The sequence below is a fragment of the Neodiprion pinetum genome, chromosome 6 (genome assembly GCF_021155775.2).
Source record: "Neodiprion pinetum isolate iyNeoPine1 chromosome 6, iyNeoPine1.2, whole genome shotgun sequence".
Taxonomy (NCBI): domain Eukaryota; kingdom Metazoa; phylum Arthropoda; class Insecta; order Hymenoptera; family Diprionidae; genus Neodiprion; species Neodiprion pinetum.
Window position 1 is genome coordinate 20,748,902 of NC_060237.1, and position 241,615 is coordinate 20,990,516.

The following is a 241,615-nucleotide window of genomic DNA, read 5'->3' on the forward strand; positions in this document are numbered from 1 at the left end:
GAAGTATTTTCTTTTTTCATCGTACGCTGTATACTTCAGAGGATTCAGGAACGCTGTTTGCTCCTTCTCGTGTAGATATGAAGAATACTTGGATCTGAAATACCTTTTCCCACGTGTCTATGATGTATTTCTATCTTATTCGCATCGGTATTTCCAATTTACGCAATTGGTTGTACAGACACGATATTCTACGAGTCAGTATCGACTCATATATATTATTCTTCAAGGCAACTTAACGCATGACGAGAACTTCAATTAGAAACTTTATCGAAATCATTCCTTTAAAAAGAGATTAGGGACGCTTGTATGAACGCGAATGTATGTACACTATAAGCGGATCGCTTACACGCAAACGAATCACGAAGCTCACATGGGTATGAGCATTGAGCATGCGATGTCACGCGATAGTTGAGCTGCGCTGCGAACCGTGAGCTATAACGCCGAAACGCTCGGAGACCAGTCCGCTGATTGTAATGGGGATGGATCTAATTCCCCGGCGCAAGACGCTACTCAACCGTCAATATTACGTCATCAGATTAATAACGGCTTGTTAGGAGAATGAATTTACAACGAGGAGAGGAAAAACCGTTTCTGCTGAACAAATTCGGTCATTCGGAGATAGCTTCGGATGCACCAGCTCATTTATTGTAACTTCGTTGCGGAGGGTGTTGAAAAATTGGAAGTAAGATAGATTCGTTTTTTGCTAGACAAATAAGAATAGTGTAACGATTAAAAAAGGATTGTAAGATTTTTGTAACATAATGTTTTCGTCGTCAATAGATTTTTATGTTGACAATTTCTCGGCAAATGATCAGAAGGTATTTCAATTTCTTGAGCGTTACAACCAATAATTACACAGTTTCAGAATACTACGAGCACCTTGATATTTCTATTCTTTCGCAGTCATTGAATATCTTTGCCTAAAGTTCGGCCTGGAGTGAGCTCAAGTTTAAAAATCTTCAACACCCGCGAAGCTGTACGTGATATGCAAGGCAACTGTAGACTCGCTCTTGCGGCATTTATCCGAACCTCATAGGAGGCGGTATGAACAAAATTGTCAACAACTGGTAAGTAGCTGATATTCTTCTTCAATTTGAACAATTTATGACTAGTGATGACGTTGCTCGAAATTTCCAAATGAAAATGATTTCAAAAACGCAGTACAACGACCTAAGATGTGCACATAATTCGCATGTTACTGCAGGTCTTTTTTCAGGCGAGGAAATGAATTTTAATATAGCTGTTTCATTTGTGTGCAGGAGCGCGCTCTGTCGCTCATCTGAAATCTGCAATGCTGACTCAAAAATTCCAGAATAATCTTACGTTAATTTATCCAATAATAGCGCGATTGGAAAAATTGTCGAATGACGATATTTCACCGATATCGAATTAGTGATTGGTATTATTGATCTATTCAAACGATAATAATTTCACACTCTCGTTTCATAGTTGAACTTCCACACGATTGTAGCTCTTCAGTCAACTCAAGTCATTGAAACACTCAGCGACGTAATTTCGCAACTCTGAAGGTGGGTAAATTTGAACGAAAAGAGAATATTCGGAAAGTTGAATCTAGCTATCACTCAGTCGCAAATTGCTTACAGCCAGTGAAACGGTGGTTAGAAAATACTTCGACGATTGATAATTCTTGAAGGTTATCTACTGAGAGATAATTATCAAGTTTAATCGTCGAGAACGCGCCATTTTAGCAATCGTCTACACGATAAGGCCTGAGGGCAGAGGGTATTCTAACCGGAGAAGTGCGTTGCAGTACATTCTGAACCGGCGTTGGTAATTGTACGTGGCACGTGATGTCAAAAGTGTTACTTAGCGCAAGTAAATATAAAATAACAAATTTCTGAACAAATGGAGCAAGCTTAATGAACAGTGTATTCAGATTATGTCTGGGTGATCTGATCGGTAGCTCTGCGTGTGTACTGGGAAAGTGATGTAGGGTTATCACAGCTTTGCTAGCGCGCCATTCATTTTATCAGCACTACAAAATCTTGTCCATTTCTCTTATATCTATGATTATACACGTTATCTGTAAGCTGTATCAGTATCAACGTAATGACTTGAATCATTTCAGCTTCACTGCTAGCCCAGAGAACCTTCAGCTACACGCCTAGAGTTCTATCTTCAACAATGACCGAAGCACTGAAACAGCACGGCGTTGTGCCGGACGTAATCGACAAGGTACCAGCCTCGATTGCCAAGGTATCATACCCTGGAAATTTGTCCGTTGACATTGGGAAAGTTCTTACGCCAACGCTGGTGAAAGACCAACCAACCGTCACCTGGGATGCAGATCCTTCGACATTCTACACAGTTTGCATGACGGGTAATGTGTCCTTCGTACTAGCAGACTCGTTTTGAACCAGAATTTTCTGAAATGATAATCATTTATTTAATTCTTGTCGCTTCATCAGCCCTGTCACACGATTTATGAGAAATAACATAAAGCCTGTGATGTAATTTTAAGGTATAAATTTCACTGAACTGTAATCGCACACACAATATGTTTTATCATTGAATTAATCTACCAGATTGCTTCCATGTTATACAAATCTGTACCTTGAACCTTGAATCTTGTTGCAACGCTGAGTTACTAATTAGCATGCATAAATCGTTATGCGCAGATCCTGACGCACCTAGTCGTAAGACACCAACATACAGAGAATGGCACCACTGGCTTGTGGGAAACGTTCCAGGAGACGATATTTCCAAGGGTGACGTTCTCTCCGAATACGTTGGCTCTGGCCCCCCCAAAGATACAGGTCTTCACCGCTACGTTTTCTTGGTATACAAACAGCCTGGTAAGATTAACTTTGACGAACCGCGGTTGACCAATAAAAGTGGAAACAATCGCGGCAAATTTTCTATCAAGAAGTTCGCTGCTAAATACAACCTTGGAGATCCTATTGCCGGGAACATGTACCAGGCTGAATACGATGACTACGTTCCCATATTGTACAAGCAGCTCGGTGAATAATTTCACTTGTTATGTTTATTGATTTACATATGACGTTAATTTTATGCAATACACCGTACTACTGGTTACACGAGCGAGTCGTGAGCTAGCTGATAATCACGTATTTTCTTACAAATAAACTGTTTCACGTAGATCACTGATTCATTCACATCTGTTCTTATTTGATTTACCTTTCATTAGCAATTTATTCCTTGGAGTATTCTATGAGCATTTTTGTAATTTGCGTATTTCAAACTACTTATGAGAGAATTTCGACAAAATGACTATCATACTTTGAAAGCTGATATACTAGAAGCAATGTTCCATTATAATACTGCTGTTTTACCCAAGGTTTCGTTTCATATCTAACTCTGAATAATGTAGTTGTCAATAATCGATTGTAGCAATATTAAAGGCAGAAAGCTCGCTTAGGCTTAATACTCAATATAATTATACATCGCTATTATTTTCGATTCGCAAATTATCGAGTGATAAGTACAATCGTTATGCAAACCGGGTAATAAAGTCTACATAATTTTGACAAACGATGAGATCATCACGGTAATTGGTTTAATAACGTCGTCGGAAGAAATAGACCCGTAATGAGTATACACGGATTACATACCTTACAAAACTGTGTTAGCTGATGGATCGATTCATCACAAACGAAGCATATACGGTGTTCAGAGTTTTAATCACTTCCGCTATTCCTGAAACAAATGAAATTCGAGATCGAAAGACAAATTCAAAGATATCTAATAAATCTGTTTAATAATGACTTGTCAGTTATTCGCTCCTTGCCGTAACATTAGTTCTTTGAGTATAGAAAGACCTCGGGCAATTCAATTTTCTAAATGCTTGTTAACATTTTCCCGAGGGAACAATATTTCCGAAATATTTGATGTTTTGCCTCAACTTTTCTCAGAAATTTTATATTATATCGGTAGTTGATAGAGTTTGATTCTGAGTAGCTAATTGCTTTTTTAACCCCAATAGTAAAGCTTTATACTCAAGGTAAGTGCACGTTACATTTGTATCTAACAATAAATGTATATTATTTTGAAGTATGCCATTTCATTATACTATACTGTATGAACTATATAACTTTACCGGTAAACGTACAGACCGTGACTATGAATTAAATCAAAATCAGGACATTTTGTGTTTGTGCAGTGTAATGAAACTCTAAAAAAAACCTGGGCGCGGGATCATCATCTAGAAAATTTCGTAACAGCCGTCAATAATCATTCGAATAAATACACCTATGACGAAGCAGTTGCTCCAACCGTATTATTTTCAATAGGTTTCAATTTTCGCTGGGGTTCAACTAGTCGTGCTAGCTTTGCATGCGTGTCAGTGTTTGATTGTAATAGAGAGAAAAAACATGACATTTTGAATACGGCAGACACCTTCAATACATTTGATAACTGGTTTTAAGAATACAAATCGCCTCTGCGTGTCATCCTTGCGCTATTATTAAGTAACATTTGCCGAAAATGAAAATTCGTCGACTGGATTCACACTCGCTTGAATACAGACGTGTGGAAAATTAATCAAAATGCTCGGCCTACTGTATGAATCTAGCGCAATCAATTACGGAATTTTTTCAAGGCAGGACTCGATTTTGAGAAATACCTTCTTCAAATAACTTGGTCAATTAGTAATATGAAATCAAAGAGTTGATGAGAGTGCAAATCGATGCGAACAATTATCGACGAAAATTTCAGGAAACTAGTTACATATTAGAATATTCCTAGATCTTCTCGAAAAATTTATGAATTGAAAAATATTTTTTAGATTTGCAGAATTTTCAGGAACCTGATAATTTCTGGTTGGTATCAATTCGGTTTCGTCGCCATTAAATATTGTACTTTTCGTACACGGTCTGAAGTCGCCCAAGGTATAAGTCTTGACTGAGGCCATGGGATATATGGACAGCCTAGGCTTCCGGATACGCGTTGACGCTGAATTAAAAATACATGGAAGTTTTTGCCCGCTCTCGAAATAAGAAACCTGTATAATTACATAAGATGAATGTTACGGGCAGAGATATTTTGAATAGTCGTGCGGTGATTGTAAAAAAGAATATATGGTACAGGTACTCGTATGATAAACATATTAATGATCATACAGTTTTAAAAAGTATACTTCTAATTTTGCCAAGGTTGCCAATGAAGTGGACCATTTAGCAAGTCACGGTACCAATTTTTGTGCAAAAGAATACACTTTTACTATAATTGATAATTGCTGCTTTGGCTTATGGGTTCCGGGCTAGATGAAAGAGTGCTGAAATCCATGGATCGCCGCCTTCGACGTCTCTTTTTACACTACACTGTAACAACTGTAACATACAGAAAGCATAATATCAGGCGTTACCATGGCACGGGACACCGATTTTCGATTCTATGTATGTATGTAAAAGGATTTTGCTTCGCAGCAAGTGTCTAGGGGGGGAGCATAGCGCTATAAATACGAGATACCTTCACCGACGTTGTCGCAGTTTCTCGGAATCGGTTGAATTGTTTATACGATTGCAAACCAGCGACAATGAAGACTTTGCTAACAGGTAACAAAAAGATAGTTGAATCTCAATTTCATACGATAGAATTAATTAATGATGTCATTGTCAGATAGAAAGAGTGATAAGAAAAAAAGTTCCAAAAATTATCGGTAATAATAAATTTGCCAAGTGCAATAATTCGTCTGTTGTATCTTATAATACGATCGAGAATTCATTATTTTGCAGTGACTTTATTCTGCACAATCGGATTTGCGCTTGCCGACGTCGCGAGCGAGTTTCAATCGGCAAACATTACATCGGACATTTTGAAAGGTCACGGTCCCACAGATTTGATCGAGGTAATTTTAAGCTTTCTGCTCAACTTCCGGTGATACGAAATTAGCTATTTTACCATCGATAATCGTTTGACCATCTGTAAAATAGGTGAAGTACGGAAACAACGTGGTAAATCTGGGCAACGAACTGACGCCGACACAGGTGAAGCAGATTCCAGAGATCCACTACAAGCATGAAGGCGGTGTTCTTTACACACTGGTCATGACAGGTACAATAATTATTCAAGCGAGACTTCTGAGAAGATGTAAATTAATTCTTCATACAGAGCGTATTCGTTACGATAATCAATTATTGCGATTTAAAATTACATTTTTCGGCTCTGTTGAACAAGAGCACTGGAAAACTTTGTCTTGGTAGTGTCAATGCACGAGCCACCTTAAAATGACCTTAGAAATCAATTACCTTGACGTAACGGCATACATGAGCAAGCCACTTTCACCATACGGTAGAAAACCTGTTTTCGATATTGCCAGTTTAAGCGCGTAAATACTCATCGTCAAAAATGTACGTGAGCCGCCGCTTATGGCTGTTCTTTGTGATTTCATTATCGTCAGTTTGACGTTCAACTTTGAAAGTTTCTTTTCTTATGACTCGTTGTTTAAAAAATGTGTAAGATGTTCTTACATTACTTTTATCCGACATTATACGGTGCTATAAGGAAATGTACAATCACGAGTATAAGCCGCGTTATCTTATACAATTCTCTATAAAATATCATTAGATATTTGAGGCATTAAATTAATTGCAAAATTTCTTTTGTAAGTCAAATCCCCGTAACTGTTGTAAAATGCCAAACTATCCGCAATTTTTCGATCATTCCCGCACTCGAGAATGCTAGAAGTTTGAACATCTGCCAATACAAGATTTGATCAGCATACGATTTGAGCTCACAAGATGAAACCGCAATGTTGGCCGTTGAAAAAACTATGTCAGAATAGAATCTCGTTGTTATGACATTTACACGTTCGCTTCCCAAAAAAGAATTTAATTTCAAACGTGTTCATTGCTGTACTTTGCCTTTCTCCAGTTTTACTAGTTGTGAGAAAATTTCTCAATTTATGACGACACAATTCAACGTTCATAGGCACCGAATATCCGCGAGCAATTAACTTTCAATTATTCGTAGTCTGCACAGTTTTACCAGGAAAATAAACAATGTTAATAATACTTTCTTCGTGCTCTTTGATTTTCAGATCCAGACGTACCTACACGAGGCTACAATCGTGAATTTAACCATTGGCTTGTTGGTAACATCCCTGAGGAGAGTGTCGAAAAGGGAGAAGTCTTGGCAGAATATGTTGGTTCCGGACCACCGCAAGGCTCTGGATTGCATCGTTATGTTTTCCTTGTTTATCGGCAAGATCAGGGCGCCATAACTTTCGACGAGAGACGTTTGAGCACATGGTAATAATGGAATTCATCCAATTCTATCTAAAAAAAAAGTTCTAATGAAATTAAACAAATTACATAAAATGTATGCAAAAACTATGGTAGATAGGTTATCTAATACATGTTGCGTGTATATTTACAGGGACGGTAAACAAAGGAGGCGATTTTCTATTCAGAAATTTGCCGAAAAGTATAGTTTGGTCGGTCCTCTTGCAGGAAACTATTTCACTGCAAAGTGGGACGAATCTGTCCCTGATCTTCACAAACACCTTGGTTTCTGATCTCGAGATTCAGCAAAATCTACTTTGTTTAATACGATAACGAGTGAACTACATAAGCACATTAGGAGAAACTAGATTATATGTCTATACCTATATTGGAATACGGAGACGTAGGAAAATGACAAATGTTAATAGCAAAAATTTGTGGAATAAACTTATTGCAAATTGTTCTTTATGGAACATTCATTTTATTTCAATATAAAACACTCATTATCCCGATTTGCAACTCCAACCAGCACAAACACTAGGATGATGATAATGAAATAACGATTTATGAATTATAGATATAATAATCCTCATAGGATTAAGAAATGTACATTATGCCACATAAATTCAACTGGATGCACTTATACACCAATTCAGGTAGCCGTCATTACATAACAATGCAATGCATGTATCGAGGATATATGCATAATATATCTTTGGTGACAAAAAATTATTTAGGCTTATAGCTATGTAGGTATTTAAATTTATCTCAAACAATTTTCTAACTCAGTTGGAAACTTCAAATGCGGACAAAGTCGGCAGCAGCTATTCTTCGTCACACAGATATTCAAGTCAATTGGATCTACCTCGTCAAAAGTTCACTTTGATTAATAGATAAAAATCAAATGACGTTCTTAAAAATATTAACATTGTAACAACCGTTACAAGAATGTTATAGAGACATAGCCTGGTAATGATGATATGATTTCCCTTTGAAAAAAAATTTATAATCTTGGTGTTATAAGCTATTGTTCGATACGATTTCAATATCTTTGATAAAATTGTTTATTTACATTACAGAACTCAAAATTCTCAACAGTATAGCAGCAGTGCTATTTTTTCTCTCTTTTTTACACCCTCGCACTCCAAAGTATATGTCCCACAGGTCTAATTGTTTGTAGGTTTCATGCAGATTATTAACTGTCGATAACAGCAAGTATGTACGCATATTTACCTATTCGAATCTCATATAATATATTTTTCTCAACTGAATTGAACGGTTTCAAATTGGTTAGCTGTATAAAGTAAGCTGTATGTTAAAAGCTAATTTATTTCAATTCAATATATTAATATATGTATATTTGAACACACAGTAAGGTAAAGAGTTTCGTCGTTATTCATTCAAATGTCTCAGAATTTGTCTTGTATTATGATCAAGTTGCATTCGAAACATAGTTCCTGACTTGCTTATAGCTTCGTTGAACTTAATTTCGTTGAAACCGAAATATTTATTGAATGTTAATTTTTTTATTTTTGACGCTATATAATATCTGATTATACAACTGTAAATTAATGTGTGTAGTTAGAAGTACCTGTTACAAGCTTAGCAAGTTATTATATTTCAATATCAAATATCATTACATTACATTTCATATAGTGACTAGAGTACAGTGTGCGTTTTCGAGTAATCAGCATAGTTTACAATATTGTCATGAGTATAAAATAAAAAGAAAAAAAAAAACAACCGAATAAGAAATGAAAAAACTTTTCATCAAATAAGAGATTTCATTAGGCATTATTTTCGTAGAAGGATAAGGGCTGTACGTATATCCTAACTCGAAAAATTCAAACGTGTAATTAATAAGTCTGTATTATTAATATATCAGATCAGTTAATATCTCAGATCAGTTAATATCTCAGATCGGTAGAAAAAAATACAAATAATTAGAACACTATGTAATGCGAACTGAAAAGTACCGTCTTCATTGACGTAGCAACCACGTATTAAGAGTAGTGTCCCATTTTTTGATTTCTGACTGACATTGATAGATGTGTAACATAAAAAAGAATACTAATATTCTCGTTTTTATGATTTTTCAACGATCACGAGTAAAGTTGAAAGCTTTTTAAATACATATCAATCCGGTTTAACAAGCTTTATGATTTACAATTTTCCGATGCATCATGAGAATTAGTAATGTTAACACGATGAAAAGCCAGTTTTTTACGTCTAATGACTAGCGTTTGCCAGTTTTCTTCTTTTACTACATTTTCTCCTTTGTATAAAGTAGTATACTCGCTGAAACGAATTATATTCAACATTGGGGAACAGGTATAGGTATCCATCGATAAAAGCTTAATGTATCGAATTTCAGCTTTTTCATGGATGACGAATCTACACACTTTAGAAAAATGTTAACATAATAAGATCTTCTGTTTCATCGTCTTAGATATAATCACTAACTGAATTAGAGCCTGATTCCGTTTCTGGGATAGTGTGTAACTGTCAGAAATCTGAAACCGTCTGCATATATTTCGCTATGTGTTTACAAGTAGTAGCAATTGTTGAAAAAATACACCACTACATTTGCTTAATAAGTACATGCAAGTATAAACTCAATTTGTACCGACATCTACGAATGCTGTTAAGTAATTAACGTAATAATACAAGCATATCGAAGTCCTTGGAAGTAACTGATATCCGTAAGCTTTTACAACTCGGCAGATCTGAATAATTCAATTATTTATTGTTATCTAGAAAGAAGATTAATCTTACTGCATAATGAAAAAGTAACAAAATGATGAAGATGATGACGATGACGATATAAATATAATAGTAACGATAATTATAACACTATCTTGAGCATGTAATTGATTATATTACATATTTGTAACGTATATTAATTGGTTTTCTCTAGGTAATCTTAAGTGGCAAATATGTCTTTCCTTTGGCTCTTAGCATTCCCTTTGTAATCGCCCAGCGATTACTTCTAGAGATTAATTCGTCGTAACTACATTAGGCTCAGCACGCAACTACTTGCAAATCTCTTTTGTATTATTATATCAAATGTCCAAACGTATACCTAGCGTTCAATTTCATTACAGTCGAAATGACTACTATACAAATTTTCTTTTTTTTGTCTCTTTTGTAATCGCCTTGTTTCAGATGTTATTTAAAGCTGTTTTAACATCTATGGTAGAATAAGTCCAAAGCAAAACTACATTCTCGATAATACGATAGTATTTTCACAACAGGGTGTCATTTGTATGTTTTTTACACGTAGTTAAATTCAACGCACTTCTCATACGTAGTACTTAGTTCGTTGATTTGCTGTATCTAAGCAATTTTATACACAATATGCTTCTGTACATGAATGAGTTGCAGTTGAGCAGCCGATGATTTATGAAATCTTGACGCATTCAACTATAAAAATTTCTCACTGACAGGGTCGGTTCTCATACTTCATCAACAATCAAGGTAATCTCAATTCAGGATTCAGTGTGATGTTCAAACATAGTTGATGGTCCCTTATGTCCCCCCAGCCACCGTTCCCTTTTCTCAACTTTGTCTTTTTAGCCACAGCCGCATTTGTCAGTGTCAGTTGAGACGGAAACAAATGTTTTTTAGCAGTCTTTAGTACATTTTGTACCTTTTCAATAACCGCTGTGGGTTCACAATTATTTTTCTTGTGATGAACCCCACTGAAAAGGAACCAAATCCTTTAATTCTCAATGCTTGAGTCTGCGGTGCGCGGTAAAAATTTTTCAGATAATTTCTTTGTACTTCTGTTGACAGCGCTGCATGAGATTCTCAAAACGTTTCGATAATACTCGATGAATTTTATGCCTGTCTTTTACTGATATAAGTTTCAAAAACTGTTAATAAATGCAAATGAATCTAATTGAAAATTAATTGCAGGATACAGATCAGTGCGTAATCTTTTGCACATGTTCTTTTAAATCATATTTAAAAACAATGAATCAATTATTACCATTCTCCGATGTGAAAAATTCTAGGTGCTTTCATCACCATGGCGATTAGGCCAGATTGGATGTGAGATAAGCCACCGGAGCCTTGACTTGATGGGATGCATCCTTGAGCGATATGCTGAAGGCTCCAGTCCCAGTTATAGTCGTCGTAAGAGCAGAATTTGGAAGCACAGTCTGTCAGTTTGTTCCAAGTAATACGATTGAACGCCATACCCATATTATGTTTACTAGAAATCCACGGTGTTACCTCTGCCTGTAATTATTTCAACGATTGTTTGTGACTTGTAACATTATCATTATCGCATAACTGAATGCACATTTTTTAACAGAGGCCTTTCACCAATTTCAAAATAATGCCATTGTTATTTTAGCCTGGTTTCCCTGGTCAAAATTTTTAAAAGCATAATTACTATTAACAGTAATCTATAACTTTTCTTTCGTATGTATTATTGGTAGAAGACCCCTTGTTTATAAATTTATACATTTGATACTTGTATTCAGACTACAAAGTTTTCAACGAAGGAATTCTACATTGAACTCTAACCTAAGCGAGTTCGGAAACGAATCGAAAAATATCTAATTATATCATGAGTTAATTTATACGTTCTATAAAGGATATTGTCGTGCCATATCAAAAGTTGGGTCAGTTATAACAAGGCCCATAAAGCTGCATGTCTTTTTAAATATACCTACTCATACTGCAGTCATCATACTTAAGCTCTACATGCAGGATAATAATAATAATGATGATGATGATGATGATGATGATAATCACTGACAACACCTACCCTATTATACTTTTCCATCATTCATAGTTCGACACATTTATTACCAACGTACGTTACACGTTACATAATCATCGTGCTTAAAACTTATGCAAAAATAACGCAAGTCTGCGACAGACTTGTCGGTAGTATCTCAAATTATTTCATAAAGTGTTTCAAATTCGAAGGACTGTAAATGATTTCGAGAGATCGTAAAGTATATTCACTGGATAATTATTATTATGTTTTTTTTTTTTTTCTTACCAAACATTACATTCATTCGTCACCTGCGAAATCAAATTGTGATTTAAATGAAAATTTACTTTTCATGATTTACTGTACGTACGTAGGTAGTTGTAAATTTGTACCCACAGATACAAAAGACAAATAAAACTAGTCATAAAAATGTTTAGTAATAAGCAGCTTTAAATTAATTGCAACTAATAATTCAGAAAATGCGATTAAACAAAAAAATAAGAAATCACCATGGAATCGGATACGTGAGAAGCAAAATGGTAAGTGGTAATAATAAATTATTGAAACGGCATTGAAGAAAAAAAAATAAAAATTACATCAATTGAATCTGTAAATATCGGAGGTAGGTGGTAGTGTGGAGAAAATTAAGAGAACGAAATTCTGTGGAAATTCATCAGTGGGCGAGGACTCAAAGAATCGGTGTCAAAAGGTTTGAGGGAGAAGAAATGCGTACGTCGCAATAGAAATAAAACGATAGTATTAATAATCGTAATTTCAGCAAATAACGCAGAACATGGCAGGTCATTCTAAAATGCTACGATTCAAAATCAATCAACTGGACATACAGTGAATACAGCATGCTGCAGCGAGATGAAAGGATATTTTTTATTAAACATTTATTAACAATATTTCGTTTAAGAAATACGAATTTGGGGTAACAAATTATGATATATACTTTTGCATATACTGAGAAATTGGCGTATCACTGTTTGTTTCTCTTTCTCTTTGCCGTGCAATGTACGAAAACGAATGCATATCTAAATGCCTGTGTATAAATATGAGATGAAAATTTATTAGGATGCTGTGCTAGATTATTTTAACCTTCTGATAATGGTTGTAGAGGTTGGGCAAAAGCTGGAATGCCCAAGCAGGGGCAGCAGCTTGTACCAATTGAGCACCTTGATAGGTGGAAAAGCCACCCTGAATGATTCCATTGTGTCTCTTTAATCCGCGAAGCATTTCCTTTTGCAGTACACCATTGACACCGAGAAACTGGGCGTGAAAGTATCGTTATTACATATACATAATAAGTCGTACGCGTTGTCTCATTGAAAGTTTACCACATTTCTTTATCACGAACTTTAAACAGCTGAATTGATCCGAGGCAAGAGTACTCGAATATTGACAGGAAATTAAAACAGACATCGGACGTTATGATCCCTTATCCCCGGTGATATGTGATTTGTGTTTTTTTTTTTTTTTAATTATTTTCTTTCTTTCGGGTGAATGAACGTGGTGGAATTATCTTAGGATACCTGATTAATGTTGTAAAATATTTATCATTAAATAAAGTTATAATAACATCAATTATCACACATCAATTTTCAGCATAATATACATATAATATGTGAAAGGTCTCGCGAGACTCACGAGCAGAGTTAATAATATATAAACTAAAAAATTATTTTATATTATGTGGCTTAATTGTGTGACTTGCAAAAAGCTGTGTGATCATATTATAATGATATGTCCGTGTGAATAAACGTCGTATATAATAATAATAATAATCGTTATACGTACGAATTACTTAGCGTCGAAAAGTAAGGGCTTACCTTTTTGTTGTCCGCGTAATAGTTGTAAGTTTTAAGGTACGTTCCCAGCGACAAAATGTTGCAACGTTCACAGCTGTGCTTACATGTACGTTCCATCAGTCTAAGTACGTGCAAAAAGTCTTCGGCGACGTAGTGATCCTCCTCAAGGAACAAAACCATCCCAACGTGGTTTTTCGTTACGGTTAACTGGTCGAATACTCGATTCGCCTTCCACCACCAGTGGTGTTTAGTTTGGGTAAATTTCGCCTCCCTGTAATGTCCGTAGAGGTCGGGATGCTCCGCGTTTATGCATTTCTTCACCAGAGCGCTGTAAGGAGAAGAGAAAAAAAAAGAAGGAAAGAAAAAAATAAGAAGGAACCGATCCAGCCGAGGAATGTAACTTTGAAATTTCAATTTTCAGATACCACAATTTTCTTTTCCTAATCGTTGAAGAAGGGTCGTCATTGATTTTCTATATCCAGAATTTGACCAAATTCTGCAGTAGCCGTGAAATAACTAACCCGTTTTAAATTTTTCACTAAAAATTGCCCCAACTACACTTGTAGGAAGTTTAATTCTTTGTAACTTTGGTCGTAACAATTTTTAGCCGATGGTCGATATTTTCCGACTTCAGCCATAAACTCAAGATGGCGACTGAAATTATTGCAGAGTCTAGTCGAAATTCTGGATTTAGACTACACCCCTATCTAAAACTTGCAATTTCAGTTGTTTTTTTTTCATCATATTCCAACTGAGATCAACAAGGGATTGATGACTCGACCAAAGCACAGTAAAAATCACCGATCACATCAGACATCGAGTTACAAGCAGTCTGAAAAGTTACTAATTGCAGTCGAATTTGAAGTCAATTAGCGACCGATGAAGCGTCCAATAATAAAAACGAATTCCTAAACGAGGAAAGCGAGGTTTTGTTCAAGGTTTCGTTTCGTGGATGTACAACTCACCTTTCCCTCTTAATGTTACGTGGACAATCGTTGGGATCCTCGCCAGGAAATGTGTGGGGATGAGTCTGTATGCTGTAGGGATAAAAGATCTGCATAACTCTGCAGAAATCGACGCTCTGCACGAGAAAATTGATGTCCGGATCCCATACGTCGTGACTGAAAATGAGGAGCGTTTGTTCGATCCCCTTAGCTTGTGCCAGGGAGACGATCAAGTGCCTCAAGTAAGTGAGTCTGGCGTGAACCTGAATGACAATTACTGGGGCGTCGGAAGCCAGGGGACCAAAAGCCTCCTCGTTGAAAACGCGTTGTTCCAGATTAGCCTTTTCTACCTGTCGACGTAGCTCGGATATCGTAAGATTCCCAGATATTCCGGCCGTCGAATTGGATCCGGCGGTCGAGTTTCGCCTGTCCTTCAGAAACCTGGTGGGCAAAAGTTATTTGGGAATTGAGATAAATTTAAAAGTAGAAAAACTCTCGAACAACAGCTGCGAATCAACGATTTGTTGTACCTGTGCAGTTCCTGAGGCACAAGCATTAGGAGACTCTCGTTTCCTGACGGCGGCGAACTGGAACGACTTGTCAAACTGGCCACGTGAAATTGCAGCCAGAGAAGAGTTGCCAGGAAGACGAGGGCCAGGGTTCTCACCAAGGTTCCACGACCATTTCGACCGCCACCCATGACAGCCACCCCCGAAACTGATAAAATGGAATTAAGTCAGTCGTGGGGTCAAACAAGCAACCAGCAAATTTTTTATTTTTTCCCTATCGATCTTCCGCTCATTGCGCGTTTTTGCGTTAAAAAAATATTGCGTAAATTTTCCATTATTGCATAATTTTCAATTTCCAAACTGGCAGAATGAAGTGGTTTTTACCGCGTTTTACCGTTGGAACAATCGCCACGTTATAGTATCTAGAGAATTTCCGTGTTTTCTAATTTTCCACATTAAAAACTTGTGCAATAAATATTAAAAAATACAAGTATTTTACTATGCGATCAATTCTAGCAATGTTGTAATCAAACATGCAATCCGTTTGACGACTCGGTTGAAATTGAATATACTTTCACATTTCACGGACAGTTTTAATTATCGGCAACGAAAATATTGACCAATCAATTAATTCTACTTTATACTATGTATATATTACGTATCGATCGACACTGATAAAATTTAAATTACCGCATTATACAGCTTCCTACGCCCCTGTACCATCGATTAAAAAAATATATTTGACATGTGTTTGCGAGTCAATTAACGGCCCCGTTGTAATCAGATCCATGGTTAATTATACGTGCACGGTAATCGTGTGCGATACTTGAAACCCGAAATTCTTCCCTCCGGTTCGTTGATTAACTGCATGAAACTTTCACAGAATGAATGCGATCTCTGTTTATGGTTTGTGAAGTCGATCCGAGAAGTGATTAATTGTAAAACCGAGAAGCAATAATTAGCCAAACGTATTGCTGCAGGTCTCGTGCAAGTAATATAAGGCTGACAGTTGTTTTTTTTTTTTTTTTTTCTTCTTTTTCTTTATATGCCGTCGCAAAAAATTATTCATAATCTTTTTCTTTTCGCGGAAGAAGATATATAAAATCGCAAAGTATGCATGATAGATGAGTAAAAATGACGCAAGCAGAAAAAAAATAAGCAAATGCATTTTAAGTTTTTTTATTCTTTCATTTATTCCTTGTTTTATTATCTTCACGCAGTCAATTATCACGTGATAAAAGTGTACACTCAGTGTCATTGTGAACAGATTATAAATCGTAAAAGACGAATCACGGTTGACGAAAAAAAAGATGAAAAAAAATTAATGACACTGACTTATAAAGACTGGAAATATAAGGAACCGAGTGAGGGACCCGGCGATAAGTTTTGCTGATAACTGGAGTATCGTCGAGTGACAGATTTACTTAAACCGTGTTTGATGAGCATTTCAAGTATGGATTAGAGATAGATAATAACGACACACGATCGCTTCGACGGTACAGACGAACAACGTGATTTTTTTCTTCGTACATTCATTTTATTTTCATTCAAGGCAGAAACATCGACATCATACCTAAATTGCAACTAATACGAGAAAAAAGTATGCGATATACGTGCATGTTTCCGCTAAATACCGATCAATTGGTCGAAAAAAAAACAAGCTGCAATACAATAATTGAACTTTTCACGCTGGGGATAAAAACCTGCATAATTGAAATCGAAAATAAAAATAAACGCGTCATGTGAAATAAAACAAGCCGGAAATTTGGTATTTAAATATTAACGCAAAGTCGGGTTTAAATCAAGAAACGAAACAGGAGATGAAGGAGAAGACAAAAACGCTGGTCTTATGTCAAGTGAAATTACGATTTAATTACATTTTCCATTCCGAAAAATAAAAATGTACAAAATTATTCGTATATGTGGCTATTATACCTTCGCAATACGTTCTATAACACTTTAGCATCAAGTGAAACGTGATAAACGATCTTTCGTACATTCTGTATACTTTATTCGAATATCCATTCCACAAGTTGGGTGAATTTTATCTCTCAACACAATTTTTCAGAATTTTCTCAGATTTTTGAATTGTGTCGATCAATAAAATCGTTTTAAAAAATTGTATGAAATTCAAATCAAGTGCAGAAAATTTAAACGAAAAACAGCGTGCTCTTCGAAGTGGGAACAATCATATAAAGAATCAGACCCAGGTCGAAATGGTAAAAACTGCCCCGTATATAACGTATAACGTAAGTATATCCAGATGATTCTTCGTCGCAGATTAATTCACGAGGCAACGGTTGAACCTACATTACAGAACCTACACCGTACACATATAATAAGATGTACGAGTAACTGAGCTATAATCTATCATCTAGTCTTAGACGAAGATATTTGTTTTTATTATATAATATCATAGGTAATTTAGTTCGGTACTAATTTTAATGACGTAGCAGCGCGGTCGATAAACTGTGGCAATGATCGTATGCACAGACATCATGTATATACCATATAAATATCAACGACCTCGGTATTACGTATATACTATGAGAAATAATAACTAAACAAGTCGGTAAATGAGGGAATAAAAAAGTTCAAGTTCACAGGCCGAATTTTATAACTGTATGTAATGACATTTAACAACGGTAGGTAAATATTTTCGCGAGTATGCAATTTCTATCTTTATTTATTATTTATTCGTTTTCGTAGACCAATGTTAATTGATTTTCTGAACGGAAACGTTTCTACGGTTATTCGTGATCTCTGCCATTTTCAGGCAGTATACCTACTTCGATGTTTATAACATAACGCTGGATGATTTTCTAAGAAAATAATGAAAAGAAGGACAAGAAGAGGAAGATGAAAAACAAACTCGAGTAAAATATCGGTCAGATGGTTTATATTTACACGGCTCTAGTGGTGTGACGGTTATCCAAAAATGGGCGTTTCCACGCCGCAACAACTCTCGGAAAAAAAAGAACACTGAGTCAACTATTGATAACAATAACAACAACTATTGATCATCACAATCCACATATGTTTACACTAGGACGGTCCTTAATAGCGTTGTTTTTTCAATTTTTATGCTTCCAAGGGCTTAAACGTTTTCAAATTTATAAGAAATAACAGTTTCGTGAAAATTTCTGCTCTTTACATCAACTCTAAGATGGTCCGCTTTGCGATCGAAGTATCTTACGGAAATAACATGAGAAAAAGTTTTCTTGCTCATTGAAATCTTACAAGTCGTTGACTAATATACCGAAAATAATAATGGAAAATACATATTTTTGTAGAGAATTGAAAGCTCTACGATAAAGCTCTGATACATAATATTCGTAAATGAAAGCGTTCATATTTTAATTTACGAATCTATTATACAATTTTATACCAATTATAAAATTTTCTTTGAGCATTTATTAAGAGTCGATTAATTGAACTGTTATTATACGTGTAGAAATCAATCAGGTTCATACACACACATACACACACATATACATATATATATATATATATATATATAATATATATATTGTCATGGCGAATTGAATCATCAAGCGTCATTTATTAGGACCTTACTGATTTTCGGAACCTTCTTCAATCGAAATCATCCAACGAATTATCATTTTAAATACAGAGAAGTGAATAAAGTTTTTCTACTAAAAACTTTGAAAAATAATAAAACAAGGAAACTCACCTCTCATGGTGGGGCGACCCCTAAGTGACGTTTCTGTAACAAAATTTTACGGTATACGATAAGAAATTAGATGATGGTATTTGATGTACAAGTGAAACAGAATCTCAACAGATTTGACATCAAGTATTATTTACCTTTGCGTAGTTTCAATTGCCTTCATTCAATATTGTTCAAATATTACTCATTCATCCTCAGCTTATTAATAAATATGTTATTTCTGCAGATGCAATGAACGAAATGTCATCAAACACAACAAGAAATTGATCAGAGCGGTAATTATGGCTTACATAAATCTACCGGTTCCATGAATACAAAAATCTGATTTTAATTTCCATGTCGCGTATTACAACCAGAAATCGAAACTGACAATCAAGTACGGGAAAATAGAATGGTTAATAAATTATCAATACTTTTCATAATTATTCAACTATTTTTACGATTCAAAGTTTCGTTTCTACTTTCTGACGAATCGGCATATCGTCTAAATTGATCAAAACACAAGAAAATAATTTTTTTAATTGAACAACAAGAAGAATAAGAAATAAAAGAAAAAACCTTCAACGAACTTTGTGATCCAAACGTTAACAACATCAAACACAAAAGCTGGAAACATTAACAATGAAAGTCGAGGGTGCAGCACGTGTAGAGGAAACAAAGCTAGTAATGAATTACATCTCTATAACCGTGGAAGGCGACAACACTGTTGCAAAATGTCTTATAACATTTCTGAGGTTTCGCGCCTGCTCCGCGTTGTTTCTCTTCAAAGAGTATAAACGGCACGCAAATCCGTCACGCAAGCCTCGCATGATTCAACCGCGATAACGAGACTGAGGAGAATTATTTATCAGCCTACGTAAAAAAAAAAAAAAAAAAAACAATCCGCGTTTCTTGAAATTACTTATCTGATCTATAGTCACGAATTTGTATCACACCCGTTGTCTTTACTTGTTTTCTTTCTTTTTTTCTTTACAGGTATATCGGAGGCAGTTTTTATTTTAAATACACAGCTCCTTGTAACAGATAACAAAATTTTCTCACATTAAAAACATCTTTGCGGGTTCGAGGTTGCAGCCCAAATATTGAAATTTTTTTTTGTTTTTAAACATATACGATTATGGAAAAGAAGTTTCATTTTGCAACCAAAGAATTGTTGAAATCATTTTTGTAAAAAAAATTTAGGGATCAACATTCGAAATTCTAGCCGCAAGCACGAATCGATGAAAAAATTTTTAAGATTGTGTCAAAATTTCAAGTCGATTTGGTAAAAAATTGCACCGAGGAATCTGCGCTACCGGATTAAAAACATGGTCGTTCGTTTCTTATATGCCCAATGCCGCAATTGTATTATTAATTAAAAAAAAAAATTCTCAAATGTTCTTGAAACTGTAAAAAATAAATCCCTCATACTCAAAGTGTTCCAAGTGCTTTCATTTTCTTTAAAAAAAAAAAACAAGTTTTAGACTGTCCAAGCCGCAAACCCACCCCCCTTGAAGAAGAACATTGTGTTACATGGAAAACGTTCTCCAGACTTTAGATTCTTTTCCCAGAGTCTTTATAGAGCTACCTTATACCCTGCATCCTCTTCTTATCATCATTTCACTGCCTCGGTTTCCATACCGTATCAGCAGAATGCCCCCACTACTAATAAACTGCAACTGGTCAGTCCATCGCATCCTTCCTCTCCCACGTACTCACTATCAAGTCATCTTTCATTCGGTCAAAATCAAAATTCACCTCACCCCTTATTCCTCCTCCACATCTTCTCACTGTACTTTCCATATCTTTGCCAATGAATCAATTACATACTCAAACATTCAACTCCTCGATGGAAGTTCTTCTAATTTTCTCTTTTCCTTCGTACGTGCGCGTAGTCGACGGGTTACTAACCGGAAATAGGCCGTAATAAGATAACGGCTGGGTTGTGGATGCGGTCATCGATAGCCGCTCTTTGGGATCTCAATCATCCATCCCGTAAAAAATTGGTAAGCAGTGGATTCACTTATCGAACTACCCTTGCTAAGTGACGAGGAAAACTTCTCTGAGAAACCAGTTCGGATGGATTGGTTGCAGCAAATTAAAAAAAAATATACGTATTTTCTATATAATTTTTTTTTTTTTTGTTACGAAAGTACGAACTGTCACCCGGGTCACACTGTCCCGTCTAGCCGATACACGCAATCGTTTGTAAGGTAATATTTAGGAATATTCAAAGTTTGAAGAGAACTTTCTAGCGATGGTAAAAAAAATTGTGTCCGATCTGATTTATCTAAGGCTTAAAAAAATTGACGGAAGTATTTGTATAGGAAAAAATTTAGCAAACGATTCTCTGACTTTCTGAAAAAACCCCAGACATTTCCCTGACTATTCCAGAATTTCAGAATTCCATGATATTTCCAGGTTTTCCAGAATTCCCTGACCACTTGCGTCATCAACGATCAACGACTTACCCCAAACAAGTTTTTACACCTGGAATTTTAGGTGCTACTTTTTCTCTCTTTCGATTATTCTACTATATTTCCTACCTCCACCTATCGACATTGTCGTCATGTACGTTTTGCTGCTCGTATATTCACCCCTTATTCATCTAACAAAAAATCTAAGCCAAAATGGTTACCTCTTTCAACGTATATCTCATTATTCAGCCTCGCCTATTAATTAAGGCGGCCCTAAACTCAGTCTCAATCACTATCGGACACGCTATATAAATCAGAAAGAAAAAAAATTCTCCAATCTATCTTACGTATCGCAGGACTACGCTTTCAGGCCTTTTAACAAAACTACCTACCTTCCAGCAGTTAATTCAGTTCAGATTACATCAAACGCCTGAACACGCATCTGTTTCGAGGAACAACATACTCGTACGTTTCTACGATTATCGATATTATAAAATTTCCAGCAAGACGTACCGACACTGCACAAGTTCGAAAACAAAATAATAATATGCAACTATATTAGCCTCATATTTCCCTAGCCGAAATTACGATATATCAGAAAATTGTGTCAATCTCAAAATATCACTGACCCAATTTAAACAAGATAGGAAAGTTCCTTCACCCATGCGGACGTGTCGTCTTACAAGTCAGCTGTCATAGACACCATAACGAATGCTACAAAAGGTCAGCGTACTCTGGAACGCGGTAGCAGTTGAGTTAATGACCACCATAGCTATGTTTCACGTGATAAAAACATTCTCTAAACTCGATACTTTTAACGGCCATACATTCGCCTTTCTTTCCAAATTTTTTCATTTTTGCCTTATTAATAATACCGTCGCGACTCCCTCCCCCTTTCATTACCTAGAACTTCTTTAACCACCATAATATTACATTCAATATGTACAACGTAAATTTTACATACATAAATACATAATATGCAAAACGAATTGGAAAATTTGTCAGTTAAAACGGTTCCACGATGATTAATGAACCGCCATAACATGCAACTATAATGCAGCTCAAGTTGAACAAATTTATTATCAATTATACAAAGTTACGTAATGCTATGTGTTATACATATCGTTAAAGTTGATGCCGTGTATACGATATACATAATGCAGCAAGATTCTTCCACCGGAAACGAAAAGAACGAAAGGTAATGAGCGAACGTTAAAAGAGATTTGCAATTTTTTGCATTAAAATTGCGCGTAAAGGTTAAGGACGTTATATATTTTTCGATAAGAAGAAAGATAAAAAAGTTAAGTAAATGGAAAAAAAAGGCATAAAAACATCAAAACACGACGAAGAGTAAAAACGAAATGAATTAAAAAAAATGGTAAAAGAAAAAAAAACATATAACACATTCCTGATTAAAAAACATCATTCGTTCCTTGGAGTTTCGTTCAAATATAACAAATATTCAACAATTTTTAATCAATATAAAAAGAAAATTATGAATAACGTTTGAACGAATGAAGCAAAAGGTTCGGATTTTTTTTTCCCAACGAAATTGTAATACGAGGTCAAGTTTTTTATATCACTCACAAAACCAATCGCGTATAAATACAGCGGTTTTAAAAGAAAAGAAAGAAGAAGATTGGAATGTATTTTGTAGTGGAGACAATTGCGTAAAGTGAATATAAAACTTGTAAGAGAAAGAAATAAAAAAAAGAAAATCATTTGAAACAAATCCAAGATGGTCAGGGTTAAATGCTGATGAAATTTTCGCAGAATACACACATTTACTGTGTTTTGTTTGCGATTTCTCTTGTCAACGAGGTATTATTTATAACGATATACGACAAGTTGGCATGTGAAATGACGCGGTTAATTTTTCACCCAATAACAATATAGGCCAGGGCTTTGTTCTAGCCTTTAAACATATAATAAGCCAGTTTTCTACCGAATAGGCAAATGTCAAAATTATTATACAGATGTATAAACACGTTACGGTAATCAGCCAAGCAATGCAACCACTTCCTTTACGTTCTTGGTTTTTGCTTCCTGTTTCCGGCCAACTAGTGTCGGAATCAATGCGCGTTACGAATTATTTGATACATATAAATATAAATGTATATATATATTTTATAGATATATGAAGACAAGAGTGTAAAGAGTGTAAGGTTGAAAGAAACCGTGTGATCAATACTTTATCGATGTTAGTACAATTATGCAGCATTTTATGTGTTTCAAAGTTTGGAATTTCATCGGCATTCGTTATAGATATCCAATACCCAAGGGAAAAGACAAGGTTTGACCATGTGCCAGGAAAATCAACGGAAATATAGAATAAATAATCGCTGTTGGAACGTATATTTCTTGCCTGCGATCTATAATTAACATGTATATCATACCTTAAATACATTATACATATAGTATATATGCATTAGATAGGTATAATTTATAAACTCGAGATTAATTTGTATAAACGCAAAATATATCGACAGTCGTATGTGTAATAATCTATAATTACTTCGTCGAGACTTATTTGCATCGTAGATTTATTTTCCTCCGCCTCAATTTAATACTGCATCAGTTAACAGATTGCATTCGATATGTTTTTCACGTACGATTAAAGTATCAACGCGGTGCTGTGTAATACGGTAATATTTTTTGACCTCAGGAAAAAAAGAAAATCGCAATAGATCGCACGCTAGTATCATTTTCTTCTTTTTTTTAAATTCTATTTTCGTACAAGAATGTTAAAATATACGTGAAAATTACGTTCACTTTACTCTCGAAAGACAGATTGAATTAAAGAAAACTAAACAGAGAATTTGAGAAGAAAAACACTGTCTGCTGTATCAGACTTCAAAAGTCGATTGACCACGTGTATGAAATAGAAAGGTCAGAATGTAGAATTCCAGAGTGAAGAATCGTTAGAATTCGTCTCGATAATATAGAACCGTATGCATATTATTCTAGATTATACGATTTTATGTTTCGACCCTTGTATATTTTGTCTTTCGATATTTCGATTTTCCGTTTTTTTTCAATTTTCTATATACCTGGATTTTATTCATTTTGAGAACTCTACGGATTAGATTTTCGTATCTTTAAAAAATCGATACGTTAGTTTTTCTATCGATCGTTTATTATATTTTTTTTCTTTTTTTTTTCTTACCTTGACCCGATTAACAATCCATCATCGGAAACAATTCTAAAAAGCTTTATTACAATATAAAACCACATGGAAATATGATAGATTCCTTTTATAAATTTCGACGATCGCCGTAATATTGTATAAAGGTTTAATTTGTCCGTAAATTTTTTTTTATCGTTCGAAATTCTGTGTAAAACGTATTATAATGTATTATAATCAAAGACGATCGAAATTTATTTTCTCGTACTCAAATAATCAAAGTGCTAACTGCAGATAATATTTGTTCTACACAGATAATAAACTGCACGAGTTAAACAAAGCGAATAAGACGTAAGAATAAAACCCCGATCGCACTTGACTGACGGGAATCGTGAATTGGGCAAATAATGAGCTTAAAAGTAAACGTAAGCTTCGTACATTGGCACAGCAGTGGTAAGCTTATACCTCCTCAACCCGAGGTCGTAGAATAAGGAGAAGCAGGAGGAAGAGGAAGAAGAGGAGGAGAAGGAAGGAGCAGGTGTATATATATATATGTATACATTTTTTTATTTTATTTATGATTTTATTTATTTTTAAATATGGTGTAGAGTGTACGCAAAAATCATCTTTCATTAAGTTTAAGGTTTTTTGAAAAATACAAAACATCTAAAACTCGGCGAAAGATGATTTTTGTGTACACTCTACGCCATGCTTAATAATAAGTAAAATCGTCGATGGTGAAGATCAAACATAGATCGGTTTGGGGTGGAATGCCTCATATGTATATATACAATATACGTATACACGATACACATATAGGTATAATAACGCGTTATCGATTTTCAATTTAACCCCGAACTAGCACAGCTGCCAGCTGAATGCCTCTCTTCCTCCTGTTCAATTAATATTATATATATCTTACACCTCACGAAAAAAGTCAAACGTACTTTTTCTTCGTAATAATTCTTACGAAATCAAACGGCATTGGTCAATGCAACGATGTATGCAAAGATAAACTAGGATCTAAGGATTCGAACGGAGAAATATAAACCTCTTAAAAATCTTTAGCAATATTATTTACGCAAATTAAATAGCCTACGTGAGTTTAAGAGCTTTCCTATACCGTGTGATTAGAATAAATTCGTAAAAATTCGAATAATATAAGCTGACTGTAAGATATCAACAATCTGAGAAGCGGTATTATAATTAAAACGTTCGAAGCGCTTAAATTCTGGTATTTTTGATAGGACTCTAAAGCTTTCAGGCTTGTTTTGATCACCATAAATATTTCGAGAGACATACATATGTTGAAAAGTATTTTATACAAATAATTAGCTCTTGTAGAGCGGATATGACAGACGATTTTTCTCAAGTATATTATATACGATAGGACAGATTTTTCCGTCATCAATTTAAACTCACCTTGACGAGAATAACGAAAATGGATGACCCTCCTCCATTCTTAAGGAATCTGTAACATAAAAAAAGGAGAAAAAAATCATTTTTTGCCTTAGATCGATCCCTTGCAACGATCAGTAAGCACGCGGATTCATTCTCATACACAGTGATTTATCTTACCGCAAGATAAATTCCTGAATAATAGATTACGAATTTTTTCATAGATTAATTATCCTCGGTATTACAAAATCATCAACGCTATTCGACATAAAATCTGTCATTTATCCACTCAGCTGTGAATTCTCCGATTAAATAAACATCAAGGTGAAAACCAGTTTCATATGTACTTTAGAGCCTGCATTAACTTTTGAACTTTATCGACTTTGAAATAAAAAAGTTTCCTGTTCATTTTTTTTAAATTAATCTCTTCTACTTCTTATTTATTTTTCATTACGCACCACCCATTTTAAACCGCACTTGGAAAATCGTTATATAATAATTTACGTAAAAAAAAAAGGAAGAAGAAAAAATGATCATCGCGGACTTGTTCCTTATTTCATTCCTGATAAACACTGCAATCTGACTCATTCCGACACTTCTGGTTCTATAAACTGAGCATTTTTCCATCCATTATACAAATGCCCTCCCTCCCGTTTTTCACCTCGAGAATAATTACGAAGTAAGATCAAGTGTCAGAGACGACTTGTTACATCGGAATGTTATACCTATTTGAAGCGAAATACCGATTTGTCTTAGAGTTCGTCAATTACCGAACAAATTAATTAGACTTGCCTTCCCTCATAATGACTCTCAGAATTACTATATTTGTTTCCATTGATTACACAAATTCTCTACAAACGGCTACCGTGCATCAATAAATACCGTGACTAATTCAAATTAAACATTTATCATTTGTCGAGTATTTCGTCAGGCTGTGTATATATTATACCAATTTCAGCATTGTGTACAAAATGTTTACTCAAACTACAGCGACGATAACAAACAGATGTAATAATTTACCAGGCTGCACGATTGCGGGAAAAAATTAAAAATTGACAACCGTGCAAACACGAGTTATTACCGATAGCTAGTTGTTGCCTTTATCTATTTATTTTTTCTTCTTTTCTTTTCTTGACCCTTGTTTTACTTTTTTCCCCGACATGTGAAACGTTTTTACCCGATTGTTACGATTTTATTTTTCGACTTATTCGCACGTCGTGCTCTTTGTAAAACAGGTTTGACATTTCTTTGCACGGTCATTTGTAATGAATGTCTTATTCAATCGTATCAGCGTGAATGAAACACGTATAATATAAACTCGAACAAAAACTGATACGAAACTGAAATATAATACATCATAGGTGCACGTATTGCAAGAAAGAAAAAAGAAAAAATATTGTTTAATTACCGAAGCAAATTTGTAAATATTTCCGGCGAACATTTTATTATTACCATTTTTCTTTACTTTTCGTTGAATTGTCAAACTTTGCCAGTATATTATGTACATATGTATACGTAGCTCTTTCTACCAAAGAATAATTCAGCAATCCAGAAGTACAAGCGCAGAAAAAAAACCATGTATGTGTCTTTTGGAATAGTCCAAAGATGAACCCAACTCATGATTTATATTTCTGAATACAGAATCAAGGTGAAGTTTATTACTGTCCCTATCAGTACTGTTGAAATCTGCAGCGCGTATAAACGTATAATAATATAGCAAAAAACTGTTATCAACGTATCTTTCAACTATTGATTTAAATTGTAAGACGTTTTTTTTATCGCCGACATCTAGACGACGAGAATTTATTAGGTATACCTTAACGTGCCAAAGTCGTAGAATGTATCACAGTTCTTTCATCCATTGCAAGTATTATAAAACTAAGTATAATAATAAAAAAAAAAAAAAAAAAATGGAACGCGATAAACCAGCATCGTACGCGACAATAGCTCTTCGAAATTCTTTTCACTCCTCCGATAATTAATCGTTGAATACATATTTACCAATTTAAAGAAAACTGTAAAACGAGCGACAGTTTTGCTTCAATTTACGAAAAGTTTGCAGAAGAAAAATCTTTGTTACATACAAAGTTTGAAAATATACAGGTGAGATACAACAAAGAACTGCTGGCCACACTAAATACATAGGTATATACCTAAGTCAAAATTTATTGTATATACAAAGACATTTTTTCATCGTATGTGATCGTATCTGGAACGTTGAAAAAAAAAAACAATTTATATGGTGTAGATATTTTTTCAAAATTTCATCGCCTACCGAACGTTTTACAATTTGTGTAAGCAGCAATAAAAAAAAATACAAGTCAACGATGGAATTTGTATGAGAAATTTGTACGTTGACGTAATGAGAAAAATAAATGCAATTGAAAGTTAACAATATATTACAATTAGGTGTCAGAAATCAGAGTCTGTAAATTGTATAATAACCGTCTTGTGTTTCGAATACCTGTTACGATCTCCGATTAACCGTTAAGTAAATTAGCCGATCGCACGCGATGTAAAAGTAAACAAAAAGAAGAAGCAAATCAGCCCTAATAATCTATACACACACTGTAACATTGATTCAAGAATGTATAAGATAAAGGAAAAAAAAAAATGTATTTTACCGTTGCACCGTACCTATGATACAATATTTATACATATAGGTGTATAATAAATTTGTATTACATGTAACTTCTCAGCTTTAGACCTTGAACGTTACAAACGTTGAATAAATTTGGATAAAAAGAAGCAAATAAAAAAAAATAAAAATAAAAATAATATAAAAAATTGGCAATATTAATAACATCTTCAACTTTTAATCAGCAGAGATGGGATAAATAAAAAAAAAACGAAAATATTTCAGATAGGCATCCTCACCTCTGCCACAAGTGTTCCGTCAAATCACTCGTTTTCAAATAATTATTGCAACATCCATTTAATCCATGATGTGCAGCAGCATAAATAATATCGATTTAAAAATATCACCTCCATACACGTATATAAAGAATAATTAATCAATGTAATAATCAAACGTGTTAAGGAAAAAATAATGACGGAAAGATGAGTTTAAATTTAAATTGAAAAAGTAAGCTCAAAGTAAGCTCTGATAGACGATCGCCTCGCGGCTGCGTCCGTCCGATTGCCTCGGCAGACAGAAATGAACTGAATGGCTGACACTGACACTGACACTGACAGACTCAGAGCTTACGACTACAAATGCCATCTCTCCACCTTCTACATTTTACACCTACTATCGGACCTCCTTACTCGGGTTCTACGGCTGTTCCGTGGATCAGTTGCTCAGCAGTTGATAAAGTTGAACAGTACGGAATAGTAAATAATTGGGAGTATTTTTCAATATTAATCGAATCACTTGTTTACTGTGCAGTGATGTGACCGTAGTAAAATTGGATTACTTACGAAAAAGGTGTTGTTTCAGCCGTCGTATCTTATCATTAATCAAAGAACAAGAATTCAACCGATGCGCAAAATAAAAATAAACAGTTATTTAAAAGCGATATTTTCACGCGATTAAACTAATAATTCATATTTCCCGCGCGTGTTGCTAACTAAAGATTATGAAAAATAATATTGTTCTTGAAACGTCACCTTTTTCAAATCGAAGTTTTTAACGAAGTACGTAAATAACGTACAATAAACGATGCGACAGTTGAAAAACAGTTTTCTTTTTTTTACCAAAAAACCCTTCGATGTACGAATATACGGAATTGAAGAAGAAGCTAACGAATGAAACGGAATTGAGAATTATTACACAATTTACAAGTTTGAATGATGAAAGAATAAAAATTAAAATCAATGATACATTTTCCTATTTTTTTTTTTTCCTTCATACCAATCTTTTCAATCAGATAAAGCATTTCTTCCTTGTCTGGGTAATTTATTTTCCTTTACTCTAATTTCCACCTCAGATAATAATATATATAATATACCCGGCGGTATTTCTCTACTAATCAGCAGTTGCGATGTAAATACATAAGTAATGTATAATACCTCAGTAGCCTTATTCACATGAACTGAGAAAGGAAAAGGATTTCCGTTGCCGCAAAATGATTCACCGCCGTTACATGTACATTGTACATTCGGCTTTGCACCTCAAATCAGCAGACCATGTTTCTCACCTCCCTCGAATTTGATCATTTTTTAGTACGATGTTGTTACCGACCAAAAACGGTTTCGGATTTCTTCTCAGGTTTTTTTTTAACCACGACTGAATAATTAAAAGAAACGAAAAACTAATTCTGAACCTGCCGTATTCAAAAATCTGAAAAAAATTCACACTACTTCTATGATTCGAAATATGATTTTTAAACACCACGTGATGACGAGTTCTCAATATATAATATTACTTTCGTGACTTTCTAATTTTTCTACGTGAGAATTGGAGTTTTTATTTGTTTGATCGGTCATAACTTTCTCAAATATTGATGTCAATTTATTTGAAATTTAGGAAAAGGCCAGAACGCCCGAGTACAGTTAATGCCAGTTAAATTTTTTTCTAGAAAAGTTGCAGAAGAATATAGTAAATATTGTGATTCCATAATCTTGTGGTGCTTGAAAATTATGTTTTAAATCGTAGAATCGGTGCGAGTTTCTTTAGATTTTTAAAAATGTCGTTTTCGGAATTGGTTTTTCTCACATTTCACTGGTGATTGAAAAAATCTGAAGAAAAAATTCCGAGATCTTTTTGTGTCGGTAAAAACATCATAATAAAAAATGATCAAAATCGAAGGAGGTGAGGGACATGGGCTGTTGATTTGACGTGGAATGCCCCACATTATATATGCAGCACATATATATTACACATGTATATACATTTTTGGGCGATACATATTCAAATACATACAGGATATTACCTATATATTTACATACGTATACATATTTTCCACGATTAGTTATATCTAACTTGCTTATTTTTGCTACTGATTTTCTCCCCTCATTCTAAATCGGACGTTTTTTTGCATATTCAAAAAAAAAAAAAAACTCATCACAGATGGACACCATTTCTCTCTTTCTCTCTTTATCTCTCCTTCTCCCTTTCGTTATCTGCAAAGACAAGAAATTTACGATTGATTCTGAGTCCCGACGGGTATGAAGCGCACCATTAATATCACGCGGCAAAAAAGTCACGGAGCTTATTACATGATCTGCAAAGATCTCGTAGAGATTATGCGGTATATATATGTCCGTTGATTTTAAAGGAATTTTCGCGATCTCGATAAAGGTTCTCTTCGTCTTCTGCCCGATAAATTCCGGCGAAGATGAAGACGAAATTAAGTAACTATAAGAGAAAGACAGAAAAAACAAAAGGAAGGAAATTTCACCAAGATGAAATCGCGAGTGCGTGTCAAATGCAAAAATTAAAAATTCAAATTAGAAAAGTACATCAGCTAGTTGAATTCTGTACGGTGATTCGACTGCCTTAATTCAAGGTTTCATTAGGAGGAACGATATTTTTTTTCATCAGTTTTGCTACGATTAAAAATGAAGGAAATCGAACCCGAAATTATTAAAAATAGATGGGATTGAAGTTGGTAACGTTACTTTATCGATACAAGATTAAGAAAATCGTTAAAACATGTTCATATTTTGAAAAGCCAACTCCTCGAAAGTCGTTCCGAAATTGTACGATTTATTCCATGATGTTTCGTTAGGTTAACGTTACTGTGCACAACTTAAACATGATCGATATAGATGGGTGAGATAACCGTTGCGCGGTTTTGAACCGAAAAGAACAAATCTAATTCCAAAGTTATGATTGACGGGGTCGAATTCCCCGGGTGTTACACACTTCGATCTCTTTGAAACTTTTACGGTGATATTATTATTTAGGCCTACTCAAAGGCGCGCTTGTATGTTGGAACGTTGAAGAAACTTTCAAGCTGCCTGTGGGTATGTATATACCTATGTATAGGCAAGAATTTATATCAACGGCGGGAAAAAAAGCTGTGGTTGAAGAAAAAAAGTTGAGTACTTGCAGCTCGGGAAAATTGGTCGAGTAAATTACAGTCGACGTCGTGGTTTCTTTATCAGTTCTACGTAATTTCACCGAAATTTTATCCTGTTTATACAAGAAATTCTCTAACGAATGCAACGCATTGTAAAGCAGAAAACCCAGGGAATTTGAAGAATAATTTGAAACCCGCTAAGAATAATAACGAATTTTATTTTATATTTTCAGAATGTTACGTATTTTGTTAAACTTCCTAGGATCCTTTAGAAAATGACTTGTCGGAAAAACAAACGAATGTTGAAGTTAGTAATGTTGACGCAACGAAACATAAAAAAAAAGATGACAAATCCACAAATTTAGTAGCGTTTTATTAATCAATATTATAATTAATAATTCACCCGAATTAATGACAATTGACTGAATTATTAAAAATAAATTGAGAAATAATGAGAATCAACTAAGAAATAAGTAAAATATGGCAAATTAAGTCAAGTTGATTTGAATTAGTTTACATTAGATTCTTGCTGGAATTATCTACTTAAAGAGAAAAAAAAAACGTTGAATCGAAGTGAAATAAAATTAAATTGAATTAAAAACAAAAAATCAGAATTAACAGAAAATAGAGAAGAATGAATTGGAATTTGTTTTTTTTTTCGCAACTCACTCGGATTAAAGTGAATCGTCGAGAAAAAAAAAATTGCAATTCATGAAATAACACGAATTAATTCAACTTAATTCAAGTCAAAAAATTATTACATCGCTAAAATCTCAAGTTATTTCCCCCTCGTCGGTAATTCACACTGTATACCGGGACAATATCTTGAAACTTGAAAATGAATTGCGCACGCGTGAGTTTTATCGGCTGTTCGGGCAGGCTGGCCATCCCGAGTTTTCAGCTGTTAAACCGTTTCTAGCGGCGATGCAGTTGATACGAATTTTCTAGGTTAGAATCTCAAATAATTGAGCTAGTGACTCGATAAGGTTTGGGAAGCATTTGTCATCGGGTCGGAAAGTCGATTCTTCGAAGAACGGTCGGAATTTAATGCTTATGCTCTTTGAAAATTCAAACGTAGACATTTTGCGTAGGTTGGCCCGCCTGCGTCGCAGTCAAGAATATCGCTGCGTGAAGATTTCGCCGACCAATGAAATTGAATTGTTTTGCACATGCGCGGTTCATTTTCAAGTTTCAAGAGATTGTCCCGGTATACGTATAACGTATTTCTCCGCATGTAGGCGGCGAGGGTCAAGACTACCGTTGGAGCGCGAAAACGTGATCACTCACTCAACTCATCGTGGCTAGGCACGTACGTAAAGTACATACTTTTGTATGTACGATCTTTTATCTCTTGAGCGTACTTAACTATGCCCACCGGGCGTAACGAATCGCTGCTTTTCAAACGTTGCGCCGCTCTGAATGCCAACTTCAGGCAACACTTAGCACTTGGAGAATATTGGAATGAGATACGCGCGCAACGAAAGCTTATTTACATCGAGCTTGCAAGCCGGGTGTTCGCGCCAACTCGGTAAAGCATTGCGCGTAGTCTCAAATATTCCAATATATGTCATCGTCTGACGAAGAACAACAGAGTTCAAGCATTTTGAACGTTCTAACGATTATAAGAACCGTTTCTCAGCTTGCATGTAACTGTTCCAATTTGGCGCAAATTAAATTTAAAGTCGGTAGCTTCTAAAACCGTTTCTTCTCTTTTTCTAAATTCTCATCCAGACGTTGTTTGGCGTTCTGCATTCTTCCTTACAAATCAACTCTTGCGAGTATTCGACAGTGCAGATGGTTACGTAAGCTGAGGTCACGTTATTTTCACCTTCACCTTGGAGTCCATCGTGATTCACTGTTTCATTCAACGTCTCGTTAAACGAACCGGTTGAAATCCTCGATTCAGTTTTGACGATCGACGAAATACAGGTTTGAAAATTGATCAATTCTACCAACAATATAGCATTATTTGAAAAAGAGCTTATAAAATTTTCATTTATACCGTACGTATGATGCCTAAATCTTACGAAAGTACGAATTCATGCCTTTTCCGAATAGTCAATTTCTCTCTTTTTAACTCGAGGATCTTTCACTCGATGATACAATCGAATGATCTATGGTCAATAGCCTCACACCTCATGATATAACCGACAACGCGAAGTGAATATCACGTTGAAAATGAAAAGGGCATATTATTTTCGTAATAAATTCCCAGAAAAAATCCCCATTGAATGACTAATTAGTCCACGCAACTCGGAGTACATGCTAATGAATACAATCGATTCGTACATGACATACGAATCGGCCACGAATCCCGAACCATAAACGTATGTCATTGTTTGTCCGAAGCCCGCATAAATGAATTTTGTTTTTTGCTTCTCGATTCCACCTCAGTCATGTATTTTATTATACACATACACACGCACACGTATATTTCTTTCTTCTTATTACTCAACTCGACAAAATTTCCGAATCGCGTGTTCCAGGTAAAAAAAATGTTCACTTTGACATCGAATTTGATGAAATGACGTTGTATTTATGCAAGAAATATGAATAAACAAGTAAATGAATAAACAATGCGGAAGTGTGAGAAATGGCGCGGGTTCAGAAATCTGTAATTGACCATCGATGCTGATTGGTGGATAGTTTTTCCGCGTTTCTCATCGTCGCGTGCGTTCCGTACGATGATTTCCTCGATCTTGATATACGAGAGTGGTCGACAAATGTTCTTCTTTATGTAAATATTCGCAGCGATCTAGTTGCGTAGGTACATGATAAAAAGGCATTGTCGTTACACGTGCAAAGAAAATACTCTTGTCAAATAATAAATGAATTACACGTTAATTGGGGTAACAAACAACTAGAAACAATCGTTCACTTTCCCCTACATACATGACAGTGTAATTGATTAATACATTATACGGTGAAAAAACGGAAAGTTCGTCATTATCCATGCTATGCGGAAAAATCGTATGCAATCGTATTACGTCACTCGTGGCGTGTAAAGGAGAATTTATCGAGCTACTTCTTTGATTTTCAATTAAATTTCGATTCGGACAAAAATAACTTGACGAAATTTTTCCGACGTTATGTAAAAGTGTGGCGGCCTCGTGAAGCAAGGAAATATCCTTGACATGAATTGGAATAGAAACTTTTTCGTGTAAAAAATAATATTTTATTTTGATAAATACTATTTTTACAACGAACATTTCCATGCGTCAGATTTTGATCCTTAAAAAATAGTATTTACCCATTGTGGAAGCTGGGAGTTTATCCTATGTACCCATTTATCGAAAAGGTGAAAAACCACGTTTTGCGATGTTGAATACCTCGAAGATAGCGCGATTAAAAATTTTCTACGACACACCTCCACACAGAGTTCCGTCCGTTGTACAGAACAATTATTATCTTCCTCCGATCGTCAGAATTGAATTGCTTACTTTTAAGTGGCGAATGCAAAATCTCGGTGCGGCACCGCTCAAAAAAATCCCACGGCGATTCCCTTTCACGAAGTTTAATATTATGTTAACAACTGTGATTTCATGAAGTGAGAGATCGAAAAAAAAACGTTTTTTACGTATATTTATATACGAGAATAGTTTCGCATCTCTTTTTCGGTGCCTGCCCCAGTTCGCCGCTCGACAGTCTCTGCAAAGTCGTTGAACTCGTTAATCAGCGAATGATTAAAGATTCTCCGTTATACTCGCACGCCTATACGGTACATTATTTTTACCACGTGTTAAAAAATCACTGACGATGTTAAAATTATTACAATTATTTGCACCGTTATAGTTTGAATACAGTCATTTTGTAGACATATCTGCGTGTATATACTGTATGTGTGTAAATCGAAAAATCGGAAGAATTCAGTGTGATAAAAAAATAAAAACCAGACCAAAGTTCTTGAGGTTAGGGTAACGATGAATTTTCAATGAAAAATCGTTATTTCGAAACTCGGAGTATGATTGTCTGAAATTCAGTAAAAACTGTAATAAATTAAACACCCGTACTTCAATATTTTGACGAACTCGACTTTTTCAACGTATTTCTCGAGTTGGAAAATAAGCGATAATTTTGCTCGTATTACGAATTGAATGTGGTGAAAAATTGTGGAAACTGCAGAATTTTTCAAGAGACAGAAAGAGAGAGAAAAACAACGATTATATACATTTAGACGTTCTTAAATTAAAACTTCGTCGTTCCAGGGTTTAGAGAAACGACGTCGATAACGCGCGTCAAGTAAACAGATACTTATTTGCGAATTCGCGGACGATTAGATTTGAATTTGCACGTCGCTTCGAGGCCCCTTGTGGCAGACATGGCTCCGATATGTCATATACATCACAGCCATTAGTCGAATAATCGATAGAGCGAGGCGCGTGATGTAAATGCCGCCAGGAACGGAAATCAGTACAATTTACTTACGTATTGTACACAAACGTTACGACGTTATTATACAGTAGTAAAATTATTTGAATATGAAAAGATGAAAACCAAACGATTTTTCAGTCAATTTTCTTCCTATTTTTTTTTTATTATTATAATTTTTATTGTTTGAGCTTTTAGTTTGAAAAACTTACGAAGGTACGAATTGCCGTACAACGATCTTTTTCTTTATTTTCAAATGTTTAAACACCGACGAATATGGATGTTTAAAAAGTTCAAGATTAAGAAAAATATAACTTTTCGTAAAACCACATCTTTGGCTGTTTTACGAATCGAGAATTAAGATTCACAGGACTATCTCCTTTTCGTTGAAACTACGACATGCTATTTTTTAAATATTAAAAAAAAAACCCAAAAACAAACTACGGAATATTTTCCGTTGGCTAATTGTAATGAGCTGAAACGCCGCATATGTAAAAACATAGATAAAACCCATCATTCTTTTCGAGCAATATTTCACTCATCATTTATCAGCCAATGCATGTATTTATGTAATCTGCCTATAAAAATGCCACGCTGCAGAGTGACTTGAACATTTGGAACCGAAGCACCGAGGAGAAGCAAAGCTTGTACAACGACACGCGTGTAAGCATGATTGATTCGACAAGCGTTATACGTCATGAAATACAAAAATGGCACGATGAAAAGAGGCGATAAATTGGGACATCAACGCGTTTCGGCAATAAATTAACGACGCACGGAATATTTCACCGTTCACGACTTTCGCCCGCAACGAATGTAACACAACTATAAGTGAACAAATTCGATCATCACGCTGACAATATTTTTTTTAACATTATAATTGATCCGCACTAAATGGTAAGAAAATTTATCAAAATTTTAATTGCCTATCTTTTGTTTCCCCTAAAAAAAAAAAAAAAAACAGTAACTGGATGTATATTCAAGATTTTTAACGGAACCGCGGATTATTTGAATCAAAGAGATTAATGAAGGAGAATGACATTTTCCAAAGATGATTTGTAATTTTTTTCGAAAATAGTTACTTTCAGAATGGACAAGAAAATAGATTTTTGTCGGTTAAAATATGCCATATCTCAATCATTTTCAAACCTTTTCTCAGATCGTCGATCATGCTCGTATTCATTTGCATTACGTCCATTGTACACGGTAGGTTGTGTTGTTTCAATTCTTATACCGCACAATCATTGTCGCCGTTAACATTGCTCGAGATATTTTCAAAAGGTTTATTCTGCTTCCCTAACTTTCGATTCATTCTCAGAGCCATTCACCGTTAAACCGGCTTATCGACGATTCGGCATGAATTGGCCCTACCCGCGATACAAAGTCGCGGGAAAGCAATTGACGCTGAAGCAGTCTCGGAATGAAGTTGTGTACCTACTATAGCCGAGTCCTCGAGGCGATCAATGAAGCGGATGGTGGCGAATAGGCTTCACGGACGAGAAAGAGGAGCGAGGAAAAAGACGGGGAAAAGGCAGTCAAGGTGAGGAGCCGGGCACGAGATGCCTGGTACAAGTGGTTTTTCCTATAGGCGGACATCGAGTACATATATATAACGAATATTAGCCCAGTGGTCGTTTTATTCAGGTCAGCTGAGTTGGCTAGGGGATGAAACAATGCAGATTGCACAATGACACGTCGTGTTTTCCCCCCGCCCTCCTTCACTCTCCCCCTTATCGCCCTTTCCTCGCTTCCCATCGCCGTGCTTCTTCACTTCCTATATTCTCAACTTTCCGACGTTGTTAAACAGGGTGTCTAGCGTCAATCGCGCATCGAATTCCCTGAAATTTCCCGGTTTTACAGACGAGAATTAGACATTTTTCCAGGATTCATTTCAACCTAACTTTACTAACAAACCCTCTTTTTTCACGCATCGGATGTCTCCATCGTGAGTTGCGACAGTCTAATTTTTATTTCAGTTCAATTTTGCTTAAACTCAATTACCGATTATATCGATAAACAAAAAAGGTTTTAAGAAACTAACGAAAGATTACAATCAACCATTCTTCCGAAACATAAAGGTAGAAACATTAATCTGAGGGTATTAACTATTTCTAGTACTTTTTTTTAAATATTTTTCATAAATTTTGCAAAGTCGTCAGCATTAATTTATCAATTCTTAAAATTTCTCCACAATCCATATTTTTTTCATCATTTGTACCCTTTTCGCACTAACCCCAACAATTGTCTCACGGAGATTAATTTTCTACGTTTTAACAAATCGTCCAGTAACGAGGAAGAAAATACAAAAATTCCAGGACAAATTCTCGAATCCCCCGTCATTTCCTGGTTTTTCTAGTCGCATGCAAATTCCCTGACAATTCTCGGTTTTCCAGATTTTCTTCACAGCTATGGTAACAGTATAATCTGCATACGGATTATCGTATAACCCAGGCGAATGGAGGCGGGAGTAAAAAATTTGTTACACCGATAATTTGTAGACTTCAAGTCACAATTCCTTCTTGGATAAATAAAAATTCCCGTAGTGTTTCTTGATTGACTCGAGCTTTCTCCAATATCATTCGCATAGTAACCACACGATGACACAAACTTGCTAGAACATCGCGTTCCGAATGGAGAAGATAAACGTACATACGCAAATTTACCAAAGAAACTTGATACCCACGAACAATAGCGCGAATCTTATTGTTTGAATTTCGTGACTCGTCGAATTTTTACGGATAATGTACAAAAGAGCATATTTGTATATTACACGAACAGTAAAAAGGCACTAACAATGAGAGGAACGTCAAAGGATCATGAAAAGTACAAAAGGTTGAGGATAAAAAAAATTTACAATAGCTAGGTGTGAAATTTTGTAAAGTATCGACAATATCGTCGCTCGTTTCCCAGCTTGATTGCAAAAAAAAAAAAAAAAATTAATGAAAGAAGAAAATGAATCGATACCACTAAATCCTCGGCACGTTGTCATGTCTTCATCCCCTTGCAGCGTTGTTAAAATTTGTGTGATTATAATCCAACCTGACATAATATATTAACTGATGGTTATAAGAAACCGCTTTGGCACTATACGCATACCTTATATGTACACGCATGCAAACGTACACGGCAACATTTGCATTATAGGCGAATGCTTGTTTTCACTCCTCTCGCATGCGATATCGCGTGCATGACGGAATTACCTCAGCTCGGAGAAGGCGTTCGTATATTTTTTTTTTTCGCCGCGATTACAAGTATGTACTATAATAATATCACAAAGATTGCCGAAAAATGTGTCCTTTGTCGTGTAAAATTTTATAGATCGGCAAAACGATTCTCGACAACGTTTCACGGGAGTGCCGACGATATTGTTAGAAAAGAAATAAAGAATAAAAATTACACGAAATTATTATCCGATTGTGAGCACTGCGGGTACTTAAAAACTGACCTTCAAATAGCACCCGAAGCTTTATGAAACAACTGCAGAAATAAAGCTCTATTGAAATATCCAAGGTAACGATTATGAAGTATAAATTGTTTTTGGAATATATAAAATTGTGACTGAACCATAAATTAGCAGAATACCAACGTCCAGGATCCACAAAAAGCATATGAAATGAAAAGCTCGTGGATGGTTTTCTGACGTCGGTACAAAGTCCGTTATAAATTATTCCCATCGATCAATAAGACGGTCGAATAATAACTGGACTTTTCCTTCCATGGTAAAATAACCAAGGGTATCTATGAGATGTATCGAACGTCGCAAACACGCGTAGATACACGCATTCGTCATCCACGTACCCGCAGGATATACTTTTCACCGTTTGACGGACCGAGGCCGTTGCATCAGCATCGCCACAACGGAACGTAACGAAATGGATGCGGCAGTAAAAATGATCCCGTTTCTTCAGCGCGTTTCTCCAGACCGTTCCAGCACCTGCAGCAACACGATTCCGCAGTTGGTAACCGGCAGTGTTAAAACGCTGTTCTGTATTCGACTTCCGTTCCGACAACCCGCAGCTGCACAACTACTCGACGTTTCAGATGGGATAAACAATGTCCAGTGATCGATACGCCGCGAAACGTCGCAATCAAAACGGTATTCCTTCTCCGCGTACACCGTTACAAAAGGTGCGATAAGGTGCTTTTATTGAGTTGCGGTCCGGAGTCGTGATACTCTGCGAGTTACAACCGAGCGGTCAAGCCGACACCGGAAATGCGCAGTTTCCTTGGTATGGTGTACAAATTGCGCTTGTGCATTGTGGCGTCTCGGTTAGTTATATTATCCGGAACAAAACGAACGTGCCATTGTAGCTTCTCAAGTTTTCACGCAAATTCAGAGTTTTCGATTTGGGCGTTCTTCGCGATCGTCATTACGTTTGAAGATTCCTTCACGCGTTATCTCCGATGCACGAAGTAATTATAATCGTTGACGAAACTCTCCCCTCGTTCGCTCTTCTCTTCAACCCTCCGAAAGTTTACACAGTAAGGGTCCTCCATCTGTTTGGAGTAGCTGTTGAGTTCTCGACTCGCGAATGTTGTGCCTCTATATCTTCCGTCACTCGAGTCCCCGGGTTTAAGCAAATCTTGTTGTTCCTTCTCGAAGCCTGAGCCTGCACCCGGAATATCCAATGACGTGATTGCGAACCCTGAATTAAGAAGCAAGCGGCCCCTTTGAAAATATTCTCCCTCTCTCTCTCTCTCTCTCTCCTTTTTTTTTTTTTTAAAGCATCAACTCTCATCGCAAAGAAATTATCCCGCAGTTAATCTCCGTTATTCTTTTTGCACACTTTCACAATCGCCTGTTTATATACGTAGATATACATTATATAGATATATAGTATAAATGCACTGCTCGTTCTGCACACAATGTAAACCGAAACGCGTTATCTTTTTTCAGAAATAATGAAATTTATACCGGAAATCTAATTTCCCAACGATTTTCAAGATAGCTAATAAAAACGTACGAAAACTAGATCGTCATTTTTTCGGAGAGCTTCCTTCCTGTAAGAATTATACGTAAAATGGCTGAAGTATATTGAGACTCTGACGTTAATTTTTTATATACACAGAGAAATTTCTGCAGGTATAGAAAAAACCGAAGAGGGAGAGAAAATGCTGTCGGGGTTCTAGAAGGACGAGCTTGATCTTCACGGCGCTATAATTTTGGGAAAATAATTAACGCTCCTAGCTTCTCGGCCTGACGCGATTTCATCGGAACTTTAGGTGCTCAGTCACTCTCTTGGAAACGTGGCAAATAAAAAAAAAAAAAAGGAAGAGGAAGAAGAAAAAGAGGAGAAGAAGATCCGAAGCTGCACGAGGGTCCCATTATAGGTATATAAGGCGGGTATATACGTTACATAGGTATGTACGTACATATGCATATATACATATCCACCCATTCCCTTGATCCCGACAGTCAGCTTTTGTTTTCTGCATCCATAAGGCATTTTCCGTTCACCCCTGCAGCACATCGCTTACTTCGTGATCATCGTATCGAAGAAAAAACCCTTCCTCACTCCAACTTGGGACCACGACCTCTTTTCGCCGTTTTTAAATTTTCTACAGATGAAGTTCTTTTTCGAGGTGCATGGATTATCAACCGACCACGAACACGCGACGTTTTTAAGAAAAATATTGTTATATTAAAATTCATTAATTCGCTTATCCTATGTACGTATAATATTCCAGTTATTTGCTTTCGCGACGAAATATTAAAAACCGCCTGCGTTTTCCGATAAGATGATAATAGGAACGATAACGACGATAATCCAGGTCCAGCAGCAAATTTTATATCGAAAACTTTCACCGATTACCAAAGGGATGCAAGAGAAATATATATAGATATATATATATATATGTATAATTTTCCCCCTCGTGGATATAAAGAGGTTTTTTTTTTAATTTTCTTACCTTATTCCGATAATCTCGAAACGGTCCGTTGATTTATAATATAATCTCAAGTCTTCCGCCTTTGCGCCAAAGTTTAAATAATAAACCCCGTTCAACATAGATGTTTGAACGGTATGTGTATCAGGGTGATCGTTAATTTCCAACATACATTTCTCAGCCCTGGAATCGGCACCCTTTCCAATCAAGCTAAAAATCTGAAACAATTCACGCATTGTTTTTTCGTAATTATTCAAAGCTTCCAGGGGTGAAAAACCTATGACGGGAATTAACAACCATCCCAATGCGAGTTTTAACGAATACAAGTAAATTACGCAGTGTGATTCAATTGATTCTACGATTAAGAGAGAGTGAAAAATCGCGGAAACAATACGAAGGTAGTACGCGTAAATATGAAAAAATATGTACATATATGTGGCATAAAATATGCACACGGAAAATAAGAGGATGCAGAAATTAATAGCGAATAAGCGAGGAAGAAAAAACTGCACAGAGAACAAATAAAAAAAAAAAAGAAAAGAAAAAAAAAGATACAGGAGAGATTATAAAAAGACAACGAGATCGCGCGTGAGTTTCGCTGCAGTGCTAGGGCAGAGAGAACGAGGCTGAAGTTAGTAACGTTAACGAAACTTCATCAGGGAAAAAATCATTGTTGCACAATTTTCGAATGACTTTCGAGAATTTATCTTTCACAAAATAAAAGTACGTTTCATCGATAATTATTTACTAAATTTCATACGTACCGAAACATTCTAAGCAACGATTTTTCCCAAACATACATCATCGTAGTAACGTTAATTAATATTTCATTTAATTAATAACTAACTTCATCCTCATCAGATTTGACTCAAGTTTAACTTTAGTATGTGATATGTGTCGGTAGACAGGTTGTATAACACATAAATAAGACACATGCGGATATTAGCATATGCCGGTATTGTGCATGCGTTTGAATAAAGAGGAGGAAGCTCAAGTGTGGGAAGATGGCGGGATTTTACGACCTTACTTTATTCGCACACACATCTGCGAAGCATGGAATCTCCTTATACGCGGGCTGCCGCAATCGGCAAATGTGGTTGTACATAGACGTATGTGCGTACGTTGTACATACAGCGATATCATGGGAGTGCACGGCAGATTGCGCAATCGCAAAGTGATTCATGTGCCTTGCGTGTCGGCGGCCACGGCGGCAAAGGATCGGAAAGGAAATTCAGTCCGAATTGCCATTGGGGGAGGGGGGGGGGGGGGGGGATTCGAGACTGCGCGAAAGTGACGAAGGTGAGTTTTTGAAAGACGCAACGCGCAGATTCTTCTGCTTGCGAATCATCTCCGTGTGAAAAAATGTATTTCCCCCATCGATTGGGAATTTCGAATGATTTTAATTTTTCGATGAATAATTAATAATAAATTGCAGTCGTGTCACAGTGGATTGCGAAAATCGAACCGGTAAGGAATTGACGACGCGACATTAACGTGTGAATCATAAAACGGTATCGTGTACACCGGACGAAATATAAACTCGTAAAACTTTGACGCTCGTTCAATTGACTGTAGAATATTCGTCTCAAATTGATATGGAAAAAGTGTAAATTGAACGTAGTTTTATATTGACCCACTTAACCGTAACGAATAGAAGTTATATTGTGAATGTATCAATGGTACTGAAACAAAAAAGTTGTGACCTATTCCTAGTCCAGTTACAGTAGTTTAAAACTGTTAAATTATATTCGAATTAATATTAAAACTCAACTGTAACGATTCAAAGCACGGCTGTATGGTTCGAGAATAATTTCGCAACTGCTGTACAACGAAAATACATTGTAAATCGACGAAACTCGACTTTTTGTCTCGGAAAAGAGAACACCAAATAAAAAAGAACAAAAAAAACTATAGCAACGTTAGTTTGATATTTGTTATACGATGGAATATCAAACAAACGTGGGGTAAAAATGACGATCGTTATGACATGGATATATGTATATATGTCATCAAAGTCTCATATTGCGATACGAGCAAAAACACTTGACCCATATTCCCCGCATTAATGCGCATACGAAGAAAGAACGGTCGAGTTAAACAGTGTAAGGAGAGAGCATGAAACGATAAAAGATTACACGCACTCGCATTTGTGTAATTATAAACTACGAAAGATAGTCGACGCTTTATGCGAGGACGCGATCAGGAGCATCGCCGTCTCAAGTGCCAGGCTTTTATTACATGTCTGATAACTATAATGAGAGAAGGAGAAAAAGCGGATCAGAGAAATGGAAGGATGAACGCGAATGTTTGGTAATAACCGAGGTAAGCTGGATCAAAGTGAACGGATTATAGCTACATTCGAAACCGAAGAGCGTACCGAGAAAAAACTCGAAACACGATGATGTTAGCATTGCATTTGGAACAAGTTTCATTTTATATATTTGATAACTGTTCAGCCCGTCTTTGACAGGCGAGGAGATAATAATTCATCAGCACTTTGTACACGAAGCAGACGTTTTATGACATAGTGTAACAGATAAGTGATCTCTGCTGTCGGTGAAGTGGTTTCAGAGTATTCCTTGAACCGTCATGGTAACGCGATAGATTCTTTCACTTCATTCCAAGTATTATTACATTGATCTCAAGTTGCGCCTCGTCAACCGACTAAGAAATGGAATTGAAATGTTGCGTTACTTTTTTTGTTACCATTTTCTATCAAACCGTCCAACTGTTCATCGACGGTTTCGATTGATCGATTAATCGAAGTTGCCTCGTGATAATTCCGCAGGTCAAACAGCGTGTGACTTATGTATGATCACTGTGAGGCAACTTCGATTAACCGAAAAAAAACAAACAAATCGGCGATCAGCCGCACAGCACTGCTATTGATTGAAAATAAATAGCTAATTCAGTTTTAGCTACGGATCGATTACACGATGGTGAATACTCCCCCAATTTAAAAAACGATCCGTGTCACTCCGCACCTACGTATCAGGAAGCCCTTCAGGCTTGTACAAGGGCTGATATAGGATTCTCTTGTAAACTACCCACGCATCCCGCATGTGTGTGTGTGTGTGTGTGTATACTTATACAAATATACATGTGTACCAGGATGAAGAATGGCTTTCGAACGACATCCGTCAAGTTGACGTACCCATCGTGCCTCAATCACTCCACGGAAGGACTTGAATCAATGAAGCTTTTAGGTACTTTATATTTTCTTGGGTCTTATCGGATATTGGGTGATCAAGGGTAAAAGTCGAGAGCGGTAAAATTCAGTAAAACCGAATTTTTCTTACACGTTGCGAATATATTTTGCGAGCATTATGAGAAATTTCCTTGCAGGACTTGGCGTGTAAAAAAAGTTAGCGCGATTAATTCGTGCCAAGATTGGACAAGTTCTCTGAAAAAAATTACTTTTCTTTCTTCGTTGTGGGAAAAAAAAAACCGACTGGGTTAAACACGCGAGAATTTCTTTTTCCGGTGCAGAATAAAGGCAAAAATTATTACCTCGATGCGTCTGACGTACGACAAAAGGCAGGACGGACATAAGGTGAATGTGTCGGCGGAACGCAATGCAGTCAGAGATCCACGTTCCATGACGATGTGTCAGAAAAATATGGGAAAATAGAGAATAATCCTCGCCGAAACACCGGTAAAGTTAACCTCGCAGCCATACCGATGTAGCATTTAGAGCAAAAACTGCGTAACCAAAAATAACGCCATCTATTTCGAAAGATATTTTTCACGGTGAATAACGAGACGAAATACTTTGGTTAGGTACTGTGTATGTTCACGTGTACAGACACGATATTCCGTCGATCAATTTTAGACCGACGTTAACAGGGACTAAAATAGAAGAGTTCAAGCAGCGCTTCCTGTACATCTTGCGTGAAACAGTAAAAGCATAGAGCGTTCAATTTCCTGAACGCCTCAGAGACATGACAACCGTGTCTTTGACGGCAAAACACGCCCTTCGAGTCACGCTCTCGGCTCACTTCACAAGTAAATTATCAACGCTTTTTTACTTAGCTCGCACACTTTGCAGTGTACGTGAATTCGTGTACCGCGACACTCGGTATAAAAACTATTTGAATCTAACGACGAAAGAAAAAAATACCAATAACATCAACACAAATCAACGATGTTGATTGTAAAGTAAACTCCAAGACCTCATAGATGATAGTGTATCAGGTGTTTGGTATTTTTGTTGTTCTTTGATATTTTTTTCACGTACATTATACGTCATCTCGAAATAAATAAACTCGAAAATTATATGCAACGACTATCGTGAAATTTACACAGACGCGGATTGTTTCACTCACGTAGGTAAGTGAGAAAGATTTCATTCTCAATTTTTCCAACATCCGTTTACCATTATTATCGAATTAGATCACCTTGAAATCTCATTCATAATATGAAAGATCTAAAGGAAATTATAATTTGAACTGTTAACGTTAAAGAAAAAAAAATAAATAAATAAAACAATAGAAAAGTTGGAGAGATCATGCATACTACTTGTAAAAATCCGGTCTTCGTTTCACATTTACTGATAATTTTTCCCCGCCCTTTACACAACCGGTTTCACGGTCAGTGATGAAAGAAAACAAAGTCGACTTATCCTCAGGCATGAAAATATCTACGCAGATGAAATCGCTCGTTCAAACCTGATGAAATTAATACAATTTAGACTTTATTACCTAAAAGACTAGTCAAAATACGATTGGTGATCGGCACTAGAGACGTTAGGAGATGATGCGAGTCTGTTATAACAACGGTGTTAAATTGAATGGCAGACAAATGCGCTGGTGGATATGAATAGAAGACAGGTAACGATGACCACACTCTGATTACTCCGTGAGGATAGTCGGTGAAGGAAACCGGAATACAAGACCCGGCGTGTCAACTAAAGCGCTAGCGCTTCTTTAAGCTTGAATTGCTTGCCGAGTGTATTTGTGTCACGTTCCATTCGCCCGGTCTTCTATCACACCGGCTGTCTACGTACCGTAACTCTTCGCTCACGATTATACCATCAGTCACGCTCTTTGCCTCCCTATAGTCTGGCAAAGATACGATGAAAACGAGGTAAAAGAAGCACATCTGGTTCCGCAGTTATAGATTACAGGTAGGTAGGTTACAGGAGTGGCAGCGAGCTTCCTTGCGATTCGTTAAAACCGTTTGCTGATAAGTTTTTGCCACAGTACGAAGGTCCGCGAATGGGGGTTCCGATTAGATTACCGCGTTTTCACGATGAAAATAATTTCTCCATTGCGTACTGTTCGACATCAACCGGAATACAGAAGGTACCGTAAAATGGTGTGAGAATAAAAATTCCTGTACCGCGAGAAGGGATAAAAAGTACTTACTTACACGGACTGGATGATGAGAATCGAAAAGTGAAACCAGTGCAGCGAAGAGGATACGGAGGCTGTGAAAACAGGAGATGAATCAGGATCGGTGATACGGAGCAGAGGATTTGGGATACAGGGAATAGCGTGGGCGTGATGAGGGTTGAGATGTGCGGGGACGTGAGCAGACCAGGAAAGTGGTGAAAAAACGAGGATCCGCGGGAGACAAGCCGCGGGAAGTGCGCAAGAAATTAGAGAGAAATCTTGAGAGCGAGGTGAACGAGTGCGAATCCATATATCTATACGACTGATTCGTCTAATGATGAGAAGCTTAGAAAAGAGTGCCGTGTGGGTGGTGGGTACAACAAGAATTGATGTGGATGAGATGAGATGAGATGAGATGAGGGTAAGATGGAAAAAAAAACCGGCGAAAGCAGCGTCGGGAATACGAAGCACACGCAAGGTTCTGTTTCCGAGGGAGCAATTAAGGGCGAAGAAGCTTGTAAACGATGAATTCACTTCTGGAACTATCAAGTGAATTTATGTTCCGTCTTCTATGCAGCAACAAATCAAACTGACGCATTTCGCAACTCTGCAGTGAAGCTTCGCGAGTAGCGTTTCTCCCTCAAAGAGACGGAAAATGTTTGTACGTAGTACGTAGCTGAATACAAAGTAGGCATGATTCCGTACTGGTATTTACTCATAGATCTGGTGACAAGCGATTGCAATGATTTTACGCGATTTCAAAGTGACCGCTTTTTAAAAAGCTTTGCAATTTCAAAGGATTTCATACGATTCTATGCGATTTCATGTGATTTCAAGGGATTTTAAAGTGACTGCTTTCCAACATGGTTTGCGATTTCAACGAACAAATACCCCCTCGGTCTATATCCATTAAGGATATTGCAGAGCGGATTGAACCCCAAAGATATATCTGCGTACCGGATGAGGAACATGGGAAGCAAATGTTACTGCATCCGGTAAGAAGATGGGTCATATATTTTCGCTTAGGTCCGTCAAGATATTTCAGAGTGAGGGACTCCATTCAACCCGAACCTAAGTAGACGAGGAGTTTGGGTATACAACCCATTCCAGGCCAACCTTTCTGGGATAGTAAGGGTCCATTCTCTGAAAATGGAAGGCTTCTGCACACGGCGCACTTAGAGATAAGTGTGATAAAGAACTACCTACGTCTGCAAGAAATTTCATCGAAATAACTTTACAGCGAAACGAGGTGTGGCTGGGTTTTAGGATAATGCAGCGCTTTTTCTAAACTGCAGAAAAAGCTTGCAGTACCGATAATTTTGTGTTTGATGGTTCAACCGATTTATTAAACTCGGTTTTAAATCACCATTTAGATTGAAAATACATACCCAATGTATCCAATAGGCAAACTGCAGCACGAAACGTATTTTCATTTGATTTTATAACAGATATTAAATCTGACGGTAAAGACAATTATTACGGTAGACAATTATCAAAGACTGTTCAAACTTTTTGAAACCCGTTATTCATTTCTATTACTCGATCCATGTTTTCAAATATTTAACAACATTTGTCATAAATCGCAGTTTGGGCATTCAATTTTCTGCGGGTAATCCGGTCTGACGTTTATAATCACACGATACTTGCCACTTACAATTAACGAAAACTCCTTATAGAATTAATCGACATTTCCGTTTAGACAATCTGATGAAGATCGATCCGCTAAAAGTTGAAGCGCAGAATTATTATGAGAATAAGTGACAGAAAAGAAAAAACAATTCTATATTAGAGAACCGATTAAACCGAATTTCCGTGAAAACTGAACACTCCTTCTGCAATTTGTATAATTGAACGATAAAAAATACCTGTATTGAAAAATAATGATAAAAAAATTAAATACTCTTAAAAGTATAATTTATCATATACTATAGTCCGTATTCTTGTTCATCACACGTGCGAAGATATATTCTGAAACTCACTATTTATATGCCTCGAGGAACGCGGCCTTCTCGTTATACGCGGCTTGCAAAATCGGAATCTGAAGTGTGCAGCGTTACGAATAAATACGGAATTCATTCAACCGCGAGACGTGATAATAATATGTATTACATATACTTTATCTATTATATAGCAAGCGTTGCAAACGCGACTGATTGTGAACAAAAGCATGAGGTGGGGTTCAATTTCAAAGAGCTACGTATAATATTATTAGGTAGAGTATATACGTTGGTAAGCATATACGTATAGTTGCAACTTTATTTAATACACGGTACACACAATATGAGCAATACCAAATACACGCACCAAGTAATATAGTGTCGGACAGTTTCTCCGTGCGGTATATTCTAGACGATATTCAAGGTAAACCGGAAAACTTTGACTGATCATCGTACCTCTGTATGTATAATGCAAATTATTCTTTCTCCGTTAACCGGGCGTAAATTCGTTAGTAAGTTTCACAAATTATATCCGCAAACACGGAATTTCGGGAAAATCATGTGTGCATACGTATAATAATACAAGCAAAGTGTCGCTGTCGAATTTATGTCGTAATAACAGAGACTGGCTTATTTTTTTCATCGCTTGCAGAAGAAAGCGAAACAACATGTTGAAATTATTACAACGATCCGGACCCAGAATATTTTAATTAACGTTATTGAACTCAAGGGGAATTTTTTATTATGAACGGTTTTGTCTTTACGGTGAACAAACATTACGTTCCAAAATTTGAATGATGAAAATTAGAACAAATAATAATATTATACGAGGAATCGACGATAATTTTTAACGATAAAATTAAAACTTTTAGCAAACATTGAACCCAACCTGTCGACGAGTCAACACGATAACCATTTTGCAGACCGTAATTGAGTCAGCTTACACCGGATAAATAAATTGATAAATGTGAACGAAAAGGATATTAAAGCTGATGATTATACGTATATGTATATGTATATATATATATATATTACGCGAAATGAATGAAGAAGCGTATGCAATTATTACACAGTACAAAAAAATAAATAAAAAACAAAATACATTATATATTATACCTATGTATATTTTTCAACATACGAGAATTCAACTCGTGTGATATTTCAGTCGCGTTTTGCTCGCACGGAAGTTCCGAGACCTTCTTCTCTCTAATACCAGCATCATTCTTCAAGCATCATTGTTTTATTATTCGTTTACATAAAAATTTCACACTCGCACGTTGACTGAAATTTAAATATGACGCAGGTTTTATTTCATTATGTATTATAGCTTGGCAAAGCAGGATAACGATTACCAAAACACCGCGTGAATATTACGATAGGACATTTTAAAATTCGCGCCTAGTCAACAGCGAATATAAAAACTAAGGAACGTGATTATATTACAGACTCTTTTATCATATTACAATCTTATGGACGGCTGCTTGACCTTTTTACCGCTGGAATTTTCGCGTCGTTAAATCCACGGATAATATAACGAGAGTCCAAACTTCAAAGAGTACGTCGAACCTTGTTCGTGTATCCACCGTTGGCTGTGTGTGTTACATAAGTACATAAGTACATAAGTATGTGCATAATTCCGATGAGAGGGTAAGTAATCTCTTTATTATTATTGTTATTACTGTCATTATTATTTTTTTGTTTTTAGATAGCAAGAAAATAAGAAAAAACAATCGAAATTTCATTATTTTCAGAAATGCAAGCACGTATGTACTTGCTCATCTTATGAAATGTTATGTACTTGCTGTATCTTATGAAAGAATTACCAAAACAATCGATTCTCAATTAAACGATTATTTTTTCCCGATTAATCGAGTATAATCGATTATTTTTCAAACTCGATTAATCGACCGACTCAATTATTTTTCTTCGCAACCGGCTTTTGATTTTTACTCCCATGAACGACGCAATACAATATCAATTTATATGATTCAAGTATCAATTATTATCACCGTCTTACTTGCCAAGTACCTATTTGGTATAATAAGTGAAAGATAAATGAATATTTTCATCTAATGTTAAAAAATATTTTGACTGAACCTGTAAATTATCATAAACTTTTTCGCTGTTAAGACTGCATATTGAAATTTACGCTGTGTCTATTTGTGAGACAATGTACATATTTATCAAGTTTCAACATCGTTCACCGGATGCCATAGATGAAAGTTTTTACGCTCAAGTTTTTTTATATAGTGAAAAGAAAATGAACATAACATATTTTTACGTAGTTTCTATACACGTGTCAAGTTAAATTGAAGAACGATAAGTATCTCTAAATCTATAATCATCGTCTGATTTGCGGTGATGCAGAGATCAATGTTTTTGTTAAAACTTTTCTACTTCCATACAAATTCCGAACAATTGCAATCAATTTTCTCATTCATTATATATCATTCCCTGAATTTTCTTGTCTCATCCCATGAAAAGATCCGATATTTCAGTGTCGTTTTTTCGCTGTTCCAGCCTATTTTTCATCTATAATGTACAATAATATGTATTCCATTTCTTTCGCCAGCAAAGAAAATAAAAGACTTTAAGAACATCTGTCAACGTTAACCCGTATATATATATAGATATATACATAAAGAATTCCGTCGTAGACAAAGTTTCAAACAGAATCTAGCACCTAACTCGAGATAAGCAGCAGCGTTTACTTTGGTCTTTGAGCGTCTTCGCTCAACTTTCGAAACACTCGTTCGACGCAAGTAGTCAAATAAATCTTTCAGTCGTTGCACAGAGAAATAAACCAAGCAGCTATAATAAGTACAGAAACGAGTTAGCGTTGAATTAAACTTAATATTACAGCGTAAAATATTATGAATTTAAATTTTTAATAAAAAACATGTATGTAAAATTATTGTAAAATTTCATTTAAATTTCTTCACATTGCCTTATTTTGTTATACAATTTCTTTTTTTTTTCTCTCTGTTTATTACCTGATGGAGTCAATCTTTTGACGTGGATAAATTCAAACAAACCAAATCATACCACACGACAAAGGATGAAAAAAGATTCATATCAACACCGAGAGGTAAACATAAACCGAGCCAAAGTTGCTCAATAACGCTCTTTATAATATACACGATGAATAATTTATATGGGCCAAGTTAAAAATTCACGATCATATACCTATACACATATATATATGTATATTACAATAAAATGTCGCTCAAGTCGTAGAGACGAACAAAAAAAAAAAACTCTGCTCGTTTGAGCGATAGAAAATTATTACGCGAGAATCTCGTTGAATTTGTGTCAGGTATTATAATTTTTATTTCACTTATATATCAGGGAAACTAAAAAAAATTATAGTGGCAAGTTTTTTGTGTGTGTTTTTCTTTTTTTTCAACGACCTAATTATTTAAATAAATTATATGCGGTAAGAAAAGACGATTTCACGACGAACGACTGTGCGTTCGAAAAAATAAAAATAAATAACATTTAATAGCAGTGTCAAATAATTTGACACTGATTAATTTCTATTAATACACACGTCAAACTCTTTGCCTGACTTAAATATTAATATATACTCGACGATTTTCCTAGTTCGCGTGCACCGAAGACCCACCTAATAATAAACACTGCACCACTGCACGGTTGTAAGGCGTCCTCCTTATACCGAACATCTGCATACACTGCAACTTTTAAATATTCGCGAATATGCGCAGGTTGCGTTCTTCGCGACGGTATGTATTCATTCGTTTACTATGTATGAAATTGGAATTATAGGGGACACGAGAAAACAGACCGAACAACAGAGGTGGAGGTGAAAAAACAATTTGCAAAAACAAAAGGAAAAATCAAAATTCTGTTCTAGAGAGAGACGAAAAGAGGAAACGGATGATTTCTAAACGCGATATTGAAAGATTCAATTGAAAATTGTAATCAAAGCTTTACGATTATTTATACGATACGAATCGAAGATAAGAATTTGTATGTAAAAAAAAACAATCACACTTTTAATGCAATTTCATTGTTTTTTCATCCTGTCAAGTGAACGCATGAAAGATGCAATTTTCATTGCCAATGAAATATTCGTTACCGCGTATCTGCTTGCTACAGATTTTCATCAATCTTGAAAATGTTTGGTATAGAAACGGTTGAAACAAGGTGTATTTTCATGAATTAACCGACCATTACGATACTTGACTTTGACGAATGGGCAAAAAATATACCGTGCGTATAAAATACACCGATAAACATTTTCTGTTAAGAAACGAAGAAAAGGAATGAAACACGAACAAAAGGTTTATATGTCCAACCGTCAAACTCGTACTAATTTATGAAGATCCTGCCATGATTGATCGATGGCATCGACGTTGGATAAAGGAGAAAAAAAAAGGTGAACAATTATTATTATTACTATTATCCCGATAAATCACACGATTGTCGCTATAAGGCTTAAAATTTACGATAGCAATTGGTGAGAGAAGCAATTGACAATTACAGTTTCATCATATTGAAAAGCATATCAATGCGGAAGATTGTGGAGAGTGGAAAGTAAGGGGTTCAAAACTGGTTATTACATACATGCATATTGTTATTACAATTGGAGGCAATTATATCTGTCGCATTGTATTGAACCACGTACATAAAAGAATTTCAATTATTCTTTTATGCCCGCAAATGCAACGCCACCTTCCAATTATATTTACAAGGAAAAGCGGGGTGATGACAAATGTTGATTCTATCGGACATAATAATGGATTGGAAAGATTGGAAGTGAGGGGAACGAAATAAGGCACGAAAAAAGACTCGTACGGGTGAATTTTGCGAGGAGAGAGATCGATTGAGGATAAAGAATACCGTGGACGTTATATAAATACACGCTGTGTATTTCGGTGTACGGGGCATTCCATGCCAATTCTATAATATCGGATGTACGCGTGTAAATTCTCGTTCACTGACACCGTTTTCCCAACCTTACCGACGGTCTGAAGTCGGAAGAATAATTTGATTTATAAAAAAGCGGATTTGATCCGAGACGTCGAATTTTCAGCATGGAATGCCCTATGTATATCAACTGCTGCCGCCTTCTTTTCATATTGCTCTGGGCAATAAAGCGAGAATTTAATTTCGAAATTTCAGAACTGGAGGGAAACAGCGAGAGAAATATATTGATAAACACGGAGGAACAGCGAGTTTATTTGACGACAAATCCGCTTTATGAGCTATGCTAAAGAGAAAAATAAAATGGAAAAACGTGTCCATGACGGACGGTTTCAATTTTTTAATAACCTGACGTACATGAGAATCTGAAAAACGCGAGGTGAAAAATTATCGTCCAAAAACGTGAAAATTATCCAATAAATTCAATACTATTCAGTTTAATTTGTGCTGGAAAATTTTTCTCAACAATTGAACCTATATGAAACAGGTATAAACTTTCGATCGTACATATTATAACACGTGTAAAAGGTAATAATTTGAAAAATCTAGTATAGATTCAAAAAAAAAAAACACGAATAAATTCGAATTCTGACCTAGTTCAACAAGTAGTACGACATGAATAAGAATAAGAATTCATACAAAATTGGGCTCAAATTATGCCACGAAGATAGAGAGACAAAAAATGTAACATAATACGACCTATCTAATGTTGTTCATCTATGCGTGGGTTTATTTGTTGAAATTTATTCACGCGGTTCTCAAATGTTTACTGTGGTAAGAGGATAAGGTCAGTCACCATGTTTCAATGGCATAAATTTAAGTGGATCAACCGTGCGAATTAGGTAAACTTTTTAAACCGTCGCTTCGTAATGTTTCTGCATCGGCGCGTTTTAAACAAATAAATTTGACCCGTGGAAATGTTATGAAAATCAAGTACAGGCGTGTAAAAAAAATTTCTCCGTATAATTAACCAATTTTTGAAAATTGACATTGAACTTCGTATACATACGTAATATTTCCGAGAATTATCTCAGAAATTTTCATTTTAATCTTATTTTTATCGTCGACGTTTAACATCAAGTTATTTCAAGTGGATGTAAGAAATATTCAACGGAACTTCCAAAGGGTAATTCCTAAAAAGTCTCAAATTTTCGTTAAACATTTCATTCTGTAGCTATAAGTTCAATTTACATGAAAATAATGGAAATGCCTACAGAAAAAAATCGTCGAGGCCAGACGATTGAATCGGACGATTAATTGCTCAGAAAGAAATCAGGTAAATGAAATAAGGCGATTACAGAAAAGCGGTACACTTATGATGGTTAACCGGTGAATATTTGACGACATAGATATAAAGAACGAATTCGAGTGTTCAACCGGAGAAACGAAAAGGTCGGTCACGCAACACATCGATCAAGGAGTATCAGGTTACAGGGTTTTCAAGTATGAATAAACGCGAATGATGTACTGCCGTGGAGGAACCGACGTCTCTTGTGATATGTAGTTGGATATACGGCAATGCAGCCAATTGAAAATAGCGCGATCGATTTTTATCACTTGCCAAACCCGCCTGACACATGCATTTCGCATGCCAAATACGCCTGCGGCAACGAGCATTAGGGGTCTTATCTTCCTCGTTCGCCTTCGGATTTATTAAATTTATGCACAATCACGTGCCACGTACAATTCAAATATACCAAAACTAATAAAGGACAACGCGTGAAGTTTGACGGTAACAATTACAGAGCGTTCTTTCTACCTTTACAAATACGTTAATGTATTTTGCACGTACATATGTTACCTAATTCCATCAACACGAGATGCCGTTTATAATTCAGTCGTCACCTGCACCGCGACTGCCTGATGTATATAACCGACAAAAACCACGAGGTCACTTTAATCAGGCTCACAATCAGCTTCTTAAATTTTGACCTACAGAATGGGAATTTTCCGCTAAAAAGAAAAGAGGGGAAATTTCGAAAAGTAATTTAATTTGTGACCAAATGTTTCATACAATTGATTGTGAAACGTTTATTTGTCTAGTAAAAATCTTTTCTCCTATAAAACAAAAAAACACTGTTAATATACGGGCTGGTGAAAAAATGTTGTGTGAGATCAAAATAGAATTAACGTGGACAGAATTCCACTTTTTTTTTTTTTTGGTTCAACTACCGCACCTTTGTCAAATAATTGGCTGCATCAATTTGTTGATTTTATATTGTGCAGCGAGATATTACACTCACAATCGTAGTATCAAGCGAAGATTAAATCGTTTGACGAATCGAGCACGATAGTTTCGAAATTGCGAATAATTATTAGTCAAAATATAAAATTCTGTTGTAAAGTTTCACATTTTCCATGCGAAGACGGTAAGATCCGGAGAAGATTAAGATGAGAACAAGCCGGTGTCGGTTCGAAACGTAACTTGTGAGTATGCAAATTTTATCAACGTGAAATGACTTCATCACGTCGAATGTAATGGCAGAATTTATTAGCGGTTGATTAGCGAAGCTGGATTCTGTAATTAGTTTTTGAATAAATCTGAGTCGTACTTGACAACAGTTAGAATTCTCTTCAATCCCGCACGAATTTGTATATACCTGTAACCAATACATATGTATATTCGCTTTGAAATCAAATTTTCATTTACACCTTCGTTCACCTGCGGCCTTGAATTGTCTTGAGGAATTCGAAAATTCAACGATAATTTAACTTGCACGTGGTTTTTCAATCACACGGAACACGGAAGCAATGTCGTATATATATATACTATAAATAGTGGTAAAATGTATTTTCGTACATCGATACAACACTGACGTGAAAAACAAGTAACGAATAAAGTGCCGTACCATAAGAACTAGTTGAATTTCCATATCACCAATTCGTATACTGTATCATAGTGATCTCTGTACATAATCTACCATGAAAACCCTTTTCTTCGAATGAAATTTAAAATATGACCAAGGAGGTGCTAATAGTCAGTCCTTACCGACTGACAATGAGTAAAATTTCACTTCTTTTTACTGTTATCACAGCCTCTGCAGCACTGCTGTCAAAATACCGCAGTCATCGTAATTCCACATTGAATCCCGAACGAAACTGTCGGATAACTTTTTCACTTCGTGCGAATATAACACAAGGAAAAGTATTCCTGCATTAAGTGGTAATTCGATTTCAGAAATACATTTCTTGTAATTATTATCGCGTGAAACTGACATTCCTTTTTGACATTTGTATTCGGTATTGCAAGTACAATAGCGCTGACTGCGGTATTCTGACATCAGTAATGCGCATACTTCGAATATAGAATAGTAAAACTAAACGACGTTACATTTAACATGGTCCGTGAAGACTGACCATAACATCCTCTCGATCATAGCAATCGCGATTTCCTGCTTCAACGTGTTCAATGTTTTTTTCATCTCACAGAAAAGTAGTAAGCAAGATCGGCAAACAAGCAAGGGTTGCAACCCCACCCCGAGTTGATTCTACCGCGATAATATCCCGCGCCGAGAAGATGCGGATCACCGAGTGAAAATATCATCAGTTTTACGGCTTCGCCACCGATAATCTAGGAGAGGGGGGGGAGGGGGGTGAGGACACATGTCCACCCCCACAAACTCCCATATGCAACTATGTTCAGCATGCACACACCGAAAGGCGTCGCTGGATGCATTATGCATGCGGTGGGACCGCCTCACGTTCGATCTGAACTAGGCAGCAGCAGCAGCAGCAACAGCAGGCGGTGGGCGCCTCAATCGTGTGTATTCGTCGCTGCCGGGAGAATTTCGCGGTCTCCTAGTTCGTTCGGTACTTGCTCGTGAATAAAAGTAACGATAGCGGAGACTTGGAGGGCGACTTACCCATGACTGCTACCTAAGCTTGTAGTCTGGTTCGTCGATGACAATCATGTCGATTCCTCTCAAACTGTCACTTAACCGTTCACTTTGAAATTGTTGGGGAACACAGCGCCCGACGTACGGAGAGAGCAGCTCCACTCTCTCGACGCCGCCCTCGCCGCATTCTGACGACCCGCTGTTCCAAACAGGGTTGCCAGATAGATAGTACCGCAAACCGCCGCAAAGAGGCGCATGGTCGACCACAGTCACTCAACAAATGTAGCCAACCTTCCAACTAACAATAGACCCTGTGTGTAGTAGAAGAAAATGTTACTACTATGCGTCTTAAATCAAACTGTTGGCGAATATATGACGAAGTATTGTGCGTATTATGCAAAACGCAAAATACGCGCGTTGATTTTTGGAGCTATACTCTGAATTATAACTTTACCAATTTTTCAGACACGTCAAAGAATCAGGTTTTCTATAAGTGCCCATTTAATTTTTAAATTGAATGCAGAACTTATCACAAAACGATTCCCGGTAGTCTCTATACTTTAGAATGTATGAAGGACTCCAGAGAACGTCGGTAAAAATAAAACTTGACTAATTATTACGTATCATTTGTTACATTTTAGTTTTAAATCGTTTGTATTGTACTGCAGTTTTTCTTTTCGATTAACGCTTATAATGTAATGTTAGCAACAAGTTGTATTATTGTAATATTAAGAAGATTTATGTTTTAGCATAAATAAACTTGGAGCTACCAAGTCCTTTTTTTCTCGTGTATATGGTCTTATATTATATTTAATTTCTGGTATTAAGAAATCTCGTTCTTTTTTTATCATCTCAAGTTATTGCTACGATCCATTTGAGGGAAACCAGTAGTAAATTTCAACAGTTATTACTAGAAACTGTTATGCATTAGTTGGCGGTCAGATACGTATAAGATATAAAAAATGAACAATACTGCTGTATGTCTGAGTAACAAAAAAATACTTCTAGCGATAAAGATATAAAAAATCAACTTGCTTATGTCAATTTACAACAAGTTGTATTCAATTCTGTTGATTTATCTTTGGAATAAGCCATACTATCGCTCCATCAGGGATAAAAAGTGATCTATAAAAATTTACTGATTTAATTCAACTAGATCGCAGAGTCACCTTCAACCAATTCAAAAATTATATCGAACATTTCCTACATCACTTCGGTGTAGTTCTGTTCCTAGGTCCTATTTGCCAAGCGTTCCGTTACAGGCCGATACATGTAGCTCGATTTGAATTTACCGAGCACGTGAATCGAAGGTTCGAATGTTTTGCAACACTTCCCTTAAAGCCTTAAAATATAACCGCTTCCGTAACAGTGCTTCTGGCATCGGAGTTTAGAGTTTGTTACGAATTCGGCCTTTTATGAGCGTCAGAGTTGAGAAGGCTCTTTCGAATACCGCGTTGCTCGTAGGGGTGACCAGCATCTTCAACTTCTATCTCTTATAAATTGAGATGTCATATTCCGAGCTTCGCGAGGCTTAAGCACTTTGTTTTGTGGAACCGTGTGTGCTTTGATACGCTTCCCTTTACGAGGTTTGATAAGAACCCGCCCAAGTGAACCACGGAATGCATGGCAGAATGCATGACAACATGTAGTGCCAACTTCATGTCCGATGTAATGATGAAATATTTTACTGAAAGCGTCGCAAAACTCAAAAAAATTAGGGAAACGAACGTGTTTTACACCCAACATAACGAAGATGAGGGTATCAAGGGGTATTTCACGGAAGCGATTGAGGTGTTAATATTATTAGAAATAATTTCGTAATCCTCGAAATCACTTTGTCATCTCCACAATCACACTGAAATCAGTAATGATCAAATATAATTCTGATTTAGTCATTATTGGTAATCGAGAGAAATCGTTTAGGATTACAGGAATCTCTTTGTAATCTCCAGAAATCATATGAAATCTTAGAAATCGTGAGAAAATACGTAATCAATATAAAATTTATTTGTCAAGTAATCTCTCCTAATCACTCAAAATGTAAGTAATCATGAAATACGTATAATCATGGTGCCAATTTTTGCTCTTGAGAAACACTCCCTGGAGGATATTTTTCAAACTCAAGGCAACGTAACGTTTCGATCAAAAGACGGGAACCGTGAACTGTGAAAGTGTTAACCGAGGTCCGCTATTGTCGTCTTTGTCGGAAATATTAATTGTCTCAGAGGAATTTTCATAAGTTTGTGTAATCATCTGAATTCATTCGACATCAAACACTCGTTTACACCATCTTACAATTAGGTACAAGAATCCCTACTGAAGATGTTCAAGTGATAAATCATAAAGTGTTAGAGACGAATTCAGTATGTAATTTATTACATTACTTTTCTTCTAAATTCGATACAATATATAAAAAATGATTAGGATATATTTGATGTCTGCGGATTCGTGCTTATGTACTGTCCTATGTGATTTTTTATATATTTTATCGTAATTTATTAATCAGGTAATAAATTGCACGCTGAATTCTTCCATAACATTTTACGATTTATCACATGAACATTTTGTGTCGCACGCTCTCACTGCGCAATTATCATAGCGCTAGCTAGACCGATCAGAAGGCAGCTTTAAACGGAAAATCTGTTTTTCACCGGTGGAACGAAAACAGTTCGAAACAAAGTTTGCAGTGTACTTCATTGGAATCGTTTTTATATATGCTGCACCCATCCTATATAATAACATTATAGTTTCACCAAGGAACAAATAGACTAATAATAGGTGATTAACTTTTAATGATTATATTAATTTCAATGTAAGTTTACCTTTCCCACTGAACTCTATAATATAGTACATTGACCTTTCCTCCACGATTCGCAGATAATCAACAGGTCGTAGGTATCATGAGGACTGACAACGAATACGAACAATCGAGGAAGAAGAAAAATAGCGTTATTCATAATCTGTAATTTCGAGGTTGTTTATCCGTTGCCATGGCCGATTTCAACACACGTGTTACAGCACGATATTGAATTTTGCAGCTACGTAGCCGCAGAAATAATTGCGGCTCGGTCGGAAACAGCCAATATGGATAGCTAGATTTTTGTGGATTCGTGGTAGATTTCAACATACGGTTCACAGATAGCTGTGACGCGCCTTTGTTTATAAAGTTACTTTAACCCCTTTAACCGCGATTATTTCGCCGTCATGAATTCTCGCAGATTGAATTCGGCACACCCGCCCGTCTAGCGCTTGTTCGACTGACTTCAATCTGGCCATGCCTTAAGTGCTGCCATCTATTGCTCGGTTGGGCAATGTTGAAGCGCGTGACGCCAGGAATTCGGTGTTGACAAGCACTGTTGCAGTTGGTTCGCCATGATCGAGTACAACTAAGGGTGCGTACTGAAATTAGCTCGCAGCGCTAAAAAGTGCCTGTGACAGAGGCAGAGCCAATCACGAACTCGGTAGCGCAAGAGAGATGAAAGATTGTTGATAACACTGGGAGCTAATATCGAAACGCACCCTAAATACTCTATCGTTATCGCAGAAACGTTTTGCGTCATATTTACGCATACTTATTACCGTATACTAACGCCGAGGAATGTTCAGCCTTATTTCACTCAGTGCTAACATTATCTTAGATGAGTGAAAGAAACATGATCACTTTTTAGAAAAGAATATCAGAGTCTTCTTCGGTTGACAACTAAGCGATTAGTAGGAAATTTTACTCAGGAGTGTTTTTCTTCAAAATGGTCATCCAATGGTTAATGCCTGATGGACCTATTACACCGGCCTTAAACATGGAAACAAGCCACCTCGGCGCCTACAGACAGGCAACCGGGCGTTACAATTCGTTCATGAGATGGCAAATTATAACTCCGGTTGTCTATCTGTAGGCACCGAGGTGGCTTGTTTTCACGTTTGGCCCCGGTATGGACTGAACGTATTCACCAGGTAATTTCGAAGTCAAATAGAAAAAATGTTGTATTACGGAACACAAAATGATCAAAACACCTTCGAATTAAAGTGAAGGACATTCTGAATAGATTCGAATTCGCAATACGCATGAACTCTTTTCTAAGTTGATTGAATGAAAATTGGAAATTTAGAGCACATACGCTCTAAGGCTGGGATTTCATGGGCAGTAAAAAGTAACAGCAACAGCAGGAATTCACTGAAAGTTACTAACACTTCCGGCAAAAGTTGTTGCTGCTTGAAATTCATTCGTCCGAATAGCAGAGCAGCAAATGCAAGACATTTTATGAACAGCGTTGCGACTGCGTCAAACCACTTAAACTGCTGCTGTTTTTTGCTGCCCATGAAGTTCAGGTTGGAAATGCATTTACACAGGTTAAGTAAATTACCGCCAGAGGTAGTAACCTTACTATAATGTTGGATTGTTGTTATTGTCTGGTTAATTTACGTTGTCATTATTATGACTGTCGGTAGTATCAGTAGTATGTAAATCAGTCGCTCATCGTGGTTACGGCCTCCGGGAAGTTTATTTATTCACTGCGGAGCACGCTGCGGAGTAAGGATAAGAGTGCGATGTGTCATGCTACCGACAACAAAAATTAACCACTGACAGATATCGCTAAAGTTGCATTGCAGTCTTTAGCTAGTTCAGATTTGTAGTTTGATGTACAACGACATGCCCAAGGTAGATTTAAAAGTCGTTTTACTCGGGAGTTCAAACGTTGGTAAAACGAGTCTCCTTGAACGATTTATAGACGATAGATTCAATGAAAATTTACCCAATCAAAGTGTAAGTACGCCTCTATTGTACATCACACATACCTATATACTAACCATGCAATCTCGCTTGTCACGAGATAATGAATCTGAGTGATGTCAAAATTACCAGCCCATGTAAGGACTTGCCAAACTGTATCATCCTTCGTATTTGCACCCTAACCAATGACTAGACTTTTCCAGGGTGTCCAGCAACCGGGAATTCCTGAAAAACCGGGAATTGTATGAAATTTCCAAAGTGCCCTTGAAAATACGGGAATTCGCGCTGTTTGCTGTACATTGCTGTTTCTACATTCACTCGCTGAAAAACGAATTTTTGTAAATAAATATTTCTTCGAAATATCGCTGCAATTTTAGAATATTTAGAACACATACAAAGTCAAAATGTAGAAAGGTTAGAGTATAGAGAGCTGTAATGTAAAATTGTCACAACAAATAAGAATACATCAGCATTGTGACGCTTCTATATTCTGATTTTCTATACTTTACCTTTTGTTTTGACATTTTCTGTACTTCGGCTTTCTACATTTCGAAATTCTATGAAATACATTTTCGTGTATTTGAAAACTCGATATCGTGACCCTTTTGTTTTCTGATTTTTCCACATTTGTGACTTCACCCGAATTCATCAGTTCTACACGCCGTCGAATATACCACTATTCAATGTTGTTTATGTCATGATAACGCACAAATATCATAGAAATCATTACGTACGAATATACGAGTTTTGAAAAAAAGTAACTGGCAATATACAGGAACTTTTAATTCTAATATCGCTGGACACCGTGATTTCGTTAACTCAGAAATAGTCTCAATAGTAAATAAAATGCCAATTTAAGTTTTTAGAAAAATATATATATATATCACGGTTTTCCCATAGCGAGACCCGCTACTTTCTATTTTACACATACCTTGACACGAAAATAATTATTTCATTTATTTTTAATATGACCCACAGACAATAGGCGCAGCATTTGCATCAAAAGAAGTCTGCGTTAATAACATTAAATTTACTCTTGGAATATGGGATACTGCTGGCAGTGAAAGGTAAGCGAATGAAATTGATATTTGCCCATTTTGGAACAGATAAAATTACACAGTGTAATTACAGATTGATGTTACACATCGAGAAGCTAAAAGTCGAAGCTAATAATGATGCCAACTAGAAGTAATTTGTTTTTCTATTTAATGCAGGTACCAATCTATGACAAAATTATATTATCGCGGAGCTAAGGCTGCAATTGTCTGTTACGATGTGACAAATTTAGAGTCTTGGGAGAGGGCAAAATACTGGGTTAGAGAACTCAGGAGCGTAGAAGAGACGTGCGTTGTATACCTTTGCGGAACAAAAAAGGATATTCTAGACGAGGGCAAGACAGCAACCCCTGATCTGGACATTGTGGAAAGATACGCAGCTGGAATTCAATGCAAATTCTATTTAGTATCCAACAAAACTGGAGAGAAAACGTGTAAGTTCCAAAGCATACCACAGGGAATGGCTAGATAGGAAATCTTAGACTGTTTAAATAGAAACATTTCAAGTTTTCGCATTTAAGACACATAAATTTTGTTACTAATTACGTAGCATGACATTTTAAATTTTCAAACTAGCACTTTTTTTATCACTCAGACATCATGTTAATCACTTTCTTTATAATCCAACAGCCGAATTATTTGATGAAATATCCAAAGACTACATCTCAGATCCGGACAATCTACATTCAGTTATGGAGGCAATTACTTTGACTGCAAATTCAAAGACAGATTCTCGTTGCTGTCCAATAGGTTGACTGGATGAAATAAAACATGACATTAAAGGTTTTTAGATGATTTGATGATGTGAACAACTTACGCGTTACTCCAAGTTAATATTGAAAGCACTGATTTTTGCCCAAGCTTAAATTTATAATGTTTTTTTTTATGTACAGATACGTGTATTGTATGTACATACATGAGATGAAGAATTATTTTCGTAAAATAAGTATGTATACCCAGCGTTATTCTGTAAGTACATATAGTCGGTAATTGACCTTACATCGATTTATGCACTTGAACAAAAGTTGCTTGTGATATTTTCAACTATACCAAATTGCAGTGCCAGCGGCAGTGTAATCGAATAGATTTACAATGTATATCATTCAACGTCATTTGATTATTTACTTTTTTATGTACAGATTTCAGTATCTAATACTGACTGCTTTGTAAGGATTTCAGTAAAGGCATATACTAGGTTCGGTAAAATTGCGACAAATATTATTTGAGAAAATGATTTGAAGTAAGAAGAATGTTCAAAGCAGTGTGCTCGATGAATTTTGTGCAAAAATATCTAGCAGCTTCATTTGCTTTGAAAAGAATTACATCAACCATTTTAGTGAGTACGTGCCGAGTAAAATAAAGATTCCCTAAATACTCTGTGTTATATTCCTAATGTGGTAATTGTTACCGTCTTGATACAAACTATATAGTTACTTTGATAGTTACCCGACACTTTCTAGACCACGGAACAAGTTTGGTTCTCATTCCTATTTATGTCGATGCCAGATGAACAAATTCATTCGCTATATTTTGAAATCAACAGCGTTGCAAAATATTAGACCATCTTTTACCATTAATCAATTAGAATCTGTATCTTGAGTAATATCAATTTGTGAATTGTGTTCCACATTGACCAATAATTATTGGATTCTTTTGTAGGGAAAAGAAATGTTCAATGCTATTTGAATCAAATCTTTCATCGAATATTGCATTATCTTATAATAAAACTTGCGTTACTCTGTTTTTGTGAGCTAAAACTCTGTTCGCAAATTTAAGAAGCTTTAACGCTTGCTTTTGAAATTTACACAAAGTTCGTGTGAATACTCAATATTACAATTACATTATATTTTTATCTACTTCAGTTAAAATTACGATTGCTGGATTTTACAAATTAAACGTACGATTTTGCTAACATTTTATTATAAGTCAGTTATTACTTATCAAAATTAAACTCAATAACTGTTGATTTCATATGTGTAGTCTCCTATGGAACGTTGAACTAACCAGTAGTGTTTTGTAATAAGAATATCTGTACATAACAGATTTATACGCATCTGGAACCTGATTTTGTTATTTTGCAATTCGAAAGAGAAAATAAGAAATTTGTATCCGCTCAATCCTTATAATTTTACTTCTTTACCTCTGCAATGAATTTAAACTTTTAAATTTATACTGGTGACTACTGCTTCAAAATAATTAGAATATAAAACCTACCTCACCATTATTCATGTTGACTTTTACATTAGAGTACACTGAACTTATAAAGAAATTTGATAATAAAATCTTTCCAATAAAATTTTTCTTATTCATTACCTACGTTTTCATATTCAGAATTAAAATATTCACTCATTCATCTCTGTGAAATAGTAATATTGGATAATTAACGTTTTAATTTAATTTTTCCAGTTCGAAAATCATATCTATATTTTAAAATACCTCGTTTGTACGTCGACATGGTAAAACATGTTGATCCCTGCCTGAGGTAATATTCTACTGAAATGACCCATAATATTCGAATCACAGTTGTATAAAAATCATGTTACGCAATTTGCTTATAACTTAAAATTCATTTTATTAGTAACATTCATTCATAGATACGTTCAGACTAGTACAATAGACAGTTATTGAATAATTTATACAACGTACCGTTTATGCTGGTTCATAAATAGCCACATGGGGGAAATATTCTAATGATAATAATACCCGGATCTCACGCTGAAGCAATATCATACTCCACAGATTACTTAGCCTTGCCTTGGGCAGCGACCGCAGCTATTGCTGCTTTAACAGTCTCCTCATCGCCAAGGAATTTCATCGATACAATAGGTTTGAAATTCTCATCCAGTTCGTAGACAAATGGAATTCCCGTCGGTAGATTGAGACCCATAATTTGTTCATTGCTAAGTTCTAAGAGAAAAAAAATCCCACAACTATTATCATTTTGTTCCACCACTGAGCTTGATCATTCTTCTGATGGCATACAAATTCAACAAAGAGATATTTACCATCAAGATGCTTCACAATACCACGCAGACTATTCCCATGTGCAGCTATGATGATCTTCTTTCCTTCCTTAAGCTGAGGAATGATGGTGTTGTTCCAATAGGGAAGAGTTCTTTCAATTGTTAGTTTCAAAGACTCAAATTTAGGGAATTCCTCGGACTTGGGTTCCGCAGCATACCTCGGGTCTTTGACAATAGTTTCGTAGTATTTGTGATCGGGTTCCATGGGAGGTGGCGGAGTATCAAACGACCTTCTCCAAATCTGAACCTGCGCCTCGCCGTACTTGGCTGCTGTTTCAGCTTTGTTCATTCCGGTAAGTCCTCCGTAGTGGCGCTCGTTGAGACGCCATGTTTTTTCAGTTGGCAAATTCTCCTGGCCAATTTCTTTTAGTATAGCTTGAAGCGTCGTCTGGGCCCGAGTGAGCATCGACGTGTGAGCTACGTCAAAGGTGTAACCCTCCGCCTTGAGAGCTTTTCCAGCAGCAACCGCTTCGCTCTTTCCTTAAATTTGGTTTAAACATCTTATATTGCGATAAATTTTGTTTCACCGAGCGATTCAATTGATCAGGAATCAGTTCTACGTGAAATGTATATGCGATATCGGCAATAAGTAAGGTACAGGTAAATCGATAATCGGTTCGAAAAACAGGCCAGTATCGAGATGGCGTAATCTAATAAAAATAAATAGGAAGCAAGTTTTCAGTCGTGTTGCCGCGTTATTGCAGAAGACGCTTATGTGTTTGACAAATCAGAGTGATCGACCTTTTGCCCTTGAGGAACCGACATGCCCGTACCAAACCGCCATTGAAAAAGTTAAAGCCGGAGTCTTACAATCCGCTTCTCCTTTAATAGTGAAAATGCAATTAGTTCCTTACCCTTCTCTGATAAACCAGCGTCGAACCATCCGCAGAAAAGATTGAGCTGATTCCATTCGCTCTCGCCGTGGCGAACCATTACAATTCTGTACTTGGACATTGTGGCGGCGCAAGAACAATTCAAATCGCGTGTGTACCGCACGAATTTACTCGGTGAACTGATGGTAGCGATGGTACTGCGGCCACTACGCGGAGCAGCCGGAGAAGGGGAGAAGGTTTCATCCTCAGGGGGGATAATAGGCGCCTTCCCACCTTCGCGGCTTTCGATCGGAGTCGTAGGTGCGGACATGTCAGCGCGGCCCTGTGCCAATATTCTAATTCCGATTCCCAAGATTTGCGGATGGTAAAATGTACGTACGTTTTTCCGTTAACTGCTTTTACAAAATCAGAGATTCGGTGTTACGCGATGTGCGCTTACTTGCGTTAAAACAATTTGACTGAGAGCTGTTGACATAATGTATTTAACAAGTTGTCGCAGTTTCATATTTGAGCTACGAACACCTTGAAATTGAGTTAAAATCTTGTGCAAGAAATTTGAGATCTCTAGCTTTGTTCATATATTTACATTCCCAAATAATCTTGATAATTTAATTCTCATCAATTTTTCGTCTAGTCAATGTATCTCTGGATAACTTTGTTAAGATAAAGTTTAGTTCGTGACGATATATCAATCCCGTCATGGAATTAGTGTAGGTAATTTCCAAGCTATGATTTTATCAATGTGAGGATTATGGTATAAAAACGGTGTGTAAATTGTCTTGACTTTTAATATCATAAGCACATCGGTGTATTGTGGGTTGCCGATCCACAAAACCACAGGCGTTGTTTACAGCGAATTTTGGAAAATTACCAATCACTCAGACGACATACAGCCAAAAATGATACAAAATGCGATGCCAAGTTAAGTTTCAAGTTAAGGATTCCTCCTAGACATTGAATATTGGAATGTCTATTCATCGTCTTTTGTATGACTTTTGAGAGATTTTCGTTACTGCTATGTTTTGATACGGTTTCCATACATCCACAAGAAAGCACAGAATTTGATTTATCAACCCTGCCAGGAACTGCATGTATTTTGTCAAATTGCAGTCTTTGAGCATTAATAGGGCATAAATATCCATTCTTAATAAAAATGCATTACCTAATTTCGAAATTGATACCAAACGTTAAGTATAATTTACCTCATTCGTATTGAATCGCCATGGAAGATGACACACGTCATATATAACGTTAATTACGACCTAGCGCCTCTGTTGGACTTTTCCAAAGCTTGATGTAAATATGGATGCAAGTGAATTTTTTTATGGACCTAGTGATATAGTTGTCATAGCTTTGTAGCCGGGGGTATTTAATACGTTGACTCTTAATGGTGTCTCGACAAGCCGGACCCATCTTTATTGAACCCCACGTGGTGCTTTCGGAAATGAATCAGTTGAAAGCTTATGGATCATAAATAAGTAAAACTAAAACTGATAGAAGTGATTGAAGCCAAATAAAAATGAATTGTCGAATAAAGTATAGAATATTGAAAAATAAATAAACACATAGTACATTGGTATTTACCTTAACGGGACATAATCAAGAAGAAATAAGACTTTGTAACCATCGTGCTCAAAGTAAAAAAAAAGGAAAAAGAAGAACCATCGTGCTATCCTCCGTGATATGGGGTGACAAGCTGGTAGGTTAAGTCTCTTTATCACTCAACGGTACACGATTTAAGAAATTATCGTCTAACGTTAAGTTGTCCGTGCAGATATTATCTACAAATTGCAAAGTAAATTCGCAATAAATTTGTACTGTACATGTAGCACACGATTTATAATCACAGTTCCAATTTGCAACTATCCTATTTTACAAGCTATTAAGTACGCACCGTTTTTCATCATCATCGTGATTATTCTTTTCGATTCGCAGAGAACTACTTCAATTTAAACTAAACCGCTAATCAATAATTGATCAATACCAGCACTAGCGAATTGAAAACGGGGTTGTTTACCGGCGTCTAATTCAACGTCATTTCATCGTCGAGAGAAGCGGTCAATCAATTACATACGTATACGGCGTATGCAGAGAAAGCTCGAAATAAGATTTGTCAAGTCATGTCAAATATCCTTTAGTCATCTTACGTCACCGATACGTCTAGCGGCCGAATAAGATATAAATACCGACGTCTTAAGATACGCGTCAATTTCGCACACAGTTTTTGCATTGAGCGTTAGGACGTCATTGATCATTAATCTATTTTACCGTGACGTAAGAAGTTTACGCGAAATTTACATTTTAAGGTGATTAATACAAATTCCCCCCAAAAAAATATAACTGAACAGAACCGTGTTTTAGATCCCGATATCAATATATGTACAAGAATTAACTGTTTATTTAACCTGTCTCTCAATGCAATTGCTTGATGACTGACTTCGGTTATGTCAACAGTTTGTTTACAAGTTACATAGTAAATGCAATGGAAGTTAGCGGTGCTGAAAAGAAATCACCGCCAGGTAGCATTCCAAAAAAGTGTTGCCAGCTGGAAGCTGGAGACCTAAATATTACTTCAACCTGGAAAATAGTCAACGATAAATTACTCCACAATACAATTTCTACTACCAGCTTCAAAGAATCGTCTGGAAGGTAAAATAAATTTTGTAGTAAATTAGCAAACAAAATGCGTAAATGGATACGCATTACACAATACACATTTGACAGTGCATTTGAAAAGTTGAAAACAACTTATAAATGAGTACAAGAGTATTGTGAAACGAGGACTATGATTTAAAAAGGGGAATTGAAAAATACAACGAACTTGTCGCCAATGATTAAATCTATTTTCATTTTCATTTGCACAGAGCAGAACTAGAAGATGTAGTTTCACTGGAAACATGTATAAGACTGGAAGGAAACGTGCATGATAAAAGGGAGCCATGCAACATTGATATTAAGTTAAATAATGGTAAAAAAATAGCGAGGATTGCCATAGTCTCGGAGGCATTTCTAATTGAATTATACAAGCAATTTGGAGAATACGTCAGTACCGCGCATGCGGAATTCATTGATGAATTTGAACAAAGTGCTGTGTATTTTGCAGACATATGCCTGAGTCCACCCACACCTGAAGTTAGCATCAAGGTAACTTTAAATTCATTCTGTAATTATTCAAACAAATTTTAAACATAATGGTGAAAAGTGTGTGCACTGGTATAAATTGTGTCTATTTTTGTAGTTTGCCAGACTGAAGAATCCTAGCACAGCTATGTGGTTGTATGGAATACGACTTTCCCTTACAGATTCTGAGCCTAGTACAAAGTCTCAAGAATTTGATTACAACGTTATAGGTGAATTGTTGCAAAGTAAAGCCGGATCGTCATCAAAGTCTAATAATTGGGCAAAGAAGATTTTGGAAAAATCAGAGGCTCCCGTAGAGAATTTAAATCCTGAGCTTGATTCCTTTTATCAAAACTTTATGGGCGTCAATTTAGACTCATCGACGCACATACATTTCCCTCATAGGCAAGACTCTCGAACGACTGCACCTAGGAAACAAAATGTGGAATGTATTGGTGATTCTGCAGATATTCTTGATTCCAACTTCAAAACGTACGTTGACAATAGGCTGAGAGAGATGGAGGAGAGACTCGCACAAAGAATAGACACAATAAATTATAAAACAAACGAAAAACTGGATGATATCCTCAAATTACTTAGTAATAGGCAAAATTGAATATTCGCAATGAATTTAAAAAGTACGGCAAATCTAACTGGTTCTATTTACCAGAAAAAGGGTAAAAATGTATCAATAGTGAAATGAGTAATTTGTAACTGATTCATCATAGATATATCATTTATCCGATGACTCTAGCTGTGTGTATAGTTATTTATCTAATTAAGTAGGTACTGTAACATATACTATACAAAGTCTGTACAGTTACTTGATGCAAAGCGTAGTACCATTCACACTTATTTTCAAATCCTTTTTCTACCTGATGTACTTATAAACAGGAGCGAACGGATCAAAGTTAGATGTGAAGATGAGGGTTCGTTTGAAATATGATTTTAATAGAACCAATTGTAGTAGGATTAGAAAAACCCGTAGTTCCCACCCTTAAAATTTCATGTTTCTAGTCTAAGATTGGCCTGCTTCAGATTTAGGCTTCGTTAATATGAGCCACGAGATACATTAGTAATTTGATCATTTTTCTATTCAAATAAAACACAAAACACAGCTGCTTTTCTTCTACCTTGCAACATTGCTGATCAAATTGTCAAACACGTAAGAAAGTGTTCGCAGATTCAGATTTTTGTGTTGAATATTTTTTCCTAAATTGCTTCATAGTATTCATTAAAATATATGACACTGTTGAACTACAATATGACAGAATAAGATAGAAATTACATTTCTAAAACACCTGGTATTGAGACTATCTCTATCCAAACTCGAGCAAAGAATTTTTCAAACAGCCATTCAAATAATGCATAATTTCTCATTCATATTTCAGGACAATATTAAGAGTAAGAATATGGAATAGAATATATCGAGCTTTATCAATTTCTTTCTAATTTTAAAAATGCCTTTTTGAAACTTTTCGAGATAATTTAAATAGAAAATGTAGAATGTTATTTTCAATTCCATGTAAATCACGATAATGTTATAATTAGATTCAGATATCTTTCAGAAAAATGACCTGGAACCATCAAGTTTAGGCTATCAATTTCATACTGGAATAAAGGATAAAACATAAATTTACCGTATCGTGCTGAATACAAGTAAACTTCTGATTCTGACTTTATTTCATGAATTATTTTCTGAATATGATAGGAGGATACCTCCATGTATTAGTCAAGTACAAATTTGAACTAAAATTCAGAATGATACGGTTTTTGTAATAAAAAAAAAATATTCACCAGTATTCAAAGAGAATACTCAAACTTGAAATCTATCTGCAGCCCTTCGGATATAACTATCCAAATTATTATAAACTTCATAATTACACTGAAACGCTGTAGTGAAATATTTACCATAATTCTATAATTTATGTGACAATTGTATAAAATTTCTGTGATCGATGAAGAAATACTGTAGTATGTCTGAAATAAAACAAGGTGAGTGCTAATCAAGTTATCTCTATACAAGTGCTTGCTTCTGCTACAAGTCTTGGTCTGATTAGCATTCTACAGTTGGCCAACCTCTTAAAACTTCTAAAGATTCGAGTGCAGTCACACATACTATACCTGTATACGACTTGACTTTGAATAATTGTTTTTGCAAATAATCTGATTGGTAATTTCCAATGCAACAAGTATTTATATAACTAAAGTGTTGTCCACATGCTCAGGTTGAATTAAAAATAAGAAGAATCATATGTTTAGCGAACGATGTTGTTTTTTAGAAAGTATAAGGTTCAAATAAATACGTTTTTAAGAACATTTATTATTTATGTTTATTCTGTTATTTTTTTTTTGAGAACACATTTCCCAGTATCAAGGTCAGAAATAACGGTCAAAGTTTTTCGCTGTGAACATTCTACAGAATGAAACGAATTCCCTATAAATTCATCATACCTATACTCATTGTTCGCTGCATTCTGTTTGTTTCGTATCAGAACAAACTTTGTAGTTAGAATTGTTGACGTTATGCAAAATATAAAAAAATTATTGAAACATGCACACAAAATTAACGATTTACTTGCACAGACCAGGTTCATTGTGGATATCTCAATAACAATAAACACTGGCGTTCATCATAAGATTTTTAATAAGTACATGAGTTGAATTAAATGAAATACTGCCCGCAAAAATACTAAGTGAATTTGGTATTGTGCTGATAAAGTTCACTGGTCGTTTACAGATTTTTCAGATTGATTTAAATAAACTTGACTGTTTCTTATAGAATAATATGCAACTAAGTAATGTTTATACAAACTAACAAATTTACTTTTATAACATTTACAATATTGCAGTGCAGCATAGAAAAGTCTTATTACTTACTAAACAACTAGCTCGTAACACAAATGAATTCTTATAAAAAATACAGATAGTCGGATCTATAAATGGCAAAATGTTTTTGCACAATTTATGTAATTGAGAAAATGAAACAAGAAAAGAGCTACAATACATAGATGGTACAAAACGGTTTTGTACATAATCACAGTTTGTGTATCATGTACCATTCACGGCTCATTCCAAATTGATGATGGCAATGAGAAAAAATGGAGAGCTTTAGCAAAAAAATAAACTAATCATTGAGTAGACCCATCTTTTTCTTGAGCCACTTTGGAATCATTTGTATCAGGCGGATCAAAAACGTGTAATTGCTGCCGCCATAGTTTTACCATCCCATCCCATCCTCTTCGGCTACATTTAATGTTTTTTGGAGGTGTTTTCGGATGTTCTTTAGCACGGTTTTTTCTGAAATATCAACATACGATGTGAAAAAGGAAAGAAAATATTGATAGTACTTTAACCATTAAATATGCTGAAACGCTTTAGTCAGTCCATAGAATATTTATCATGCAATTAAGTTATTCAAATCACTCATAAAATTTGGGAAACTATATATTGTACAAACACACTCCTTACTTTGGTATAGATTGGATATATCTGTCATATCCGATTGTATTTTTGCCATAATCAATGTCCTTTTGCCTTCGTGCCAATGTCGAGGGATCAGTTTCATATTCAATTTTCCTTTTGCTGGTATTTGACGAATTTGTACTTGAGCTCGAACTGCTGTTATGTCTATTTCGGGATATTTTTGCTGGTAAAGAATTGTGGCTATCTTCTCTTGGCCTCTTGCCTAAGGTCGGCGAGTTATCTTCTTCTACTTTGTTTAATGCTTGGTCTGCGTTACCTTTGGCATCAATATCTATCATTTTATTTCTACAAAGTAACACATCAGCAAAACTACTTTTTGGCTCATCATTTATCCTCAAACAGTTCACATCCGGTTTAGCAGTCTCATTATCGTTGCAAGTATTGTTGGTTGGCTTTTCAGCAACACACGGTTTTGTACTGTTTGATCGAATCTCGGCACTCAATTGTCTGATTGTGTGACTAACAGCTTCATTCAGAAGAGCATCCTCCTCTTCATTAAGAAGATCTAACCAAGATTCAGACATATTGTCCTCAACTTCAGTAGGAGCTGTAATATCCATTGTGCTGTTGTATAATACAACTGTAACCGAAAACAATATAAATTATGACTATGAGAAACTTGAATGCCAAATGTTTACTATATTTGATACGCTAGTGCCTGATCATCGTTGCAGTACAAGATTGCAAATAAATAACCTAAAACTCTTTGGGAATATTGAATAGTAAGTACCGTCAAACTGCCAAACTGTTCTTTAGAAAAACTGTAAAGATATAGGCAAATCGATGTCTTGCACTTCAAAAATAATTTCGTACGGCTAATGAAAGGGCAAAACTATCTCGTAATAGCGAGAACATATTAAAACGATAATGTATACCTACAATGATTGTGTTGAACTCTCGAATATTGTGTCCACGGTTTGATTCGCCAGGTGTGATGAATACTATTTTCATAACAGTACAAAGTGAAGTATGTTAACAATTATTGTAAAACATAATAACTGCACTCACGGTAAAGTTATCACGGTACGCATCAAATAACGTAAACATCGACGTGTTTCAAAATTAAAATCAAGTAATTGTAAGTAGGTATAAGTATAATAAATGCCCAGATATAAATGCTATCGAGCGTATTTGGCGGCAAACTTTAACCGTGAAAAATTAGCTATCGCGATCATGAATCACATTCATAATATACGAAGTTAGACGTTATTTCGGAAGCTTCGGTTGTGACGGAAAAATTTAAAGACGCTTATCATTGGGTAAATTTTTGTTACCAGCAGGTAAGTGGGCCTTGGTAGTCCTGAAGGACCCAGGGATCCAATCTGTAATTTCACTTTTCACATTTCCCGCCATCCAAGCATTTTGATTGGTCGATTAAGCTTTGCAAACTAATCAGAATGCTTTGATGGTGGGAAATACGAAGAGTGAAATTACACAATTGATCTCCTCGAGCCATGAGAAACTGTTATTAAATGGTCATTGGGTAACAAATCAAAATGCATGAATATATTGTTCACTCGAAAGAGTGAGGAGCTGCGGCCAGGCGTGGAAAGCAATAATATAAACGAGGCTTTGACTGAAGATACATAAAGACTGCTAGCTTTATGGGGCTTTTCGTGATCGAAAATGGTAGACTTAAATTCATCGTCGAGAAGCGCCTTCTGCATCCTTCCTTACACACGTACTCAATCCGGTAAGATGTCGGCAAGTAGAAGCGACACGAACTGATATTACTATCGCTCACCGCCCGTACCCAGATAATACAGGGTCGAAAATTATTATGCCTATGGAATGACGAATGGGGACAGACTGAAATTTTAATACAACTCCGTATAGACACCGTATACTTTTAAAGTACGCAAATTCATTTGGGCCTCATTTGGCAATGTCAATCTATCTCCATCGAATCAACAAAAATAATGTCATCTAAATAGATGCACAATAAACATGCACCTGCTGTTAACAGAGTTAAAAACCTTTTCTTGATGCAAAGGATGCGAGACATAGTCGAAGAAGTTAATCCAAGAATCGAAATATACAGTTTTTCCTATGCATACCTTATGTATATTTCTCTACATATTTTTAATACTTAACTTGTATCATTAACTGAAGATAATAATATGTATCTTCAATCAATGTACATATCTTGCAGTATAGTCAATAAAATTCGGTTACCTGGAACAGATGAAAATATAATTAGTGACATATGTCGATACAGAGAGAAATATACCAAGCTTAGATGAGAAAAAATATATAATTAACGAGAAAGAGACAAATTAATTTACTGAAACAAGCAAGGGGTTTGATTAGCTGAAACAGACAAAAGGTTTGATTAGCTGAAAGAGACAAAAAGTTTGATTAGCTGAAACAGACAAAAGGTTTGATTAGCTGAAACAGACGAAGGTATGGTTAGCACAATCACATGAGTTCAAACACTGGCAAAAAATGGGTCGAGTCCAACATGATATTAACTTTAATATTCGTCGCTTTCGATTATTAATTGTATTGATGAATGAAAAACATTCTAAATGATTTAAATCGACGTCTCTTTCTGCTTTGAGTTATTACAGTGAATATCTTTTCCAACTGAACATTGCATAGTTATCAGTGCATTTGTTAAAAAATTGATTTTGTTGACCTGAAACAGAAAATAATACGATCAGTGAACGAATATTTCTGTAAATTTCAGATATATTTCATAAATACTTACGTCAAGATTCTCCACTATCAGTATACACTACAAAGATTTTTGTTCCTGCGCGTTGAGCGCCGGTTTTCAAATTCCGGTGCTTACTCTCATAACTGAAAGGTATCAAGTCCACGCGAAAAAGGCGCCGTGGAACTTGAAAACTTTATTATTCGTCAAAAAATTGACCGAAGAGCTGAAAAATCAGCACATTGAGAGTGCGTAACTCTTTTATGTACTGTATGCAAAATCGATGCGCAAAAAAACGTGTCCGATTCCCGTTATTAATTTACGCGCATGAAGCTGCGTCCAATTCTCGTCATTAATCTATGCGCAACAAGGCGCGACAGATTGAACTCTCAAAAAATTCTTAGTATGTGGGACTTGTCCTAAAAATTCTGTAGAAACCCAATCCACATCTACATCTTTTAGATATCAGATACACTGTTATGCGGATTGTTGTTCTCAGATTACAAATCGAATTGAAATGAGGAGGGAGGTTGAAGGGCATGCATTATTGTGTGGCGTGACCGTCGGCGGTCCTCTTCGACGCGAAGTCTTCGAGCTCAGCATCTCTCCTCATCTAGCGTACCACGGAACGCGATAGATGGTCCAGAGATGCGTTTTGCCCATTCAGACGTTCACAGAGATCAATTGAATGGAATAACGATCGGTAATCACTAAATAATTGAATTGCATAACGACTGAAAAATGGTTGCAGAGTCACAAGAAGTGGAAAATTCAATCTCGTTAATATTCAATGCTGACTAATGGTTGCGAAACTCGAATACGGAGTCTTTTGGGAAAAAAATTTCTGTGATCGTTTGACGCTGTGGATTACAAAAGTTAGTAACATCACGGTACATCGCGACCTTCCAACCCTCGCCTGTTTCCCAACGATGCCACCCAACGGAAAAGAGAGACTCACACACACATGCATAAACCCCGCGACGGATCCCAAAACGTCCACCTACCTACCCGGTTACCTATATTCGATCTAAACGATTCTCCATTTTTTCCAACACACATCATTCTTCATCATTTGCGCCGTGGTCACTGACTCACATTTTCGATGGTTACCTGTTTTGAGCAAAATATTTTTGTACCACAGTCTGCCTACTCAGAATACAGTATCGCGGTTGTTCCCGCCAACCCTAATATGGTATGTATTATTTTAGGAAATGTTGGCAAACTACCGGTACATTAACCTTTTGTAAAATTGATTAAAAACATCCTGTATGACAATTAGCAATTTTCTAAGCGAGCTATGCTTGCAGTTGATCAATACTTGTTGGCTGTTAAGATTGAACACGATATATAACATAAGATGCATTTTGATTACGTTACGTTATGCCAGACTTCGGAATTTTATCGATTTAACAATAATTTTAATAATTGAATACGTTCAAACCTCAGGTGAAATCACCACTTTAACGACACCATCGGTAAATTCAAAAGTGGATTATTACATCACAATTCGATCTCGCGAGTGCCGAGTGAGCGATGGTTACCTGTCGCGGTGCTCATTCCACTTTTAGCAACGTGCAAATTTACTGAAAGTCAAGCACGTTGTGATCGTGAATGAGCCTATCCATACAGCTAAGAAATCGAAGATTTTCGTAACAATCGTTACCGCCACGCTACGTGACAGAGGAATCCCGGGGAAATACCCATAACCTAACACGTGCAAACTCACCAACGTTGCAGAGATATGGAAAAGTTACTTGGAAGTCTTTGGTTAAATCTGTGAAAAACAAAACAGAACACTTGGATTAATTTAGCAAATTGGCTTTTCAGTTTTCAAATTAATTATTACTGTTGTCTAGTTACATATTTATGCATTGCATGTTATGCAAGAACAAAAGTTCAGCTTTAAATGCACCACCTTGAATTATCAATTAATAATTAAAATAAGTATTGTTACCTCGACTCTACGCTGCTCCACACTTTTACATGTAGTAATTCTTGTAGCATCTCAGGTTTATTGGTGAAGCGACGCACTTTTCATCTAATGCAAATCTTCATTAATCCCTTATACTCCAAAATTCCGCACCGCAATAACACCGATCCAACACTCACATTTTGTGCTGCAGCTGTCCGTTTGAACCGACTGAATAAACTTTTTAACAATGCAACTGCGCATATACCGAAAATCAGCTAAAAAAATAATAAAATTGATACACAACGCACAGAGACCAAAATAGAGATCACTGAAATCTGAAGTTACTCAAAACAATGGAAACTGGAGACACGAAATTCACCTTCAACATTCCTAGGATGTTTTTATTTCAGTAACTCGGTTTTTCTTCAGGCTACACGCTGCTCTTGGTGTGTTATTCACAGATGAGTATGGTGTAAGTACACTGAACGAACAACGCGGTCTGAATGTTGAACTGATACTAACGATAAGAACATGTCAGTCCACGCCGACCGCTCGGAAATGACTGATGCCTCACGACGCTGAGAAGAAAATTAAATCAGTTCTGTGAAGGATAGAAGATATTAATTCTCCCGCACTCTCTGTTGCTCTTCCCATGAAGTGGCGGTAGCTGCATGTGCCTGCCTAGCTATTCTTCCCCCCTCTCCCTCACTCTCGCTCTCTCTTTCATAAACGAACTCACTGTTCGTTGTTGTCGCCCACCGATTCATCCAGTTTATCCACATTTCGTCCGCGTCTACAAACTTCCTAGTTGATGGGTGCCATGCGATAACAAAATGGCCGTCGGGAAACGTCAATACATTTTATATATATAAAAATATCAATATTCCTTCAATAACAGTGTAAAATTCTCGCATAATTGTATGTAGTTTTCGGTAGTGACATCAATTGTATTCAATTACCATTGTAGTAACTTTATATGTGAGTTAGGAATGGCGGAATTTGTGCGAGGTGGCCCAAGCGTATCCAACAGTGCAAAGGTAAAAAGCCGATTATTATTGTAGACACATGTCAGATTATTTGATTGTCACAAACAATAAGTAATACTATTACTTTGCTGAAATGTTGTGACTCTTATCCTTAAACACGTCATGTTTTGATTATATGAAGGTTTTCCGGCTCGAACTTATCTGCCGTCTTCATCTTTTACACAGAACGACTTCCCTATTACTTTCAGCACAATTACCCGTTCTCTCCGAAATTTATCCGTTAATTATTTACAATGTACACACTATAAATGAACTAATGTCACATGTCATAGCTTCATTCTGACAGTATGCAAGTCATACACTGATTTCCTTTGTCGTATTACTATCATAATTGTTACTAAATATTCATGGAGTTGCAATAGTGATACTCTCAAAATTAATTCGGAACTGGCTTGTTTAGGTTGAACACAATAGCAAAGGGGGATCACCTAGTACAGGAAGCGAAGATGGAGGTCCGATTGAGTCATTAAATGTGGAAAACGAATTTGATCCTTTCTTGGAAAACATACCAGACGATCTCCAGGATACAGAAGAACCTGATAGTGCCAATACAACACTGTTGACTGCTCCCCCAGAAAACCAGTAAGCTTATAAATTATTATCAGAAGCTCGGAATTTTCCTATCAATCAGTTATTTTACCCATATTGATAGCCAACAGAAGGTATGTTTTTTCTTAACTCAAAAGTTACTTTGAGAGGAATTTTCGCAAATTATCAGCAAATAGTAATCGAATTAAAATTTTTTTTTGCTTTGCCTGATGTGATATAGCCTGATGACTAATAATTATAACGTATATGATATATTTTTCGTAAATTCATATGCAAATTCAATCACATGGTATTAGGTGGTACCACGGACAATTAGATAGGTTTACTGCAGAAGAGAGACTACGAGGTGCCGCAAAAATGGGAAGCTATTTGGTGCGAGAAAGCGAAAGAAAACCCGGAAGTTATGTATTGTCCTATTTGGGGCGTACTGGCATAAACCATTTCCGAATTACAGCAGTATGTGGAGACTACTACATCGGTGCGTTGTGCAATTCAATGTCATTTTATTGGAAGCTTGTCGACCCGATTACTTTTTTCTTATTCTCGCATTTCATATGAAAAGGACCTCAATGTGTATTTATACCTAATACTAAAAGTATTTTGCTATATATTGCATCACGTAAATTCAAGTATCGGTCGGTTTCCAACTAATTCCGTTTAATAATCTGTCCGCCTAACAATTATTTCAGGTGGTCGCCAGTTCAACAGCTTGTCCGATTTAGTTGCATACTATACACATTGCTCGGATCTACTAAAGCGAGAGCGTTTAATACATCCAACGCCTCCACCTGAGCCCGTTAATGACAAAAAAAGAATAGTTGCAATACTGCCATATACAAAAATGCCAGACACAGATGAACTGAGTTTCCAGAAGGGTGACATATTCTTTGTACACAATGATATGGGTGATGGATGGCTGTGGGTTACTGCTCATCGGACCGGTGAACAAGGATTGATATTCCGAGAATTGGTCGAGGATTTAGATGATTCGATTGATCCAAATACCGTATTTTCCTGGTTCCATCCAAACGTTACTAAGAGTGAAGCCGTTGATATGTTGGTGAAAGCAGGGCCGGGAAGTTTTCTAGTAAGTTATTATGTTCAAACTTGTAGTAAACATTTGTGATAGATGCTCGATGATCTAATGTAAATTTTTCATCATGGACAGCTGTTGGTTTCTTTTTTTTTCTACAATTTCCAATATCATTGTAATTATCAATAATCGACTAGAAAATTTTTATTACACAGGTCAGACCCTCGGATAACAGTCCTGGAGATTACTCTTTGTTTTTCCATATAAATAACCAGATACAAAGGTTTAGGATTGAAAAGAAAGGGGTCAGATATTTAATGGGTGGCAGAACCTTTGAATGTCTCGATGCTGTAATAAATAGGTGGATGTCCTTACTTTCAAAAAATAGTTGAAGTGAGCATGCAAGTTTTTGAGTAATAAACTTTAATATTTATTTTTCAGGTACCGAAAAGAACAAATCGTTGAAGGTCACACTTTGGTGCAAGCTATGGTCACAGAACCAGATGGCAGTGTCCGAGTCAATACAGAAGTGCAACATGCGGAAAAAATTTATGCAACTCTTCGTGAATGCCGCGAGCAATCTGGAGTTAAGAAAAACAAGGGAATTAAAATGCATGGTTATTTGGAGAAGAAGTCGGAAAAAAATAAAAAATGGAAGGCACTGTATTTTGTACTGCAAGTAGATGCGACAGACACACATCTATATTTATATGACAACCCTAAAAGAACAAAACCAAAAGGTCTAATTGATTTAAGCTGTGCTTATTTGTACCAGGTAAATATTACACATCAAACTTGAGTATAATTGTAAGAACATGACAAACCACTGATGACATGATAATTTCCAGGTTCACGAAAGTGTATTTGATCGACCACATTGCTTTCAATTAGTGGAAAGAGCTTTGCCTTGTTTATCGACTATAACATATTTGGCAGCACAGAATTCCGAAAATTCCCTTGATTGGGTAAACGCATTGAAGCCGTTGTGTGTTTCTCAACTAACGCGAGCACCGAAAGTAGCCCGCTTACGAGAATTGCGTTCCTTGCATTTACATATTTTAGATGCACACAGGCTACCTTACAAATTGGTGCCAAATCCATTCATTATAGTCGCTCTCAACAACGTAAAAGTTGCACGAACAAAAGTAAAGACTGGCGCAAGTCCGTTGTGGGATGAAGAGTTCATCCTTGAGTGAGTGCACCAATTGTCTTTACGTGTTTAACTTCCAACGTTGAATAAGAAACATACTTGGATCGGTTTGCGACATCACATTAGTAAGTGAGAGGCGTAAATTAAAAAACAATATTTTACAGGGATGTGCCACCTGATGTCGTATCTTTTACGTTGACGTTGTACAACAAAGGAAAGAGGAGTAAGGATACGGAAGTAGCAGAATTGACAGTAGAATTGACTAGCCTCGCTAATGGAGAAGAAATGGAAGAATGGTATACCTTGTCGGGAGTTACCCCAATCGGCGAATGGGGTGCTCTACGTTTACGCTTGAGGTAAGTTTGAACTCAGAAATTGAAACATTTACTTAAACCCGTGACCATAGACTCAAGATGAACTAATTTCACAGATACAGACATGACTTGGCAATGCCACCAGAAGAATACAGTCCTCTACAGCAGTTGCTACTGGATCCGGAATTACATGTTGTGCGAGCTTTAGCTGATGTGTGTCACTTGGATCGAATACCTTTGGCCAATAGTCTACTTAGAATATTCAGGTGCAGTAAAAGATCGTTAAATTTAATTTTTATCATGAAATTACACTAATGATAAAACCGGGATGTTTGCACAGGAAATAGGAGTGTGCGAATAATTCAAAATCACGAATAATTTGAAACTTCAAGTAACTCAAATGTTTCTAATAATTTAATTTTCAGTTCGACTGTACTGATCTTATTCGAACCATTTAAATTATTTGATCTATTGGAACTATTCGCATATTCGATTCAATTCGAACACTATTGACCCACCCCTGATTGGAAATAAATCAAGACTTGTAATTGTTTTAAAAAAGAAATGAGTTTGCTTGTAAGATTGCAGGACTGCTGAAATAAAAATTGTATGCACCTACAAAAAAACTTCCCATTTTTACAGACATGAACGAAAAGAGGCCGACCTTCTTCGGTCCCTGAACCAGGCAGAAGTGAGTAATAGGTTTGAATAGTATTTCAGTGGATATTAAAAAAATTGAAGAATCACTCAATGAAACAATTAAGGAAAAATGAGAGTCCTTGCATGCGGAGTATAATGCATACCGTTTCACTCATATTTCGTATTGAAAGCACGTTCTAATAAGTCTGGTGCCATTTTTCACAGGTAGACAAAGAAGATGAAACCCCAACGTTGTTCAGAGCAGCAAGCCTCACAACAACTCTTATGGACTTGTACATGAAGTCAGTTTGTACTTCATTTCTAAAAGCTGCCCTGCGAGATACTATCGTAAAATTGATTGAAAGTAAGCAGAGCTGTGAACTGAATCCCACTAAAATGGATTCCCCTGAAGACGCATGCAGCAATGCAGAGTTTTTGTTACAAGTGTGTACATATGGTTAATTCATTACATGAAGTGAATTGTTGTATATTAGATCACTGATGTGATCATTGTGGTATGTCATTCTTTGTGGAACAGAATCAAAAAAAAAATTATATGTGCAGATTTTGGATGAAGTTACACTGAGTATATTCATGAGTCCAGACGACTGTCCAAAGACATTAAGATACATATGTGGTTGCTTACAACGAGCTGTGGTTTCTAAATGGCCTCACGAAAGATTAGTACGAACAAGAGTTGTTAGTGGCTTTATATTCTTACGTCTCCTGTGCCCAGCAATTTTGAATCCTAGATCATTCAACTTGATAGCAGAGCCGCCACCACCTGCAGCAGCTCGGTATTAGAAGAACCTTACCTAAGCACTTTAATGAGACAGTGTGTATTTAGACTGTTTTTCACTCCCTCTTAAACTGTGATTAAATATTTTTTATCTAGCTCCTTGGTAATGGTCGCGAAATGTTTACAAAACTTGGCCAATCTTGTCGAATTCGGTGGAAAGGAACCTTATATGGAAGTAGTGAACCCGTTTATTCTCAAGAATAAAGAGAGGATGGTTGTTTTCCTTGATCAAGTATCGGTAAGAACGGACATTATTTGAAGTATATTTTTTACTACAGTGTCAATGATACGAGCTCTGGTAACTGATTTTTCTCAACATTTATATTTAGAATGTAATTGAAAAGCCAGACTCTGAAGGTGCTGATCTCAGAGGGAAGACCACGTGTGCGTCGGATACTGCCAGAGATCTTGCTACATTGCACCATATTTGTGTTTCCCATCTGAAGGAGTTGCAAGGTCTTGCTAAATCACAGGTGATTATACATTAAGGAACCATCTTATATCTATCGGACGTCTCTGATTTGTAGCATTATACTTATCGCTTAATATTTGTCATTTCAGCCAACTATAAAACAGTTGGTAACTGTAACGGACATGCTGAGTAAACATAAGCAAAAGTACATGGAAATGATAAGGTAGTGTTAAAATCCTCGATGCCAAACACAAAACAAAAATAATAATAATTAATAACTAACGACGATAAGTAATCTACGATAGTATTTAATATTTAGACGTAAGTAATTAAAAGTAACAGACTGACGTGCCATATATTATTATATACACAAGCCTACATCTAATATTTCATATATTTAGAATATAGTTTATACATATAGTGATAATCATGCGATAAAATTAAAATAAAAAAATCATGTAGGCATACAACAATTTTATATTCAATTAGGTGCTCTAAAATAAAAGCATGAGAAATAAATGAATGAAAAGTGTATAAATTCCTTTTAGTCCTTATTATACAACATCTCATACATTTAACATTTTGCAGTTTGCAAATAGCAATTGAGAAAAAAACCATTTTTTTTTTTTCTATCCGTGAACGCCCATTGTAACAAGTATCTATTTTATAAAAATAAATAAATACGTTACGTCTCGTATTTCTGGTTCTCTGTTCAAAAAAATATCACAAATGATACCTATGACACAACGGCTGTGTCAATGTCGTTTATTTGGAAAATTATAGTAACTCAGCAAAGGATAATTACGCTACTCGGTAAAGTAATGTCAATAAGTTCAGAATTTCCAAGCGTCTCGCTTGTCATGTGCCTCACTCTATTAATTTGCAATTAGTTCCTTCATAGTATATTTTCATAATACACAGATTTAGAGGCAGTAGGTTATAATTACATATGAATCTAGTAATATACATTATATCAATTAAAAAATTTATTTTTCTCGATACAATACAAATCCTAAACAGTTCTTTGTTTGACAAACTCCAAGAGAAATCTTATACCTCAATTCGTGCATGTTCTACATAAGTTTTTGATTACAAACTGAGAAAGTAGAATACAGTTATTTGCCTTCCAACCCATCCACAATTAGTATTTTAATCTAATTCTACCAAAACTCTGATGGCAAACAATTGTACATTTGAAATTATTATATATCAAATTGAATTTTATGAAAACGACGAAAGACCCGATTATCCTCCTATATTTCACATACATAGTTTAACAGAATTATCCTAGAGCTCTACTAGATATTTTTCCGCAAATAATTTCAATGTATTGCAACGTTTTTCATTTCGATTTCGCAATCTTAAAATTTTTTTTATCACTTTTGTAGATTGAAATTGAGCATCCCTTACACGTTTGACCAAGATGGCAGTATCTTATTTTGTTAAATAATTTTACAACCAAAGATATTTTTTCTTCTTCTTCTTTTCAATTATGATTAAGCTTTCGTAAGCGATGGATGATCACACTATCTATGCTAGGATGAACCCAATATTTGTGTGGGTCAAAGCCTTAGAAATCATAAATCGAAGTAGAAAAAACATGTGTGATAATATTCAAAACCATATGGATAATTGCAACCATTTTCCAATGTATACATCACTATTTAATATTCACTCACATAAAAATTAGTTAAAAAATTCTACCATATATGAGTAGCACTTCGTATATAAATGAATTATACTAACAATTTATTTCAACATTGCTATAGTGCGTAAAACATTACTGCGAAAATTGTGTGATTTTATGCGTATGAATATAATTTTAAATTGTACGATTACATTATTTAACAAGTTCTTAAGAGATAATTTTTCATACTTAGCTTAAGAATGGTCAAAACCCAAATAAAGTTTCGAAATATAGATAGTTAATCCAGTAAAATGTTATCATTATTTGTAAGATAAGATTTGATACTACGAGTAAAAATGTATTGTGTAATATTGTACAATCATACATCAATCGTTTTAAAAAATGTTGTGGTGGCAGCTTTACTTCGCGTTTCAAAGTGAGCTGCACTAATGTGCGACACAGTTAATTAACCCAACGGTTTTTTTTTCTTTTTACATTATACTCGCGCTTGTATAGTATATAAAGGTAACAGAAATTAGTTAACCATTTACAGAAGACAGCAGCGATGCCTTCGGCGTCCAGAACTTCTTGCTCTCATACGCTTTCGTTTTTCTTTGCCTCTTTGTTCTTTATCACTTCGGATTTCTCTAACCTGAAAGATATAAGTGATAACCAGTAAGATTTTTTACCACTTGCACACTTTTTCACCTTTTACTATGAATCACTTTGCTTACTAGAGTATAGAAAGCGTCGTCTACTCCCATTCTAGTTTTTGCGGAAGTTTCAACGAATGGTACACCATACTGACGAGCTACTTCTCTCGCTTGCGTCATATTTACAGCCCATGACTGAAGGTCACATTTATTCCCAACTAACACCATTGGCACCTCTTCGGCATCTTTGACACGTTTTATCTGTTCTCTGTATGTTCCAATGTCCTGTGTAATGCGAAGAAAGCAACCAAAGTTAGGTCAGTGTAATTATAGTGAAGAAAATAAAAGAATGGAAAAAATTGCTTAAATATAACAAACTTTACTATACCCTGTAATTAATTACAATAAAACCTCTTGATTCATACTCTCAAGTTATAAATACTTGTCACATTGATAAGCTGAGAAGATATCATTGCAAGTGTGAAAAGCTTTGCTACAGACTCAAGGGATATCAGATGATCAGGTTAATTGAGACAAGACAACTGTGTGATTTTTTTTGGTTACTGTGATTTTTACTAACTACATTATTTTATAAGTAAACATCGCGAAGATTAATAATTTTCTAGCTTACTAAACAATAAATGTATCGAAATGCAGTATTGTACTTACTTCAAAACTTTTTGCCGAATTAACAGCAAAGACTAGTAGAAATCCTTCACCAGTTCGCATGTATTGGTCCCGCATTGCGCTATACTCTTCTTGGCCAGCGGTATCTAAAATATCCAGTAAACAAGTTTCCCCATCTATAACAACCTGAAAAATATGAAAATAATTAAGCTAAAAATAAAGAGTATTTGTCTATTTCTAGTGCATTGAAGACAACTTTGATTGAAAAAAAAATTAATTGTATAACTTATGCGACAAAATTTTTGAATCCAAATGTTAGTTACCTGTTTTCTATAAGAGTCTTCTATTGTTGGATCATATTCATCTACAAAGTGGTTCTGAATTAGTTGTATGGTGAGCGCAGACTTGCCAACACCTCCAGCCCCTACAACAACTAGCTTGTATTCCGTCATGACAGTCTTTTTAGTAAATCTCAACTTGAACCAAAGTACCGGACCTGAATGATGCTGGGTCGTACACTGGTTGAAAAAAGATACCTGCAAAGTAAAAAAAGAATCTTGAACAAAGATGATGGAGAGCAATTGATCTTCACTAATTGTAAGAGATTCTATCTACCTATTTATGTCTCAAGGATGGATATTATGAAGTATCCCATAGAAAGTTCGCGAAAGCAAAGGAAAAATGCTGAAATTAATCTTGCAAATGTTTCGAGAAATAAGAAAGTGGTATTTAAATTTGTGTTATATTGATTGGGTATTTTGAGCTAATGAAAAACTTATTAAAGGTTATTCGCACAATCGTGTTGTAAAATACGGTAGTTGATTAGAGTTACGATGATGATAAACGATATTTTGTTATTATCTGTCGTTTGGTTACATCAGATTTGCATTTTCTAATCTGTCAACGATCTGTAAGTGAGAAATAGGATATGAGTTGTGAAGAAAGAAAAAAAAAGTAACACTAAACAGGGCAAAGTAAACTTGAAGTTGAGGATAAAAATGTTTCATATACTTACTAAAGCTTGCAGGGCATTTCACTACAGAGTTTATTTTCAAATTCTTTTGTCACGACAATTGTTTAGTCACTCGCTCGAGCTTAAAAGTATAAATTAATTTAATAAAATTAATTGTTTTGATGAGTGTCGCCTGCCACAGCCTTAGAGCATATAGACATTGAGGAAGCATCGACGCTGGAAAACTGTCTCCGAGTCAGTGACAGAGAGAGACATCGTAATATTACATGCGCGCTCTGTCTGCGGCAAGAGCGTACCTGTCGTAATTGAGTGCCCCGCGCATTGCGTTGATATAATCCGGATATGTATACACATACACTGATTCCTAGTAGATAAGGTTATTGAAACAAACAGTTAATAATATCAGTATTTAACATATTTTTAAATGAAAAATTTTAATTTATGAATGTGGAACGGGCATTTTCTCCATAAAGTGTGATGGAAACGCGACGTTTCAATGGCATGATTTTAGTAAATAAATTAAACTTAATAGCAGCACTCGAACTTCTGATGCTCCTGGTATGCACTACGAGCAAAACAAACTATTAAAGCCTTTACAGCCAGGAACCGGGATCCTGTGATACAAGCGTGAGTGCTCGGAGCACTAGCGTAAGTCGGCCAATCGGAGCCTGCGAGACAGAGAAGGGATGTAGTATTACTATTTCCTTCTCTGTACCGTTTTCCACTTATGCGAAAGGGTATACCAGGACTATATGCTCTAAGGCCACAGCCCACTTCGCTACTGCCATTAGTGAGTGGTAGTCACAAAAAACTCACCCAGTTCGAATCACTACCGGTAAAATAGATAACAAGATATGTTGCCATCTACATGTTGGTCAACAAAGTAGGAATCGGCCACTCTTCACGTATTATTAGAGGATACCATCATTTTTCGTAAAACAATAACGGAATGAAATAATTTTGACCCCTAGGCACCCTAATCTGATTCATAAAAAAACACGTATTCGACGATAGTGACATATAGTGTTAATTGTAGGCTTGACTTGCTTTGAATTCGATTGCGAATCAGACGTATTTACAGCCTAAGATCACAGCATGTCTTGGAAACGCGGATCATGGAACGGAAAAAGAATACGGGTCCAATGAAATTCGATTTAAAAAAGTAACCGAAGGTTTTGCAGCTTCATCATTGTACCAAAAGTAGAGTTTTCCATTTTTCATTTTAGATGACTCTAATTGCCGTAATCATGTCCGTAAACGAGTCGTGCGGCATCTACAGCGCATTGTTTATATAACAATAAATATGTTCTTTATGAACTTTTTGCAATAGGAAAAAAAAAACAAAAACGAGACATTTCAATACTACGTATTAACTGTGTGCAAAAGTTCAATCTTGGCACCCGAATACCTGAGTGAAAAAGAAATATGGAAAATAGACTCGTTTTTCGAAGGTTATGCTTACCCCTTAAAATTCTGTTACAGGCCTTAGGGAAGAAAGTAAAAATAAAATAAATTTACATTTCATATAACTTACTTCAAAAGTTTATACATAAAAAATATGTTAGCCTAAGATATGAATATAATATAAAATAAAAACTATTAATAAGAATATTAAATATAACGTAATAAATATGCAATCGTAGATGTATATACAGTTCAATTTTAATCAAATTCGTCGATCATTTTGGGTTATGATGATAATGTGAATAATAATTTAAATACAATATAGTCAATAATGTACCTATCTTCGATATAATATTATATTATACAATAGTCTTCTCTAACACCGGGGTTATGAAAAATATAATTATTAATTTGTGCAACAAGCTTCATTCATTCTTTTTCTCTCACACGTATTCGATAATTTGTACAAGTAATTAACTATGTTCTTAACAATATCGAATTGTATAATAATAAAAATAATTTATAAACAATTCTGTACAATATTGATAATTAATAAATTAAGAAGAAACATCTTAACAGCCAAACCTGCAATTTAATTCAACATTAATCAATAAATAGCATTTCATTGATCTCTGACTTCGAAATCAAGTTCTTTTCAAAAGTTTCTTCTTCCAAAGTATTTAAATAATCATTCATTTCTATAACTAGCAAAAGCTGGATTTTTCTTTTACTCTCGTTTTTCCTTCCTGAAATCTTACAACAGCACGTGGACAAATTTTGTGAAATGTTGTCAATCTTAAAAAATGTATTCTAGATAATAATATACGAAATCGGCAAATATGTACGCCCATTAAACGCGGGGTTGGCTGTAATGCAAAAACGATACTCTACCAACTACCTGTAATAATGTGACATTATCATTGGGTTATCAACCAATGTCACGGGTTAAGTCCACCTGGTCGTTTACGATTTCGTCTATTTCGTTCCAATAGGAACGACAAATCTAGGGGATCCTTTTTATTTGGCATTCTTTGCAGCAGGCCAACCAAAATACCGTTCAACCGTTTTCTTTGTTCGCCACGCTATTATTATAAATACAAATACTGATTAGGTACGAAAATTCTTTCATTTTCGAACAAACTGATGATTTCGTGCAACATACAGATACTATACTAATTCATAGACCTTTTTGCTGACAAGAAATACTTTAACTTTAGAACAAAACCACGTCTTACCTGTCGGCAGTTGATAGACGGCATAGCAATTTGTGTCATATCGTTCGAATGTTGCCTTATTCTCCTATTAGATGCCTTGTGTTGATCCTTATTACTCGATTTCATTATCTCGACATTTAAATCTGTTTTGACGTGTGTTTCAGTATCGTGATGATTTTTCTTTTTATCCTTGTGCGTTTTGTGACCTGAATTTGCCGAGACGCCTTCCAGGCTGTGTGGCTAAGTAGTAAATTTTTTTGCATCAGTAATATACGAGATATGTATTGACGAACATGATTTAATTGTAAAAGTTATATTTCACAGTAAAATTAAACACAAATGTATGCATACCAAATACGTTCGATAGTATTTCATCCGCTGACTAAAGGTTTCAAAGGCATATGGTTTTGTGCACACTTGATGCCTGGCACGTGCGACCTTTGTGAATAATCTAGCAGCTCGATCTACCCGGTATTCACATACATAAGTATGTTCTGCTGTAGAACCAACCGGGCGGCCTGTATCAACACAGAAACATTTCATACGGAAAAGAAACGAAGACTTTTTGCAATCCTCAAACTGTATAAGAATTGTCCAACAAACTTGAGCAATCTTACGACTGTTACATAAACTATTAGTGCATAAATATTTACACGCCAGTCACATAAGGAATGAAATAGCACAGTGCATTATGCAATTACCTTTGCAATAAGTGTGAGGATCAAGAACCCAGCAACGTCCAGCAACTAATTCGCAAGGTACTGCTTCATAAAGAGGTGCACATACCACTTCATTTTCATAAAATTTACGTGTTGGCTCGTGATATGTCTCATGAGGTCTTAGATAGTGATGACCAAAGACGTATCGCTCACCCCTGTGCATTCGAAATGTTAAAGTGAGTTAAAAACAGTCAGAATATTACTGTGAGTGATTTTTTTGTATTAAAAATGTACTGACTGGCTATTCTTCCACAGCCTCTCAATTCTGAAAATATCCATCTGTTCGTAGTCCGGCTTTTGTATCGTTTTGTATGTGTGTTTCTCAGGAGTATCTCTCAGTACATATACAGTGTCACCCTGACGCAGCTGTAAGTCACCCCTCAAGAGTGTTACGTAATGCCTCTTGCCCTCTTCTTCTTCTTCAGCTTCTAAAGGAATTTCTAAATCAACAGGCCGAGGCTGACATCTCTCACATAAATAAGATTCAATACTGGTATCTGCCTTAACGCAATCACAGTGCTGCCACACTAGACAACGTTCACACTGAATCATCACTCCTTCGTCCCTACGAGTATATTTATAATCGTTATTAGAACCAGTGCACGAATAAACATTCAAACAAAAGACATGTTTCTAAACTAATATCTTCAATTTCAATTTTAACACAGCATTAACAAACATACCTGTGCAATCCGCAAATGCAACGTATCACATCTTCTTCCCCAGCAGTCGAGCCTCTAGGTGGCAAAAAACCTTGAGATGGTGGTACGCCCATTGCATCAGTTATAGCATCAACAAATTCTAACTTACTACCCAGGTATAACTTTCTTAATCTAGCTGCAGCTATGCCAACTTCGGAGGTTCGTCCAAAGAATTTGACGTTATTGTCAAAGAGCCTGATCATATCCTGATCAAACTGTTCTGCTGTCTTATAGTGACCAGTGCCTATGCATTGATCTATCGTACTAAGGTCTATTGGATCTGATATCTTCTCATAATACTCCGGTAATTTCCGTTTTGGTGGTGAATTAATGAATGGGGCACATAGTAGTTGGTCTGTTTCATCTTTAGCAGTTGCCACCAACGTGTACAAGTCTTTAAGAACCTAAAATAACACAGAAAAGATACATTTATAGGTAATAGGGATACTTTTCAAATTTATTGTCTCGAAAAGTGTGAAAATTAGGTAAATTAAAGTATAATAAAATAGCACAGCATCATGAAAGGCAACACTAATATGCATTCTGAATAAACTTGAAGAAATTCTTGCTTGCCGAAATATTATAAGTACCTTGGCCAGTTTAGCAGTCTTATTTACTTCTGGATCATCCTGTGCTTGAGCGAGACGTCGAGTTCTTACTGTTCTAGGATTTGTATTAGTCAACGCAGTAAGTTGCGAAAAAAATGCATCGGATTGTGTCTTTGCATCTCCGTTACCTTTTTCTTTAACATTCTGAGCTACGTTTACTTTGACTTTTCCTGTTTGAGCTTGAGGGTGATTCAAAACAGATTTTAATCTTCTAACCTTCTCCAAGTTTCTAAGCAGAAAGCAATGATGCTGTTGAGCGAAACATCTTTGTTGATGCGACATGGGTTTTACTAGCGGGGTAGGTATGACACTTGGATCACCCAATTTCCGGGATTTACAAATTCCTTTTGAATTTGACGAATGAACGATGTTCGATTTTCTAACATTCTTTCGAGGTCGTCCTACAGACCGTCTCTCGCTGTTCTCTGATTGAGATTGGGAAGTAGACAAGATCACTGGCCTGACAACTCTTTGACTTTTTCCTCCTAGAGTAAAATTAAATTTGAATTCAAGAGTATGAAAAGTATAGAAGTTTGATATCAGAACCTCTCATCTGTAAGCGATTTTACTTACCAATCACGCCTCTACAAGCGTTGCTTCCGCATCTGCATTGTTGACCTTCAGATGGGTTAAATAGTGCAAAATTATAATCGTAGGTCAGTTCCTCTCCTGATTTTATATCCCTTGATGCAAATAGTGCCATTCTTGGTAATCCATGTACGCTCCACTTTTGCATTTCACAGTTTGGTTCGCAAGAGTGATTAACAAAGCGACCATCCCCTCCCATTCGATGCCCATCAATAACTAGCCCTCCGTCAAGATGCAGGCAATAATGATGTGTGTCATTAGCATATCTGCGGAATAAGTGTGTTGAAACATAAACTCTACTGATTGATTGTAACAATGAGTTTTAAGACTGCTAAAGAAGATAATTCTCAACAATACAACTATTCAGCAGTAGACTGAAATAAAAGCAGGTATTTCATTAGGATTGCATACAAATTATACTTATTTACAAATAGCACTATAACAATGTACCTTGTTGCCATTCTGGATTTGAATTCTCTTTCAGAAACAACTTCGCCGACGTACTCAAGAATGAATTCACCAGATCTAATATGCTCTTGGGTTTTGACTCCCCATCCTTTATCTTCGGTCATAAACCTTTGTAAACCTGGCGCCCATTCATGTCTTTGAATTTTTTGATTCCTGCATTTTTCGGCGCAAGGACAGAGCTGTGGTGAACATTCGCTGAAGACCATGCGGTTTATACAATCTTCTCCACAACCAGTTTCAGCTTTACACTCGCAAGCCTGAGCTTCATATAACGTTGTTGGCTTAACATCGTAGTAAATATTTGTTCTGATTTTTCTGTATAAAATAATATCATCTAATTAACATTTTAACAGATAAAAGCAAACTCTCTAAGTTTCAATGTTGGCGAGCAAGCTATGTAACTTTTTTTACTACTTCGGGATTTATTAGGTACAATTTTATTTGACTTGATCTTCAAAATTTTTCTCAACCTCACCTGTAATTCCATGATGGTACTAAATCTCTACCAGGCAATCTTGAATGTGTGTGAAGCCACCACAAGTCGTAAGGCAATTGAAATGGTATTTTTCTCTGACGTAAGAATTTTCCACAATGATATGGCGGTGGTAACAATCCATGGGGATGTTCTGCAGGGTCATAAACCATTTTGTTCTTGCCAGAATTGTTGTCAGAACTGAGAACTTTTCTGGGTTCATCTTCTTTGAAATAATCTGAGAAAAGCCCAGCTTGAAGATATCTTTTCTTCCACCTGGGCTGTTTCTTTCGGCTGTGTGACGATCCTAGATGCTTTCCAAGTTCATGATCGTCACTGGCTACATCACTGCTTGGCATTGCGTCACTTTCAGTATCATACCCAGCATTCCGTAGTCTTTTCAAATTTCTTATTGTCAAGTTACAAGGGCTTACAGAACCTCTTCTCCTTTTGTGACTGTGATTATTGTTGAGATTACCTGAGATTTCCAGTTTTACTGTGTCTTGCGAATTAGCACGTTCCAATTTTCTCAAATTTTCTTCACTCAATTCTGCCACTCTTTGACTTTGATTATACCTCTCAAGAGATTCTTCTAAAGTTGCATTCTCATCATAAATTCTAGAATCTTGTACTTTCTCATACTTAATCGGGCACAATTTATCACAAGGCTTACTACCATCACATTCAACTAAATCCTTCCGCACTCGGAGTTGTCCAGTTAAACCTTTGTACACTTTTTCAGAACAATTTTTACTCAAGGGGTGGTCTTGCAGAGAGGCAGAATCTTCGGAATCGATAATATCGATTTCAGTGTCATCAGGTTTCTCACTGTCTACATCTTGCATCTTTAGGTGATCAAGAATTGGAAGTACATCTTGGGCTTCTGCCTGCTTCAAGATTGAGTCGCCATCTTCCATTTTGGAAGATTTGAAATCTTCCCTTGCAATTTTAAATTTCGATGCTTGAGTAATGGAAGATGTATTCTGTAATATAATACCGTTAGCTGACAGTGGTAGTTTTTTCTTCTTTTTCTTCAAAGTTGGAAACCCAGTTCTATTTATAGCCTTTCTTCGACGAATTTTTCTTTTTGTTAAAATTAAGGCAGCCAATGGATTGACTGGGTTTGGAACGTTCAAACTGAATTCCTTTCTAGTTGTGATTTTGTTATCCAAGCTCAAATTATCATTGTCCAATGTTTCTGACGTGTTTTTTGATACAAACCCACTTCCATTAGAAATACTTTTCAATTGAAATCTTTCGTTCTTGTTATCCAACTGATTCTTTTCGGTTTTTTCAGACTGAGGTTTATCAACTTTTCCTAATTTGTCTGACTGCAGTTTTTCATTTTTATTTAGTTTATCAGATTGTTGTTTTACAGTTTTTTCACCCGAGTTTTTTTCCATTTTCTCCTGTTTTTCATTGGGTGTATAATTATCTGTTGTATCCAATTTGGTAACAGTGACGCGAAGATCTCTTAGAATTTTTTTTTTTCGTCTAGGTTGAATTTCTGGTAAATTTAAGGGTTTGTCATCTGCCGGGCCAAACGATTCATTTTCTAGCTTTTCCAGTGGTACGTTTTCGACATCTCTGTGCCTCTTTTTAGGAGTTACCGGAATAGAGGCTTTATTCAATGAAGGACTGCTGCTGTATCTTGTTATAGTAGCTTCTATGGCTTCTTCGATATGACTTTCGGTTGAATTTGTTTCAACGTTACTAATTTCGGTGCAACTGGCATTAGAACTTTGAGAACTGTGTGGGCTTGATACATGGTAGTGTCGTTTTTTTAATGGCAACCTTTGTTCGTTCGAATTTGAATTTGAATTGGTGCTTGTGCTATTTTTTGATTCAGCACCTGATGAGACCTTCTCTTTCTTCAGACGTCTTTTCAACTTTTGTTCATCATTTAAACTAACATCACCACCTTTTCTTTTTTTAGTAATTTTCTTCACACGAAAAATCTGTGGTAACTCAGAATGCATGGAATTTGTGGTTGTTCGTCCCAAGCTGCAACATTTCGAAAACTCCTCAATTAATTTCTCCAATTCTTGAATAACGCACGGATCAATACGCACTGGGGTTTTTGGTGGCACCAAATATCGTCTTTTATGTTTGTGATGATGTTTACGGCGGTGATTCTGAAGCGGGTTTTTAAACGTCTGTTTTGAATCGTTTTCTGGATTTTCACATTTCATTTTGGCATCCATGAGCAAGCCCATCTCTACAGAATGACCTACTCCAGATGAAGTTGAATTAACAGCAGACTTTTTACTGTTTTTGTTTTCTTTCAAAACTCTTCTTGGAGCTGACGTCATTAGTTTTTTACCAGTGCCTTGCTTTCTTGATGCAGGTGATGCATCAGCCCTGTTCTCCTTTGAAACTTTTTGACTATGATTCAATTTATCTTCAGTCTGATTCTGCCTTGATGAACACTTCTGTCGTGATGGTGACGTGGTTTTTGATGAGCCAGTAGATCTTTCCTGCCTGACATTCTTGCAGGTATTCCCATCGCACTGTGGAAGATTTTTAGCTTGTTTGTTGGGTTTATTTAGGCACTTATCCTGGGGAGAATGTAATTTTTCAGACTTTGAAGAAATTCTATCTTGTGTGGTCTTGAGAGACGTGCATTTTTTATCTTGACAATGCCTTTTATTTTTGGATTTTTTCATTTTACCAACAGATTCATCTTTATTTTCTTCAGACATCTTACTATTACCCTGAGTGCTGCTGCCTTTCATTCGCTTTTCATTTGTAACAATTTCCTTCGCTTTTTTTATTCCGGGACTTTCATTTCGTTCAATTTTTTCAATTTTTTCAATAATTTCAGGCTTTAATTTTGGCCTACCCGGTCCTCTAGGTTGGGTAGAAATGCTTTTCGCGGGTCTTCCAGGTTTCCTTTTAGGTGGATACAAAATTCTATCAACATTGACAGCTGGTTTTGATTGAGCTACTTGAACCGGTGATTGAGATGGTAGTGGTGGACTAATAGGACTCACACCTAAGTGCAAGGGACTGTTATTAACCGACTGAATCCCTGAGTCAGGGGAAACATTAGATACGGATGCGTACTCAGGTTCATTTGATTTCTTCAAAGGCTTGCTTCGCCTTTTCCTAGGCTCTGAAAGCATGGCCGTTTTTTCAACGAACTGTTGCAGCAACGTAGAACTGTAAACAGGAACGGGATTCTGGTCAGTATTTTCACTGGTATCAGAATCTGCTCCAAGAGACATTCTTTCAATTGCCTTAGAAACCAAACGTCCACTCTCGGAATCTTCGAAGCCATCAAATGGAGCATCTTCATGTTCTTGGTCAGGTAAAATGGCAGCCAAATCTTCCTGATTTATTTCTTGGAGCGGCTGCTGCTGCTGGGGTACTGGACGTGCATTAGCTGTCTCGGATTCATCACTGCTGCACTCTGATACCTATTTATGGTGATTAATAGTATAATCACCTTAGTCACTTTAAGTAAGATGCATTTTGGTTCTATGTTCCGGAAATAACATGCAAGTTCAAACGTTTTATTTGCAAAACTTAAAAAATTCGCACATTTAGTTGATTCCGAAATTTATTCTAACTTCCAATGCACGTATATAAGCATCCTATTTCTCAGGGTTATCGCTATGTTGAATTTCCATGAAGCTGAAGCTGGCAGACAGAGTTAGCAGTAAAACGTGTTAAACTTTTTGGAAATAGAATCGTAATGTCATTTTGATAACGCATTTTTATGAAAAACCGGTATTTCGATAATTTAGGATTGTCTGAATGTAAGTAAACTGTAGTATAGCATTAGCATACTCGTATTTTACAAACTCTACTTCTTCAAACTTATTCTGAAGTTGGAAAATAGTAACTTTTCATTGAAAGGTTCCTTACTTTAACATTAATAATTTCAACCTCATTTTGGTAAGACAACAGATTCTGTATCAATTACTGACATTAGTAAAATAAAGCATACAATATTAAACACAAAAAAACTTTATATAACAGCTGGCTCTGTCTTTTCGAAAAATTCTGTACCGTTTTTATTGTCATTTGCACATATCACAGCTAAAAATCTTCAAAAATTTTAAATCTCAACATATTTCAGAATTATTTGCATCAGAAAGACAATAATAATGTATGTATGAATTCTCGATGAAAATGATAGAGTATGGTATAATAATACAGCAATGATTGTTATTTTTTCTTCATGGAAATTTCTTGCTCACACCTTATGCTTCTGATGAAAAATCAAGTTAGTATGAATCATGAACCCTATTGATTTTTTTACAGTGGAGCATGTGGTTAGTTTAAGCAGGTGTACACCTCATTCAATGAGTAATTTATGCGCAGCTAAGTGAGTGGTCTCAGGAATACATTTTTCATGTATGATAATGGTTAAAATAAAAAATAAAAAGAAACCAAGGAATAAATTTTTACACATGCATAAAAGTATTTAGTTTACACAACAGACTGCACACTGCGCACTTAATTATCAGTATCGTATTCAAGAGAATCACCATATATGATGGTAATACTGAAGATTAAGTATGAATGAGTCATTCTTCACTACAGCAACTTACTTTAGTACTGCGACTAGAAACCTTGGGTCGTCTGGAGGCAGGTCGTCGAGGTTTTTCACATTTTGGTTTATCCACATCTTCTTTTTTAGAAGCCTTCAATGCAATTTTCAGCTTTAATGCTCCCTGAAGAAAGATGTAACTCAACTAATTTAATTCTTCTGACAAAGCATGGATGAGTTTCAGTTGGAAAAGTGATGAGAAGAAAAAAAATCAAAATACAGGTTGTTTCTACAACAAATGATGATTACTAAGTGGCAGCTAAAAGAAACCTATATGTATCGAAATGATTCTTGATAACTGACATGTATTTTGCTTTGACAAATTGTAATGCAATATATCATAATTGGATGACAATTTTCGAGATATATACAGATGCATATACGTAATATACATGGACACAAATAGAAGCTGATGATTGATGAATAATATTAATTTACAAAATTCACTATACATAGATAATAAAGGCTTGAACAAGAGTTTGAATCTGAAGATTTATACTTCCGATTAATATCCCAATTCCAAGAATGAGGTAGAAGTTCACAACATCAACACAACATAGTATGAAGATAACATCGAACTACATCAATTATTGAAATTAAAATAAAAAAAGATGTGAAAAACGTGAATCACCACTCAAATAATAAACTTTACAGTCATTTTCGTAGTCATATGGTCAACTTCCAATATTTGCAATGGCTACATTTCCTCGGTATATATTTATTACATCAACATTACAAACTTGAACCTCGTAAATCTAAAACATATCATGCAGAATTACCGGCCCATTGTTTTCAGTCCCAATGATGGGTAAGTAATAATCAGCAATGACAGTAAAACCTTAATCTTTAAATTAAATAGACAATAGTCCTCATTTAGATGAAATCAAGTACAGCAGGGTAATTATCGGATTATGGCAATGATTTCTTATTTTGGGCAAGAAATTTTTTAATAAGCAGAGTATTATCGAAATGGTAAATATTTAACATCATTTAATCTTGTTGGTTATAAGTAAAAAAAAGTTTTATCTTAACAATTTCGAAAAAACAATTTACCAGAATAGTCAATGAGTCCTCCCGGTGGTCATCACGTTTGATAGTAGTAAGCTGTACGTGCAAACGGTAACAGCAAAGATTAATTAAAAATAATGATAAATTTGATATTAGGATCGCTTCAACTAGACCATACGCTTAACTCACTACAATTGTTACAAGTATTTATCAATCTATAAACTCGCGTATTTTAGAACATCCAATATTTTTTTTAACATTGTTACTTTTCATAGTTAATACATCAATTGTTTCAGCTTTGTCAAAGTTACGTTGGATCAAGAAACATCGATTAAGGTGGACATTGACGTGTACCCCAAGAAGTTCATTTGTAAAAGGAAAGTTCAACGAGGAATAGTCTTTAACTTAGATTTTTTTTCTCAAGTCTACAGAAAGTTTCAGCAATTGAGTGCTTAAAAATAAGATTCTTACAAGTTTCAAATTTAAGAAAACAATATATCTTTGAAACGTGCTATATGTATCTTCATTTATAACTGCACTTGTCATTTCAGTACTGGCCAATAAGAGTGTTTGTATTTCCAAACCACTAATCTATACGTTTAAAATAACTATATGATCATAATGCACAGTTGCACGTTTCAAATATAAATTCAGAAAAGTATAGATAAAACTTTTTCAATTGCAAAAATTGTATTATAATTATCCAAGCCTTGTTGGTCATTGGAAGAAATCATAAATAAGTGATATAATCTAAAGGAAACAAATTTTTGCTGTTTAATTGTATGATTACAGTCCAAAAACAATGTAAGTAGCATCAATGATTTACAATTGTGCATCGAAAAGTTTTACATATATTTCAATTTTGTCAATAAAAAGATTCACCCCAGTACTTTCACAGGCCAGTCATACCTGCTCAAAGTTTGTCTCCCGAATGGAAAACGTCTGCTCACTCCTTTCTGAAGTGCAGTCAGAATCGGATCCACTATCTTCACCTTCGTCTTCTTCTTCTTCGGCCGTGCTCTCTTCCTCTGAATCGGAATTTGAATCCGAGAAAGAACAGCTGCCATCTGAACCAGCGGAACTCTCCTCTTCTGATTCCGAATCATCTTCAGAATCGACGGAATCTGTGCCTGTGTAAACGAAGCAAACCAGGATGAAATATTTGCAACTCGTATAACTTGGTAAAGGGTAAATGAACCGTTGTATCGTTCCATTTGCGGTTCGAATGTGTGTCCAATATTATTTCCAGTTTAATTACCATTAGTACCATTGGGAGGATCCCAGCTCCCCCCACCTTTGATGGCATCCATATCTACAGTAGATGGGAGTTCTCGCTCTTGATCTCCGTCATTCTCATCCCAATTCCAATTTTGTAATTCCAGTTCTGAGGGACGGTGGATGACCGCGCTCCACCCCGAATCCCCGGACATTATCTGATATTATGTTATTATAGTAATCAGGTATGAAGAGTGAGCATCTCTTGCGACTTCCAGTTCCTTTTCAACGATGTATAAAAGTTATTTATTCACGATTAAACGTAACAATTTGTTAATCAATCAATGTTTCAACAAGTAAAACAATCACTAGCAATCTACTCATCAACTTTGTCATATACATCTCAGGTGATTCTTTTGGCAAGTATTAGGTTATGTCCAAGAGTTCAAGGTACAGATACTGTAAATCAGATTTTTGTTAAGATAAATAATTCCCGATTTCGTAACGCTGAATAAGGTGGTAGAAAATCGCGTGCATAGTTTTAAACGTTGTTCATTTCGCACGGATCATGACAGGAGCCTTGTGATCAAGAAAAAAATGAGATTATTTAGCACGAATAGAAGTTTACTCGTTTTCAACGACATAGAGACTAAAGTAGATATAGAGATTTCGCTCAAAGCGATGAAATTGTGCAAGTACGTTACAACGTGGCTGGGAGAAGTGCGAAGCTGGTCCTAAGTTGCGTACATCAAAATACCGAATACATATTGAACGCATATAGTGAAACCACGCAAATTAGAAGTGAACATAATAAAACAAACCGTTTAAATATGAGGATGATGTAGGAAACCTAATAAAAAAAACAGTTTGTTTTTATTCGATTCGACTACGTTTCTTACGATTTTAGGGGAATGAGACTTTGTAGAGGCGTCAGGTGTCTTTGAGTAGAAAAAAATGACAGTTAAGTGATAACAAGTCGAGTACAAGACAGCTGTTTTCTAAGCGGGCAGATGCACCAGGTGCAACCACCAATTTGGCGCGAAATGCAGAGCATGCAGCAAACAGGTTACTAGAATTTACTTTCGATCTTTGGTAAGTGAAGGAAAGTAATATACGGCGTAGATCAAGCTGGCCTGTAAGGATTTCAGAGCGGATTGTGTGGTGCCATAAATACGATTAGAAAGTGTGATGTTTACGTCTTCGTAAGGGATCACAAAATGGCGTAGGGGTACCCTGTTGGACACTTTGACCGCACCAAATCACTATTACACAATCGTACAGATCCTAAATAAATATGATAGTCATTTTACATTATCTTAGGACATGGACGCGCGATATCCCGCGCTTAGGGATCATCGGGATACTTCGTTATTCACATATTTTTTCAGACATCGAACGCAGAGCGCATCTCGCGTACCTCGATAAATGCGATACTAACGCAACGTGATGGTCACTGAGATTACTATTTGAGCAAATGGTAAGTATGGGATTACCCTTCCACCATGGTATGGATACACGTCGGTAAGATGGCAAACTATCATTTGCGCTCCTTTAAATTCGAATTTTGCACTCGCCTGAAGTTGCATCATATACTGTAATTGTTCACTATTCGTACCATATGACGAAATGATAATAAGATTTACGTTACACGTCGTCGATTTTACACTAAAAAAAATGATTCTGCAGATTTTTTCGTTCTTCTACGTATTTATGGATAAAAAAAAAACTGAGGTTGTTATAACAAACGGAAATCCATGTATAAAATCTTCAACTTTTTGTACACTTAAGTTGACAAAAAAACTCAGTGTACAGCATTCGTGAGACTTGATACGTTTCTATTTTGCTGAGACTACACTGTTCTGAAGCACAAAAGTATCCAGTAGATAGTTTCCATTTTCTCATTTTATCACAGCAATCAGAGGTGCTTCAATCGTCAAGCTGGCAAAGCAAGGCAAGTCCTCTTTTGATCCAATGACTAACAGGTTCCTTAGTATTCAATAGAATAGATAGTACGTAGTTGGTAGAATGGCCGGTTGTTCTGAGCACTCCGAAACGTGCTGAAGTTATATACAGGGGACACAAATACCGAGACCCTGTTACTCGTTTTGAAGCTTCGCCTGGCTTGAACCAAACAAGAGGAAGCGCATTGAAGAGAACTTTTGGAAAACTTTCTGCCAGGATCATTTTTTGAATATCCCATCTTGCTCCGGCTAAGAACATTCCATATACGTAAACTCCGTCGCTTGGTGCAGATTTTGCTTCGTAAAATGGTAATACCTAAAACAGAATTTACAAAATTCCATTATCAAGAATATACTCTGTCAAAGACCAAAGGATTGCAATAAATTGCGAAGTTGTACCTCAAAATCAAACTCAATCCTGTCAATAGAGACTTTATGCTTTCTGGCATAGTTTTGACTCGCCCCGGTTAAAAATCCATGTGCAAACGAAAAGCCAGATATCCAAAAAGCAGCTGGTTTTCCATTGTCCAACCATTGTTGAAAAAATTGTATTCTTTCCAAAAAATCATTTACAAAACTAGATAGAGGCTTAAGGCTGGGGTATGCGCTAGCTTTTTCCCAACATGTAGGAACTTTACCTATTAAAATTTGTCTAGAGACCACCTGTCAAAGTAAACGATACATATAAATGCATCAAATAACTTCTTTATCACATCATTCTCAATTTTTTTCTAATTAGGAGCATAAATTGATTAGGAAAAAAAAATTTTACCTCGAGCTCTGGTGTCATAACTATCATCCCGTTCACTGCTTTTTCTAACATGGTCAATGAGACACGAATCTCTTTGAGCAGTTTGTTATATCTTTCCATTTCTTGTATTAAAACGGTATTCATAGACTCGTAGTAAGATACTGGATATTTCTTTTGAGCTTCCTCAATGTCAAATAATTCAGGTAAACGATCGTAAATGTCTTTTTTTATAAACAAAATCATTTCATCTTGTTTAGCTGTGTCGCCAACTGATACAGTTCCTTGGATTTGTATCAACGCAGTGAAGAAATCTTTCGACACTTCAAGATCTCGGGTAATCCCGGCATTCATATGCAAACCAAATACCTCGGGTGGTGAAATAGGTGGAATTTCTTCGATCTGTTTCACATAATCTCGGTAATCGACTCTGGAAAGTGAAATGTTAAAAATTTTATCCCTGCATTTTCGTAATCGTGGTGCATAGTTTTCATGATGAGCTTACTTTCGTGGTAATGCGTATTCCGGTCCAATATTTGCAAACGTATAATTCGGATCTGTTATCACTCTTGGATTATAAAAGTCATCCAAAATAGTATTCAAGCATCTTCTATCTCGATCATCCGTTACCCTTCCACCATAATTACATTCACCGGTCAAATATATGATAGCTTTGAATGGGACCTCGTCATACTCGTTTATAAAAATTTGCAACTGTTGTACTGATATTTGGAAATCTGACTCATTAAAACCTGCAATATACAACATTGGAAAAAAATTAATAAAACTGAACTTACAATTGCAGTTCATAATTTTTTGCCAAAATAATCTTCTACATACTCCGTTCCAGTATTACGAACCATATTTAATATTCCATCCTTGTGCGCCAAACTTCCTTCTCTCTTGAACAACAGCATGGAAGAAACATAGGCCATACAACAGTTTCGTGAATTCCTTTTCCTTCCCAGGGCAACCTCCAAAGAACTCTGGATCTTTAACAGGCTCCGATAAGTAAGATCTAATAATGAAATTGAAAGTGCAGGATTTAATATGAAAAATTATTCATTTCATTATCATTCGATTTCAGATTCTTTAATATAAGTGATGTATTTATGCATGCCAGAAGCCTGATAAAAACATTTTTGAAAGATAAGCAACTACTAAGGATAGTACCTCATGAGATTCTGCTGTAGTCCACTTGGAGGTTCATTGGTCATTTTCACACCATTTTGTAAGACTGTTATAGGAAACTTATCAGAAGGGTAGCTAGTTAACCAGAGACGGAAATTGATCGACGTATTTGTTGTATCAAAGTTCTCGCAAATCTTTTCCAGTTGAGGCATCCAAGAAACAGCTAGATGGCAATTTTGCAAACAAACCCACATGCCTTCGTTTTGACCTTGTTCTATAATGCGCTGCGCTATCGGTCCTTGACCCTGACCTAAGGATATCGAACTGAATCGAGAAGCATAATTCATATTTTCTGCAAACTTGGAAAGAGATCCCATGGGATCAGAACCAGCAGATAGAACAAAGATCAATGGTATCAGTGAATTTGAATCACTATATGATTTGGCTATATCAAATGGCGGTGGCGTTACAAATTTAGTGCCCATTCCTGTATCAACAAATTGTGTTATCTGAAATGAAAATTTCGACGGTGTAAAAATGTGTACAATACTAGTGGGTTTCAGTCCTTTCAATACTTGTTGAAACTATACCTTGGCAGTCACTTTATCTGGTCTGATCATTCGCATCACGATCAATTTTTGGAATGCTGTGAGTTTACTTTCCCATGGCTGTGGTATTTGAGCATTCTGAGGATTCATCAAGTCGTAAAACTTTTGCCAAGATGTTAGATGAGTACGAAAGTCATTCATAAATCCTTCAAATGATGGCAAATTGTCATTAGCTCTGCATATTTCATCCCAAGACTTATCTATCAACCAGTTTGCTGCTGGATTCTTAATGGTATTGGCAAGTCCTATTCCGCCAGATAAGAAAAAGCTCAATTCTTCTTTGTCAATTTCATTTGTTGCCACCATAATAGTCGAATATAACACAAACGAGTACAGAATCTATTTATCAAATAGATTCGAAGTATGATTGATTATTTTCGCATCGCTCAAAATTTTATGCTATTATTACAAACACGCAGAAGTTTGAATTTACCTTATCCTTTTCAAATAAAGAACGGCACACATTTTGATAGAGATTATAAGTGAATGTTTCTCGTAAAAACATTAACCTTTTCTCTAGGACTTTGCTTTTACTTGCAGTTTCTATGGACATTATATATAGATTTATGAACCAAGCAAGCGAGTATTGATACATTGGATCAACACTGGGCAAATCGGTTACTGTATAATATAGCGCTGAGCTGTGCTTAGCTATTGGTCTGTAACTTTGACGGAAGACTTCAATCTTAGCTTCCGTCTCCTTGGATGCTTTTTGTTTTTTCATTATATCTACTGATAAAATTTTTGACGAATCTAATATCTCTATAGCCTCCTCGTCTTCTAAGATATTGGCACCTGATGATGACAATGTTTTCAAAATATTCTCTTCTACTTGTTGCAAGGCTTTTTTATTAGCCGCACTTTCAACAATCAAATATTCCTTTTTTTTCTGGAGATCAGCTCTTTCTTTAGCAACTACAATACCCAACAGCTGATCCTCCAATCCTTCAATCGTTAACGCGAAGTTAATCAATGTCACTTTGTTAAATACTTCTGGCAAATAATGGGGATTTCTCAACTTCGTTGTTATGTAAAATCTGAAGAATGAAGCTTATAAAACATTGATACTAGATCATTTAACATATTTTGATATGTTGAAGTGAACTCTTGAGATGTATGGGTATATTTACTGACTGATTCAGTAACCAGATCAATGTAATATTTAATATAGCAACGTCGTCAATCAAGTCTATTTCACTATTCGTTTGATTGTACTAAAGTTTACAAGCGTGCCATGAACTATTACCTAAATTTCAAGTCATATTCGACCGACTTTTCACCAAGCGTAATATACCAAACGCCAGAAAACTTGTAGATGCTTTTCATAAGAATAGGATCCAACGGAGTTGATAATTCTTCGCCAACATTTTCTAGTAAAACTGGTTTACCTAAAAATAATTTCCCTGCATTAACGGTATCCAAAATAATAGTTCCTCAAAGATTTGAATTTGACTGTAGGATCACCAAGATGGATTGGGGGCACAAAATCTCACCAGTTTCAATGCATCTTTCAAGCACGTTCATGTAAGTTAGATCCGATAATTTTATTATTTCCAATTGATTCGACTTTTCCATAGCTCTAATCCACTTGTTTGCTTGACTCTGTGGATCGATAAATAAACTCCATCTTTTGGAATTATCCATGATAATTGCGTTCTCGGTCGAAAAAGAATCCCTTGGAAGACCATGGATATTCCATGAGTTGATTTTAATCTCCGAGCCCAAGACTCCAACAAAGGTATACATATCTGAAGTGGGAATATCTAAACTCTTGACATAGCTACGCCATTTCTCTAAATTTTCCACTCTGTAGGACGTTGTAAATGGGCCTAAGTAAGCGATCATTCCACAAGATATTAATATGTCGCCAGCTAAGCTATCATAAGCCTTTTGTAAATTTGCTGCACATTCTATCCAACGACCTTTCTCTCCCCCCAAGCCACTGAGAAGCTTTTCTGATCTGATCAGCTTATTTGTGCAATCCGTTACCTAGAAACATTTTCATCTGAATTATTCTGCATGTTTTCTCAATGTATGTGTTATGTTATATCTTTGGAAGGTGTATGGTTATGTTCTCTATGAGGAATTCACGATAGTCGACCTGATTTTCTAGATCAATTTTCATAGCTAGTGTTCGTTGTAGATTTTCATTCAAAAGTGCCAGTTTTGCATCGAGTTCTGCTAACATCTGTCGTCTTCCTTTTAAGAACTCCATGGTTTCATTGTACTCTTTTTCAGCTATTGCTAATTTCGCTTTCTTAGGCGCAACGACTTTTGCTACCTCATCATATAAAACCATAGCTCGTACCCATTTGCAAAGTCCCTCGGCAGCTGATGATGCCTTTGCTACTTTCTTTGGTTCAAAATTCTTATCCGCCATATATGACTTTTTGATCACCTGTGACAAAGTATTGGTTTTATACTCATGTCTCTAACATAATGATAACGTAATAGCTTCTAGATCCTAGGTCTTGCCTGCATTATGGATACAGGAATGTTGTCTCTGTCATAGTCCTTTAGCCTGGCTAAAAAATTCATGTCTCCAAGCAGTCGCTTACTTGGTCCCCAGTAGTCTGAGATCATTCTATGAGTCACTGGATCATTTATTCTATCTGGGGTGATGGCCATCATGACGCAAACGGCAGCAAGTACCAACTTGATTACTTCAGGAGGATTTTTCATTGTTTTTACTATTGTTATATCATTTGGCTTGATGGTATTCAAAGCAGCTGTAGATAGTTTAGTACGAAGTTGAGTTAAAAGTGGACAATAATCTTTAGAATAATTTCATGGCACAAAGAACTTGATACTTTGAATGAAAAAAAAAAAAAATACCGTAATTGGTGTAAGCTTGATGTAATGGAAAATAGCTCATACTGTACTTATTGTTAAATTTAATGCAAAAATTGTAAATTGTTTTATTGATTATACCCGTGGCTTCTGCAAGTATGGGAAGAGCTTCTGCTAGATCAGCTTCACATTCCTTTTTCAAAGCACCAGCAATTTCTGCTTGAATATTTGCTGCATCTTCATCTTTTTTCACCAGCATGGTGGCGTGTTCAACGGTCACGTTTTCACTTTCAATTTGCTGCATTGTTTTCGCAGTTAATTTAGCAGATGCTTCTAACTGTGGCTTCAACGCCAGCAGAGTAGTCCCCATTTTTGTAACTTGAGAGGCAGCAAAATCTAATTTATCCAAGCCGCCCAGATAACGATCTCTTGCAAGAGATATTTCTGCTTGTTTTTGTGTCATAAGATCAGCAAATGACTGGATTAGATCCAAAAATGCTGCAGACGTTATGTAAGTTTTCCTTCCGCAAGCTGAATAAAACTGCGTACTATTTTCCTTTGCACACTTATGAAAGTATTTGCAAGCCACAACAGAATCAACTTTTATTCGTTCATCGACATCAACGTATGTCATGTAGCGTGCTGCCACTTGTTCAAGTGCATCTTCTGGCCACATTTCAAACCAGTCAATGGTACAACAGTTTACTAAGCTTGGATATAAACGTAATCTAATTCTAAACGCATCGCCAATTGGACTAAAACATAGCATGATGTGCAGTTTTTCTTTGCAGCGGTTTACGAAGTATGCCAATACTGATAAAACACTGACATCCAAATTTCTATTTCCACCCTGAGCAGCTAATCGAGTCATTTCAATAATTTCTTGTTTTTCTTCTATTGTAAATAAATTAGGCACCTCACCAGAGTTCAATAAACCATCAATGTCTCCTAGGAATCCTTCTTCTTTGATTTGATTTTCAGTGAATAGAAAGACTAAATCTTTGCCAGTACCACCAGAATTTTTGAGAACCTTTTTTATATCTTCACGCCACTCATTCATGCCATAAGCAACCCCAATTTCTGGTTGAAATAATCCATGACCTCCAATTCCAGAGGCAAGTCTAGTCAAAGATTGTCTTCCTGAACCACCAACACCGACCATCAACAAACTTCCGCAAGGTATGGCCAATATGCGACAAATACGTGCCAAATGTTCCAAAGCATAGCGGAACAGCACAATATCTATTTTGCTTTTGTGTGTAGTATTGTATTCTTCTAGACAAAGAAGAGCGACATTCTTGTACTCTTCTATAGATGGAATTTCTTCATATCGCTTATCATCTGGTGTAGCGTCAAGGTCCATAAAATTTCCAAATATTAAATCATGTAGACTTTCCTCTGTCAGTTCATCATTAAATTTAGGTAAGTGACCGAATACATTATCAAAGGACTCCCTCAGAATACTGGGGACTACCTCCTTGATTTTTTCAAACAACCAGTTATTATCGGTCTTGTCGATCAGTCTGTCTCCGAAGACTCTTAAAATCTCATGCACCCAAATTCTTACAAACGTGACCTTGGATTCAACTGATTCTTTTTTTATCAGAGCACATCCTGTTATTACTCTAGAGAAGTCCCTCAAATTAAATAAGTAGTGCGATTTTGCTGGGGTTGGCCTGAGACTGGCACTAGCAGCTTCAAAAATCTCCATTGTAGCATTGACTAGTAGCGTTACTATTACCACAACATCAGATGCAAAACCATTCCTCTTCAATCCAACCAGTGCTACATTCGAAAATATTCTGAAAACGCTTTCTCTTGAAAACATACTGATGGTGTATAAATTGAAGTGTCTTAAGAACCTGTGGTATATATCTTGTCGGCTGCCGCCAGGTGGAGCCATAGCTGCGAGGAACATTGTATCGAACACTTGGATTTTTTCAGGCTCTTTCAAATCGTACCAATGTTCATGATCAAAAAACTGTCTCAATAGTTCAATGGCTGGTTGCGCCCCATAAATTTCCTTGGTAGGCATGTTGACATCATCGACAAATACAATACAATACGCTCCACCCATAGGTCCATAGTGGCCTTTTCGTTTTTTAAATAATTTTGATATCACAAGTTCCTGAGTTTGGTTTGCAGTCGTTTTTGGAGTAAAAGTTATGAAGTTGGGCAAAAAGGAATCTTCGTCCAACTTATTCATCAGCAAATCTTGAATGTAAAAACTTTTACCAGTACCTGTCTCTCCATAGACTAGAAATCTTTTGCGATGTTTAATATGCCGAAGAAATAACATTTGATATTTGACTGTGTCAATTGTTGGCACGACCATTTGACCAATGCTCTGTGTTTCCAATATTTTAGCACTTTTTGCCATATCACCAAAGTATTTCCAGGCACCTTTTCCTTTGTATGTATAATAGTTGTCGTGTATTAATCCTTCACCAGGAATTGAAATAAGCAGATCACCCACTGCTTCCGGTAACGGATAATCTAAGTTAGACCGGTCCCAGAATGATGTATAAAAATCATTGAACTTGCATCGTGAATCATAATCTAAGGCACCTCCAGCACCCCATACCATTGACTGCATCATAGTAGCTTGTAGCCATGGAACAATGTACGTAGAATAATCCGTTGGATTGGCTTCCACAGCGTCATTCATGTACATTTCAAATAAAGTTATCGTTGAAACCAATTGATTAATTTGTCCTGCATTCGTTGCAAGTTTACACTTTTTTCTAATAAAATCTAAACATGGGTCAGTAAGCCAATCAAACAAGGCATTTAGAATTCCCTCGTTGCCTTGACCCCAGTTTATATTTATCTTATTCATCCAAGATTTAAGAAATGGTCGCCAGCCCATAACATGAGGTTCAATGTAGATCATTCCGCATCGAGATACAGTTGCAGGTGATGCTTGTAGTAAATCCATCACTTCAAAAATCATTGACATTGTAGAAGTCATTTGCATTACTTCTCCTGATGTGAGGCATAGTTTCTTGTTGTCATCTAAGACAGTGTTCAAATTTTCAATCCAAACCGCGTCTACCGGACCATCAAAGATCAACCATTTTCTGTCTGGAGAATCTTCGGCAACGAATTGGCGAAATGCAACGGCACAAACTCCGTCAGTCCATTCTGATGAAACTGGATCAAATTGGCCGTATAACTGACCCATAGTTATGGATTTCGGATTCATTGTCCTGTACTGTGTTGGAAGACCATTTTCATCCCCCCGTTCGTGCATTAATGTTAGTGTGTCGGCTAAACAATGTAAGGCAGAGGTTTTACCACCAAAAGGATCACCAACAAGCATGAAACCATGCCGCACTATCATCATTTCATATGTCTGAATGATTTTCAATAGGAACGGATCAACTGGTTGTAAATTCATTTTCTCACAGATTTCTGTTACAGCATTTAAAAATACTTCGTAATTTGGTGTTGGCAACATAATTCCTGGGAATAAATCCATGATTATACCTTGAAACAGTGGTACATCGTGTGCCAGAAACTTTGGCAAATTTACGTCTATAATCGACCGTAATAAAAGTACCATTTCGTCTTCGTTAGGGAACTTCAATTTGATATTCTGTGCTGCTGTCAGAACTGTTTTCACAGCTCGCATACCATAGTCGTAATGTGACTGGGATGACAACTGCTCAGAGCAAAGTTTGTAAGTTGTTACAATCTTTACAGATAGTACTCTCGCTGTACTAAAGCCACTTGAATAGAGTGAAATTTCACCAATCATGGCATAATCTGGTACCATCATAGCCACTGTTCTGAATAAAACTTTCAAATTGTCAGGAAGTTCAGACCGTCCGGCATAACCGGGGTTCATAGTGATGCAAACATAGACTGATGGATTCAGTCTTAACTCAGTCCCTTCAAAAATGAACTTTTCTGATTTGGCACGTACTGCTTGAACGATGCATAAAATCTGTTGCGCTACCACAGACAATACTTCTAGCTCAATTCTATTGAACTCATCAAAGCATGCCCATGCTCCACAGGATGATAACCCCTTGAAAAATTTTCCCATATTCTTGTAATCCAAACCATCGGAGCAATTGAATACCACACATTGCACGGCAATGGCTCGTCCTAGGTCTTTCGTTGTTTCAGTTTTTCCTGTTCCAGCAGGACCTTCTGGTGCACCATTCAGATGCAAAGCATATGCTCCGATTAATGTGCGATAACACCTGGGAAAGTGGTGATATATAAAATCGATAAATTTCATCAAATCATTTAAGTTACTTGCATAAGCGCAGTTTCAACATGATTGTGATATACCTGTCAGTAAGTGGTGTAATAACCAGACGAGGGCAGTTACCAAGATACTCGTAGGCATATCTTACTGTCGCATTTATGATTCTCACTTGTACATTATCTTCCCAGTAATATCTTAGCTGTGCAAGCCATTCAAAGTCCATTTCTAATACAATTTTTTTTTCGATAAGTTGTTTAACAACGTCTTGCGCATGGACGTCGATTGTGATTAATGCTGATAAAGTCGTTCGATTTTGCTTAGACAATTGTCCTGTGATAAAAATTTTTCATCAGTAGATGTTAAGAACGATTTGTAGTTTTATTTGACCTATTCGCTACAAATAGATAGTAGCTTCTTATTTTTAAACCTGATTTTTACTTTCTAATATCAATATACAATCTTACCCTTCACCAAGTTTACCATGTCAATAATCTGTACTTTCAACTTCTCATAAAGAGATTCCATTGATGACACTCGATGAGTCATTAAACAGTTTTGTACTTCCATACTCCAATATATCTGAGAGACGCAGAGAACTACCATTCCTGGCCAGACTCGTACCCAGTAAACTCGATCATTCACTTCATAGTCCAAGATACTCATAAATACTTCATGCCGTATTGATGTCACCATTTGTTCCTCAACCTATGTGATTCCTTAAAACTGACACTAGTTTTTGAATAAAAACTATGTATGCTATTGAAAACATTACCACATAAATGAAGTACTAATTATTGGATCGTTCATTCTAAGAAGCTAATTACAAAAAGCATTCAAGTGGAACTCACTTGAATAAGCCATCTCTCCACACACCCTCTGGCAGCGGATGTAGAGATGATCTCTTGAACTTTTATTTCTTCCTTGTCGTCACTAATCAGCGAATATATCTCCATTTCTGAATTAAAGCTGTTAATATAAAGGTAGAGTTGACGTGATACAGTTTTTACCCGAATTCCAGAGTTGTGGCAACCATATCACTGCAGTAATATAATTTCAAACGACTGTATTTAATTTGAATGACTTAATTTCACTCGCAGCTTGCATATACAGATTGCATATACGTCAAACATGAATTTTAATAAAACAGCTAAACAAAAGGTTACCCTAGCTTGGCAATTCCTTCGAAACACTTTCTTAAATGGGGTTGCACACGTAACGGATCCTTAGTTTCTGAGAGAATTTCGAGCATATCATCGTTTGAGAGAAAAAAGAATCTAGGAAAGAATAACCTTTTCTTTTCAAGATAGTTTGTTACACCATCATTAACTTTATCCATTTGTTCATTTGCCTCTTTCATAGCTTCATAAAGTCCAAACTGAAAACAAAACAATTTCGACAGTAAGGTTTAATTTACAGACCATTATTATTAGGGCAGTACTGCTCTTACTTTGTAACGTTGATATTAATTTGTATTCAGAGTGTTTCAAAATAGAATTATTAAAGCTACGGTGATGAGTTAAAAGCACGCACTGCGCCTGCCATTTCTCTGACATGAGGTTCCTTGGCCACATTCAGCATAGCTCTCCGAAACGTTCCGTCTACTTCGGAAAAGAGTATTCCTTCTTCTGGCAGCTGTTCAACTATATCCTTACTTGAAAATATAGGCAGTAGGTACATCCACTGCACTTGAACCTATTCGTCATGATAGAATAACAACTGATGTTACAGATGTCCAATATTTTTTTGTGTAGTCAGTTTCTGTGCAATTCAATGATACTGATTTGCGTACATATCGTATTTCACTTCTAATTTTTTTGTAGTTTAGTATGATAGTAAACTGCTGATACAGACCTTTGCCCATTCATCTATAGTCTTTTGAATTCGGAGGATCGAATCATAAAAAACTTTTACTTCAGCTTCAATTGGCTTTGCAAACGCAGAACCTCGCATTGCCTGAGTCTTTGCAATGTGTTCTTCAAGCAAAGCTTGAATGTCATCGAGTCCTGTTAAAATATCAACTCCAGAATCCTTAAATCGCATTATTGAAAAAACGACATCATCCCAATCCTGTGTCATTTTAGCAAGCAGCTCTTGCAATGCTAGCTCTTTGGTTGCACTTGTGGTTATTATTTCATATCTAGCATAGAATGGATAAATTCAATGCAGGTATGATGCAAATACAGCATAAATGAAGACAACGATAAAACCATAAAGAAAACAAAAAATCAACGGCATCTTAGGGAAATTTTTATGACCATGCCTCAACTCTAGAATTTAACATACTTGGCGAGATCGCCTAAGAGGTCCATATTAATCATCTTGCGTAGGGAAGTACCAGCGTTTGGGGTTAAATCAAATCCTGCAATTTCTGACATATCGTTCCAATGCCGTTGCCGCAATGTAGGATTACAGAAGCACGACGCAAGAGGAACATAACTCTGTTTAAAATTTAAGTAAGTTTTAAACAACAATTTGATAAGCAAGGGGTAAGAGATTTAGTAAAATTGAATCACTGTCATGAAATGATCAAGTTTCGAGAAATTTAGTGATACTATTTAGATGAGGATTCATCGAGAATTTTTGCATACGAAGGCAGGAAAACAGCAGCTAAATTTTATAAACTATTATATTTGAAACCTTAAACCATTTGACATCCTCCAGTAATTGGTAACAGAGTTTATTAGGTGCTGGCTGTTGCATAGGATCAGGGTCATCTGCCGACCCTGCAAATCTGTTAACAAGTACATATTCAGTTTTTAATACATGCAAACATTCAACACGTGCTTGTGGACGTATTCCATGACGCCAAATTTTTAGTTTATTGGGATGCTTTTAAACTATCACCTGTATTGGTAATTTATAGCAATTTGCATTTTGATCTTGGTCTTATAAGTTTTGTTGACTTTTGTGAAATCCGTAAAGTAGTCCGTTGTCTTGCTTTCTATTACATTTGAGTCGAGGTATTCAAATGGACCATCCAACCAAACACCAACGTCTCGCTGCCATTGGTGAGCCCGGTACATGAGCATATAGTATGGAAGTATTATGTCTTTCAACTCCTTAACACGTGGATACGACGTGCGTGGAAATTGGAAGAGTTGCTCCTCATTATTGATCCATTCAACTTGCTCATCCATACGATCCAACCCCCGCACAAGTTTTCGTAGATCTTCCATGTATTCATGCACACGACTCGCGTCATCCATATCGTCCATTATTACCAATCTGCAATAAGCACTGATAGTTGGTCAAAGAATAAATATAGTTCTGGTAAAATTTTATACAAAAACATCCCAAGGCATTTGAAAATTGTTAGTCAATACTTTCATCATTATCAGGATTGTCTTTGATCGAGCACCAATTATTATCGCAACTCCATATAAATTCTTGTTAGAACAAACCTTGGAAACATAAGGTCGACATCTGTATTCAAAAGACTGACTCGTTTTTGTAACTTTTCTTCTGCATCGAATTTCATCTGCTCGAACATGGAACTGTTTTGTTCAAATATTAGCTTTACACGTTTCAACCAATTAATTGTAATATTGTTCAACTCTATATGATCTCGGGCAAGCGAAGTCATTTCAATTAATGCTGCTAGCATGTGCAACGACGCAGTTATTCTTTCTTTAAGATATTCCATTAATGTTGTCGCTGCGTATATCATGTATTCACCTGTAAAACCAAGTCAAGTATCGTACATATTTAGAATACTGTACAGTTAGTTACGTTCTTATTCAAAAAATACAAAATATGTGATTGGATCCAAATTACCTAAGGCTAGCAAATCTTTAGTATTTTTCGGGGTGCTCAAGGCCCGTTCTTTTAAAGCTTCAAATTCATTGCATATTTCAATATTGTAGTTTCTGTGACGTTTGATTAACTCTCCAATAATTAATTCCCGTACATCATAAGTGTATGCCTTGAGCCCAAGTTTCGCTTCCATCTGACATAGTTTTCCGACCAAGAAATACTCATTTTTCACCTGTAACACGATTTGCAATTTGCTCTACTTTAAATGCACTGTTAACAAAATGCAAGTTTGAATGAATATCTACTAGACAGTACCATGCCATTAATATCACGGACGAATCGATTGAAATCGTCAACTTTTGTGCAACAGTCTTCAAAATCATGTCCCTCTGCAACATAATTTACAATACCAGAACGTGTCTCTGGATTGTAAACTACTTGGAAGAGTTCAATAAGGTTGTCCACATAATTGTTTAGAGGCAAAAATACAGTACTCAAGATATTGGATAGACGTTTATGGGATTGTTCCAGATACCTAAGTCAAAATCAAAATATTGGCTTCGTTTTGTCCCTGAGTTCGTTTATAATATGGCATAACGTGATGATTATTATACAAATTTACCATTCAGGTAATGCAACGGGAATAAATTCTTTATCTGTTTTAATATTTAGCCAGGACTCTAGAGTTGGTAAGCGATCTGCAACATGTGCAATTCCGTCAATCAGATCATGGTACATGCTGTACAAGTCTTCGATCAATGGGTAAACAAAGAGATCATTTCTTTCGCACAATAGCTTGAGCTAATTTGAAAAATAAAATGGAGAATTCGGCAGTTACAAAGGGATTAAAGAATTAGCTCGCTTATGCATTAATATTAAGTGACCTTATACTCAGAAAGATTATCAAAATATATAAGTTACTTTGAGTAGCGGGAGTGTTTGCCAATTTTGTAATGTATCGAGTAAATGTTCCACTGTGGATATCATACGGTTTATTATTTGTTGAGAAAGAAGACGTGTTGCACAACATAAAAAAGGTTGCACAGCTTTTGGTGGCACATCATGAATATACCGTGGTTGTGAAATAAGGCGTACGATTTCCTTATAATAATTTTGTGTGACAACCATTGCGCCCTTTTTTAGATCGTAATCAGTTATACTGATAAACCTATGAAAATATTTTTATGAAATGAAACATATTAATACTTTTGTTGCATAAACAAAGAAGTTGGTAAATTATAGATACTTGGTAGGATCCATGTAACCCAATGTATGATATCGTCGAAAATCACATATCAATTCTGGTAGTAAATGATAAGCTTTGACGATTATATTCCGCATAAGTTTGTGTGGTAGGTAATACTTCTCAGAAATTACACAACGATTGCGCAAAAATCTTTGCCGATGCTCCGTTCTACCTTTGTACTTCAGTGGAGTTATCATGCTGTTTGGCGTATCACAGGTACAGCTTACAGCAATGATTTGTCTCATTCCCAATTCATGAACCACTTGATAATACATTTCTTTTGTATCAATCAAGTATCTGTCAACCAGTTCTGGGTATTCATCTCGATAATTCTTTCGAACCAGGGATATTATATTCTGTTCCCAATCCTGTAATCAGATCATGGTACAGATCATCTGACACATCATCTGCTTTGTAGGGCTGGTATAACGTTTACAGGTTGCCAGACCACTTTACACCGGTAAGAGTTAGCGATCTACATATGTGACATTCGTAATAAATCTTGTCTTTACTGGCAAAAGTCCAGGGGTAGGTAAATTTTCAGCAAGTTCTCTCATTTTTTGATAGTAAAATCCTTCCGGTGGCTGCAATTTACATTGGACTGCCTCTTTGCGATTTGCCACACGAGCATGAAGTCGGATTTTTGTTTTAGCAGCCATTCCTTCCAGCATATCGTGAACTTGGTGGGCATACATCTTCGATCACAAAGCAAAGATTCTATTATATGCTATCGTAGCTTTATTCGTACAAATTCAAATGCTCTTTTCAGATTCTCGAGCACGGATTAATCCAGAGAAAAGGAAGTTTATTCGATTGTGTGGTAAATAAGGCCATGCAAAGATAAATTTGTGGTACCTTGCTTATGCGAAAGTTACACAGAGGGTTTTTGAATGCTTTCTCACTGTCATATTGATGAATATCTGGAATTGGAGTCAGATTGACAGCTTTCGTTTTACCATGCAAAAGATTATACAATTCCTGTCCATTCGACATCTTATTTCATATAAATTTGGCAAATATTTTGTAGTTATTCGTTTATCATTGGTCTCTACAAATTGCTTTTTATGTGTAAAACAAGGTACACGACCTGTTTACCTGAACTGTCATTGTAAAAAAAAAAAAGAAAAGTCGAACTTCAGAATGATAATGAGTGTGCGTGATCGAAGCATAATAGTTACATTAAAGAATACAAAAATGTGAATAAAAAAATAATACGTTAACAAAACGGATATGTTTATTACCTTTATATTACATAATTAGTACAAAAATATGCAAGGATGTTTTTCACATTAAACTGAAACACACACACCCTTATTTCACTGATATTTAATTCGCCTATGAAATGTATTTTGGTGTCATAGCCAATAAAACTAACACCTACATATTCACAGCTTAATAATTCTACTTACCTTAATCATAAGCTTAAATGTTCTAAACTGAACATATGGAACTTCAACACAGTATGTGTACTATTTGAATAATTATCACAATCATTTATTTTACATAACTATTAAATCAGCTGTAAAATCTAGTTTTGGATTTTATACATGGAGTTTAGAACATGCCTTTCGTTAAGAAAAAGATTCAGCATTTCACATTAGCGAAGTTCTGGTAATATTGCTCTTCAGAATAATCAATAAAACTTGTAAATGGTTCACATCATAAGAATTGTTACAAATGCATTGTGAATTACAGTGTAGAATGATTATTGAAAATAGGAAGGACGAAAAAATAAAGACAAAAATTTTTAATACACAATATTGGTCCCAGTGTCAGAAACTTGTTTGCAAAAATTGAATATCTATCGTAGCAAAATGTGAAATAGTCAAATCAGTTTGAAACAATTCTGAACGAAATACACAAAAATAAAGTAAAAAATGTCACAAAATGGATTGATTGCAACTCAGTGTTGCCCAACACCTTTCACAGTATCTGCACTTACTGCGCACAACCGCTTAAAACGATTCAAAGTAAACTTGTGTACTGCCTTCGTCAAATTATGTGATAAGTCGTAAGGATCTTGAATGCACATTTCTGAATCGATTTTGAACACCACAGAGTCATCATAGTTGTTTGCAGTAACATGCTCGATATATGGTGTCATTTCTTTTGGTAGTAAATGAAGTTTGAGAAAATCTTTTTTCAACATAGTCTTGCCTAGAAGCGGGCAGGCTACAGAATTATAGAAATCGAAATCAGTATAAAAAATAAAAAATCCATTCAACAATTCCGTGAATGTACGTCTCTTTCCATCAACTTCAAACTTTTCACAAATCCCAGTCTCCCAATCTGAAATTAAAAAGTTTACGGATTTCAATTTTAATGTAACGTAATTATTATTCAGGTATAGAATTCATAACGCACAAAAAGATAATTTACATATTTCCTATCTAAGAAACTTAATCGTTGCATTTTACGTATGATTCTTGGCTAAACATTGAATCAGTTCTACTTGATATTGCAGTATCAAATAATATTTTAAACATCACACATTTAAACAAATTCGCGTTCTACATGCTTATCTTTTTTTAAATTCGCGAAACAGATGATGAATACAAACATTGTAAAAAGGCGATATAAATAAAGCTCATATAATCTATTATTCAGTACGAGTCCTTAATTTTTAATTCAAATGATATTCAATGTTTTTCTAAATGCTTGCATATAATGTACAAATTTTTATGAATGTACTCACTATCAATTATTTTGGATCTATTCTCCTTCGCTATCAAACTGGCAATGCTTGGTAGAATTTCTTCAACTTGAAGATAGAAAATAACATACCAACAAAGTGCATAGTTTGTTATGGAGCGTGACCCTGATAAGTTGCATACATAAAGCCATTTCTTCAGAAATAGCATCAACTCTCTGCATAGTGGGTAATTCTTAATAAAGCACCTAGAAAAGTGAAATATTAGATTGACGAAATTGAGAATATTTTATGGAAAATATTGCAGACTCAAGTTTTATTTACTTCAATAGCTTGGTATTTTCAACGCTTAGTCCATTTTTAAATGAAACATCGCAGCTCAGTGCTGTGGGTCTGTGATGTAGTTTGATAATTGGTGTCCTTGACGACACCAAAGTTTCACGTATTTCCCATAATTCGGTACTGTCATATAAGCATTGCTCCACAGTACTTATTAAGTGTTTTTGATATGCCTCATCCTCACAGTTTCTGTTTCCATTGTACGTACCTATAACGAGTTACAGAAAAATTATGTAAAACAATATTAGTATTGTTACTGATTTGAAAACAAAACTGATGAATGGAAGTGGAAGACACACAAAAAATTTACATAATCTAAAACGCTTACTGCAATCTAGGAAAACGTCAATGTCGCTATCTGGAAAACCCAAGCCAGAAACTCGTGATCCAAATGGATATGCATTGGCATCAGAAAAGAGTGGTCTTATAGTATTTTCCAAGCATTTTAACAGGGAGTTGACTTCGACTTTTTGGCCAGTCAATACTTGATTGGATGATTCAATCAAACTGGAAACTTCTACCTTATGATTTTTTAGCAGAGCTTTTGCTTGGTTTGGCAATACACATCTTGAATAGTCTCCGCTTCGCACCAAGGCTTTGTGCAATGGATGTTTACAATGCTGGTCATAAAATTCAGGAAAGCCCAGCCATAAGGCTGCGCATGGTATGCAAGTATCATAAACCAGTCTCTTCCGAACTGAGCTCTTTTTTTTTAAGACTTTCTGATGATTCTTGTTATCTATGTGCTCTGTGAAGAAAAATTCCGTTTTGAACTGTATGTCGCAAGACTGGCACCAATAAAACTGAATGTTGTACCAAGTGCTTTCTGTTTGTTTCAAAATATCGTGTAGAAATTGGTCCATTGCTTTATTCCATAACTGTTTTTGATAGTTGTGAGAAGCTTTTTGAACATGTAGAAGAATAACAGCATCGTCGTTTTTCAAAGATATGTCGCAAGCAAAACACTGAACAGTATCATCTGAAATTTCTTGAAGAAATTCCTTGGAAAGCATCAGGTCGCTCCATTGTTCTGTATAGTTTATGAAATGTTGATTATCTCGTTCCATCTGAGCTAAATAACCAACATGTGAAGAGCTGCGGATATGTTCATAAAAAGTCTGTACTTGACTAGGTACACTGTTCTGACAAATCAAACAATAAATTGCATTTAATGTTTTTGGAAAGCACAATTGGCTGCTCAATTTGATCATTCTCAGTTTTTCTTGATTCATGTCGTAAATGTGCTGCATATCACTATTGAAATATCGTGGATTGATCGTTTTTCTTAAAACTTTTTTTTTAATAACTTGTTTGGGTTCCTCGACTACTATGGGCCTTGATAAATCATCTGCTGAAACATCACCTTTAGGACTAGAGTTCATATTTTCCTCGATAGCAATCAAATTTTTGTGGTGTTGTCCTGATAAATATTCAGATACAACTTGGGAGCTGGAATGTTTGCATTCAAACAGCTCCTGTTTGAATTGACTAGTCCCTGAAGGTACTGCTATTGTATTATCACATGTTGCATGAAGAAAAGATTCTTTCTGAGCATTTTTACCACTGACTGTCTCTGTTTGAAGGGATTGGTAAATACTATCAACTGCTACAAACATGCATTTCACATGATTTGGAGAACGGATGTGCTGGTTAGTATTTCTTATCTCTGTTAGTGAATGGTCACACAAAATGCAATAGAAATCTAACCTGTAGAGATTAATAATAAAACTCTTTGCCCACTTTCGACATTCACCTTCCATGAATTTTACAGGTGGATACATTTCCATGCGATTTTTTTGAAACTCTCTGTGTTTTTCCTCTTTAATATGCATATGGACAGAGCTCGCTCCAACCATTGTCTCTTTGCAACAATAACAGAAAAACTTTCCTGGTTTTTGTTCAATTATCTGATTATTTACCAGAGTGAGATTTGAAACCAGACTTTTTTGTAGCTCGTCATTCTCAGTAAACTTCGTGGAATGGTTGCTTTCATTGAAATGAACAAGAAACTGTTTCCAACTACTAGCAATGTAATTGGTACAGAACTTGCAGTTCAAGTTTCCATCAATTTCTACACAACTCGTGATAATTTTTTCAATTTTTTCACAATGGGCCTTTGCTAATATATGCTTCAAGCAAGTGTGAAGATTTTTCACTGCTGAATTACAAATAAGACAGTTAAAACTTACATCATCTTTAAAAATGCCTCTTGCATTAAGATTACGTGATATTTGATCTGTTGTAAATATTATGTTGTAAGGTCCTGTTATTATATCATCCCGTACAGCATGATCAGAGGATTTTTTCTGGGCATTTTTTATACCTACAGTCTCTTTATGAAGGGAATGGTGAATAATATTATTTTTTGCAAGCATGTATTGAACATGATCTTCAGTATGGATGTGCTGTTTAGTAATTGCTTGCCCAGGTAGTGAACAGTCACATAAAATGCAATAAAAATATAATCTACGTAGATTGAAGATAAAATTCCTTGCCCACTTTCTACATTCACTTTCTCTGAGATTTATAGGTGAATCCGTTCCCATACGATTTTTTTGAAACTCTTTGTGTTTTTTCTCTTCAACATGCATTTGGACAGAGTTTCCGCCAATTATTGTCTCCTTGCAACAATAACAGAAAAACGTTACTGGTTTCAGTTCAATTATCTGATTATTTACCAGAGTACGATTTGAAATTCGAGTGATTTGTAGCTGCTCATCTTGAGTAAACTTTGTAGAATGGCCACTTTCATTGAAATGAACAAGAAACTCTTTCCAACTACTCGCCATGTAATCGGTACACAATTTGCAGCCAAAATTCCCGTGTATTTCCACACAACTGGTGATGACTTTTTCAATGGCTTGACAATGGGAAATCTTTAATACATGCGTCAGGCATTTTCTAGCATCTTTTTCTGATTTTTGGCAAATAAAACAGTAAAAACTTGTGCCGTTTTTAAAAATGCCTCTTGTATTGAGATGCGGTGATTCTTGATCTGTTGTAAGTAATATCGATGACGGATCCATTTTAGCTACTTTTTAATTTTATCTGAAAATGGTAACATTCCTTTATAAAACAAGTAAATAATATTATTGACTAACAGTGGTAGTTAAAACGTGCTCTGACGATGCGGAATCTAATTTGGTTGTAAGGAATAAGACTCAATGAAAATATTCTTAGAGTGTGTGTTGACTATTGTAAATATTGACAAGTTTCTCAAAACGACTGTACGAGATGAAAATGAGTATGTTTGTTATCAATAAATATTGTCACTTCGAATAGACCTCTCTAGGTAAATTCAAGTCAAGTTTGCCTTTGTCAAGCAACAATTACTTCTGAAGCCAATTTTGCGTGATCTGACCAATGTTGTGATATCTCTGTACTAGAAGCTCTGTTATGTTTTATTAACCTCTCAGACTATTCGCACGTGACACAGCAGTGAAAATCGATAATAGCGGTAAAGGAACAGAAGAAATACCTCTTAGACTCATCGTCACTTTATTTGATACAAATTATACTTTTTGCATAAAGTCACGGAAATGACGTTTTGTTTGCGAGTATACAATGTTATATTGTTCGATATTATTAGAATTTAAATACAAATTTACCGTCACAGTTTGAGTCTAAAGTTTGAATCTTTGCTCGTCCTGATAATTATCACATTTGCTATCCGTCGTCCCCGACCTCTTTGCACTTGAGAGTAGTGCAGATTATTGTTGTAACGTATAAACATTGTACCTCTGCAGACTGTACGATTTCAGAAACGGGGACAGAACCGAGTATTACATAAATGGTTACATGCTGGACCTTTCCTAAGTACAGACCAGTACAGACAACTTATAATTTTCCCAAGTGCGATCGAAAATCAAGCCCATTTAGGCCGTCTGCTGTTTCCACGGTGTTTACACCGTGACTATTTCGAAGGGTGATGCATAAACTGATTAGCGCACGCGCCGGGAGGGGGGGGGCCACATGGTTCGCGATATGCAAGGGGTTCCGAGGGTTCCCTGGATATACCAGTCGACCAGTTTCCAAACCTGTATATAAAACTAGACAAAAGCAGCTGCCTAGTTGGCCAGTGCAGCACACTGCTATTTACCTTCGCACCGCCCGACACCCTCCGTGTTCTTTCGCGCTTGTGGTTGTCTGTCTTCAATCCACTTTAATCACGTCTCGGATTTTTAACAATGTGTCACGACGCCATGTACACAAAAACAAGATGAAACATCGATTGATTTGAATGCGGTAATGTAAAAAGAGTACCAACGATATGTTTAAAGATGGTGAATCTATGTGATGTTTATACAAAAATATATCTACCAAAAGATATTCAAGCATCTTCCTGAGCGGACATTAATTCATCAATCGGAGCGTGAGTATTCAATTGTTTGAATGATTTTCAGGTTAAGTGCCCCGTTCCCTATTGCTTGGAACTACAAATTCTTTGAACTCGAGTTGTTATTCAGTTTAAAAGAAGCTCACGAATCACCTTTCCGCTGTTTCTCAAAAATACATGAATGTCACCGGTGTCAGGCACAATTGATAAATAATGAGCGATTATTTCAACTGTACTGCACACCTGGAGTGTGTTTACTGCTCGGCCAAAACACAAATTTTTAATTAATTGTCCTCCGACTTCTGCAGTTTTTATTTTATCTTTTCATTGTTAACTGCATAATTCCTATCATCACTGGATACCAATTATGGCTGTTTTCCTCTTTGATTTACGTTTGCATGTTTATATCAACAAAAGAACACAGCAAAATAGTTTTTTTCCATGTTTTTCATTCTTATGCTGAATCAATTATATCAATTTTCTGTCATTCTCAAGGTAGTTCGCATTTAAAATTGTCCGTAAACATTTACTTTTCTTTTACTTCCATATTTTATCATTTGGACATCAATTTAATGCATTCATTCAACAATTGAATTCTCAATTCTAATATGTGAACATCAATTGACATTATTTTTATTAGAATTCTACCAAAGAGCAGTTGTAATTTTGTATAACTTTTACCAATAACTTACAAATATGTTTAAAGATGTTTCAAATCAGTACGTGTTACAATTCTCAGGTGTTCACAGTGGACGATGGAAAGTACATCCCCAGTCAATATTGAATGGTTGGAAAACAAACTGACTGTGTCAAACAAGATAAAACCTTTAACGAATAAGATTGAACCTCATTTCGTGTCTGTGAAAGAAGAGGTAAATTTATTTGAAGAAAATTCATATTCAAAGCATCCTGGGCCACGAACTAATTTACTTGAATGCTTGAAAAAGCATAAAATTAATCAAAACACTTGCACTCTACCGCCAATACAGAACCAGAACCAAATTACTGTGAGTTCAAAAATAAATATTATCGTTTGTCAATTAAAACTGAAAGGAACAACTTCACTTATAAGATACAATAATTACTTTTAAATATTCATGATATTATAGGCTACCAATTCGAGCTTTAAGACAATGAGTCAGGTTCATGAAATTGTGCCAAATGATAGGCAAGAAGATAATGAAAGGATAGATTCTCGATGTCAAGTTGACATCATTGACATGAGGAGTGATCAAGTTTTAGACTACAAATTTATTCTTGTTTATGAAGATCAGGCATCCAAATTTGTTATACTTCGCCCATTGAGAAGCAAAGATATGAATGCCGTGGTAACAGAATTGTTTGATATCTTAACAATCATTGGACCACCTCGAGTTTTACAGAGTGGAAACGGAAGAGAGTTTGCTAGTGAAATCGTTCATGAGTTGAGGTCGTCGTGGACGGACCTATTAATGGTACATGGTAATGTTCAGATGTCTACCACTAGTACTAAGCGAGATTTTACCAAACTTTTAAAAACCTGGCTTGTACAAAATCCTGGTAAAACATGGCACGATGGGTTGAAGTTTGTTCAAATAAATGAAAATACAACATTGCATTGCGAGTCTGATAAAACTCCTCACGAATTGTTATTTCTCAACAATCGTAATGGTGCCTTTAATGTTTCCATTGGTACAAACCACACTATGCAAACAATATGGTGCGAGGAAGATTGGCACAAAGTAATGGATGATCAAAAGCGGAGTACAGTAAATAATGATCATGCAAAATTACTTGGAGATCATTCTAGCCGAAGACACACGAGCAGCTGCTTGGTTGTTGAAAACGATGAAAATGTATGTATGGCATTCAGTTGTTAATTTTCATTTTTTTATTTATCAGATCTAAGATTTCAGGAAACTGAAAGTTTATCGCAAATGAAGTAATTACCAGTATTAATGCATCTGTTTACATTATCTTCATACAAACTAATAAAATGTTATTTTTCTAGTTTCTCGCAAAGGATGATAGCAACGATCAAAGTAGCAATACAATTGAAAAGAGAACCAGACGATCCTTTGCCAATTCTGATAACTCCAGTGGATTTAAATTTGTAAATGTTAAAAATGGGAGCCCGTTGCACGTTACACAATTAGATGACTCACTATCAGAAACAGAAGCAAGCGTAACTTGTCATACTAAATCAAAACAGCGTGATAAATATCAGTTAAAATGTAAAATATGCCAAAAACGATACATGAAGTTGGGCCATCTGAAGAATCATATGAGATCACATACGAAAGCAAGTGATTACGAATGTACAATTTGTTGCAAAAAATATCGCCTCCTAACGGTTTACGAAAAGCATATGCGGCGTTTCCACAATTCAGATGAAACTTCATCAAGCGTCACAGATGCTGGAGCGAAAGATCTTGGTAGTGGTACAGAAGAAAATTTTTACCCAAAAAAAAAACTTCAGGTTGAGGAAACACGTGACAATACTGCGTCACACGATCATAGTAAAGAAGCAAATAAAGTTGGGAAACGATCGAGTCGGTCAGTTGGTAAGAAATTATCAAAGGAGGTCAGATCTACCAGGTTGAATGGCTCACCGTTATTAGAATGCAGCTATTGCCAGCAGAAGTTTGACTTTCCGAGTGTTTTGAAAAGGCATGTGAGATCGCATACTAATGAACGCCCATATGTCTGCAAAGTTTGCAATAAGAGTTTTAAACAATTGGGACACCTCAGCCAGCACTCACTGACTCATACAGATTATCGTTCCTTCCAGTGCGCGACATGTAATATAAAATTTGAATCATTGGACAGTTTGAAGATCCACACGCAATCGCATCGAGGTGATTCCCTGTTGTACAGGCCTAAAGAAGTATATCGATTGTTTGAATGCGATAATTGCAAAAAAGTATTCACAACCAAAAGCGTTCTGGAGAGGCATATATTTACACATACTCATGAACGACAGTTCGGCTGTAAAGTATGTGGAAAAAGGTTTAAGCAGGCTGGCCACGTTAAGTCACATATGTTGGTACATACAGGGGAGCGAAAGTTCGAGTGTACGGTTTGCTCAAAGAGATTTAGCCTTTCGAACTCCCTCAAAAAACATATGTACATTCACAATGGTGAGAAGCCCTATCAGTGCGACGTTTGTGGTGCTCGTTTTCTGGAAAAACGAAATTTGAATGGTCACTTAATGACTCATACAAATGAACGACCCTTTTCCTGCAACATTTGTGGCAAGAGATATACCCTTGCAGACACTCTCAGGCGTCACATAAGCGCGGCTCACGAGGATGGGAGGACATACCAGTGCGAGATCTGTGCTAAAATGTTTAAACAGTTGGCGCATTTGTATGTACATAAAAAGGTTCATACAGATGAACGGCCTTATCAATGTCACCTGTGTGAGAAAAATTTTAAGCATAAGAATGTTTTAAAATCACACTTGGCGATACATGCAAACTTGCGACCCTTTGAATGTGATGTTTGTAAGGCCACATTTGTAAGGAAAACTAATCTCCAAACTCACATAGCTTCTGCACACATGAACGAACGGCCATATGTGTGCACAATTTGTAACAAACGATTTAAACAAGTCAGCCACTTGAACGGTCACGTTGTTGTTCATAGTAATTCCATGCCTTACCAGTGTGACTTTTGTGATCGACGTTGCAACAGGTTGGATAACTTGAAAAAGCATATGCGTCTACACACTAAAACTAAAGAATAAGAAAGTTTTCCTCAACGCGTTGACAGGGGCTATAGTAATTATTACAAATACTTGGCGAATTAGATTGGAATTCAATGATATTCTATGAAAATGTTATCCTGTCATGTGGAGAGTTACATTTTTTTGAATAATTAAATGATACAGCACTGACCCTTGCTAGTGATCAGAATGTATTTCTTATGTTGAAATCCTTATTTCTTTTCAATAATTAAATGATACAGTAAAGATCCTTGCTAGTGATCAGAATGTAGTTCTTATTTTAGAATTTTAATTTGCATGAAAATATAATAAAAGAAGTAATTTTACTTCGATTGACTGAGAAAAAAAATAGGGACAGTTCTGTTATGATTTATAATTGCTTAACATTTAAGCATATTTTTTACCATACCTATTTATACGTTTTATTGTATTGATTCATACCGGACCTGTATAATAAGATACCTGCAGTATCTTCATTTTCTTAGTCGACAAACTAACGCTGCATTTGGTTAGTCCGTATGATTGTGAGCGATGTTTAACGTAATTTTTGATAATATTTAAGTTGAATCTTAAAGCTAGCAAGTTTATTTAATTTGTGTTCCTACGATGGAGGTGAAATTAGGCAGATGCTGTGTGTAGTTCAATTTGGAAACTAGGTATTATTTACATTAACTTATGGAGAGATTAAAATTCGCATCTTGTTATGCAGATAGGTCATGTTTTTATTTTACTATTCTGAATCGTGGTGAATTTCAAGTGCCTAGGTGCGCTAACTGTCCAGTGTAGGGATCAGTGTTTGTAAATTGCAAAGCGTTTTTTCTTTTTAATGTACATGTATAAAATGGATGAAAAATGCGTTGCAATGTTTTTCAAATACTTAGATCTCTTGCAGCCATTACTAAAATAATTTCTACTACAGCTTGCAACGAAAATCGTAGTATGCAGTTAGCGATTCAAAACTTTTTCAACATGTATGTACTTTCATCTACAAAAACCAAAATACTATTTCATAATTAAGAAAAAATATGACAACGGTCATCTGTTCTCTGTACATGTAATGTAATGTTTCATAAATTCATTAATTGTACAATTCTAACCGTTGGAATAATACGAAATAGTACATACCCAATTCAGTATGTATATACACGTTTAAAATCACCTGGATATGATGAACGGAACCCGAGATTAACTAAACATGAGGAAAGTTGTGGTTGGTCAAGTTAGGTACTACCTTGAATATAAATAAAATGATTGGAAATTTCCACAATTGGTATGAAAACTTTATAACTTCTTTCTCCCGACTGACTAATTGTAGGATCTAATTCACGCATAAATTCTTTTGTAACGATGATGTATATTTTTTATAATAAACGATTTGAAAAAATCTATACTTTTATTGTAATCATAAGTTGTCATTTAAAACTGACATTTCACTGCTCACACAATGTGTGTTGTGATTATTCGCCGTATGGAGGAGTCTGATATATATATCACGGAAAATATTACTTGTTTACGTGTGCGTACAGATGACCGTGACAATCTACTTTAATCTACTTACGTAGTTCGTTTCACGCAGAAAAGCAACAGTACTATATTTTCATTGCAGTCACGAATTTAATATCCGTAACCCGGAAAATCGGTAAAGCAGTTTTAGGTTATATTTCTCCTACTGTGAAAATTATTCCATTTTAAGGTAGTTCACTTTTTATACGGCCATTTAATGCACTACTAACACCAATTTTCAAAACAGGCACACTCTAATCTGAAGTAGCAATCGAATAGGATGTCGGTAGCTCGGGGTAAAGTTTTACTCTGTAAGGCCAAGGCGCAGGGTGAACCAGAGGAAGGGGAGAAAGACTATGTGACGGTTCTCGAATCAGCAGGATTTTCATGCACGCAACTACCCGTTTTACGATTTGAATTTATCAACCTTAAGAAGCTGCGGGCTCTCCTTGTTCAAAATTCATACTCAGGTATAAGGAATTCGAAGCTAGTATTGAATCCCTTCTATTTTTTTTAATTGAATTACAACGTAACATTGCTACTTTGAAAGTATGAAAATCAACTTAACCATCTACTTGTCTATTAATTAAGACATTTTCAATTTGTCCGGATTACTAGGTTTGATTCTTACGAGTCCTCGCAGCGCAGAAGCTGTGAAACTTTCTCTCGAACAGGGAGAAGCATGGTTGGAGTCCATCTTTAGCCATATTTGGAAAAATCTGCCCATCTACTGCATAGGTCCAACGACAGAACGAGTGGCTAGAAATATTCTCGGTTTACAACGTTATTGTGGTTCTGAATCAGGCAATGCCGAAGAGCTAGCTAAGTTCATAATAAACGAAATGCAATCTGCAAGTGATAATCCTGAAGCAAGGCCTCTTTTGTACCCCTGCAGTGCTATTGCACGCGATACAATGTCAACTACTCTCGAAGCTGGTGGTATAACAATGCAGAAATTACCTGTCTACAAAACTCTACCCAGCAAAACGTTACAAACGGACTTAAACGATATCCTTAGCAACTCGCTACCTGAGTATGTAGTTTTTTTCAGTCCCTCTGCTGTGAGGTATGTTACAAACGTGATTAAACGAAATAGATCGGAAAAATTGATTGAGCAAATGAAATTTGTAGCTATTGGTCCTGTGACCGAAAAAGCTCTTGTCGAAGCTGGCTTAAAAGTATACGCAACATCTCGCCAACCTGATCCTATCGCGTTATCAAATGCGCTTCAGAATATGCTAGTTAAAAAATGACTAGTGTAGCTGTGGTCCTAATTTTCTTCTTTTTTAATTCACTACCGTAAGTTCTACGAAGACCACACTTTTTATTCTCATGAAAATTCATCTACTAAAATTATCTGATGTAAATAGAATTCTGTATGATTATTGGCATGCAGAGTGGGTAATTTAATAAATTAATGATTTCTTAAAGTGTATATTGGTAATATAGGTATATCGGCAGGTTGTCTACAGGTTTATTCGAATTACAATTTCTCACATATTTTAAAACAGTGCTGTAATATAAAGCAACATTCAGATGTAATAATAGCCGATGCACCCGAAAGTTAAGGAATAATGTATGTAAGACCTTCGTGCGATTTATTATATTTTATCAGTTCAATAAAATTCATCCACGCAAAACAGAGTCTATCAAGAAATTGTTTACAATATAATTCTGCAATCCATAGTAATCATCCGCGTGGAAAGTTTCGTTTTTCACCGGTTTGAATCTTGCGAACTGACCCTGAAGAGTATCACGTGACCACGACGACCAGTTCCATCTGTCGGATGTTTTGAAAATGATTGGGAAACTGCTTGTGAGAAGGCCTCCTGGTAATCAACTGCTGAACTAACAAACAGCTGTTTCTTGTGTGTCAAATCTGTGCGGGGGGTTAGAAACTACAATTGAAACAGGACTCGGTATATCAAATAAATAATAAGGTAAGTTAAATAAAAATTATTATATCAGTACTGAAATGATATTCTCGGGAAGTTGCCTAACGAGAGGAATGATATTTCGTCATATACCATCTCATCCGTGACGGATAATTCGAACAATTTGAACATTCTTCCTCTGTGTCATCCTTTCAAAAACGGAAATTATCACATCTAAATCTCTGAGCGTAAATAATATCGGCCATAATCTACATCTTGAACTAATTGTTTTAGACGCGTGACTCGTTTCATATATCACATTAAATGTCGAAGAAACAACGCTTCCGATAGTGATTAGAGAACGTGCTAACCATCTCATTGTTAGCTACCGACGCACCGCCCGCCTTTGATTGGCTGTCTCGTACCGCTTGTAATTTGCAATCCGTAATCCGACCGAAACGATGATAATACTTCAAGATAAGTTATCGGCGTTAGGGAACTGTCAAGATGAATAGGCAAGAACTGTACAGAGACAAGTATAACGAATCGTTGGTCTCATTCAATCGGTCTAACAAAACACTACGCCCCCCTCCCTCCCTCCATCATTTCGTCGTCGCTAGTCCGAACTCCAGAAACGCAGCGCGTATAGTGAAAGGATCTTTGAACGGAAAATTCGATCGTCATTCCGCCCCCTAATTCCTAAATATGGTAACGTTGGAGTTTCATCGTTTTATTAACATTCGGACTTACAATAACGGATAACGGACAATTGGCTTTTAGGTGTACACGTTTTGAAAATCGAAAGCGTTCGTAAATGCATCCGGACGTGAAACTACCCGCATTGAGAATCTGCGGGGGTGTATTCGAAACGGATGTACGCACAGTCATCGGGGGGCGTAACGTCGTGTTCTTTATCTTACGCTGGTCGGGCGATAATTGAAGAGCGGTATCGAAGCCTCCTGACGCGACGGCGGTTGGCCTTTCCAAGTCACCGCGTACTACAGCAGCGTAGTCCGGAGGGTTGGCGCATGGGGGTTGGCGAGAGAGCCGTTCCGCTATCGATCGCACGGTTAAAACTACCCCTACGAGGTCGGAGAGCCCGAAGGAGCCTTGCAGTGCTTAAATCCACGCGACGGAGTCAATTTCTGAACGGCCCAAAGCCCCGGCGTCAGTAGTCGGTCGGTCAGGTGGTTTATCAAGACCGCAGGATAAAGGATAACGTAACGAGACGACGTATCGGGGTGATAACGCGCAGATTCGCTTTCGCCGCCTCTTCTTCTCCTCGTTCCCGAATTTTTCTCAGGTAATGATTATCCGATTTCTTTTCCACGTACCGTCCGTTACGCGCAATTACATACTACATTTCTCTAACCCGATCAACGAGACTTGCGTAGAAGCGTGCAGTCGTACGTCAAGCCATTGGCATCGGTTTCATTGACAAGTTGGTACAGCGTAAACTTGGACTTGAAATATGTCACGATTTTTAATCACACTCCCTGTAGATTCTCGCCCGTCTTTATTTAACCGCTCGCTCGCTCGATTCTTTACAATGGCGGAATTCTCTGTCCGACTTCGTTTTCATCGCCGCATAATCATCGCGATTCCTCTCCTTCTCTCGGGTACAATGCAATCGTAGTCGGTTTTTACCAACGGTTAAGGCTCGCGTCTGAATGTCGGGGTTCGGATGATGTCAGGCGAACATCATTCACTCCGACCGACGCTCGAGCCAGCTATTTATATCTAATAATAAAGATTTAGATTCATTGCCGACGAGTAACCCGTCTACGGTTCTTTGAGGCCGGAACCTTTCGATATCTAACATATTAATATCTATATTCAAGCGATAAAGAAGAATCCGTTTCGAGAGGTGCAGGCGTCGAGTTACAAGGTGCTTTGAGAATTCTTGAAAGGACGTTTTACAACCGTGGAAGCACGGTTGTTATGTGAATTTAAAAGTATGCGGTCTCGATTCTTCCTTCGCTTTAGGATCCACATATGGCACGATTATTACTCAGCTCCACATTCAACCTCTGTTTTTGTCACGCGAGTGTGCTCAATTCTCGCATAAGCTAGACCCGCTATCATTATTTTACCAGACAATTTCTCGGAGCACTACAAGTTTGATATATAATGCAACGTCGAAAAAACGTCTTTCTGTTTCAGGCTTACTTGGCTAATTAGAGAGGACTTGGCAAAGCCACGGCAGAATCATGGCGTTCGCTGGACTCAAGAAACAAATTAACAAGGCGAATCAGGTGAGTTTGGACGAATTCGTAATACCGTTGAAATGAATTCGCCATAACGAACTCGGAGTCTGCTCGATAATTCCCAGCTGAATCAATTTCAACATCTGGTTCATATCTTTTGTATTGAATTCCCTTATACGCACGTATAAATATAGTCTCGGTATTGTACATATGTATTCTTGCATAAATCCGGCAATCGATTAACGTTGCTCACGGTCTATTTAATATTCCGTGGCTTACTAATTTATTTATACAGTTCCCCGCGGATATCCTAATTGACTTTTCCAGCTAACCCGAAATTTTCTGCAACTCGCTATCGCGGTTTAGTCATTATACCTCGTGCCCACTCGCTGCTTACATAACTTATTACCTGATTATAACTTACATCAATGATCGGGAAGTTCCTTTCCTTGTTCATCGCGTGTTGTTGCTAAGAACACGTCCCGCCGTTGTATCTGCAGAATGTTGGTATGTGTTTCTGCTGAAGTCACATCGTTAGCAGCCTCAGAAGTTTGCCATCAGCAAAGCAGAATATAAAAATAATGCCGACTATGTCCGGAAATTCATAGTTTTCACATCTCCTTCTTGCAACCTTAAACCTCGTTGTATGACCAAGAAGTTATGAAAGTTATGGTATAACGAAATTTCAGGGGATAAATCATTGTTGCGCAAATTTAGAATGACTTTTAAGGCGTCGGCCTTTCAAAATAAGAGTATATTTTGTTTATCGTGGTTTACTGAATTTCAGACATTCCGAAAGATTTGCAGTAACGATTTTTCCTAAACATGCATGTTTATAATAGCGTTACTTACTTCATCCTCATAAGAAGTTTGCTGTAATTCATACAGTTTCGGATTTCACATTTATTTTCCATCGTCACTTGAAAACAATTAACTCCCTAGCAATTTCTCATCATAATTTAATATATAGGCATTAGTGAAGAGCTGCGAGGCGCTTAGACTTCTTACTCGAAATGTTTGAAATGAAATATTCCTTGAAACTCGTTACTCCGATATTCTTATCATAGATTTATCTGATATAAGAACCTCGGTTCTTCACTGTATTTTATAACACTACTTTTATTATAATAACGTACGTAATAATCGCGTTCGTCTGAGCAGGTCGATCCACTCAATAAGACCATTTTATTTTAGTTACCTACGTACAGAAAATAAGTAGAAAAAGAAGCACGACATTCAGAAAGGCTAAGCTTGCGAAAGCTGGGTTAGGTTAATTATTTTTAGCAATTGTAATCCTCTTCGAATGAAGTTTCGATCGCAGATACAACTTCACTCGAAGTATTCCTCGCGATCTGAAAGCATTGTCCGAATTCCATCATGTTTCTGCAAGATTTTAATAGGAATAATCGCCAATCTCAACTGCACAACCGCGATCAGTAGCCAACGATAATGAAATCCATTAAATAATTCTCTTTTTTTTAAACGTTACCATATCGCAACTTTTTAGTCTCAGACAATCAGTTGCTACGTTTATTTTACCATATTTATGTCAGCGTTTATGCTGCGTTAACTCTGCTTTGTTTATTTGTTTTCAACTTGTCAATTCACTTGAATTGAAATTCTACACGTTAAAAGTAACTCACGGAGTTTTCCGCTAGGATTTATTATTCAACGCACCTTGAACGTTATCCAGACATTGAATTTCTATTCAATCATACAACTTTACTTCACTACCAAACGAACGGGTGATTGATTCTTAATTGTGAGTCGTAGGCTCGTCGTCATCACCACCTTATGATTATATAACTTTTTTCTAACAGTCGTCGATTCTATTGACGTTGGTTATGATTATAGATATAATTAATGTCAAAAACAAATATTCCGCCATTGCCGATGACATTTAATCAGCGAATCGGTATGACGTCATCATAAGTTTATTTCCATGTGGTATTTTTTTAATACGCCGTAACGCTTGATACGTCGGTGATTAGTTACATGCAGCGCCTTTTTACCGTGTGTTTTACTCCCACGCACGAAGAACCTTAAAACTGTCTGGGGATAATTTAAGGGCACCCGGCTAGATTTGTAAAATCATGTGGTAGCATGGGTCGGAATCGGGATGCGGAATAATGGACGTGCAATGAATTAGTTGCGATATACTTAGATAATTCCCCTTCCATTAATTCCGGCTGGAGGAAAATGCCCAACTGACTTGGTTCTAATCGAACAAGGAATATCCGCCTGACTGGTTTCAACCCCTTCAAGTATCCGCGAATTCGATTTATTTCTTGGGATGCGATAAGACTAGGGGTCCGCCGACCCTCGCAGCTGCTCATTTGCACTCAACCCTGCAACAGTCAGCATCAAGAACAATCAAATCCGACCGAGACGTTCGCTCGATGATTATTATTTTTTTCACCTACATTTTCTTCGTCCTTCCCAATGACGATTGAAATACGATATTCGTATTGCCATTTACACGTAAATTAGCTATCATAACTTTATGTCGGATTTAACGACAGTGCGTAGCAATTTATTCGCCTTATATATATATATATATATATATATATATATATATATATATATATTATGGTGATTAGAAAAAAATAGTTTGGAACTTTCTCCCATGCAACTCTTTAAGAAGTTTATTCAGTTTGAAAGAAAGGTTCTGTCAAAAGATGAGAGTTCTACGTTACGTGGAAGTTCGCGCTCAGTTGATTTTTCACTGTTATAATTTTTTTTTTAATTTATCAAGTATCGTGAATAATTTTCTTTTCTATCGCTCACATCGATCATAATATCAACTTACGTCACAATTCAGACCCACACTTGTAATATTAAGTCTCCAGTTGATTGATAAGTTTATCTGAGAACTTATTTATCATCAATTAAATCTTTCAAAATAGTTACAATTTAATATGAACTTTTGATTCAGGAGAATCCAATTTCCGGTTGATATATTGTCGTGTTACGGGTCGTGATCTTAGGATTGAAAATAAATATCAGATAAGAAATAATAAATCTGAAAAAAGCGAAAAATCATATGAACGCCATCTTCCACATACCGTAGAACGCTAATATTTTCACAGGATTATTCTTCTAACCTAGAAAAACTTTTAAGGGGGTTGCCACGTTGAAAAATCGTAAATTATTTTTACGCGAAACAGCCTATATTTAATATCGTAAATCTGGGTCAAATTTACTCTGGAATGACCTTTACCCAGGCAACGTTTTCCACGGTGGAAATACCTTATCTGGGTCATTCGGTGATGGGATATGGGTCATGGTCGCGGGGGCGGAAGCGGGACAGAATTGCGCTTCTGCGTATTACAGGGGAGGGTGCTTTGCTCTGCCTGTGTACGGCTGTAAGAGCTGTGCTGGTTATAATATTCGCGCCCACGCGAATCCCTGCAAAAATTTGCAATCGTTATTGTACACACCTAGGGATTAAGCGTATGCATACGTATTCCTCGCGTTTCGATATTAACCCCTAACCTTTGTCGTTCCTCGCTCTTTCCCATCGTCTCGGAAAATTTTTGTAATTACCACTAACGAGGCTTCGGTGATAATCTCGTGTCGAGTAGCGGTTGCGAAAAAATATCAAAGAGAAACCGAATGAAAGGAGAGCGCAAAAATATGTGATAAAAAAAAAAAAAAAAAAAAAAATTAAAAAAATTAAATAACGCTGAATTTGCACGAATTCTAACTTCTATAATCCTATTTGCATGTCGTGTGTGTATACCTATATATTCTCATGGAGCATGCACGCGAGGTATAACGTGTGTACGTGACTAACGCGTCGATTCTGTTACAGGGGGTTGCGACTTGTTCTGTAATATCGTTCTGTTCTAAAACGGTGACGTTGGCTCGTTTCCATCTTTCTCTTAGTCTTGTTTTTTCTCTTTTTTTTTTTTTTTACGATACTGGCTCCCTCGTTTTTTGCCACTCGTTATCGATTCCTTCGTCACGCAATTATATTTATCGAACGCGATACTCGCGCCGAAGAATATCGCGCAGGAGGATTGAACTTCACGGGAGTTTTGATGTTAAATCAATTTTTACACCGCTTGTTTGTTTTAACATTGTTTGTTCAGACAGCAATGTAATATCCAGTTTATTACTGGGTACAGTGTTTTATTTCCACACTCCTCGACTCCCGTTTCAATCGTTCGCCGGCACGGCCATTAGCGCAATTACAACACGCTACATTGTACACTGCAATTTACACCCTGGTGTATACGATCCATATATTTTTTCACCTCTGCTGACATTCGAATGGAAGGCGAAGAGATGAATAACAGAGAGGAGAAAATGAGGCTCAAACTCCGGGCGAATTTCTGTCGTATAATTAATTTACCCTGTTTTTCTTACCATTTGTTTTTTTCCCATTTCTGCTTTAAACCAAACCTCTTTGTCAAATGACTAACGATCTTTGTAATGCTTTATGTATAATTTATTTCAAAGCTATCGCGCACAAAGACCTCAGGCGTGTAGAGTTTACATTTTATTTTACCTTTGTTGAGAGAGAAAACGTCGCCGCAAGTTTCTTAAATTCTATCCTCAAAGCGTGTGGTTTTGTAATTTTATATTCTATGAGTGCTTGCGTAATCCTATAACTGAAACGTGCAGAACGATTTTTTAAGGATGAACCGGCCGGACTGTAATCTGAATCAAAAGTAAGGAAACGAGGAAAAAACGTTTACGAAAGCTCCAGCAATGTCGTTTGCGTCGATGATAGTGGACTTGAACGAAACAACATTTCTATTTATAGCATAACGAGTCTGATCAAATTCGATTAACACAACAATTTGAGAATAGGTTTTACGACGAAAATATTAAAAATCATTAAACTCTAGTTTTTTATTGAGATTCTAATGTATTTAGACTGATTTTATTCACCATAAGGATCTTCAGAGACAGTCCGAAACATACTTTACAAATAACGATTTCCAGAGCGGATAAAAATGGATTTCTGTAGGTACGGTGGAACAAATTTAACATAAGATTTGTTAAACGTTATTCAGACAATTTGTAGTGATTTGGTACGCGAGAAAAATGAGTCCAAATACATTAGAATCGTGTCAAAATCATCTACAAGCCTTTTTCTCAAATTGTTTATATCTTAAATTGTGCTAGTAACATTTTTTTGTTTGCTGTCACGGCACAGTTTATGCAAAAGAGCGCGTTATTAATTAACAAAGATAAATACAAAACCGTCGTCGTTACTGATCGCGATCCACCCGAGAAACGGGGGTATCGATGGCCAAATTCTACAGTCTAACTCTTGGTCTAACTTGTTTTAACGTGGACTAACTACATAGTCTAACTCTTTATAAGTATACAGATACAGGGACAAAGTCTTTGCGTCCGACGAAGGGAAACATGAGCTTGAAGAAGTACAAATAAAATAGGGTAAATATTTCGATAATTTTCTTATTAGAAAAAAGAATTGCCGTTGATACGTTTTCCGCTTTAGTCAAAGAAACGGCGACTTTTCTCACAATCGTTTGGTGATTTTCGCGCAACGTAAAAGATTTGCGAGACAGGGTTCTTGGCACCTTCCGGTGATACGAGCAAACCCGCGAATGCGGCGTCGACTTCTTCTGGCAGCATTTCAAATCTCGCATATGTAGAAGTAAAAGCTGAACGCTCACTCACGGTAGATCCAACCTAAACAGATATTGATCCAACCCTCGCCTCTCTCCTTAGTCGGCTACACGGGTAGAGATTCTCTCCTCCTTGTTCTCCATCCTTACAGCTCCTTTCGAACCAACAATTGCAGCTGCGTAGCAATTCTCTCTCTCTCTCTCTCTCCCCCCCCCCCCCCCCCTCCCTACATTCACTCTCGCTCTCGTTTTTCTTACTTCCTTCCTTCCTTTCTTTTTTTTTTCTCTTTTTTTTTTTTGTTTCTTCTCTTTCGCTTTTTCTCTATTCCATATTGCACGCCTCCGTTTCCGTCGAGCAAGGGAAGCCCCCGCGATACGTCGTACGAAATAGGAATTCAATTACCAGCTTCTGAAACGCGCAGAGCAGCGCTGCCACCATTCGATGTTTTCAACTGAATTTCACCCCCAATAATCGCACGGCCGAAACTCGTAAAGAATTTGCAACAATTGGTCGATATAGAACGAATACTAAATAATTTCAGTCCGGTATCGATTTTATTCTTTGCACACCGTTCTTTAACTCATTTTCGTATCCGTGTAGGGGCTGCCTCTCACGCCTGACAAATTTATTTTCCTCTCTCCTTCTCCTTCTCCTTCTCATCATCATCTTCTATCCGACGTCTTGTGGATCTTACCGCACGGAAATAATGATACTAAACATTTTTATTCGTCGAATTATTACTTTTTCACCACAAAGAAGTACATGCCGGGTAGGTCTGACGGTTCTTCTTTTTTACGATGACTTTTACACAAGTGCGAGACGTAGAATAATTATGCCGTCTTCTTTGCGCGAGGATTTTTCGTCGTCGCAAACAGAAAATTTTTTCATATTTTCCAATGTCAATTACGATCTGGCCGTAGACAATTATTCCAACTAATTACTTTTATTACATTATTTTTCAACTCAATTTGTCGAATTTAACGGAAACGAAGGTTTCTTCATTGTTATACCCTGCATATTGTAAAAAATTCTATTTCTCGTTCAGAGCTTGTCAAATCCGATTTCGTGCGAGCAGATCAATCGTATAACCGATTCTTTCCAGTCTTCATTTCTGCGTCGCTATACGAGGTTTCTCCACACGAGAGGCTGCAGATAGCGGATTGTGTGGGAGTATGTGCATCGGATACTCGTATATGCAGCCAGCCCACGTATAAATACGTTTTGACAGAATCGTTCTAGAAATTATTACAAGTATATAAACGCGATGTGTGCGTATGTGTGTGTGGGTGAATGAAGACCATGCGGAGTTAACTCGCGCAATGAGAATTACTTGCAGATTCGCGTACATATGCATATAAGTATAAAGGGTTCGTACTCTCATATCGTCAGTCTGAGATTAGCGGGTGCCTTAAAACTTATCGCTAAACCTACACGATAACGAGATACTCGCTGGTGAGCAGCAGGATTTAGACTTGAACTTGCATTAAGGGGATATTTAACTGTACAAGGAAATTGTCATCAACTGCAATGTGGTGTGCAGGGCGTTCTAAATTTACGCTGCAAGCACTCGTACATGTTATGTGTAATATTATTTTTCTCTTTTCTTTACAGTATATGACGGAGAAGATGGGCGGCGCCGAGGGAACAAAACTCGACGTCGATTTCGTCGACATGGAAAGGGTTCGTATACATATATACACACACACATATATATATATATATATATTTTTTTATTTCAAAGCACGAGGATTCGCGTACTTGCCACATTTATTTCCTAATCGCTATGACGAAAAAACTACTTGCCCATCAGCTTAAAAACGCGTAACGGTTTTTAGTCTTTGACCTTTTCAGTTTTATTCGTTGTATTTTGTCATCCCAAGTATTTTAATCTTCGCGAAAAGCTCGGGTCTCAGCGGTATTCGTCGCAAATTTATCATATACGAGATGAATTCTTGAGCTTGTCGGTTACTCACGGTACACCATAAAGCAGGAATGGCATGCCATTTTCGAAAAAATTTTCGGAATGTGAAGGAGAGAGTAAATATAATTTTCAATGGTGCTGAAGTTCGTGTACCGTTAACACATCGTAACATAAGGGGGAGTTTCACTATTTTTAAGTTTTATAGCGAGTTTAAAGTAGTTGAGTTTTCGAAATATAAATATTTTGTATTTTATTATAATTTACTGCATTTCAGACCTTCCAAAAATTGTGCATTTACGATTTTCCCGAAACGTCAATAATTACAATAACGTTAGATACTCACTTCAGCCTCATAATTTTTAGCCTTGAGTATAATCCATTTTATCGAATACACCATTTCTTTAATCCGCATGTATAGAGCTTTTGAAAATTATAACATTCTGCCGATCTTGCATGACAAATCTCAAACACCGCCAATTATTCATGGTGTTGTTAGTTTTTGGTATACATTAGTTTCGCTGTTTTTGTAATTGAATTTTCACTCCGAGGATTAGATTCCTCCACAATTAAATTTCCCGAATTTTCAATTCGCGCAAGTTTTTTTTATGAGCAGTACGTACGAGCATTTAGACCCTATAGATAATATATTTGAATAAAAATTCGAAAGCAGAAACCCAAGCAAAGATATTTAATTGGGTTGTTATCCGAAACGAAGCGCGCGTATCGCTAGACCAATTATACTGATTCTTTAAAATCCAAGCTGAGGAAACGAGAAACGCACGCCGTGTTTGTATAATTTCGAATGAAATTTGATATTCGTGTCGTTAGAAAACGGACGTGACCTGCGAACTGGTGGAAGAACTCCAGATGAAAACTAAAGAATTTCTACAACCAAATCCGACGGCGAGGGCGAAAATGGCAGCCGTCAAGGGTATCAGCAAACTCAGCGGACAAGCGAAAGCGTCGACTTATCCTCAGCCCGAAGGGGTGCTCGGTGAATGCATGCAACTTTATGGGAAGAAAATGGGCGAAGACAGTATTTTTGGTCAGTAAAAAAAGCTCGCTTCTCCTCGTGTAAGGTTCATTCTGAGAATCGTCGTTAATCCACGGATATAAAAAGGAAAATATTCCGAGCCTCGGGTGCTTATTTTCCAATGTTTTACGGAAGGAAAATTGACCGGTTTACTGGGATTCGTTATATTTCTTCGTACAAAATCGCCCGAAGCCTCTCACGTATTATTTTTCAATAACGCCAGAAAAATCGACGGTTTTCTTATATTTATCAAGATGTAAAGAAACAGGGTGAAACAATGCGTATACGCTTTAGTTGAACCAATTAGAACACATATCCGGGATGACGTCATATAGGCTCGATATTTTGTCCTTTAGTGTTTACTGTTTATATTATTATTTTTATAACTATTGACTGCACAAAGTGGCATTTTCAGCGAACGGAATATCGGGAAATAAATAAGTAACCTCAAGTAACCTATTTACGTGATTTCTGTGACGTCATCTTGGATATGCGCAGACTGAACTAAAATCGGTCTTCGGTACTGACACGCCTTGTTTTCTTACACCGTGACACTTACAATTAACGTAGACTGGCAAAAATATTTCCGAACGATATTGAACGAAAAGAAAAGCAATCGCTTAGCTCACGATCAGAAATTGAACTTTTATTTCTTTGGTAAAATCAGACGACGTTTCGTATTCCGGTCGAAATGACTATAAGCTTCTTCGTTATAGAACCTGGAAATACTGGGGGGTTTACACGCCACTATAATAGGCACTCCGGTTTTAATAAACTCTGGAGCATTGTTCTCTTTATTAACCCGGTTATTACTGCCGGTTGGGGGAGTGTAAGGTTTAACTCCCTTCGCTCCGATTCAAGCCATCATTTTTTACGAAGAGTTATTCATTCAGGTCTCGCGCTAATCGAAATGGGCGACGCGATGAAGCAGATGGCCGACGTGAAATATTCTTTGGACGACAACATCAAACAAAACTTCCTCGAGCCTCTACACCATCTGCAGACGAAGGACCTGAAGGAAGTCATGGTGAGCGAGATATATTAAAAAAGTTCCAACCGCCTCTCGAGGACGCCTTGCAGATAATGCCGAGCGTAGAGGCGTACATCGTATACAACCGTTCTCGTTGCACACTGTGTTTCAGCATCATCGGAAGAAACTTCAAGGGCGAAGACTGGACTTTGACTGCAAGCGGAGGCGGCAAGCGAAAGGTAAGAGTTTGATGCAACATGGCTGCGGAGATTCGCAAGTATTTTAAGAACAAACTCGACGAGTCGTCGATTCACGATGTGTACTAACAAGCATTGTCCAATTATCGGGATATAATTATAGTATTCAAACGCGACGGTTGATCTGCCGATCTGCCTTTTTTCATAATACGTTTGTGGGAATAGCGTTACACAATTAAATTACGTATCAGGGTATCCGACGACCCTCGAGGTGGCGGGAAGTTGAAGTTCCGAATTTGAAAAGCTCCGAAAGCGCCTGATTCCGAATTATTTTATGGCGAAACTTGAAGTAGAGAAATCAAACTTTGAAGAAGTAACAAAGTTTTAAATGTTGGGCAACCCGATGACTCAAAGTTTCGAAAATTCAAGTTACCATAGAGCAAATTTCCGGAAAGTAAAGTTCCGATAGAACGAAATTGCGAACAATAAAGTCTCCAGAGTGTAAAATTCCGAAAATTAAAACATTTTCACACAGCGTAGTTTACGCAACGAGTGGATGTAAAAAATTCGAAAATAAAAAACAAAGAAAGATCAATGTGATGATATTTCACCAAGCGTTTCCGCACTTTAAGTTTTGCCACCAAAAAATCGGAATCTGACTCTTTCGGAACTTTTCAAATTCGGAATTTCAATCCCGCCTCCCCCTGAGATCTTCGACGTATCATTTTTTCACTCCAGATCCTGGATTTGCCGCGTTTTATACGATCAATCAATCGGCGGACTTATTACTACCGTAAAACTCTACCGTTGCGTTGTTATTATACCTGTGCTGATCTGCCTGAGCGTCGATTAGCAACCTCCCCCCCTCCCCCCCCCCTCCTCGAATTGAAAAGAAAGAATAGGAAAGCCAATATATTTTCAATTCGCTCGGAGGGGTGTGTGAGTGTGCGTGTTTATGTGTTAAAGCCCAAAACGAATAACGCGAATTGGATTTTCTCGAAGGTATAACCTGTACAGTAAGCGGCTGCAGAAGTCGAAGGCTAAGGCATTACGCTGTTATATGAACATATATATATACACTTACATTATTGTCACTTACAGGGTTTTATATGATATATGTTTGATCTCGTTAACCTTGTTTGTCGCGGCGGTGAAAAATGAACAATGAGTAGTGAAAAAAAAGAAGAAGAAGAAAAAAAAAAAAAATAACCAACGAAAAAAGGACATTAAACGTTAACATCGCATCTAGATTTGAATCGAATATAAAATCGAAATAAAATCGTCCAGTTTTTGAATCCTATATTTATGCACGTGGCATGAACCGAGCGGGCTGTATATTTCATTATTTGTCACTGCAGTATAGATCAAGTGCACATATCCTATGTCTATATTACTTGCAAACCAATTTCTACACAAGTTTCTCGCATGCGGTTATTATTGCCATATATGCTGCAGAATAGTGAATGATCGCATTTAATTCGACACGTTCACCCTCTACGTATCTCCACTGCGTATGCATGTCGTACCTGTATTACATTGTATAATACGTATACTAGGGGTTTGCGAATAATTTTCGACACCAATTGAATTGTGATATTCGATTATCCGAGTCTTTAAATACATCGTTCGAATGTTTTGACTAATTCCTGCTGGCGTAAAATAGTGTTCAGCGATTTCTGAGGGTCGTAAATTGTCGAACAACCGAATAATTTGAATAACTCCAAGTATTATAATTATTTGAAATATTCCAATTAATCGACCCAGTTGAACCATTCGAATACTCAAATATTTGATTCGATTCAATCCGACCGCTATTCGTACACCCCTGGTATATACCAGAATACACACGTTATTGCTATAATTATTTAATCTGTATAATTTTATTCAAAAATGACAGAAAAAAAAAGAAATTAATAAATTTTGTTTCCTAAATGATTTCTCGCTACTAAACGTGCCGATTAAACACCTAAATTAGCTGCTGGGAAAAGGGCTGCTAGTCCACATTTCGGAAGTCCGGCTCGATCAAGTCCCGCATCAACTTCTGTCGGTACGTTGATTATACACGGTGTGGTTCGAATCAAATTTATCACTGCAATATCCAAGGGGTCGTATCGCAAGGACTAAAGTGAAACGACGTAGTTTGGAAATGCTTGTTGTATCCCGTATAATCTTCTCTTCGCAGTGTCAAAAGTGTAATATATATATATGCAGGCTGCATTGTTCGTGTAGAAAATCGAAAATCTAGCGATATTTCCCCATTACGGAGGTAATTTTCATTCCGACCCAAACCCCGTGTGTATTAAAGTGTTATTTATAACAATAAAGAAAAAGTAATGTACATATTATGTATATACGTATAATATGAGTATTATACGTCCCTAATTAAAAGTTGCATTTGTCGTTGGAAGTTATAACTGGATCTGCGAGTAATAGGCCGCGTCTCTTGTACCTCGGCATGTTATAAACTTTGATGGAAAATCGTTGTTAACGCGACGTAAAAGTTTTGCGAGCGCAACAAAAAAGATAAATGAAAAAAGTAATAGTCTAATTATTCTTTCGCTGTAAATATTTTCACTTACGGCGGTGCCGAGACTGAAAATGTGCAAGTAAAAATAAACGACGAATGAATGGAGTGAATGATTTCTCGCTTATGTATCCGCGAAGCCCTTTGACGACCTGCGCAGCGGGTGTATAAAGTTGATCGATCAAAAACTGCCGTGATGCTAATCGTACTTTGACATAACTTTTATGTCAGCTAACCTACTAAACGACGAGACGCTGCGGGTATAAAATCGAATGCAAATAAGTAGGATAAAGAATTTTTTTACACGTGAGCAGAGCGACGATTTTTCAAGTATCATTCGAGAACAGGAATCATCGATTTTGTAGATTCGCGAGTGATGTCGAAAAGCTCAAAATTTCATTATCAGTCTTCTTACGTAGCGTCAGCTGTATCGTGATTTTTTTTCCACGCCGTGATAGACGATCGAAAATCTTCCACGTTCGATCGTGTCGAGAAAAACGAGACTACCGTTTGTAAAAGATATTGAGAAGGACGAGAGGTGCAATTTTACAAACGTAGTTGTATAAAATACAATAAAGTAGGGAGAAACGCAAAAAGCACAAGGAAAGGTACAAGAAACGTACGTACGACAAGAGGAATCTCGGAATATACGGGATGGTAAAAAGACGAGTCGAAAGGCGATGGCGAATGCTGCAGGCTTTAGAAACGAAGAAGAGAAAAATTCCTACTGTTAGACGGTTCGCAGTAGAGAAATGTTGTCGTTTTTTTTACGCGAAGCAAAAGAAATAAGAAAATAGAAGATGCAGACTGTCGTCGAAACGAGGAGTATTGCGGATGAAACAGAACGTATAAGGTATCGGTGCGTTATTAAATGGGTAAAAAAGCTTAGAGCGAAAAGAAGAGTACGGACAAAGAAAAACGAGCAAAAATAATAAGATTCGAGTGGAAAGAGTTGCGATTAAACTAGGGCGGCGTAAATAAGATTCCTCTCCGAAAAAATGAAGAACTGGGTGAAATTTTTTTTTTCGAGTTACTACAGTTTTCTCCCTCAAAGTTACCGCTAGAAATTCTCCGTAATACTAGATCGACATTCCAATTTATTACGGAGAAAAATCGCAGTTACAAAAATTGCAGTAACGTAATCAACAAAAGTGCGCCAGTTCCAAATCAGTAAATGCAACAGCAATTTTTGTTCCGTATACCTGTGCGTTGTCCTATGATTAGAAATTTTTAAACGGAGAGTACGAGATTGAAGCAGGTATAAAATGTCGAAGAATGGATGCGGGCATTTTCGAAATACGCGATTCGAGTCGATTCTCCGTTGCCGCGAGGCTAACGGCAATAAATATTAGTGCTGTGTGATTATTCGATTAATCGGCGGTTTCGATCAGCCGGTTTTTCAATGAATCGATTAATCGAATAATTGAGTTTTTCGGTTAATCGTTTTTCCGATTAATCGACTAATCGACGGTTTCGATTAATCGTTTTTTCTCGACGAATCAAAGTTGCCTCAGAATAATTCTGCAGGTCAATCGTTTATCTATTACTCGTAAGTCACTTACCATGTTCGAATTATACTCGTCTATCATGAGGGAACTTCGATTAATCGAAAAAACTATCAATCGAAACCGTCGATTAATCGATTAATGGAAAAAACTATTAACCGAAATCATTGATGAATCGATTAATCGCACAGCGTTGATAAATATACGTTTACGTTCATCCTGATGATATCACTGCGCGCGAGTTTCGAATACATCCCAAGTCTAGCAGCCCAGTTACCAAAGTCAGAGAGCACGGATTTGCGTTTTCTCATAACGATGCATTTTTCATTGAACCCAACTCAGTTTCTACGTTATAGAGCGTTGTTTGAAGGTTGGCACATTGGCTCCCTCGATATCACCGACTCCCAGCACGAGTAGCATCCCGACAAAAGCCCCTGATACACGAGTATGACGTAGGTCGATGCGATTACGCGGGTGCACGTTTGTTAGCCGCGTGCAAAATTGGTAGTTTGCTATTTTTTAATAACATTTTGGAATGCGAATACCCGCTACAGGCATGTGGCAAATGAGATGTTCGGAGTATGTGCTACAGTGATATAGATTCGGGTTGTATGGTTGCACGTTGCCCGCAGTTTTGGTTAATCAAAAGGATCCCGGAACCTGGTAGTGTTGAAGTGAGGAGCACTCGAGTCCTTGCTCGTTCCAAATGATAAAATTTTAAAGTTAACGCTAATTTCAAACGAGCCTGACATTCCTTTCCGTGATTTAGACGATGTGTTCGATAGGAACCAATAATTCGATTTTCTTTCATTTTTGAATGTGAATTCAATTTTTTACTAATTGAAATCTTGAAAGCTTCTCACTTCTCACCACATCCACTGGGTCAAGGGTTTCTTCTGTGAAATACAGAACGTTGGGATGTAACGAAAGAGAGCTAAGGAGGTTTATTTTTACACCGTTTCAACGGCAGCTGGGTCAAAAAGAATATATACTATAATACGTATACGTACTCGTTTAATTGGGGTGAACTTGCGACCATTTTTTCCGTTTCGACGTTGATCCCTCAGTTAGACACGAAACAACTTCCAAGCACGAATGATGTAATTGTGATCAAAGCTGCCGCGATCCTGCATGCCGACAAAAGTCGGTAATTTAATGTTGTAAACGTGGTTATCGGAGCAGCGCCAAAGCATGTAGAGAAAGTTGAAAAGACAGTTCGTCGACTTTGAAACGGTGGATGCGAATGCTTTGATCACCAACACCATCATCCACAGCTTTCCTCGTCATGCAGGGTGGTCACTGGTCAGGGAATTCTGAAAAACCTCGAAATGTCATGGAATTCTGAAATTTTGGAATAGTCAGGAAACTGTCTGGGGTTTTTTCGGAAAATCAGGGAATCGTTTACTATATTTTTTGTTTAAGCTTTAGATAAATTAGATCGAATACAAATTTTTTTACCATCGCTAGAAGGTTCTCTTCAAACTTTGAATATTCCTAAATATTACCTTACAAACGATTGGGCGCATCGGCTAGAAGGGACAGTGTGATCCAAGTGACAGTTTGTACTTTTATTAAAAAAAAACTATATGGAAAATACCTATATTTTCTTCAATTTACTGGTAACCAATTTATCCGAATTGGTCAGGGAAAATTATAAGATTTTCCTATGGAAAACGTGGAAAGGTCAGGGAATTTCGTGATAGAGATTCAGTTACCACCCTGTCATGTTTTGTTCGCGCTGTTTTATAGCCATTTTTTGTATCCCATCGCAGCATCACCTGTACATATATCCCATGCATATTCATAGATATCAAGAATGATAGAGCATACATAGATCATAGATAATAGCTGGTAGGCAACCTTGTAGAACAACACTTAACACTCTTATGGCGCAACCTTTGCGTACAGGTTCTCACGTTTCAGACGACGAAATACGCCAGGCTGAAGAAAAGTTTGCCGAAAGCCTGCATCTCGCTCAGATGGGGATGTTCAATCTTCTAGAAAATGACGTACGTGTCACTATTAATATGTTCTATCACCATTCTTTCCGTTTTCTATTTCATTTTTCTTTTCCAACTTGGCACTTTCGTCCTTGCGGACGTTGTTAATTATTCGAACCTTGAAAATGGCATGATTAATTGGCCGCTTCCTTAATCTATGATTAATTATCGCACAGCTACCGCGGCGCTTTCTTTCTTCGTCAATTGTGCTACTTTTTTCCGTAAGCGTGCGAAATATAATACGACTTCTACTTTTTTACCATCGTATGATGTTGAGACAGCTTAAGCCGCGTGAAAAAATTCTGTGGATCATTTTTCGTTATACTCTTTGAGGAAATATTTTACAACCCTAGATCTCAACTTCTTTCGCCAATAAGTCTCAATTTAAACGTTAAGAATCACTGTGATTGAATTTAAATCAATACGTTCTGATTCCTCGAAACATCAAACTATTCAGCGATCGGCAAATTCGGTACAGTTGACGCGGAAAGCCCTGCAAACGCATGTTTATTATGGATCGAAAATAATTGTTGGAATCTGTATCCGCAGGTGGAGCAAGTCGCCCAGTTGGCCACATTCAGCGAAGCCCTGCTTGAGTACCATCAGCAGTGTACCGAAATTCTGAAAGTGCTTACGGAAACATTGTTCATCAAGTAGGTAGACACATTGTTATGTCGCAATAACTGAGCGCAATATAACGCGAGAGTTCGATGTATAAATTCTCGCGCAAACCTCTGGCACTCGAATCGTAAATCAAAATCGCTAATATTACTTTTGTGATCATTGCGCAGGAAAGACGAGGCGGCGAACCGACCAAAATTGGAATTCGTTCCGAAGACACTCGCCGATCTGAACGTTGAAGGAATCTCTGACATGAACGGTGGGAATTATTCCTTACACGGTAAGAGCTGCACGAGTCTTTTTACATGTAACATTTTAATAAATTCGCATACATTCGTCACCGATATCGATCCACTTAAATGTGCCCATTACTTCCGCGTCGTACTCGTGAGTTTGTATTTTTGTAATCCGATATTACAGGCCTTCCACTGAAATTGGTTAAACTGATTTGGACAATTTGTTTTTGATTTTTTTTTTGTCACAAGTCATTTCTTTATGGCCACATCGATATTCTTCATGCATTCGACATTCAAATTTTTTTTTTTCTTCAACCTGATCACTGATATAGTTCTGTGGTTTGATTAAAATTGCGTGGAAGGTCTGTGAAATGATTCTGGCACGTGCTGCTACTTAAAAATTTTCAATCTTCTATCCATATTTTGTAAAATCACGTGTACACCAAGGCCTAAGTATTGTCCTGTGTCTTGCATATAATAATAATATACTGTGGTATTTTTGTTTTATACTTTTTGCAACTACTTATCTAAGTGTGAATCAACTTGTTTGACATTTGGTATCAATTATCATACTTATTGTATAAAGTATATTGATCGCGAGGAGAAAAGTGATCGTTGATAATCCGTAACTTCCATATTATTAAATGATATGACAAATTAAAAAAAACAATTTTACAGCATTGTTTACCAGCGTGATTATACTTTTCTCCACGCTCCTTATGTCCATTATGTTCTGCTAACAAAACGTTCTACTCTCCTGCTTCATAAATATTATATCCGTGATATAATTGTATAATTGTATGTCATTGTACTCGTTAACCGCCCATGCTGATTGTTGTGTTAACAAACCTCGTCCCAATTAGAAAAAAAAAATACCATTCGTCAGTTCCGAACCCGTTCAACACTTTTGTGGCCCGTTTCTAACGTGACTAAAAAATCGTCGGAGTGTCTCTGAAGAACAATAACGAGTATTGAACTGGATCGAGTTTGATCATCCGACGCACGTTCAATTCGTCAATCTCTAATCTTTTTCTTCTTCGAATTACTTGGTTCTCTCACTTGCCCGTTGCACTGTAAGTTTACTATCTGCAGGTTCTACAAGTCGCAAACTGTGCTTTCTTTTTATTTATTTTATTTTGCTCTTAGTCCTAATCTCTCCAATTTCTTCAGGTATATTTTACCTTGGCCTAAATATTTTTGTACTCGTTTCGAAATTTACATCTTATAAAGTTCCCGCTCTTGTTATTTCATCAGTATAAACAAAAATTCTCCTTTTTAGAAAGAGAAAAAAACACAAAGAGACATCGATAATTTCTTCGATTGATAATCATTCAATTTTTCTTACCTCCCCATTTCTCTTACAATTTTAATATTATTTCACGGTATATTTCGTTCAACTTGCCGCTCTGTGTGCATAACTATATCTGTACTTATATTTCTTTGTCCTTCTGACACACCATAGGGTCAAGTCGGGCCGGATCTCCGGTTCACGGGGACGCAAAGCGTTCGCAGCTCGAATTATTCCCAGCTGGACAACCGCCACAGTCCACTAATGGTAAATTGTTTCTGCATGGGGCTGTTCAAGTCACTAGATCTTCAATCTCATTTCTCTCATGATATTCCATTCCCCCCTTTCCTTCTCCCATTCTTCTATCACTTCACGTCTGCTTTCTCCTTTCTTCAACACACGCATAAACCCTCGTTTATACCTCGTTAATTTCTTTTCTTCTCCTTCTCCTTCTCTGGCTCCCTTTCCCCCCCCCCCCCCCCCCCCCCAACAAGAGGAGTCAAGTCTGCAATTGACCTCTTCCCTGCGTTTCATCCGCGCATAAACCCTGCCCGGTATGCTCCATATAATGGTACCAACTCTTCTTCTTTAACTGGAGATACGTGCACGCGTGTCCCTGAACCCGCCAGTCTGGCTACTTATTAATTATTCAGATCATAAATTAGTCAACAGGACTCGATCAATTATCGAGTAAATGAATTTATGTTCATTAATGTGTCACTCGGCACTGCAGTTCCAATTGGTCATACAACATTGATCACCCTTTCTTTGCCTTCGTGTGCATTCATATATATATATATATACTATAGTTTGTTACTAGCTCCAAAAGTTTGGCCGTCTCCCGTTTTTCCTCTATTTTCCGCCTGCGCAAGAAATTGCAGCGACAATCGTTCTAGAAATCAATCCAATCGAGCCACATTTTACATCACTCATAATATATCAATGCAAATGTAGTCGGTTTTTATAATATGATAGTAGTTCTTCGGTATAATTATTATCGATATGATATTGTTACCAGCACGAGCATCGAGCATGCATTATTTTATCTATAATAACTCCAGCATCGATACAGCTTATTGAAAATTGGTATTGAATTGAAAGGTGCGTACGCGTAGAAAGGATTACCCAAAAAAACTCTAGATACAATGGAATTTAAAATCAACAATTGTTTCACCACACAACTCGTCACGGGCTTCGCACTTTACGTTCATTGTTATCAATGCTGTACCGTTGTCGTCACTGTTATCCATGTCGTTATCGATCATTTTATATAACAAATTCGATGTTAATATTCGACTAATGGTCAATAAATTTTAGCATCGCCACTGCCGTCTCCAAGTAAGTCGCCAGCCAGGACGCCAATGAACAGGCAGCCGTGCTGCACTGCCCTTTATGATTTTGAACCAGAGAATCCAGGCGAACTCGGATTTAAGGTAGGGCGTATTTCATTTCCTACTTGATTTCATTTAACTATTATATGTAATTCTGTCGAGAGGAAAAACATTCACACGAAGAGCATTTCTATATTGCCAAATTGTTACTGCGCAAATACTGAGGAATCGAATGTGATTATAAGTTTTCAACGCGTTTTTTCTGTTTCAGGAAAATGATACGATCACCCTGCTCAATAAGATCGACGAGAATTGGTACGAAGGCAGCGTGAACGGACGCACTGGATACTTTCCGGTGACCTACGTCCAAGTCGTCGTGCCGTTGCCATAAAACACAACCGTCACTTGATGAACCAAAGGAAAACCGCGTATTATTCATGTCTACCACCAAAATAACCTAACCAGTTACGACTATTATCCCTATATAATTGATTAATTCGTTAATATTAATTAATCAATCATATTATAATTATTAATTACGTTATAACATGAAAATCTTCATCCTCTCGACAGTTGTAATCACCTACAAACACAAGGAAGCGCAGCTTCTCTCCGCATGTTACGTGTACATAATGTTATACCTTATATCTTTACAATTGGTATATATATATCGTTTGTCGACGTAAGAATTCCCGCATACATATACTATATCTCTATACTCTTCTTCACTCCATATTAAGTACATGTACTACATTTTCCTAACCCGACACATTCAAATTTGAAATTATGTTTTACTACCCTCGAATATTTTCTGTGTCTCTTACTTGATTTGGCCGAACGCCGGGTATTCCTTGCTGGTAAACACACTATATATTAAGACGTTAAGTTCTCTGTACTCTTTTTCCTTTTACACTCTCATTTACATGTTCGCGATTTGTAATATTAAAACGCCATTCTACTCGCGTTTATTCGTGCTACGCTATTCTGGCTGCACAACGGGCAGTTTCCGTATATTTTGGAAATTGTTTGACGAGAGTTACTCCTCTTTTGGGATCAACTTTTGTCGTTGCAGAGGCGTGCTGAGGCGTATATACCGTGACGAGGAATTATAAGATAATACCGGATATAATTTTAGTCGACTTCTTTATCCGTATATGTATAGACGTTTTTTATTTAGGGTAATTAGGTAGATCAATTTTAATTGATTAATTAATTAATTAATAATTACAATCCGATAGATCTTACAGGATTATATACATATATACATATAGTTTAGGATAATTTTCACCTATCCCAGAATTCGTGTGGACCTTAATTCCAGAGTATGGGAGAGAAATTATAATACAATATCGCAACTTGCAGTGCGTCTATTGAGAATATAATGTAGCAAATTGACGCGTGATACTCTCGCGGATTAATTCAATTTCGAAATCCTTCCTCTCCCCCAAACCTACTCTACCCTCAATCTGCAAAACCTTGTCGTCAAGGATAGGAACCTAATATCACTACTCGATACAGTGGGAAAATCATTATTGATCTCCTGGATCCAGGCTTTGGATCAGGAGGGCTGCTGTCCAATTTCGCGCCTCTTGTACACGTATTTACATAGTAATATTTAAATAGGTACAAAAATATAATAAACGACAACACATTCGTCGAAAGTGTCGCGCGTCTCGCTTTCTTTAGTTTGTGCGTGGTACACGTACTCTGTTATGCAAGAAAAAGAGAGTGCACATTTACATGTACGTTATATTACATTATATCACGAAAAATAAGATTATAGTGTATTATCGCATTGCGTTTAATGTAAAAAAAAGAACAGAACCGAAAAAAACAAACACGAGAATAAAAACAAAAATACAAATGATCAGTGTTATATCATATATGTATACATATATTACAGTAACAAATACGTAAACATAATATATGCACACATATATTGTATACATATATATTATATATATTTAATAATATACAAACTTGCGCGAATCACCTGTCAGAACAATGAAAGTAATTTTTAGTTATTCGTACGCCACGTGGTTAGGAGGATGTATACTTTGAGCGATACTTGCTAAACATAATGATTGTGTAATGTTATACATACCTATATAGGCCATAAATCAATAATTATTATATATATTATATGAAAAGTTGAACAGAACGTTCAGTCGCGTAACTGGTCAATTCGGCTGTCAAATTGTTGCATAGTTAGCAATAAAATGAAATATTACTGAACAAAATTATCCTCAAGGCTGTTCCGGGAAAATGATGATGATTATTAATATTAATATTATTATTGTTATTCAATCCGCGCATAACCTTAAACATATAACGACGTTGAGATTACTCAAACTTCGCTCAAGTTTCTCTGGTGTACTCTTAGAAGGAATGATGAACATGGGCAGTGAAAAAGTGAATCGATTGTACCTAGGTCATTGTGCTAATTGTAAACATACAGTTGGACTCCAACGTTAGAATTAACAAGAAAAAACCAAGACACTCGTTGGAAACTTCCAAATTGAAGTAGCTCATTTTAACGAAAACTTCAAAATACATAACATTCTGAAAATCCAGTGGTTTGTGTTGTTGAAAAATTACAAATAAATTTTCTTAATAACGCAAAGCAAAGTCCGTAATTTGACGTCAAATTGTGTGTTAAGAATGGGACGAATACTTGGTGTACAATCTGTATAATAATGTCTATCAGAAAAAATTTGTTTGACAATTTATTGACGTCGTTGCAATACTTAATACATTGAATAAACATAGAGCAATCAAATCCCAAGCAAAGTTAATATTATTGTCAGATTTGCCGCGAACTGAAGCAATTAAAGAAAACAATTATCTACTATAAAGATATACACTGAAATTAATTATAAATACTAAATTGGTATCTTATTCTATAAATGTTGGCTATTGTTAAATGTTGAATATTGTTCTATGGTCCGTTTCGTAAGTTAACTATAGCACGGGGTAGATTCACTCAGAAAAAAACAATTTACACAATCATGCAGAAAAAGATGTGCAAGCAAAAATTCTTTATTGTTTTAAAAATCTTAAGCGACATTTCACCTGAATTATTTACAAAGTCTGATAATGTAGCTTGGTATCGTATTTCTACGGAACAAATATTGTAGGGAAAGAATTTGAGTGGGAAAATGAAAAAAAGTGATAAACTGATTGAAAATAAACGAGTAAAATAAGAAAAGTGAAATGTTAATATTTTTATGGTTGCGTATATGGCAAGCAAAAAGTAAATCAAAACACAAATTCAAATATACTTTACAGTCTCGAATAGTGCATATAAGTAGCTATATTAAACGAACAAAGATTAAAAACCCGTATTGTATTTAAGTCGCGAAACGCTCTGTAATCTAATTATAATCTAACTGCTTGGAGACCGAATAAACTGAAGTTTGCTTAGTCTCTGTAAATAAGTTGTAAAGCACTGGGCATCCGTGGTCACCGATTTCTGCAATTATTCTGTGTCTGGTTCTGTTAAGAGCCAGGAACCATTGCCCGTACCAAATTTTAACATTTGACGTTATTAATTTTGATTCTATATTTGCTGAGAAGTAACGTCAGTTTCTCTCAATTGTTAATAACTATACATACATAATAAATATAGCCCTACGATTATTACTTGTTATTAACTGTAGTCAATGAAATGACCAGGGGATGCAGCACAGTGATACTTTCAAGACAATACATAATGATTAATTGTACTTATTGGTAAATTAATCTACTATATAATTATTAAAACTCTGAATAAAGAAAATATAAGACATACAATTTCGGTCAATGCTAAATGATTATTATAAATAATTAAAAAATAAAGTGTGCTCTATGTCATCACTGGGTGTATGGTATGGTCCTCATTTTTTCTTCACACCTATGAGTACGAATAAATATACATATGCATACCGTAAACGTATAATTATATCATATTTTATTTAACTAAAACTAAATCAGAAATCTAATATTTAATTTATTAGAGGGCACGATGTACATTCAATAAAGTTTATCCCGATTATCAAGATAGCAAGATATTCGTGTATTTTAAATCGATTTATCGGTAATTAAAATATAGTCGCTTGATACATGGTTAAACGAATTCAAATTTGAATCTAAACCCGCGGTGTCGAGATTAAAAAACAGAAGACGGCGTTTTTCAACGACTGTATTTTGTTTCTTGCTCAGCACCTCTAGTCGGATGTTCGGCGACGTAAACTAACAACAGTAGGAGTTGGCACATTTGATTGGCAGCACTCAAGAAGGAGGATCATTTGCAGAGTTAACCAACCCTGCGACATGATCTACGATTGTGCGGGCAGCGGTCTATACATAATGCATGTTTTCGGTGGATATAATTGTATGCGGTATTACCCAAGGGAGGTGCCAGGACTCCGGGGGTTCCGCGGTAACAAGGCATACCATCAACTCGGGACTCGCGGCCACCTTCACAAACCTTCGCGTAGGTGCTTGGTACGTGACAAATATCCGCAGAGAAACAAAGAGAGGGGGAGAGCTTTCAAAAACTGCGTAAGAGAGGGTTCTCAAGTACGAAAAACTGCTGTCTTTTCGATCGCCATTAGACTTTTGGATAAATAGCGACGATAAGATTTTACTTGAAGTCGTATCGGGCATTCCGAGCATTACGATTTTGTTACATTGGATTGCGTATCGCCATTGAAATTACGTACATGTTACGCATATTTGCCATGTCACGTAGTCGGTGGCGCCTTTGACGGCCGTCCGCGGTACTAAACGCGAACGAAACAGTGATTGTCAACTGTTTAGTTCGGACGAATTAGGTAGGTTAGTTTGTTGAGTGATTTTGAGTCTGATTTGCGACTCCGTCTTATTTTGTGTTAATTTCCGCGGGTTGACCGATTAGCAGTGTAACCGATTGTTGAGTGAGTGGCGATCTGTTTTCAGTGAATAAAAAATCCCTGTCGCGAAAACATGTTTTATTATAATACCGGCAACCACGGTGGGGTGAAACAGGTCTTGTGAAATGAGCGTCTCTGTGACGTAATACTGACTCTATTCGTGCGACGTAAGTATAATGCTATCAACAATATATTCCACTAGTATACGATATATTAGTGATTAAAAAGTTGCTCGAAAATTTGGCCGGCTTTCATTGAATTCAATGCAGTAGCGTAAGTAAATGTTTTGGGAGAAACATTTGTCACGCGACTTAGTCACGTTGAGTCGGATTACGTTCGATGTGTTTGTTTACATCGTATTAGGCTAAGTTATTGTCCATTTAATGGAAGTAATGAGTCCTGCGTGCTAGAACAAAAAACGAATGTTTTATGAAATCGAAAAGAGCTGTAGCGTATAGCCATTTCTCTAGCTGAGATCTGTTGGGTTTTTTTCGCTAATAAATGTGTTTGCCGAACTTTCATTGGAAAAAAGAAACAGTCAATAAAAAAAAAAAAAAGAAAATGTTAGTAATACCTTGAGATTGGAATTTTGTCTGAGGTTTCTTCGCGACTAGTTACGCTACTGCAGTCGAGACACCACAGCCTGCAAATATAGTATAGGTGCTTTGTGTGGAAATATTGCCTTTTGATGCCCAATTACAGGGGCGCTCGTGTTTTATATCGGCAATTCCCTGTATCAGAATGCTTTATACGCTGGTGATGTGATAATAAATGCGAGGGGTGCCAGCCGAGGGATAGAAATAATAATGACAACAATAATAACAACAGATATATATAAAATTACTTCCCTCGATTTATATGGCGATATTTCGACAAACTGTGGGTCAATATCGTGACGTAAAGTAGGCTGTAAAGTTCAATCGCACTTGTTCATACGATTTTTAAGCGTCGTCGTTGAGAGTTTATTACTGCAGTTGATTGTCGTCATTATATTTAAACTTTACAACGATGATGAGGATGGTCTCGGTACAATTTTATATCCTTAATAATTGATAAGGCATGGTTGATATTAATTTAACAAATTGAAGATACTTTCGTTGTGTGATGCAAAGCAACTGGTGTTAATATACACATAATGCGGTCGTTTCCTTGACCCTCTCGAATGGTTCTGTTTTCTTCGATGTTTTCATCTTACTTTTTCGCTTCTTCTTTGAAAGAGGGTTGTTTTTATCAACCTATCAAAGGGGGAGACTTAAGCTGCTTATTCGCTGCAATTAAAATGTTCTCCTCAACTGCCTGCTTAGGTCCATTTATCGTTTAGGCCTTTATTTAAGCCATCATAACGCAGCATGGAGAATTTTCTGTGTACTTGTTTTTTTTTTTCATTCTTTTCTCTGATACTATAAAAGCCGTAATTGCCTCTCGACGTATTTATATTCAGTTTGATTGATCACAGCTAGGTAATATTCAGACTCTTCTTTCTACAGTAATCTTCATTGAGATTTAAATGACTGCTGAAATAAATGTGTTTGAAATCATGCACTGAGAAAAGAGTTTATTTACTGTTAACAAAACGTATTTTTGAATATGGCGAATTAAATATTTTGTTAGGTATTACTATCAATTTTTTTTTGAGCCAAACACGATTTGCTAATTATTAACAAAATTTCCATCGATCATTATTTGGCTCAAGTAAAATGTGGTAATAATAACAGAACGTCTATTTTGCCATATCAAAATATACATCTGTTAACAGTAAATGAGCTCTTTTCTCAGTCTGCAGTGTCGGAAATCCCAATGGAAAAAATAAGATCAATACAGAAATCTTGAAAGCTGTGTTTCGTACAAAAGTACCGTCTTATCTATCGGTCTGAACTTTAGACATGCAATATTCTTCGTCGAGCGAGTAGGTGCACAACATTTCGCAGAAGTTTCATCGGCGTTTTACCGATCTTGTGTTCCAGTGCATATTCCTTTTCGAAACGGTTTTAGCGAACGTGATGAAATTACCGCACGAGGTAAAAAAGAAACGCTCGAAGCACGGCCAACAGAAACGAAATCTTTGTTCTATCTCTTTTTCTTCTGCATTTGCGAAGCCAATTTCCCGGAACATTAGCTGGAGGCGGCCTCCGCTCTCCTCCTCGGGGACCTGATACGCTCGATAATTTCAAGAAAGTATGCACCGTGTGTGCTACGGCATCCTCGCGGAAACCAACGAATGAAAAAGTGATTCAATTATTAAAACGACGAAATGAGACAAAAACTCGCAGCCGTCATGCGATCTTCGAAATTTCGGAATCCAACGACGCGCAGTGCTCGCGAAATACAGCGAGGTAAAAAATGATTTGACTCACCTTGTAACGCATGTAAGGTGAGTTAGTGTTATCGCTGTTTGAACTCGTCCGAAGAACTTTATTCAGCCCGAAGAAGGGGGTCGAGACCCGAAGAGCCCCGCGAGGTTCTTATACCCCCTTAAAAAAATGTTGTTATTGGTTTCCGGGATATATTACGTCAGATTCAGTTAAGTGTCAATACTCGGGCCGGCGTATGTGGTCGGAATCCGAAATTCTGCTGACGATCACCCAGGGACCCCGTCAGGGCTGTATCTATTAAGGGGTTCTGTTCACTCAACCGTCTACACTACACAGAACTGCTCCCCAAGGGTTTTATACCTGGGATATGGTGACTCGGATTACGTCATTGTGCAGAAATATTTCTTGCTCGAATAATCGAATTTGCTTCGCAAAAAGTAGATCAATGCATTCTAGAGTCGGTGATGTTGTTTTGTAATTTAATTTTAATTTCACTGAAACACAGAAAGGGGTGAAGGAATATTTGATTGTACAGCACTTACAGTTGAATATACGGTAACATTTTTATTATAATTTGGGTTACATAATCTTCGAATATTATTGGCTGTAATGTGTGTAAGTGTGTATACCTCGTGGCCGACGCCGTAGTACGTTGTTAATGTAGTTATTTTTAACATTAGTATCACTCTCTAACTGTATAGTAACTTTAGCTAACATATTATGTAATATTTATACAATATTTATGCGGACAGCGTGGCTTGACTGACTATACCTATGTACAGTAAACCATATCGTTATCTTGATACATATTATATATAGCCTTGCGATTTGCAATATTTATTCATTGATAAAGGATTTCAGTACTGATAATTACAAATACTTTTTTTAAATGCTTATTATAATTCGAATATGTACGACAACTCGGTACAGCTGTGATCGGTGTTTAAAAAGTATACCTATACGTGTAATGAACAAGGTAAAGGTTAACACGGGAAACGTTTTTATTTTTTGCTTATTCATCTTCAAGGACAATTGCTTAACAAGTTCAGTTGGGTACTTATTATTATACCGAATGAAATTGCTAACGGGTGGTTTTGCGGAGGAAACACCGGCAGTTATTATTTTTAATCTATTTTTAAGCTGGAAATATAACTATAGCTTGTTACATTTCGGGTGCAATGACAGTGAGTAATCTAACACAGCCTAGAACTACCATCAGATGCCAGAAACCAATTCGTATAACTTTCCGTAATAGTATTATAACTATAATCAAATTCGCGTGTCATTATAGAAACTAGTGCTATTTTAATTGCGAATTTTTAATTCCATTTCGTTTCTTCGCTTCTTTTCTCAGCATAATCCATATGTGTGTACACTTAGTCATACGGTGGGATTAACACGTTTTCCGCTTAAACCCCAATTGTTAGGGATCAAATATAACGGTTATTTTTCCCCAGCGTTACATTATATCGATGTTTCACTTCTGAACGCTACTAAATCGTTACAATAAAATGACTTTCCCACAAATATTCCCTTATAGAGATGTCACAGTTCCTCAGAGGTTGTATCTTTAAAAAACTGGAAAAGATCAAACCTCCACGTAAACGCGGAAATATTATTGGTCCTGTTATTATCTGACCGTGTATAATCCTGTACGGAGTTGCTGAATGCAGTACCTATTTGGTATTTTTAATAATATACATAGTTAAACCTTTGTTAAGCCGGCTATGGCAATGTAGCATAATAAGCGAATGCAAAGTGCAGAATCAGTCGGTAATTAACCGCTTTTTAATTGCGGAAAAACAACATTTTTCACTCCAGCAGACCCACCTTACGGTTAGACTAGCATCGCCACATATTAAAAATCGTGCAAACGACGCTGAATTCGAAAAATTTCAACGCGAGATTTACTCGCTAATTAATCGCTGTCGATTGACGTCAGTTTCGTCCTCCTAAAATCATCCTCACCCTCAGCCAGTCATTACGCAAAACTTATGGTACGTACGTAAATTCGCTAATATATGGACGCGTGAACTATTCGCTAATTAGACGCTGCCAGTAGACGTCGGTCTTACTTTCCCAGAACCACCCCCTTTATGACATTCCACCCCTGACGTCGAAAAACCACAGCGATCGCAATGAGAAAGAATAGTAACGGATACTAGACTTTCTGGTAACAGCTAGAAAACTAATTTTCATTTTCTACCTGGAACTATATTTTTCAATTGTGGTAAAAAATTAAACTAGTCAAGGACTGAGCGGTAACTGGCACTAATAATTTCTCTCAGTGCGATGTATTAACAAATTTACGCACGTACAAAAAGTTTTGTGTAATGATTGGTTGGGGGTTTCTTTGTTCTTCTGCAATTAAAAAGCGTTTAGTTAGCGATTAATTCTACAATTTGTATTATCACTTATTATGTCACAATGGCATATCCAGCTTAACGGAGACCGTAGTTAAGTAGAGTTTATATCTACAGAAAGCACGAAGGAGCGAATTATAATCCTGCACATAGGTGTGTGATTTGATATCTAGGCATTGCTCTTTTCGTATTCGTTATATATATATATATGTGTGTACGACCTATACATATATCGTAATTAGTCAGGCATGTTTTACTTTTATTACTTACGAACCTGCATCGAGTAATTTTTATATGTATATATATTATTTATATATGTATACGTAATTTACAGAACGCACTACAGAGCGGCGGAGAATAATTATGAGAATAATTAATTTGTGGGAGCTGAAGGGCTGTGAACTTGTCCGTAGAAGACGCCTCGAGGCCTGCAAGCAGAGCAGTCGGACACATCGCTACCTGAAACGGATTTCAACCCGGTGTAGAAAATTAGGGTGAGCTGGATTTATCATGATAAATTTATTTTCGTCGTATTTTTTGTGTGCCATTATTCCTGAGGAAAGTAATTGCGAATCCAATGTTAATCGGTTGAATTTAAGGGAGGTAATCCAGGTAATTTAAGAGCAGTCGAAAATTAGCATTTTATTTAATGTTTTATTGTTACTAGACTAATGGATGGAAAAGAGTGAACCAAGACGTATTTAAAAGTTGTTTAACCCTTTTTTGACACACTTACTTCTGGCCACATTTTTGATATACCGGGTCAGTTTGACCCGGATTGTGTTTTATCCACCTGGCATTGACAACCCTTTGGTCGGATTTTAATTTAAAAATTCAGGGATATACTTTAAGCATTCCTTAATATGTCTGCATAGTTGAAATTCCTAAAATATAAAACAAAATTGTTTAAAAAAGTGATTAAAAATTTTCAATTATGGAAAAGTGAGTGTTTAAGGAAAAATTCGTTAATGAACCCTTCAGTTCTGAATTCGCTTTGCAGAAAACGATTGGAAAAATGGTAACCACATTTGTAGGCGAATGGAATATCCGAAATACAAAAACCAAGACTTTTCAGGATCGTCAATATAGCCTCTAAGCTTTTACGGGACGGATTTTTGATAAATTGAAATTTGGCTTACAATTAGCTGCGACTTTCTTTTTTTTTTGTTTCTAAAGTGGAATACGGTAGCTTTCAAATGCATTTTTTTTTTCAATTCCATTTCGTCCATTATTCTAGCCACAATGTCACAATAAAATGATTATTTTCTACTGCTCTTACCTGAGAACCCGTCTTATTGAATTAATGTTTTCCTTGAGGCGAAAATATCTCCACATTTGAGCAGCTTGAATCGAGTTAGGTACTCGTCGATTTCGTACACGGTTAGTGAATAACGAACACTCTAATTGTAACTTAGAAGTAGCCTTTTGGTCGTCCGCTGTATACGATATGGATAATTTGTCAAACGAACGTACGGCTTGAATACACGATGTTATACGTATTGCGGAACCTCTCTTTGCCCATTGGCAATGATCCCCGTCGTTGCTTATTCAGCACGATATCAGGCAGCAGCACCTACCTCGTTATTTTCGGCTTACGCCTGCACTGAATGCCCACCGATCCTCTGACAGGTATTGAAACTCTGTCCGTGCCCGATTAAGGATCATGTTTTGAAAACGTAAACTCCTCGTCAGGTGCATATTCAACGGCAATAAACGGTAGCATAACAAATTTGAAGATAAATAAACAAATTAGAAAAAAAAAAAAAAAAAAATTGTTCTCTTTTGATCCTTTATACAACGTATCTGTACAAGAGTTCAAATTTGAAAAGTAAAAATCGTAGCCACTGCAAGGGCGGATCCAGGGGTCTAGGTCGACTAGTGATAATTTTTCTAATCTCTTATTTGTGATTTTGTGATTTGATTAAAATTATTTTGACGTATAACAATGAGATGCTGTTTCTTTATAATGAGATTTATTATATTAATCGAATTGGAGCCTTTTCTGACTAGATCTGACCAGATCTCGACTAGGCCCTGACTTGAAAGCTGGATCCGCCCTTGAGCCGATGTATACGGCATAATACGGAATCCATTGAAATAATTTGTTCGAAATAGTTTTGAAATCACATTCGTCGTGCAACTCTTTCGTTTTTCGATTCTGCAACTCGGGGCGATTGCTGTTGAAATACGACGTCACACGGATGGAGACGAAGATGCGATTTGATAGCGTAACAGTTGGTTCTAATGAATGGCCAGAAAATGAAGGGACGAAGGGATAACGGCACGAAAGAAAGAAAGGGCGAATGAGCGAGGAAGAAGCGGTTGAAGTGGATATTTCTTTTGCGCAAGCGTCGAGGTCGGGGACGCCCTCGAGTAATCTTTAAGCCGCCTACTACTCGCCCTCGCCGCCATTTGAATCCCTCGCTGGCCTGCACCCCTGTCTGGATTCCTCCCTGTTAATTTGTACCACCTCGATTCCCCCAACAACATGAATTCCCAGTTAACACTTCACTTCCGACTAATTACTTCAATCGATACAGAAATTCACTTAGCGGAGCATTCTCACTTATCGTTAGCAAATCGTCAAGTTGTACGTGTACTAGACGCAATCAATTCTCTGATCGGTTCAGAGTCATTCTCCTTTGACACGGTCTGCAAGAGATATCGATGTCACTTGAGTATCTTTACACTATTATACAAAAACGATAAAGGCTCGATCTTTAAAACTTTTCAAGTATATCGACCTACCTCGGAGTAAATGTAGATGCCTGTAAAGTGCTCCTCCATGCCAGCTCTCTGGACTTCCGGTCGTCGTAGCCACTCTAGGGACTTCGGGTTTCACTTCTCTTAGGGCCGCGGCTTCTTCGGCTATTTTTTCCGCCTCTCGCTCCTGAAAATGGAACAGAAAAGTTTCGGCTGATTGCTTTCCAAAATCGGTGAGATTTATTCGCCAAAAAGTGTTCGGGCTGTACAATTTTTACACAAAAATTACTAGTCGAACTCGATAATGGAAAGTTGAGTTTTTTTTACCGGTCTCCATGTTTTCGGATTCACAGACCTCCATTTTTCTACACGAAATGAAAAATATTGCAGATTTTACGTCCCCTGTGGTTACAAATCCGTTAGTCAAAGTAACAAAACCAATAGTATAAGAGTTACAATATGCTTAAGTAGATCCACCACAATTGAATTAGATTTGACCTCGAAAAAGTGTTGTTCATACGTTCACCACTCGGATATAAAATCTACGCGACATTTTTTCTGCTTATCGACGTCTCGACGCGTGAGTGAAACGATATCTCGAGAGCGAATGAACGGATTTTGATGATCTTGATCTCAATCTATGCGATTCATCTTACAAATTTAGAAATCGGTCAAGCCGTTTCTGAGTTATTTACGAAATTAAAAATTCATTTTTTCCCGACGATACACTCGAAACGGATCAACTAATCTGAGTTTTGTTTCATCTAAACTTTGGCTTCGTTCAACTTACTTCCTTTACTTTCGTAAGTAACGGGAATAGCAGGACGATCTAGGATCGGTCCTTTCGGACCACTCGATTTTCACGCCCGTAATACCGTGCGTCGAATTTTCCAATTACGTCCGAACGACCGGATGAATTGTTTCGTAGATATCGTGACATTCAGAATTGAGGCATAGCTTTTCCGCGACCCGTTATTACGTTGCGGCACTCATCGCGATCAACCACTCCGTTATGCAGTGATGGCCGTAGTTACATTACGACCCGCGGATATACAGACACGGTTGTGCGTGTTCCGGACCATCAGAGTCGTAGTGTTACACCAACGATGTAGTTCAACTTTCGCAGGTATGCTTGTATCTTGGGCATTACCGGGACTCCGGTATTAGGTCGCATTGCGTATGCGCCTACTATTATGATATTGTTTCCCTCCAGGCAGGGCTATTGCGATTGTCCAATAGGCCCTTTGCCAGCAATCTACTTTGGATGAGGTAATCCATAACGCGGAACGGGGCACGGTGCTTTATTTAAAACACCATTGGCTTGCTGGCTACCTGTTCAGATAGCAATCGTGAAATTACTTAAATTAAGGCCGCGAGCGGTGAAATTGATTAGGATTAAATATTTCAGTACGGTGCTGGGGAGAGGGGGGGGGGGGGGGGGGGGGTGATTGTTCGGTGTAAGTCTCGAACGAAACTACAACCCTTCGCTATTCGTCTCAGTAGCCAAGTTTTTTGTACATCTGAAACGTAATTACTCCGTTAACTTTTGCAGACTGCATTTTCACGTTTGTTGTACGTACATTACGCATCTCGTATTATCTTCTTCGGGATTTCGCTTCAAGTTTCGAAGATTGTTGATCACTTATCTACTATTTTCATAGAGGTTTGAAGTCGTAATTCATGAAAGTTAAAGAGAATATCTGCGATTCTTGTGTCGTTTTTTTCTCACTTGAAAGGAAAAACTTTTACTGTTCTGCGTAATAATCTATGCGATTTAGCGGAGAAACCTCCGAGGTAATTTATAATCGTGTATTGTATAAAAGTCGAACGTGTCAGTTGGAAGACTATAATGTACAGGGGCACGTGTGTTCCACTTTTGTATCCCTCCAGGAATAAACTCCGGACCACTGCCAATTACTAGGATGTCGGCATCGCATGAGGCCATCAATTTTTCAGATGCTGCAGCTATTAAATATAGATGCGTCGTTATCTCTCAAGCACTTGGTTGGAAAATCCTCTTGCGATACTTATAACTATGCATGATACGACGGTGAATGAGCAACGTTTTCATCCCATGGTTATTATACAGGAAAAAGAATATAATCTATTGTCAAATCCAATGTTGCGCGGTTTTTCAGATTGAAAATTGCATTGTAAAATTTCTCCACAATTTCTATATGCAGTGCCATTTGCATATTATAGTCTCGTAGAGAGATCCATGCATTGAGATACGAAACCTGGAGCTGATGATGGTAAACGATATTACCGTGCATTCGTTATCAACGGTAAACACGCCGAACGGAGCCTTGGTTATAGTAGTGGATGTAACTCACTTTTCTGTGATTAAATATTCAGAGTTGAGAGAAGACTGTCGCACGTATGAAACATTACCGTTTCAAATGCGGATCGTTGCATGTGCCACACGCGATGAAGAAAGCGCGATGTTATTCGAAATCGCCTATGAATTTCAAGTAACGGCGCAACAATGCGACCGTGGCAATTCACCTGCACAGATATCGCGATCAATTATTCATAATGCCAGTCGTAATAGATGAGGGGTAAAAATCTTGCCTCTCTACGGGGTGTGTGTAGATATTGTGTGATTTAATTTTGTTTACGAAAGGATTACGTACACTGTTCATATGTAAATTGTTATCAAGCATTCAGGGGTGTTGACGACCACCATCATGATGTTCGCTATCAAAGTTTCATGATGTTTGGGATTTAGAGTAATTATATTCCGTGTGTATACAGCGAGGGGCGCGTGGCGAAGCAATTCGTTGAGGTAAAACATCGGCTGGAGATGTAGGGTTGCGCGCAGATGCGACGAGTATTACCGAGTCTTGGATCGGCAGATTTCTCAGTTCGAAACAGCTCCTTCTCCATACGGGCATGATCCATGGAAACCTTAAACTGGCTTCCTTCTTGGCTTGCGTACCACGATATGCTGACCAGGTAATTTTGTCTCGTCGACGATTCGTCCCGGTAATAAGAGGCAGATATTGTAGGTAGGATTCGGAAAGGAGCCTCTCGATGAACAGGTGGTCGCTGGAAAGGCAGGTCCGTTGTACGACTGTACGCCTATACCTATGTTTATGCGTTGTACAAAATATTAGGGTTAGGCATATGTGCAGTAATACCCATGCAACCGTGCCTCCGAGCGGAAAGGGGACGAGAAAACGGACCAGCAAACAGCAGAAGCCCCCCTCGGCATTGCTAAATCGATTAGTTGCGATAGGAGATCTTCTTCCTCGTTCCGGATTAACGTCCTTTAATATTTATACAAGTTGCTTTCGAACCCTGATTCAGTTTACAAGTAGAATCGCGACTATCCAGTTACGCGTCAGAAGGGGAACTACTCATCGCGCATCACCAGACATTGGGAATAGCTAGCCAAGGTAGGATGGAAAAAGTTTTCGTCGGAGGCGTAGGAGGTAAATTGTGTACCTAATAGCTCATCGTCGTCGGCTTGAGAATCTTGAGTGCGTCAGACATTGGCCAACTCAAACGCTTCGTAAAAAGCGGCAGGTGCTGATCATCTTGCCTGGTCTAGGGTGAGATTGATTGTAAGTACCGAAGGAAATTCAAGACGCGTGGGCCGTTACATTGCCTGCAATTTACCAAAGTAGTACGTGAGGTTTTGTCGCTTGCAAAAATAACGGGGATAAGTCGTCGTGAAAAGTATGGTAGGTAGGATGTATGGAACGAACGATGCGGAGGAGACGGAAAAGGCAAAGTCTGGAAAGCAACAGCATACCGAATCACCAGCGCACAGATTATACCTACCGAACAACGTTGGCGCAAACTCCGCGTATCATGGATGAGTTTCACGTGGTCCCATTTGTAACTTCGCTCAGCCGTTAAAGTAGGTAGAAATCCCTTTCCCTCCCTTTCTAAACGGGCAAACAGCGCCCGAAACCCTCCCTCCTTCCACCCCCCGCGGCAACCCGCGCGTTATGGCCCGCTCAATTGTTTCAGCCCCGTTGATCCAATAAAGGATTACGGGTAAAACAACTCTACCGTGTGTCGGATTTTACGCAGCCAAAATCGCTAGACGATTTTTTCTCTCCGCTCCGTGCCACTGCAGAGTTATGTACACGATTTTGCCCGACTGTTCATCGTTGTTTTCAAATTCCACAAACCACTGAATTTCAGGCTTAATTCGCGATGTTAATCCTTGAAACTGTTACTGTGGACATCCCGATGTTTTATTGCTGCAGGTTATCGAATATCAAAACAGAAGAACTAATCGTATATTAATGAAGGAAACTACACGGAGGTACAATGTTTCCGGAATAAATAAATGAAACATTTGCGCCGTTAGTCTGCTAGCATTGTGAATCAATATTGAAAGTAACGTAGTTCCCGCTGGTCGTTGAAAGTTTCGTGCAATGTATTTATTATTTCACCGACATATTAACAAGGTTCAAATTTCAAGTAACGTCTTTGGGCTGTTCCTTCCACCGAGCCTTGTTACTCCGGGTCAGAAAAATTCTTCGAGTGCCACAGCACCTTGACGACCTTGTTTCTCGTCGTTTTACTCTCTTGCCCAAGATCGTTGGGGTCAGCCTTCTTGCCGTGATGGGGTGATGAAATTCTCGACATCTTTGACGGCTGAGTATCATTCGGAGTTTTCTGGATTTCACGCCATCGCGGTTCCTTGTCCGGTTTTACCACCGCCCTAACGAAGCTGCTTAAATTGCGACGGTCCTTACGCAGGACTGCGCGAAGGGTTGAAGGAGGAGCCGCTGCATGCTTGGCTTCCGGCGACTTCATGGACCCCGCGTTTATCCTCACATTTGCTCTAGCCGAGTCCTTTTCCAAAGTCCTTATTTTTCCCTGTTTACGTTTGGGCTGATGTTGTTGCTGATTTGCCTCGCCCGTAGTGGATGTCGTGCTACATAAACACGGTTCATCCTTTTTCGCGGCTTGCTTCAGCTTTGGCGTTGCTTTCAGCGGCGGGTCGTCGGATTGCCGGCAGCGTAGCTTTCTTTTCGTTGTATCAACTTCGGGCTCGGTTTTCTTCCGTTTTCGGGAACAACGCCGAATGTCTGCACTGCAGTCTCGATTCTGTTCTGCAGGTACCGGACACGGCTGATACTTGTTCGGAGTGTTGTACCGCGACAAACTTCCGAGGTAGGCGCAGACACCGCGGATCCTAGACGAATGCGGTTTTAGGACGGATTTCACCCTGGCTCTCGGTGAAACGAAACGTAAAAAGAAACGCTAAAACAGGACTACGGATCGCTTTGAAACGGGTTAACATAACTATGAATGTAATACTGTATCACAACCAGTCGAAAAATGTTATAATATGACGACAAAGAGCCCGTGTTCAAATTTCAGTAAATGCTTTCACGTTGATTACATGGATAACTCATTAGCAACGATCTTTATCATCACTTGGGATCTATATATCTACCTACGGGCGATTTTGGGCAACAAAGGTACCGATGGATTCGAAGTTCTAAGAATAGACACAAATGAATCAATTTCAAATATAACTTGTACTTTTCTCTCGTAGTTTGTCTTGGTATCTTGTCCAAACTATCGCTTATGACAGTGATGCCTGTGAGGCATTTCCTGTCGAGTGCCATGGAGTCGAAGGTTAGGCCATGGGGATGGTTTTCATATGTCGGTTACATAACTTTTGTCTATTTACTGGGTGCTGCGCTCGGTTCTGAACTACATTTTCGATAATCCATACGTTCGACATAGAAGATTGATAAACGCTGTAATAATTTTTTTTTTAATTTTGAAACCAAACCGGTATCTTATAACCTCCGCCGGGATTCATCTTTCAGAACGTCATGGTGCAAAAACATATAATGTCGTAGTTTTAAAATAATTGTCAATCAACGTAGCCACGAGTCAAACAAAAGAGGGTGCAACGTTCGGCGTGTATACATAATACATTCCTCACTCAATCGTAGTGTCATGCATATAGTCGTTAGTAGTTATAGGTATGTGTATATCAGTGATTTAGTCTATTCTACGCCGAAGTTATAGGTGCGAAAGTAGAGTCAATTAGGGTTCGACATGCAGCCTTTCGCCAAACCGTAATAGGCGACGGTCGTAATCAATGCAATTGTAGCCAGAGAAGCCCGTATCCCCTATATTCAATTAATTCCCAGAGTATTCGTTGAGCACGGAGTTGGTACACAATCGCGTTAGTCGCATCACTTTCGGTTGGCTTACCTCGTCGATTCGGCGATGTCGACGATTCGACGGCGCGGTGGGCAGCAGACAGCTGGGACGGACGGATGGAGGAAATAGTGAAGCACGAAGCAAGCTTCGCTGTTGGTACATACCAGCCACTATATCCGCTAGACGCAGCATCATTGTGGGAAATTGATTATACCTACTCTGGATAATAATGGATTTGCCAAGCTAAGGCTTATGATAGTTCCGGTTATAATAATACACCACACTTATCCATGTGCACGGGGTTATTTCGTCCCCTTCTTCCGGAAGTTGGAATCCTTAGTCATCGCCGTGCAGCGTTAGTATTTATCCGGATTCCTAAATCGTTTGAAAGATACTTTTCCTACACTCAAGGTTAAAATACGACTGCAGATTTCTCACTCATATTTATGCAACGGTAGTTTATCGCGGTAGGGGGAATCGTGTTGTTCGTTCCATGTGAAAAGTTTGGTAACGCGCGAAACTGGCGGAATTTCATTCGGTCAGAATTGGGGTTCCACCGACTTCGTGGAGTAACGTTAATTTGAAATTTTTAACTCGATTCGAATCGAACGCTTGGCTGAGTATCTCGGAATGCCGTCTCCTCTTCCCCGATCTCGTTGCAGAAAAGAAGTGGAAAAAACGAAGAGATAAAGGGGGAGAGAACTGCTGGAATGGTCTTGTAGCAATAAAAATCTACGTTGCCAAGAAAACTCGTGTAAGGCGCTGTATCTGAAAGACTCGAGCATTTCGCTGTAATCGACTCTCATCCTGCCACGTTTACACGGCAAAAAGTTTTTCCATTGAAGAAACGGCATTTGCGCAAATTGGACACCGTTGTACGCTGCTCTTGCTTAATATCTTGATTTTACTGGCGCATCGAAAAGCAATTGAGAATCACAGACGGTGCGTATAACCAGCCACGAATTTTTGTTTTACAAATTTTCTCCAAATTCCTTCGCGACATGCATCACCGCAAGACAAGGTACGATCCCTGACTGGAGGTATAAACATATCTCTAAATTGATTGTCTTGGATTGCCCTAATTCATAGTTTAGGTAAACGGGTTCGCAGCTATTGCTACGAAACGGATTGATACGAAAAGAGAATGTTCTGCGGTGGAATTGTTAATTCGAGAACAATTCGGCGGTTATAAGTGGAGAAGCTCATCTCTATTCGAATTGGCGAGCCGAGATTACAAGAGTATCTGGATTGGGCAGACAGCGAAGGGCGGAGCCAGTGCTGCAACGATCATAATTGAATCAACGGTGAACGCCCACGCAACACCCTGCTACAACCCATCTGCCCTCGTCTCTGACTCCATGTTACGCGGTACAGTTTGCTACAGCTTCCTCAAACTACTCGTAAAGGAGTTTCATCGTATCCAATGGTCAGAGAAAACCAGAGAACCCTTTCGATAGGTCCGGTCGCATTGAAACAGATTGCTCGGCAAATCTATAGCATTATTTGAAATAACCGGGAATATAATGTAATAGACATTGCGCTGTACGTGACTTATCGTTAGTAAATTGTAAATTTAGACAAGTTGGTCGTGAATCAACTACTTTCGTCATTAATTCTGAACGGTGGTATAGTTAACGTTCAATGAAGTGCTCGAACCTCTAGGCTTTGAACCTCTTACCTGCAAAGCAGATTGATGGTGTTTCCAATTTGTTGTAAAAAATCTACATCAAGGTTTAAGAACGGAATAATATGTCCGTGGCATTTAGTCTGGGACTGTATTCAGTCATCTGTATCTATTAATTGAAAAATTCACTGGCATTTTTAAAGGTACAGTGGTGAGTACAGCTAAAATTGTCCCTCTTCCCTGTACGTGAAATGCCAACTCTTGACCTTCTCGAAACCCTTCGGGACTCGGTGATTAAATTGAAAGCCGTGACTACACCCAGCTTTTACTTTGGCTGAAATAACCCAATGACATTTCCGACGCGCACTGTTTTGTACGTCAAGTTGTCGCGAAGCTAGGTGGGCTCGACGTATTCATTTCACGTTGCATCCGTTCCAGGTTAATCGCGAGACAGTCATGGATAATTCTCTTCAAAAATCGGAACAGCTCTATGTAATGAATATTTCATGAACGCGTGTACGTTATAACACTGGTAGCCAGCTTCGCAATATTTTCAAGAGATTACTGGCGGGTCGATACAGACTGTTAAATTTATCCTATAACGTTGTCGCCAAACAAGTCACGTAGGAAAGAAAAAAAGTAATTACCGTCCTCAGAGGGCGTCTAACGACGACCCTCCACTCGGTCGAGGTGCAATTAAAAGTTGCGGCCGAAACTAACTAACGTATCCATCGTGTGATTTAAATGGAGCTGTCCCAGTTGCCACTTTCCAGTTCCCATTTTGCTGAACGCGCGGGACGTTTCTCGAGTACGGAACAGCCGGACGTGACGTCATTTAATTGTACCTGATCGGGTGCCAGGAATGTGTTTCACGGCTTCGGGGTAGAAGGGTTGATATACTTTCCCCTGATATAAAGACAAAACGGAAAATCAATTTTCTCTTCCGCTTTTTTACCAGATAACTCCTCATAAAAACATCCTATTCACAGTCGACATTTCCTTGGTGTTTATAGCCTGTAGTAAGGGCTCGTCGTTTGAATTGATTAATTCAACGAGCTTTTCTTAATTGGTGCCGGTGCGTAATTAATTAGGAAACAATTGAGCTTCGAAATGGTTACGGATTACGCAGCCTGAGCCGCTCTCCACCAGAACCTACCCTTCGGAGCCGAAAGCTCTCGAATGGAAGTGCTTCTCAACTTACACGGTGTACTGAACTGTAGGGGGTTCAGAATTTTCAAAACAGCATATCATTTTATTCTTCCGGGCGATGAAATAATTTGAATCGTAAAGTTTCACTCCTAGAAGAAATTTAGGCTCGAAGACTTGAGTAAATCTTATCCTATACCGCTCTCTCCACTCGTTTGATATTGAGATTGCAGAACCGGAGTTCTGCCAGTCGTCGTACAAGAGATACGCGAATGTATCCAGATGTTGCGAAAATGAAAATACTCGGTTGCTGGTCCAGTAGACCGACAAATAACTACAAATAACGTTTGGGGATTACTTACTTAGTCACCGCAGCACAGTTGCGGGGGGTTCCCGTTTGTATCGTGGTAACTAGGTTCGAACCAGTCCCTCTCAATGTGCGCGTGTCTGTACTGTCTGGACTTATGTCTGTATCGCGCACCCTTCTCTGTCTCGTATGTGGGGCCCAGCCGACGCTGTGGTGTTCGGGTAACAGGAGATGGGGGCGAACAGGTTCGAGGAGAAAATACAGGAACCCCTGCCCTTCGTCTCACTCAACACGTTCACCAACGAGGGGAATTGAAAAGCTGTCTATAGCAATCCTGAAGGCTTATCCAGGCTCTTTTCGACAAAGTCGCGGGCTCTGGACCGAAGGACAGACGGAAGAAACGAGGAAAGAGAGACCGAGGGCTTCTATCTGTTTTTGGGCGACTTTTTTGGCCCTTTGAATGAAAGCTTGGAATCGACCCGTGGTATTACACGATTATTGAACCGTGATCAATTACAGTTTCGGACTAGAGCTTGTGTTGATGAAAAGTAGACGTTGAGGAGGCATTTCTCTAACACTTTGCGCAGTGATGGGTCCACTCAATCACGATCACAAATTTCGTTTGTCAATGAATGATCGTTAACGTGCATGATATTTGCAAAACTATGCTGGAAAAAGTGATCATGGGGTGCAGTGTAATTAGGGTCTAATTAGCAAGGTGCCGTATTAAACATTTTTATACTTCGTTTATGTATATTGCTGTGCTGGTGTTAAAGCACAATTGGCAGAGCCCTCTCAAAAATGAATGAAACGAGTTTGGGAAATCAGCCCGAACAGAAATTTGGTAGACCCATTTTTTGGTAACAATTGAGGGGTATTTAATATTTCTCCGTACTTTTATTAATTGATTCCCAATTCCGCGTCTTTCGTTTCTTTAGCGTTTTCCACAAACTTGATATTTCTTATAACCGTAAGAGAATAAGGGTTCGTTGAGTTTCTTGATTGCAACACGTCAACTCGTTGGCCGATCAGTTTGGGATTCGCCGCAATCGTTTCATCTAAAAAAAAAAAATACGTCGGTATCACGTATGAATCAATTGAATTCAGTGTTTTTCAAAATCAATTCAGATTTTCTCAGAAAACGAGTAGACACACCAAAAGTGCAATGTATTTACACGCATGAAGTTCATTTTATTTTTGTGAAAAAATCGAGTGCGATTACTGTCAATATGACATTCAAATAGCAACCAACAACCACTTGATTCTCATCTTGATTGATGTCTGAAGTACTTGTTGTTTTATTACTTTTCGTCAATTCACTACTTGTGTCACTTATGATGAGGGCTTTTGAAATGACTCTGTTAATATTGTCCACGTAAATTGTTGTTACGCTCTACAAATATCGTTAATTGTCCTGGCGCAGGAGCGAATCGGTGGTGTATGCAAGTGTATACAAGTTGATATCAATGCTTGAAGTGACAGGCCGAGAGAGAGAGAGAGAGAGAGAAGGATTACGATGATCGAATGATCGATAATAGTCGTATACCAGGGAAAATAGCGATGCGATAGTGGGTGTGAAAGGTTGAGGGGCAAGTAGAATCGCTCTAAGTGATTAGACCAAGCTGGAAAAGTCGTCACTCCAGAACAGCGAGCATCGGCAACGGCAAATAACAAGTTCGTTGAACCTTGAAGCCCTGTCAAAATAATGCAGCGGTCATTTATTTAATTATATTACAGAACCCTAAGAGTCGAGAGGATGGGGAGGCACTCGGAACACGATCGCGTGTTTAGCCATCGACTGAGGATCATAGTACGGTACGTACGCAGGTATTTACTGACACAATAATTATCGCGATTGACGGGAAAGGACGGTCGTGTGAGCAGTCGACCAACAGTCAATGAACAATCGAACCGCAGAGCAAACTGAAGGGCCGAATGGCGAACAGCTTGACGTTGGCCTAAAATTATGTAGATCCGTTACACGGCTTACTGTGTGCGAGTCGAGCCGTTGACTCACCGTTATATTTTTCCTAAAACAGGATTTTTTACACGCATTTTAGAAACTGTAATGAATTTATTGATTCCGCAAAATGATTCTCGTGGATTCCAATATGATTTATACAGTTCACAACTGGCATCGCTACGTGGACAGACTTCGGAATCTGAAAGGTACGAAGCAAGAATCAGTCCGTATAAGTGGGAACATCCTACTCACACGACGTAGAGACCGTTAATTTGATTAACTTCACCGTATAATTGTTTACACACTTGGTAATGTGGGACAAGGTGGGTTGGATTATGAGGCAAAATGGTGGGTATGGAGCATGGAGGGTACATAAGGGCCTGGCTCCTTTAGTTACAATCCAAATATACTCTGCTATTGCTTCGGTACTAGCTACAATAGTAGGTAGAGCTCTTTTCAGTCACCACTAAGTGATTAAAGGTACGGGAAAGTCGTTGCCGTATAATTAATCTGCCGGTGATGAATATTTTTCATGATTTTTTTTTTTTATTTTCATAACCTAAGAGGCAAATATTTCTCTGCCATTATTCCCCGACGAAATTCGACACGGTCAAAGATTGACACGCGGTACTCTCAACACTGTAACTCCCAAAAGGTTGAGGAAAAACCCCGTTAAACTGTACAGCCTGGAAGGAGACCACGTAAGAAGAAGAAGAAGAAGAAGTGAAATTGTACAAATGATTGTTACAAACAAGCGTTGTGGATTACCGTGTCACACGAATCGCGTTATCTGTCTGCTCGTCGATTTTTGTCGAGGACGAAAACGCTCTCGGCATAGGGACGCGTCGCGTGTCTGGGAGTCGCGTGCGGCTCGAGTCCCGCAGTTCCCGAGTGACAAATTCTACTCTAGGCAGGCAACATTTCACCGTGTTGAACGTTGGAACGGATGCCGTGATTGTCATTTGTCGCAAAGTGTTTGCCGCAGGGTTACGTGTTTGCGCGACCCGCCGCCTGGCCTACAAAGCGTGGAACGCTGAACATATTCGCTCGTATTTGACGTAGAGTGTTTACAAAGTAATCAGGAGTAATGACGCGTGTCTCGAACAATGTGTTATAACTACGTTTTCACCGCCGCACAATGGCCGCGTGACCGAGTGGCACTGGATACGGAGGAGACGTGCCTCCCACTCCGCACATGCGGGATACCTTTCCTCCTTTCTTACCCATCCACTTTAGCATAATGTTTGCTGATCTACGCCAGTACGCTATTCAAGCTTGAGCACAAACACGATTATCGATAACTAATCGCTTTGCGGCCCGCTCTACTTTCTGACGGACGAAGAATGATCAAAATTTCATTCAAAACCTTGCCAGTTAATGTTCTGCAATCCGTTACACGCGTTGAACCAGTCTTCGACACTCGCTGAGAACACAGGTTGCGAAAACCTTGCGGTTTGGAAACATGGAAAGTAACGAACTTACCGTTTCTCTCGGAGGACTCCAACACTGGGGCGATGTGCTGTGCCCACTGTGGGTACTCAGGGCGGAGTTTGACGCGGAGTTGAGACTCTGAGGGTGATTCAAGGGTGCCTTGACCTCGTCCTCCGTCGTCTCGATGTCGACCTCGTCGTCGGAATCGTCGTCCTTTTCAACGCTGGGTTCAGGGGTAGACTCCTGGACTATCTGACCCGATTCACCGATCGGAGGACCCGCCCGAAGTACCGGGTGAAAAGCGGACTGATGCAAGGACGACGTGACTGGCGGTGCCATGGGTTCGGCCGTCGTTGCTCCGGGTATCGGCGGGGGCAGTGGACCTGGAAACGTGAAATGAAATCCATGAAGTAAAGGATCTACGCCGATCGTCGTGTCCCTCCTGGGGGGTTTATTCTTACCTGGGAAAAGAACGGGTCTTTTTGCCAGCCAGGGTAAAGCGTACTGCGAAAACGAGAAGCCGGGGGTTTTCACCGCCGCTGCTGCCGCGGCCTGTTGATGCTGATGCCACACGTAGTCCATGACGAAATTCCGCGACAATGGAAGCGGCAGTTCCGGGAACGGCGGAACTCGCGGATGCGTCGGCGAGGGTATCGGGGAGGGCAATTGCGTCGGTGGCGAGGATCTGGCTCGTTTAACGGCCGTTGGTGTGCACCGAGGTCCCGTGGGATTCGACAGCAGTCTCTTTCTGGTTCCTCCGTTGAACATCGCCTTGACGTCTTCCCAGGCGTGGACCACGTCGTCAGGGGGGCTGCCTGATAGCTTCATGTGTCTCCGCCACGAGTTGAAGTTCGCCGCGTCTGGTTGGACGTACTTGTCCGTCGGGCCGATACGGTGCGAATGGAATATGAACTTGTTCGGTGAGAAGAAGAGACCGCAGTAGGCACACTTGATGCACTTTGCTCGGGAACTGTTGTACCGTGCTGGTAAAAATGCGCCTCGACAACCCCAGGCACATTCGTGATGTACCGAAAACGCAAAGTCCTCGGGAAGTCTGGAGTCCAAAGATGTAAACGGGTCAAGGAAAATTTAATAACGGAACATGTCGATTTGTTTCCATCGTGCCCTTTTCGGTTCTTGGTTCCGTAAAAGGATGGCGACTCACCTAGGGGGCGCGTTATCGCCCAGGAAAGATTTGCAGAGTCGTTCGGCTTCCCGTCGCGTGATCATCCCGCATCTTCTTGAGGAAACCGGCATGGCGCCGGCTCTACGGAGGATTTCAAGCTGCACCGGTGTGCATTGGACGCAGGTGATGCCCAGGGCTACACGACGGTTGTGAATCTCGTTGTAGCTGAACTGCTTGAGCAGTGTATTGCTGATCTGAGCCAGGCATAATCGTTCCTGGCCCTCGATCACCAGAGACACGATGTGGATCCCGTACAACGACACTGTTCCCACCTGCAACTCCTATCAGCTTAGATGCACCACGCAGCTCTGAAGCCGTTGGGTTTAAATTGACTTTTTGATCGCTTCTAGGTTTACTTTCGCTTGAGAAAATCGTGTATCTCGAATGAGACGTGACGAGAAGTTATTCGTACATTCGGAAAACTCTATGTAGTGTTTTGATCGATTTCTCAGTTGCGATGTTTTATGTCGACTGTTGGTACTGTTACCAAATTTTTACGGTAAAATGATGTAATTACTAGAGGCAGGAATTTTTTCCCACGGATATTTGACGATTGGATTCGTGATGCGTAAAGATAGAAAAAAAAAGTTCAACTCCGCAAGTGTTCCGGCTGCGCGAGTAGTCGATGATGTTTGAGATTTCTGAAGACAGTTTCAAACATCTGTAGTACATGTATTCAATCTACCAGGCATTCCGGAACATTTGTGATATTCTCTGTATGCAGGAATGGCAGCACTAATGGAAGTCATGTTTGATATTTATGAACGTGTTTGACTTTCGGATTGCGTAACTCGGAACGTGAGGTAATCGGTCGCTACCTGATTCGGTTTGGAATGCGACTGGGGCTGTGGCGACGCAACTGGTTTTTGGTTGGACATCGGAGGCAGAGACAATACCGCCGGCCCGTCCATTCTGAAAAACAAAAACGAAGTACAAAACCGAAATAAATCAGTTTCACATCATTCCATCGAATAAAACTGCACAAATATCAAAAGGTATAAAGGACAATGGAACGCGAAGCAATTAATTGGCTTTTTCCCGGAACTATTCTCGCGTAATGCGTTCTGCAGCCGCAGGTAAAATACTGCAGTGCACACGTACGGATATACCGAACCATTGGAATCCCCTCAACCCGTCGGTATTTATATTCATTATATTTTGTCAATCGCGCTTCGTACAATCCGTAAAATAGACACGTCGTTATTAAATATGTAAAGCTTATTCGTGCATTTAATTTGAAGCGAATCAGCCTGTCGCAATAATCGGGAATATGTGAATAAAGGTAGATACAAACGTTGAAAATGATATGCGTTCGCAAATAAATTTTTTAAATAATTCAACGAAAACGGCCTTTTTACATCAACAAATTCTCAACGCATAGCTCAGCTTAATGGATTTCATATAATGACCCATAAGCGTATCGATTTGTTGGGGTAATTTATTCTCCGAGCTGCTTCAACGGTCCCATGAGCTCACGTACGTCGTAACCTGGATCTCCAGGGAATTAACACCCCAGGGAACGACTCGAAACTGAGATTTGTCAGGGCTGGAAGACTCCGATCGGCTCGTTTCGGATTTCTGTACATCAAATGCTACGCTTGAGACGCCAACTGCACTGCGGATCTGATACTAAAATAGCAGCTCGGATGAATTTTCACACTGACGATAGACAGAGCTTTTCTTAGGGTTGCGTTTACAATTAAGTACGAATTCTGTGACACCGCTCTTCGGTAAAGAATTGCAATTGCTCGACGATGGCGATGCTGATTGGAAATATTGAAAGTATTGTATGAGAGGAAAAATTGGTTGACCCGTGTATCCGCGAGAGGTTTCGGAGCGACGGAAAGCGCGTGAATTAATCGAATGTGATTAAGCCAGAGCATTGTCGTAGCTTTAAATGTCTATGGTAAGCTTACACTACCGAGTTCCTTGATCATCTCTTTATTGGACGGTGATTAAATAAATCTCCGAGGGATTAAGCGGGCGTTCGAATTAAACTTTGCATCTCGCTTCGATGACGTTCCTTGTTTTGCAACGCCAATTTGTTATTTAGTCAGATCTGTATATTAACCACGGGAGCTAAACCGTTCAAACCGTACGTCCAATTTTACAATTCATCCCTGACTTCACGCTCTATGTTTCTACGTTCGGAACTAATGATTCAGATGCGAGTTTCTATGCATCTTCTCAACGATATTGTCCAAGAATATTTCTTACTACCCGACTATTTTTAAACAAAAAATTTCCCTCACCACACCCACCATAATATAAAATTAAATTATAACATCGCACATCGTACATTATCTTAAAAAAATTGCAGTCAGCCGTCTTCCGTTATATCTACATTCGTTAAAATTTAATTATCCTTACATTGAATTCACTTCCGTCGTATACGAGCAACGGTTAATTAATGCGGTCAATTCGTATGATCCAACATCCAGCGCACCCAGCGCAAGCTCGCTGACCATCGAAACTCTGCCCCATAGCCGAGTTAGCCACCAGGCCAGGCAGTGGTGCATTGTTTCACGCTGGATGAGAATTTAATTTGCACGAGGTCGCGAGAGGGACGGGAGGCTGAGGGCAAGGGACGAAGAGGAGAAAAGGAGGGTTGAGGAGGAGGGGGACGGGTGCTGCCTTGTTTAAGCGTGGGTGGGGGTGTCAAATTGAATTATCCCCCACCCCATCCGAAGCTCCCGAGGGATGCCGACGGCAACCCGCCCGCGCCAGCGCTCTACGGGACATTGTATGGGGGTTGTGTACGGTATTTCCATCTCCTCTTCGGGTAGGTGTACAACCTACTCTCTCGTACACGCGTACTTGCGTCGAGGTGCGCATGCATGTAATACCCTGGACGTATACGTGGGGCAAAATGCTTGGATAGATCGAGCTGGTAGAGGGGTTTTCAATTAAAATCAACGGTTTCGGTGCGGAGCCGGAGAGGTGGGTGACTTTTACCTCGAAAATTCTTCGCCTACTTTCTACAGTGATACGGAGAGGCTGCGAGGTAAATGGAAGACGGTTATAGCCTAGTCAAGAATCTGTAGGGAGTTTCAAGTTAAAAAACACTCGGAGACTTGATGAGGTTTCATTTGTGATGTGTATAGGTACTGTCTGACTTCTGATTCGTTTCAGTAATTGCTAAGGAATTATGGTACAGTATTTACTCCGAATAGGGCCGCTTTTCTTTTAATACTTGCTCGAGCGCTTCCCCCACTACTTTCTATTTACGAATATTTGGACAGTTGCCTCTGTGTAGGGCCGTTATTGGAAAATGCTTCGTATCACTCATTGATGATCCGTCATTCGAATTATTTCACTGACAAATGATTGTGAAAACCCTGACGCTGGAACTTGAGTGATGGGGAATGCAAGTAATTTTATATACTATTTATTCAACGCAAGTCAATTTTATCGCGCGAATACACGAAAATACAAGTAACATCGAATTGAATTTATACTTTTCGTGAGTTCAATAGAAAATAGATCGTCTTTCGTTCGCGTTCAGCAGAGATCTGACAATGTATGGAGAATATGAGATAAATCCGTAGAATTATTGTTTTCGTCCGTAACACGCATTTCGTTCCTCTCAGCAGCATGCCTCTCAAAATCATTCAACTGCAACGTCGCTCTCGACTGCTCGATGATTTCTTGGTCGATATAAACTTTCCATTACATATTTTACACCTACCAACAGTCAGGGGAAAAACAAACTGGCACCTTAAAAATAAAACGCAATTGACGCGAATGACACGCGGCCCTATTCAGAGGTGAAGCCGGCGGCCGAGTTAATTCGTACCTGAACACTATTGGTGGGGGGAAGTAATTTCCAAGAATCACATTCCCTTCACCGCCTTCCTTCGTGCCGCCCTATTTGGAAGGAATACTGTATATAAACCCGTACAAATGTAACATGAGTTTTGCCTACAATCCGGTACTTCGAAACTTCGTTTAACTCGAGAACGTCCTTCAACCCTCTTGAATCTTCTTACTTGTGAGAGCAGACTGTCCAAGATTAAATACGAAATCGTGACTTTACCCGAGTGAAAATTAGCGGAAATAATAATTGAACGACCGTAAAGTGTTTCAAATTCTGTGCTTATGACCTTTCTCAGCTTGTAACGATTATTTCGCTATTTTTATTCAGTCCAAGTAAACTTCTCACTCGCAGCTATGATGGAATTCAGTAATTGAACTTTTACAATGATTCCAAAGAACTGGAATTGATTCTAGAATGGTAACAAATAACGTAAACCGCTGCAAGACGCGCAACGTTGGCAATCTCACGTATAACACATGTTGAAACTTTTCTAGTTGGTTAACTAAAAAGTTCAATGTTGTTTAACCTAATCCTATAACCCACTAATCTTTACAAAATTTAACTTGGTTCAAGTATCTGCTCCAAGTTGTATTAAAATCGCCGGCAACTAATTTTCCGGTAAGTTTAACAGTCACCGTAGAAGAATATTAGTTAGAAGATGAGCTGTATTTCTCAAAATTTGCACGGATTTGAAAAATATAGATATTAAAAAAAAAATGAAGGATAAAGTCCCGCAGTCTCTGCTTTGGCAAAAATCGACATGAAGAAACCGAGTTGAAAATGAGCTCAGGTAATTTTTACACAGCTTATACTTAAATTTGTGTTTACGAGTACTTGGTGAGCGCACGAGACATTCGGCAATTAAAAATCATTCGTTTTATAACTTGTATTTCAATATTACCGCGAAATACTGATTCATCCCAAGTTTTCCGGTCGAGCTTGGAGCGTCTGCTGTTAAATATTTCGGCGCGAATCCTGCGCCCCCAGTCTTTTCCATCTCGATCCACTGTCCTGGAAATCTCTCTCGCGCCGTAGATCACAATGTACACGAAGTTAGAGAATAAGCGAGTTTCTGCTCGCAGATTATTTAAATGCAAACACAAAGTTGCAGAGGGGGGCACATTGTTCCATCCCGGTTATTTTACAATTCAATCTGTGCTCGCGTTCGTCGCCCAGCTTCGTTTTCCACCCCAGCCCTCCTCCGCCCCCTAACCCCGACAGAGTCCTCGTCCTCTTCCACCCCCGGCAAAAGTCGACAGGGGCGGGAGCGTTCATTGTGACGTCGTTAAGTCTCCGTGCCTCCATCATGAGGCTCTCCCGTACCTCCGGGAAACTTTGCCTTTTTTCTTCTTTCTCTTATATTCCATCCGATGCCGTCTCTCTTTCTCCCTCCCTCCCTCCCTCCGTCTCTCTCTTCATCCCTGTAATTGTACTTCTCTCGAGTATTTGCATGACTCGGAAACAGAGCCTCGCCTTCGGTCTTTGTGTCTCATTTCTTTCGGTTCTTTTGTTTTTAACGGTCCTGCTGCACCGCACTGCCAAATTACAGGTGAATCAAGATTCACACCTTATTCTTATACCTGCATGTGCAAGAGCTAAAACGTGAGCAGACACTCAGACTTGGACACTTGGTAGAATTCCATAGTATTTTGGTCTATATTACTTAATCTATATACGTATTTTCTTACAATAATGTACAGATTCGATTTTCACTGTTCCGAATATTTTTTATAGATTTCATATCCGGTATTGGAAAATGATTTTGGTTATCAATTTTCAATTTGTTGCAGCTTGAGGATCTAGCGTCTGATTTGAAAAAAAAAACCAACAACCCATTTATCTCAAAGCCGTAGTGAATTTCAAAACTTGGAAAAACGCTCAATAAAATTACCTTGATTTACTTTCGACACGCCTGTATGTATAACGTACGAACGGAATCGCCGACTAATATAAATATAATATACATATAACGTAGAAGGTGTTTTCTTTTTTACCGTGACTTCCGTTCATCGACGGTATGAAAGGTTCAAGAGCAGGCGGCGGGGCCATTTGACGTGTGTACGTTTAATACCGATAAAAATGTTTGTTTAACCCCGGAAAATGCGTATACAAAGCTGCCTATGGTAGCTTTCAATATTTAAGAAAGTAATTCTCTTTCAACGCCGAAAACGTTTCAATCACTAAAGTGTCACATCCCAATACGGCTGCAGTTTACCTTGAATATCCTATAGTCAGTGCACACACAGGCTTAGCGGTGAACAAATCATTTCGATTTACACGTCTACAGAATTTTATGTAACCTGTTTTTGAATATTTACACAAGTCTCTCGTACGCCGTCTTTTAATATCCGCTTTAATCGCTGAGAGGGTTTATGAGGCAATCTAATGGAAGCTCACGAAAGTTATCCATCCCGAGTTCAACTTCGATGAACTCCGCAAGTATAAATGTGTAACGGTGAAACCTGACCTGGCTTCCGGTTACAACAGAGGCGAGGATCGTCGTATCACCAATTGTGGCACCTGCAGCGCCTCTTCGTTCCCTTTACTCGACGCGGTACGCGTTTCGACATTTTAACTATCGTGCACGAGTTTTAAATCCCGTCGATAGATCGTAGATATTTTCTTTCGCGACCGAGGAGAACAATTCCAAAGTTGTTGCGTTATGCACAGATCGGAAATAAAGAATACCAACCGCACCCTAACTTTGTTACACACGTATGTACCGAGTATATTATTACGACTACCGGTTTGTTTTTTTATTTGAAAAAAAAAAACAAAAAAAAAATCGAGAAGCACTAGTCAAATTGTTGCTACAAAAATGCTTTGTCGAAAAATTCAATCGCGACACCCCTCCAGGTTCTTTAAAAAACGCAATTGTCATCTTGCAGTGGGACGTCGCCTGGGGAGAATTCAATTATCAAAGTCTTACAGAAACGTCGTACGTAATACGATTCAGCGTTCACGAATTGATCTGATCATTTGATAGATTTGATTAATTCGCGGCGAGAGGAGGCATTGCGTCGAAAATTAACAATTTAACGGTAATTACGCGACGCCGTTTGTTCCCAACCTCTTCCCTCCCTCCCTGCCCCTCTGACCGCCGTGTTCTGTATTTTCCGTACAGGTGCTTACACGGGAGGGTGGCAATTATGCTGATGATTTTATCAATTAAATATTAACTCGCTACCGCGGAGGGTCGTTGCCGGGCCGATCGTATCTGTCAATGTATTGTACGGTTTTTTGGGGTGGTGGTTACAATTAGCGTAATGAAATTGACGCACACGCTCCAGACCGTCTCGTCGAATTATAGAGCTTTGATGTTACGCACCGTCGTCTACATGCAGGATCTCTTTTGAATTACTGTTTTCTCCGTAGAACGGACAGACGGTCGTCGTTGTTTTCCCGCTAATTTGTTGACTCCAATTAATCGACGATTAGATTCCCCACGATTCTTCAAATTGGACGTCAAAATGCGATCACATCAATTCAGCGTCCGCTAGGTGGGTATAATTAACGACTCCTTCTTCGAGTCGAACTATTTCACTATATGCAATGCTGATGTTTTTCTTAAGAGAATTTTAACGAATAAGAGCTATCTTTCGATTCCTTCGATCAGCAAATATTTTACTGCCATAATTACGTATACACGGAAAAAAATGTAATGTAGATTTTACAACTGTTGTGGTGATCATATGGCCATCACTTTTTCGGAGTCAAATCTGCATCAATTGTGGTGGATCTGATCAAGCATATTGTAATTCTTTTACTATTGGTCCTGTTACTCTTATTGTCAGATTTTTAAATCTTGCCACAGTTGCTGTAGATTTAAGTAGAAAAAAGTGCTCTAGTTTTATTCACCACGGGAAAAGTAAAATCAACATTATTTTTCGACCCTAACTACTTTGATAAATGAGAGTGTAACGGTAGGCGACGGATTAATCGTTGTTCAATTCCCTAGGAGGTTGAATTATTATCGTTGTGATATAAATCCATCGTTCAGTGTATTTAGATACATATGTCCAACGGCAATTCATTAGCCCTGCAAGCATTTTCATTCGAGGAAGAAGAAACTCGTATCAAACAACGATCATCAAAGTCCGAAGGCCTGCATATTATACCGTGGCCTCCCTCAAGGGAATTAAAAGATTAACTATATACAGTTCCTCTGAAATCAAGCGGATGAAAACTTTAATAATTAAATTGCTCTTCTACGAAACATGCTCCAGTAGTACATTCGATATTTTTTCTTTTCTTTTTCTTTCTGTCTAGCTAATTGTAAGTCGCGGGACGAACTCCAAGCATGATTCTGTATGACCTTTTTCCGAACATGTAGTGTGAACGTGTACCGATCGAAACAAGTTCTCGTAGACGAGGTCAAAGCGTAGGATACGTATACGCCTGAAACAGCAGGATGAATCCAGACTGGGGGAAAAAAAAGATATCAGTCTATGCATTGCCTGCTTCATTTATGCATCTCGTACACTGTTCGACGCAATGCGGTGTAACCGTGAATTAGCGTGAAGAATAATCGTACTAGAGCGATATCATCGTTAGGGTACAACTCTGCTCGCGTACGGTGTGCAGTTTTATGTTTATTTAATGAATCTCCACACATGGTGCACCTGTTATTCCTCACCGTTGGTCCGCACGCGATTCCGATTCGTATCAATCCGATGCTCGTATTTGCAGTGGATTTCTACATTCGCGTGTACGTACCGTTATAAGCGTGTAACATTTCACAAGACAGCGTTGAAGAGGGATGAAACCGTTTTAGACTTTTCCTCACCCCAAGTATTCGTAGCAGGTCCTCTACGAGTAAGAACCTTTCGAGCTTTTATGCGGTTGGCGGTTATTCAGCAGCGTAACTTACAAGGAAAGTAAGTATCCGAGGTGTGTCTCACTGATTTTCTGCTTTCTGTGATATATTGGAGTACGTGAAAAATGTTAGACGCGTATTTTTTTCCGTAATAATTGAGGTGTTTGGGAAGTCAAAAGCAAGCCTACACTTCACCCAAAAAATAAGGGATGCAACTTCTGACGGTGAAAATACTGTGCATCTTTATCATCGCGTCTTGATAACGAAAAATTTCCGATTGATTTTATTAAGAAATTGTACCTTATTATCGAGCAGTTATAAAAAAATGGATTTTTCGGAGCAACCTTTAAGGCTAGCTTTTATCCTTTGAACCGCCGAATTAGCATGTGGGAAAAAACGTCTACCACATTTTTTCATGCACGACAACATATCACAGAATAAAGAACATAGGTAAGCTTTCTTTGTTGGTATCTATATATAAAAATTTCTTGAAGCGGTAAAAACAGCGGAACAACTCCCCCAATCGGTGAGCGAAGAGAAATGAATTCACCCATAGGACTTCTTTTCCCTGTTCCTTGTCAGGGAAATAAAAACCACTTACAACTTATTCGATCCCCTCGCTCGTCCTGCTACCATAACTATAACTTAACCTAAACCTGAACTACACCCTTGAGAAACTTTTTCGAATCACCTGAACCCCTCTAAACTTGGTTTACTGTGATGCTCGACCCGTTTTCGTCTTCCGTTGATAATCCGTGCTTAGGTAACGATTATATTCATCATTTACGTAGCTTCGAACACCTTTGAGACACACGTAAAGCTTTTACCGATTTTCTTGAATCTATATTAATCAGGGTGTCTAACTGTGAAGAAAATCTGGAAAACCGAGAATTGTCAGGGAATTTGCATACGAATAGAAAAACCAGGAAATGACGGGGGATTCGAGAATGTGTCCTGGAACTTTTGTAGTTTCTTCCTTACTATTGGACGATTCTTTAAAACGTAGAAAATTACTCTCCGTGAGAGTACAAGTGACGAAAAATATGGGTTTTGAAGGAATTTTAAGACTTGACAGATTGATGTTGAGGACTATGTAAAATTTATGAAAAGTAGAAACAAGTACTAAAAATAGTTAACACCCTCAGATTCCTGTTTCTACCTTTATGTTTCGAAAGAATGGCTAATCCTAAACTTACGTTAGTTTCTTAAAATTTGAGTGCTTGGTGATATAATTGTTCATTGAGTTTGAAGCAAAATTGAACTGAAAGAAAAATTGGACTATTTTAAATTACGATGAAGACATCTGATGCATGAAAAAAGAGGTTTTTTTAGTAAAGTTAGGTTGAAATGAGTCCTGGAAATATGTCTATTCTCGTTTGGAAACCCGGGAGATGTCAGGAAATTTGATATGTTATTGACGCTAGACACCCTGTGACAATTATTAGACGAATATTATTTGTTCCAATTAACGTGTCGCCTTATACTTATTGTTGCAAATGGAAATCAATTCAATTGTTCATGAATATTTCTGGCGAACGATGTATATCTGTTCTGTGTTCGTCTCTTGGCGACGCCGGCGGCGGCGGAGAACGCACCCTGGCTCATTCGACGATCCCTCGGGTGCAGTTTGCCGTTTCTTACCCCCGGCACTTTTATTGGGGGTCAATTTAGTTTGCACGAAGTCCGACCGTTGAGGAACAAATTTTTAACGTCATCACACCCTCAGGAAACCACATCTCGTAGAAACGCCGCTCCGTGTCAGTAAACTTGTTAGGTAAATACGGTGCACTGACATTGTAAGAAAAGAATTTATATACCGTTAACAAATGTATATTGGAATACGGTGAAACGAATATTTTATTATTATTATAAAATTTTAGCGGGGCCAAATAACGATCGTTAGAAATTTATTGATAGTTAACAAATCATATTTTGCTCAACTAAAATTTGATAATAATACTTGACGAAACATTTGTTTCCCCATATCCAAATATACGTTTGTTAACGGTAAATAAACTATTTTCTCAGTGTAGCCTTTATAGTATTGCATCCCCAATTACGTCGATTATCATACCGCGAATTATAAATAGATAATTTTCTCAATGCAAATCTATATTCACTCAACTTTTGCGTCCTCACATGTATATTTACACTTTGACAGTACATAAATAACAAACTCAGTCGACTGTCTATATATAATCAAGAATCACAAAGACTGACGGAGTACGCGACAAGTCCCCCCCCCCCCCCCCCCCCCCCCCCCCCCCCTCTTATTTCTGAAAACGAAGGTAACGACGATCGTCACCTGGTAAAGTACAGCGAGAATATTGTTATTTCAAACAGCTTCGTTACAAATTACCTTGCCTGCGGGGAATCCAGGGCTGCGAGTTACTCGAGGAAACAAATCACAATATCACTAGTGTTACTGATTCGAATTGACAGGCGATGAGAACGAACGGGACCGTCTCGAGTGCACTCGATAAAAGAATTGGGAAAAATGAAGGGCTCCTTCGCTCCCGGATGTCAGACCGACTGTCCACGCGGCGCCTCGCGAAACACCGACGCCCCCGTCGCGACGCAAAGTCACCCTCGACGGTAGTTAGCCGAGGCGCCGCCCCCTATTATGCCACCCCCGGGAGAACCAACCCTTGGCTGACGATAGCGACAGGGCGGAGTCTGTCGATCCGACCCGACCCGACGGGGTGGCTCGTGGCTCCTAGCTCGTCTTCGGGGTAACTACAAACACGTACTTACAGAAGATCGCGGTTATTATTATCATCGTCGTCGTGCTATCTACGAACTCATCCCTCAACTCGCCGTACTCTCCGTGCTTTTGGTAACGTCGCACACCGATGCTTGACCGAATCCACCAACACTACTCTCTTCCACTTGGCATATTTGCTACAGATCTATTGTCCGTAACGAGATTTTACATCTTTAGTACATCGTTGTTCCACGTATTTTCTTGTAGTACATCTCTTTCGGTGTTGCGAATTTTTATTTCAGCGGTTTGTCGTACGGCTTTTATCACTCGACTATACAGCTAGATGGTCTATCATTGCGTGGTATAATCGTGAGCCTTTCTTGATCGAGAAACTTTGGAACGAATGTAGCGAATCTTAAACTGTTGTGCGTTCGGTAATCAACGATAAATGATAATTACCATTTAACGTACATACATAGATGTGTCATTTTTTGGAGTCTATTGCACATCGGTTCAACTCCAGGCGTAACGTTTTACAGTGTACCTACTTCAAACCTACGACTATAACGAGACCATTTTCGTTCATCTACCTGCACTTCGCAGCTTATGTCACATCATTGGTTATTTATACTTAGTTTGTTTCAGCATCTGAGTACGTCGTTACAGTCTATTTCGTGCCTCGAGTCCTAGGGAAATAAATATCTCCTAGTGAATAAACGAAGTCATTATTTCTGTAGCCATTTGCGATCTACGAAGTTTCATTTTTTACGTTGATGTTTTTATAATTTCTCAAATTCCGTTTTGCTCTTAATATTCCTTCGGTTTGAACACTGCCTGGGATTTCTTGAAGAAGAACAAACTATTGCAGTATCGAGATTGAACGAGTTTGTGAAAATCGTACATATCCATCAGCTCATCTGTATCCGATCATCGTCATTTGCTAGTTTTTACAGGTCGTTGAAGAAATTAATCTTGCAAATTAGGTTCTGCGCTTTTTTTTTCACCCTCATATCTTTGGTTGAAATTGAAAGCGAATTGTGATACCTGAATGCGAAAAATTATTGTAACTCCATGTGTGGGTACCATACGGGTGAATTTTTTTAAGGAAGCACAATTCGACGAACCGCAAAAGAGGCTGGTGTCCCTCACTCCCCCGTAGCCACCCTTCACAGCCTATTACGATTCCCGCTACCCTCAAAAGCAATAAATATCCTTCTCGGCTTCTTGTCCCCTGCCAATTATATTCGGTGGTGCAGGGAGGCGTTCGATACAGAAATCACAATGTGCGAACATACGGTCAGTTACACGCTGTATCTCCTCTTCACTCCAACCCTCCCTCCCTCCCTTCCTCCCTTATAGTACCCCGTGATGTATCGTGTATTCGAAGAACCGTGACTTTATTATTTTATCAACGTCGCTTGTTGGTGTTTCATTCTATGTTTGTTTCCATTTTTTGTTTTCTGTTCCGGATGAAATTTGTTTGAATACAGGTTCGGTATGACGGTACTTGCAAATCGACGCGTGTCATTTAATTAAATCAAAGCTCTTCATTTCCGGTTCGCGTTTATGCAAGTCACCGTGGATAGGGTAGGTTTTGTAGTTTGAGTATGAAACTGTGACTCGGGGATCGAAGAGGGTCGAGTACGTTAGGTATACCTATGTGTATACAAAAAGCGTCTAACGTTATATACTCGTACATTAAATTTTTCCTAAAACAATATTTCTTTTGTTTGGTTTCAAGTTGAAACAGCGACTCAAATACAAAAAAAAAAAAAAAAATAAACCACAGTGTACACGTATCTATCTGCTCATAGGTAAAGTGTCATAAAAGTTTTACCCGCTGTACATGCTTTACCGGCCAATTATGCCGTTGCATAAGTTTGATTTCCAGTGTGATAAAATTAAATCTGGTTTTATCAGGTATACCGCAAAGTTTAATGATCCGGCTAGTATACCAGGCGAGATTCACACGTACGTGTGCGTATAATATAATTTGTGAGCGCGCGTACGTTTTGTGCAAACACATAAACGCCCTGCACCTTTACGAGTAACAAGCAACGATCGACGGATCGTCGGCCTCGGGTTATTACGGGAGATTTAAGTGGTTGAACGTATATTTTCAATAGACCCTTGCAGAAAGGTCTTCGCTTAAGCCGCATTGGGGTCGCGTGCCGTGGATTACACTGTGTCTCTCCTTTATGCGCTTGTATGCGATGCATGCAAAGTGCATTCGCATGTCTACTGCATGTTCAGCCCACTTCCACATCCTCGATATATCGGTATAAGAATACGCATGCAATGTATCCCGCGAGATGCTCTTCAACAAAGGCATGGGGTCTGTTGCACGAAAAGCTTTTTCGTACGTCATACATCGGTACGTGATTAATTGTTGTCAACGAATTTTTTTTCACTTGGTGGAAGCTTGTGGAAACAATCATTTGGGAACTGCAGTATCCTTTACAAAAGGTCGTGCGGATTGGAGATGTTGCACTTCTGCACTCCGGTATCGGTACGTGTAGAGCTCGAATGACGTCAAGGAGTTAAGGAATCATGTCGAACTAGTTACAAGTCCGTAAAGGACTCGGAGCTATTTCTGTGCCTATTAATTGCTATAACCATATAGGACGGTATTCGTGTCAGGGATGCTGAAAGTTTCGCTATCAATGGAACAAGATTCAAGGAAGATACTTGAAGCAAATTCCAATGCCTTAGAACTCATTTACGCAATGCGCAAAAACTCTACGAGAATAATCAGTCAAGATGAGTCAAAGGTCAGTGCCTGTGACGTCAGAATTTAATTTATTATACAAGGATCAGACCCAGAATTAGGGGACGGGGAAAATCGGCTTGTGAAAGCGACGATGCGTGTATAATTCGGTAATAGGGTGCCAAGTTTGCGGGACTTGTATTTATACCGGGGTATCGAATAATGGCTGTAAATTATAATGGCGTGTACATGATGCGTGCGTTTAGTATACGCTGTACTGTATAGGTGCAGGAACAGAATGCTTCAGCATTTTTCGTCCGTTGCGGCGTGTCGTCCGTATAACTAAAATCACTGCGGTATCGGGAACATACTGCTCAGTCAATTAGTTTAATAGGATGACAGTTGTTGCCAGTGTCCCTCCACGTCCCTCGTTGACGAGGCGCAGAGTCACGCCTCACCGGAACGGCCGACCTGACTTGCTCACTTAATACTTGCGCTTGCTATGCATACATACTCGACTTGCCATTAGACGTGTAATCTATACGGAAATCGCGGGACTCGATACGCAATTAACTTTGACGCAAAGTGCTATTATTTTGAGATCGTCGAGTAAGCCCTCACGGACAAAAGAAAAAATAAAAAACACCTTGGGTGTAAATTCGTACCCCCAACGTGAGCGCTGTTTGTTAATTTTATTTCCCCAAAGATCCGCGTGCTTCGCAGCTATACGACTGTTTTGGAAAAATTGAAGCGCAAGGAAGCGTCTTGAACGTCTTCACAGTCAACACGGGTAAAATTATTATCGTGGTTATTTGAACTGACGGAACTTGAGTATTATCACGTGGTTCCATGATGCGACCTACGGGTGACTGCGTCGAGGAGACTCGCCGGAGAGAGTAACTTCTGTAATAACAGTAATCTGTGTATCTGAAATCCGCTCAACACTAATTGTCAGAGGATAATACAGATTACAGCCCTCCGCGCAAGGTGTATCTCCGCAACAGCAATCTGAAACAATCGCGAACCCAATCCGATACATTTGCCACAGTCAGCGTATATACGGATTTTCGATTATTTCTTTATTACAATTTATTGTCAGTCTTTTGCTGAGTATAAGCTGTCTTGCGGAATGGAGGAAGTATAGCAGTGGTGTATTCTCTAATTTCATATGAATTAAAATCAACTACGTCTCACATTCAGTTGCACAAAGAAATAGAAGACATCTCTTAACGATATCTACTTGTAATGGACGTGTGAAGTAAAAATATCCGAATGACATTTGCAAGTATATATGTATGTCTGTCATTAAATTATAAATCAAGTACGATATCCACGAGACATTTTACTCCAAAGGTCAACAATGGACACGTTAAACGAGATCATTTTTCGAGGGTTGCAGGGACCTCTTCTTACTTGAAGTGTGTGCGCAGGGTTCATTTCGGCACAATGCCTGGTCGTTAGGGTTGGAAGAGTTATAGATCAAGGTTGTTGTCACAGTTAACACTTAAACGGGGTTTAGCTCTGGTTCGTGAAACCCCCTTGCGTGAACTCTCTCGCTCTCTCTCTCACTCGATCGCCCCTTATTGGGGCTTTTTCACCATACGCGATCCCCGCTCGAAACGATGCTAGAGATCAGGGTCGAAACATATGTCGCACTTTTCGACGCCGCATTGTTAGACACGTACTAATTTTCCACAAATCTATTCGGAAGCATTGGCGTTATTACAGAGAGGTGGACCAATCATTTAGCTTGTGTAACAGGCGACCGCTCGTACTTGTACCAATGTTAACACGGTGGTGTTGAGTGTAACACCGAAAACATTCTTTGCAAATCGACACCGTTTGGTGTTGATTTTAACACTATTCGATGTCAAAACAAGTACCAATGGATGTTATTCTGTTCATTTTTCTCTGATCGGTGGTGTATTTTACACCAAACGGCGTCCACTTTTATAGACGTCATACATTTTGGAATAAAAAGGTATAACGCTCCATTCGAAGCGTCAAACTGTCTATTTGTTAAAATTGCGTAAAGATGAATGAATGTGGAAAACAAGTTTATGATTCGTTACTTTTGTTCCTACTCTAATATCGTCGGTCTTCACTAATCCACGGAACGATGACTTACTTGTGTTGATCGCGAAAGGGATCGTACGGCTGGTCTTGGGGTTCGTGAGAGTATAACAGTTAGCTTGTAACAAGTATTTACTATTCCAACGTTCAGCTTCGAAAAGTCGTAAAGACCCTAATAGGCTGTGGCCACAATGGAATATTACCATCAATAGCGTGTTACGACGGCCGCGTGCCGCGTAGTATAATAATAAAGAGATCCTAGGTCTATTGTTGAGTGACTCCACCTTTCCTCGCAAATAACTGATGTTAGGCTACCCGCATGCAAACCGCTTCGTAATAGGTTTATTATGCGGCAAATACCGTCTAATCGACTTTGCATTGCACAAAATTGTACAAATACGGTACTGCTCGGTATAGATTTAATTTCATAGACCCATAACGACTTGTATATGGGATGGTAATCGCAAGCGTCGCGGCGTCGTTCGAATTTAAGCGACACTAGAAATATCAACGGACGATGTCTTGTCTTTATTATTTATAAAATAAACCATGTACGAATTAGCTTTATTAATCCTCTGATAAAAGAAACAATATCTGCTGTTGATATATATCAATACATATAGGTTTACAATGTAATGTTAAGATTGTCAGGGGTTATTTGGCCAGCAAAATGAATTTTTTCCTAATTGGTCAAGCCAACATTCATTTTGAACTTAACGCCATCATTTGCTACTAAAAACAGGCCCAGCATTTCGAGAATTAACATGAATAGCTCATCGTCGGTCGGTAAAAAATGATCAGCTGTAGTCCGCTTCACCAGCAGCTTGAACGGAACCTTCGAATTACGTGCAGAGCCATCTGTGGAGAGTTAAATAACTTCACCTAAGGGTGCCTCAACGGCCTTGCGTTGGTAGACCCTTGCGCAGAAAACTACCCCTCTGTTCCCTGTCTGTAATTCCGATCATGTCGTCACGGACTGTATCTGCCCCAGGTTCGAACTCGACAACGAGCTTTAACCAACGACCAGTAACGTAGATATCTCCTTTCTCGCGCTGGATTATTACCGTTGTTGGCCAAAGTATCTATGGAAACCATAAGTCAAGTGTTGTGTACTCTAATATTGTCCTCCTACGTTGCCAGTAAACCGGCACCTTTGGCTTTGGTATACATACTGGATATAGGAAGCTGAAATATGTTTACTAGATACTCCAATGTCAAATATTGTCAAGTACAGCAACTACGTCATGTTTACCCTGTTTTTTCCTCGTGGAACAACAAACAGTGATCGTCTTTTTGTGAAACTCATGTTTCATTGGGTCTCTAAATATTTTCTAATCACTCTTTCTTTCCCTTTAAACTTTTATTCCAGTCTTTTCGAGGGTGGTATCGAACATGGGAACGTGAGCTCAGATCATCGGACACAGATCTGGATATCCTAATTCAAAATTATCCATGGTACATCCATCCGACGATCATTGTAGCGTGGGCCACCCTAAACCGACATCATAATCACACGTAGCCCTCTCGGCTACAAAGGAATACAATCAGAACTCAGCGTAGCACGGGATGTATTGTTAATATTCACCGTGCACCGCTCAACGCTCACCGTTCAATGCTATCCCTAACTAAATACTGTCCTCGGCACGCCCTACTCTAATGGGGACGGTCGTTCCTGACGCTTTATGTCTGCGGCTCCGAAGCACATCGAAGCCGTCTACATGCATGCACATCTATTCGTACACTCAGGTATACCTGCAGCAGCGTCGTTCTGGTGCGCAAAGAGTTGTAAAGAATCCGGCCTCCGAAAGACGGCGCCTTCGGAGAACGCAGGCTAAGCGAATTGAAAAAGGGTTGAGGGATCTCTTAATCTCTTGATAATCCATGGCTTACACGGAATACAGTGTAAATATTGATTCCAATCTGTTGGCACTACAATACCGTCTCTTCAATGCTCTTCCATACCTCTTTCAATGCTGGACACGAGGCGCTGTCAAAACAGTCATTACTGACGCTTGTAACCGCCGATCGTTTAGATCAACCCTTTCTGTAATACTTATAGAGAGACACGTTGGGGACACCCCGAATTTTTCTCCTTTGCATGCACGAGCCAATGTCCGTGCAAACAATTATATCTCATCTCCAGAATATTGGAGATTATCTCATGATACTTTTGCCTTTAAGAAATTTCCTCATCACCAGCTAAACTTTGATGAATTATTATTTTCTCTTGAAGTATTTCAAGGAGATTGAGAGAATCTACGATCATTGATAACTTCCATTGGGAGGTGCAGTTGCTTAACAATTATCATATGGAAATTCTCAATCAGGACTAGAAAAATGTTGTTTATAGCATCAAGGAAAGCTCCATTCTCGATACAAGAATGCCACCAGTTGTGTTACCGCTAATCGTGAAGATCCAAGGATCCTCCCTATGTCGCAACAATGTACCAGGGAGCATTCGATGGCGGAGCAAAGTCCGCCCCAAACAGTAAAATTCTCTACGAATCGAGGTGCTCAAGTTTTTAATACCTTTGCCCCGCTGGTGAGACGTTTTTTCATCCCTGAAGGTGCAGTCTCCCAAAATCCTAAAAGACCGCGAAAGAATCAAATGCATTTTCATATGTACGAGCTTGTCATTTGATACGGAATAGTGAGAAACTGTCACTTAAAATGGCTGAGTTGAAGGTAGAGTAGCTCAGATCAGTAAAGAAGATCGTTGAATCAATATACGAATACGCATTCACTATTCCCAGATAAAAAAAAACTTCTCTAATTGCACTCATAACGACGTTCAACTTAAGCTTGGATACCGCAATGGAAAAATCGTACCATCACAAAACAAATGATGAATATCTAGACTACTTTGACCGCAGGCACACAAAATCCCGAACATCCTGAGAATAATTGACATTCGATACGAGCGAATAATCTGTTGTAAAAAATCGTCTTCACAACGCCAAAGCGGAAGCAAATCCAGCAAATCGCAATTGAATATATGAATTATTGAGGTGTAGGTCTAATTCTGGTCATGTCAGCTTCTGACGTGTCGACGGCGAATCTAATCGTAAGATAGTCTCGCATATTGGCTATCGCCTGCGGCGGATTCGTGGCGGACTTAACGCGGCCCCTTCTTCTCGCCCTCCGTTTGACGAACCCTCGGGACGTATTGGCAGCTATTACGCGATGATTACCCAACAGTATGTGGGTGTAATACGAGAAATACGCTGTTGTATAGTTTCATTCGGCAAAGTAAAGGATCTGGTAACAGTCTAGTAAACGCGGCTCACATTCGAAACTGGACTGGTTCAGGACTCGTGGATATACCAAGCCCAAAAGGGCACTGTGCTCGACACGCACGTATGGCGCTGCATCTGTCCTACGAGCGTGCAAAATTACAGTTATTGCTTACGGTACAGCATTTATAATGTCGGTGATAAATGTGGCATGATCAACCAGGGTAGTCCGGTCTCTCTTCTTAACCAACAATAAAAGGAAATAAAAGGAACGTCTTCGATTGATTCGACTTGACGGTGGACGAGGCTTTTTCCATCTTCAAGTTTCCAGGTTCCCAGTGGTTTGCTAGTTTTTTGGAATCAAACCCGAAAGAAGCTCGCTTTCTATGGAAATTTGTGGTGTCTATGATAAACGTATCGTTTTTTTCCCCTGTCACGTGCGACGCTAGTCATTGGAACATAAAATTTTGTCGGAAAGAAAACTGGTTCCACTTTTGATTCCAAAAAAATAGTAAGCCACTGGGATCCCATTAACGAACCTTACTGTACATGAAAAAGTTTGAGACGGCTCAAGTAAAGCACCGTGAAAGTATTGACGATAAGTTGTGTAATTTTCCAACCTACACACGTGGTAGACATTGATCAGCAGCAAATTTTAGCCCGGCACACATTTCTGTTTGCTCTTACCATTCTTTCTAAACTCTCCCATCAATTTCATTTAAATTTGACATTTGAGTGAGATAAAGATCGGAAGAGTAGCACACTAATTAACTAATATTGAACGATGTTTGTTTTATAGCCGAAGAGAGAAGGGAAGCGAAAAATGTGTCAAGACTTGCGTTGTTTGTCCAAAAAGACCTCCGGTGACGCAAATATGTTTCATCAATAAATGAATACGAACAGTGACGTATAACCCTAACAGCGGGTGAAAGGCTACTGTGGGCTTTTCATGTGAATGCAGTTGGCCAGAACCAGCCGAAACGAACCCTTCCTTCCCTAATCCTGATCCAATCAGAGGTCGCTCCAGGGTCGATTACTGCCTAGTCCTTGCCGGCCACGAGCCATCATATATCCTTCGGTAAACGTTTATTATTTCAAACAGAGTTACACCCCCGCAGCATGTTCGCTTTCGCATATATCCATTATGCGTGTGGATTCTATTGACGTTATTACAGGCTGAAAACCCCTTTTGCACGTGGTCTATTCGTTCTGTCTGTCGGTTCGTAATTCCGGACGATATGTCTCTGTTGCTGCAACTTGGCGTCTACGGGCGTCCATTGTTGCCTATCTGCCTACTATATTACCGCGGTTCGCCACGCGACAGCTGTCCGATTTTATCGAGAACTCTACCGATACTTTGATCAACCGCGATTCAGATTCATTCATCGCCCGATTTTTATCGGATCTTTCGCCCAAGATACACCATTGATTCTTTAAAGGTACCAACACCGTTTCCCATGACCAGGACAGTTTCGCTACTGCAGACCAATCCAAGTCACCGTACGTTGTGCTTCTTCTTTCCCGTCTCGATTTTCATCGTCGAATCTCGAGCATTCGCTGAAAAATTTCCTTCGACGGGGTAATTCCGAAGTGCCTAAGCCCAGTGACGCACGTGGATGTAATTCTCACCCGAGTGTCGAGTCGCCGCGATCCCCTCGAATGAATATTTCAAAGCTGCCCTCGGCGCTGTCAACGAGCGAAGACCATTTGTGTAATCTATTAGTACGCGCTGTGGGACTCCGGGACGAAGCCCTTTGGTTGTCGTGTGAGGTGCTTATGCGGTTGGTTAAGCTCGGGGTGCTGGTCCGGGGTGGTCTGGGGTTTTTGGCCCTGCCGTATGTAATAATAGCCACGAACTCCGCTCGGCTTCGATTCCGTTTCACCGAACGATGGAGCCTTAAAATCCGCTTAAGGACTCTCCCGGCCACGAAACGATTGGGACGTGTGTAACGCGTGCACACGATGCACAGACGCATGTAATTTACATTATACCATTGCCTACTCTCCGTGATGATGTGCAATTGGGCTGCACTTCCCTAGTCTTGGAAGTTATTAATTCCTTACGCGACTGCGTGCTAATATCGCGATTTAATATTGAAAAAATAAATTTAGTCCAGCGCGAATGACATTTTCTTTTCTCTTGCCGGCTCAAATCATTGTACGGAATTGCGTCGGTGGATTCGAGTTGTGATCTCACCCAGTCCACGATACGCCGCTGGCGGTCTTACCGCTGCAATCACGTCCGAGCCATTGTAAGCATCACAATGACGAGAAATATTATTCTTCGTCAGTTATGGGGATATATTGATACCGCTTAGAATCCAAAGGTGCTTTGTCCTGTCTGTTCGCGGGACGACCTATCAAAACACTCGAAGCTGTTGCAACAGCCGCCTTGAACCAAGAATCCTCACTGCCGTTGCCGGTGCGTCCCGTTCACTGGCATCGGATTCCTGGCTGCTATATATAATTACAATATTCGAATACGTTTCTAATATCAACAACAAATGTATATCCCGCCTATGGATATGTTTCGTCATTTGTTGTTACTCGCACGTCACGTGTAATGGAACTTTTGAAATGAAATCTGCCACAGGGTTTATGAAGTTTTATTGGGTTTTAGGAAGTAGATAACGTGTTCGAATGTCGCGTGGTTAATTTTATCAATTTCTTACTGACAAAGGAAGTTAAGGTCATTGACGGGGTAGTTTTAACCATTTTTATGGTTACGACGAGACTCATAATAGCTTATCTTAACTTCGAATGAAGTTTGAGGACGGTTTCAATCTCATTTCACTTTTAGAGTATTGTTCAACAATTCATGCCCCTTCATACGGAAGTATTTGAGAAACTTTCTTCCGAACTTGATCGGTATTGAAGAAATGTCTGCAGCGAATGAGATCTCAACGGCTTGTTACATGCATGTTATTACATGTTCAACCCTTACTTCCCATAAATATAACCATACTTTTTGCCAAGTAACTCTATAATAATGGTATTTAAGGTATCGCGTACAACGTTGTTCAAACGTGTTTACGATAAACCAGAATACGTTGAGCGAAAACATGTCTTCATCCAATAACTTGTGTCGAAAAAACTTTGAAATCAATACGGATATCGGTTATTAAGCGCCAACCTGGCAGTCCGCACTGTAAAAGTGACAAAAAAGCTGCAGTGAAGTGCTGTAGAAGTTTTGAATTTCGACGTCCTTTGCCACGTGCAGTTCTGTTATCTGAATAACGCCCCGACCATGGTCTCCGGTCCGAAGCCGCCCCCAGTGAACGACAATGCCGAGCCTCGAGTTGAGGACAAAGCTAAACACCCAAAATATTGGTAAATCCGTGCATTCAGGAGCGTGAAATATTTCCAATTGTTAACGGTAATCCTGTTACTCGGCCAAGCGGTCACGTCTCGGTTATACAGTGGTCTTCCTCCTAGAGGAATCAAGAAGGTGTCCCGAAGGACTTCCGCTGCTCCTCGGCTGAGCCTTTTTCCGTTCTCCCGAGAAGGCGACAAAGAAAATATAGTTCCGGCTTTATTACCACACAAAACACATCGGGCGCCTTGCTCCAAAACGCGTCCAATTGAAGGACACTTACCACTTCACGAGCCGATTCACTTCTCTGCCCTCTGCCCCCGGCTCCTGAAATTCCCGCTGAGATTTTGACCGCCTGTTAACTTCGGGAGTACCTGGAGCACTCCAGAAACCAACAGCGGCTTCCAGAGTCCCTAGCGTTCGATCAGAACTTTATCCGGTTAGTGCGTGAGCGACCGCAATATTGTGACTGCCGGAAATGCTCCCCCCGTGTGCGGAGGTATGGCATGTATGCGTAGGTGAGTAAGTAAGTTGGGTGCTCAATCCCTTCCCACACGTCGCGTGCAAAGAGAGAGAGAGAAAGAGAAGGATTTTTCTCCTAAGACGGTGGAGAAAAATAACATCCTCCTCCCCAGAAAACATGATCTTCGTCGAGCCGAGGACCGCGGAGCGAGGAGAATTTTTATACGCCACGGAAGGTAAAGTTTATAAATTATGAATATTTAAGGAGCATCTCTCCGCAGCAGCACGCCAGGCCGCGGGGCTTTTACAGACATATTTACGCTGGAAAATAAGGTGCTTAGGCGGCGCTCACCCTTTGCCCGTATATACATTGCGCGGGTATATACGTGTGTATGCATATATATTATCGTATACACGTACAGCTCGGCGTCAAAACGGAACAGCCCTTTGAAGCGCCAAAGCTCCATCAAGGCTAATGGACTCCGCCAAGGAACCCTCTCCCCCTACCTCCCCCTTTGAACTCACCCATCCCTCGATACTCAGATCCTCTTCTTCGCCCTTTGGCTGCCTGTCGCCTGCTTTCCAGCTCGGCGATTCAAGCGAAGCTCAAAACTTGTTTGGCTCCGGTTGATCGCAAGCTCATTATAACAAAAATGCGTTACATAAATTTATGGTATGCGAATGGTATATTAAACCGTTCTTTGTTCAAACTTCGGATATTATTTAGCTCGGTGGGTCGGATTGTGAAGATTGCATTACCTGAAGGTGATGTGTTAAAGAAAATTTAATCATAGACGATACAAGGTGGATTCATGGCATCAAGGACCACATTTGCACCATTGGCCAAAATTGCCATTATGGATAATTACTTATGTGTTGGCGATGAGGCATGATAGTCACTCTCGTATTGCTTGTATAAAATAGCTGTAAAGACTATGTTTGTATCGTTGTACCGAAGTGTAAACTCGCATACTTTCCTGATAATTTAAAATTATTCCCAAGCGAATCTAAGGTAAACTCGATGATCGATCCTAGACTGATGTCAATTCTAGAACAATTGTTCGCAATACGAGCAATTACTCGAGCTTGTATATCCAGATTCATGATTTACATATTTATTTATAATATCTGTGCCTACCTCGATACCTTATACTTTGACATAATCACCAAAGCCGCAACACGGGGGGACTAGGCTGCTGTAGATATCCACATTGCCACCTCGTCTGCTTCTCTGTATAAGGTTCGTTTACTGCGAAGTTTGAAAACCGATTAGGAAAGTTTACGAACGGTATCAAAACTGTGTGGCGCCACCACACCGGCTACGCTAACTTTCCCCGTCTATATGTGTGCCTGCGCTAAGGAACATCGTTCCTTGTGTTCTCTGCGTATACCCATCTACCGAAACGTTCACATTTCAGGATCATCGACTAAAGCCACACTGTAGCAGCAAAAGCTTGAGGTGAAGAAAGTTGCGACTATATTGTTATTACACAAAGTTATCGGACTTTTTAAATTCTTAATTTTAATCTTGGCGTCGATGGACAGGCAATAAAAACAAGGGACGTGTTTTACGTTTTGGTTCTTGAAGGAGATCTCTTCAGAAACACTGAAATATTCGTCTTCGGATATTCAAAAATGAAGGCGGAGTCTTGGGACAATTACCGCTTTTGGTTAGATTCTTTGTTGACCGTTCTAGCCGTATTATTGATTAATCATTATAGTCGTCGATCTTTTCCTCCTCTTTCTTCTTCCGGATCATCACCTCTCTGTTAATACGACGTTTTGTGAGTCTACCCGGTATCTGTGTTTTAAATGTAATATTCTTGAAGTATCGGTCTACTGGCGATAAAAAACAGCCTGATAATAGTAGACTGTGTATCAAGGAGGAATTTATCAAATTATTCATTAATTCAATCTAAATATGTTAAATATCGAACACTTGTAAAAAATGTCACTTATTAAACCCCTTCAAAATTATATTTTTTGCGCAGTTTCTTTTCTGTAGATCAATTTTTGGAATTTTGGATCGCCCATTTTTATGAAAAAAAAGAACCAGATATTTTATTACAGAAAAATACTCGAAGTTTGAGACACCGCTGCTTGAATCCCGTCCCAAATCGCGTGATCCGCAACACATTATAAGATAAGCAAACAAAGCTCGACCCTTTTCATTCTTGGCTAGGATTAGCGAACCATTGTCCCTTTTCAGATTATTACTGCCAAGTTTCTAAGCATATAATCACGCCTCTGAACCAATCTGACACAGGATCGCGTGATCGGATGTCCACGAATGTCCAAGTTTCGCACTACGGTATATTGATACAAAAAAGTTAATCTCTGAGAACTCGTTCTCTCTCTATTGTACGAATGAAAATTAATTTCTTTCGTCAATTTATTATACTTTTTCCTCCTATCTTCTAATTTACACACTGCAATGAACACGCATGCGCGTACTAAACACACACGCGCACACAGTTATTCACATATTTATATATATATATATATATATATATACGTATATGGGTATTTTCTCCGGTGCCGAATATAAAAACCCATCTAAAGTTCCAGTGACTATGGGACACTCGATAGGTGCCAAGTTGCCTCTATACATCTGCCACTTACTCGCGTCCAACCTCTCTCGACTGTTACAATACTTTTTCTTTTTTTTTTCTTTCACCTTTTTTTTTTATTGCCACAATGGCTCTCGCCATTCTGTTACAATTATCCCCATTATTGGAGCAAAACGAGAGAGAAGCGAGAACGATTTAGCCCATTTTGGGAGCACAATGTACCTCCGGGTCTCCACGCGTAACATCCTATGGTTCTGGTTTTTAGTGATTTCAGAGATTTTTATTGTGTTTTGACAGTAGCGAGTCCGGTTTCTCGTAACCATCCGATTTTTTCGCCCGCTCTTCTTCGCACCCCGTAGATTCCGAGCGGCGATGACTACCTCGAATCTCGTGTGAACCTCGCCGGATGGTTAGGTACCTTATACCTACGTCCGAACTATTTTTCTATTTATCTGATCGTGGCTAGTGTTACCCACAAACCTTTGTCCCGTCGACAAACACATTTGTTATTCTAATATGCCCTAATATTATTATCGCACTGTCCGAACGAACCACGCGCGCTTTCAAAATTACTCCGGTAGCTTCTATTCGTTCTCGTAGGTATACGTTGGAAACTAATTTTTTTCATTTACTTCTCATCGTTTAGTTTCATAATTGATAGAAAGAAAAGGACGATATCGTCGACTTTTGAGCAAGGCTTAAGTAAAAGTTCAGGTTATACAAGTTGCTGACAAAATTTTGACAGCCAATTTGGAAGTTGATCCCAAAACTCCAGCTGCGATTGGTTTCGATTAGTTCGTACGCCGTCGCGTTGACGTATCAAATTATTGCCACCTAACGAAACACAAAAAGGCTGTCGAGTCGTCAAACGGTATAAAACTCCAACAAAGACCGCCTGATTAGGTATAATTAAAACAATAGCGGGTAATTACTGACCTCGCTGTGGCTCAATGATTCGATAAACAAGTATAAAAATAAATTACGTCGATCCCTAGTTGATACATGGCAACGGCATCTACTTCGTTCAGAACAGATTGGAAACCTGTTCATTATAGTATAATACACGAGGTTCAAGTTTCGTATCCGTTTATTGAAATTAATTGCAAGTAGTAAAAGCCTGACGTTCAATTTCTAATGCATCTCCAAAATTATTCAATTTCTAATCTTATCCGGTACTACAAGTTGTGCTTTGATTCGAAAAAAGGAGAAAGTCGATTACTTTGTGCTTTATCCGGGATCAAAAGGTACAAGACAAGAAAAAGTCTGTTTCATATTATCGAGCACTTTTCCAGGCCAGCAATAAATTTACTCACGTAGCAAAAACCGTGTCATCAATTGCTTCACCGATTGTGAGGATGGCGTATACCTCTCCAATGTTTGACAGATATCAACCCTTTTATCACGTCTGTTCCACGCCGGGTTCGCGCGATCCTGCTACGCGCGTGAAACGCTGTAACCATGGCGCATGTACAGCGCTAATATCCGGTAGAGATCCATTGTATTTCCGCAAGCGTGTGGGGCGTGAGTCTCTGTTATTTGCAACAAAAAGCAACAGTCGCCCGGGTCCGTTCGGGGATGTATACGGGGCAAATCCGGGTATACGCTGCAATCGGAGCCGTGTGTATGAACTTTGCCGGAGAGCCGCCTGCCGGATGAAAATTGTGTTTTGTAAATGCCGAGTGGTAGACATGAAACCAGCATGGCGGATGCTTACAAATAGTTAAAGGGCGGCACCCCGTCTATACGCTACTGCTTTTAATACACTTTTCTTTTGTCCAAGAATTAAACGAGGTTGCGCAAGAGGGTGAAAAAGGTTCAGGTCGACCGAGGGAACGAACGCGAAGGTTGGGGGTCCTCCCACCTCCCCTATCGACCCGTATTTCACTCGTATTTATTAAGGTACATGTATGTATTTCCTTTCAACCGCCATCGGTGTCGTACCATGACTTACGATGGTTCTTTCCGGTGTAATTTTAATTTTCGGATTATCTAAGAATATCGTCTGTTTTATTCAATCGAGAAACTTGCGTTTCATCGCACGCGCAAAGCCGAACCAATTGATGTCAGACTCGTGCAATCGAATGCCGATGACGTAAAGTTCACTTTGATCGGATCAATGAATATTTCACAACCATCAGAAACGACGAGGTCCTCATCTTATCTACTGGAGATATCCAGATGTACCGAATTTCCAAAAAGATACGGACGAGGAGCCGGAAACTTACACTGACTTCAACAGTCGCCTCTTATACTCGCCGAGAACGTGTTCCGCCTGAAATTACATACACAACCGCTGCACTGGGTAAAAGCTGTTCATGAAAAAATCTGCAATCAGTGCATCAGAAACTGGAAGCACCAGGTTCTCCGTTGCGATGCCGGCGTTTTCCCATCATAAATAATTCATCGCGAGGTGTGTGTCTATGGTTATCGAACAGCTTGTTCCAGCCTTCAGACTTTCGATCCGGCTGTGTCGCAGACGTTGACCGACCTTGCAAAGCAACAAGCGTCGTTCTTCTCGATCAGTTGTAAAAAGACACGCGTCGTCCTGGGGTTGCTGAACGCAGATGCGATCGCTCCTCGAACCAACCGCGGCCGGGTCTTGGATCGTCTCGCGGCCTGCAACAGCGACTACCAATGGCGAGGTAATCGAAGGTGCGGAAGAGCATTAATTTGCAGTTGGCGGACACGCGACGGACGAAAGCAGCCATGGATCGAGCTCGCCGCAAGCTGGGCTCGAAGTAGGAGCAGAGAAGAGCAAATAGCAGCAAATAGGAGCAAATAGAAGGAGCAAATATGAGGCCGGCACAAAGCTCCCGGAGTATAAGAGGTCGGACATATCGTTTCGCAGGTAGAAGCAAAGGTTGAGATCAATATCTGAACGCGGTGGGTGTGGCTTCGGCACGAACCACGGTCGTTCTCCGGTCTGGTTGGATGACTGGTCCCTCCGGGCGACGCTGACGTTCCGGAAAAGAGGCGGGGACATCCGGGCCTCCGGGTTGATGGAGGGGCATCGTGGTGCCGGTGAGCCAGCTCGTAAATCATAACCATCCAGTTGCTTGGTGCATGCCGGCGAAAACACCGAGAAAAGCCACCCTCGATAACCAGCGCCGAACTCAACCCCCGAAGACGGCCGACCGGCGTCCAAGCGACGATTTCGATGAACGTTGCCTCGCTCTGATCACCGTCGCATCGGGACACGTTAACAGTTTATAACCTTGCGGGTGTGGATTAGGACTCGTGCAGTGAAGGTGTGTGATTATCCGCGTGGTTGTGCTTCGTCTTCCTCCGACGAAATGTGCAGCAACGAGAGTCCGCCGCCGACGAAGGAGCCCCTCGCCGTTGGTCTCGGGGTCGGCAACCCCATGGCGGGCTTTCTCCCCGGGTTCGAACACTACCGGCTTCAATACTACTACGCGATGGCCGAGCGACTGCGTCTGGCCCAGCAGCTTCACCCCCAGCATCCGGGCGTCGGGCATCCTTCGGCCGGCGGTCCGTCGGCTCACCTGGGAATGACGGCGGGCTTTCCCGCGCCTCTGCCGCTCTATCCAGCCGCCGGGTACCCGAGCAGGCTCGCCTTGTCGATGGCCCTGCTGCACCCCCATCACCAGCGGATCCCCGAGGAGCCGAAGCCCCAGCACAGCTACATCGGGTTGATCGCCATGGCGATCCTCTCCTCGCCCGACAAGAAGCTCGTCCTCTCGGACATCTATCAACACATCCTCGAGCACTATCCTTACTTCAGGACGCGGGGACCGGGATGGAGGAACTCGATACGGCACAACCTCTCGTTGAACGACTGCTTCGTAAAGTCCGGAAGGAGCGCCAACGGCAAGGGTCACTACTGGGCCATCCACCCCGCCAACCTCGAGGACTTTCGTCGCGGCGACTTCCGGAGGCGCAAGGCCCAGCGCAAGGTACGCAGGCACATGGGCCTTGCCGTCGACGAGGAACCCGACAGTCCCAGTCCGCCTCCGCTGCCGGCAACGCCGCCGCCCCCGGCGCTGGGACCGCCGGTGGTAACTGCCCAGGCGATTTCCGGGATGTGGACGCCGCATCATCACTTCCACGGACAGTCGATGCAGGCCTCGCAACCCTCGAGGAAGCGCCAGTTCGACGTCGCCTCGCTCCTCGCCCCCGACGATCAGATCGACGTTCTCAGACCAGCGAAGACTCGACGGTTCAGCTGCAGCGAGGACGAGCACGAGCTTCAGGAACCGGAACAGGAAATCGACCACGACGAAGAGGACGTGGACGTCGACGGCGTTCCCGAACCCAACGTCCTGCCGCCCAGCCCGCCATCGAGCAGCCCCGTTTCCAAAGCATCGCCGACGAATCTCTGCTGGACCAGTCCTGGACAGACTGCTTCGCCGCCTTTCTCCGCCATTCATCTTCACAATCATTTGCATGTTAGGAATTATTACACGCCGACTAATCCCGGTTCGGGTTCGAGTATTTAAACGATCGTAGATGTTCGGAGATGTCGTTTATTTATTATTATTTTTTTTTTCTTCTCCTCTCTTTTCTCTTTCTTTGCGGTATTGTTGCCGTGGAAATGCACTCGTGCAGCGTATCGTCAGACGATATATTTATAGAATATTATTCAAAAAAATGTATAGATACACGGTTATATACACGATGTAAATATTAGAAGGCGGTATATAATAATACGTGTTACGTGAGACTGACGCGATCTTGACTGTTTAAAATGTTACATATATATAGATAAAATGTACGGAGATAAGAATTTTAGATTTTATTAACTGTCTATATGAAGCATACAAATATATATATATATATATACACATATATATGTATATGTATGTATATATATGTATGTATGTATAATTCACAATTAGGTAACGAGTGTATGAAAAATGTATATTTATATATATGCATTATTAGATGCGTATGTACATATTATATTATATTTGAATAATAATCGGGTAAATTTGACGCGACGTCGAAACTCCGGCTCGTGACGCGGTGGTCAATGAGAAAATTGAAATTTAGAATTACCTTTAGCAGAGCGTCGCTCCGCTCAGCCTTTAAATATAATAAAACTACCTTGACGCCGTAGCCGCGCGAAGTATATGTAAAATATGAAAAGATTTAATAAAACTGTTCTCATAATTATATCATCAGCTTTCGATATTATCGTGATATTGTACGTTTAATCTGACGAATTCTTCTCTCCTCCTTCATTTATCCGAACCAATTGCAACTGGCTGATGATGTCAAGTTTTGATACTACCGTTGTCAAAAATGGCGGAGCAATCTCATCTTTTTACTTGATTTAAAATTCCGTTGAATATACCGAATTTATGTGCAAGTACTTACGGCTTTTTTTTATTTACTGTTGAAATTTCTTCTCCATAGAGAAAACTGTCTCGTATACTACGAGTAATTTTGATAACGGGACAGCCTTTGTTTTCAAATCAACTGAATTTCATTCCAGTTTGCGCAATTGAGTTTCAATCGATTCGTGTAAAACTCATTAAGCTATCGAAATGGAATTTGCGTTCTCTGTGAATTTAAAAATTACATAGCCACTCGATACCTCATTTAGATGCTCGACGTTCGATTACGATCTCTGCTTTCTGACACCCTCTGCCACTATACGGAGCATAAGTATTCTAACAAAAAACCATGACGAGTTGTTTGAGAACAAGCTTAGCTACTTTATTTGAACCAAGTGAAAAAATAGAGTAAATTTGCCGAAGATATGTTTAATTTAAATTAGATAATCAAATATCCCTCGTATCCATCGCCGAATCTAAATGCGTGATTATGAATTAATAGCCTGCTATCCGAATGTAAAAATAAAAACTCCCCACGATTAGAAGAAATTTAATGTAATCCCGAACCTATTATAGAATTTATTTCACCGACAGAAGTTTTACCTACTTGCGCATCTACTTTGGTAAATCAATTTCGGTCTATAATGGATAAAAAAAAATGTACTTTACGAAAGGTGAATTGCATTTTCACAGATTCACGTGCAAATAAACATATATCTGTTTCAAATAAGAATTTCTCTGAAGGCCGAGTATTGTTGAGCGTCCGCGACAAATAATATTAGTTTTTAACATATACGGTGATTTCTTCGTTTTCACGGCAGAAGTGTAAATATGCAAAAAGTGTACAACTTGAAAGTTGAACATTAATTGACTTGACTGATTATCTATTTTTTGCGTGTAAAATCGTTTGATTTCTGTCTATACATATCGGTATATAGATGATTCATCTTATGCGTATAATTGAGCCCACCCAAAACTAATAGAAACTATGTACATCGAGGTTGTACAAACTGCCACCGCGGTTTGTCGTGTTCAAATATTGAACCTGAACGTTGCTTTGTGAATATCAAAACTGTAGAAAACTTTGCGTGGTAACCGCGTTGTTACCAAGCGCTACTTCTCGCTTCGTATAACTTTTTAAACATTGCTTTTACCCGTACGGGCATTTCCTGGCACGAAGGCCGACATCGCCAACCGCTACTTTCGTTACATTATTATTATTATTTTATTATTATTACTATTATTGTAATTTTTTTTCCAAACTCAAGCCACTCGATCTAACGTCATAAAATCAACACACCGAACAGTAAACCTCATAAACCATCCTAATTATCCGGTCAACAAATCGTATAAGGTACACAAAGGCTCCGTAGGACCGAAACTTTATCCAAGTATTGCTTGGATCGGTTATCCGATCAGTCATCGCCGTAGCGAATTGTCTGGCTAAGTAAATAAAAAAAGAAACCATAAAAAAGAATGCACAGTAAGCATGGGAAAGATATTCGCAACGTGGAATACCAACGTACGTCAAATGTGCACGTTTCGTTTGGGAACGGGATAAGCCAATGATCTCGCCTAATGGTTTGTTTTTATTTGCTCGAAAAACTTGTGACAGTAAATACGGCCTCTTGGTTCATATTTAATCGTTTAATCACTACTTGCCTACCCACTTAGCCCAACTCCAACCTCCGTCGGTTTGTTTATTTTTGCTAAATAGTTTGCTCGTGCAGGCTTAGATTTACGATTTGTCTCGTCTTTGAGGCATTTACCACCCCGGGAGGATCCTAAGTTGGCAGAAGCTTCTTACCTTTCGTTCCACCAGTTTAAGTCTACCTGTACCCAACTTGTTTCCCAGTCCGGGCTAATCAACCGAGTGTTTGGTTTTTCCTAATGCTCTTCGTAATGCTAGACAGGATCAGTAGTCAGACTCGTCCGGTTCGTGACCTCGGCCTGTATCGAGGACTTTACTCCACTTTACTTGAAACTTCACCGATCGACAATCATTGCTCTTCGAAAAGTTCCTGCTCTTACCCTGACCTCACGTGCTGACGACGAAACGATCTATTTGTGGCAAATAACGTAAATCCATGCCATACTTTTTGGATAAATTTTACGAAACATGTGATTCCGTCGTCATCGAGATAATCCGACGTGCTAATACGTTGAGGTACCTTCTCTTCGATGTCGAACAGTTAACGATGTTTCTATCGCTTCTCATAAATCATGGAGCAAATATTTTTGCACAGATTTAGACAACGCGAAAATCGGACCTGCTTCAGTCATTGGCGAATAGAGTTTTCCTGAGGTGTCACTTGAAACTTTGAATCATAGTGAATTTTATTAATTTTTCTTTCGACATTTGTGTTTACAGCGTAAGCATGTATCGTTTTCTCTATCTCTCTCTTCTCGTCTTTGAAGCTGAAGCGTAAATCTACGGTTTCTTGTTTATGGTATTTCGAGCAATATTTAACAAATTGCTTTCATTCGTTCGTCGGGTTTCCTCTCGGCGGTTGCCGGTCCCTGCTGGGATTTGTGTGGGGTAGGTAGCATCCGTAATACGCTTGTGGGGTTTCATTTGATGAACGGAAAGACAATGCGAACACAATATAAGCTACGGACTTCCATCGTCACTTAGGCGTTGTTTGATCCGTCCGCCAGTCTACCGATCGATGAATTCGAAATTGCCTGAAAAAATCCTCGCCGAGTTTCGTGCAAAGAAACACAAAGGGCGATAGCGGGAGAAGCTAAACTCCTCTGGTTTTCCGAGACGCGTATAATTCCCGTCATGCCTCGCATATCCGCCACCGTGGAAATCCACCCTTGCGGATCAGGTCGAAGAGCAGCACGGGGTATTAAGAAAATAACCCGCCGTTTTGTGGAACAGATTCGACTCCGCACACACGGTGAGCCCGGCATCGCGTTTGTTGATTTTTGCCGCGAAATAGAACTGTGTCTTCAAGTTTTCGAATATTTAACAAATAATGACTGCGCAGTCGTGGCTCCTCTTCCACACCTGCCATTGTCAGACTCACCGGTCTTCGGACCGCGTAGACAGATCGGAGCCCCGACTTGCGTGAAACCGCTTCGTCCGGCTTACCTGGAGGGAAATATCCAGCTTCTCTTCACTCGGCACGGCCTGTTGACGAGGGAACAATATTTTTCTATCACGCGGTTCGCACCAAATATACCTATTAGGTATACGTACAATCCACATACCTATATTCTTGGATATCTATGCATATACGCGTGTAACGGACCATGCATGTGAAAAATTCCACCCTTGCAGAGTGGACTCTTCGGAGGTATTTTCCCAGCCTCTTATTGCGTTTATTTTTCAAAATTCAACACCGCGCTGCAAAATAGCATGCTCGTACCACCCGACCGGCGTATCTCAGCCACCCATCTTTACACAGCGACCAAGCGGGCGAAATCGAGTAAACAGGAACTGCCCGTCAACTCGAAGCTATTTTCACGTCATTCACCTCCGAATGAAAACCAAACGCCGCTTCCGAATTAGGCCCAATCCTCAGACTTCCATTCGTCGAGTCTCGCCCAACGCCTTTTGTCGTGGTTGAGTATGCAGATCAGGTTCCTACCGGGTGTTGCATCTTTCTTGCATCACGGTAGGGCATCAATCTCCACTGTGCACATACATACATGTATACGCGGTCGTCAGCCGTTGCGTATGTATTGGCCGGTGTCGTCAGGCGACCTGATCTCGTTAACCTCGCTGTTGCCTGCAAATGGATTTGCGGCTGCGCAGATTACGATCTGCCACCATGATTCTCGGCCGCCACCTCTCAACGACGACCTCGGCTATCGCGATGTCTGAAGCTTCGTCAGCTTACGCGATTCGATTATTATATCCGTTATGGATTCTCGCGGAATAAACCGCGCCGTTTTTTAACGTCGAACCCTCGGCGTCTTGTTTGCATCGGAATCGATCGACGCTCGTTCTCTGTCCGTAATCAATCCCATCGACGAATCTCTCCTTAGCGCAACATCGGTCATCCTGGAGGTGGAAAACGTATCGTAACACTCGTTGCCGGTCGAGAGATCGGTTATCAAGCGAATATCGGAGGGGGGGGGGGGGGGTCGATTTCACGTCCGAAATCCACGTGCAGGCAACGACGAATCTCGAGTAGGAACATTGAGCAAATCCTTCTTTGAACTTCTTGGATGTCTGTTGAGCCCCAAGGGTGGCAATCTCGACTGCTTTGCGGTTTCAGGTAAAACGGTCCGTTCGATTTTCGAGTGCTTTGGGGATAGGCCGCCGCAGGACTCGGTCTTCCCATTCACTCGTTCATTCATTTCTTCCACGGATCTTTAGAGGACACAAGTATTTCCCAGATCAAGGTGTATACCCGGCCCAACCGAACCTCGATGTCACCACCGTCGGAAGGTCAGGTGTCACGTGTGACGCCGTAATGCCTAATAATCCATTTATGGGTCTTTGGTACCGCATTCGCCTCAATGGCTGACTACCTCAGTTGTATTCTTAGGACTCGTAAATCTCTCACCGACAGTCCGGTTCCCCATTCGATAATCCCACCACAATTCGCATTCCGATTCTCAACCATGTACATCTCCTCATTAGACACTCTCTCTCCGGTCTTTTATTTATCGACGGATCAAATCGAGCCTTTAATATTCATTTCCGATGCTTTTATCTTCTTTATTTTCACATCGAGTGCACACGGCTAAGGAAGCAAGAAGGATCAAAGACCAAGGTGCATCGTCCGGTAAGTGCTGAAAATTTTGTTATTCACGCGAATTCTGGAACCGAATATACGACGTATTACTTGTGAGAAGAGTCACAACAAACGGTCGAGTTTATTTTCGCTTCAGTTGTCGATAAAAATGTTCTCGGTTCACGGGATTCTCGACACGCGTTGGGCTCGAGTTTATTAGGTACACAATAGGTATTATATTTGGGCGTGAGTAGTACAATAATTATTTTTCCTTTAGACTGACTTTGCTGCTCGGATACGTCCGTACAATTAACACCGCGATTCCCCGTGTCGAACCGTGGAATTACTACCCATGGTAACGACAGCGGGCAACGTTCTCCAAGGTTCTACCTCCTGCCGCGGCGACGGCAGCTGTTCTTTGGTGCAAATATAAATACAACCGGTGACAATGGGATAAAAATATTTAAAGGAATCGGTCAGAGTTTAATAATAATTGTTGCAAACTACTTTATCGTTCATCGGACCGGTCATAATACGCCTGTTCCGATTTAACGCCTTGAACTTACGGTTCAGAGGACTGCAGATGACATTTTTATCCCAACCTTCGGAATATTTTTAGTTCAATTCCCATCGTTTTTTCGTTTCCTAATGATTAACAACGTTTCTAACGTTTTTCCTAAGTTATTTGGCATCAATTTTTGACGTCGAATCGATACTTTTCGTCAAGTTTCACAAGGAAGATAAAGTTGAATGATTATACAAGTTCCATTGCTATCTCGGAAGACAACTACTAAGGTTTAAAAAAAAATCTAAGAATAAATAGGAGTTTACCAAAACGTGTGTAATGTATGTTTTGTACATCATACGCGTTGAAAATTCGAAGATTATCGTATTATACAAATCTGCGCGAACTGCAAAGCGCGTAATGCCTGGCTAAAAGCTTTCGAATTTGCAAACCTGTGACCAACGTTGTGCCAAAGCATTCACTCGTGAATTTCCACCACGTTCGCAGCCGCGGTGTATTACAGTAGTCAATGTGGCGGTTCCACACACAGCTATTATTATAAAATCATATTACGATCTTTTGCCATTGTTCCAACAAAAGGCATAAATGTTACCAAAAATATCTAATGTCCGCACGTCACCACAAAATATTTCACAACATCCTGAGTGTCAAAAATGTATAGTTACACGCACGCACAATAATAATAATAATAATAATAATAATAATAATAATAATAATAATAATAATAATAATAATAATAATAATAATAATAATAATAATAATAATAATAATAATAATAATAATAATAATAATAATAATAAAATCTACGCTATCGTACCAAACGAGAATATTTTTCGTGCCGGCCGACGTCCGAGTAAATTAATAAGAGTCCGATTATTCCAAACAAGGTGTCTCTAACTTTATTGTCTGCCAATTTCACAGTGGTACAAATTATCATACTCCCAGGCAAATGTAACAGCGTACAGAAAAAGACATTCTTGTACGGATAAGGGAGAAAAACGTTGGCAGCTTCGTTTCGTCCTGTGTGTATAAAAGCCACAGACGGTGCACGTGATCAAGTATCAATCCTGTTCGTTTTGGTCGGTAAGGACTCTTCAGTGTGTAACCGAGCATATGATCGAATGTTGCGGGGTCTGTGTTAGCTGCGGCTTCTCGAGTTCTGGAGTGTCCTCGATCGGCCGACGGGCAAACCTGAATTAGAAACAAATTCGAATCAAATTCTGAACTTGGTTTACCAGGCTTTTTCCGCGTCCGGAACCCGGGTCATCCGTGCGTGAATCGGCTTTCGGGATTCCGGATTCACGATTCAGGATTCCTCTTGGGTCTCGCCTCGAGGACCGCCGTGACGTGCTCCGGGCGTTCCCTCGCCCAGATGCAAACTGAATTTTGATTCATTCCTATTCCACACTGCCGGGTGTAATAAGACGAGTAAATGGCAAGCGAATAGTTGTCAGCGGCATTCAAGGTGCATGGGCGCAAACGGTTATTGCTAATAGCTGTCTGATCAAGTTTCGAAAACAACTCAGTTATCTCGTTTTTCATGTAGTTTCAAATCATTGGTCAATAATGCGTTACACCGTCCGTCCAAATGTTTAACATACACGCGAAGTATGAGGTGAACGAGTAAAAGTGGGCCGAAGTTAAAATCTAGGTAAATCGAAGCACTCACCTTACTTTTAGCACAATGTAAACAAATTTACCGACGTCGAAGGAAGGTAGAAACTGTAAATTAGCCGAACGACGAAGGTGTCACGTGTCTTGTTTTCTTTGGCAAATTTATGATCTTTGATGAAAACCGTTTTATTCTCGACTGTTATTCTTGGATAATTTTTTCCCCGCATATAAGTAATAAGTTATATACTTAGCCTGCATCAAATAAATGGACAAAACGTTCTTACGCGGAGTTCGAGATGTCTGCTGGAAGTGAGTCCGATTGTAAAAATATTAGCCGAAGAATATAAAGAAGAAAAAATGGGCCGAAGGTGTGCTATTTATAAAGCCTTTGTATGCATCTCCTGTTTGCACTGCGGCCACCAGTAGCTATGTGATCGAAGTGTCCCCACAATATTTCTTTACACACGTCCCTATTTTTTACACGCGCACACATCCAGACTCTCGGCTAATGGATCCACTCGAGACTACTTCTGCAGACGCAAACACCGTCGCCATGCTTTTCAAAACTCTTACCCGTCCACGGTCGCTACTTCTGTTCTCGAACCGCGTATTATAAACAATCCTCGTCGTATTTTTCCTCCGTACGAACAACAATCGACGAGTAACAACCGGTCTTCGTTCCTAAGGTCTAAATTTCGGACTCCCATTCATCGCCCGTTCGTAAAACTGCGCGGATCAGATGATGAAACAGCAACGCCTAGTCAGTTCGAAACTACACGGTGCAGGGAATTTCTTCGTATCCCGAGTCCCAGCGAGCGTTAATTCTGCAGTGCAGAGTTTCGGCACGCAATGGCATTACCGATTGGTTACAAGGTTAGTAACGGGAGCAGGCAGTTTTACCCGTCGACGAAACCTGATCGCTTGATTCACCGAGGTGACGCGTCCCTCGGGAAGAAGATGGTTGCCATCCTCCGTACGAAATTTCTCGATGAATCCCGAGGGGTAGCCACAGGCAGCGTTTAGCTGGCTAATATACATTATCCGACTAACGCATTTTGCCTCAACCTGCACACGTCTCTTATCGCCCATTGTTGTCCTCGGGCCCGCTTATGAAACGATAATTCGTTCATATTTCCTTCTTTTTTTTCTTATCCTCTCCCTCTCCTTCTCTTTCTCTTTCCTTTTCTCCATGTAGGCCACGTTATTTTGTATTTCACAAGGACGAACAACAGCAGCAGATCCAACGTACTGATATATTATATGTTTACCCGCGCGTCAAGCAAGCTCATAAATAATTGAGTTGATCCCTCGCGTTTCTAGCTGAAGAGTTTGTTGGAAAACAACTCCACGGAGTCTGAGTAATGTTGAACGCAAGTTATTAACGATACGGAATTTGTCTGAGAGGTTTTTTTGTTTTTTTGTTTTTTTTTTTTTTTTTTCGTTTTACTTTTTTTTACACAGATAGAAATGTGAGGAATTGTTTATGATTTAAAATGTTGCCGAAAAATATTCATTTTCCATAGAACATGAATATCAGTCCGAAGATATATGTAAACGGATAAAAAAAACGTAATGATTTCATTCAGTGCCATCGGGCCTGTAGTTACCCTTAGGCAATATACGAGCCCTGCAACTCACCCTCGGTGAATATCGGAACTCCCGATGATTACCGAGTTACTTTAAATAGGGTATAGTGTTTAGGGACAGGCTGAAGCCCGCGTAATTTTCATCACCGATTGCAGGAATTTATTGCCTCAAATTTCACATACGATTGTCCAACCCCCCCATTCAACATGGGACCGATACCAATTACGACGACACCTCCCGAAAACCTGAGATTATCAGAGCCTGTAGGCCTTGAAATACTTCTTCGAAATCACGAAATTATGTGAAAGTACGTTACAGGATTAAACGACGCGGCGATAAATTGATGGGAATGAGGTATTTGTCTATTTTCAATCTGCAGCCACGTTCTTCGACGATACGGAAAAATTTAATTTATTTCTAACAGACAAACGACGGATGGATCTGCACGAATCCTTTGGCTATAACGGATATGTCACGCCGTAGCTACAACTCGGCGTCGAATTCCGCTTGTAGATTCGATTCACGTGCAAGATGGCGGCTGTAGTTTGCTCCCGGCATGCACCGTCTCCCTTGGCGCTCCCGTTCTCGGGGGCAGAGATACCGGCGTCGGGACGTTCGGTGTTGGTTAGGCGTCCCAACAGTTTGACGACATACCCATTACGCTCGGGAGGAGCGAGGCAGAAGCCCAAGTTTAGGCTTGGGGTGGTTCGCCGAGAAGTACAGAGCTCGCGGGGTTTACTCCGTCGGGGAAGAGAACCGGATGATTCGAGGTCGCGTGGTGCGAGGAGCTCGACGAAGCGGTTGGGTCCGACTGGGAAGGGGCGAACAGCTATTTGCGCGTCTTTGTATAAAATAAACGCCGGTTAGAGGTAGCTCTGAATACTAATTTCACCCCGACAGCTTGCTGTTCGCGCGGAGTCGGGTCGGGGGATGAACAATTTGGCGAGACAACTTATACGTCACCTCAAAAGGGACGAATCGGTTCCCGCCCTTGTGCCTTCGTCTGTACGTGCACCTCTACAGCCTAGGCTGATCCTGGAACCCGAGAGCTCCAGATTCCGGGCAACACACAAACCGACATGTCTGCATGACGTTGAATCAACTCTCATGTTCGTTTTACCGGATACCTTATACAAGCAACTGCGAACGAGTGCGAAACAAGTTCGATATCTTCCAACGGATGTACAGTGCAAGAATCTTTCGTCGATGCTTCTGATCGTCTGGTCTCTTCAAGGTATGCCGCGTTTCGAGTTGAATTCAATCCACCCAGGATTTAGATCAATTTCAGTTTAGTAAGGGTAGCCGTGAGTCGATTTGCGTTCGTCAAAGATTCAGGAACGACTCGATCTTATACTCGGTTAGTCTGGCTCACGTTTGCTCGGCTCTGCGGCAGGCTCTACTTCGAAACAGCGGAGTAAAGATACGACCGATACGACATTGCCGTGATCGGAGAACACAGTATTGCTCAACCCTGTACCGTGCGTGTAAAACTAGGTACTCAGTCGTTGATTCAACAGATCGGCTAATCACGCCGAGTCGTAAGCCATTCGGTAAACAATCTTAATTCAATTTAATCCGTTCCGAAGGAACCGAACGTTACGAATCGGAGAATTTTTCTGAACCGCTTGAGACGAGGATACCTATTTTAAATGCTTGGTTCGGTCCCGAGTGGCGGAGAGGGCAATGAGTGGCTAAAAGTCGGAGTTTTTGTAAACGATGCCGGGGTGTGTGGCGAGCAAACAATCGCTTGACCGCGTTGTGGAATATAAGGGCCTCGGTCATCCGCTGCTGTGGCATCCGCGTACTTGCTACCTCATACGCTACGTAGGTATGTCGTATGCACACATACGCATGTGCCTATAATATACACGTGTGAACATACCGACTACCGGTGTGTAACGCTGTGTGCCACCAGTCACTGCTACTGGGCGTAATGGAGTGTCCACTCGAATTCCTCCGACTTATACTCGGCCGGATACATCATATAGTATAGCCTTACCTATATTTATATGTATGTCGTTGTCAACATGGTCCTCTGTTTGCTCAAAACTTTAGCCCACTGCTTTGAGAGACCGATATGTACAGGAGAGCCCAACAAATACTCGAATACTTGCTTCCCCGCCCGGCAGCCATCCTGGATTCTCGATCCTGGATCAAAGATTCGAAATCAGTCCTGGCGCGTTCCTCTGATACTTTTTCCTCCGCTTCTCACGTGTCTTTACCCCGACGCTTCCCTGAATTTCCGCTCGAACGTCGCTGAAAAAATTTCTTCCTTCTCGACTGGCGGAAGCCGGTGGTCAGAGGTTAAATCCTTTCCTTTAAGGTTAAGGCGGATCGACGTTGACGGAACTAATCGAGCGAAAGGATTTTCAACCGGTCAAGCTCAATCGGAACGAGGATAACATCCTCTCGAATCCCCTAATCTCATCTTACCATCTTACCAACTTCGAAGACCGAGCATCGGCGAATCGTTCCGCTCCGCACGCTTCGAGGGAAATTCACCTGCGGCGAAACCGGCGCGTACGGTAGTTGCGGAAGGCCGTAATAAGACACGCGATACCCACGGCCAAGGGAGGCTTCTCGTTCCAACGCTGACACAGCGGCAGCACAACGCGTTCGACGAATACGACGACGGTGTTGACCGTTCGTTTAAGGCTCGTATAACTCGCGGCTGTAACGTCACGCTCCGAGGAAGGGCTCACCCGTCCTGCGGGTTTGTTAGTTAAATAAACATCGCGTGTTATGTAGCGGTGTCCTGACAACACAAGACCCTTTGTTCGCCGCCGGGACGCCCGCGGATGCCCAACCACTGGCTCCCCTCGTTTCCAAGGCGTTTCTTCGCCCTTTCGCCGATTGACGATTGATGCAGACGCCGACGCCCACAACACCGGCGATCGCGAGGAGAGACCCGGATCAATGTCAGAGCGCCGGTGCCGGAACAATGCGCCGAGGAAATCCTGACTAATTTCAGGTAACTCTGAACGATGCGCGAGCAAAGTGCTGGTAATTCAGCGGGATGAGACGCGTGGAATTCCTTCTTCGATTCTTCGTACCTACATGTATATATATATGTATATTAGGGTGTTTCAGAAAAAAATAATTTACCACTCTACACCGTGGCATCCCCTGAAAAGTTTGTTTAGGTTAAAAAGAAAGATTCTGTGAAAAGATGAGCGGTCCACGTTACGTGGAAAATTGCGCTCGTTTGATTTTTCGAATTTTTTTCTATTTTAAAAAATACTTGTTGCGGTATCTACTTCAATCAATATTTTTTTTCAGACGTTTATATTCAACCCAAAGATCGCGATCCGTAACGCAACGATATATCATCCGGGAAGCTTATTCTCCTAAATTAAATGTTTATCTTGAATTATAACTATTTTATGAGATTGAATTAATACCGATAAAGTTGTCAGACGCACTTTTCAAAAATCAACTGGAGACTTAATATTACAATTGCGGATCTTCTTTCTCACCTAAACTGATATTCTGATTGATATAAGCAATAAAAGAAAAGTCATTCGCGATCTTCCGCGTAACGTAGAATGCTCATCTTTCGAGAGAACCTTTATTTTAACCTAAACAAGCTTGTTAGGGGATGCCACGGTGGAAAATGGCAAATAATTTTAAATAAATAATAAATAGTTGTTCGGAAAAAGGAGGCGCGTATCTTTCCATTTCCACGGCAGCGGGCACTATGTAGCGAAACATTGCCGTGCCGAGCTTGAATGCTGATATCGCGAATTGACGAATTATGCCGCGTAGTCCAACAATGTTGGATTCCAAATCCGGCACAATAGAGACACACCTTGGGCTATGTAGGACACTGCTTAAAAAACTCTCGCCATGCATGATTATACGTATTATTGCGCGGACAAGGGGATATTGTAAAAGTGATCAGAAATTATATTACGCCAGTCCAACATTGCGGATTCGCCTGTCGGTTAACACAATAGGGTATAATTCAATTAGCTTCTTCTCTCGTAGCGTTAAGATATCAAATTGACACTTTGCACACTAAATTTATTCGTACAGTCGAAAGGCCAATGACATTTTAAAAGCTCACAGCTTGTTATATCTATATATCTGATAATTCCGCGACGATGACGCGTGCAACGAGTAATTTTCTTTAGATCTACGGCCAATTCTTATATGCCTCGATGATCGAGCCAAGGAGGTCAATCCTATCGTCGAAACTCGATCAGAGATATTGAAATTCGAATGATCAAAGATATTGAAATTCGAGAGCAATCAATGGCACTTAGCAGATAATTAACGCGTCGGCGTCCCGGTACGGAAAATAAAATAAAATTGCAATCCTCTCGTGCAGCCATACGCTGCCACGGTTTTAATCAACGCGGTGCAAATCCTCTCGGCATTGCCTTTTTCACTTTTTACGGACACTCTTCGTTTTGTATTTTCTAACCTTTTTTTTTCTCTCTTCTTGTTTTTTTTTTTTCTTTTTATTCATTTTATTTCATTAGCGGACAGCAGTAGGATTATCCAGGCGGATCCCTCTTTGGTATTACCGAAGCACCGAGAACCTAGAAAATGTTGAAATAACGTCAACCTCAGAGCTGCAGCAGCCACAGCCCGTGACTATGTGCGGAGAAAATATAACCGAATTTTTCCAATCCCCTCTACAACATGTACACTCAATATAGTTACATAAATATATCTACAGTCACATGCACGATACGCCGTGGATTTTTCTTGAATTCTCATTGGTCGTCGGACTCGGTCGGCAGCAGCAGCAGCAGGGATTTGCAATATACGATTTGCGATTCGCGCAGTGCCAACTATAATACCCAAAGCCTTCCTTTTCTAAGTACAATCGATGCGGCCCTGCCGCAGGAAACGAACGTCATTCCTCATTCAAGACGGCGCGATATGGTCACACAGAAAAGAAGTAATGGATATAAAGTAATCCGATCATTACTTGGGCATTCTTATTTATGTGTAATTTTTCTCGGCAGTTGATACAACGACGAAGAAATATACACTTCGTGGGTATAAACGGTGAAATCCGTTTATTCAAATTGGCTGAAGACGTTTCGGTCAATGCAAAAGGTCGAACTGCCTTAGAGCCTAAAAGAAGGAATTGTATGCATGCATTTTATTCCTTACCCTTTGAGGGGAACTTAAGATTAATATGACGGCGGTAAATCGCGATGTTTTTAATTTTTAACCTATTTTTCGATCGATACCGTTAAAGTCAAGGTTAAAACCAAAACCAAAACAGATTTGACCGTTTATACTCGCGAAGCGTATATTTCTTCTTCGGTATTTTTGCAGGTACGTAGTACAATTGGAAAGATTTCGTTCCTCTATGCTGGGGTGTTCGCGTTGAAGACATAACGCGGGAAACCGCACCTGAAAAGGTCAAATATTTTCACGCCAGGGATGTAAATATGGCGTGGTAAGGTTCATCCCTGCGGGCGCTAGCTGTAGCCCCGCCCATTCGGAGTTACCCTCCGCGTTTCCAGTATTCCTCCCCCGACGAAAAATAAAGGAACACAAACGGCCCGGCACACAATTGCTGAAACATTTTTGACGCGAGAGACAGAGGGTGCAGGATGATGCGGCGGCGACTTCGTCGTGCTCGGGATGGCAGGGAAGCAACGGAGGATTTCGAAGGGTGGGACTCTGAACGAACGTAATTTGCATGATTTTGCATGTTTTAGCGCTCCGCGGTGCAACCGTACCGGCTTTCCCTGTCCGTCTGCGTTTTTCGATCCTTGCTTTTACCACCGTATGGGATATGGATTGTTGCGAGGTAGCGAGGTAACGGCAAGAAGGAAGCTTATGCCCCAGAAATTACGAATCATTTCTCTAACCGACTCGATCGATACCATCTTCGCAACGGCTGCGGAAAACGCAGGGGAAAGAGAGGACAGTGCGGAGAAAAAAAAAAAGATAGCCGCGAGACAAGGTGTAAATTACAGGCTGGTTCAAAAAGTTACCGGACAAGGAGTCAAGAATGGCCGGGTGAATTCGACGCGTTTAAAATGGCTCTCCGCACCCTGGAACCGGGACGTGTGGTCACCGTATCATTTCTGACCGCCGCCGTAAGGCCGGCTCGGCATTCGGGCGGCAACAATGGGCCAATACCGACCGATAATGAGGCGTGCATTGTCGCTAACGCTGCACGATCTCGTACCTACTCTGACGGATCGAGTACGGACACCGGACACTGGTCACCGAACAACGGGGCTCGTACCTACACACATTTCCCGGTATCCACGCGGTTCATTACACCGGTATAATCACGCAAATTACCCGAAGACCGATATCGAATATCGCCCGAATGTCGGCCGGCGTCGTTGCTCGAATTCGAATGTTTTACGTACGTCGTGCTAATCGCAAAGCAGTTTATGTCTTTATCCCTATGTCGTGTCATCTCATTGGTACTTACGAAGTAGGTATATAGGTATTCGTCTTCGCGCATGAACTGACAACCAAGCCAAAGTCGACGTGGCTCTGGTATCCAACGTTCGATGTACACTACCTCGGCCTTATAGCTGTTCAATACACTTGCCGAAATGCTATTTTTCAAATAGCGCCTACCGTCGACCCAGCACTGGCAATGCCATCTTGGCTCGGTACTGTTATAGTTATTTAACACTGTCATGATGATTGCCTTGGCAAACTTTGATTCACACATGACCATCGCAGGTTCATCACTTGTAACCAGCCCTGGTACGATCGTATCATTCGGGGAGTAACCGTGAATGGTTCATCGTTGCCACAGAGACTGGGACAGTAATATTAGTCTTGTACTGAGAGAAATTTTTAGTTCCGATTACCGGTCAGTCCTTAATTATTTTCGTTTTTTACCACAATCGAAAAATGTTGTTCTAGGTACAAAATGAAAATTAGTTGCGAAAATTTAATGCTCGTGCAAGAATAAATTGACGTTAAAGCCTTATTTAACTGATTTTGCGTTGCAATTACCGAAAAAGGATCGACAATAGCGCAAAATGGTTACGCGTACCTCGTTTTTCGTAATCCCAACAATATTCGAACATTTTTTTTCAACGATACCTGTTTTACTGAATTTTTCTAGTTGCTGTAACAAATGAAATTTTTCTCAGTGTGGCACGAGCGTTCAACCGACATTGGTCCAGTCGTGGAACCCCGCTTGGGGTGCTTAGCTGAGAAAACGTTTTGCAACTCGCGCAACGTCGAATAGTGCCAAAAATTTCGATCTCACGATTAGATCGTCCGGTTTTAACCGCGTCAATGGGCAACGAGTCTTACGGAAAGTGTAGGTATACCACTCGCTCGCGTCTAAGCTCGCGGTAGATGAAGATAAGTCAGGATTTTCCACATTGTCGAAGTTAACTTGGGGCGTAATCTTGGGGTGAGATCGAAGATCGAGTCGAAGATAGGTGAAGATGGCGCGGGCGCTGGTCGCTGACCGTCGCACCCACACGACTATACCCAAGCATTTTCGAAATTGGCTCTGGTCGGTCCGCCGCTGCACTTTGGGTTGAAATATTTATTTAGCCGAGGGTAGGGAGAACAATCCTTGCGGATTCCGGCGAGTAATTTATTGTTCTACAAGCCGATTATGCGGCTTAAAATTCAATGGTACCCCTCTGCTTTTCTCGGCCCATGGACAGCGGGAACCAACAGGCACTGCGGCGTGACATGCACTAATTTCTCCGCATCACAAACACGTCGATTCTCTGTCAACAACTTGTCCGACCGACCCGCAGGTGTCCTCGACCGCCACCAATGCAAGCGATTAGTACCGCACTTGCCGCTTTGATTCATCTTCTTATCATTCAGAGACGTTATTGATCCGGGTCCTTGGGCACATCCGTAAAGCCGGTTTTTAAACATTCTCAACATATCGATTAGTTCAGGGTTTGTAGCACAAATCCGGATATTCATTTACTGACGATATATATATATCGTCGTATATTATATAATAACATATAATAATGATATAATATAATTAAATGACGTACAGAAATTTTAACGAGGTTTCGCGACGACTACCTATCTATAACGTATTTTGATCGACTATGCCGATAATAACTATTCCTGTGAGGTCGCAAAGCGCACAGCATCTTCTGTAAAAAATAGTCAACTTAACTACGTGCAATAATCAAATAAACTATATGAATCGTTGAGTCATCAATTGCCAATAATTAATTGTTTGCACTAGATTTGAATATATAAGTGGGATTCTCATTTATTTATTATATTTACACGGGAAAAATTGTTGTTACATTGACTACTTTAGGGATTGATGCATTTTTGCTGATGAAATTACTAGAGTTTTTGATAGTACAACTTCTCCGTACGTTACCTCGATTTTTCTGGATATTCTAACAAGAAGTGGAACACCAATTTTTGTGCCGTGTAAAAAGTTAAATTGAAAGAAAGTCAATAATTAAGGTGATCGGTATAATTTGATTCTGGCCATTGACGGTTTGTTTCCGAGTGAATGTTTGATCATTCCACTGATTGATATTCAACGCAACGTACTAAACAGTATACGTATGAAATCGTGAACTACAGCGTACAGTTGAATCTACGTTGTATGCTTCCAGCTATCTACCAAGGACGATGCAACGTAAATGAGCTGCAGCAGTTGATAAAGTTTCTGCTAAAAACAAGTGTGCAATTAATTTGCAGGAGAGCTGATTGAAAGAAGGAAAGAAAGAAAGAAAGCATAAAGAAAGAGATTCGATCCCGGTTGGATGCAGCGGGGCTTTGAAGGGCGAGGAAGGGGGAGGCTGACATCGCAGAAGTGGCGAAGACCGCGTCTCGTGAGGTGGTTTTGGTGCCATGGGGAGCTCGGCGGCATCTCGAATGATTAGAGGCTGGTGTGGAACGCCATTGCGCGAGCATACAACGCATCTCGAGTGTTCGCAGATGCCTGCGCGAGACACACCGATACCTATCAAAGCCGGCCTGAAGAGGTGCGAGGAGAGAGGGGAGAGAGAGAGAGAGAGAAGCAGAAAGAGCGCGAGGAGAAAAAACACGGAGAACAAGCGAGATGAAAACAGGCGTGGAGATGCTGCGAGAAGGAGATGGCGCGGCGGAGGATGAAATAGGCGGTGGAAAGATGAAGAGGAGGAGGTGGAGGAGGTGGAGGAGGATGAGGAGGGGGAGGAGGGGGAGGAGAGGCTCTCAGCGCGAAGCGGACAGGATAAATAAACCCGGTGCGCCGCCCTCTCATCTTGTAGACTTCTATTTCGCCGATGCGCCGCTGCAAGTCATCCTCTCTTCCCTCTTCGGCCTGCCTGCATCTACGGCTTCTATCCTCAGCTGCAGGTCACGGTCCGCGGACTCCCAGCTTCGGCGATTCTACCACTGACGCTGCGAAGAATCTTGCGAGCGAAAAATGAACGATGGCCGCTCACGGGATACCGAACAATACGCAAATCGTGGGCCTAATTTAATCCAGAGATCACAGATATTTAACAAACGAACGGAAAGAAAAGAATTTTTTCAAGATTTGTCACTAGGGTAAATAACGTTGTCGTGTCGGTTTCGATTACAGGGACGATCGATAATCGACGGTCTTGATTTACTTTTTAAAGAAGTGATTTTTTAATCAGGCAGAATTAGGTACAGCTTTAATCGACTTCTTATTTTATAACCGTAAGGCTTTTAGATTCGGGCATATGTGAGGAATACCTTAGTCGACTTCACAAGTATGAACGGACATTTTGAAAAGTTATCTTGTTTTCAATCAGACGTATGTTAGATATAATTTATGCACCTACCCCCCGAATTTCAACAACGCGTCTAACGGCGTGTAAGATGAAATAATATTCCCCCTCTGTTATTTTGATCAAGCTACGGAACATGGCTTTTAATTAAAAGACAAACCGGCGGTGACTGTGATTTCTCAGTAAGCAGCAACGCTGCAGGCAGAGTGCCGGTGCGGTGGGGCTTAAAGCGGATTGCCAACCAATTATCTGCTTCGATATGATCTGTTCCGTGCACCGACTAGCCGGGCAAAAAGCCCCGGAACGTCGGGCAGGGCGCTAAGCCCTCGGAAATACATGCCCAAGGGAAATATACATCAAGTCCGTGTAGTAGCTGCTGCAAACGAGGAATATACCTACCGCACAGGGTTGAGTTCGGTTATTTTCTACGCCCCGCACGGATCACGAAGCTTTCTCTCTCTCTCTCAGCTTCCATCGTTACGTTTTTGGGACTTGTACGATCGTCGCAGGGTCAACGCAGTTTCCGCGTGCCTGTCGCTGCCAGTTATGGGATGCTGCTGGATGGGAGAGCCGTGTAAAGACTCGTGAAAGCTTCCGGAGGGAGAAGCGAACGGAGGGGACAAATTGCCGTGAAAACCCACCTCGAACCATGACTGTAATACTCCGCGGGGATGAGGGCACCTTCCATATCCTGCTGCGATGTCAAACATTTAACACGGGACTCGGCCATCCACCAGAAGAAGCGGAACGCGAAACTTGGCGGGCGACGAGCGGTAAGTGTACATTATTACATCGTATATATATAGATATATAACGCCGATCTGGATGATCGAACAGCGCTAAATACACTCACTCGACTCGGCGACCTATCATTCCACGCTATCGAATCTGAAGAATCACTCGATAACGAGAGAGAGAGAGAGAGAGAGAGAGAGAGAGAGAAACGAGAGAACGAATCACTCTTCTCTACAGTACTCGAGCTTTCCCACGTTTCATTCCGAAGCCAGTTTGCTACGTTCCATTACGTTCCTGGGAATCCACTGACAATCATCCAACACCTCCGTGCATAAATCGGGAATAATAACCAGGGTCACTGGTTTTGACCTTTCGCTCTGATACCTAGTTGAGGCATTTTGTTTCCACAGGCTTCGCAATCTTGATGTCGCAACTTTGTGTCTTTGGGAAAAGACGTGACGAACACAACATTTTCCCTGCATGATCCAACGATAATAATGCACGATGAAATTGAGTCGGCGCAATTAAACAACAGCACCGAGTTACGATAACAAGATGAATTTTCAGCCGTTGGTATAAATATTGTGATGTAGAGTAATTACAAAGGAAGTGCCGGGGGCGAGGTGGGCATGGCTAATTTATTATTATACTTGCCTGGCGAATTACGGATCGTCGCCGCGTCGCGAAGCTCGCAAGCTGCAGCGGCAACGACACCCTTCGCTGGCCCAGAGTCGCGATGGTTTTACGGCGAAAGTCGGGGAAACGTCGCCGAGCGAGGCGAGCCTAACCAAGTGTCTACCTATATTCTATCTCTCGCCAACCATTAGTCGCGCGCTGCAAATTGAGTGAAGCCAGCCAGGCTACGCGCCTGATTCCATTAAAGACATCAAACGGACAAAAATTACATCAACCCGCCCCGTCGCCCTCTACTTGACGCCGCCACGCTGCAGCTTCACAGATAACAGTGTGGAACACACGCGTAAACGTGTAAACGCATCCCCCTCCCCCTCCCCCTTTCACACCCTTCATCCTCTTCCTCCTTTCACCTCACACTCGACACGCGGCAACACGCGGACAGGTGAATATGTCTCTTACGCTCGGACAAACCCGCATTTCCGCTATAGGAATTCACCTTCTGATCGATCGTTCTGCATTCTTCGTTCCTGAGGGATGGCTTTTTTTTTAAACGAAAAAAAAAAACGTCTTATTTCTTCACGCTAGATAGAATCTAGGTTCGACGATTCGGAAGTCGTTCAGCGATGCCTTCCGATGAGCGGTATCGAAGTACAAAGTAGCGGGTCGTGAAGGTAACTGGAAAAATTAAAATACAAAACTGTCCAGAACTGAGATTCGATTTCTTCCAATGTTCAGTTTGCGACGAGAATCATACACGGGCAGAGTACGAAATTTATTCCGAATATTAAAGGCGACAATTAACTTTCGTTTCTTTGCACAGACATTACGATTTGTAACAAGAAAAAAAAAAAACAAACACATTCGCCGTTACGGAAACCACAACCATGATATTGAAACATTAAAGTATTTTCGCGTATTTTCTTTTTTTTTCTCTTATAAGCAATTTCAAAATCCCTAGCAAGTTTTATGTTCACAAATAATTTCATTGACGTTCTCAGACCATAGAACTTTTCTGAGCTTGGATATTTTGGGAATTATTAATACAATGCGTACCTAGAAAAAAAAAAAAAACAACAAGAACTCGTGCATTTGGAAAACGCATTCACCGCAACCGTGCGGACGGCGGACTAATTGTCCCTTCATAATTTCGTTATTGTGCATACACTAGCATCAGTTTGACAATTTCATCAACACCGTTTATACCTATGCAACCGTAGTATATACACGTATATATGGTGTACCCAGTGTACCAGTAAGTACCCTGAGGGTAGCGGCGAAGCGAGGGTTGAGAGCGGCGTTCGTGGGTGTTGGGTAGATGGAAGGGGGGACGGAGGCGACAACGTTTTGACACAATTTGCCGGCTGACAGTCTGTACCAGGACGCAGCGAAAAGCTCGTGAAATTAAATTCCCAGCGCTTTATTTGATCATATTTTGCATCGGCTTTGACGCCGGTCTCATAGGGCGTGCTTTTAAAATATATTAACAGCATCCGATAAGAGCTTATCAAATCCAAGGCATCGTTCATATTTTTTATAATTCTGTACCTACGTTCTTTGCTCGCCGTAAGTCAATTGAAAATTCGTATAATAGAATTTGAAAATATTTATTGTTCCTCGTTCGGAACACGCTAATTATTTAATTTCACTGTGTAGTTTTATTCACGTCTTAACGAGTACTTTCCGTATATCGCACAGTTGGGCTGAATATTTTCCAACGGTAAATGGAAATATTTCAATGCAAACAGAGTTTGAGTCTGGTTTAATTAATACAAGCTGCCACCGGTGGGTTCGAGGTAACAAACAATAAACGAACAAGTAATTGCGGGGAAAAATGGCCGATACCCTGATATCGGGAAATTTTTTGCCGCAGGTTCGTCCAAAACTTGTTCGCGTTTCGTTGGCAGGAGTATGATATTTTATTCATAACTCGTAGAAACGGCGCGCGCGTCTCGAGCAAAGCGACGCCCCGCGGGCGTCGCGAGGGTGGCCGACCACCCCCTGTACCATCCGTATCTAGCGCACGGATACCTGTGTACGTCTGTATTTCTCTGTGTACGAACCAACAGGGGAGTGTGTGTATAAACCGATATTCCCTCGTATATATACACGAAATTTACAGACAAGGTAGAGAAGACAGAGGAACAGAGAACACGGTGGTAGTAAAATGTTCCTGCTGCTTTGTACACATTTGCATACCGCGTTCGCGTTCGCGTGTGAATCGGCGCGTGAAATTCACCCAACCCCCAACCCCCAACCCCCGAACGCCGTCCCGCGATGCCCGAGGGGCTAGAGAACTCCTCATGAAATATTCCGCCGGCAGCAAACGCTTCATATTTTTGCCGTTTCTGTCCCCGATATCAACTTCTCCCTCCGCCTCAGCCGAGTGCCTGTCAACGACGAGTTTTCTCTACACCGTGCCCTCGATCGTGGCGTCCGAAATGAGAATGGGAGGGTCGAGGTCGACGCGGCGGCAAAGTTTATCGCGAAAGACGATGATCACAGGTAACCGTACGTTGAATGCGAAGCGCAATTTCCTTGCAAAGACCGGTATTGGGATACCGCCAGGCGACGGTACCAACCGCGAAGTTGTTCGCGAGGAAGCGTCTTCCGCTAGGAAAGGAACTCCCTAACGAGCAACCGGGTACCGGGAGCATCCAGAGCCGGAAATAATTAAATACCCCTGCCCGAGTGGTTCCATTGTTCCGTCACAGGTTAGCTTCGCCCCTCCTCGACAATGAATGCCCATTGAGTCGAGTTGTTCGGTTGTTCAGTTTCGCTTGCGATACAGTCGACTATCCTACTCTCCGAAAGTCTCTCCCCCTTCGGCCCCTACGTCGATTCCTCCGGATTCGCCCTGGTGCATGTCGTTTATTGGGCCAACACACACACGCGACAAATTTGTCCCGGCATTGTGAGCCCGCGGGGGCTGGGGAACCGATAAGAATACCTTAACGAATAACGATTAGTCAGGCCTACCAGGATCAAGATTTCCGTATTGTAAGAGTCACGTGCCGCTCGGTGAACGTCTCTTTCGAATTCTACCCCGCGCCAATTTTCATGGGACGATGAAGACTCGATGAACGCGCGGCTTTTTATCGTCTATAACGATATACGGGACCCTCGTGCTTGGTGGAAACTGGCCAAAGTATAGACGAAGCAATCTGATACTCGTTCCACATTTCGAGGTTAATATTTTTTAAGGGAAATTCCTCTCGGACTTGACGTACGGTGCGGAAAATTTTGAATGAATAATTTCGGCCATGTGCAATTAGATACCAGCACGAATTGATGGTTTGGAAAGATTTTTAGCTCTTACAAAGAACTTTCAACCAATGCACCGACGAACAAAAAGAGACTACGAAACATACCTGACCTTTATCCAAATGATAAACTTGAATTTGAAAATATCAAACTTCTTAGAACCTCTACTTGAGATGAGACGATGAATGGCGGGGTAAATGTACCGGAGTTGGTAATCCCTGGTGTATCAGTTGTGGTCATATTAATGAGGCATAATCGGAGATTATTACTACGTGTGATAAGACGTGCTTCGATCTACGTGAACGCTAATTTTCAAACAATCAACTGTTCCAAGTGTCAAAACTTATATCCCAAATTCGCAGCCAATGTCGAATTTCAGTCATAACATTAAAAAAGTCAAATGACGAATACCTATGGAATTTTACAAAGATTTGGCACAAGTGATACGGTGACCATAAATCGTGCATCCACCCTGTCCGTATCATTTGTCTCCGATGTTTTTTGTATTCTCTCTTGGGATCAAGTCAACAAATTAGATACTGCTCTGCACTGTAATTTGAAATAAGAAAAATTCCATTCACGCCACTTGGAGATCATTGAAATTCGAAAACCTTGCAATCGGCAACAAAGGTCTAAACGGGGGTGAGCGTGCACGGACAGTACGGGATGTCGAATTACTTTGGAGCACCAGCAGCACCAGTAGCAGCAGCTTCGCCGGCAGCTTTACCAGACGTGTGCCAAGGTCTTCTCTTTCACGCTGCAGCGTATAAGCGAGCCTTCGTCCCGGTCCGTGGATCCATAATACGCATCATCCAACGTATCGCACGGCTCACGATACATCGACGCGTTGTACAGAATGAATCCGCGGATTACCAGTTATACACAGTGTATGGGATTTGGGGATATGTTCGTGGGGCTTGGCACCCGGGTTCTCGAACCCCACCGACGGCCAACGGAGTGCGGAGGAGAGTTGATTACAGGAGTACGGAAGAAGCCATCCCGCGCTGACTCCCCGGGGAACCCGGTTCAGACTCGGTCGTTTAGCTTGGCGCGATTCACCGGCTTACGTCCGGGGCGGCGGTCGGATTACCAGAGAAAATCAAATCAGAACGATGTGATATTTAGACGGATCAGTCGTTTCGATCCAAAAATCAAAAGGTTGCTCCTAATTCTTTCTTTATCGGAGTTCCGAACGCTCGCCCACCTCTTCGTGCGTTCGTTTGTCTTCCGACTCGTTCCGTATCCACTTTTCCCCGTCTCCGCGTTGATTTTTGCAAGAACCAACTCGTATATAATAAGGTATGCATAACGATAATCGGTGTTTTGAGGTGAGCGTGAAGTTCAGTCTTCCACGTTAGTCCGAGGCATTTTGTTATACCTATGAATATTCGGTTATAACCTATGACTAAGAGCAGCGTGTCTTATAATACGTTGAAAAATTTCGTGGCCGTAGAGCTCTCGGTTGTATCACAGTTTACAATCTCCAGATCGAGACTCAAGACAAGGTCGTAGGTGGTTGTACCATTAACGTAATTACAAACAAGTTAAGTCACGGCTGCCGGAATCTCGCGGCAACAATCGCGAACGAACAGTACAAGAGGAGTGATTTTGGCCGTGGTATGAAAAAGGAATCGTCCAGTCGTCTCCAACCGCAGCCTAATTCGTGAACGCCAACCGTTGGGAAATAACAGAGCTTCGCGTGTCCGCGGCATTTCGATCAAGACTTCACGCTGTTATACATCAGTCATCATTATGTTTGGCAGTATTTGTTCAACAGCCGTTATCCAACGAACATCGCTGGTATCGCGGGCTCTGGGTGGTGGCTCGAGGCAGCCTGCAGGGGTGGAAAAAGGGTGGCATGGAAACCGTCAATATCGCCGTACAACCAGGGATGCCGGGGTTCTTGGTAGGCGAGAAACAACGGAATGAACGTAGCGCTGGTATCTCCATAATAAGCCGAATGACTTGCACTACCACGTTGGAACACATTAGTGGTATTTGCATTTAATTGTCGGTTGTTTGTTTGACGCGTATATACGGGGGTCCGGTTAAACGGGTATAAGCAGGGACGAGAAGTAAAGGACATTATTCTACCGTTGGTTTGACCAAACGGTCACACCATATGTCGCTGCTCTAACAATCTGTATTTCTACGTCATTTTTCATTTTTACCGTTTCGCATTCGTTTCGTCCGCCTACTCGCCGCTTCTTTGCACCGCCTTCGTCACATCTTCACTCATTGTTGAAACCTGACGTGGATGGATTTAATTGAGGAAGTTTATAGCCGGTTTCGGTAGATGGATCGAACCCGAGTCTAATTACACTCGGTTTGCCGTCTGAGCCGAAGAGAGATGACTAAGAACAACGCAGACCGAGCAAGGACTAAATTTGCATCATATAAGGGTCATGCGGTCGGATGGACTGAAAGAATGACCAAAAATAATCTATTAGTTTTCCCCGATTAATCGAGTATAATCGGAACAATCGGTTTTTGTTTTTTATTCGCGTGAACGATGCGATACAATATCAATTTATGTGATTAAAGTATCAATTATTATGATTGTCTTACTTACTAAGTACCTATTTGGTATAATAATTGAAAGATAAATGAATCATTTTCACCCGAAATTGAAAAATATTCTTAATGAAACTATAAATTATCAAAAAACCTTTCCATTATTAAGACTACATACTGAAATTTACGAAATTTTTGTTTCACATTCACCGTTTCAAAAAAAAATACGTAATAATCGATCCATCAACTTTGACCTATTCAATCGAGTCGTGTTCGATTATTTTTTTGAACTCGATTCAACGATGCATCGATTATTTTTCGATTACAATTAGTAGCAATCGCTGTGTGACAGAGGAGAACCCGAGCTGTAAGAATAGGATCAAACCTCTTCTTCTACAAAGATTTTGCTTGTTGTTGTCTTCTCTTCTTTGTAAGGTAACCTTCCCGGATCGGACGCGACTCTTCATTCGGTTCATTGAGATTCATCTCGCGAACCGGCGGGTCAGACTTTCGGCGTTTCTTCGCTCGCTACCCTTCGCACAGAAGACTTTATATACTGATACAATGATCTATCCTATCACAATTTAGAATCAAAAGAAACACCGGCAAGATGCGGCGCGGCGGCGAAAAGAGCGGCGAGGGGAGGAATTCAGAGGAGATGAGCGGAGAAGGGAGGGAGGAAGGGATGGATCCCACCTCCTCACAAGCCTCCTTTGCTCACGCCGATCGATGCTTTCGCAGGTCAGCTTCAAAGCGCCGCTGACCCTCGCTAGTCATTTAGATACAGATCATTCTCAAGAGAAGGCCGAAGGGAACGTGAAGATCCAAGGAGACCGACATATGCTATTCCCGACCACAGGCGTGTGTGTTTCGGTGTATTTATTTACAGTCGATTCTCGCCGTATCAATGTCGTGAAAACTGATGATACTGTTTTTCCCTCCTCCTTACCTACTGAGTGAATTTCACTGTATCCTTATAACTTTTAAATCCATCGAGTGAATGCAGGCTTGATCGAAAACTCAAGTTTTCACCGAGATTTCTCATGTGATTTTCAAGCTTTGTAAGCTGCTAAGGACATGCTCTTGGAGAGATTACCAAGTAATAATTTACCACTCAACAGTGTATTACTGGTCCTTGACAGTTGCCATAACTTGAATTTCCGATCAAACCTGATCGATCGAATATCGCGGCAATGTAATTGGAAAGGAGATCTGAAATTCGTTTCCAATTGTGTAAGAAAACAATATCCCTTTATTGAATTTTCAATCGCATTAAATACGGACGTATAATATAGTATGGCTGCGAACAGGTTTCACATTTCAAGTGTTACCGAACGAAAGTGTTTTCAATTACTGATTGTGACACAAGCTGTTCGCTATTTGGTTCATGATACATAAACTCGCGTACGAGTGAATGAAATTGACGAACTTTCCTGTGTCGCATTGAGAAAAACTTGAGAATCGCTTAAAAATCGTCAGTGGATTCAAGCGGAATGGTTTTTTTTTTTTTTTTTTTTTCACGGCCAAGTCCCGAGGCGATATCGATACCAACGCTAACCAGTTGTTCGAGAAGTCTCAGCGCCGTTTCGAATCATTATAGTATACCTTCGAAACTCAATCCCGCCTGTTCGTCCCTCAGGAGATCGAGGCGAGTATTCGAAGCTGAGAACTCGCGCAGCGGAGGGTCGGTTACATTATAGCCTATACGCACGTACCCTGAGCATGCCTGTAGCTCAAACAGCCTGGATCAGAAACTGGCGAGAGGTGGAGAGAGAGGCCTAACCGAATCCACTGCCGCCCCTCTCCGCGCCGCTCCACCCCCGCCTTTCAGACACCCCTCCGAGCGACCAATCCCAAGCAAAGTTTGTTACACAACTCGCTGGGAACTTCGGAAAATGGCCTGCCGCATCAACCAACCTCTTCTTGCTCGACAGTTTTCGACGAGAGACTTTTTGCTATTAACTTTTCTTTTTTCTTTTTTTTTTTGTATTCTACTCAGAATTTTACACGAACGGATATATATTTTTTTTCAGATTTACTCAATTTATAAGCTCTGAGTTGCATGTATATGGTTTTACGGTATACAGGTGAATTATTTGCAACACCTATAATTCGAATACAGAGAATTTGATAATATATAACGTTATGATTGTAGGAAATTTTGCATGCGATTCATTCCCAAAATCCTGCACGCGAATATTGATCATTAAGAAATAGTAAAAGTTTGAAGCCTGTTTCAGTGAATTTTTGCGCTTTTTCAGGTGGAAGGATTTACTGAACGTGAATACCATGCAGCGCGATTTTATTCTCTGGAAGGACTTGGACAATCGAGATAAAAAATCTACATTAGGCAACCCCTTGGGTTGTTTTCGCCCCAAAGGAATGGTGAGCATTATCGAACCTCCATTTAATTTCTACGTAATATTAGGATCGCGTTATTATTTCTACCTCTGCTATGGCTTATAATAACGATAATATTGTATTAAGTCATCCGTCATGATTAGAAGCATTTAGTTCATTGTGTTCATCCGCTTTCGCTGTAAACATAAGCGAAGTGTGTTACGTGTACGTATACGCGTACTTGGGTCTCTATGTTGGATTTAACTACTGCGTGACTCGAGTAATTACAACTTTCCTGTGACAGAGAACTTCCCTGAACTCTCTGAGATAAGTGAGGTTCAATTTAGGCGAGCTTTGGTATCCCGGAAAAAAAAACTTCAAATAATTACGCTGCCATGATAATACAGACCGGTGAGCAAGTACAACAAACCAAGTCGACGCTGAGTACCAGCGATCTTTTCTTCCTGTACACACACTTCCTTTTTCAGTTATTAAGATTCGTCCGAACTCGGCGCTCGATTTACTTTCTCCTAAAATGCCGCGCGCTTATATTTCGTCCAACTGTATTAGAGGAAAAAAGAAAGTAATGATTGAAAGGACCGACTGGCCACAGGTGATGCCACTCGAGAAAGAATACCCATTGTATGATTGATCCCACGCCGTCTCGAATGAAATAAGAACCAAATTATGTACGCAATCACAGCTCCTCTGATGGAAAAACAACCAGGCTACGAGCCCTATTTGTTTTGATATAGCCGGAATCTCGACTTTGTTCTTTTAATCGTCTTAGATGTATTTCCAATGCTTTTATAATATATTGGTAAGAAATCTATTCTTAAGAAAGGTGTAAAGAGCCGAGTGTTGCATCAGCTTGTAACTTTCCGAATACTTGGGTACCGGCTATGTTCCCCGGTTTATTTAGATCCTCAAAAGCGAACAACAAGGAGATAGAGAAAAAGTCGTCGTCATTGAGGCGTTGAGTTACGTAATTCTTAAACCTATTAGGCGCTATAAATTTGCTCCATTATTCGTGCGGTCATTTTACGCCAGTCGATTCTCTGCGCTAATTGTAATAAGAGTCTGCGTTATATAAACTTTTCTCTTTTATGATCGTTGGTGTTATGTGAATTAGATTGCGACTCGTGCCTGAGAAATTGCTCACGCTCGGGCGAAATGCCAGAATCACACGAGCAGCGATGCAGCTGTAGTTTTCGCAGACTTTTGTTTAACCTCATGCGGATACTTTCATTGCCGCTGATTTGTTCACTGCCAAGATGTTGATTGATTAGAGCCTTGATGGAACCGCTAGACGGCGATTACCCTACTTCACAAACTAATGTTATTAACATTGAAAATGTAGAATGTCACACACCGAGTCCACTAACGTCTGAAGGTATAAAAACACAATCCCCAACCTCAAATAGCAGAGATGTGTTTGTAGTTCCATACTTAATTCTCAACGTCAACATTTTAGTATTTTATACAATTTGACTTCACGCAAATAGATTGAATATATATTTTGAACGGTAATTCGAGCACTTCAAATTACTTGAGAAAACGTCACTTACGTTTGTGGCTTTTATACGTATAACAAAAAACACAATAAGAAAAGTCTGATTGCAATCCCAACAAATTATCGAGATCAATTGAATCCAACCAAAGCGTATCTGTTCTTCTCCATCCAATGACAAAGAATCATCATCATCGTGTACTAAAGTAAGTTTTTTCCGCTAATTTAGGAAGCAATTGCAGCATCTCATTCGCCAAACTCGTCGACACTGCAGAAGCTTCTATAAAGGAACGCAACGATGTGATGTTTAGATTGATGGGTCATTTTAATACAGGTAAAAACTTCACTCTCAGAAACTACCCCGAGAACCTCATTCTGTACTATCGTTAGCTTTGCGTATTGCATTTTTTGGGGTCAAAGCTAACGAAAATGGAGTCATCTCGTCGGAAACTGATCAGAAATGGATAGATTACGAATGAGAAAAGAAATGATACCTTTAGAATTGCCCTAGAAAAGACTTAAACAGAGCGGACTAAGGAAAGAGAGAGAGAAAAAGACAGCGAGAGGGCGTCTAAGTCCTCCCTCTTTAACTTTTTTCCTAGATTCTACCGGACCCGAAGAGGGCTCGGACAGTAACACGGACACCACCGAAAGTTCCCCAGCGACGTTGAAACAACGGCTTCATGATTTGCCACCTTCTAGCGAGGCTGTGAAGTTGGCTGATCGTGTGGCAGCCTTGAACCGACGCATTCGGAAGGAACGTGACTTGTATCTGCACCTCCAGGGTCTCACCAATCGGATCGAAGAGAAGGACGAGGCTGAACTGAGCACGACTGATTCTGCGAAAACATCGAACCCCGTATCAAGAAGCCATTATCAAACACGAATTGGCGATGCCCGTGCCAGAAGAAGGGAGCGATTGAAGTTCAGCACGCCGATGTCGTGCGAACTCCGTTCTCCAGGCTTGTCTTCACCCGAACCTCTGAGCATAACAGAGATTCGCGAAAATTTTCCTCAAAAGAAAACACAATCATCGTTCAATGAAGATCATTACAGTTTCAAGAGTAATTTGGAAACCGGTTGTGTGGAAAGGAACATCTTGGCCAGTCCATCAATTCTCCCGATGATCGAGAAGTTTGACGTGGTAGGTGATATGACGAGCTCTAGATTTTACGAGGAGTCTGATATGGACAGAGCGCATTGCAATGTGGTAAGTAATAATTCAAAGAAATTTAAAACTGTGAACGATGGATCGCTTCAGCGCGATGTTACGCCCAACTTGAATTATGATTTCGAAAATTCTTATTCCAAGAATCGTTTAAACGACTGCAGCCAGTCGCCGGAAGTAGACACCGGTAAAATTCACGCTACACCGTCGTCCACCAACTCATTAGTTGAAGTGGATAACGCTTATGTGACCCTAAAGAAGCCTCTAATGAAATTTGGCGGATATAGACCTGTCTCGGGA

General features: G+C 38.7%; 16 protein-coding genes and 2 long non-coding RNA genes across 46 annotated transcripts; 9 read left to right on the forward strand and 9 right to left on the reverse strand.

The window, feature by feature from the left end:
• Positions 1 to 1,567: 1,567 nt before the first annotated feature.
• On the forward strand, positions 1,568 to 7,668 carry LOC124222507 (uncharacterized). The gene is made up of 8 exons (XM_046633568.2): positions 1,568 to 1,836; positions 2,090 to 2,341; positions 2,640 to 2,989; positions 5,444 to 5,537; positions 5,718 to 5,830; positions 5,916 to 6,036; positions 7,022 to 7,232; positions 7,360 to 7,668. Exons 1-8 carry the CDS (start codon positions 1,812 to 1,814, stop codon positions 7,496 to 7,498), a joined length of 1,305 nt encoding a protein of 434 aa, XP_046489524.2. The 5' UTR covers positions 1,568 to 1,811; the 3' UTR covers positions 7,499 to 7,668.
• A 2,049-nt stretch (positions 7,669 to 9,717) lies between these two features.
• Mgat2 (alpha-1,6-mannosyl-glycoprotein 2-beta-N-acetylglucosaminyltransferase) lies at positions 9,718 to 58,275 on the reverse strand. 5 transcript variants are annotated; one of them, XM_046633555.2, is made up of 9 exons: positions 58,108 to 58,275; positions 25,832 to 25,880; positions 18,893 to 18,925; positions 15,220 to 15,406; positions 14,711 to 15,130; positions 13,767 to 14,073; positions 13,036 to 13,206; positions 11,197 to 11,447; positions 9,718 to 10,906 (listed from the first exon to the last, which is right to left on the reverse strand). In XM_046633555.2, exons 3-9 carry the CDS (start codon positions 18,897 to 18,899, stop codon positions 10,678 to 10,680), a joined length of 1,572 nt encoding a protein of 523 aa, XP_046489511.1. In that variant the 5' UTR covers positions 18,900 to 18,925; positions 25,832 to 25,880; positions 58,108 to 58,275; the 3' UTR covers positions 9,718 to 10,677. The 5 variants fall into 5 exon arrangements, with proteins under 5 accessions (XP_046489511.1, XP_046489512.1, XP_046489513.1 ...); XM_046633556.2 differs by lacking the exon at positions 58,108 to 58,275 and adding an exon at positions 28,685 to 28,967; XM_046633557.2 differs by lacking the exon at positions 18,893 to 18,925.
• Positions 58,276 to 62,456: 4,181 nt separating this feature from the next.
• Positions 62,457 to 65,139, forward strand: LOC124220867 (ras-related protein Rab-24). 2 transcript variants are annotated; one of them, XM_046630241.2, is made up of 5 exons: positions 62,457 to 62,842; positions 63,788 to 63,876; positions 64,024 to 64,298; positions 64,495 to 64,647; positions 64,758 to 65,139. In XM_046630241.2, exons 1-4 carry the CDS (start codon positions 62,717 to 62,719, stop codon positions 64,617 to 64,619), a joined length of 615 nt encoding a protein of 204 aa, XP_046486197.1. In that variant the 5' UTR covers positions 62,457 to 62,716; the 3' UTR covers positions 64,620 to 64,647; positions 64,758 to 65,139. The 2 variants fall into 2 exon arrangements, with proteins under 2 accessions (XP_046486197.1, XP_046486196.1); XM_046630240.2 differs by lacking the exon at positions 64,758 to 65,139 and having other exon boundaries at positions 62,459 to 62,842; positions 64,495 to 64,676.
• Positions 64,727 to 67,932, reverse strand: Pglym78 (phosphoglyceromutase 78). Its single transcript, XM_046630234.2, has 3 exons — positions 67,742 to 67,932; positions 66,870 to 67,367; positions 64,727 to 66,771 (listed from the first exon to the last, which is right to left on the reverse strand). The coding sequence occupies exons 1-3, from the start codon at positions 67,839 to 67,841 to the stop codon at positions 66,605 to 66,607; spliced, it is 765 nt and encodes a 254-aa protein (XP_046486190.1). The 5' UTR covers positions 67,842 to 67,932; the 3' UTR covers positions 64,727 to 66,604.
• A 75-nt stretch (positions 67,933 to 68,007) lies between these two features.
• On the forward strand, positions 68,008 to 74,024 carry LOC124220864 (uncharacterized). 7 transcript variants are annotated; one of them, XM_046630229.2, is made up of 5 exons: positions 68,077 to 68,091; positions 69,072 to 69,419; positions 70,082 to 70,369; positions 70,585 to 70,864; positions 70,959 to 74,024. In XM_046630229.2, the coding sequence occupies exons 3-5, from the start codon at positions 70,149 to 70,151 to the stop codon at positions 71,454 to 71,456; spliced, it is 999 nt and encodes a 332-aa protein (XP_046486185.1). In that variant the 5' UTR covers positions 68,077 to 68,091; positions 69,072 to 69,419; positions 70,082 to 70,148; the 3' UTR covers positions 71,457 to 74,024. The 7 variants fall into 7 exon arrangements, with proteins under 7 accessions (XP_046486187.1, XP_046486185.1, XP_046486184.1 ...); XM_046630231.2 differs by lacking the exon at positions 69,072 to 69,419 and having other exon boundaries at positions 68,008 to 68,091; positions 70,175 to 70,369; XM_046630228.2 differs by lacking the exon at positions 68,077 to 68,091 and having other exon boundaries at positions 68,146 to 69,419.
• Slbp (Stem-loop binding protein) lies at positions 73,159 to 75,531 on the reverse strand. Of its 2 annotated transcripts, none has more exons than XM_046630236.2 (3): positions 75,206 to 75,531; positions 74,312 to 74,906; positions 73,159 to 74,140 (listed from the first exon to the last, which is right to left on the reverse strand). In XM_046630236.2, exons 2-3 carry the CDS (start codon positions 74,884 to 74,886, stop codon positions 73,972 to 73,974), a joined length of 744 nt encoding a protein of 247 aa, XP_046486192.1. In that variant the 5' UTR covers positions 74,887 to 74,906; positions 75,206 to 75,531; the 3' UTR covers positions 73,159 to 73,971. The 2 variants fall into 2 exon arrangements, with proteins under 2 accessions (XP_046486192.1, XP_046486194.1); XM_046630238.2 differs by lacking the exon at positions 75,206 to 75,531 and adding an exon at positions 75,057 to 75,196.
• A 4,174-nt stretch (positions 75,532 to 79,705) lies between these two features.
• On the forward strand, positions 79,706 to 86,420 carry vap (RAS p21 protein activator vap). Its single transcript, XM_046631221.1, has 15 exons — positions 79,706 to 79,931; positions 80,341 to 80,522; positions 80,786 to 80,967; positions 81,179 to 81,576; positions 81,738 to 81,883; positions 81,964 to 82,297; positions 82,371 to 82,714; positions 82,837 to 83,028; positions 83,103 to 83,252; positions 83,629 to 83,677; positions 83,851 to 84,069; positions 84,190 to 84,422; positions 84,521 to 84,662; positions 84,754 to 84,897; positions 84,986 to 86,420. The coding sequence occupies exons 1-15, from the start codon at positions 79,884 to 79,886 to the stop codon at positions 85,061 to 85,063; spliced, it is 2,841 nt and encodes a 946-aa protein (XP_046487177.1). The 5' UTR covers positions 79,706 to 79,883; the 3' UTR covers positions 85,064 to 86,420.
• Ras85D (ras-like protein 1) lies at positions 85,801 to 88,958 on the reverse strand. Of its 2 annotated transcripts, none has more exons than XM_046631222.2 (5): positions 88,759 to 88,958; positions 88,067 to 88,279; positions 87,786 to 87,929; positions 87,198 to 87,401; positions 85,801 to 87,115 (listed from the first exon to the last, which is right to left on the reverse strand). In XM_046631222.2, the coding sequence occupies exons 2-5, from the start codon at positions 88,193 to 88,195 to the stop codon at positions 87,011 to 87,013; spliced, it is 582 nt and encodes a 193-aa protein (XP_046487178.1). In that variant the 5' UTR covers positions 88,196 to 88,279; positions 88,759 to 88,958; the 3' UTR covers positions 85,801 to 87,010. The 2 variants fall into 2 exon arrangements, with proteins under 2 accessions (XP_046487178.1, XP_046487179.1); XM_046631223.2 differs by lacking the exon at positions 88,759 to 88,958 and adding an exon at positions 88,359 to 88,643.
• A 1,288-nt stretch (positions 88,959 to 90,246) lies between these two features.
• ash1 (histone-lysine N-methyltransferase ash1) lies at positions 90,247 to 103,100 on the reverse strand. 6 transcript variants are annotated; one of them, XM_046633250.2, is made up of 15 exons: positions 102,982 to 103,100; positions 101,715 to 101,952; positions 101,366 to 101,586; positions 100,502 to 100,552; positions 99,450 to 99,572; positions 94,894 to 98,309; positions 94,401 to 94,733; positions 93,936 to 94,216; positions 93,345 to 93,847; positions 92,737 to 93,158; positions 92,292 to 92,618; positions 92,036 to 92,208; positions 91,686 to 91,852; positions 91,356 to 91,574; positions 90,247 to 91,202 (listed from the first exon to the last, which is right to left on the reverse strand). In XM_046633250.2, exons 2-15 carry the CDS (start codon positions 101,884 to 101,886, stop codon positions 91,059 to 91,061), a joined length of 6,552 nt encoding a protein of 2,183 aa, XP_046489206.1. In that variant the 5' UTR covers positions 101,887 to 101,952; positions 102,982 to 103,100; the 3' UTR covers positions 90,247 to 91,058. The 6 variants fall into 6 exon arrangements, with proteins under 6 accessions (XP_046489206.1, XP_068993631.1, XP_046489205.1 ...); XM_069137530.1 differs by having other exon boundaries at positions 101,715 to 101,889; positions 102,868 to 103,100; XM_046633249.2 differs by having other exon boundaries at positions 102,868 to 103,100.
• A 319-nt stretch (positions 103,101 to 103,419) lies between these two features.
• On the reverse strand, positions 103,420 to 117,080 carry Dhc62B (Dynein heavy chain at 62B). Its single transcript, XM_046633244.2, has 24 exons — positions 116,903 to 117,080; positions 116,530 to 116,803; positions 115,973 to 116,353; positions 115,766 to 115,859; positions 115,412 to 115,566; positions 114,980 to 115,265; positions 114,659 to 114,820; positions 114,292 to 114,503; positions 113,977 to 114,094; positions 113,593 to 113,833; positions 113,212 to 113,458; positions 109,051 to 113,120; positions 108,595 to 108,848; positions 108,221 to 108,517; positions 107,613 to 108,108; positions 107,366 to 107,507; positions 106,553 to 107,156; positions 106,102 to 106,458; positions 105,554 to 106,020; positions 105,241 to 105,398; positions 104,886 to 105,132; positions 104,405 to 104,810; positions 104,032 to 104,295; positions 103,420 to 103,948 (listed from the first exon to the last, which is right to left on the reverse strand). Exons 1-24 carry the CDS (start codon positions 117,072 to 117,074, stop codon positions 103,598 to 103,600), a joined length of 10,455 nt encoding a protein of 3,484 aa, XP_046489200.1. The 5' UTR covers positions 117,075 to 117,080; the 3' UTR covers positions 103,420 to 103,597.
• A 2,271-nt stretch (positions 117,081 to 119,351) lies between these two features.
• LOC124222378 (uncharacterized) lies at positions 119,352 to 125,116 on the reverse strand. Of its 2 annotated transcripts, none has more exons than XM_046633251.2 (5): positions 124,725 to 125,116; positions 121,445 to 124,164; positions 121,102 to 121,324; positions 120,823 to 121,025; positions 119,352 to 120,416 (listed from the first exon to the last, which is right to left on the reverse strand). In XM_046633251.2, the coding sequence occupies exons 2-5, from the start codon at positions 124,140 to 124,142 to the stop codon at positions 120,031 to 120,033; spliced, it is 3,510 nt and encodes a 1,169-aa protein (XP_046489207.1). In that variant the 5' UTR covers positions 124,143 to 124,164; positions 124,725 to 125,116; the 3' UTR covers positions 119,352 to 120,030. The 2 variants fall into 2 exon arrangements, with proteins under 2 accessions (XP_046489207.1, XP_068992929.1); XM_069136828.1 differs by having other exon boundaries at positions 124,595 to 125,116.
• LOC124222380 (zinc finger protein 493) lies at positions 125,089 to 129,182 on the forward strand. The gene is made up of 4 exons (XM_046633252.2): positions 125,089 to 125,488; positions 126,192 to 126,459; positions 126,562 to 127,287; positions 127,443 to 129,182. The coding sequence occupies exons 2-4, from the start codon at positions 126,208 to 126,210 to the stop codon at positions 129,177 to 129,179; spliced, it is 2,715 nt and encodes a 904-aa protein (XP_046489208.1). The 5' UTR covers positions 125,089 to 125,488; positions 126,192 to 126,207; the 3' UTR covers positions 129,180 to 129,182.
• Positions 129,183 to 130,370: 1,188 nt separating this feature from the next.
• Uros1 (Uroporphyrinogen III synthase 1) lies at positions 130,371 to 132,268 on the forward strand. 4 transcript variants are annotated; one of them, XM_046633263.2, is made up of 3 exons: positions 130,371 to 130,428; positions 130,909 to 131,131; positions 131,280 to 132,268. In XM_046633263.2, exons 2-3 carry the CDS (start codon positions 130,942 to 130,944, stop codon positions 131,912 to 131,914), a joined length of 825 nt encoding a protein of 274 aa, XP_046489219.1. In that variant the 5' UTR covers positions 130,371 to 130,428; positions 130,909 to 130,941; the 3' UTR covers positions 131,915 to 132,268. The 4 variants fall into 4 exon arrangements, with proteins under 4 accessions (XP_046489219.1, XP_046489218.1, XP_046489217.1 ...); XM_046633262.2 differs by lacking the exon at positions 130,371 to 130,428 and adding an exon at positions 130,594 to 130,674; XM_046633261.2 differs by lacking the exon at positions 130,371 to 130,428 and adding an exon at positions 130,597 to 130,851.
• Positions 131,719 to 133,510, reverse strand: LOC138191073 (uncharacterized). The gene is made up of 2 exons (XR_011177356.1): positions 133,456 to 133,510; positions 131,719 to 132,540 (listed from the first exon to the last, which is right to left on the reverse strand). It is a non-coding gene; the product is annotated as an uncharacterized lncRNA (long non-coding RNA).
• EndoA (SH3 domain containing GRB2 like, endophilin-A) lies at positions 132,511 to 158,016 on the forward strand. 7 transcript variants are annotated; one of them, XM_046633254.2, is made up of 13 exons: positions 132,511 to 132,601; positions 134,699 to 134,790; positions 141,961 to 142,029; positions 143,099 to 143,315; positions 144,197 to 144,330; positions 144,446 to 144,512; positions 146,446 to 146,517; positions 150,408 to 150,508; positions 151,049 to 151,152; positions 151,291 to 151,400; positions 152,819 to 152,911; positions 153,962 to 154,077; positions 154,247 to 158,016. In XM_046633254.2, the coding sequence occupies exons 2-13, from the start codon at positions 134,746 to 134,748 to the stop codon at positions 154,364 to 154,366; spliced, it is 1,248 nt and encodes a 415-aa protein (XP_046489210.1). In that variant the 5' UTR covers positions 132,511 to 132,601; positions 134,699 to 134,745; the 3' UTR covers positions 154,367 to 158,016. The 7 variants fall into 7 exon arrangements, with proteins under 7 accessions (XP_046489210.1, XP_046489209.1, XP_046489215.1 ...); XM_046633253.2 differs by lacking the exon at positions 132,511 to 132,601 and adding an exon at positions 133,330 to 133,838; XM_046633255.2 differs by lacking the exon at positions 132,511 to 132,601 and adding an exon at positions 133,335 to 133,838 and having other exon boundaries at positions 150,423 to 150,508.
• Positions 158,017 to 158,783: 767 nt separating this feature from the next.
• Positions 158,784 to 238,676, forward strand: LOC124221768 (uncharacterized). The gene is made up of 3 exons (XR_006883862.2): positions 158,784 to 159,034; positions 163,877 to 164,036; positions 238,559 to 238,676. It is a non-coding gene; the product is annotated as an uncharacterized lncRNA (long non-coding RNA).
• Positions 161,770 to 191,161, reverse strand: fuss (SKI family transcriptional corepressor fussel). The gene is made up of 7 exons (XM_069136990.1): positions 191,042 to 191,161; positions 180,868 to 180,961; positions 180,029 to 180,330; positions 179,325 to 179,917; positions 178,915 to 179,246; positions 166,287 to 166,432; positions 161,770 to 163,997 (listed from the first exon to the last, which is right to left on the reverse strand). Exons 2-7 carry the CDS (start codon positions 180,958 to 180,960, stop codon positions 163,916 to 163,918), a joined length of 1,548 nt encoding a protein of 515 aa, XP_068993091.1. The 5' UTR covers position 180,961; positions 191,042 to 191,161; the 3' UTR covers positions 161,770 to 163,915.
• Positions 208,819 to 210,495, forward strand: fd102C (forkhead domain 102C). Its single transcript, XM_046632053.1, has one exon. It carries the CDS (start codon positions 209,038 to 209,040, stop codon positions 210,199 to 210,201), a length of 1,164 nt encoding a protein of 387 aa, XP_046488009.1. The 5' UTR covers positions 208,819 to 209,037; the 3' UTR covers positions 210,202 to 210,495.
• Positions 238,677 to 241,615: the final 2,939 nt, after the last annotated feature.

Bases quoted from the DNA above. Each gene is read 5' to 3' on its own strand.
- LOC124222380 (XM_046633252.2), top strand. From the start codon at position 126,208: ATGGAAAGTACATCCCCAGTCAATATTGAATGGTTGGAAAACAAACTG. The intron at 126,460-126,561 runs GTGAGTTCAAAA...ATGATATTATAG, and splicing joins AGAACCAGAACCAAATTACT to GCTACCAATTCGAGCTTTAA. The intron at 127,288-127,442 runs GTATGTATGGCA...TTATTTTTCTAG, and splicing joins TTGTTGAAAACGATGAAAAT to TTTCTCGCAAAGGATGATAG.
- LOC124220864 (XM_046630229.2), top strand. From the start codon at position 70,149: ATGACTGACTTCGGTTATGTCAACAGTTTGTTTACAAGTTACATAGTA. The intron at 70,370-70,584 runs GTAAAATAAATT...TCATTTGCACAG, and splicing joins TTCAAAGAATCGTCTGGAAG to AGCAGAACTAGAAGATGTAG. The intron at 70,865-70,958 runs GTAACTTTAAAT...CTATTTTTGTAG, and splicing joins CACCTGAAGTTAGCATCAAG to TTTGCCAGACTGAAGAATCC.
- Pglym78 (XM_046630234.2), bottom strand. From the start codon at position 67,841: ATGTCCAAGTACAGAATTGTAATGGTTCGCCACGGCGAGAGCGAATGG. The intron at 67,368-67,741 runs GTAAGGAACTAA...ACCAAATTTAAG, and splicing joins CGCTGGTTTATCAGAGAAGG to GAAAGAGCGAAGCGGTTGCT. The intron at 66,772-66,869 runs GTAAATATCTCT...TTTTTCTCTTAG, and splicing joins TATTGTGAAGCATCTTGATG to AACTTAGCAATGAACAAATT.
- vap (XM_046631221.1), top strand. From the start codon at position 79,884: ATGGCGGAATTTGTGCGAGGTGGCCCAAGCGTATCCAACAGTGCAAAG. The intron at 83,029-83,102 runs GTAAGTTTGAAC...CTAATTTCACAG, and splicing joins GCTCTACGTTTACGCTTGAG to ATACAGACATGACTTGGCAA. The intron at 84,423-84,520 runs GTATTAGAAGAA...TTTTTTATCTAG, and splicing joins CCACCACCTGCAGCAGCTCG to CTCCTTGGTAATGGTCGCGA.
- Slbp (XM_046630236.2), bottom strand. From the start codon at position 74,886: ATGGATATTACAGCTCCTACTGAAGTTGAGGACAATATGTCTGAATCT. The intron at 74,141-74,311 runs GTAAGGAGTGTG...TTGATATTTCAG, and splicing joins TATATCCAATCTATACCAAA to AAAAAACCGTGCTAAAGAAC.
- fuss (XM_069136990.1), bottom strand. From the start codon at position 180,960: ATGGACGGGCCGGCGGTATTGTCTCTGCCTCCGATGTCCAACCAAAAA. The intron at 180,331-180,867 runs GTAGCGACCGAT...CTAAGCTGATAG, and splicing joins CGCATTCCAAACCGAATCAG to GAGTTGCAGGTGGGAACAGT. The intron at 179,247-179,324 runs GTAAGAATAAAC...TCACGTTTCCAG, and splicing joins AAGACCCGTTCTTTTCCCAG to GTCCACTGCCCCCGCCGATA.
- Dhc62B (XM_046633244.2), bottom strand. From the start codon at position 117,074: ATGGAAGCGAAACTTGGGCTCAAGGCATACACTTATGATGTACGGGAA. The intron at 115,567-115,765 runs GTTTCAAATATA...AATTTTAAACAG, and splicing joins AGGATGTCAAATGGTTTAAG to AGTTATGTTCCTCTTGCGTC. The intron at 113,121-113,211 runs GTATATCACAAT...CCACTTTCCCAG, and splicing joins ATTACACCACTTACTGACAG to GTGTTATCGCACATTAATCG.
- EndoA (XM_046633254.2), top strand. From the start codon at position 134,746: ATGGCGTTCGCTGGACTCAAGAAACAAATTAACAAGGCGAATCAG. The intron at 152,912-153,961 runs GTAAATTGTTTC...AATAAATTTTAG, and splicing joins ACCGCCACAGTCCACTAATG to CATCGCCACTGCCGTCTCCA. The intron at 154,078-154,246 runs GTAGGGCGTATT...TTTCTGTTTCAG, and splicing joins CAGGCGAACTCGGATTTAAG to GAAAATGATACGATCACCCT.
- ash1 (XM_046633250.2), bottom strand. From the start codon at position 101,886: ATGTCCGGGGATTCGGGGTGGAGCGCGGTCATCCACCGTCCCTCAGAA. The intron at 98,310-99,449 runs GTAAGTTGCTGT...CACCATAAATAG, and splicing joins TTTCTAGTCGCAGTACTAAA to GTATCAGAGTGCAGCAGTGA. The intron at 93,159-93,344 runs GTACTTATAATA...GTGTTATTTTAG, and splicing joins AGACTGCTAAACTGGCCAAG to GTTCTTAAAGACTTGTACAC.
- fd102C (XM_046632053.1), top strand. From the start codon at position 209,038: ATGTGCAGCAACGAGAGTCCGCCGCCGACGAAGGAGCCCCTCGCCGTT.
- LOC124220867 (XM_046630241.2), top strand. From the start codon at position 62,717: ATGTACAACGACATGCCCAAGGTAGATTTAAAAGTCGTTTTACTCGGG. The intron at 63,877-64,023 runs GTAAGCGAATGA...TATTTAATGCAG, and splicing joins GATACTGCTGGCAGTGAAAG to GTACCAATCTATGACAAAAT. The intron at 64,299-64,494 runs GTAAGTTCCAAA...ATAATCCAACAG, and splicing joins CAAAACTGGAGAGAAAACGT to CCGAATTATTTGATGAAATA.
- Mgat2 (XM_046633555.2), bottom strand. The intron at 13,207-13,766 runs GTAAGCCCTTAC...TTTCACGCCCAG, and splicing joins ATTACGCGGACAACAAAAAG to TTTCTCGGTGTCAATGGTGT. The intron at 10,907-11,196 runs GTAATAATTGAT...GTTCCTTTTCAG, and splicing joins ATTTTTCACATCGGAGAATG to TGGGGTTCATCACAAGAAAA.
- LOC124222507 (XM_046633568.2), top strand. From the start codon at position 1,812: ATGTCAAAAGTGTTACTTAGCGCAA. The intron at 2,990-5,443 runs TAATTTCACTTG...GCGCTATAAATA, and splicing joins TGTACAAGCAGCTCGGTGAA to CGAGATACCTTCACCGACGT. The intron at 5,538-5,717 runs GTAACAAAAAGA...ATTATTTTGCAG, and splicing joins AATGAAGACTTTGCTAACAG to TGACTTTATTCTGCACAATC.
- Ras85D (XM_046631222.2), bottom strand. From the start codon at position 88,195: ATGACGGAATACAAGCTAGTTGTTGTAGGGGCTGGAGGTGTTGGCAAG. The intron at 87,930-88,066 runs GTAACTAACATT...CATATTTTTCAG, and splicing joins AAGACTCTTATAGAAAACAG to GTTGTTATAGATGGGGAAAC. The intron at 87,402-87,785 runs GTAAGTACAATA...CGCATTACACAG, and splicing joins ATTCGGCAAAAAGTTTTGAA to GACATTGGAACATACAGAGA.
- LOC124222378 (XM_046633251.2), bottom strand. From the start codon at position 124,142: ATGGATCCGTCATCGATATTACTTACAACAGATCAAGAATCACCGCAT. The intron at 121,325-121,444 runs GTAAGCGTTTTA...AACTCGTTATAG, and splicing joins TGACGTTTTCCTAGATTGCA to GTACGTACAATGGAAACAGA. The intron at 120,417-120,822 runs GTGAGTACATTC...TTTTAATTTCAG, and splicing joins TAGATCCAAAATAATTGATA to ATTGGGAGACTGGGATTTGT.
- Uros1 (XM_046633263.2), top strand. From the start codon at position 130,942: ATGTCGGTAGCTCGGGGTAAAGTTTTACTCTGTAAGGCCAAGGCGCAG. The intron at 131,132-131,279 runs GTATAAGGAATT...CCGGATTACTAG, and splicing joins TGTTCAAAATTCATACTCAG to GTTTGATTCTTACGAGTCCT.